Below are 288,358 nucleotides of genomic sequence, written 5' to 3'. Positions count from 1 at the left end.
GTAAGTGGAGATGGAGCTGCTTACCTCTGCCACACTGTACCTCCATGTTTTGCCTAACCTCAAGCCCTGTGAAACTGCTATCTATGAACTAAGACTCTCAAATTAACTTCTCTACAGTTGTTCTGGTCAGAACCTTTAGCCACAGCAGCAAAAAAAACTGACTAAAACAGCAGGAATGAATATGTAATAGTGAATTCTAATACTACGTTTTATGCTGCACCAATAAAAAAAAAATGGGAAGAAAACCCAAATACCTCTTTAATACTGCTTTAAATTCCTTTGAGATATACCCCAAAATTGAATTGCTATGTCATATGGTAATCCTACTTTTAATCTTCTGAGGAAACATTCTGTTTGGCTCTTTCAGTTTATATGACCAGCAACAGTGCTCAAAATTTCCATTTTGTCTATTTCTGCCAAAACTTGTTATTTTATGTTTTTTATAGTAGACTTCATGGATATGAAATGATAGTTTATTAATTTTGATTTGCATTACCCTAATGATTAAAAATGTTAAGTATGTTTAGATTTGCCTTCTGGCCATTGTATGTTTGCTTTGGGAGGGTCTATTCAAGTTATTTTTTAAAATTAAGAATACATATAAATTGTAGATATTAGTGGAATTTATTATATCTCCATACATATGTGAGGCATACACTGATAAAATTCATCCTCACCTTTTTACGTTTCACACTACCTGCTTCGTAACTTCCTCAAACTCAAAAGTCAACGTTTTTGTTTAACACATAGGAGAAAGAAACAAGGTCATTGTCTTTCTGTGTTTGGCTCATTTCAATTAACACAGCCCCAGTTCCATCCGTTTGACTACAAATGTCAGAATTTATTTTTCTTCATAAATAAACAGTATGTATACATAGATGAATGTATATTTACACACATGTTCCCCCCACATTTTATTATCCACTTTTCTGTTGACCTGTGTCAAGACTGATTTCATACCTAAACTATTGTTAATTCTAAACACTTTTAAATTTTAATTAAGTTCAACCTGTTTCCTTTTGTTGCCTGTACCTTTGGTGACATATCCAAAAAATTGTTTCCAAACGTATTATCATTCAACGTTCCCTCTCTGTTTTCTTCTAAGAGTATCAGAGTTTTCATTCTATTTTGAGTTAATTTCTGGGTTTTTTCTTTTTAATGTTTTTTTGGTACAGGGGATTGAACCCAAGGGTACTTTGCCACTGAGCTTTCCGCAGTCCTTTTTATTGTTTCTTTTGAGATAATTGCTGAGGCTGGCTTTGAACTTGGTATCCTCCTATCTCAGCCTCCTGAGTTTGGAACTGTGGGCATGCACCACCATGCCTGGCTTATTTTCAGTCAAATATATATGGTGTTAGTTGATGGTCCAACTGCTTTCTTTTACAGGGGAATTTCCAGGTTTCCAAAAAAAATTGTTGAAAATGCCCTTTTCCCAATGTATTGTTTTGCCACCCTTGTCAAATATTACTGAACAAAAATGGTAGTGTTACCATCTATGGATGCTGGATTCATTGTCTCATTCACAAAGAACTGAATAACAGAACACAGAGACAACAAACAAGCAGCAGGTTTATTGCAGAAGTGACAAGAGACAGATTCTCCAAAAAGAAGTGATCACAGAGCTGGGCCAGAACAAAGGAGCATAGAAAGGGTGTCTTGATGAGGTCAACTTGTTAGGGTAAGTGGCACAAATATCCATGAGAGACAGCTTTAAGTTTATTGACAGAGTCTACCAGGGTGCCTCTTTGCCAGGAGCATCACTATACTATATAGTCATGTACAATGGAGTAGTTAAAAAATAAGTTGTCTATCCCTGTGACTGTTACTTGACATCTTTGCTGTGGTTTCAGTAGTTAGGGACTCTTTCAGGGTGAGCCATCCAGGAAGGTCATGCCTGGATGGGCAAGTGCTGATTTTCAAAATGGAGTTACTTTGGCCTAAAGACCTAACAAACTTATTCCTTGATGAAAGTGCTCATGAACAAGCAGGGGACCCAGACAGACACTCCTGTACTTGTTCTCCTAAGTGGGAGATCCAATACAAAAACTAAAACAAGTGGACAGAGGGTGCACAGATTAATAATAGTGAGGAGTGAAGGTTTATAGAAAATAATATTCCACCAGACAGTTCACAAAGAAAAATGGAAGGACAGTGAAGCTCAGGAAGAAAGAGGGAAAACTAGTCAAGGATTAACCTCCTAACAAATCCTTTTCTACTAACAATGGGCCTAAAGGAAAGGGGCAAATACTGAATGCTGGGTCCTGGACTTTGTCCTTCACCCATGGCAAATTAGCCCTAAATGGAGGCACAGAAACTATTGAAACTGGAAAACAATGGATCCCAGAGAAAGAAGAGCAATGGGCAAGATTTGAGTAACCATCCCTCGTCATTTGGACTTCTATCTTCCCAGATAATAGTTTCAACCTTTTTACAACTACCCTAAGTTATAAAGTATTAACCTGGACAATTAGTCCCTGATTGCCCAAACTGCACCTCCACAACTTCCAATGATGAAACCATCTTCATTGCACTCTATTAAGTCAAAATCCCCTCTGTAACAGAAGACGATTTTCATATCCAAAAATGAACCCAACAGTGTCCCAGCTCGAAAATAATAAGTCTTCTCTGCAACTGTCCTTTTGTCCAAGGAGCCCATGGACAGGAGAGGAGATGAGAGGAGGAAATTCCAGAGACCATAAAAATAAACCAAAACTCCAACCAATTCCCAACTCTGGGACTTCTCTTCAGAAAAGTTTATCTCTATGGACTTTGTAATGAACCTACTTCTTGCTATATTTGTATTGTTCTTCGATTCTTTGTGAATGGAGGCAATGAACCCAATACCCCTAGAGAGTAGCATTACCAACACTGCCTAAGAGATGATGAGAGGACAGATGTTAAAAAGAGTGAAATTTCACTTCTGATCACATGGTCTTTTTAAAAAATAGCGAAGAAACAACTTTATACTCAATTTTTTCACAAATTTTGTGAAAAATATTAATTACACAAACACACCAGAATAGATAATAGGAATGGACTATCTGTGAAAGAATAAAATACTAATAGTCTTTCAAAACAGAAAGGACAGCACAAGATGGTTTCTCAGGTGAATTATACCCAAATATTAAAGTGTAAAAAGGTATAAAGCAAGTTATAAACAAAGTGAGTTTTATTCCACCATATAACATTAACCATTTGAAAATCAATTTATGTAATGCTGAAATTTGGTCTTTGTTCGCATTTCCTGGCATACAATTTCTAAACCCTTAGTATTTCTGATGATAATGTCCTTTGTATGCCAATGAATTGCCTGAGGCAGCACACAGAAAGATTGAAGGTTTCAACCTACACCCATCCTCCAGGGAAGAGAGGCTGACTGGTCAAGGATGTTATCAGTTATGTCTATGTAACAAAATCTCCATAAACTTTCTACAGGACAACATTTACAGAGCTAAACTTGCAGGAAGATGAGAAGGAACCCATCCATATTCAGAGAGAATAGTGTTGTGCCCAGCGGCTCAAGACCCCACAAAGACCACCAGAGACCAAGATCAATGCAAGCAACAAAGAGTCATTTATTAGCAAGCTTGAGCCTAGTCCTCCACGCACTCGGTAACTGGTGACACTAAGAGGCCCTGAGCCTTTGTTTATCAAGCTTTTTATAATGAAAAGCAAACAGTTTTACAGTGTTCTTTTTAATTGGTTAACACTTGAACAGCTAAACATTAGTCCTCTTCTGGTTGGGTCCTGCCAATCTATTTGATTCTCATTGGGTCCCACCAGAACTGAATGGTCCTAGAGGAAGAAGGGAGGAGGGAGATGAGTCAAGTTAGGCCCCCCTGTCCTTCATAGATAAGGCTTCTAGGCAGCTGCACATTCCTCAGACAAATATTTCTTAACAACTTCGATAAGCACAGGGGCCCAGCAGTCCTGTTCGTGCCGTATTGGCTTTTGAGGGTGCAGTCGCAATTGCCTGCATCCTGGTGATTAAGACAGTTCGCTGCACAGATATCACCCTGTTCTCAACAATAGCATATCCAAACTACATCAGTACAGAAGCTTCTGGGTCTGGGCCCCTTCCACATCTTCCCTGTATGTCTCATCTGGCTGTTTATTTATGTTAGGTCAGAAATTAGGCAACTGTAGGGGTCAAAGCTGCCAGGGCCACGTGTGATTTTTCTCCAGGTCCCTATACCCCCGGGGGTCTGGGAATTTCGCCTGAGAGCCAAATTCCAATAAAGCTTGCTCTGGTCACTTTCTGTCTGATTTTATTTGGCTGCTAACCGAGCCCACCAAGATTACATTTGTTCCTGCCCCCAAGACCTGCCAAGCTTACAATTTACATCCTTTTAAACATCCTTTATAATAAACCAGTAAATGTAAATCTATGTTTTCCTGAGTTCTAAGAACTGCTCTAGCAAATTTAATGGAAGCAAACTCCAGAGACTAGGTACGAAACTAAGGCCCCTACCTGTGACCTCTGATGCTATGTCCAGGAAGGTAGTACTGAATGAAATTAGAATACATCTGACTGGTGCCCATTGCTTTCTTGCTAATGAGAAATTCACACACACACTGGTGTGAAGAGTTTTTTGTGTTGATTGTGGTATGAAAGCAGAGCAAAGGCCAACCGTTTGGTTTTTCCTAGAGACACAGATTCACCATATTAATATCATAAAGAAGAAAACTCATGGAAACATCAAGTGATACTTAAAAAGCATAGGGGGGTGGGGTTGTAGCCCAGTGGTAGAGCGCTTGCCTAATGTGTGAGGCACTGGGTTAGATCCTGAGCACCACGTAAAAATAAAGGTATTGTGTCCACCTACAACTAAATATGTATTTTTTTAAATTAATAATTTCAAAAAAATAAGTCTATCAACATCTACAAAATTTTTTTAAAAATTATAAAATTCAGTAGCCAAAATTTTCAGTAAATCTGAAAAATATCTAGTTAATTATAATAAACTGAATGCTTCCCTTTTAAGATAAGAATTATATGATTATGTCCTATCTTATCTATTCAACATGCTTTTAAAAGTCCTAGCTAGTGCAGTAAGGTAAGAAAATCAAATTGGGAAGGAAGAAATGTCTTTGCAGATGGCATAAATCTTATATTTAGAAAATCCCAAAGAATCAACAACAAACTGGAACTAATAAATTATTAAGCAAAAATGCAAGATCCAAAGTTCATGTACACAAGTCAGTACTCAACACTCATAAATTATTGGCACTTAAACTTAAGAACATCTTACAGGAGTCCTCTGTCACAGGAAAGCAGGGAACTGAAACTCCAAAGCTCTGCTCTTGTGTTCTAACAAAAGAAAATTTAAAGACAGACACAAAAAGTAAAATGAGGTGAAAATTGTTAGCACAAAAAGCCCCCAGGCAGGACACAAAACTCATGAATCATCTCAGCTGCTTATTCAGGAAGGGGATGCACAAATGAAATTGAGTCAGTGAACCCTCTTTTCTGGTGGAAAATGAACCACTGAACAAAGAAAGGGACTGGTTTGTATAAGTTGTTTTTGAGGGGTGGTCTAATAAGCCTAACAGTTTGGGCACTCAAGAAACAGGTTTGTGAAAATTTAAAATTTTGTTTTTACTGAACAGTATTCTTACTTGGAGAAGAATGGAGGGACTGGGATTAACTTTCAGTGCTTATCTCTTTCCCTTCAGGGTCTCATTGTACTGTCACTGGGAAAGGATTTATTTGGGGAAGAATCAATGCTTTGATTTTTTAGGGACCTTTCTGTCATTGGGAAGGAATGCATTGAGAAAGCTATCCGTATACAACTTCTTTTTTCACACCGTTTTCTCTGGCCTTACTGTGTTGAGGTTTTTTCATCTTCTATATCTAATAAAAATAAAAGAAAATGTAGCTTTAGCAAAAAGTACTCTCAAAGAAGAGAGTAAGTTGCTCCAAGAAGAAAACAACAAAGGAGACAATGCTGGCCCCAATTTTATTACTGTTTGATGTTTACCAGGAGAACTGGGGACCACATTCTATACTCTGCCAATCAGGTGTTCAACTTCTCCTTCATGTTGAGAGGTGGAGGTTTTGACATTAGTTGATCCTCTTCAGAACTGTCATGGTGACCATCCTATTTAGGGGGGCTCCATCTACCTGTCTACCCCATATTAATGTGGGCACTGGTGTCAATAACTGGTCAAAAGTTACCTTAGGGTGTCTGCATGACTAAAGTAATCTTCCTATCCAGACAACTGGAGACACTTATAGTCACAATTTCTAGCTTTACATCAGCATCAATGGACCCTGTCAAGAGATAGTCCCACTAATCCTTTTCTCTTGATGTATTTCCCAATTAGCTCCTTCTGCTTCTATTTATTTCTGACTACGACTTTTTAACTACGACTTTTTGCTTTCTTCTCTACTTTGGAAGAAGTTTAAAGTAATTTAAAGAACAATTGTGAATTTACCTGCATTTCACTGCTCATTGCTAGCTACTACCTAATATCTCTTTTATTGAGGGATATGTTACAAAGACCCCAATACATGCATAAAACCACTGAGTACACAGAATCCTAAATATACCTTAATTTTTCCTATGCATGTATATCAACACCAAAATTCCAGTAGCCCACCAGCCATACCCTGCTTGTCTAAAATTAACACCCAGTTAAATCATTAGAATGGATTAATGAACTGGTTAGATTCAAGCTCTAGTAACAATCATTTTACATCAGAACTTTCTTTCATTCAATTTTGGGGGACACCTAATATCTAAATCTTAACACACAACAAGAACAATTCAGGAGGAAAAGTTTATTTTGGGTTTAATCATTTCATAGATTCATTTCATTACATTGCTGTGGGCCTGAGGTGAAGCAGAACATCACAGCAGAAAAGAATGATAAAAAAAAGCTGCTCAGCATATGTCAACCAGGAAGCAGAGAGAGAGAAAAGTACACAGGAAGCCAGGAATAACAAATAATCCCCAAAGGTATGCTCACAGTGACCTACTTCCTCCAGCCATGCCCCACTTGTGCACAATTACCATTCAGTTCATTCCAATTATTAATTGTGATAAGATTATAGCTCTCATCACTGTCTAAAAACCACACTTCCAAATATTGCTGTATTGGGTATCACACTTTCTAAACGTAAAAATTTGGGGGAACATTAAAAATTAAATCCAAATTCTCTATCACAAAAGGTACTCTACGGAGTTGTGGCACTTATGATTAGTTTGCAATCATATATCCATGTCATGTGTTCTTTCATTATTTACAACAGCACCATCAATATACAGAGCAAATCCACTGAAGAAATTCTAGCTAAGTCTGTATATATATATATATATATATATATATACATATATATATGGTCTGTATATATTCATTAAAAACCACAGTATTGGATAGACATAAAGAAAATTTGAAGCCAATTTCCAGGGTACATGCCCATAAATCCAGCAATTTGGGAGGCTGAGGCAGAAGGATTACAAATTCGAAGTCAGTCTTAGCAATTAAAAGAATCCGTGCCTCAAAACAACAACAAACTATATATACAAAATGAAAGGGATGGGAATATAGTTCAGTGATAGACTACTTGTTCATCATGTGTGAGGCCCGAATTAGGTCCCCAGTAATGGTAAGTGTGCGCACACACACACACAAGAAAAAAAAATTGAAAAAGGTTTTCAAAGTGTTCAAATGAGAAAGTTGTGTGTGTGGTAAGTTCTATGTGACAATATAGCAATCATGAAATGGAAGATGCAAAGAGGAAGTTATTTCATAAGTAACTCGTAAAATCAAAGGAATGATAATCCTCCTAGTGAAGATGTATCTTTAATTTCTACATTACCAGAAATAAAACTACTAAAAATGTCCCTTTACCTAAGGTAAAGAAGTCTCCTTGCCACTTTTCCCTTCAATTTAGGCCAACTACCCAAGATTATCCTTTTATTTATCCCTGCTACTACACAATCATTTTATTTGTGTGAGCAAAACCAAAAAGTGCAGTGGGGTTTATGGTACAAGGTTTTTAATATGTAATACTGATTTTATTTTGGTTTTGATCTTTTCATCTCTGCAGAAAGGAAAGTGGACTCCATGCCAGATCCCATTATGAGGATATAATTAAGTATAATTAATTTAAACATTACAAGTTTTACAGGAGTCAGATTTCAAGCTCTGGGAAGGGTTTATAGCAGCATTATAGGACTAAAAAACAATCTGTAGAAATTTTATCATAATTTTTGCATCTAATCCAATTCTTTGAAGTTTCTTCTGCCCATCAAAAATAATACCCAAGGATCCACTGCACTTTAAAGTATAAAATAGCTTCAGCAGGGTATTTCTTTTTGTTTTTTACACCAAATTATCCTTTCTTTAGGAGGGTGTTTCTCTCTGAGTATCGTTCCCAAACCTTTCTTAAAGAAAATGTCATTCTGTGATAACAGTGAATTTTTTTAAGACTGAGATTTCTACTTTTTGGAATCTTTTTTTACTTTTTTCCCTGAGTTTTTTCCCAGAGTAACTTTGATTATCTAAACACATTATTTGCACCTATAAATATCTAATGACTTCCATTATTCCAAAGTTTTAAATGTCTCAATATTCTGTCTGTAATAGGAGATTACAGACATAGTGGTACAGACTTGCAATTCCAGCAACTTGGGAGGCTGAAGCAAGAGGATAGCAAGTTCAAGGCCAGCCTCCCTAAGCAACCTAGGAAGACTCTCAGCAACCTAGAGAAACCTTGTTTCAGTAAAAAGAACTGGAATGATGCAACTCTGTGGTAAAATGCCCCATATTCAATACCCAGTATCAAACAAACAATACCCACCTCCCAACCACATGTCAAAAAACTGGAACTACAGAATAGTGAAAAAAGATAATTTATGGTACAACATGAGAACATGCAGAGTGGGAATGGGAATACTTACACCTGAGGTGCTATGAAATTGATTCAACAGGGCTGAGAATATAGCTCAGTTGGTAGAGTGCTTGCCTTGCAAGCACAAGGCCCTGGGTTCAATCCCCAGCACCGCAAAAAAAAAAAAAAAAGAAATTGATTCAACAGTTTCAAAAACAGAGTTCTTGTATTACAGCATGCCCAGCAGCTCACCACTGACTTTTCTGTGTTCTTATCTCATGATTTTGAAAAATTAAATTCACAGACAAGGGCAGTAAGAGTGAAAGGAATAGAATTTAAGTGAGAAGCAGAGCTCTCACTGGGCAAGAGGGAAACTGAAAAAAGGTTGCATCTCAAGTATACTTAAGTCTAGGGGCTTATATAATTACTGAGTAGGGGCACTGATCAATATCTGTGCTAATCAGGTTTTAGAAAAGTATCCTGGTTATTAGTAAATAGCTATGTTAATCAGATATTGGAAATGTACCAAGACTATTGATCAATATCTGCTGAGTATCAGAAAAGTGTCAAGGCTATTGGTCAAAATCTTCGCTAAGGAGATACTGGAAAAGTGTTGAAGATAATGGTTTGTGACATTCTGATTGGTTAGCCCTTAAATCTGCACTTTCACTAAGGTCTGTCCTGCCTCCCTTTTCTTTCAGCTCCAAAACAAAGGACTTGGCTAGAATGTTCAGAATGTTTGTACAGGTTAATTTCATGGAGTAATTTAAGTAACTTCTTTGGGAGTCTGGGGTTGGCCTTAACTTTTTGCTGCTTTTCTCTCTATCCTATCATTTTTTTTGGGGGGGTGGGTACTGGGTATTGAACCCAGGGTCTTGTGCTTGCAACGCAAGCACTCTACCAACTGTCTCTCTATCCTCTAATTCACTATCTCCTCAGTATTTATCTCAGAGTAAACATTAAGACAAAGTTTTGTCTTGTTTCCTTTCCCAATTTAATACTCTGTCATATGGAGAAAAACACCCTAGTTACTTGGAACTATGTCTATAATACCTGAAAATAGGAACTGGTATTTAAAAAAACATTAAGCTGTTCCAATAGCTACAATACCTGTATTCCAGCAGCACTCAAAATAAGACTCAGTCAGATAATTATATTCTACCTACGGTTAAGCAGTTATCAGAATTTACAACTTTTGAATTTCAGAAGTTTACATTTACTATGGTATACATGAAAAGGAAATGAGTCAGACCAAAAAATCACCTTATCAATTACATGTTCAATAACATGAAATCACAAAACGAGTTGGAAGAGAACTTAAAGAATAAAGCATAGTGCCTCTCAAGACAGCAGTTTGGATTATCACAAAAATTGACAGAGTTATTGTTTTACTAGTCAGGAGACAAACATATCAAATGTTCTGTAATGCAGTAAACATTTACATGGGTGAAAATTCTTTTCTCAGGCTCTAAGTCTGAACATATGTTATATAAAACACAAAAGTACGTCCTAGTAGTGTTTTTTAAAAATATTTTTGTATTTTCAATGGACCTTTATTTTATTTATTTATACATGGTGCTGAGAATCAAACCCAGTGCCTTACACATGCTAGACAAGCACTCTACCTACTGAGCCACAACCCCAGCCCCCTAGTAGTTTTTATATACAGGAAGCTTTCCAGGCATGCAAGTACTATATAATGCAAGGTAAACCTAGATAGTTTTAGCTACTTTGGGAAATAATACTACTAACTGAAATACTATTCATATGCCTGTGTTCTGGATATAACCTATTCTGTGGCTGAATGGGTAAGTGCAGGTGTACTGTCTCTGTGGTAATGATTTACATATTAAAACATCTTATTATAAATCATTTTGCTTTTTTTTTTATCTTTGAGGGGAAATTGTGCATCAGTGAGTTTGTTACTAATTTAATATCAGAATGGTAAAGAAAAATGTTATTAAAAATGTTAACTAATCTAGCTAGCACATTTTAAAAAAACTAGTGAAGCAACTTCAAGGAATTGCTGTTTCAATCATGTTTCACTATTTTAATTTCAAAACTGGAAAAGCATAGATGTGATAAAAATTTGAGAATGGAGCTATTTGCATTGCAGTATCAGGAGATCCTTCCCATGGCATTTTAAACTCAATGTCTCTATAGTAAGGAGTGAACCACATACATGCTGATGCTCACTTAAAGCCCGGGACTACAGTCAATTAATTTTCTTCTACTGCAGTGGCTTTTAGTGCAGAAGTTGGACAAAAGTGTTTATAGAGATGAGCCACAAGATGTTATTCCTTCCACCCAGAAGCCCATTTCTCCTATTGCCTACGCACCCCAGCTGCCTGGGGTCATTCCGAAATGAGGCTGACAAACGTGTCTTAGTTTCATCAGCATGCTGAAATAGTCTAGACTCTCCTGCGCGACAGGGCGTTCACAATTCCAGAGTCGGTGGACTTTCGGGACAGTGCAGTGCACCATAGTTAGCAACCAGGCAGAGTAAGCTGGAAAATGCGAGGCACCCTAAAGCAGGTGGCATACCGACTGGCTGAAGTCACGAAGAAAGTACGTCTTCACCAGCATCATTGACCTTAATACAATTTCATTGTTTCTTCACTGCAAGAGGCAGTGCCTCGCCTGCTACCAGCGCGCAAGCGCCGCTAGGAACAATTGTGGTCTCGGGTTCCTAGCTAAGCCGCGACAGCCTAAATCACTCAAGCCGGGAAGCATCTGGCTGCTAGCACGTGCTACGGACTCCCCTCAGTTTTCGCCCACCCAGATCACTATTCACCTTCTGCAGTATTCCTTCCCACCTCTTTTGCCTCCCCAGCAAGAAGATTCAAGCCACTGTTAACTACTTTGCGAAATGGACACTGCGCCTGACACCTGTGGTTACTTGATCCTAAACCCTCTCTGCTTCAGGGTGTTTTCCCACTAGTTCCGATTTCGTGAAGCTACCAAAAGGAAGAAGAGGAACATATAGGACGGAGAAATTTTTACGAAACTTCCGATTGGTGAAAGTGAAAAGAAAGAGCGCTTAGAAAAAAGAAGCAGAGAACTAGGGGTTGGGGGGAGGAGGAAGGAAAGGAGTACGTTGTCACTATGCTTAAAATCACCAATCTGGAGAAAGGTTGAAGTTTTACAAATTCCCCATATTTCAAAACATTGGGAGAAAGCGGTGGGGGGTGGGGGGGATATAGTTCCCGCGATCTCTGTTAGGGACGCGAGTAAGAAGAAGATCCCGCGAGGTTATGACTAAACGAACGCGAGCTAGCGAGGCAGAAGTAACGGTAGCAATAAAGGGGTTGGTGGTGTACAGAACGAGTTGCACGCATGTCCTGCGTGCTGACGTAAAGCCATCGGAGTAGGTATATTACGGGTGTCGCGAAGCTGGGTACTTTAGAGCTATAGTTTCCTGTGAGAAGTTCTATAGGAGGATATAATTACGCCTGCAGTGGGAGATCCCGAATTCTCGATTCTCTTCAGGGATGAGTCATGTGGTGGTGGAAAATACGCTCGGGCTGGACCAGCAGGTGAGCTAAATGAGGCTGTTTTCGTAGACGCACTTCTTTTGGTCTAATTTGGCTAATGTCGCAGTACTGACCACTTTTTTTCCCCCCGAGTTCTGGTTTTTGGGGTGGTGGGAACGGGAGCAGTAACGGAATCAAAAACTGGTCAGGGCTGTAACGGTAACGTTGATTGTGACCGACCTGGGCCTGAGGTACCCGGTCGCGTGTAATGGCGGCTTGTGTCGATGTAAGTGCGAGACTACGAAAACACGCATGTGCGAGTTTTGACTACTTTGTGTTGGGGTTGCCGAGCGGAAAGTATCAGTTTTTTGTCTTAAACGATTGGTTTTCACTGGGTGGCTGATTTGGACGATTCTGTTTTGTTGATGTGTAAGCGGAGGCCTGCCACAGAATGTTGGTGGCGGGAGAAGGTGGGGCCTTCGCTTGTGAAATGGCGATGGCCTTTGTGTAGGGCAGCACAGTTCGGCGAGTCTATCGACCTTTAGTAGGCTAGTCGGTAGGACAACGTAAAAGCCGTAACAAAAGAAGTTTAAGAGGCTATCTGTTTAATATCCTTAGGTTGTCCTGGGTAATTACCTTAGGCCGGGTACCGAGGATGACGCGGCCTCGTTTCCGGCGTGGAAAGTTTTGTGACGCACAAGAACCGGAAGGGAATAGTAGGAGGGGAGGGAAGAATGGCCGCCTCATGCTTCTCTTGATCGGTGCCTGGGATAATGGAGGTTGGACGCCAGCGGGATGTTAGGGAATTAGCACCATGTACACTGTTATTTAAATTTAAGTATTCGGATGGCAAGTTGGTTGAGAGCGGTGTTTCTAAATGTAATGTGTGTCTTTACGGGTTTGCCAGAGGAAGGCTATCTGGTCAGAGTTGATTGGCGTGGCAGATAGTTTTGTTCACGTTGTATATCTGAGGAAGACTTAGAATAGATGGAAACCAGGGTCTGCACTTTTTAAAGTAGAATACCTATTATTTTGAGGTGTTAGCAGTGGTGCCGAAGCCCTTTTTCCGTGTGTAGAAGTCTTTTGCTCCTGTATTTTTGCTTTCGGAACAGCTCTTCAGTTATTCGGACAGTTTTAAGTGTGCTGCTCCAGTTTACGCTGATTGATTTTAAGTTTTAGTGGTTGTGTGTAATATGAGGGAATTGCATCTTTAAAAGTATAAGTCTTGATAAACGGTTTTCAGAGTCACTAGAATAAGCAAATCGACCAGGAACTTTTCAAATGATTTAAGAGATTTCTTAGTTGGTGCTGCGTATATTTGGCGATGTATTGAACTTCTAATATAGTATTTAAACGCATGCTATAGGAAATGTCCTGTGTACGTACGTGACATTGCACTTGATATGTATTATTTGGATTCCTTTTTTTCTCTTGTATATTGTAGCTATTCTTCTTGAAGCAGTTTTAAGTAGGGCATTACAAATTCATTAAATGAAGTGACTTTTATTCCACTGCTTTGAAATTTGTCAGAGTTAAAAAGAAGTTGAAATTAAAGATGGCTGTATGTTTTTTTAAAAGCTTATGTGTCCAGTGTGCTTCTTTTTAACTTTGTGACCAAAGAATGAACTTGTCTAATCGTCTAAAATGAGAGGAGTAAATACTACCCCATAAGAATGTTAAGTTTTAAATAATTAAAATATGCAGGGTTTTGAAAAGCTGTAGAGTACTCACCTTGTTGGTTGACTTATTGGTGCTAGGAATTCACCAAAATTAAAAGTAATTCCTTTAGTGCATGAAGAAATTAAGGAATCCTCAAATGGTCCTAATATGGACTTTTTTTTTTTCCTTAAGGTTTAACATAATACCAAGTAGAAACAGTGACTTCAATGATAACAGTCCTCAAGCTCAGTTATAGGAAAATTTGTAATTACTGAGAAATTGAGTTAATATTTGGGTGATTGAAGTGCTTTTACAATGGAAAATATAGACATCGATTGTATATGAATAAGGTACCACTGCAGATGAAGCCACTTGCCATCATTATACTTTGTAGATTTCAAAGCATTCTTCAGATCTTGGGAGGCAGACTTGGTATATAGTAATTAGGATCAGAACTGAAGTGTAGGACTTCTGATTTATAACTGTGACACTGTCTGATTTTTCTTTTCACCATATTTTTAGTATGTAAGCATGTGAAACATTAATGTTTATTTTTTCAGTTTGCTGGTTTAGACCTGAACTCCTCTGATAATCAGGGTGGAGGAGGAAGTACAGCAAGCAGTAAGTAAATCTTTTTAAATGTAGTAATTGTATCAGAAGTTACTGTTAATATTGTCAGACTTAACCAATTTTAAATTTAATTTTTATATTTTGCAATTTTATTATATAAAATATGAAATATTGTGGCATATCTAAATGATGAATGTGGTTCTTTGGGGCATAGAACAGTTAAATATTATTGTTCACATAACACACAACCTTTTAGGGAACTTGTATACTTCCGTGCTGTAGCTCCTACTACCCATTTCCCATAGTGGAACTTGAGAATGATAAAAGCAAGTTCTGATCCTTGTCAGGGGGTGTTTGTTAATTGACTTCTTCATCAGTTACTTGCTTACCCATAGGCTAGTTGACTTAATTTAGAAATATTTAAAACACCTAATTTTACCAAATCATTTTTCTTTTGTAGCTTTTATGTATTTTTATTTTATGGTGTTCATCTTACTGGGTGAAACAAAAAAAGCACCATACAGGGTAATTGACATTTTGGTAAAAAGTTGTATCTTGTAGATTATAAAAGGCTTTCAATTTTAGTTTTCTCTTTTTTTAGAAGGGCGCTACATACCTCCTCATTTAAGAAACAGAGAAGCGTCTAAAGGTACGTGATTATGCAGTTTTGTAGATCTTTTGCTCTTTAAGAAGTTAGCCAGAGTATAAAGGAAAATAAAGTGACTTACTAAGTTTGTTAACATTTTTTTTTTTTTTCTTTTTTTCTTTGGGGGGTGCTGGGGATTGAACTCCGAGGCTTGTAATTGCAAGGCAAGCACTCTACTGACTGAGCTATCTCCCCAGCCCTCTTTGCTTCAAAATCTAGGAAGTTTCTAGCTTTGGAAATGTCCCTGTAATATGAGTTCTTTGACAGACTTCAAGCCCAAAGACAGATTTATGTACAGTTTCTCTACTTCTTGTTTGTAAACATAATAACACAGTTTGAAAAAAGTGTGTTTGTAGAAATGCCCTAGTGTGTTAAACAAACTTCATGGTGGGTAAAGTTTTATTTAACTGCTATCTTGAAGTTTACTATAATAAAAGTGGAGGTTTTGCAAAATAACTAATAGTTGGGCTATTATAACTTGGCCACACTAAGGCTAGATGGGTGTATCAGTTCTTAGTTCCTTGTCTGAATTTTTTTTTTTTTTTTTGGTGCTGGGGATCGAACCCAGGGCCTTGTGCTTGGAAGACAAGCATTCTACCTACTGAGCCATCTCCCCAGCCCCTGAAAATGTTTTTGAAAGATTTTTTTTCTTTTACTGTCTTAAAACTTGTATTATGAACTTTGTGATATAGAGAGATACATAAGAAAAATATCATGGGGGTGGTGTTGAGTACCAAATAATCAACAGGGATGATCTGAAATTGAAGGGAAAGGAAAGTGTTTTAAGTCAAAGGAAAGAAGATTGTGATAGATGATAGACGGCAATGGGTAGAATACCATAAAGATAAAAAAGACAATCATCTTGTGGCATATTGTTTTCATATATTGCATTAAACATGTCTTTATATTGTCTCTCAGGATATTACTTAGTTAATGATATTTGATTTATTTTCAGAAAAACTGCAGGATTTCTTTCCTAGTGGGTATTTAGGATTTATCTGGCTGGAATTGCATCCCAAGAACATTAAGTGCTTCAAAAGGAGTAGCAGTATTTTAGAACTTATAGTGATAGAAGAAACCTAAATACCTCTTTTCTTAGAAACTCTTAAAATGCTTGAATTAAGCTGTAATTTTAATCAGTAAGAAGGCAAAAAATGGTTGTCATTTTTTTCATAGTCCATAATATGCTTTAGTGTCCTGTCTTTATGGAAATTAGTCAGAAATAAGGTTGATTTCTGTTTTATTTCCAAGCGTGCCTGCTTCTCACCAACCTTACAGAGGTGACACAGTATTGTTGGACTCTTAGAATTTGACAGTTCATGAATACCACCTGGTAACAGTTAGACCACTACTATTTCTGTTGTTAAATTGAAAAAGTATTGTCTACCTCTTAACTTTTGAAAAAGAGTAGGAATGTATAAATTAGAGGGGGGTGTCTTTGTTTTTAGGGTGTTACAATGAATTTAGAAATATGAGTTTATAAGTTTTATAATTTAGTGTTCTGTTAATGGGGAAATTCGATTTGCTCCCAGTGGTAAGCTGCCCTCAGGTTAAATGTTATGATCCACTTGACATTCTTTTAATGTGACTACTTAGGCATTTCTAAGGGCAGCCTAACAGCCTGGTGGAGCAAAGTTGATAATCTTGAAATTCCTTTCTCTGTATTGATTACTTTCTCTGTATTGACTTGATCTATCTTTTTTAGATAATACTAGACGAAACAAGATTTTTTTTTATTAGTTGAAGATGCTCAACTGACTAATCCTATTTAAATTGCTGTTGATAGGTAACGAATTACCCTTTCCAGGTTCTTCCAATGAATGCATCCCTGTTTTTTTTCATGATGTGTGTTGTGTGGTTGCCCACATAAGTAGTTTGATCATAAAGTACTTGTAATTTTAAGTTCATTTTTTACTACTTCACAAAACATGAATGAAATTCTCTATGCTTTTATTACATCAGATAGATCTAAAGCTTTTTTTCCCAGGTAACTGTTCCTGAGCTAACATTTGTTTAGCTGGCACTCTCCCAAAATATGAATTGTAGATACTGTGTATTATGTTTAAACAAGTTTGGGGTACAGCATTTGTCAACTTTTTTATTTAGAAAGAGACAAAACTAAGAAGCCAACTAATATGGCTTTAACCTATCTCCTGTGAACTTAAAAAATTCGGTGGAGATACCTGAGGTAACTTTTTGGGTGTGGAGGTGGTTCTGGAGATAAAGCCCAGAGGCACTGTACCACTAAACTATATCTCCAGCCCTTTTTTAAATTTTGTGACAGGTCTTGCTAATGTTGCTTAGGACCTTGCTAAGTTGCTGAGAATGGCCTTGAAACAGTGATCCTCCTGCCTCAGCCTCCCAAGTCACTGGAATTATAGACAAAAGCTGGCCTCTGAGATCACTTTTTTGGTGGGGGGGCCATGTAGTGGGAGGGAATGGGAATTGAACTCAGGGGCCTTTGATCACCGAGCCACATCCCCAGCCCTGAGATCATTCTTAATAAATCATAGCTTTAAAGTAGAGACTTGCCAAAGTCTTAATTTTTTTTTTTTTTTTTTTTTTTTTTTTTTTTGGTATTGGGGATCAAACCCAGGGCCTTGTGCTTGCAAGGCAAGCACTCTACCAACTGACCTATCTCCCCAGCCCCTTACACAATTTTTGATTAGATACATAAAACTCATATTGATAAATGGAAACTGATTTGTAGTGATGGCTATTAGTCTCTTAGAACTTGCTTTCACTTAGAATATTATTTCACCATGAAATTACTTCGGTAAATATAATTTCTGGAGGAAGGAAGAGTATTAAAGATGATAAAAATTGTAAGACCCTCTGACCTTTGATCCCACAAGGATCAGATAAAGGAGGCCTGTGTTCGTGAAAAGCTATGCATGGAAAATGGAAATAATATAAAATATTGTCATTTTCTAATATTAGCATTTTTTTGAAGGATTCTATGATAAGGACAGCTCAGGGTGGAGTTGTAGTAAAGATAAGGATGCGTACAGCAGTTTTGGGTCTCGTGATTCAAGAGGAAAGCCAAGTTATTTCAGTGATCGTGGAAGTGGATCAAGAGGAAGGTAAATTTTTGATTTATATATATATAGTTATCCAAGAATCTTAGTTTGATTCATTCTCATTCTTTCTATAATTCTTGATCCATAAGCATGATTTTTTTTTTAATTTAGCAGATCAGCTTGGTTTATTTTAAGTAAAATGTTGCTTGCTTTAACAAATCTTAATATTACAGGTTAATTTCAGTTGTATAGCATGATAAATTGATTTTTAAGAACATAACAGCTACTTAGTCTTGTGCGAAGTCTGTTTGAGCAGTGCATTTTCACAAAACTTAATTTTTTTCAAATGAAGACATAGTATACATTAGTTGTAGTTAGCTAGAGGACTTTATTTTACAAAAAGATGACCTGAGTGGTAAGTTTTGACATACTTGAAGAGGAGTTATGTTCAGTGATTCAACTACTAATACAAGTATTTTTTTTTTTTTTTTCTTTTTTGAGGTAATAAATGACATACACTGTGCTTATACTGTTCAGATTTGATGATCGAGGACGGACTGACTATGATGGTATTGGCAGTCGTGGTGACAGAACTGGCTTTGGTAAATTTGAGCGAAGTGGGCATAGTCGTTGGTGTGATAAAACAGATGAAGATGATTGGTCAAAACCACTTCCACCAAGTGAACGCCTAGAGCAGTAAGTTTTTGAAATGTATGCTAAGTGTGAAACTCAGTATATGCTATAACAATTATATCAAACAATTTGGTTTTAGGGAACTCTTCTCTGGAGGTAACACTGGGATTAACTTTGAGAAATACGATGATATACCAGTAGAGGCAACTGGCAATAACTGCCCTCCACATATTGAAAGTGTAAGTGGTTTTGTTTGACTTTTTTTTTTAACCATTAGATAATGTAAATTGATACATTAAATGGTTACCACTCTGAATAATGGTGGAGTAGAAAATGTGTATAAGTCAGTGATTTTAAAATGGTGACTTCCTTATTATATTAGTGTAAAATTATAGCAGATATAGTATTTGCTTTTACTTATAATTGATGACCTGGTTGAGTTTCTTTAACAGTTCAGTGATGTTGAGATGGGAGAAATTATCATGGGTAACATTGAGCTTACCCGTTATACTCGTCCTACTCCAGTGCAGAAACATGCTATTCCTATTATCAAAGAAAAAAGAGACTTAATGGCTTGTGCTCAAACAGGTAAGCTTACTTAATTAAAGAGTACCTAAATTGGACTTGGTCTGAAAGTATTTTATGTGGAGCGACCTTTGTTTAATATGATTTTAAAATTAAGATGAGTAGAATTTATCTTTTTGTCTGATACTTTTTTTTTGTTTTTGTTTTTTGTTTTTTGTTTTTTTGCGGTGCTGGGGATTTGAACCCAGGGGCCTTGGGCTTGCGAGGCAAGCACTCTACCAACTGAACTGCATCCCCAGCCCTGTCTGATACTTCTTAATTCTTGAGTTGAAACATTTTTTTTTTAAATCATGCCATCTTTGGAAAGGCTATAGCAAATTGTTAGCCAGTAGTCTGCAGCAGAGAAATTTTGTTTGCAGTAGATAGCACGTAAATAGGAAGTGTTAAACTGGTAAACAAACTAAAAAAATGAAAATACAGCCATGTCATTTCTCTGTGTGGTACAAAGGTAACCAAAGATAGATATAATTTGACCTGCAAAAACCTTTTTGCAGTTAGGCTTTATGTTTTAGCACTAAATGTTAAATACAGAGAAAAGTGGAAAAGGAAGTTGATGCAACTCTTGAGACAAAATGGTGGCTTAATTACAAATTAAAATTTAGAAACATGAATGCTTCATTGTTCAAAAACAGATCCTGGAAGGTACCTTGTTATTAGCTATGTAAACTTTCTGGTTCCCCATGAAAAATGGACAATAGAGTGAGACAGACTCTTTCATTAAAAGAGCAGATGGAGTGCTTTATTATATCTTTAATATTAAAAACTAATAAGCCAGTCTTTCCTTAACAGGATCTGGAAAAACTGCAGCATTTCTTTTACCCATCTTGAGTCAAATATACACAGATGGTCCAGGAGAGGCCTTAAAGGCTGTGAAGGTAGTCTTTTTCTTTTCTTTTCTTTTAATATATAAGATAAATAAATTTCTGCTTAGAAAAAGTATTGTAAATGGTTGTGGAACTTTCTAAGCAAAACCAGTTTTTAGATGTCATTAAATTAGCAGAGAATTTTATTCTGATGAAGTAAAGCTAAAATTGAAAAAATTAAAGTTGAAAAAATTGGGCTACTTTCTTAGGAAAATGGAAGATATGGGCGTCGCAAACAGTACCCAATTTCATTGGTGTTAGCCCCAACAAGAGAATTGGCTGTACAAATCTATGAGGAAGCCAGAAAAGTAAGTATGCATAGTGATTATTGCCTTTGTCATCAATTTTAATGATTTTTTTATGACTAACAAATTTCTTGCTTACAGTTTTCATACCGGTCTAGAGTTCGTCCTTGTGTAGTTTATGGTGGTGCTGATATTGGTCAGCAGATTCGGGACTTAGAACGTGGATGCCATTTGTTAGTAGCTACTCCAGGACGTCTAGTGGATATGATGGAAAGAGGAAAAATTGGATTAGACTTCTGCAAGTATGTTAACTTACATAAATTAGTGTGGTCTGTTGTAATGGTTAAAAAAAGAAAATGGCTAATGTTTAAAATTAAAGTAAGAGCCTAGAAATGAATGAATATACTAGTGAATCCCCCACCCCACACACTACTTGAATTAAACCCAGAAATTAAACCCAGAAATAAATACTCTACTACTGAACTAAGCCCTTTTTCTTTTTCTTTCTTCTTTTTTTTTTTTTTTTTTTTTTTTTTTTTTGAATAATACTTGTTGTCAATGATGGACCTTTGTTTTACTTATTTATATGTGGTACTGAGAATTGAACCCAATGCTCACACATGGTAGGCAAGCACTCAAGCACTGAACCACAATCCTATCCCTCTAGCCCTTTTATTTCTCATTTCGAGAGCAACTTTTGCTCAGTTGATCAGGTTGGCCTGGAACCTGCCTGAGTGACTGGGATTATATACAAAATGTGCTCTCTTGCCTGACTGTTGGCATTGTTGATTTTAGACACAGTTTGTACTCAGTGTTCTCTCAGCAGAGGCAATTAGTATTTTCAACATCAAGAGAATTTTTTTTTTTTTTGGGGGGGTACTGAACAGAATTATTTTTATTAATAGGTATTTAGTTTTGGATGAAGCTGATAGAATGCTGGATATGGGATTTGAACCTCAAATACGTCGTATAGTTGAACAGGATACTATGCCACCAAAGGGTGTTCGTCATACTATGATGTTTAGTGCTACTTTCCCTAAAGAGATACAGGTATTATTTGAAGCTGCATTTTTTTAATAGAACATTAGCATATATGGATAACATAATTTATGTATTAGAATGGTTGATTTTATAATTTTTCTTTTTCTTTTTTAGATGCTCGCCCGGGACTTCTTGGATGAATATATCTTTCTGGCTGTGGGCAGAGTTGGCTCTACTTCTGAGAACATCACACAGAAAGTAGTTTGGGTGGAAGAGTCAGACAAACGGTCATTTCTACTTGATCTCTTAAATGCAACAGGTGAAATTATGAGTACTAACATTATCTACATAGAAGGAGAATCTTTTTAGCTTTTCTGACAGTCCTTGTTCCCCTTTTTAAAACAAATGCAAAGAGGATTATGAGTAGATTTTATTTGGTGTAGGCATTGATGCCAAGTCACTAATATTTAATATCTTCCTATTTTTCAGGCAAGGATTCACTGACTTTAGTTTTTGTGGAGACCAAAAAGGGTGCAGATTCTCTGGAGAATTTCTTATATCTTGAAGGATATGCATGTACCAGTATTCATGGAGATCGGTCACAGAGGGATAGAGAGGAGGCCCTTCATCAGTTCCGCTCAGGGAAAAGCCCCATTCTAGTAGCTACAGCTGTGCGTATACTACTTTTTTCTAGTTGATCTTATTTTTTCTTTCCTTTTTTTTTTTTTTCCAGGTGGGGGACATACCAGGGATTGATCTCAGGGCCCTTGACCACTGACCTGTATCCCCAGCCTTATTTTATTTAGAAACGGGTCCTCACTGAGTTGCTTACTACTTTGTTTTTTGCTGAGGCTGGCTTTGCACTCAGAATCCTCCTGCCTTAGCCTCCTTAGCTGCTGCCACTTCGCTCAGCTGATTTCTTTTAGTGAATGTTATTTTTCAGGTGGCTGCAAGAGGTCTAGACATTTCAAATGTGAAACATGTTATCAATTTTGATTTGCCAAGTGATATTGAAGAATATGTACACCGCATTGGCCGTACAGGACGTGTTGGAAACCTTGGTAAGGTGTTTGTCTGATTTTTTTTTTTTTTAATGATTTAATTTTAGTTTTGTCTTAATTTATGGAAAAGTGAGAACAGAAAGTTAATTTATGGGAACCTAACCTTTAGGTACTATTTTTAATTTCTTCAGGCCTTGCTACTTCATTCTTTAATAAAAGAAACGTAAATATTACAAAGGATTTGTTGGATCTTCTTGTGGAAGCTAAACAAGAAGTGCCATCTTGGTTGGAAAATATGGCTTATGAACACCATTACAAGGGCAGCAGTCGTGGACGCTCAAAGAGGTACACCTTAGTACGGGTCTGTATTAATCCTTATTTGGAGGCCAGGGGTTGAGTTGATTGACCCATTATGTTTTATGTATAATCAGACTATGGGACGTGGTATGGAACATGTTAACCTCAACCTAAAATAATTGAGTAGCCAGAATATTTTTTGGACAATTATAAAGGTTGATGTGTAGCAAAGTGTCAGCTCTTCAGCGCTGAGGCTTTTGGAAATATCAAAGGAAATTGATCACAGTGGGGCTTAATTAAAAAAATCAAATTGAAACAGTAATTGTCACTTTAACTGAATTTCATTCTCATAGGCCACCACATGATATTTTTTCTTACAACAGTAGATTCAGTGGAGGATTTGGTGCCAGAGACTATCGTCAAAGTAGTGGATCCAGCAATTCTGGTTTTAGTAGTAATCATGGAAGCAGCAGCTGCAGTGGTGGAGGTGGTCATGGCAGTAACAGAGGATTTGGTGGAGGTAATTTAATTTTTCCTTCAGAAAGGTGTTTTTCCCCCTTACCTTTTTCAAAGCATAATTTATTAAGGAAATTGTAATTTCCAAAGAACTCAATTCAGCATTTAGATTTTTCTTCAGAGTACTTGAGGCAAAAGGGAAAGATACTAAAAGTGGATGATTTAATTTCTCTCTTTAAATGTTTCTTGATAGGTGGCTATGGAGGCTTCTACAATAGTGATGGATATGGAGGAAATTATAACTCCCAGGGGGTTGACTGGTGGGGCAACTGAATCTGCTTTGCAGCAAAGTCACCCTTTCATACAAGCTAATATGGAAACCACATGTAACTTAGCCAGACTATATCGTGTAGCTTCAAGAACTTGCAGTACATTACCACTGTGATTCTCCTGAAAATTCCAAGGGAGCTCAAAGTCACAAGAAGAAAGGAACAACCAGCAGCCCTATTCAGAAGTTGGTTTGAAGATCTAGTTGCTATAGTTTGGAATAACTCCCCTCCTGCTTAGTCCTACCCCAAACTGCATTTATAATTTTGTGACTGAGGATCATTTGTTTGTTAATGTACTGTGACTTTTAACTTTAGACAACTTATTTTGATGTCCTGTTGGCTCAGTAATGCTGAAGATATCAATTGTTTTGACAAATAAATTTACTGAACTTGGGCTACAATCAAACCTTGGCACACAGGTGTGATACAACTTAACAGGAATCATCAGTTCATCCATACATACAATAAAAAAAATTACACGGTAGCCTGTTATGATATTTCCATACTTGCAGACTGGGGGGAGAGAGATCAAAACATAATTAGTTTCTAATATGGCAAACTGTATTAAGTTAAAGTTCTGACTTTCTCACTCTATCCTGGATAGGCACTTGGAACCTTAAACTCTTTTAAGAAGCCATTCCAGTCATTATATGAGGTGTGTTGAATAAACACCCATACTGTTTTGAAAGTACTCTTTTAAAGTTAATTCAAGTAAATATAGCAATTCCTCTTTTAATGTTTAGGCAGTTATTAATTTTAAGTTAGGCATCATCTGTGGGCATACTATTACAGGGAAAGTTTAAAAGTTTGGTAACTTAGAAGCTTTTGGAGGGTTCATTTAATTATATTCCTTAATGCCTGCCATAAATAAAATTGAGATGTTAGAATGACTGACCACGTCAATGACCAGTCCTCATTACCAGCCTTGTTGGATTCTGGTCTTTAACACTTGCTAGTGTTTTTTGGTCAAGGACGTGTGAACAGGGAGGATTAGGCAGCAGGCTTTATTTTAATGCAGATTCATATTGCTCTGTTACAGCTGCATTGAAATGTTAAAATGGCTTACATTTGTAGACTTTGTAAATCTTAGAATAACTGAAATCCTTGAGATCTCACAGGTTGGAAATATGTGCTAAACTGCATCAGGTGTTCTTAATAGTGCAGTTGTAATGTATTCTAGTTGCATAGGTTTCCATTATATTTATATAATCTGTTTATGCTAAATTTGGCCAAAGATGATTGTCCACTACTAGAAATGCCTCTCCCACTTAACAATTTTATGGCCAGAATGCAGTGACCTTTAAAAAAGTAAATCTTGAAAGTGGCATAAGAAGTTGGCAAAAATTTCTTAAAGTGCAATAGATTTTCAAGTGTTGTGCCTTGTTCTAAAACTACTGTAAGTAGGTGCACTTGACAGTATTAAGGACGTTTGTTACGGTGCTATTTCAATTAATGTAGGTTTAGACTCTTGTACATTTTGCCCATAACTTTTTACAAAGTACTTATTTTATTGCACATTCAGAGAATTTTATATATATGTCTTGTGTGCGAGTTCTTAAACTTCCGATCTTATTTTGTCTCTTGGAGATTGTTGAACACAGCCTGTCAAGAACTAGATTCTAAAATTTTATTTGGGACCATAGAATGATAGTTAAGAAGAAAACTCTTTGCACACAACAGACTTTAGATACTTTTTGCTGCTAGATTGTGTAATATTTATTGAACATTTTGACAAATATTTATTTTTGTAAGCCTAAAAGTGATTCTTTGAAAGTTTAAAGAAACTTGACCAAAAGACAATACAAAAACACTGGCAGTTGAATGTTGAATGTCACCATATGTGAAATAATATATATCGGGTAGTGTGAGCTTTTCATGTTAAGTCCTATTAAACTTGAGTCAAATTAACCAGACCCGGCATTTGCAATGTAGCTATAATTTTCTGACAAAATTTAAGACAAAATTGGCAATGTGAAATAAAAATATGCCAAGGTTTTGATACGTTCATCTTTAAGATATTAATGAAAACACTTTTAAACACTGATACGAAGTGTCCACATTCTTAAAAGTTCTCTTGAGGTTTGTTTAGTTATGTTTTGTCTGTATTGGTTTTAAGTGACTGGCATTTTTGCAATCTTCAAACGTGGTTATCTTTGTGTATTGCCATAATCAGTGACTTTTTCATTCAGTTTTATCAACCAGCAATATTTTCAGTAAATAAGAATAGATTTAACTTGCTGAATGTAAACATTGAACTTCAAGTCACTAAGTTTAGCAACTGCTTATTGTATTCTAAATGCTAGCACTGCATGTGCTATGTTATTCTGATTTTACTAAAATAAAAAGTTGAACATAATCTTTTGGCTGTCAGTTGTGGCTTTAATGTGAGAGTAAAAGAATACAAGTGAACTCTTGTATTCTTGAAGAATTGGAAAACTAATTTTTAGAACAAAATTATTTGTGAGATACTTCATGAAGCTATTCCTGTGTCTTGTGTTATTTCAATAAGGGATGAAGTTTGTTTTAAGTTTGGAGTAGAAAGAAACAGGATTTTTGTTGCAAATGATGGAAATCTGAAAGACCTAAATAGCAATATCAATGTGATTTTTCTCTGTTCTTTTAAGTACTTTTATGTAAAGAATGAATGAACCAAGAATGACTTGATTAGAAAAACTAGGGATTTTTTTCTTTATAAATAGGATTGAGAATTAAAGAGGTCGGCAAGGATGCTCATAACCTCAGCGAGCAGAGACTAGTGGAATGATGGAAAAAATTGCAGGTCCTTTTTGGTCTCCCTTGCTAAAATTATACGTCGTTCTCTTGCTTTCTTTGAAGGCCAGGTTCGGTAGTACAAAATGGCTGATCAGGCTCTCACATTTGCATTGCCTCCATTTAAGAGAGCAGCCAGAATTTAAACTAGAATCCTTTAGTTTTAACTTACAATCCTGGAAAAGAAACCCTCACCTGGTCCAGTCAGTAATAGCACAGAAGGAATACTGTTAACTTTTGTTCTTTCTCTGAAATTTATTGCCACATTTTTCCTGTGGCAGACATTGCCAATTGATAAACACTAAGACAAATGGATCCAACATTGTTAACATCTTAATTAGGTATTGTGAAAAAATATATATTTTTTTTAGATAAATTAACTTTATTGTCTCTTTTGGTCTATTGTGAGTTATATTTTATTTGTGGGAGATATGCATTTTCTGTTACATTATATAGTGGAATTGTAGAATCTGCATGTTCTTCCTTTTCAATAGGTACTAGAAAGTTTTCCAAAGCATACCATTTTCAAGTACTTCTCATTTTATGTAATTTCTTTTTGCCCCATATTCTTAGAATTACTTGGTTTATAACACATTTTCATAATCATCTACTTGGTTTATTAAATTGTATTTTCCTGATAACCTAATAATGACAACTCAGCCACACACTTGAGAGTTGTGTAGTCTATAAATGGAATTTGACCTTATAAATTGAGGGCATTCTGAAGTACTTAGAGCTAAAATGATCTGCTTCCTCCTGAAGGGTGGGTAGTATATCCCCATCTCCCCTCACCCCATTCTGGGGATTGAATACAAGACCTTGTGCATGTGATACAAGCAGTCTACCAACTAAGCTATATACCCAGCCCTAGTAGTGAAGTTTGATTAATTAGGATTGATAATTCTTCAAATTAGTTAATGGTAGTATTTTTAAGTAAATATTCACTCAATGTTTGAATATTGATAAATAATGCATAGAACTCTTACCGTGTTGTAGATTTAACAACAGACAGGTCAGATAATTAACCAATTTAAGGGGAATTTGCCTTACCAGTGAAAATATTATCTCCATCTTACACCATTCTTGCTACTTCATTGCATTTGTTTGATACAGTTCAGAAAGCAACTTTTTTGCCTTTTTTTTTTTTTTTTTTTTAGTGTAGATGGACACAGTATCTTATCTTTTATTTATTTTTACACAGTGCTCATAATTGAACCCAGTGCCTCACACATGCTAGGCAAGCGCTCTACCACTGGGCCACAGTCCCAACCCTACTTTTATGCTCTTTGAAAGATTGTCTAGCCTTCTGCTTATATAGGTCACCTATTATCATTCATTAGAATAATTCTGTCTAGGAAAATTTAAAAGACAATAATAGTTACAGAAACTGGGATGATGGTTATCTTGAAGACTATGAGAAAGGCAACTTTTGGGACAAGTTGTGACTCAGTGGTAGAGTACTTGACTAGCAGGTGTGAAGCAGGGGGTTCAAGTCTCAGCACCACATATAAGTAAATGAATGAATAAGATGATCATTAACAACTAATAAAAATGTTTTTCAAAAAGGCAGCTTTTGGGGTATAATGTTACATAGATCTCAGATTTATTTACTGGATTTCATAAGATTTGTTTACTGTGTAATTCCTTAATGGATAAAGTTAGGATACATTTTTCTGTTTACTAGCAAGCTTATCCACTTATCACCCCCCCCCCCTTTTTTTTTTTTTTTTGGTCTGCATGTAGTTATTGAGTAGATCCTATGTGAACTCCTCCTTGAGTTTGACATTTATCCTATTATGGACTCATAAATGAAGAGAACCTGCTATCTGGCATTTCTGAAGTTACACTTTAGTCTTAAATAGCAAATAGTGCATTATTTGACCTATGACACCACTGAGACATTGACATAGGAGGTTGAAATGTGTTTTTGATGTCATCACTCAGGTTGATTTTTTTTTTTTTTTTTAAGTTGCTCATTTTGCCAGATGGATAATCATTAAAAAAAAAAAAAAAAAAAAAAAAAAAAACTCACTACCTTTTGTCATCAATTCTTGTGTTGTACTGACAAATAATGTTCCCTGCCATTTTGACTAGGCCAAGAGTAAATGGGGTAGGATAGCCATAGCCTCTTATTATTCTGGGCCATCTCCAAATCAACATACTGGATAATGCCTTAAAGTTGACACTGCCATTTCAGGGGTATAAATAGGCCAGAAACTTCCAGAAAAAAAGTGACTTTTTTTGCCAATAAACCAAGCAACAGAGGGGTGATGCTAAAGCTGCAGGAAATTTTACACTTCTACCAATTTTTAAAGTAATCTTTGTTGTAATAGTGCTAAAAGCCAGGTGAGCTGGCTCATACCTATATCCCAGCAACTGAGGCAAGAGAGCACAAGTTCAAAGCCAGACTCAGCACTTAGCAAGATCCTGACTCAAAACATAACAGCCAAGCACAGTGCACACACCTGTATTACCAGTGACTCCAGAAGCTGAAGCAAGAGGACTTAAGTTCAAAGCCAGCCTCAGCAAAGGTAAGGCACTAAACAACTCCGTGAGACTGTAACTAAAATCCAAAACAGGTCTGGGGATGTGGCTAAGTGGTTGAGTGCTCCTAAATTCAATCTCCCAGGTTAGCCAAAAATCAATACAGGTGATAACAGAGGCAGATAAAAGGTATGCCATTATGAGATCATGAACTTCCTAGGATGTTCCTACATGTTAGTGTTGGATTGAAAAATATGATTGAAAAAATCTGCAGTTCTGTGGTGGGTCTGAGTCTGGTAGTATTGGTGAAGCATTTCCTTAATTTCAAAACTGACCAAGAACACTGGCATCCACTAGGGAAAAAAACTATGAAACTACCAAAGTTTTGTTTGTTTGGGGTTGTGTATGAGGTGTAATTTCTTTTGGTTTTGGTTTGGTACTCGGGAGTCAACCCAGGGGCACTTGACTAACCTACTGATCTATGTCCAAAACACTTGTTTTTTCTAATCTTGAAACAAGGTCTCACTAAATTGCTGAGACTGATTGAATTTGCAATCCTGCCTTAATCTCCCCTATCACTGAGATTATAGTTGTGCATCACTGTGTACAATCAAACTACCAGTGTTTCAGGCAAATTTTAGTTTTCTTCCAATTTAATTTTCAAAGACAAGTTATTCTACCTTTAATATTGAGAGCAAGGTAAGGAAGGGATGAATCATGTCATTTGATCTGGTAATGGTGGTACCTACCTGTAATCCCAGATATTTCAGAGGCTGAGGCAGATTTGAGGCCAACCTGAAAAATTTTGTGAGACCTGTCTCAAAAGTTTAAAAAGGTCTGAAAACACAGGTCAGTTTTAGAGCATCTTTGTGTTCGATGCCCACTACCAAAAAAAAAAAAAAAAGCAATATTCATCAATATTTATGAAATAATTCAGTGCCACATCAAAGCCAAAACAAGAAAGTAGGGCTTATACAGAAGACTTGCCTGAAAGCCAGTGCACTGAAACAAGTTGTACAGTGAATGGGGAAGTAAAGATAGTTCTCAGGCTGCTTTTATTTGCCTTGTTCTTTCATTTATTGTCAGGTATTAACAGATAAGGGATGATAAGGATAGGTAATTTTTTAAATTTTGAAATATGTCAAGACTCGAAAGTATAAAGAAGTTCCTGTGTGTACCCATCATCCTGCTACCTTTACCTGATACCTGTTAAAACTAATTCAAGACACTAACCTTGGTATGGACCCTGTTCCGTAGTACAATGAGGTAACAAGTACAGCCATCAACATAGAACTACTCATGGATTCCACTTGAATAATCATCTCCTCCCTCCAACTCTAAACTTTGGCAATCTTTTATCACTGGATTTTACACAAAGCATTCATGGTATCTACATTTATATTTTAGTCTTTTCAACCCAATATAATTTCCCTAAAGTTCAATGAAGTTACATTAATCAAAAGTTAATTCTTTTTTTGTCACTGAGTAATAAACATTTTATACTACAGCTGTTTAAAGTACATCTAAGTCATTTTCCAGTATTAGTGACTAAAAGTTCTGGCGTATACAAGCAAAGGTTTATATGTGAGCTTACTCTTTTTGGGTAGAGGTTGTAACTGGGGATTGAACTCAAGGCTGTAACTCATACCTGTAGGCAATTATTCTACCACTGAGTTACTCTTGTAACCCCTTTTTCAATTCCACAGGACAATGGTGCAGTTTTAGGACACATGGTAAGTATATTTAATTTGGTTTGCACAGTGATTTGCAAATTTACATTGTCCTTAATAATGTGACATCCTTGCTAGCCTGTTACGTACTTGGTTGACCTGTTATTTTTCTCCCTCAACCCCCAAGTTACATTGGAATAAATACCGAGTCATAGGTCTCAGAAGAGCTGGTTGAAGTTGCAGTTCCAAGAAGTTCCCTACATCATCAAAAGTAGGAGCTGGGAGTTTGAGAGAGGAGATGCTACAGGCTCTGAGGGCCAAAGTGGCCCTAAGTTGGAGGGTGGAGATGGAAGAAGCAGTTCAGTTTTTCCTCATGACCATCTGGATCCAATTCACATCTTCAAAAACATTGGTGTGAACTGCTGTGGTGCCTTTTTACTTTCAAGGCCCCACAGATCCCCACAACACCAGATCATCAAGTTTTCCTCTGCACACCAGAGGATCCCCATAGTCACTCTGACAGTCACCTCTCCTAGCAATGCCACTAGCACATGTTCCTGGGAAACACGGCCTGGCAAGTGTTATTTGAGACTACAGAGAAGTTGAGGGGCTAGAGTTGGTCAGAAAATGGGCTCTGGCTGGTTGGTGGTACCCCAGACCAAGATGTGGCATCCTGTGACCACTCTGATGCTGATGTTAGAGGGGCAGGGGCTGCAGCCCAACACAGGTCAAGTAGTATGGGCGTTCCCAACCTCAGCAGCCAGAGATTGGCAGTTTTCGGGGTTACCTGATAATTACAAGGTTGGTTGGGTCTAATCCTGCTGTACTCTAATAGAAACCTGCTGCCACTGCAATCCGCATGTAGGGCACCTCCATGAGAAAGGCTAGTGCCCTCAACAGTCTCAGCTGTCAAGACTGCAAATTATGGAGGCATTTGATGTCATTAACAATCCTATCGGGCTGAGGTTATGGCTCAGTAGAGCACTTCCCTGGCATGTGTGAGGCTTTGGGTTCGATTCTCAATATGACATAGAAATAAATAAAGGTCCATTAACAACTAAAAAACAAATGAAACAAAAAACAATCTTTCTGGCCTGGCTGAGACCAAGAGCTCACAGGAGCAGGTCCAGGGCTCCTCTTTACCTCAGAATCTTGTATGTGGCTCTCAGGTTCTGCCTATCTCTGCTATCTCTTCATCCACTTACCTCTCGTGTCTGTGACCACTGACTTCCCATTGTTTTCCCATTTATTATCCTGCCTCACCTGTCCCCTTATTTTCCATATTAACACAACAAACATGTAAGAATTATATTTGACAAAATAGAATCTTCTAAAATGATGTTTGATGGTATGACTGCACTCAATTTTGACATACAGTATGATGAATTTTTTTAATATGATCAAAACAATTCCAGATTGAATCTCTTATAACTGCTAACTCCACTGAGTCATGAATAGCTGGATCATATAGCCCACAGGCTCAAATCCTTATAGGACTTGTGCTTAAGCCTTTTTGTCTCCCAATCTTTTGTATCAGTTGATTTTTCTGTCATCATTAGAACTCAGGACTTACCATGTTTTGTTTTGTACCTGACTCTCTCCATTCAATTTTTGTTTTCCAAGGCCCTTGCCCTGATGTGAACTTAGAATGAATCCTAACACTGGATTATTTGGCGACTTTATAAGGGTAAAAGTATAAAGGGATCCTGTGTGTTAATGAGCTTAGCAATGATTGGACTGGAGTTGTAGCTGAGTGGTAGCACATTTGCCTAGCATATGTGAGGCACTGGGTTCAATTCTCAGCACTGCATATACATAAATAAAAGGTCCATCAACAACTAAAGAAAATTGTTTTTTCAATGAGTATAGATTTTTAAAAAAAAAGGAGTGAGTGAGCTGGCCTTTGTGGATCAAGATTAGTTGAAAACAGATTTGGAACACTAGGACACTCTTGGTGTTTGCACATGAACTTCTAACCATTTATTTGTGGGGAATCATGCATGTTAGTTTCAACCTTTTTTATTTGTATTACACCTCTACCTACCATATTCTTCAGAGGTTCCATTACCCCATGTCAGTTTTTACCTGATTCCAATCATCTGCTGTTTAAGTATAATCATAGAATTCTTGATTTCTTGGATTTGAAACTACTGCAGTTATGTAAGTTATCACTGAAGGTAACTGTATGCAACTATTTTCAGTCTTGATATAATTCAAAATAAATTAATTGCAAAAATTCTTAAAAATTACCTGTATCCTTATCTGTACTTCAATACAAAAAGGAAAGAGCAAGGCAAATAAGGGAATCCTGGGAACAGTTTGAGTTCAATCTTCTATGCTACATCTTTGCTTGTGGATGTTGCCATACCAAAAAGTCTTGGAAACTAAACATGGTGTTTTTTTCTGATCATGGTAATAAGGATAATATTGTTCTTAGTGTTTTGCTAGACATTCCTTTAAAAGATTGGGATTCCCTAAGCTCTCCAAGCTGTACTATAGATGTGGCACAGGTACTGTGGGTTGTGCCTTGAGCAATAGACTGCAGTCCAGTTTCTCTTGTGTTTGTGAGTCTTGCTGGAGATTGAACCCAGGACGTTGCAAATACAAATTATGCATTCTACCACCACTGAACTATAACCCCAACCCTTGATTGTTTTCTTAACTAACCAAATCTGTGGAAGGTATGGCAAGATGATATAGCAGGTACCAAATGCTTGATTCATAATTTGTAACTGTGGCTGCCATGCTAGGACCTCCTTAAACACCAGTTACCTCCTGTGACCAGTAGTAACCACTGATATTGCAGTTAAGGAAGGTTTACTGGAAATGGACAGTATAGTGAATGAGTGTGGGAAAGAACAGTATAGTGAATGAGTGTGTAAACTTTAGACTCCAAGAAAAATCTAACAACATCTGCAGATTGGCACATACCATTTGTTCTTTAAAAGCCAGTGTACAGGTGGGATTGTGACTCAGTGGGAGAGCACTTGCCTAGCATGTGGGTTCTATTCTCAGCATCACATAAATAAATGAATAAAGGTCTATCAACATCTAAAAGAAATTAAAAAATAAGTCTACAGGGGCTGGCATTTTTAGCTCAGCAGTAAAGTGTTTGCATGTATGAGGCACATAATTCAATCTTCAGCACCACATAAAAATAAAGGTATTGTGTCCATCTACAACTAAAATATTTGTTTTAAAAGTCTACACAGAGCCATCTAAGACAACAGTCTTAAATTGTGTGGCACTCTAGTATTGTCATTGTTCTCTACCACTCCCTGCTCTGATCAACCTCTAGAGGGTCTACCCCTGTTTTCAACAGCTCAACTCCTAAAGACAGGAGCTGGGTTGTAGCACCCTTGCCTAGCATGGACACCATGGTAAAGGAAGTATGCTGTTGCTATGAATTAGCTAGATATTGTAGTAGGTACTTTGAGTAGATAGAATAGCCCAGAAAAACATTATAGAAACCTGCCCTCCAGCTCAGCAGAAGACACTACCCAAAAGATAGATGGCATATATCCATTCCTTATCTACACAACTCCTTATCCTTCAGTGTTACCCCATTTTCAACCCTGTTTTTGACTTGCTACTTAGCCTCCAACATTAATTGCCCAGACTTGTCCCTAAATGAACATTGATTAGACTCACTTTGACTTCTTATCTGTAAACTTTTGTCTCCTGGATGTCAGTCTTTTCACCTGGGTTTGCCACATCAGACCCCATTTGAACGGACACTGCCACAATGAAGGAAATGTACATCAGAGAAATCTTAGAAACATCGATAATCATTTGTTCAATGTTCTCTCTGACCACTCACAGGCAATGATTGAGATGTGCTGAATGTACAACTTTTGCTTAACAATTTGCCTCTGATTATTCTGAATGATCGTGAAATTTCTTATTAGACCTAGAATCTCAAAAATGTATAACTTCTCAAGACACTGAAATTAATGGGGTGATGACTTGAATATCAACAAGCAGTTTAAAATCAGCTGCCCATAATATCTGAAAAATATATCTGTGCAAATAGATGGTTATAATAGTAGGGCACTGAAAGTTAAACAGGATTTTTAGGTTAAAAGAACATTAAAACGGGCTGAGGTTGTAGCTCAGTGGTGGACCACTTGCCTAGCATGTGAAAGGTACTGGGTTCCATCCTCAGTGTCACATACAAATAAATAAAATGAAGGAACTATGTCTACGTATAGCTTAAAAAAAAAAAAAAAAGATACAACTAGGAAAAAAATCAAAACTTTAAATTTTTTTTTGAAAAATCACTAACAATTTTAAATGACATTTCAAGGAACAAATTGAAAAAATATTTTTTCTAAAAAAAAAAAAAAATACAAAGTTGGATAGTACTTGCCTGGCCTGTGTGAAGTCCTTGATTTGATTCCCAATACTGCAAAAAATAAAATAAATACAGGAAACTGCAAAAATATTTTAAAACCTAAATCTTTATAATATGCTTACATTTTGTAATTGTTAAAAAAGTAGACACTTTTAAAAGACAAATTACACATATTTGTGTTTTTGTTTGGGTTCTGGGGATAGAACCAGGGATGCTAAACATGGATTTTTACCACTGAGCTATTCCACTAAACTTTTTTATCTTTATTTTGATACAGGGCTTAAGTAAATTATTCAGGTTGGGCTTGATCTTGATATTCTCTACTTCAGCCCCAGTTGCTCACTCAGTCACTGCCTCTTGTAAAAACGATCTGCATCTTCCGCATGAAATTTTGGTTACTTTAACTAATTAGTCCACAAATAAAAAGCATAGAGTAATTTCTGCAAGTATGGAAAAATGTAATGTTTTATGTGTTTGGTTTTGGGTTTTGTTTTTGTACCAGAAATTGAACTCAAGGACACTTTACCACATTTCCAGAACTTTTTATTTTTTATTTTAATGCGGTTTTGCCAAGTTGCAGAGGCCTTGAACTTGGAATCCTCCTACTTCAACCCCCTGAGTTGCTGGGATTACAGACTTGGGCCACTGCTCCTGGTGGGAAAATGTACTGTAAATGTATAGAATTTCAAAATAATTGTATGCAAAACAATATAACTACTCCAGATATTTTTATTTCTTTTTTATCCTGCTGAGTTTTAGGACATCTGTTTTCTCTTCAGTTCAATTGAACACATTTTTTATTATGGTGACTGCCAAAAACAAACCTTGAAAACATCTACCATTGAACTCTATCCCCAATTTTTTTACAAAATAAATTTAATCCAAATCAAAATGTACATAGGCTTACAGTTTAACAATAAAGCATTTTTATTCATATTTCACTGGATATACCATTAGTGAAATAGATGTTGATATAAAGATTTGTGTGTGTGTGTGTGTATGTGTGGTTCTGGGACTGGACCCCCGTGTCTTATGTATGCTAGCCAAGTGTTCTACCACTGACCCATATCCCTAGCCATAGATTACAGATTTTTTGTTCAAGGAAGACATGCCAACATTGTAATGGTTGTGATTTGCATTACAAGACCCAACTTCAAATCTGTAAAAGGTTTAAGGTAATACCTTTTAGGGAAGGTATTATGCTATCTGGTTCTTAAGTAAGAGGACTTGAAAAAGAAAAGTAACTTTTAACGATCATGACTTATACTTGTAATTACAGATTCAATGCAATTCCAATTAAAATCCCAATGACATACCTTACAGAAATAGAGCAAGCAATCATGAAATTCATCTGGAAGAATAAGAAACCCAGAATAGCTAAAGCAATCCTTAGCAGGAAGAATGAAACGGGGAGATCGCAATACCAGAACTTCCAACTATACTACAAAGCAATAGTAACAAAAACGGCATGGTATTGGCACCAAAATAGACAGGTAGATCAATGGTACAGAATAGAGGACACGGACACAAACCCAAATAAATACAATTTTCTCATACTAGACAAAGGTGCCAAAAATATGCAATGGAGAAAAGATAGCCTCTTCAACAAATGGTGCTGGGAAAACTGGAAATCCATATGCAACAGAAAGAAACTAAACCCCTATCTCTCACCCTGCACAAAACTCAACTCACAATGGATCAAGGACCTTGAAATCAGACCAGAGACCTTGCATCTTATAGAAGAAAAAGTAGGTCCATATCTTTACCTTGCTGGCTTAGGATCAGACTTCCTTAACAGGACTTCCATAGCACAAAAAATAAAAGCTAGAATCAATAACTGGGATAGATTCAAACTAAATAGCTTTCTCTCAGCAAAGGAAAGTATCAGCAATGTGAAGAGAGAGCCTACAGAGTGGGAGAATATCTTTGCCACTCATACTTCAGATAGAGCACCAATTTCCAGAATGTATAAAGAACTCAAAAAACTCTACACCAAGAATACAAATAACCCAATCAACAAATGGGCTAAGGAAATGAACAGACACTTCACAGAAGAAGATCTACAAGCAATCAACAGATATATGAAAAAATGTTCAACATCTCTAGTAATAAGAGAAATGCAAATCAAAACTACCCTAAGATTCCATCTCACCCCAATTAGAATGGTGATTATCAAGAATACAAGCAAAAATGGGTGTTGGAGAGGATGTGGGGAAAAAGATACACTCATACATTGCTGGTGGGGTTGCAAATTAGTGCAGGCACTCTGGAAAGCAGTGTAGAGATTCCTTAGAAAACTTGAAATGGACCTACCATTTGACCCAGCTATCCCACTCCTTGGCCTATACCCAAAGGACTTAAAATCAGCATACTACAGACATACAACCACATCAATGTTCATAGTGGCTCAATTCATAATAGCCAGAATATGGAACCAACCTAGATGTCCTTCAATTGATGAATGGATAAAAACTGTGGTATATATATACAATGGAATATTACTAGAGGGAATAATTAATAGAGGGAAAAGAGAGGTGGGAGGGGTGGGGGGAAGGAAAAAAATAATGAAATGAATCAAACATCATTACTCTATGTAAATATATATGCAAATGGTATGCTGTTACTCCATGTACAAACTGAAACAACATGTATCCCATTTGTTTACAATAAAAATAAATTTAAAAAAATAGTCCAATCCATAATATTGGACACTAAAAAGAATATTATATTCCAATTCTATCAGGAAAACAATTTTTATTAATAAAATAAATTCAGAAAGCAGTTATTGGAAACTTGACAATAAAAGTCATATTAAAGGATCTAACACTCAGAAGTGTTGAATAATGCACACAATTATAGAGGCATATAATTAAATTTTCAAAATATTTGGTCTCCTTAAGTTGGTGGGTTTTTCATTTCATGTTTTTTAGAATGGCAATAATTGTTATCAAATTTAGGTAATACTTTAACTAGATATCTCCAGAAGCCAACAAGTGCTGAAATAGGTTGCTATAAGGAGGTAAGAGATGCCTTCCAAATAAAGCCAAAATTCTTCATAAATTTTGTGAGAATTTTAATAGATAAGGAAGATTGGAACCAACTCTGGGTATCATGATCTCAACTTCTTACAGGTAAGTGATTATTTCATTTGCTTTAGTGTTGATAATTATTAAATCAAAGTTGTGCATACATGTTCTTTGCAAGATATTAAATCCAACAGGTATTGAAGAGATCATCCTATATGGTGACAGAATGATGAAATGGGCATAGAATAGAGAACGTAAAGTAATTGAACAATAGAAATTTAAAAAATAGAGATTGGTGTTATGGCTCAGTGGTAGAGTGCTTGCCTAGCATGTGTGAGGTCCTGGGTTCAATTCTCAGCATTTCATATAAATAAATGCATAAAATATCCATCAACAGCCAAAATAAAAATTTACAAAAGAAATTTAAAAAATAGAAAAACTGATTGCATTCTTTAGCCAAGCACTCTGCCACTGAGCTACAACCCCAGCACCTCCTATTCAATTTAAATGTTCAATATATATGAGATTCATTATATATAATGACCCTTAGTCAGTAAATGCTAATTTCAAAAAGTTTTTGAAAGTTAAATGAACTATTGGGCTTTGTCTTTTTTTTTTAATATATGTTTTAGTTATAGGTGGACACAATACTGTTGTTTTATTTTTATATGGTGCTAAGGATTAAAACCAGGACCTCACATGTGCTAGGTGAGTACACTACCACTGAGCCACAACCCCAGCCCCTAGTCTTGATCTTAAATATGTATAGAAATATAGATTTACAGATAGAAAAAACTATTAATACTTGCTTATTGAATCGGTATTTGCTCCTCACTAGGGTTAAAAACTTGAGTGCCTTATGCCCTATCAATTGGTACAGTGCCTTGCACATACAGAAAGCATGATAAATGTTGAAAAAGTAGGTGGTTTGTCTTGGTGATATTAGTTATTTAGGATTTTATAAATATTAGATCTATACCAAAGAAACAGAAAATGGGGGTGTTGAGTGACAGAGACGTTTCTGGGAAAAATAACTTTTGTGCCTTCAGAGACTCAGGAGCAATAATTTCTAGCACTTAACCTTCAGACTCTTACTCCTTTGAGGCCACAGAGTAGTTGCATATAAGTAATTCTAGTGAGTCTAATATGACACTGATACCACTAAACCTGGGTTCTAGGAATAAAAGAGGTTATAGGTAAAATAGACTCCTATTATCAGACTTAATTCTGTTTCATCATTCCAATGGAGATGGACAGGGTAGTTTAGAATTCAATTTGTCTTATGATATTCTAAAGAGGTTTTAAGAATGCAGAGATTTCAAGCAATGATATAGAATCCTCTTAATGTTAGGAATTAATTATCAAAGTACAGGAGTGCCCTCTCTTAATAATCATCACCTAAAATCACATAAGCACATTATTACTTACATTTTAAAGCACATTATCTTTACTGTGTTTCACAATAATATTAAAACTCCCTGTTTTAAGAAACATTAATCCAATTAGGAGTGCCTCCCACCAGTGAGAAAAATAATCTGCAGATCTTGTTCTCCTAAAATACCAACCTATGGAAAATTTGTCAGAAAGTTAATCTACAGTTATGAAAGTATGCTTACTTTTTATGAGAATGTGGTTTAGTAATGAAAACAAAATACCTTGATTCTAATAACAAAAGCAAGGATGGGGCAAAACATATTCATTTAATGAATGTATCAAACATATTAAAACACCCAAGCATGTAATTAGTCACTACCTAGCTGAGACTTAGAGGCAATTTTTGACAGTATTTTGGCAGTTTTGGACAATAGTTAAAGGAGAGGTAATGATTAGGGAGGGGAAAAAAAAGGAAGAATTCACTCGATTCATGGTGGCATCCCAGCAGTTTCGGGGGCTGAGGCAGGAGGTTCATGAGTCAAAGCCAGCCTCAGAAAAAGTGAGGCCCTAAGCAACTCAGTGAAATTCTGTCTCTAAATAAAATACAAAATATGGGTGGGGGTGTGAATGGTTGAGTGCCCCTGAGTTCAATCTCCAGTATTCCCACACCTACCACCAAAAAAAAAAAAAAAAAAAAAATTCAAGAAAAACACTAATGACAACATGCACTGTTAAACATGTTCCTTACTGAGCAAAGTGGAATTTTAGCAAGGAAAACAATAACAAAACAGTGACTGAAAAGATAAATTATAAAATAAAGTCCGAATTTCATCTTCTGCAAAAGTAAAATTAACATTTACAAACCTTGATTTTATTGTATTATTAAAGATTGTATAAAGATAAAAATATGTGTTCTTTATGCCAGTTTAACATGTATATCAAATATAACATAGATTATTTGATAATTTATTCCATCCCCAAATATAATTTATCCTCTCATAAGAGTATTGCCTAGGAGCAGCCTCCTTCTGTAATGAGCACAAGAATATTTTTCCCGTCTACTCAGAATGTAAGGCCTATTAAGTACAACTAATACAAAACCATGCAGTCAGATCTTGCAGACTCCACATTTGTTGTTCTTGTTACTTAAGTTGCATGTCCTCTTGAGTTCATTTCCAAACTTGGCAAATCAACAAGGTCTTGATAGGAATATGGTATGTGCACAATTCAGGATCTGCCTAAGGAAACCTGAGTGACAAAGTGATGAATTTCTTATAACTCTCTTTAGTTCCTGATATAAAGTTCTTGTTATTTGTGCTTCTTTCCATACTACTATGCCCTGTTGATTCATTCAACTCCTGAAGGGCAGCTAGTTTGGCTTCATAGCTCACCTATTGTGAATTGTGCTGCTATAAACATTGATGTGGCTTTAACACTACAGTATGCAGATTTTAGCTTTTTTGGATGATATCAAAAAGTGAAATTTTCTTTCCTAGACTCTTGATCTCCATGCTGCTTTCCCAAGTGGTTGCACTAATTTGCAGTCCCACCAAATGTTGGGACTTTTGAACACTTTTAAAATATATTTGTTCAACTTTTGTATTTCTTCTTTTGAAAAATGTGTACTTTGATTTTTTGCCCATTTATTGAGTTATAAAGCGCTTTATTTTTTGTTGCTGTTGTTTCCTATTTTTGGTACTGGGGATTGAACTCAGGGATACTCAACCACTGAGTCAAATCCCCAGCCATTTTTTGTATTTTATTTAGAGACAGGGTCTCAATGAGTTGCATAGAACCTTGATAATTACTGAGACTGACTGTGAACTCACAATCCTGCCTTAGCCTTCCAAGTCATTGAGATTATAAGAATGCACCAGTGTGCCTGGCTTGGTGCTTTTTTGATTTTAGCTTTTTGAAATATATTGTAGATATTATATCCTTTTTAGAAAGAAGCTAGTAAAGAATTTCATCAATTCTATAGGCTCTTTCTCCTTGTATTTTTTCCCCTTTGCTTGTAGAAGCTTGTTATTTCGATGCTGTCCCAATTATTATTAATTCCTGGATTTATTTCCTGGGAGTTATTAGACTATAAGAAGTCATTTCAGAGCCAGTACATTGGAGTGTTGACTTTGTTTTCTTCTATTTCTATAGTTTTAGTGTTTTCAGTCTAATTCCTAGTTCTTTGACCTATTTTGCTTTGATTTTTGTCCTGAGTGAGAACAATAGGGATCTACTTTCAGTCTTCTACATATGTATATAATTTATTCAGCACTGTTTGCTAAAAAGTCTGTCTTTTCTTCTTGTATAAGTTTTTGGCATCTGTCAAGGATCAGGTGATTTTATCTACGTGGATTTATCTCTGTGTTTTCTATTCTTTTTTGTTTTAAACCAGGGATTGAACTCAGAGGAGCTCAATCCCTGAGCCACATCCCCAGCCCTATTTTGTATTTTTACTTAGAGACAGGATCTCACTGAGTTACTTAGCACCTTGCCCATTGCTGAAACTGGCTTTGAACTTGAGGTTCTCCTGAAGAACCACTGGGATTACAGGCACATACCACTGAGGTTGACTGTTTTTTATTCTATTACATTGTTCTTTTCTTTGTGTAGTGCTGGAGATTGAACCCAGGGCCTTGTGCATGTGAGGTAAGCACTCTACCTACTGAGCTATATCCCCAGTCCTTCATTGTTCTTCTTGTATGTTTATGTATCAATAATGTGCTAATTTCCTTACTATAGCTCTGCAGTTTAATTGAGATCGGTTATTTTGGTGTCTGTAGTCTCACTCTTGAAGTGGCAACTTCTTCACAGATGTTTCTTTTTATCTAGGTTAATAGCTACAACCTTCTAATTTCTGTTTCTATAATCATGCTGGCTCAGCAGCTATGGCAGAGGAACCAGAGTTGCCTGGGAAATGGGGAGGAATCAAGGTTACTTGATGAAAAAACCTTGAAATCCTGAAGTCTGTACTATATAAGCAATACTGAGAATAAAGAACTATTCTCAGAGAATACTCTGCTGAGCCCACACAGTGCTGAATAAACCTTGCTCTTCTACATCTCCAAATGCCACTTATCTCTTTCCTTTCCCATAATTTCCCATATTTTTGATAACATATTTTGGTGCATTAGTCAGGAAACTGACAACTGAGCTGGCACTTTGTGCCACCATTGTTGAGGAAGTAGAGAAATCATGGCTGTCAGCTTAGTGACAGACATTAGATGCCCCCAAGTCACTTGATGGATCCTGACTCTTATTCAGGAATTGCTGGCCCTGGCTTTTACTACTTCCCTAATGAACGCAGAAGGAGAATAAAGTATTTTTCAGCATGGAACCTAAGACTGGTGAGTCCCTGGGGGCATCTGACAGAGTCAGGACCTACTACCTGGCAAAAAAGGAAATATTACTTTCCAGTGAACAGAGTGTCATTCAGAACAGGGTCTGTTCCTTTAGGAGGTCTGTCTGTCAATTCTGGTTTTGGGGTGTGAGTTATTAGAGTCAATGAGAGTCCATGGTCTTTGGACCATGTAGCCTGAATAAATCCTGTCCTATGTTTTCATGGTGAACTGATAAAGCTTAAGTCAGCCAATGCCTGGGGAATCAAAAGTTCCTCCCTGTAGGGTTGGTCTGGGTCAGGGGCTTATACTCATCTGCCATTGATGATAAAGGGCACCTGAATCTCTACAAAAAGAGTGGACAAATGTCATTTAGGACATCATCTCAGGGTGGGAACTTTCACAAAATGAGCAGCTCAACTTAAAAATCTGCTGACTTAAAATATATATTTAGAAACTTTAAAAAAAGATTCTCTGGAGATTATGGTATAAAATTGAGCTATAAGAAACTGCACTCTCTGTACCCTAAAGTGACCCTCTTTTACAGTCAGATGGCCCTCAGATGGGACCTAAGATGTGGCCAGTTTGAGCAGTATGTGAAATAATAACAGGAAAAATTAATGTAGGGTATCTGACAAGTCAGTTAGACCAGGTCCTGGACCTCTTAAGTAAGGACTCTTGGGGGTCAACATTTTGCCTTGGAACAATACAGACTAGGCCCCAAGCAGTAGGCATTAATGCTATAATTTTCTATAATTGCCTAATAAGAGAGCCTGAAGGGCCCAGGAATATCAGGGACACACTATTTCCTGTTGTTTTAGTTGGACTCAGGAAGCTATCTTAAAGCCTTCAGGATTCTGACTTAAACTTTAAGTTTCCTCAAAACAAAAACTCCCTGCCTTTCCTTTGAGAATGATACCAACAATGAGGTAGGAGGAGAATCTGAGCCAGCTCCAGTGACTGGTAAATGGACTCCTCTTACTGTTCTATTTACTGTGATGGTTTAACACTGCCATTCTTTACTCCTTTCCTTTGTCACAGTCTTAGCCTTAGTTCTCACTGTAGGATTAACAACAACTACTCCAGCAGATTGGTGTTAGATTGAAAAGCTTCTATTAGCAGTCTTAACTCCTTTTGACAGGATGTTGGTTACTCTTGGTTGTGTTTAATCTAGCTCCTGTTTATGGACTTGCTCTTCTCACCTTGTGACCCTTATTGTCTTATGATTCAATCAGGTCAGGGTATTACCACAACCCTATTTTGTCATGCCCAGTTCTCCTACCACGGGAACTAGCTCAGAAACCTACAGGTTGGATGAAAAGTTCACCTATATCCCAGTCCAGACCTGAAAAGGGTGGAACCCCAGGAGATTATTCGGAAGATTATTTTGAAGTTTTGGGGAAATTCCAGTCTTATAAGTACTGTCACTTTGCAGACGGGGTGTGCCTTCCTGCATTGCCTCTTATCCCTGATTATAAAATCTATTTCTAGTTTTATAAGTGCTCTGGTTAAAAGGAAAATGGCCTCTCATGTTATGAGCTTATAGAAATATATAAACCATGAGCTTATAGAAATATATAAAACCAGAATAATGCTCTTTGATCTTAAAAGGGTCAAAGCATTTTTGTAGTGAATTATTTTTATTAATTTATAAATATTGAATCAATCTCTGAAATAAATCCATTTTGATTGTGGTGTATAATCTTCTTACTGTGTTTTTTTAAAGTTCTTCGCTAATATTTTATTAAGGATCATTTTGTCTATGTTATCATGGTATTGCTCTGTAGTTTTCTTTCCTTGATGTGTCCTTTTCTGGTTTTGATATAAGGGTTATACTTACTTTATACAATATTTTTAAAAGTGTTTCATCCTTATTTCATAGACTAATTTGAGAGGATTTTTTCTTCTTTAAAAAGTCTGGTAGAATTAGTGGAGAATTCATCTGGTATGGGCTTTTCTTTGTTGAAAGGTTTTTTTGTTTTGTTTTGTTTTGTTTTTTTGGGTGGTGGTGCTGGAGATTGAACCCAGGGCCTTGCGCACATAAGGCAACCACTTTACCAAATGAGCTATATCCCCAGTCCCAGGATTTTTTATTACTGCTCCAATCTTGTTCCTTGATATTATTCTGTTTACATTTTCTTTGTCCTTTTGTTTCAAATTGGGTAGGTCAATATGTATCAGGAAATTTATGAATATTTTTTAGATTTTCCAAATTATTGCAATACAAGATTTCAAAATAGTTCGTAATAATCTTCTGGATTTTAGAAAAGCCTGTGATGATTTTTTTAATATCTACTTTTATTTATTTGGATCTTTACTTCTTTTGGTAAGTTTGGCTAAGGATTTGTCAATTTTGTTTATATTTTCAAAGAATCAACTCTTACATTGTTTTTTTTTGTATTTTTAAAAAATCATCTATTCATAATTGCAACTCTGATCTCTTTTGTTGTTGTTCTAATTGGTTATACATGACAACAGAATGCATTTTGACTCATTGTACACAAATGGAGTACAACTTTTCATTTCTCTGGTTGGACACAATTGCAGTCACACTAATCATGCAATCATATATGTACACAGGGTAATAATGTCATCTCATCTACCATCTTTTCCACCCTCATACCTCCTCCCCTCACTCCCTTTTAACCAATCCAAAGTTCTTCCATTATCCCTCCCCCACCCCTCCCCGCTTATGGATCAGTGTTCACTTCTCAGAGAAAACATTTGGCTTTTGGTTTTTGGGGACTGCCTTATTTCACTTATTCTCCAACTCCATCCATTTACCTGCAAATACCATAAAATTTCATTCTTCTTTTTAAGGTTTAGTATTACTCCATGGTGTATACATACTACAGTTTCTATGTTTTTTGTTTTTCCATTCATCTATTGAAGGGTGTCTAGACTGATTCCACAGTTTAGCTTTTGTGAATTGAGCTGCTGTAAACATTGATGTGGATGCCACTGTAGTGTGCTGATTTTAAGTCCTTTGGGTATAGACCAAGGAGTGAGTTAGTTGAGTCAAATGGTGGTTCTGTTCCAAGTTTTCTGAGGAATCTCCATATGCTTTCCAGAGTGGTTGCACCAATTTGCATTTCCACTAGCGATGAATGAGTGATTTTTTCCCCTTACATCCTCACCAACACTTATTATTGCTTGTATTCTTGATAATTGCCATTCTAATTGAAGTGAGATGGAAGCTTAAGAGTGGTTTTGATTTGCACTTCTCTAATTGCTAGAGATGATGTACATTTTTTTCACATATTTGTTGATTGTGAAGTGTCTGTTCAGTTCCTTTCAACTCTGATCTTAATTTCTGACTTTTTCTGGTTTGGAAATTAGTTTGTTCCTTCTTTTCTAGGAACTTGAGATGTAATATCAGAATGTTTATTTGGGATCTTTCTGTTTTTTGCTTTTTTTTTTTTTTTTTTTTTTTTTTTTTTTTAAATATAGGCACTGAATGCTGTGAACTTTCCTCTTAAAACCATCATTATAGTGTCCCAAAGATTTTGGTATGTTTTATCACTATTTTTCTTTACTTCTATGATTTTTTTTTAACTAGGGATTGAACTCAGAGGCACTGGACCACTGACCTACATGCCCAGTCTTATTTTGTATTTTATTTAGAGACAGGGTTTCACTGAGTTGCTTAGCATCTCACTTTTGCTGAGGCTGGCTTTGAATTTAAGATCCTTCTGAGCTGCTGGGATTACAAGCATAATTACATGCCCGGTTGATTCTATAAATTTTAAAATTTCTCATGCAATTTCTTTTATGATTCACTTCTCACTTAGAAGTGGTTTGTATAACTTTTCTTGCTATGATTTATAATATTCCATTATTCTCTGATAAAATACATGGGATTATATCAATTTTCTAAATATTTGCTAAGACTTGCTTTGTGACCTAAATATTTTTAAAACTTTAAATCTGCTTCTTAGACAGTTCTATGAGCTGCTGAGAAGAAAGTGTCATTTATTTATTTATTATTATTATTATTATTTTTTTAATTTTTTATTTTTGGTGATGGGGATTGAACCCAGGGGTGCTTAACCACAGAACCACATCCCAGCCTTTTCATAAAATTATTTTATCTAGACACAGGGTCTCCCTGAATTGCTTAATACTTCCTCTAAGTTGTTGAGGCAAGCTTTGAACTTGTAATCCTCCTGCCTTCACCCTGAAATACTTCAAGTGACTTGAAGGCACTTCAGGAATTTGTTAAAATATACCCTTCTTGGGTTTAAGGGAATAAAAGTAAAAATTCCTTCAGAAGAGACTACAGAAGTACTTTGCTTATAGGGGTACCTAAGAAGTTTTTTCATTATGCTCAGCTGCCCAAACACTCAGATTCCTGCAGCCAGGGTCCCAAGAGGTTTGGCTGATACTAGAGATGGTGGCAGACCTTGGTATTAACCAGTGGTGCTGTTTCTGTAGAAATGCATAGAGTTATGGTATTATGGAGGCTTCCACTGAGATTTCAGAGGAAGCCCTGGAGGCTAGGCAAAGAATAGTAGAATCAGAGTCCCTGCTGAAAGCCCCTAACAAGAACAATAGGTAGGGATGTGAGAACGAAGCTGAAGCCACAATGGAGAGCCCTACAATTGAGATGCCAGTAATTTGTAATGTAGGACATCTACTAAGGAAATCTGCAGGAATTGAACAGACACAATCCAAGACAGAGACCATGTGAGTTGCAACCAGCAATACCTTAGGGGTGAAATTTCTAAACCCTTTTGGAAAGAAAATAAAGTCATGTACCCCAAATTCTGGATGTTGTTTATACAACTTATTTGCTGAGTTGAACTTTGGTATAGGTTTGTTCCTGTACCTCTTTTCTGTGTCTCTGTTTCTATGTTTCTGTTTCCATCCTTGTGGTATGGAAATGTTTACTTGGTTCCATTATATATTGGATGTATGTACACATTATATGTATGTACACCTTATATATTGGATGTGCACATACATCAAATGCTCTGAGACTTGCTTTGAGTCTCAAAGGTGGCTCATGCTCTGAGTTTGCCTTGAGTTGCAAAGGAGACTTTGGACTTGGATTTTTTGTTCAGGTCTTGCTGCCTTTCATGGTTCCTCCCCTGTCCCGCCTCCTCCTCTCCCCCTCCTCCTCCCTTTTCTTTTTTTAAATATTTTTTTAGTTGTCAAAGGACATATATTTTTATTTATTTATATGTGGTACTGAGAATTGAACCCTGTGCCTCACATGTTAGGCAAGAGCTCTACTGAGTCACAAACCCAGTGTCATGGCTCATTCTTGCCTTCCAAGTGACTGCCTGAAAATTTCCAGAATATAATCCTTAATCAGAGGTCAAAACAGTCAAAACCAACAGGGGCAAAGTTAAATAATACAAATTTGGGTTAGCATTTGTTAGGATCTGAGTTCAATTCACAGTAAAATATATGTGCACGCAAGCACACACACACACACACACACACACACACACACACACACATACATGCAAACAAAACAAAAAAACATATAAAACTGAAATTAGTACCCATCTTGAAATAGTAGGGCCTGTTCTTGCTGGGAGTGGAGTTCCAGTTGTAGGCAATTTAAGGCTAATTAATAAGCTGGGAAAGATATGTTTGGTAGTCAATCAATCTCTCAGGAATTCAGATGGATAAAGACCATGATCCAACAAATTAAAGTGAACATTAATGTTGGAAAAAAGAAACATAATGATTCAACATGAAGCTTTTGATTCCCTCTTTACCCAAGTGGGGGGCCTCTGTATAGTTTTGAAAGGAAGTTAATTATGAACTTATCTTTCTCATGATTTTGAAGTTACAGAAAAAAATGTGGCTGGTAGCTGTCATTTTTCTGTAAAATAGCTACCAGAAGCAACAAGGAAACTATCTACGGGCAAAAAAAAAAAAAAAAAAAGATGGTTTTGTGGGAACAGGTAACAACTAGTTTGCAGACATCCTGAATAGGGGATATCAAGTTTATTCCAAAATTTTCTAAAACTTAGTTGTTTTTGTGGTTTTCCAAATCACTATGACTTATGTCACATGACTGCAAATTAAATACTATTTTGCAGGATACTATGTCCTTGATTGCTAAATATACTACCAACAAGGTATATAATAAATAGGACTTAAATATTGGTTAACTATTCTTAATGACTCAACTTTGAAATGTTTAATTTTAATTTGTTTGATTCACGATGACTGCTATTAAAAGTGTATTTCAGTGTCCTGGTACTATGTTATACTTCCTTAAAAGTTCTAGATATTTTATACAATAATCCTTTGTACTTAAAATTGTCTGAATGAAATTTGAATAAAAAATGTAAAACATAAGCCATCTAATCAAACAAATTCATTGTGATGGTGGCAGAAGAAGATGGCATTACCCATGCCTATGGTCCTGGTCAACCTTTCTTAGGTGAGGGTATGACCCAAAAGGTTAGTGTTGTTAAATTCAATTAGTTTTGGCCTAAATCTGTGTTTGGAAGTGTGGCCCAGAGTGGCCTCTTATCTGGGGAACTATAAATTAACTTTATGTGGAAATGAATTGGACCTGTTACAATAACTACAAAAAGATAAAAGATAACAAGTGTTGAGAAGGATGTTCAAAGAAGAGACTCCTTGCAATGTTGCTTGAAATTTAAATTTGTAGTGCAACCGGGCACAGTAGTGTAGAACTATGATTCTGGTGAATGAGGAGGCTAATCTCAGCAATTTAGCAAGGCCCTGTTGGAAAGTAAAATTTAAAAAAATAAAAAGAAGTTGTAGTGCAGGGGTAAAGTACCCCTGAGCTCAATTTGCAATACTTAAACAAACAAAAAGTATAATACATATGCCCAATAGAATCAGTCTGTTTAAAAAAAGTGAAAATTTTCTTTCATTTGCATCAACATAAATATAATTGAAGGGCATTATGTTAATGGAAATAAGAAAAGAAAGTCAATGCTGTATGCTTTAATTTGAATGTAGATATTTAAAAAGTTGAACTCATAAAAGCAGAGATTAGGATGATAATCACTAGAAGCTGGCAGGGTAGGTGATAGTATAAAGGGAGATTCTGGTCAAAAAGTACAAAGTTTTAGTTAGGCAGGAAGGATATGTTTTGCAATATTGTACAGTCTAATGACTATAATTATAATAGTGTATTATGTATTTCAAAGTTGATAAAAAGTAAATTTTTTTGTGCTTACCACATGGAACATGAAATTATCTGTATTCATGAACTAATATACAACCAGATTACATGCCTGGATATCTACCTATGGCTCTCTCCAAAGCAAAATATATTCTAGGTTCATACAATATATTTTCTCATTTTTTTCTCTTTTGACCTACAGTAAGATGTGCTGGTTAAATTTTTTTTTTTTTTTTTTTTTTTTTTTTTGGTGCTGGGAAAATGAACCCATGGCCTTCTGCTTGTAAGGCAAGCACTTTACTGACTGAGCTATCTCCCCAGCCCCTGTGATGGTTAATTTTATATATCACCGTAGTTGGATCTCAGTGATCAGATATGTGGTCAAACATTCTGGGTATTTCTGTGAGATTGTCGGTGTGAATAAAGAAGATTGCCCACCATACATATACAACTAAAATATTCTTTTTAATATTTTGGTGGTTGTCAATGGACCTTTATTTTATTTATTTATATGTGGTGCTGAGAATCGAACCCAGTGCCTCACACATGCTAGGCAAGCACTCTACCACTGAGTCACAACCCTCATCTCCCTAGACTGGTCTCAGACCCGTAAATCTCCTGTCTCAGGCTCCCTAGTAGCTGTGATTACAGGCATGTGCCACTATGCTTGATTTAAGGATGAATTTGTTTGTCTGTTTGGTACAGAGAATTGAACCCAGAGGCACTTAACCTTGAACCACATCTCAACCCTTTTAATGTATTTTATTTTGAGACAGGACTCAGTGAATTGCTTAGGGCCTTGCTAAATTGCTGAAGTGGTCTTTAAACTTGCAATCCTTCTGCCTCAGCCTCCTGAGTCACTGGGATTACAGGTATGTGCCACAGTGCCCAGTTTAAGGATGAATTTTAAATACTGGTTCTGAGTTTATGAAATTGAGTATCTTAATTAAAAGCACTGTGATTCCTTTCATAGTAAAGAAAACATCAATAGTTGGGCTGGGGTTGGGGCTCTGGTAGAGCACTTTTCTGGCATATGTGAGACACTGGATTCGATCCTCAGCATCACAAAAAAATAAATAAATAAAGGTATCATGTTGATCTACAACTAAAAAATATCAAAAAGAAAAAAGAAAAGAAAACACCATTAGGGCTGGAGTTGTGGCTCCATGATAAAGCACTTTCTTAGCATGTGTGAGGCCCTGGGTTCAATCCTCAGCACCACAAAAAAATAAAAATAAAATAAATGTATTGAGTCCACCTACAGCTAAAAAAATAAAAAAGAAAAGAAAAGAAAAAAACAATAATACCTAATGGTGTGACAAGAGAGATATTTAATTATGACTATTGGATGCTTCAACAAATACTTATAAGAAGTAAGACTCTATCTAGCTAGCCATGGCCATCCAAACTCAGAAGGCTGAGGCAGGAAGATTCAAAGTTAGCCTCAGCAACTTTGCAAGCCACTAAGCAACTTAGAGAGACCCTGTCTCAAAATAGAATGTCTCTCAGTAGTTGTGTGTCCCTAGGTTCAATCCCCAGTTACCACCCCCCATGCAAAAAGCAAACAAACAAAACAAAAAACAAAAAACCCAAATAACAAAACAACAACAACAACAAAAACAACGTGGAAGACAGAAAAGAAACAAGGATCTGGGTAATTGGGTATGCTACAAATTCTAACATTTTGGTCAAACTAATGTAATAAGATTGATTGCTTGTTTTCTATGTCAATTGGACAAATCTAATTTCCAGTTCAGTTTCTATGTCTGCCCTCAAGAGCCTTTATGTTCACAGAACTGGGATTACTAAAAATCCCCAAAAGGGATTTAAAAGGCTCAAACAGCAATACAAAACCACATGGATCATGAAGGATCAGGCAAATACAATATCATTAAGGAAAAATAATAAATCTCCAGTATCTAACCCTAAAGAAATACTTATGACATTTTGGACAATAATTCAAAATGATAGTTTTATATAGGCTTAATTGACTCTAAGGATATACAGGCATCCAATTAGCAAAGTAAAAACATAAATGTGTAAAATTCACCAATAATGGTAAGTATATAGTCATATTTTGGTGCATAAGTCATTTTTAACTTCAGCTTAAAAGGCAAAAAATATAAAAAATAATAATTTGTTCATGGATATTATGTGATCAATAGCATAAAATGTGGAGAGAAGAAGAAAAATTAAATTTTTATTTGTAAAGTTAAATTGTTAGGAACTTTAAAAATATAACTATCATGGATTCAAGATTCATGATAAAGAAAAATATGGTACATATGCAAAGAAAAGAGAAACTAATCAAAATAAATCACTACAAGAAAAAAAAATCACAAAGGAAACCAGCAAACAAGAAAGAAAAGACAAAAGAACTACATAAGACAATTATCAAAGCAGAAATAAAGATATTCAACATCTTTTGCAACTAGGAAATACTAATCAAAATCATACTGAGAGCCTGGTGTCCTGTAATTTACTGGAAATACCTGGGAGACTAAGGCAGGAAGATCAAAAGTTCCAGCCTCAGCAACTTAGCAAGACCCTGCCCAAAAATAAAAATAGAAAAAGGGATGGGAATGTGCCTCAATGGTAAAGTGCTCCTGGATTCAATCCCAGGAACAATAAAGCAAAAAACACTGAGAATTTATCTCACTTCTATTGACTCCATTTACCTCATTATTTCCCTTTATATTCCCCCCGCCCCCCCGCCCCTCTCCCTTTTCTTAAAATGGCATCCAACAGGCTTCTCTTCCTGAAAATCTGGTTCCCGCTAGCGCCTTTAGCCACCCAATTAGGTATCAACACCCCCACCCTGGGCCCTATCGACCTATAGGCAAATGCCTCGCTGGCAATAAGCAGATAGTATAGTTAGCTCCCTTCCGAGACTGTATATAAGGCAACAAACTTTTCTAATAAAGAATCCCCCCCACCTCCTGGCAGCAAGTCTCCGCTCGTTCTTTCTTTGGTGCCAAAACCGGGACAGGGTCCCCTTCTACATTGAAGGCCCCTGTTCCCTTTCGCTGTCCGGAGACCTCCTGCCCACGTTTGCCCTTTCAGACGGTGGCTCCCGCACTCACCACCAGCCATCACTTAGGTAAGCCCCCAGCAAGCGTCAACCCCATTCGAGCTATAGCGGGACTCTTGACAGTGATCCTCCGGCAAAGTCCTGACGCTCCTCTGGGGCGGGGGACCGCACCCCACCATGATCTTTATGGTCTCGGTGGACCCTCCGACGGCTTGCTATACTCATCTGCTTTGGGGTGTGAGGAGTCTATGATAGGTGAAGACTTTCATTTTCTCCCGTTCTTTCCTTTCACTCTGTCCTTTCCTTCTCCTCCTAACCAGAAAATCCTAGTACTAGGTTCCCTGTGGCCCCCTGCACTTCGCCTCCGGTTCTCAGCCAGAAGGATCTGGTGTAGGGGTGACGATCCTACCCACTTCCTTTTCCTGACTCCCTACGAGGAGTCACACGGTCGCGGGGATCTTTGGAGGACGCTCCTTAGACTTCCCCCAACATTTCCAGTCCGGGATTTTCCCCCTCTTCCTCTGGCCTCCTCTTACTCTCCCTTCTCACTCCTCCCAATATGGGAGCTTCTTCATCTCTTTCGGACACCTCACCCCTCAAATGCCTCCTCCAGAACCTCGCTTTACTCTCCCTCACACCGGACATTAAGCCCAAACTTTTGATCAAATTTTCCACTCAAGATTGGCTTACCAACTCTTAGATAATGGAAGCCATTGGCCCCCAGAGGGCTCCTTGGAACTCAAATTTAATTCGGGACCTTTTCAACTATTGCCAGCGACTGAAAAAGTGGAGGGAGATTCCCTATGTCAAGGCTTTTAACCTGCTTAGACAACACCCCAGACGCTGCTTCTCCTGCCCCCCTGCTCAGGTTCTCCTTGCCTGCAAAGCACCCTCTGCCACCGCCCCTCTCCCTGCTCCCTGCCCCTCTGACTCTTCGGCCTCTTTTGACTTCCCCCTTCCTTCTGCTCCCACTCCCCTTCCTCCCCTCCTTCTGCTCCCACTCTCCTTCCTCCCCCTTCCACCGGGCAGCCACAGCCCCACTCCTCAGGGACTCCCCCTCCTTCTGACTCTTTCAGTCCACCTGTTACTTGATCTAGGGGCCCTCCTCCTACCCCCCTTACAATGGCCCCCCTCCGCGAAGTTGCTGGAGCTGAAAGTGTGGTTAGGGTTCATGTGCCCTTTTCCTTGGCGATCTAACTCAATTAGAAAAAAGACTAGGCTCCTTCACCACCGATCCTACTGCCTACATCAAGGAATTCCAATGGGTGCTCCAAGCATATAGCCTAACACACCGTGATATCTTCATGCTCCTAGCCAACACTCTTCTCCCCAGCAACGTCGCAGGGTCTGGGACGCTGCCCAAACCCATGCCAATGATACCCACCAGATTCCAACCACCCACCCAGCCCACATGCAGTCCCTGAACAAGACCCAAATTGGGATTACAATACAGCTCAAGGAATCCAGGCCCGAGACTGCTTTGCCTCTTGTCTGGTAGTCAGCCTTAAAAAGGCTGCCTGCAAAGTTGTTAATTTTCAAAGGATTCAGGAAATAATTAAGAGGACCCAAGCCCTCCTGCAGTATACCAATTTAGACCCCACCTCATGATGGCTGGCATGTCCTTATGACGTATTTTTTGGCCCAATCCTACCCTGACATTAAAGCCAAATTAAAGAAGCTGGAGCAAGGCCCTGCCACCCTACAATCTGAGATTTTATCAGTGGCTTTCAAAGTCGTCCATAACCATGAGGAGGAAAAGGAACGCCGGAAACAGAGGGCTGATCAAGCCAACTTTCAAATGTTGGCCCAGATCATGAAACCCTCCCCTGGGCATTCTCCTATTTCATCTAACTCCAAGCCTCCACCAGGGGCCTGCTTCAAATGTGGCAAGGAAGGACATTGGTCAAAGTCTTGCACCTCTCCTAGGCAACCCACCACGCTGTGTCCGAAATGCCAAAAGAGGGGACATTGGGGCTCTGATTGCCCACTCACCCGAAGGAGTGGAAGGTCAAACAACCCTCAGCCACCCAAAACATGGCAACTATCTGTGGTGGGAGTGGCTGAAGAGGATTGATGGGGCCCTGGGTCCTTCCCGACCATGCCTATAACTAATCAGGAACCCAGGGTAACCATAACTGTGGACAGTTGCCCCTTTTCCTTTTTCCTGGACATTGGAGCCACTTTTTCAGTCTTGAGGGAGTTTCGGGGTTCCACCAAACCCAGGACCTCTCCTATAGTCGGGGTAGGAGGAAAACAAATCTTTCCCCAAAGGACTCCCCGCTTAACTTGTTATATCCAAGATGCCCACCTCCCTTTCTCCCACTCCTTTTTAGTCATGCTCCAATGTCCTATTCTGTTATTAGGGAGGGATATCCTCTCCCTACTGAATGTTTCTATCACCATGCCCCCTCCCTCTCACTCACGACCTCCTTCCTTCTGGCTCTTAGTTCAGCAGATTACAATTCTAGGGGGTCACAATTCTATACCGGAGACCCCCTTTCCCCTTTTTACACACCCTGTTAACAACGCGGTATGGGACATCACCAGCCCTTCCACTGCCCATTGCCCACCAATATCCATAAGACTGAAGGATCCCTCTAAATTTGTACATGAGGCCCAATACCCCCTGAGTACCACCACTCTCCTCAGGCTTCAACGTATCATTGAGGACTTTACCAAAAGGGATATCTCCACCATACGCACTCATCATTAAACACCCCCATCCTAGCAGTCAAAAAGGCAAATGGAACGTATCGCTTAGTTCAAGACATCTGCATGATCAATACTGCTGTTATTTCCATTCATCCCTTAGTCCCTAACCCCTATACTTTGTTATCCCAGGTCCCAGCTTCGTCTACGCGCTTTTCAGTCTTAGATCTGAAGGATGCCTTTTTTTCCATCCCTCTTGACCCTTCTTCCCAGGACATTTTTGCTTTCACTTGGACTGACCCCCACACGCGACACTTTGAGCAGCTTACTTGAACTGTCCTCCCCCAGGGGTTTCGTGATAGCCCCCACATTTTTGGACAAACCCTAGCCCAGGACCTTAAGGTCTTCCATACATCACACCCCGAATCTATTCTCCTACAATATGTAGATGACCTCTTACTCTGCAGCCCCTCCTGCGAACAATCCCAAACAGACACCACCTCACTCCTCAATTTCCTTGCTGACAGGGGGTATCACATATCTCCTTCCAAAGCTCAAATCTCCCTCACAACCATGACATATTTAGGCTTTCAATTATCTCCACAGAGGAAGGCAATATCGTTAGACAGGAAACACCTCCTACTTCCCTTCCTGTCCCAAACACCAAAGCAGAAATCTTGTCCTTCCTGGGACTGGCTGGATATTTTAGAGCCTGGATTCCAAACTTTTCTTTGCTTGCTCGACCCCTCTATGAATCGGCTAGGGGAGAACCTGGAGAGCCTTTATCCTCCTCACCCTGTCGCCGCTTCCTCAGGCTCTGACAGACTGTAGTTGAAGCTCTAGCACTTCACCTTCCTGACCTCACCAGACCCTTTTCTCTCTATGTCCATGAAAACGGTGGACAAGTTTTAGGGGTCTTAGGACAAACCTATGGCCCCTCCTTCGCCCTGGCATACTTATCCAAAGCTAGATTCCACTGTACGGGAATGGGCCCCCTGCTTGAGAGCCATATTAGCTGGGCACTTATTGCAGAAGGAAGCCTATAAACTAACATTTGGAGCACCACTCACCATCCTTTTACCCTATCACCTTAAGGACCTACTCACTATAAAGCCCTTCAATCCCTGCCACCATCTAGAATCTTAGATCTTCTATCTTCTTTCCTAGAAAATCCTACTATCTCCTTTCTCCCTTGTCCACCCTTAAACCCCGCCACTCTACTCCCAATACATATTGCCCCAACACACCACTTCACAACTGCCTGGAAGCTCTCCAGAACTTCATACCCTGTCACTCTTCCATTTCTGAAGGCCCCCTTCCACATGCCGACCTTACCTGGTTTACGGAGGATCCTCTTTCCAGGAGAACCTAACGCACTTTGCAGGTTATGCAGTGGTCTCCCTCCAATCAATCATAGAAACCCAACCATTACTGGAGGGAACCACCAACCAGCAGGCTGAACTCACAGCCGCTACCCGGGCCTGTACCCTTGCCGAAGGGAAAATTCTTAACCTATACACAGACTCTACATATGTTTTCTATATCCTCCTGTCCCATGGGGCCATATGGAAAGAATGAGGGTTACTCAATGCAAAAGGAAATAATGTAACAAATTCAGCATTAATTACCAAACTGCTCGAGGCTTCTCAGTTGCCTCAACGGTACGGTTAGGGTCACCCACTGCAAAGCCCATCAGAAAGATAATTCCCAATAACCCAGGGTAACCGCAAGGCGGATCTTGCTGTACAAGCAGCAGCTGTTGGAACAGGCCCCCTGAACCCTGGGCCCACCTGTGACTCTCTTCTTCCTGTCCTGACACCCGAATTGGAGACCTCTCATAACACCCCACAAGCAGGCCCTCACTCCCCTCCTCCCAATGATAAATGCTCCCTTTTTCACCTTCTTAATGACTTGTTCCACTCAAACCCCCAAACAGTCTCCCACTTCTTGCAAACCTTCTTTCCACTAACCCCATCAGGCAAAGCCCTATTACAAAAGCTTTCCCTTACTTGCACCATTTGCCAGTGCACCAATCCCAACACCCCCCCTCAAACCCAAATCCTATCCTTCTCATCAGGCTAGGGGAATTACCCCTGCAGCTGATTGGCAAACTGACTTCACTAACTTGCCTCCTGTTCGGCGTTTTAAGTATCTCCTGGTCTTTGTTGATACTTTCTCTGGTTGGGTGGAGGCGTTCCCAACATCTAACAAAAAGGCCTCCAATAGAACTTTAAAGGACATTTTAACTAAACTATCTCTGGAATTACACCTTGATTGGACCTGTCTCCTGCCCCTTGCTCTGCTTAGGGTCAGGGCCCTTCCAAAGAAACCCACCAACCTTTCCCTGTTCGAAATCAAGTTCGGTAGGCCCCTACTACCTCCTGGTATTCTGGCTACCCAGGGACCTATATCACCTACTACAGCTTTACCTTTACTCTCTCACCTCCGTGCTGAATTATGGAGATACCAGGACTGGCTACTTCCAGACCCATCTGCCTTACAGAACAATCTATCACTGCACCCAGGCCAATTGGTTTTCTATAATCCTCCTGAACCCAGGGATTCTCTGACTCCAAAATGGGAAGGACCATTTCCTGTAATTTTATGTACCCCAACTGCTGCAAAACTCTCAATGTCTGATAACGTCCTTACCCCTTGGATTCATATTTCCAGGTTGAAACCAGTGGAACTTGCTGACACTGCCTCTGCCCCCACCCCAGAGTCCTCTACCTCTTCATATACCTGCATCCCTTCACCCTCTAACCCCCTACGCCTCTGCATCTCACGTCCACCATTACTCTCTCCTACTACTGAACATGATTCCTCCACGCCATAAACATTTTCCACCTTTCAAACCCCTTCCACCTATCATTCTGTCACTACTTCCCTTGTGCCTTGTGGCATATAACCCCAACCCTTCTCCGGCTACCATGTACAAATTCACTGTTCAGGAAAAGTACATCACAGCCTTTGGGGTCTCAACCGTTGCACAGTTACTGAGAGCTCCTGCTTTATCCACAACTGCTCCACCATCTCCCTTGATATCTCCTATCGCAATGCAAACTTCTTAATCCTGCCAATGCTGTGAACCCTTTCATCTGCCTTCCCAAAGACCAAAAGGCTGACTACTGCCGTCACTGGGAAGATATTTATGTGGGATGCCCCTACTGGACTTATAACATTTACTTCTCAAATGGGAAGCAGAGAAAAAATAAGTTCTCCACTTTTAGACTTAAATTTCATAGATGTGTCCAGCCTGACACGTCTACAGCTTCCACAAATATGTGGGGTGGATACCCCGCAGGGTGCTATGTCTATACCATTCACATTAACAATCCCAGAGACTCCTTTTGGAATGATCTCATCAATATTGCGGTCTGTGCACATTTTATGCTTCCAAACCCATGGAATTTATGCCCATCATTCATTCCCTGGTGACCCCCCCAAAGCCAAAACCAAGGTTATTGAGTATGTACAGAAATCGGAGACGCATCTTAACAAACTCATTGATGAAGCTGGTACGGATAAAGCTGCCCCTCTTACCTGGCTCACCCTGCTAAATCAGACCTTACACCTCCTAAATCTTTTGAACCTAACCACCATCTCCATCCCCACCTCTCAATGCTTTCTTTGTGCATCCCTAGCTTGTCCCCTCCTTGCAGCAGTGCTGCTCATGGCCGACAACTCCACTCCCTCCACTTACAACTTTCCCTCTTCTGGTCAACCTGTGTTCATCCCTCATCTCCCTCTCCAAGAGACTTTCCTCTCAAACAACACCTCCTTCCCCTTCATCTGCCTGTCCTCGTCCGGCACCTCTTTCCCCTCCCTCTGCACCACTAGCTACCCTATACCAACAACACCCAAATTTGTTCAACCAGGGCACTTCCTCTGGTGCAATGGCTCTCTGTTCTCCTCCATTGCCACTGTTACTGGTCCTTGCTTCCTAGTCACAGTAATCCCTCAGCTCTCCTTATACTCCTCCTCTGAACTTCAACAGCTCCTTCCTCACCCTCGCGTCGTGCTATTTTCCTGCCGGTTCTTATTGGCCTCACCCTCACAGGTTCTTATTGGCCTCACTCTCACAACGTCAGTAGCGGGAATGGGTCTTTCGGGAGGAGCATTGGGTCACTCCCTTTGGGCATCCAGAGACCTCCAAGAGAAACTGCAATGGCTCTGGATACCATGGCAGAGTCCTTAAGTTCAGTCCAGCAGCAAGTAACCTCCATTGCTCAGGTAATCCTACAAAACAGACGGGCTATCGACCTCCTCACCGCAGAAAATGGAGGAACTTGCCTCTTCCTGAAGGAAGAATGTTGCTACTACATTAATGAATCTGGCCTTATCGAGCAGAATGTTGTTAAACTACAGGATCTCTCTGCTCAACTAACGAAGTCACCCACTGCTAGTCCTTTATCTGACTTCTTCTCATCACCCTTCCTTACCTATGTCCTCCCATTTTTAGGACCCTTCCTCGGACTTCTCCTCTTCTGCTCCTTCCTGCCCTGCTCCTTCCTGCCCTGTATCATAAGGTTCCTTCAAGGCCAGCTCCAAAAAATCACTAATCAAACTTTCAACCAGCTTCTCTTAAAGGAATATCACTCCCTCTCTTCCGAATATGTCTCCAGCTCTGGCTTCAACCCTCTCCATCTATAATCAGTGGAAATACTTCCTGACAGAGCTCCATTTGGACGCCTGGCTCATACCTCCTGTATGCTCCCAACTAGACTGGTCCGAGGTAATACAAATGCTACTCCTGCAAGGGACGTTCCCTAATCTGGGACTCTTTTCTGGGAAATATGCAGTCAACTCTTCCTCCCTACCCCCACGTCGCCCCCACTCAGCAGGAAGCAGCCAGAGAGACCAGCGAACCCCCTCATAAAAAAACAAAAAGGGAGGAATATTGACTCCGTTTACCTCATTATTTCCCTTTCTATTTTTCCCCTGCCACTCCCCCTTTTCTTAAAATGGCATCCAACAGGCTTCTCTTCCTGAAAATCTGCTTCCCGCCAGCGCGTTTAGCCACCCAATTAGGTATCAACACCCCCACCCTGGGCCCTATCCGACCTATAGGCAAATGCCTCGCTGGCAATAAGCAGATAGCATAGTTAGTTCCCTTCCGAGACTGTGTATAAGGCAACAAATTTTTCTAATAAAGAATCCCCCTCCCTCTCCTGGCAGCAAGTCTCCATTCATTGTTTCAATTTCAGTTAGAATGGCAGCCATCAAGAATACAAATAATAGGTCTGGAATTGTGGTTCAGGGGTAGAGCGCTTGGTGTGAGGCACTGGGTTTGATTCTAAGCACTACATATAGATAAAGATCCACTGTCAATTAAAAAACATTAAAAAAATAATACAAATAAATGCTGTCAAGGATGTGGGGGAAAAGGAACACTGTTGGTGGGAATGAAAATTACTATAATTACTGTGCAGTTTCCTCACAAGACTAGGGATGGAACCACTATATGACCCTGCTACATTAGTCCTTGGTTTTTATCCAAAAGAATTAAAGTGAGTATGTCTGGTCACAGTAGCCTGTAATTTGTAGCTTGTGAGGCTGAGGTAGGAGGATCACAAGTTCAAAGTCAGGTTCAGTAACTTTGGCTCTACAAAACTTAGAAAGACTTTGTGTCAATATTTTAAAACACTGGGGATGTGCTCAGTGGTTAAGCACACCTGGATTCAATTCCCAGTATCAGCCCCTTCCAAAAGAAAGAAAAAAAGCATACTATAGCAGATCGTGCACAATGTACAATAACAATGAGTCTAGATGTCTATCAATGGATGAATGAATACATAAAACGTGGTATGTATACACAACAGAGTCTTATTCAGTCATAAAGATGAATGAAATTGGGCTGGGGTTGTGGATCAATAGTAGAGCACTTGCCTGGCATATGTGAGGCCCTGTGTTCCATCCTCAGCACCACATAAAAATAAAGGTATTGTGTCCACCTACAACTAAAACAAAATATAAAAAATATATATATAATTGAATTCATATCCTTGGCAGGAAAATAGATGGAACTTGAGAGCATTGTGTTAAGTGAAATAAGTCAAATTCAGAAAGTCAATGGTTATATGTTTCTTTCCTACATAGAAGTTACAGAGGAAAAAGGATAAGATGGGAGTGGAGGAGGATGAAATGGGACAGCAAGTTTGTGGCCAGTCTCAGCAACTAGCTGAGAACCTGTCACAAACAAACAAATAGTATGGGGATGTAATTCAATGGTTAAGTACCCCTGGGTTCAATATACAGTAAACCCCCCACCCCTCAAAATGTATACCTTTAATCCATACAATCTATGTGTCAATTTTTGATAAAGGTCAGTAAAACTAAGAAAAAATATGAAAACAAAAGGAAGAATGTTTCAATTTGGGGACATGATAATGATTCCTTTGAATTACAAAAGTTAAGTAACTCACCTTTTAAAGAAGAAGGATCTAAATTATTTGGTACCTAAAATGTTTAAGCTGGCTCAGTAGCACATGGCTATAATCCTGGAGACAAGAGATCACAAGTTGGAGACCAACCTGGTTAACTTAATGAGACCCTGTCTCAAATATAAAGGACTGGGCTGGGGAGATAGCTCAAATGGTAGAGTGCTTGCCTCACAAGTACAAGGCCCTGAGTTCGATCCCCAGTAAAGGACTGGAGCTCTTGGTAAATGAGCTAGTGTTCCTAGGTTCAATCTCCAGTACTGAAAAAAAAAAAAAAAAAAAAAAAAAAAAAAAAAAAAACCCACAGTTTTTTTAAAACATGAAAAATAATTAGCATTTTGTAAAGTTAAAAAAAGGTAAGGATTGAATACAATTAAATAAGAATTTAATGTTACTTTTTTAACTTTTATAGATCGATACACTGAGTGGAAGAAAATTCTTCAAGTTTGTATCTTGTTTAGATATGATTTGTTTTATGGTAATTGATTTTAATTAATTTTATCACTTTCATGGCATGTATATTTCATGTCTTACACAATAAATTAATTTGTGGTATTATATAAAAGTATAAGGAGGATAGATTCAAACTAAAAAGTTTTCTCTCAGCAAAGGAAAGTATTAGTAATGTGAAGAGAGAGCCTACAGAGTGGGAGAATATCTTTGCCACTCCTACTTCAGATAGAGCACCAATTTCCAGAATATATAAAGAACTCAAAAAACTCTACACCAAGATACAAATAATCCAATCAACAAATGGGCTAAGGAAATGAACAGACACTTCACAGAAGATCTACAAGCAATCAACAGATACATGAAAAAATGTTCAACATCTCTAGTAATAAGAGAAATGCAAATCAAAACTACCCTAAGATTCCATCTCATCCCAATTAGAATGGTGATTATCAAGAACACAAGCAAAGATAGGTGTTGGCGAGGATGTGGGGAAAAAGGTACACTCATACATTGCTGGTGGGGCTGCAAATTAGTGCAGCCATTCTGGAAAGCAGTGTGGAGATTCCTCAGAAAGCTTGGAATGGAACCACAATTTGACCCAGCTATCCCAGTCCTTGGCCTATACCCAAAGGACTTAAAATCAGCATACTACAGAGATACAGCCACATCAATGTCCATAGCTGCTCAATTCACAATAGCTAGATTGTGGAACCAACCTAGATGTCCTTCAATTGATGAATGGATAACGAATCTGTGGTATATATATACCATGGAATATTACTCCGCTATAAAGAATGATAAAATTATGGCATTTGCAGGCAAATGGATCAAATAAGAGAATATCATGCTAAGTGAGATAAGCCAATCTCAAAAAATGAAAGGATGAATGATCTTGCTGATAAGCGGATGATGACACATAATGGGGGGTGAAAGGGGTTAGTGTTAGGGTTAGGGTTAGGGTTAGGTTTAAGGTTAGGGTTAGGGAGAGGGGCAAGAATGGAGGAAAGAAAAGAGGGGTGGGAGGGGTGGGGGGAAAGGAAAAATAACAGAATGAATCAAACATCATTACCCTATGTAAATTTATGATTACACAAATGGTAAGCCTTTACTCCATGTACAGAGAAACAACATGTATCCCATTTGTTTACAATAAAAAAATTATAAGGAATATTAGCAAAATTTCTCTACAAAATAGACAAAATAGGTATTGTCTTCAAGTATTAGGGATCCAACATTGATTTTCTTTCTTTTTAAATACTTTTTGCTATTGAGGATTGAACCCAGGGGTGCTCTACTACTGAACTACATTCCTAGCCCTTTTTATTTTTTATTTTGAGACAGGAATTTGCTAAATTTCTGAGGCTGGTCTTGAACTTGTGATTCTCCTGCCTCACTCTTGAATTGCTGAGATTACAAGTACACAGCTTCTTTATACTTTTTAAACTTTTGGGGATCTAATATAAATATAAAGGCTACAAATAATTTAAAGGATAAAATATGTGCAAAATGTTGAGGTTTAATGAGTACATATTCAAACACTGATGTTAAATTCCTTGGTTTGAAGTCCTAATTCTATTTCATGATTGCAGGAAACTTTTTTTTTTTTTTTTTTTTTTTTTTTGCGGTGCTGGGAATTGAACCCAAGGCCCTGTGCTTGCAAGGCAAGCACTCTACCAACTGAGCTATATCCCCAGCCCAGGAAACTTTTTCTATAGTGAATTTCTTAGGAATATACTGTTTATTTTATGAAATTTCTTCTTTTATTACTAATTTGTAATTGATATGTTTTGATAGTTATGCTTATAGACTCTTCGTTTTAGTCTATTATTGTCCAATTTCAGAGTGAATGCTACCTCTTAATTTTATCAAATTAAAAATTTCTACCTGTTGAAATTCATTTTCTAGTTCACAATCATACTGAATATTTTTAGCTTTGTGTTATTTCATATATATTTAATGATCAGCCTGTGCAAGTTCCATGACAACTTCTATTTTAACTAAAAGTAAAATGAATTAAGCAGAATGGCTACATGTAGTGGTTCACCTAAAATAGTTCTAATTTATCCTGTTGTTTTAAGATTATTCCTAAAAATGGTCCTTTTCAGTCTTTTGAGGTTTTTTGTTTGTTGTTGTTTGTTTTTGTTTTGGTACTTGGGATTAAATCCTGCGATGCTTAACTACTGACCCACATCCACAGCCCTCTTGCTGAGTTGCTTATGGCTTCTTTAAATTGCTGAGGCTGGCTTCAAATGTGCAGTACTCCTACTTCAATCTTCCAAACCTCTGGGATTACAAGGGTGTACCACCACACCTGCCTCTTTTTGATCTTAAAATATTTTTACATTTTTTTTTGATCTTAAAATATTTTAACATCTTTATCTTCTCTTTCTCTAGAGAAATGTATACCTTTGTTGCTTTCATTTTTACATTATTTCTATAGAGTTTTATATTTTATCCCCAAATATATTTCCTACCTTTTGTTCTATTAATTTTTAGATATCTTGCAATTATTTTGCACTGAAAATTATTGTTTTTAAGTATTTTCTAATTGTCCTTTGTAAATAATAGACAATAGACTTTTTAAATAATCAGTTTTTATATTCAGAAGTCTTTTAATTCATTAGTCTCAAGGTTTCTCTGAGGGATTGGGGAGACAGCCCAGTCGGTAGAGTGCTCGCCTTGCAAGCACAAAGCCCTGGGTTCGATCCCCAGCACCCCCTGAAAAAAAAAGTTTCTCTGAAATGTGTTGGAATTTTTAGGTACATAATAGATGATCATATTGCCTGCCACTAATTTTTTTTTTAACTTTTTGAATTTCTTCCTTGTCTTTCTGACAGACCCAAGACCTCTAGTATAACTGACTGAAAATGATGAATTAACATGTTATTTATTTATTCATTCCTTTTTTTTATTACTATGACTTGAGGTACTGAAGATTGAACCCAATAGTGCTCTACCACCAAACTACATCCCAGCCCTTTTTTAGTTTTTATTTTGACACAAGGGTAACATTTAATCACTTGTGACAAGGTTGACCTTAAACTTGTGATCCTCCTGTCTCAGCTTCCTTAGTACCTAAGTTATAGGCACTGGGATTAAAGCATGTGGCACTGGGGGACCCACTTTTGTCTCATTTTTAAAGGCAAAAATTTTTTTGTATTAAATAAGATTTTTGTGGGTTTAAACTCTTCCCTCATTAAGTATTTTTTGGGGGGCAGGCACTAGGGGACCCTGAACCACTGAGCCACATCCCTAGCCCCCTTTTTTTGGGGGGGTGCTGGGGATAAAACCCAGGCCTTGTGCTTAAAGGCAAGCACTCTACTGACTGAGCTATCTCCCCAAGCCCCCTTTTTTATATTTTATTTAGAGACCAGGTCTTGCTTAGTTGCTAAGTGCTTCAGTAATCTGCTGAAGCTGTCTTTGAACTCACGATCCTTTGCCACCACACTGAGCTCATTACGTATTTTCCTAGCGGGCAAATAATTTTGGTTAGTGTTCAATTTTCTTGGTCTTTGAAATGTCTTTTTTTTTTAAATTCTCTCTTGAGAGGGATAGTTTAGCTATGTTAGCAATCTTTATATTCGCCCCTATTTTCTGTAGACATTTTTTCTCCTTCCCCATTTCTTAGTGGCGCATTAAAATTGTTCATGTTGATGGGATTTTATTGTTAAATATTCCTATACACGATATAACAATATAATTTGTTCAACATCACTTCCCAATTTCTTACCCCTTGGTTCCTTTTCTCTACTGATCTCTCTTTGATTTTCATGAGAACTTGTCCACTTCCTTTTCCTTCTTCCTCTCTAGTTTCACATTTCTTAATATTTTAGAATTGAATGTCACCTGAGGTAGTGTTTGTCCTTGCTATGAAGTTGTTATTTCCCCTATTTTGGTATTTAGGCCTTGAAATGAAATCACACATTGCAGCTCATAAAATATGTTCTACTTCCTTAAGAAGAGTATTTACATAAATTTACATAAATTTTTCTGCATAGAAAATTTATGTATTCTTTAATCTTTCATTTGTTTATTCTTACATGAAACCATGCATATTAGTTTTATGGATTAAATTGTTTGAACTTTGGGTGTTCCTATCCATCCTCCTCCTCCTCCTTCTTTTTGCACTTCCTTATTTTTTCTACTATTAATAAGCTCAAAGCTCATCTCATCATCTCATATATTTTCTGTCACAGTCTTGGACTCATACTTCATCAAAGAGATTTTTTTTTTTTTATTAGAAAATGGTGTCAGAAACCTAAATTTAATAGTTGTTGTGACTGTTGTTAATATAGAGTGGTGGTGTCTCTGATTCTTCTCAGTTGATAGAGGCAAGAGAATATATGTACAGCTTAACTAAAGAATAAATACATATATGTGAAAATAAAGTCATTTATATATATGTCAATAAGTTCTTAGAGCCTCACTAAATTGCTGAGACTGGTCTCGAACTCCTGCCTCAGTCTTCCAAGTGCCTGGGATTATAGGCATGAACTATCATTCCGGCTTATTAGATTCTTTTGTTAAAATATGACTTCTGTGCAGTCTTTTCTGGTCCTCTGTGTGTCTGTTGTACAATACAGACAGTTTCTGTTGGACAAATGCATACAGAATCATATACCTCTTAAAAATTTCCCCATGTTTTCCTATTTAACTTTGGTCTAAATTCTGGGGCCATTGATAACATAGTTTTGGCATACCCAAAAAGTCCTGTCATATAACACACAATCATACATGTTGCCTTTTCATTCTGAATTACTTAACAATGTAAAATTAAATTGAGATTTAACCAAGTTCACATGGCTTGATATCTATGCATTTTATTGCTGAATAATGTAAACCTTGAATGGATGTACCAGTGCTTAGTCATTCATTATGTGTAGGACATGTTGTTTGATTTTTTTTTTTTTTTCTCTCTGTGCTGGGGATTGAACCCAGGGCCTTGTGCTTGCAAGGCAAGCACTCTACCAAGTGAGCTAAATCCCCAGCCCTGATTTTTGTTTTTATAAATAAGTAATTATAAGTAAGACTATGATTAACATTCACATGTGAGTTATTGCATCAACTGGTTTGGTGCTTATAGACAAGCTTGCCAGATTACATGATATGAAGCCATGCTTAGCTTTTGCATTCTATCAGCAATGAATGAAATTTCCCACTGCCCTGCAACCTCACCAACCATTGGCTATCAGTTTTAAAATTTTCAACTATTTCAATAGTTGTGAGTGGTGTTCTTCTTTTAATTTCCTTCATTTACTAAATAAAATTACATTTTATTTACTATCTTCGTATCTTCTTTGTGTCTTTTCAGATTATTTCTGCCCATTTTTGAAAATGAATTATTTTATTACTGTTTTTTTTGAGGGTAGCATGTATTGAATCCAGGGGCCACTGAGTCACATTCACAGCCCTTTTTATTTTTTGGAGACAGGGTCTCATTAATTAGTTTAGGGGCTTACTGAATTGCTGAGCCTGGCTTTAAACTTGCCATCCTCCTTTCTCAACCTTCTGAGTCACTGCACTATTGAGTTTTGAGAATATATAGTTTAGGCACAAATTCTTTATCTGATACATACTTGCAAACATTTTTTCCCCCAGTTGGGGCTTCTTTTTTCATTTTCTTGATAGTATCTGTCTCAGAGCATAATTTTTTGGGGGGTGGGGCATCGGGATCGAACTCAAGGGTACTCAACCACTGAGCCACATCCCCAGCCCTATTCTGTATTTTATTTAGAGACAGGGTCTCACTGAGTTGCTTAGCGCCTGCTGTTGCTGAGGCTGGCTTTGAACTAGCCATCCTCCAGCTTCCCAAACCTCTGGGATTTTAGGCCGCACCACCGTGCCCCGGCTCCAGCCTCTTCTGAGACCGGGTCTTGCTAAATTTGCCTGGGCTGGTCTCAAATTCCGATCATCCTGCCTCCAGATTCCTGGGATTACTTGCGTGTACCACGCCAAACTCAGTATTTGTATTTTGCTTGTGTAACTGATAATGTGTGAAAACCTCTTCAGTCCTGTAGTTCACCATTTATTATAATTAGTATGCTTGTTAATGTAGCTAATGAAAATAATCAGATCTCTGTACACTTTTAAAGTGGAGTAAAATACAGACCTGTTTAAGATAAAAAAATTAACTACAGTACATAAAATTAGCACAAAAAATTGACATTAAAGAAGAATCAAGAGGCTCAGCACAGTGACGGAAGTGCGACACCAGAGACCGAGGTCAGCTTCAGTAATAAAAAGAAAAAAGACTGTGATTGTAGCTAGGTGGCAAAATGCCCTTGAGTTTGTTTAAACCCTAGGACTCCCTCGCTTCCCCTCGCCAAAACAGCAAAACAAAACAAAACAAAACAAAACAAAACCCCGTCGAAATTTTGGATATATGGATTTAAGGACAGCGAACTAGCATCTACGGGCAACGAGCAGGTAAGGGAACAGGTCTTTCAAGCGTTGTTACGAGGCAGATGAGTGAAAAGGTGGGGGCACAAGTCAGCATGCAGAGGTAACAAGTTATAGGAACCTGCAGTCACTTAGCAGGAAGACCCTTATTTCCTGCGGTGTAAAATTTGTCTTGTGGACCTCAGGGTCTGACTTGTTTCCCGCAACGTGATCCTCTTAAGATCTGAGGCGACCCTATATCCAAGAGGCACGGAACGGCTTCGGATCTCTGGGATCTCCCAGGTGGACTCATGCAGGTAAAAAAGTCCTCGCGCCGCATTCCAGTTCAACGCAGATGTTTTATGTCGCACCTTCCACCGCCCCTTTTTTCCTCGCGAGACCTCCGTGGGTACCAAAATACACTACCCGGAACTTCCATTCTCTGTACTAATAAATTTAACTTGCACAACCTAAACGCTTTTACACATTCCGATGACTACACTTTTTTAACTACAGATGTGACCATCAACCACCTATCCAACAGAGTTAGCGTGTGTCGTGTTCCCTAGATCTTAGTATTCCTGAACAACTGAGTTCGGCAACTAGCAAGTTTAGCGGCGCCATCGCTGACGTAAATCAACAAAAGTCACGTGACACAAACCAATTAGCTCTATTGGTGAGCCTGGCTGGTTGCGGGGAGAGGTCACGACAGTTGCGTGGGATTTACCCTGTGACACTATTAAAACAACTTTGTGTTGGTACTGGCTAAGTTTGTAATGCTAAGAATTTCTCCCGGGCTGTGCAACATTGTGAGCTCAGTCTTTTGCCGGGTACCACCTGCTTCGTGACGTGAGCTGGTAGCCGAGCCTTGTAGCCTCTGCATCCACAGCTTTCAGTCTTGCTTTGGAGTTTTCAGTCGCCACCGCCTGCGGTCACGATAAACTTGCTGTCCTAATATCGAGCTGTTTGAGAACATCATTTGAAGCTCTAGACTGGGGGTGGGGTGTTAGTGGGCGTCGACGTGGGAGTTGTAATTTGCAGTGTTTCCATGAAAGCCTGTAGATTGTCGCTCGCTACTGCCGCGGCAGCATTCAGTGATGAGGAAAAGAAAATGGCGGCGGAAAAAGCGAGCGGCGAAAGCGAAGAGGGGTCCCTCGCCTTGACAGTGGAGGAAAGGGAGACGCTTGGTGGATTGGACAGGTACGGACTGTCGTCACCAGCAGGTTGATTACTGATCTGTTGGTGCCACTCCAAAAAAGCCCAAATGCAGCTTGTGTCTGGTGGCGACGGGCGGTCGCCTTGGCTTGGCGTTCACCAAGCCCTTGCTGCTGCCCAGGCCTAGGTTTCGGGAAGGGTTGGGTCAGTGGTTTTCCGCGAGCCTTAACAAGACACGTGTGTTTCTTCCTACAGTCGCCTCTTTGGATTCCTGAATATTCGCGAAGATGGCGCCAGGATGAAGACCCTACTGGGCAAGGTAGGGCAGCTACGCGAACAGAACTGCCTACACGATCTTTTTGGCTTGCGCCTTGCTGGTTCTGGTAATTGCGTCCCGCGCTGTCTTTCATTGTAGACAACAGCAATGGCCAAGGAGCATTTGAAAAACTTCCTCACTTTTGCTATCCTCTTGCCCCGTCATAATATTGCTCTCACGCTGGCCAAAATCTTTCCAGCCTGTGTCTACGCTTTGGGGCCCTGGGTTAATAGACTCGTTAGTATTGCCGGCTCTTTTAGAGCTTTTTGGTTAAGCCAATAATTCCTGAATTTTAGCATCATAGTTCGTCAGTATTTACAGAGTTTTAAGAATTTAAGACTTAGCTACGGCCTCTTTTTGTTTTTTTGTTAAATCCCCTTTGATTGCTAGCTTGTTATGTCTAATTTAACCAGGCGCTTTAGACTTTCTTGTATTACTTGTCTCTTAAGGATTAAATTCACGTAATTTTTTGCGTTTAACAGTTTTCATTAGGTATTGAACCTATCCTGATTGGCATGTTTGTAAGTTAAATGATTTGTTTACTTTTTTTAGAATTTAGCCAGCACAGTAGTAGTGCTGAGATAGTTATCTCTGTGTGTGTGTATGTGTGTGTGTGTGTGTGTGTGTGTGTGTGTGAGAGAGAGAGAGTGTGTTTTGGCCTAGGAGTCTTGAGGCTTGAGTGTTAGAGACAGAGAATGTGTTTCCTTATTTGTGTGAAAAGTTGGCACTGTCATTTAGTTAATGGCTGCTCCTATCAGCCAAGATGGCGGGAAATAGTGGGAGGGGAAATGAAGAGGGGATTGTTTTCGTGGAGAGGAAAGAAGAGAGGAGATAGAAAAAGGAAAATCTTTGGGAGAAGATCTTACAAATCCCCTGACACAGCTCCATTATTTGAAAGGGGAATTATCGTGTTTACTCAAAGTGGTATTCTTAAACCTACTATATGTTTATCATTTGTAGCACATTTAGTTACTTCTGGTAAACTGTTGCCTAAAGGCCCTGGAACCTTACTTTTCAAGCCATTTTATGACCTGATCAGTTTTATTTAAAATTATATTTTTATCCTGTCACTTGATGGGATGAAAGGACTTTGCAATAACTGCTGCATCCATTACATTTTTCTCTTTAGTAGAAATCAGTAGTTATGAACTTGACAGCTTGTTGCCGCAAATGAAATTCTAGTTCCTTGTTTTTTTGGGGGGTGCTGGGTTGCTAGGGGATTTTGAACCCAGAACCTTATGCTATATTTATTCTTAAAGTAAGGATTTTTTTTTTTTTTTTTCTTAAATTGAGGATTGAACCCAAGGGTGCTTAACCACAGAACTACAACCCAGCCCTTTTTTTTTTGTATTTTGTTTAGAGACAGTGTCTCACTAAGTTGCTTAGGGCCTTGCTAAATTGCGGAGACTGGCTTTGAACTCAGGGCCCACCTGTCTCAGCCTCCAGAATAGCTGGGATTATTGAGTATGCCACAGTTTCCATCTTAATACAAGAGTTTTTTTTTTTTTTTTTTTTTAAGATTTGTAAGCACTGGTAAATACTTTAAAGTTGTACATATTAGGTGTACGATGTAATATTTAACACATATATTCATTCATTGGTTAATGTTCAAGTTAACATATCTGTATCCTCAAAAATTTATCATTTCTTAATATTGAAACTTTCAAAGTTCTGACTTTTTGAAATGTAAAGTAATTACCTTTTTCTGTAATCATAATACCCTGTAATTGTGTGTGGAGCTTCTTGCTTCTAGGTGACTGTAACAGTAATCAATCTTTCCCCATACCTGTTGGTGCCTTTCTGTCCCAGGTCTCTATTAACTCAGTTTACTTTCAACTTTGTTGGATTCCACATAAGTGAGTCATGTCCATATATTTCTGGATCTGATTTATTTCACTAAGTGTAATGATCTGTAGTTCCATGCATACTGCTGCAAATAATTTCTTCCTTATTTATGATTGAGTAGTATCCCATTTGTACCACCATTTTTAAAAATGATAATTTAACGTCCATGGTCTTTAATAATATAGTTAGGTTTATCACAGTCTTTAAGGTCTTTTATATATAATGTGTTTTTAAATTTTTGTTTTGATTGCAAATAATGACCAGAAATAAGTGATTTAATACTTTTTCCCTATAAATCCATTCCAGTTGATTGTTGAATATGATTATTAAATATTATGTAAGTGAAAACTGCTCCATGAAAATTGTGAACAGCTTTTTATGTACATATGATACAGATGATAAATTATAAAGTATTTTGGAGGGGAGAGTGAAATTTTTATTTTTTATTTGGTGCTGAGGATTGAACCCAGTGCCTCACATGTGCAAGGCAAGTGCTCTGCCACTGAACTATAGCCCCAGCCCTGTGACCAGCTTTAATATTCTTTAAGCTACAGTGATTTTTTTTTTTTTTTTAGGTCTCTTGCCTTTATTGAAAAGAAAAAAATTATTCTGGAAACTGGGGTTTGAGGCAAGAGGACCACAAGTTTGAGGCTAGCCTGGGCAATTTACTGAGATTATCTCAAAAGACAGTAAAAAGGTCTGGGTCTGTCTGGGGTTGTAGCCCAGTAATAGAGTCATTGCCTAACATGTGTGAGGCCCTGGGTTTGCTGTTTAGTACTGCAAAAAAAGAGTAAGGGTGTTTCTTCATATAGTTACTTTACCTGTTTTGATTCCTAAGGCTTCACAAAGATGACTGCTTCTAATTTAATTTGGAGTGTATTTTGGGGTAAATATTTCTAATTTAACTTGGAGTTTATGAAGCAGCTTACATTGATAGTGTTTGAAAAAGATTGGGGAAAAATATGTCTTAACATACATATTAATGAAACGTACTTCAAAGTAAACACTAGTTATGAATGTTTCCATGTGATTAATATTTACTTTATAACATTAGGAGTTTTAAATTATATGTTAGTAATATGTAATGATTTTTAAATTTTTTTCTTTTTAGTATTGGGGATTGAACCCAGGGCTTGTAAACCACTGAGCCACATCTCCAGCCCCTTTTTGTATTTTATTTAGAGACAGGGTCTCACTGAGTTGCTTTGTTCCTCACTAATTTACCTCACGAAAATCATCTCCCAAGCTGCTAGGATTACAGGCATTTGTCTCTATGCCTGGCCATTTGTAATGATCTTTAAAAAGATTTAAAAAAATAAGATAAGTGGACAGAGATTGCTTAATCAGATATTTAAAATTGCATATGATCTTAAATACTTGGAAATTTATGCTTTATGTAGCTTTTTCTTATTTATGTTTGAGCAGTTAAGTGAAAAATTTTGAGAGGAGTTTTTTTTTTTTTTTTTTAAACATTGAATTGAATTTCTTTTAGGAGCCAAAGTTTTTCATTTTTTCATATTGATATTGTATCTCATGTAAATATCTCTTCTTTGTAATAGTAATAAGTTGCTGAAGCTGTTGAGATAACATACAAATATAATGAAAATCAGTATGAAATTTACTCAGAAGACTCAGAATGGGAAACATCATATAACCTGGTTACACTTCTCCTTGGCATGTATCCAAAAGAACTAAAATCAGCATACTCTAGTGATATGTGTGTACCTATAATATAACAACACAATTTATATGGAACTAGCCTAATTCATCTATTGACTGTCAGTAGATGAATGGATAGAGAAAATGTGATATATGTACACTGTTCAGCCATAAAGAAAAATGAAATTGTGTCACTTACAGGAAAATAGATGGAATTTGAGAACATTTTGTTAAGTGAGGTAAGCCAAACTTAAGAAAGTCAGTGGTTGTATCTTTTCTGTCCTTTGTGGAAGCTAGAGAGGAGAAAGGAAAAGAAAGGTAGGGGTGGGGGAAATCTTATTAAAATCAAAGCAGGGAGATCCATAGAGTAGAGGTTAGAGGTCAGGGACCAAGGTAAGGCAGTGTGAAGGGAAAGTGAAATAACAGGGAACAGTCCTGACCAAATTATATTGTTACATCATGTGCATGTATTAGTATGTAATAATGAATCTTGATATTACATGTAATTATAATCTACCAATAAAACATGGGAAAAATTAATTAAAAAATAAAATTATGATTTTGTGCAGGGGGGAAAACACGTAAGTGGGAAATGAAGGAGAATATATAAATCATGGTAGGTATGCCATTTGATGACTCCTCGGTAGTTTTTATCCATTCATGTTGGTTGTTCTTTTTTTTTGGTGGTGGTGGTGGGGGGGTACCAGGGGATCAAACCCAGGGCCTTGTGCTTGCAAGGCAAGCACTCTATCAACTGATCTATCTCCCCTTCCCATGTTGTTTGTTCTTGATAGTCATAGAGATCCTGGTCCTATGATACACCTGGTCTCTGTAGCTGATAAGATTGTTTAGGGTGGGTAGGTAAGACTCAAGCCTCAGAAAGTATGAATTAAAGTGGGAGAGCAGAGGGGAGAAAAAAAACAAGCCACTCTAATTTACTGGCTGTCAGGCTGTGGGTTGAGACTCAAGAATGCATTTGTTCTTTGGATTGTCTTTGTTTTGGTAATATAATTATTGGTAGAAAGGTAAATAGAGAAATTATAGTTGTTTACTATTCAACAGCATAACAGGGCATTTTTTTTTTTTTTAATTTTAATTTTTATTTTTTTTTGGGTGCTGGGGATCAAACTTAGGGCCTTGTGCTTACAAGGCAAGCACTCTACCAACTGAGCTATCTCCCCAGCCCCTGCATGTATTATTTAGAGTATAAAAACTTTGGGGTAATAGTAGAACTTTAAATTTATTAAAACATGAATTTTTCAGGCATTGCTCATGTAAATGATAGGAGAAAACAAAATGATTTCAAAAGTGTTTTACTTTTGTTCTGAAATATATGGATGGTGATTTTTTTTTAATTAAATTTCTTTTTTATTTTTACAGACTGCATTTTGATTCATTGTACACAAATGAGGTACAACTTTTCATTTCTGTGGCTGTACACAATGTAGATTCACATAGTTATGAAGGATGATATTTAAGGTGATTTACATTGTATCTGTTTTCTAATTGTCAGTCTTTATCAGATACATTCATTTTCAGTTCTAAAGGAGATGGGTATTTGTGTTAAAGAAGCAACCATTGAAATAGTATCATCTGTTGTTACTTAGAAATTAGGGAACTTTTATTTGATACATTAAAAATAATATTTTCTGGGCAAGAAACTGTCTTTAACAATTATGTATGTATTATACCAAAAAAGTTTTTAAAAATTCATTTATATCTGTGTGTATATATATATATATACACACACACACACCTGTATATATGTGTGTGTGTGTATTTATTAGTTGTCAGTTGATCTTTTAATTTATTTTTATGTGATGCTGAGTATTGAACCCAGGGCCTCCCACATGCCAGGCAAGTGCTTGCTTTACCACTGAGCCACAACTCCAGCCCCACAAAAAGTCTTAAATGGGCATTAATTAGAAATATTACTTTAAAATTTTGCCAGATATATATGGTTATATAAATCTGAAGACAGGCAGTATTCAAAATTGCATTTAGACAGGCAGTTTTCTAGTTGTAGGTTTACTTTTCATAAGCTCTCAGTTCTTTTTGCAGTTAAATGGACTGCCATTATTCAAAATTAGTAAAATTGTTTTGTCTGAAATGACTTTTTGTAACTCCGGTGATAAAACTTATTTGTAGGACTCACACGGAATACCAGAATGAAGTTTGCAGGTTTTTTTTTTTTTTTTTTTTTTTTTTTTTGCATTTCAGTTCATTGTAATGCTTTGGTTCTTTGAGACTGATATTAACGAATGACACCGGTTTGTGTGTGTGTGCCTGTGTGTGTGTCATGCACAATAGGGATTAAACTCAGGGATGCTCTTCTATTGAGCTACATCCCTAGTCCTTTTTTAAATTTTTTTTTAATAAAAATTTTTTGCTTGAGTATTCCAAGGCAATATTATGCAATTTGGTGACTTTCTAAACAAAAGTTTCTGTGTTCAGCTAATTAATAAACATCATAAAACAAGATTTATATCAACCTAATTTGGCTCTATGATTGTAACTCTATGTGTTAAACAGAAGGTAAATTAATTGATCATTCAGTGGCATGTGTAATAGTTTTTCCTGTCTTCAATTTCTATTTCACTTTGATTTCTTTGGGGTATATTTTTTATATTTTAGAGAGGGTCTTGCTAAGTTGCTGAGCCTGATACCAAATTTATAGCCCTCGTATGTCAGCCTCCTGAGTAGCTAGGATTATAGACTTATGAAACTATGATGGACTAACAATTCCAATTAAAAAAAAAAATCTCTGATTTTGGTTACTCTTAGTACTTTAAGTGGAATTGTAGGATTTGTCTTCTTTATAACTGGTTTATTTCACTTAGTATCAGGTCCTCGATGTTCAATTATATTGTAGCATAAGTTCAGATTTTCCCTTTTGATAGTGAATCATACTTTATTGTATATAATTACACATTTTGTTTGTTTATTCCTTTGTAAATGATACTTGATTGCTCCTGGGTATTTGAGCTTGTGACTATTGCTGTGATGAATGTGGATGTACAAATACATCTTCCAGTCCATGCTTTCAATTTTGGAGGTGTACAACCAGAAGTGTAGTTGCTAATGAAAGACAATTCTGTTTTTCTAATTTTAAAAAATGTTTCGTTATGTAGGATTGAAACCAGGGTCTCTTTTTTCTATAGAAGTGTTCTAACACTGAGCTCCATTTCTAGTTCTTTTCAGGGTTTTGCTGCATTCCTCAGGCTACCTTGAAATTTTGATACCTCACCTTACCCTGTAGTTTGGATGACAGGCTTGTACCACCATGATCGGCTACTCTTTCTAAATTTTTTTTAAATTTATTTTTTGTTTTTTAGTTGTTGGTGGACACAGCATTGCTATTTTATTTATGTTTTTAATGTCGTGCTGAGGATCGAACCCAGGGTCTCACGTGTGCTAGGCAAGTGTGCTACCTCTGAGCCACAACCCCAAAACCCCTTTATAAATTTTTGAGGAACTGCCATACTATTTTCCTTGGAAAATATGTTATTTTATACCCCCATAAAAAAATGCATAAGAATTCCAGTTTGCCTCCAATAATTCTGTTTTCTTTCTTTGATATAAGCTATTGTAATGGGTGTGAGTGGTATCTTGTAGCTTCATTTTCATTTGGTGTTGTAGAGTTTTGATATGTATTTCCTTAATAACTAGTGATACTGAATTGTTTTTCATGTGTGCATTGTATGTCATCTTTGAGAAATGTTTAATGTTGGTGTTTTTGAGTTGTAGAAGTTTCTTCTATTTTCTAGATACTGGTTCCTTAATTTATATCTGATTTGCAATTATTTTCTCCAGTATTTTAGATTGTGTGTTCACTCAGTTGAATGTTTTTGATGTCTAGTTTTTTTTTTTTTTTTTTTTTTTTTTTAATACTGGGACTTGAACCAAGTGACGTTTTATCAATGAGCTGCATCCCCAGTCCTTTTTATTTTGTATGGGATAGGGTCTTACAATGTTGTTGAGGTTCTCTTTAAGTTGTTCATTCTGACCTTGTATTTGTGATCCTTGCTTCATCTTCCTGAGTTCTGGGAGGAGAGGGTTGAGCTACCATGCTTGGTGAAGTCATAAAATTTAATGTAGTCCTGTTTATTTGTTTACTTATTTCTTAAGTTTTAAAGGATAGGACTTATTCAGGTGAAGGGGAAAAAAAAAAGAGAATTTTCATTTTATTTTGTTGCTGATATTCATCTGCTTTCATATCAGTAAACCATTATCAAATCCAGTATCTCCTGTGCTTTCTTGTTGGATTTTATTAGATCTTAGTCTTATAGTTAGGTTTTTAATTCATTTTGAGTAAATTAAAAAAAAAAAGTTTGTTTATATTCAACGCTCTGCTGCTGAGCTACAATCCCAGTCCTCCAGTAATTTTTTGTTTGTAGTTAAGACTTCAGCTTCTTTCTTTGGTATTTATTTACTTAATTGAAAATATTTTTATTAGTTGTTGAATCTGTGTTTATTTGTATGTGGTGCTGAGAATCAAACTCAGTGCCTCACACACGCTGGGCAAGTACTCTACCATTGAGCCACAATCCTAGCCCCCTTTCTTTGGCATTTAGATAGCGTTTTTTTCCAATATGAGTTGTTGAAGATTCTCTTCATTTTCCATTATGTACTGTTAGTACCGTTGTTGAAAAAAATATGGCCACACATGCAAGATTCATTTCTATTTTTTGTTTTGTTGTAGTTGTCTTTTGCCAACTACCATATTATTATTGTTATGATTATTATTATGAATTTATTTTTGGGGGATGGTACCAGGGGTTGAACTCCGGAGCATTCAAACAGTCCCCAGCCCTGTTTTGTATTTTATTTAGAGACAGGCTCTCACTGAGTTGCCTAGCACTTTGTAGTGGATGAGGCTGGCTTTGAACTCCTGATACTCCCGCTTCAGCCTCCAGAGCCTCTGGGTTACAGGTGTGTGCCCCTGAGCCCAGCTCATATTATTATTAATCATTGTTGTTAGGTAGTATATTTCAAAATGATGGCATGGGTAGTCCTCTAACTTGGTTCTTATTTTTCAAGAGTCTGGTTTTTGAGTTCCTTAAGATTGTATACTATTTCTTCTAAAGTGCTACTGTAATATGTATAGGGATTTCATTGAAATCTTTGGATCACTGTGGATTTTATGAACATTTTAGCAAAACAGAAGCATAGACTGTCTTTCCATTCATTGATGTCTTCTTTGATTTCTTTTAGTAGTATTTTGTGGTTTTCAGTATACAAGTCCTCCACACCTTGGTTAAGTTTGTTCTCAAGTATTTCATCTTTTTGGCTATAATAAATAGAATTTTTCTTTCTTTCTTCGTGTGTGTGTGTGTGTGTGTGTGTGTGTGTGTGTGTGTATGTGTGTGGGGGGGCATTGATCTGTCGCTGTACCACTGAGCTACATCCCTAGCGCCTAGATTTGTTTTCTTACCTTCTGTTTTAGATTGGTCATTGGTAGTGTCTGGTAACACGTGATTATCTGCTGAGAATTTTGCTAAATTAATTCTAACAGGCTTTTTTTGGGTGGATTTTGGACTTTAGTACATATAAGAGTATGTCATCTATGAACAGATAATTTCACTTCTATATTATTTGAGTGCCTTTTATTTCTTTTTCTTAACTAATTACTCTGGGTAGAATTTGAAGTACTACAGTTGACATTGAACATCCTTGATTCTTAGCGAGGAAAAATTTTCAGTTCTTCATTGATTATTGGATTAACTATGGGGTATTGAATTTTGTCAAATGATTCTTCTGTATTAGTTTAAATATTAATATGGGATTTGTCATTTTTTTAAGTAGTATAGTAATTGGTAGATGTTCATGTTTTAAACTGTTCTCACATTAAAGGATAAATCTGTTATGTGATCTCATTGATATGCTATTGACTTTAGTTTGCTAATATTTTGCCAAGAATTTTTTAAATTAATATAAATCAGGGATATTGAATGTATATAGTTTTTATTTTTTTCTTTTTGGACTTGGTTTTGGTAAAAATCTAATGCTTGCTTCATAGAATGAGTTTGGAAATGTGTCTTCTTTTTCAATCCCTTGAAAGAATTTGAGGATTGTGGTTATTATGGTTTATTTTCTGAGCTTTAGGAATCTAACTGAGGAAGTCTGTGCCTGCTCTTTTATGTTAGAGTGTTGATCATCCTATAGTTTCTGCTATCAGTTACAAAGTTTTTGTTCTAGTTCCTAGGTCTAAAAGTGATGGATTATATTTTATTTAATTTATTTATTTTGTGGGTTTAGTCCTTTTTTTTTTTTTTTTTTGTTGAGAGTTAGATGTTTTAGATAGATATTTTAGCAACTTTGCAGGGAGGACATTAGCTGCCTGAACTTAAACTGTAAAATTTTGTCTTAAGATTGTTAGCTCAGTATTGAAAACAAAAATTCTTAGATTTTTCACATGTAACTTTCCTGAATGATCTCATTGTTTTCGTAGTTCAACCTATGATTTGAATAAAAATTTTGTTCAGATTCTGAAAACCCATGAGGTGTTTTTTCTTTGTCATCAGGTCTAATGTGTGGTTTATAGAATACTTATTAAAACTCATAGATTAGGACTGGGAATTAAACTCAGTTGTTAGAGTGCTTACTTTACAAGCACAAGTCCCTGGGTTCAATCCCCAGCACTGCAAAAAAAACAAAACAAACAAACACCCCCCCCCCAAAAAAAAAAAAAACAAAAAAAAAACCCTGTAGATTTCAGTTCATGTTCTTTGCTTAGATTAGATTGTCTAGCCATTTGTTATATGTGCATTTTGCTAATACTGCTTGGTATTGAAGGATATATCCGAATGCCCCAAAGTGTGTTAGAAGTAGCAAAATAATCCCGATGTTAGTTTTTAGGAAGAACTAGCTTTCTCTGTTAATATACGTCTTGGAGTTAGGGGTAGGCCTGAATAGTCACTGAAGTGCTAAAGTGGAGGAAGAAGGTTGAGGGGACGATCTCTTTGCTAGTGCTTCCATATCTGGAAGACCGTTTTAGATGATAAATCCATATGTGCAGTTTTGGTAAAGCACTTGTGTTTATTGTGCACAAAGTTCATCTTTTATCTCATAACTTCTGAGCTTTGTAGATGACCTGAGGTGACAGTGTAACATGAAAAGTAGAGATAGTGAATTATAAATAAATTTCTTATTATTTTATAAATATCTTATATAACTTATAAATATCTTACTTATTTTATATAACTTATAAATATCTTACTATTGTTGTTATGACATCTTGTACATGAAATTGTTATGCCTGTGGGCAACTGTTAGCAGAGGGACAGAAGGAAGCACACAGGGAAGGATGGATCAAGTTCTTAAGAATTTAAGTTTTGATGTGAGCCATTGATGTGTGTGCATCTTCTGGTTGTAGTATAGTAATACTACCGGGCACATGCTTTCTTGCTAAAACTTTAGTAGTAGAAATGTGATAATTCTTTTAGAAATGTTATTGTTGGTATATTCTATTGCTTTGTGTCTCATTTTAAATTGACCATTAAGGAATATGTTATTTATTTATTTAAAACAATTTTTTAGTTGTATATGGACACACTATCTTTATTTATTTATTTTTTATGTGGTGCTAGGATTGAACCCAGTGCCTTACGTGTGTTAGGCACTCTACTACTGAGCTACCTTACTCCAGCTGGGAGTAGGTTATTTTAGTTGTAACTGTGATAACATATCTGTCTAGAAGCTATTGCCATTTCTGGGAAAGGCAGGATTAACTGTTTTTTTTTTTTTTTTTTTTTTTAAACATGTCAAGTTGGTGTTGTATATTCTTGATTATCAGAATACTCCCATAGATTTGTGAGATTAAACTGGTTCTTATTAATGATATGTGGGAAAGATGATATGCACTACATTCTTTTTTTTTGGGGGGGAGTGCTGGGGATCGAACTCAGCACTCTACCGACTGAGCTATCTCCCTAGCCCCTGCACTACATTCTTATTCACACAAAATGGAATGCTGTGTAGGTATATGCAGTACGTAGATAGATATGTCCACCTGAGTAGCTTGTGACTTGGTGACTTTGTTGTTTGCTTGTGTTTTTCTGTTTCCACAATGCATGTATTCACTTTTAAAAAAACAAAAAACATTTCAACAACCTGAAAAAAAATAAAACAAAACAAAACAGAACAGAGCAGAACAAAACAAAACCAAAAAACTGAAAAAACCCTCCATGCTTCTTAACCATATTTCTTGTTTTCCTTCTTTACTAAGGTGCTTTTGTACATGCACAGTTTCTCAGCCAGATAAGGAAGGGAGTGAATAGTTACCTTGACCTTATTTTCTTATATCCATGAACTCTAACATATCTGATCAGTTTACTAGTTTGCTCAGCCCAAATTGGGCCTGCAAATCAGGCTAGTAGAGCTATGGACTTTACGTTCCCAAAAAATTTGTCACATTTTCTGTGTACAAATAGATGTTTTTACTGGCCTCCTGAATCTCATCAATTTCTCTGGCAGCAAAGCTGCTGATTTCTGACATTCTCCAAATTCTGCTATTGGAGCTGTAGAGAGAGAGAAAAAGGAATCTACTTTCTGTCAATTGACTATCCTTACATGTACTGAGATTTTTGTGGGATTTTTCTATTTTTTATTTAAGTGGTACTTATCACTTATCACTTTTACTGGGTAGAGTACTTGGTAAGTGTGAATTTTTTTTTTTTTTTTACTGTTTGTGAATTTTATAAAGTGGATTGTGTCTTTTAAGTCTTTCACAATCTTTTCTTTTTAAAAATCCCTTTCTGTCAATCATTGAGAAAGGGACCATATAATTGTTAGTTCTTTTCATCTCCCCATTCTGTCACCTTTTGTTTCATGTATTTGGATAGTTAAGGTTTTTATTTATTTATTTAAAATTTTGATCTTTTTAGCATTACTAAATTGTTGTCATCGTGGTTGTATGTTTTTGTTCTGAAATTAACTTTAATATTAAAATAGATAATCCTCAATACTTTGCTTTTACTTTTTCCCCCTTTTTTTTAGTGATTGGGATTGAACCCTAAAAGAACAGATATCATTTTTGTAGTGTTACATCTTAGCTTTTGAGATACAACTTAAATGCTATATGAATTTTGCCATTTTGCTAACACTGGTATGCTCCTTGCATCCACCATTCTGCTGGAATTATTTATTCCATTCATCAGTTAATTACTCTTAACTGATAAGAGTATTTAGGTCCACATACTACTTTCAGGCTATATATTCTGTTTTCATAATAATCTTCCTCATCTTCAAGTCCCCAGCTAATACTCATGTCATCACTTACTCCTTTTTGTCCTTCAAGTTCTTCCAACAAGAGAAAATTATGAGGAACTTTTAACTCTGTGGAGATCGCCATCCTCTCTAATTACGTGTTTATTAAAAATTTGGATAGTTTGTGCTTTAATATAGTGCCTTTTTTTTTTTTTTTTTTTGTACTGAGAATTTAACCCAGGGTTGCTTAGGCTAGCCTGGCACTTGTGTTTCTTCTGCCTCACTAGCCTGAGCTGATGGGATCACAGGAGTCACCACTGTAGCCTGCTGATAGTTACATTTGATGTGATTATTGACACAGTGATCTTTTAGTTGCCTTACTGTTTATTTTATACTTGTTCTCTTTCTCCTTTTTTATTTTTCTGCTTTCTTATGGATTTAGTATTTTTATGTTTTAAATTTGTTTCTTTCCTGGTCTGGGTAGCTTTTTGTATTTTGTTAGTATTTGATTAATAGATATAATTTTATATTACATACTCAGATACAGTGCTTGAGCAGTAGTTGATCCCTTTTTTTAGAATTTTTTTTAGTTGTTAATGAACCTTTATTTATTTATATGTGATGCTGAGAATCAAACCCAGTGTCTCACACATGCTAGGCAAGTCAAGTACTCTACCACTGAGTGACAGCCCCAGCCCAGTAGTTGAACTTTAGGAGGATCTTCCTTTCTTTCTTTTTTCTTTTCTTTTCTTTTTTTTTTTTTTTTTTTTTTTTGTGCTGGTGATTGAATCCAGGGCCTTCAAGCACTCTACCTACTGAGCTATCTCCCCAGGAGGATTTTTCATTTAATAGGTAGTCTTTTGTCACTTTGTTAGTATAAGACTCTTTCATTAGTGTACTTCCATATCTTTCTGTCTTTTGGTTATTGATCTTATGCATTTTATTTTATATTTGTCATAAATGTTTTAATTTGTTTTAAAAAACCTTTTACCATTTTTGTTTGTTTTGTTTTGGTGCTAGGGATTGAATCCAGGGCCTAGCCTATGTGTGCTAAGTGTGCGCTTCATCACTGAACCTCAGCTCCAGCCTTTTTTTTTTTTAGGAAATTTAGATAATAAGGACAATATTTACATTTATAGAGTTACTCGTTTTTGGGGGGTAGCTATAGGGATTGAATTCAGGGACACTCAACCCCTGAGCCACATTCCCAGCCCTATTTTGTATTTTATATAGAGATAGGGTCTCACTGAGCTGCTTAGTGCCTCACTTTTGCTGAGACTGGTTTTGAATTCTCAGTCCTCCTGTCTCAGCCTCCTGAGTATCTGTAATTACAAGTGCGCCACGGTGCCAGTGTGTTTCATTCCTTGTTCAGGGTTGGATTTTTGTTTTGGTTTTTCATATTTTTGTAGTACTGGGAATTGAATTGGGTCCAGGTCACCTGGTCTCACCTTCAGTGTGTATGAGTGAAGAGGAGGACTCCTCAATATATGTTTCAGGGCGTGTTTGTTTGTAATGCATCCTTCAACATTTGTTTGCCTGAAAAGTTTTTTTCTGGGTATAGGATATGGATGGAACCCAGGGGTATTTTACCATTGAGCTACATTCCCAGACAGCATGCCGAATAAAAATAAAAAGGAGCTATCTACCAAAACCCTGTCAAAAATTAAAAAAAACCAAAAAACAAAAACAAAAAAACCCCCAAAAAACGGTCATTTTATTTTGGTCAAGATCTTGGTTGATTAGTGAAACTGTCCTTGAACTGGTGATTCCCTGCCTCAGCCTCCTGATTTCCTGAGGATTATAAGCATGCCACATGGTCCCTGGATAATCTTCGTTTCGTTTTGTTTTTTTTGGTACCAGGGATGGAACTGAGGGGTGCTTAACCACCAAACCACATCCCCAGCTGGGTTTTTTTTTTTTTTTTTTTGGTATTTTATTTAGAGACAGGGTCTTGCTGAGTTGCTCAGAGTCTCAGTAAATTGCTGAGGTTGACTTTGAACTTACGATTCTTGTGTATCAGCCTCCTGAGCTGCTGGGATTATAGGTTTGTGTGCCACTGTGCCTGGTTAGACTGTTTAAAAATTTTTTTTTGCTTTTAAAGTGTTTATTTTTCTGTTAGGTTTTATTCATTTTGGTTGTTAAAATTTTACATTGTGAAATTTGGGGAAACAAAAGCAAATGAATACTTTGTGACTCTCGAAAATTACATCACATTTAAAACTTCATTTTTGCTAGGTGTAATGGTGCATGCCTCTCATCTCAACAATTTGGGAGGCTGAGGTAGGAGGGAATTGCAAGTTTGTGGCTAGCCTCAACAACTCTGTGAGACCCTCAGCTACTTAGTGAGATGCTGTCTCCAAGAAAAAAAAATTAGCTAGGCACAGTGGTGCATGCCTATAATCCCAGTTAGCTTTTTTTTTTTTTTTAATTAATTTAAAAAATTTGTTGTAATTTGTTTTACGCCTTTTTAAAATTTATTTTTTATTAATATTTTTTAGTTGTAGATGGACATAACCTTTATTTTATTAATTTTATTTATTTATGTGGTGATGAGGATCAAACCCAATATCCCATGAATCTGAAGAAAGTGCTCTATCACTGAGCCACAACCCCAACGTTGACACCTTTGTTTTTAAAAGAGATTTTTTTTTTGGGGGGGGGGTGCTGGGGATCGAACCCTGGCCTTGTGCTTACAAGGCAAGCGCTCTACTGACTGAGCTATCTCCGCAGCCCCTAAAAGAGATTTTTAAAAGTTTAAAACTAGTATGAAATCATGTTCACTTTCCTATCTTATTAGTGTCTTTGAGAACCTTCTATTACTACATGGAGAGGTGTTCCTTTTTCTTCTTAAAGGTTATATAGTATTCTTCTTATATTAAGTTTAAAATAGTATTCAGTTTAAATAGTCTTTGAGAAACCTTACAGTTTTTATATTTCTCTTTAAAGAATTTTCTTAAACAGAATTTGATACATGAAAATCATTTGAGTGCAGTAAGGAAGCCAAGAGATGTGTGCATTGCCTTGCTTTATTTCACATTTGTATCAATTTGTGTCCTTGTAGTGAGGCCCCCACCTCCAAGGAAGATTTTTAATTAAACTTCTCCAGATACCCTCAGCATAATTGTTCTTAAAAACAGAATATGAGCAAAAAATTCTGCAAAGAACACATTGTGAGGGCTAAGTTACACTGTCTTGCATAAACTAAATTTGTCCCCTAACTTAATGGTGTACTTCTGCTTTCTGTGGTAAAGAGTGGTGAAACCTTTGTCTAGTCTAAAAAATTGGAACAAAAGCACTTTTTATGTAAACCTTCAACCCCTTCCTCCCATTGTGGGTATAAAGTTCAAAGAATTTCCAGGCTCATGGTCCAGAAATTTTTAGGCTATAGCTATTTGGATTGCTGCAGGTAATAAATCTGTTTCCTACCAATTCCTCAGGTGTCCAACCTCATCTGTCCTACAACATCCTCAGTAAGAATAGGTGAGAGTAATCATAATTACCTCTTATTTCTGTTAGTTTTGTTATTAGAAACAGGCCATTTTTTGTCTCTTAGAATTTGCTTTTCTTGTATAAGTACAGTTGAACATTTTTTTTTTTAAGGCATAGAAGAGTCTTGTGTCTTTTTACTCTATTATTACATCTTTCTCCCCTGTTTTTTTTTTTCTTTTGCATAAATTTGTTTTGTTTTGTTTATTGTGTTCCTGTGGGTCAACTCCCAAAACCACTGAGCTATATCCCCAAACACTTTTTTTTTAAACCCAGGGGTAGTTTACCACTGAGCTGTATCCACAACCTTTTTTTTTTTAGCTTTTACTTTGAGATGTGGTCTTGCTAAGTTGTTTAGGGTCTTACCAAGTTGCTGAGGCTGCCTTCCAAGTTGTGAACCTTGGCTCAGCTTCCTGAGTTGCAGGGATTATAGGATTGTGCTACAGTGCCTATCTTGCATAGTTTTTTTAACTAATCCCTTAACTGTTCTTTCTTTATCCTACCAAGAAAAGACTTGCATTCATTTTAGTCTTTGTTATGTTGACTCATGACCCCTGAGCAGTCCAAATTTGAGAGTCTTTATTAGCCAGTCAGCTGACTGTCTCACACAACACCCAAAATGGCGCTTGGAAGGATAGCCCCCAGCGTAGGATTGCAGGAGTTTTTACTTCATAAGTAAAACGTGTTGGTACATTAATCATAAGTGGCTCTTGCTGTAATTTAAAACTACAGTTTAACATCTTTAGATCTAAAATCATAAACAGAAGGGGAAATGGGTCAAAACATCCTTAGTCGGATACAAGTTAAAAAATGGTTAACTGACATCTAGATAGTCATTCACTTGACAGGGTACATTGTCCAGGAAAAGTAGGAATGAAAAAGAGAACAATTTTACATTATATAAGATTGCCATTTTAGTTGCCAAAAGTGTTGTTGATGGGTACAGAAGTGGGTGTTCCCATGGGAGAAGCATTTCATACATGACATGGAGTTTCACCCATAACAGTTATTTGTTATTACTTTGTCTTCTAGAGTTTTGGGCAAAAAAAGGAATTGGACTTAATATTTATTAATAACCCAAGACTGATAAGAAAAATTTGAGATTACTTGAAAGAAATTTCTGTAAAACAGTGGTTTTTATTTTTATTTCTGATATATCTAAGGAATTTGTCATGGAAGGATATTGTTAGTTATTGTTAGTGTATTGTTAGGATATTGTTAGTAAATAATGTATAATTGTGGTAATTTGGGAAAAGAGAAGGTTGCTTGAAATGTGTGAAATTTCAGACTGTCACTCATTTATTTCTGAGGCCTTCCCCTACAACTGCCTAGGAACAGAGAGGATTAATGTAGTCTTGAGGATGTGTCATTTGTTAGAACAACCGTAGTAGATTTTATATGTCTAAATTATTTAAAAGTAAATTCAACCTCTTAACTATTTTCAATGATTGTGATTTGGTACTAAATATGCTTTGGTACTAAATATAAGTAGATAGATAAGAGGTGAAAAGGGATTGAAAACAGTCTTAATGGAATTTATATTTTTGTGATGGGGTACTCTCTAATGTTGTGCAAGCTGACTTTAAACTTGACTCAAGTGATCCTTCTACCGTAGCTTCCTGATTATCTGACCTGCAGACCCCCACATCACCATACTTTTTTAAAACAATTTTTACTTAATTTTATTCTTTTAGTTGCACCTTTATTTATTTGTTTGTTTTTATGTAGTGTTGAGGACAATGCTAGGCAAGCACTCTACCACTGAGCTACAACCCCAGCCTAGCTCAGTTTTTTTTTTTTAATTTAAATTTTACTACAAGGATAGTTGAGTCTTCCAGGACACAGAGGGTCTTTAAACTTACTGAGTAATTATTTATGGTGTATTAGTTACTTATATTTTTTGCTCTTTATTTGAAATGTCTTTTTTATTCAAAGGAGGAAAACGTGAAGGCATTTTATATGGGAGCTGTACCCTACAACCTATTTTCTTATCTCAGTAGACTCTTCTGAGGAAACTGAAGTATTTGGATAGTAATGGGATATTATTATCTTAGTTCCTTGTGGGATAATTTTTCTTAGATGCCTTTTCAGAGGCACCATAGCTTGGTGTGTTTCTTATACTCAGATTTAAGAAACCATGTATTTTCCATATTAATAGTCCCTTTAAAGATAAATTTGTTTGTTTTGTGAAAGTTACTTGGAAATTTGGGGAAAATCTTTAAGAAATTAAGAGGTTTTTTTTTTTTTTGCTATTGGGATATACCTGCATTTTCTGATTAGAAATTGTTTTATATCACTTGAGTGTTAAGGGAGGTTGGGAGAGGTTAAACTTTTTTAAAGGTTTGTGTCTGTATCTGCACACTTTTCCTATATGTTAGTGTGATCTTCATTTCATTGAATGTTTTCAAATATAACCACCAAAATATTTCATCAAAATCATTTCTTGATTTACTGAAAATTAATGATGTTTATCTGAATATTAAATATTTACCCATTTTATCATCTTACTGTTATATTTTGGTTAACTTTTAAAAAAATAACTTACAAGGGACTGGGATTGTGGCTCAGTGGTAGAGCACTCATCTAGCACATGTGAGGCCCTGGGTTGGATCTGCAGCGCCACACAAGAATAAAATAAAGGTATTGTGTTCACCTACAACAACAATAACATCAACAATAAGGAAAAAAAAAAAAGGAAAAAGAAAAAGTAATATAAATATTAAAAAACTGACAAAAATTTTATAAAATACTTTTTTTTTTTTCCTTTTTGCAAACTCTTAAATTTATTTATTTATTTATTTTTTGCGGTGCTGGGGATTGAACCCAGGGCCTTGTGCTTGCGAGGCAAGGCACTCTACCACCTGAGCTATATCCCCAGCCCAAACTCTTGAATTTAAACAGAGAACATGTGGTTCTTTAAGTTTTACTTTTGTCTGTTAAAGTATAACAGAATGTGTACCTTTGTGTGTTGGAGTTGAAATAAATGAAAAGAAAAAGGTATTAAAACAGAAACAAATTTATGTTACTCCAGGAGGTGATAAAGTTTCTACCAAATTATAGTTGATGAATACAAATGGTAGTTGTTATTACTCTACAACAACTCTGAGAATAGGACTTTGAAAATCACAAATGTGAGTTATATTTGCAATTTAAAATTTTATAAATATTGTAATATGATTAGCAAAATTATTGAGTCATTTTTGTTTGAAATCTTTGGAATATTTATATAAAATTTTACTTATAGTTCATTTCAATTTGTATTCACCACATTTCAAATATTTGAAATATTACATATTGCTAGTGGCTACTGAATTTTTAGTAAAGTTATCTCAGCGTCTGAATGTAGTTTTGCTATATGAAGAAGGACTTAAGTAACAATTTAGATTTGCAACTTTTATAAAAAGGTATTTAGGTGTCAAATTATTTTATTGGACAATTTTGTTACATCGGAAGGTACTTATTACATCTTGACTTCTAGCTTCAATACTGGAAAAGCTGTTTCTTGTCAGGAGTACTCTGTACATTGAATCCAATGTTTTTGGAAGAAAATGACATGGAAATTTATTGATTGTGTTGATTTCTTTAGTAATTGTAATATATATGCTTTCTTTTAGGAAGGGAATACTTTCTAGGGTTTTATTGTTTTAAAATGTTTATATTTTTCATTTCTAGGCTGTTCACTGCTACGAATCTTTAATATTAAAAGCTGAAGGAAAAGTGGAATCTGATTTCTTTTGTCAGTTAGGTCACTTCAACCTCTTATTGGAAGATTATTCAAAAGGTAATGTTATTTTTTTCTCTTTCATTTTCTGTTTGATTTATACTTGCATTGTGTAATTGTAATGGTTTTGTTGTTTTAACCAAGGCCACTTCCTGCTGTCTTTTTACTTTGTTCTAAGCAGCTCATAACTTAAGTAATGAGAAAGAAAACGTAGAGTAGGCGGAAATGTGAAAATTTTGTGTAACTCAAGGTAATTTAAATAAATCTGATGATTCAGCAAAACTCAATATCATATGCTTCATGTCTTTTTGTTTGCCCGCATGAAAATTTATTTTTTTATTATCACAGTAGGAAGAAACAAAATCCTCAGCTCTTTTTTTTTTTTTTAATTTTGAGGTAGGGTCTCTATGTTGCCCAAACTGACTTGTGATCCTCCTTTTTCAGCCTCCTGAGTAGCTAGGATTAAAATGTGTATCATGGTGCCTGACCAATTGTTCATTTAGGAAGTGAAAAAAACCACTTCAGACATTTTCTCTTTCATACCAATATCTCTTGTAAACAAACGTAGAAAACTATCTTATAAGCAGAGATGTTTTATAAATTTTTTTGTTTTTTTGGTACCAAGGATTGAATCTAGGGGTGCTCAACCACTGAGATATACTCAGCCCTATTTTGCATTTTATTTAGGGACATGTCCATGGCTTGCTTAGAGCCTCATTAAGTTGCTGAGGCTGCCTTTGAACTTGTGATCCTACTGCCCTCCCCCCACCCCTTGCTGGGATTACAGGCATGCACCACCATGCCTAGCTTAATATTTTATAACTTTTTGATGGAAATAAACATCTTTTTGGTAATATTAGGACGTCAGCAAATGTGGTTTGTGGGAAGAAAAATTGACTATTATAGGATTAGAGTTGTGGCTAGGGATGTAGCTCTATAGTAGCAAGCTCAAGCTCCTGGATTCCATTACGAGTACCACATAAGGAAAAAAACTTAATATTTCCATCACAGTTCTATGGTACAACCAAAAAAGAAACAAGAAATGGAAAACAAAATGAAACAAAACCCAAAGAGGGTGTGCCTTATGGAGAAAATTCCTTGTAATATTAAATTTCTTAAGTTATGGTTCTGTTGTCCATGAGAGTTCAGTGATAATGAATCAACATTATGTATGTATGCATATATAATTTACATTAGTAAGAATTTAAAACCAGAAACACATAAAACAAGATTATATATTAATCTGGTAATAAAATCATTGTAGCAGAGACTAACAGGAATTTAATCCTGTATTTCTTTTGAGTAGTAATGGTTGTAGTATTTGCTATAATATAGTAATAACATGAAAATGAAGAATTATGAAGGTGAAGGATGATAGTTTGAATGAACTTGTGCTATATTGCTCTTTTTTTCAACCTTGCTAAATAGTATTTTCTAATTAAAATTTTCCTTTAGAAAGCTTATACTATGTTAAGATCATTATTATTCTTAATTCTGTCTTGACCCTGTCTACTTTCTCAAGGAATTTCTCTAGAATTCTGTTTTCAGATTTCTCATAATGAATAATTTTTTCAGTCTTCAATCACTTTTTACTAAAGTCTTACTAATAGTGGGTCACAGTGATGTACACCTATAATCTCAGATAACTGGGGAGGCTGAGGCAGAAGGATTGAGAGTTTGACCCCAGGCTGGGCAACAGAGTGAGATCTTATTAAAAAAGACAAAGCTAAACAACAGAAAGCTTACTTTTAATTTTGGTTGGAACTTGTGAGGAAGAATTAGGAACTTTATGACATAGTCAATATAGTGAGACCAGATTTAGACTGAATTAATCTGACTTCAAAATCACTTCATTTCTATTGTTTTTTGTTCCCTCATTCACATTATTGATCTTATATTTTTCAATCCAAAACACATTTATTTTAACATAACACAAATATGTTTATTGCTAAAAAGAAATCAAAATATGGAATAAAAAAAATTAAATAGTCTGAGAGCTCTTGCTGTATGTTTTGGTAACATTTATATTTCCCTGTATTGAGCTTTGTGATTTTTTTTTTTTTTTTTTTTTTTTTTATGTATTTCTTAGTTGTAGGTGAACACAATTCCTTTATTTTATTTTATTTTTATGTGATGCTAAGGACTGAGCCCAGGGTCTCAAACATGATAGGAGAGCAAGCATTTTGGTAAAAATCCTACAAGACTATTCTGCAGTATAAAATTTTTCTGCAATAAAAATTGGAGTTTACTTTGTTTCTACTGCTGTTTTATAAGTTCTTTTTTAAAGATTCCTTGGAGAGGCTGGGTTCTTGGCTTCTTGGTAGAGTGCATGCTTAGCTTATGTGAGGCCCTGGGTTTGATCCTCAGTATCACATATAAATAAATTAAAAAAAGGTTCATCAACAACTAAAAAAAAAAAAAAAGACTCAAAAAAAAAAAAGACTCATTGGAGCTTTTTTTTTTTTTTTTTTTAGTTGTGGGTGAACACAATGTATTTATTTATGTGGTGCTGGGAATCGAACTCAGTGCCTTGAGGCAAGGGCTCTACCACTGAGCTCCAGACCCAGCCTGGAGTATAATTTTTTTTTTTTTTTTTTTTTGGTGCTGGGGATTGAACTAGGGCCTTGTGCTTACAAGGCAAGCACTCTATTGTCTGAGCTATCTCCCCAACCCCACATAATAATCTTTTTATGTTAAAAAATGCTTCATATTTAGAGTCTACATTTATAATTCCTGTATATATTATCCTATTATTTATGCAAAGCATTAATTGAGCATTTTGATTATCTTTTTACCTGTCTGTATGCTGTTAAGATCACCATATTGACATACCTAGCTAAGTTTTTCCTCATATGCATAATTATTTTCATATCTTCAAGTGCTACTGGCATTGTATCTAATATTTGTATCAGCTTTTTAATACATAATGTGGAACTGTTCTCTGGAAAGATTTTGGTTACATATATGTTGTGAAATTGCTAAATCAAACTAATTAACATTTACATCAACTACATATTTTACAGTTTTTTTATGTGGTGAGTTTGAGAATCCTTAAAGTCTACTCTCTTATCAGTTTCCAAGAAAGTAATATGATTGTAATTATCATATTCATCACTATGTCGTATAGATTTCTTGAATTTATTCCCTGTATCTCTGAAATTTTATAGTTTGGCCAAAATATTCCCAATTTTCCTTATTTGAAAAAAGACATGGTAAGATTTTGAGCTTGAAGAACAGATAACTCTATGTATAGTGCCTTCCTCAATTTCTTTTTAATTGTTTTCTTTTTTTCTACTTTTTAAAAGATCAAAATACAATGAGGGAATAGAACCTTTAGACTATTTTAGTAATACTTACATTATCTGATTTTGATGATTTTCTTTTGAATTTATTTTTTCAGAATTGCTCTTTATAAATACATTGCTTATTTTTACAATAATTTTAATAATTAAGAAGTATTATTTTTTTAATCTGTTTCTAGCACACAAGTTTAATGTGTGGTTTTGCAGAAAGTTAATTTTAGGTACACTGGGATATTTCCCCCCCATTGTGATACTTTTAATGAAAGTAGGGATGTAAGCTTATAACAAACCAAAATAGAAGTAAAAGAGAAGTATTTTTAAAAAGCAGAAAAGTTGAAACTGGGGTTGTGGCTCAGTGGTAGATTGCTTGCCTAGCATGTGGAAGCACTGGTTTCCATTCTCAGCACCACGTATAAATAATAAAATAAAGGTCCATCAACATCTAAAAATATATTTTAAAAAAAAAGCAGAAAGTTATATAAAACTCAAAATTGGTTTCAAGGATTAATAAAACTAAAGCTTTGAGTGTTCATCATTATTACCATACTGGCTAGGTTATTTAGGAGACATAAAATATGTTGAGATTTTTCTGAAAAGGTGCCAGGACTGATGGAGTAGCATGTATTCTTGAGACTTTGTATAATTGAATTAAAAGATAATAGATAAGCTTAAGTTTATGACATGATGCCTTAGATGTTAAAAAGCTTGAAATCTTTTGATAAATCATGAGTTACGAATTTTTAACTGTTGATTGAAAATAGAGTCTTACCACAGTAACCTCTTGGTGACTTTATCTAGGAGCATCTTTTAATTAATCAGTATCATAATACTTTTACTTCATGTATGTATGGTTAAATGTACACTGATTTTATTTTATCAGGTTTTTTAGTTTTTATAAAGTAGATACTCATTTTCCCTTATTAGCACCTTTTTTTTTTTTTTTTTTTGGCGGTGCTGGGGATTGAACCCAGGGCCTTGTGCTTGCAAGGCAAGCACTCTACCAACTGAGCTATCTCCCCAGCCCCCTTATTAGCATCTTAACATCAGGAGAATTCACTCACAGTATTATGAAACTGTATTGATATATTATTAACTGAAGCCTCTATATTCATATTTTCCTTTATTTTTACATATTATTCTTTTTCTACTCCAGAATCCCATCCAGGATAACTAATTACATTTCATTGTCATGTTTATTTATGCTCTTCTTGGCTGTTGACATTCTCTTAAAGTTCCCTTACTTTTGATGATGTTCATAATTTTGAGCAGTGCTGATTAGGTATTTTGTGGAGTGTCCCTTATTTGAGATCATCTGATGGTTTTTTCATGATTGATCTGGGATTAGGAGTTTTTAGGGGGGAAATCGTACAGGTAAATTGTAATTTCATCACTTCATGTTAGAGCTGTGTGCTGTCAGTGTGACTTACCAGTGTTTGTGTTAACCTTAATTACTGGCTGAGTTGGAGTTTGTCACGTTTTTCAATTGTAAAATTATTCATTTTTCCTTTTTTCCTTACTGTGTTTTTGAGGAATAATACAGCCACAAGGGAGCTGATGCTCTGCCTCTTTGAAGGCAGAATATCTGCATACACTATTTGGAATTTTTCTACATCAGAAATGGGCCTTTTCTCCTCCAATTATTTATTCTTTAGTCAGTGGAAATTTATGGATAATCATTTGGAGTTATAATCCTTATATATTATAGGATTTTCTTGATGAAATTGTTCTGTCTTTGACCACGAGAAGTTGTTTCAGTTGTCTTCTGTCCTTTTGTAATCACTGAGGGGTTTTGAGCCTTTTTTTGGGGTGTGTACTCCAAAATGCTTTTATGACTCGTTGGGTAATTCCTGCCCAAAATTAGAATCAGCCATTTCTTCAAGGAACTGCAGTTCTTGTTTTTGAGAAAATTTTAGAAAAAACCATAATCTGAATCCTAGGTATTCTTGTTAGTAAGTATTTGTTTTTTCTAGGCTTTCAGGACAGAAAAAGGAAATACTTGTGTATATATCAACCCACATGTTGTATACATTCTTATAAATGTTGACATTTATATACATACCTTGTAATATTTTTATGGGTAACCATCTCTTATTGGGGTAAATATGAGTTTTTTTGTTTTGTTTTGTTTGGTTTGGTTTGGTGTGCGGGTTTGAACCCAAAGATACTTCTCTTTTTATATTTTTATTTAGAGACAAGGTCTCATTGTTATGTAGGGCCTGGCTAAATTACCTAGTCTTGTGTGAACCTAGGATTCTCCTGCCTTAACCTCCGAAGCTGCTGTGATTACAAGTGTGAGCCACCACACTGGGTTACAATTTCTTAATAAAAAAAATATTATTCTTCTCAATTGCTTATTTCTAACCTCTTACTTCAGTACTAAGAAAACTGGCTCCCACCACTGCTATTCATTTATTTAATTTTGTTAAATTTCAGTAAATGTATAGCACTATATGAATTGTTAACATATATTTCTGTGAGAAGCAGCTTTATCACAGTTTCTTTCTTATTACAGACCCTTTGATTTTTAGTCTTATAAACTGCATTAATTTTGTTATTCAGGTAAGTACTTTTTCTCCAACCATTTAAAATAATTTTTTTTTGTAGTATTGGAATTTATCCCAATGGTGCTCTACCACTGAGGTATATTCCCAGCCCTATTTATTTTTTCTTTTGTGATGGGGTCTCACTAAATTGCCCAGGCTGCCCTCTAACTGGCATTTCTCCTACATAGCCTCCTAAGTAGTTGTCATTACAAGTATAGACCACCACATTCAGCTCAGTGAACTTGTATTATACATTTATAATAAAATGAAATTATTTTGCCTTCTGTAAATTTTAACTAACTCAGTTATATCTTTAAAAAATTAGCATAAATTAAGTTCTGCTTTTCTGACAAAGTTCTAAGGGTTTCTGTAAATGTACACTGCTGTGTCTGTCATTATACTATCAGAATAATTTCACCACCCTAATGATCCTTGTATATCACCCATTACCTATCTTCCCTTCCTTTGAACCTTTGGCAAACATCCATCTCCTTGCAGTCTGTATGGCTTTGTCTCATCGAGAATGCCATATACATGGAATTTATTTACTTTCCAGACAGGCTTGTTTAGTAACAACTTTTATGTGATTTGTTAATTCATTTCTATCAACTGATATAGTATTTTATTATATGGATATTTGCACATTGTTTGTTATGTTATTATGTAAGTACTAAACATGTACTATTAAATTTAAGACCCAGTTATATCCTTTTGTACTTTTTTTTAAAATTTATTTTATTTTCATGTGGTGCTGAGGATTGAACCCAGGGCCTTACGAGTGTCAGGTGAGCACTCTACCACTGAGCCACAACCCCTGCCCACTTTTGTACTTCTTTGTGGAAAAAATGATAAGGCATTTAAGCAAAAAATACTACCTAAAAAATAACAATTAAAAGAAGCCTACTGGGCTCTGGCACACACCTATAATCCAGTGGCTCAGGAGGCTGAGGCAGGAGGATAGAGTTGAAAGTCAGCCTCAGCAACAGCCAGGTGCTAAGAAACCCAGTGAGACCCTGTTTCTAAATAAAATACAAAATAGGGCTGGGTATGTGGCTCAGTAGTTGAGTGCCCCTGTATTCATGAGTTCAATTCTTAGTACCCCCAACCCCTGCTCCCTACCTCCCCAAAAAGAAGAAGAAATGTAGCAAATGAATTATGTATGCATTTGGGGGGGAAAATACCACAAAGTTTACGAATCCGTAAAAGCTACAGAGAAATGACTTTTTGCATTACACTTTAGAGGTGAAGTAGGATTTTCACAACCAGAAATACAAAATTAATATAATTTTACACCCAGTGAAAAATTATTGAATATTTTGGGGGAAGTTGAGTTATGATCTCAGCTATATTTTGAAGAACTAAGTTAGGCAATGGTATATTAGTTGAGTAATTAGCTGTGAAAGTAATAGTCCGAAAGAAGGGTAATTATGAATTTCAACAAGTTATGAATTTCAACAAGGGAGGCAAAAAAAATACCAAGGATGGAATATGTATGAGAATATCTATGATATGTTACTATGATGTAATGAGTCTGAATGACTGTGTATAATATGATGATACTAACAGTGAATCAGAAAATACTTTGGTGAATGGAGGGAAGAACAGATTATTAAACATTTTGCTCTCCATAATCAGAATGATTGGTTTTCCTTTTATTGTGAATATATTTCATGTATTATCTTAACTTCTAATTGTCTCAGGACATAAGTTTCTTTGTGCAGTACTACCACAGAATTCTATAAGAGAGAGCTCTTTATGAAATGAATTGCTGCTTATTTACTAAGTAGAAATAGCCAATTGGAACCTTTGACTTTTTAAAAAAAAATTATTTTAGTTGATGATTCATTTACTTATATGTGGTGCTGAGGATGAAACCTAGTGCCTTGCACATATTAGGCAAATGTTCTACCAGTGAGCCACAACCTCAGCCTCTGAAGCCTTAGATTAAAAAAATAATTAAACAAAAATATATTTTTTTACTATTTTTCTTACTTGACATATTTATTAGTCTATTTTTGTTTCCTATAGACTTATTCTTTAGCATGTGGATTATTTAGATGTGTTTTGTTTCATTTTAAAATGGTTAGAAGTTTCCTTAAATTTTACGTATTTCTGGTTTGATTTCATGATGGTCAGAGATCATGTTTGTATGATTTAAGTTCTTTTAAATTTATAGAGATTTTTATTATTGTCCAGAATTTGGCTATTTTGCAAATATACCACAGCCTTTTAGAAAAAAATGTTATGAAATTGATGATGCTTATCCCAGGAAAAAAATGGTCCTAGCATATGAGAACTGGCTACAAGATGCTGTGAGGCTAAAGAAAGGCAGATAGATTTAGATTTGCATAGACTTCAGTTTATTAGGGGATTACGGATAGAAGCATTGTCCTTGGTAGCAGCAATAGCAATGGATCCTGGCAGTTTGGATCAGAAGAAGGGAACTTAAATAATGGTCAGAACAAAAGCTATTTCATCAAAGCTGGAATGTATTTGGTGTATACACATCTTGATCTGAAACGAGGTAGTAAAGCTCCACATACCATTTAAATAGTTTTGTGTATTTCTGGTATACTGTGAAACTTTGCAGAGAAAACCATGTGGGGTACTTATGTCATCATGTCAGTGAAGATCAAGATGGTTGGCTGCTAGTTTAGTTGTTTTCCCCACAGTGTTTTTTGGTCTAAAAACTAATGTCAATTATGTTGCCTTGTAGACATTTAAGTATGATGAGTCTCACGTGGACTTTGTTAGTATATTCTCTTTGGGTTTAGTCAGCTGTTTTTATTTTTTGGTTTTTGACTTCCCTGCAACCCTAAGTGGGCTCTGTTTGTATTGTTCAGGCTGGCCTTGAACTCCTGGGCTTATGCCTCAGCCTTCTGACTGGGTAACTGGTATATACCTGAATCAATGTTCAAAACTAAGTTTGTATTTTTTATTTTGACTAAATATGAGACTTTCCTAATTGAATTCTTGTTTCTTCACTGAATTGTCTTTTCACCTTTTGAATATCAGTTAACCATAAAAATGTGTTCTCTGTTTCTATATTATCCTTTGTTATTTGATCCATACATCTATTCCATTGGATCCTGTCTTGATTAGTGTAATCTCCAAAATCAGTCTTCCAATTTTTATTCTGGTTTTGTAGAAGAAAAAGAAGACTTTAATTTAGTATCTTTCCATTTTCATTAAGGTTTATAGAATTGACTTGTGTATATAAAACTCCAACTAAAAGGTTTATTGGGTGCTGAGTTCATGAAACAACTCTGGAAAAAGTTTTACAATTTTAATTGACACATAATAATTTTACCAAGTTACAGGATGCAATATATTTTCATACTTGTGTGTATTGTGTGTTCTCTACTTCTATGAGATCAGCTTTTTTTACTACATTATTTTGGGGGACCGGGGTTTGAACTCAGGGATAGTCATCCACGAAGTCCCCAGCCCTATTTTGTACTTTATTTAGAGACGGGGTCTCACAGAGTTGCTTAGAACCTGGCTTTTGCTGAGATTGGCTTTGAACTCTTGATCCTTAGCCTTTTGCCTTAGCCTCCCGAGTTGCTGGGATTACAGGCGTGCACCACTATTCTCAACTATATTACATACATGAGTGGGTTCATGCAGTATTTTTTGTGCATGCTCTATCTTTTATGATACTCCTCCATGCTCTTTCTTCTTGTCACATTGACATGATTTCCTTCTTTGTTGTGGCTGAATAGTATTCTCTTGTGTATAATTTCACATTTTCTTTACTATATATGTTTATAGGTCTATCCTAAATATTGACTTTTATGACTTGTGCTGAATGAATATGAGTGTCTTTTCAACGAACTGATTTTTTCCTTTGTGTATATACCTAGCAGTGTGATTGCCATATGATACAATAGTTCTGTTTTTAATATTTTCAAGAACCTCCATATCATTTACCTTAATGGCTGTTTTAATTTACATTCTCACCCACAGTATCTTCACTTGTTGTCTTTTGTCTGTTGATAAACATATATTCTAACAGGAGTGAGGTGATATCTCATTGTGAATTTCATTTGCATTTCCCCGATGATTAGTAATGTTAAGCTTTGTTTTCATATACTTGGTGAATGTTTACGTGTCTTTTTTTGAGAAATGTCTATTGAGGACTTTTACCCATTTAAAAAAATTTTATCTACATTTTTATTTGTTGATGGATGTTTATTTATTTATATGTGGTGCTGAGAATTGAACCCAGTGCCCCACACATACTAGGCAATTGCTCTACCATTGAGTCACAACATCATTTATTTTATTTATTTATATGTGGTGCTAAGAACTGAACTCAGTAACTCACACTTGCTAGGCAAATACCACTAACTCTACCACTGAGTTGCAACCCCAGCCCTTGTACTGATAACTTCTGAGAAACTTAGGGTTGTAAACACCACCTCCCTTACCCCCTTTCTGTGTGGTTTTCCAGATTTTAAGCGGCATTCAATCCCCCACGCAGATGTTGGAGACTGCAGAACTGTTTGCTCTCTGCTTCCCCAGCCCAGTCAAAATAAATCCTTTTTCTTTTGCTTCAGAAGAATCCAGAGTTTTACTGGGAATATTAGAAATAGCTCCTTAATACATGGACTGAAGACTTAATATGACTAAGATTAAAAAAATTCCCCCTACACAGCACGGGAAAAAAAAAAAAAACAACCCTAAAATGCTTGCCTAAGTCCTCTTAGTTCTACTGACCATACTGCACATGCAAAATTAAAAATCACATACTTTGGATTACGGTCTTAAATGTAAGACCTAAAATTATGAAACTACTAAAAGAAAACCAAGGGAATACTTAAGGTCATTAGATAAGGCATGGATTTTTTAGTTAAACTGAGAAGCAAAGCAACAAAAGCAAAATGATCAAATGAGAATATATCACACTAAAAATTCTTTACACAAAGGAAACAACTTGAAGAGACAACCTACACAATGGAAGAAAAAAATTTGCAAACTGTACCTCAGATAAGGGTTTAATATTCCCCTGTTGTCACTTATGAATGACTGGATATTGTTTACATTTGAAAAACTGAATATCAACACAAAATTGACTTTTAGAAGGAAATTTTTAAGCAGGAAAAGTAAACAAGAATCTGGGGCTAGAGCTGGCTGAGTTAAGTTCCATGACTATTTACATGAACTTTTACTGAAGTATTTTGGATAAATTATTAGTGAATTCTAGATAACACACTAAGTAGAATTAAAGTTTCAGGCTAATTCTAATGTTTTTGAGATGCCAGACATTTAGCTGAAAATATGACCTTGAGATCATTCAGTTTGTACTGTGTGGAGAATGGAAACTTTACTAAAAGGCTGTTTGTTAATTTATATGTGTGTATATGGTACTGGGGATTGAATATAGGTGTGCTTTACCAGTGAGCTATATCTTTAGACCTTTATTTTATTTTTTTATTTTGAAACAGGGTCTTGCTTAGTTGCTGACGCCCTGCTAAATTGCTGAGGCTGACCTTGAACTTGAATCCTTGTGCCTTAGCCTTCATAGTTGTCAGAATTATAGGCACATGCCACCATACTTTCTATATATTCTATTTTATTTTGTTTTTTAATTTGTGTGTTTGTTTGTGGTACTGGGGGTGTGTGGTACTGGGGATTGAACCCAGTGGTATTGTACCACTGAGCTACATCCTCAGTTCTTTTTTGTTTTGAATATGTTTATTTTGGTTATTTATTTTTCAGGCGTACTTGAGGACTGAACCCAGTACCTCACACGTACTAGGCAAGTCCTCTATGCTGAGCCCCCTTTTTTTTTTGTTGTTATTTTTTGAGACAGGGTCTCATTAAGTTGTTAAGGATCTCACTAAATTGCTAAGACTGTCCTCAAATTGTGATCCTCTTGCCTCAACCTCCCGATTTAGTGGGATTATAGACCTGTATCACTACACCTGGCTCTTTTTATTTTTTAATTTTATTTATTTATTTTTTGTGATGCTGGGGATTAAGCCCAGGGTCTTGTGCTTACGAGGCAAACTACCAGCTGTGCTATGACGCCAGCCCCTACTTTTGTTTTTTAAAGGGGGTGCACAGGTAAAATTCTAAGCCAGGCTTCCTTAGATGTTGAATAGTCTGTTTTAATTTAAGAAGTTCAAGTGGCAAGCAGATGTTCTTAGACTTCACTATGTCAAAATAATCTTAGGTAGTCATATTTCCTAATTTTTTCTGGGGTGTTTTACCTTTTGGGAATTTGCTTTCATGATGTTGACTTTTTTGCTTCTTATGCCATAAATATATATAATAAGCATGTATAAGTACATATATGTCCCTCTTTTACTTCTCGAACTAAATTGACAGTCTGAATATTTAAATCTAGGTTGGAAATGTTTTCTTGAGATTTTGAAACTAGCTCTCCATTATCTTATTTCTGGAATTACTGTTGGGAAATATGAGGCTACTTGATGAAAAAATAATTCTTTTTTCATTTGTCTTGCTTTTTGCTTTACCTGTGTTATGCTCCTTTATTGTAAGAGAGGGATTTTTTTTTTTTTTTTTTTTGGGTGGGAATCAGTAAGTTTAGATTGCTCTAACATGGTTGTGAAAATTGTTCTAGGAGACTGGTCCAGAATGTTTCTAATAATTTTTTTTTTTCTTGTAGTACTAGGAATTGAATCCAGGGATGCTCTGCAACTGAACTACATTACCAGGCCTTTTTATATTTTATTTTGCAATATGATCTTAAGAGTTGCCAACCAAGATCGGCCTCAAATTGGCCATTCTCCTGAATAACTGGGATTACAGGTGTTCCTGACCATGCCCAGCTTCTAATAATGTCTTTTTCAAAGCCAAGAATTTTACTTTTTTCCCCTCTGTATTGATGCATTATAGTTGTGCATATTGGTAGGATGTTTTGTTACATATTTGTACATGCCCATAATGTAACAATATACTTTGGCCATTCTCATTCCCCATTATTTTCTTTTTCATTCTCCTGGCCTCTGTGCTCTACTGACCTTCCTTTCTTTTTCATAAGATCTGCCCCCCACTCTTTTCTTTTCCTTTTTCTTCTCTAGCTGCCACTTATGAGAGAGACTACATGCAACCCTTGATCATCTGAGTTTGACTTATTTCAGTTAACATAATGACCTCAAGTTGCATTCAGTTTCCTGCAAATGACTTAACTGCATTTTTATTTATAGATGAATAGAACTCCATTGTGTGTACACCACATTTTCTTTGTCCATTGGTGGGTCACCTATGTTGATTCCATAGTTTGGTTATTGTGAATTGTGCTGCTATGACACACATGTATGACATGCTTGTATCTCTATAGTATGATGACTATAATTCTTAAGAGTAAATACTGACAGGTAGTATAGCTGGATCATATATTTCCTGCCTGGTGTTTGAGGAGCCTGATTTCCATAGTAGTTGTACTAGTTTACCATCCCACCAACAGTGTAAAAGTGTTCCCTTTTTCTCTGTATCCTCTCCTGAATTTATTATGATTTGTGTTCTTAATGACTGGCATTCTGCACTAGAGTGAGATGCACTCTGAGCTTAGTTTTGATTTGCATTTCCCCAGTTGTAATGATGTGGCACTTTTTTTTTTCCATTTATTTGTTGGCCATTTGTGTTTCTTTTGACAATTGTCTGTTTAATCATTTGTGCATTTGGTACTTGGTTTTTCTTTAAATTTTTGGTGTTTTTGGAGTGCTTAATATATTCTAAATACTAATCCTCTGTCAGAAGAATAGCTAGCAAATATTTCTTTCATTCTGTAGATTCCTTTCCTTACTGTCTTGTTTCTTTCGCTGTGTGCAGAATCTTGGTGTCATACCATTTTTTAACTCTTGGCATTATTTCCTGAGCTTCATTTATTCCTATTGAGAAAGTTGTTTCCTGTGCCTCTATGCTGGAGTGTTGACCATAAGTTTTCTTCTAGAAGTTGCATAGTTTCTGGTTTAATTCTTAGGTCTTTGATCCATTTTATACTGATTTTTGTGCAGGGTGAGAGGTAAGAGTCTGGTTTCTTTTTCTACACATGAATATCCAGTCTTACCAGTAACCAGTTATTAAAAAAGTTGTCTCATCTTTCTCAGGAATCAGGTGACCGTAGATGTGTGAGTTCATCTCTGGGGTTTCTGTTCTGTACCAGTGATCTATGTGTCTGTTTTTATGTCAGTTTCATGCAGTTTTGTTGTATAACACTGTAGTGTAATTGTGATTTTCCAGTATTGATTTTTGGCTTGGAATGCTTTGAATATTGGGATCTTTTATTCTTCCCAGTGAATTTTAGAACTTCTTTTTAAAATTTTTTTGAAAAATGTCATTGATATTTTGATGGGGATTTCATTGAATCTGTGTATTGCTTTTGATAGTATGGTCATTTTAACAGAATCAGTTCTGTCTAGTGTTGAACCTGGGAGGTCTCTCCATCTTATGAGGTTTTCAATTTCTTTTCTTCAGTATTCTATAATTTTCATTGTAGAGGTCCTTCAGTTCCATGGTCATATTTATTCCTAGGTTTTTAATTTACTCTTTTTTGAAGCTATTGTGAATTCATTATGTTCCTGAATTCTTTATCAACAGATTTATCATTAGTGTACAGGAAAGCTATTGAGTTTGTGTGTTGATTTTTCAACCTGATGCTTTGCTCTAGCAGTCTTTTGGTGGAGCTTTTTGTGTTATTTCAGTATAAAATCATATTATCTACAAACAGTGATAATTTGCTTCCTTTTTTATTGAATACTATTATTTCCTTCTCTTGTTTGTTTGCTCTGGCTAGAATTTCTAGTAATGTATTAAATAGGAGTGGTAATGGTAGACATCCTTGTCTTGTTCCAGATTTTAGAGGCTGTCCTTTTGATTTTTGCCCATTCAGTATGATGTTGGCTTTGAGTTTGAGTTTGTTGACCTTTCTGACGTTAAGGTCAGTTTCTTCTGACTCTAATTTCTTAAATGTTTTTATCAGGAGTGGGAGCTAAAGGCTTTGTCTGCATCCGTTGAGATGACTGATTTTTTTTTTTTAACCAATCTTGGGGATTTTATTTTTATTTATATGAATATGAATGTTACCAGTTTTATTAAATATTACTTTCAGTATACAGATGCAGACTATTTTCTAGTTATTAAGTGGTAGGTAGGTAAGGTAGGGTGTTCCCTATAGTAAGTTGTCATCATTGGGTTATTTGCTGCTGTGTTCTTTTTCTGCCATTTCTTATTGGTGAATTGTATCCTGTGCTGCTTGCTGCATTTTCTCCAGTTTTTCCAGAGTCAGAGATTTTAAGGGCAAAAGTTTGGGTTTACACAGCACCATTGTGGTTACATCTTCCACAGACAACTGCTCTTGTTTTGAAAGAACTTCCCGGAACATTGACTTCACTTCTGCCATATCTGAATTGTTGGATACAGTAAATTCTTTCCTGGCTTACTCCAAAGTTTGGTTCCTTTTCAGTTCTTTCTGTGTTGCATCTGAAGAATGAGACCTCAAGACATTTAATGTGGAGACCCACCAAAGAAAACCAACATTTAAGAAGCTGAGAGTTCTGGTCGTTTTCTTGCTGTTTTAGCATTCGATCTGGTAATATCAAGATGTCAGAGTTCTTGACTGAAGCCTATGGAAGGAAAGATGCATCCCTTCCCAGATAGTTCAGCTGTTGCCCGGGGTAACGGTGAGATCAGGCAAAGGCGACTAAGTGATTTTTGTCCTTAACTCTTAATGGGTTATTACATATGTTAAATTGTGTATGCTTTTCTAGTATCCCATTACTCCTGGGATAAAACTAAATTGGTCATGAAGCACAATCTTGTTAATATATTATTGAATATGATTTGCTAATATTTTCATAAGAATTTTTGCATCTTAAGTTCATCAGGGATGTTCATCAGTGTTTTTTTTCCTTGATGTATCCTTATCTAGTTTTGGTATGAGTGTTGATACTGGCTTCATAGAATGAATTTGAAAGTGTTTCTTCCCTTTCTATTTTATGGAATAATTTGAGGAACACTGACCTTAATTTTTCTTTAAAGAGCTGGTAGAGGGGGGTTTCAGGATGATGGAATAGAACAGGCCACTTTCGTGGGTGCTCTGTGATGTGAAACTAAAAAAGCAAAAAGACGTCTTCTTAGCAAGGCTGGGTGAGTGAAATTTACTGCAATTTAATATTGGGCACTGAAAGCAGATTGGAAACTCAGAAGGTCAGAAATCATAAAATAAGGAAGAAATCTCCAGCACTCTAATTGGTGCTGTGGCTGGAGGAACCAGCCAGAGTGGTCCCTCCAGGAGCAAGTAGAGGGATAGGGGAAGTAAAGAAACTTGAATTTTTAGGAGGACTGAAATGTGTCTGGGTACAAAGAGTTTAGAGGTCAAAGACATTGCCCAACTAAACTGAAAGGTGTGCTGTACAATACCCTTGTATGGGAAAGAAACTGCCATCTCTTAGTGGTACATGGAGGACAGAGGAAGAAACTGCTTTGCAGCTGTAGTGCAGGGACTGGCAGTTGAGGAAGCTGAGTCCTGGGAAACCCAAGTCTAGCCCTGAAATAAAGGCCTGGCAACTGCACTGCATGACGTACCTAAGTGATCAGGAGAAAATTAAATGTGGAGAGAAGTTTTCACAGGGGACAACTGTGGAAACCCACCTGGCTCTCCCACTTCCCCTGTAATTTGGCTGCTTACCAGACTGACTGGGAGAGACTTGCCTGGCTGGGAATTCTAAAGGTGTGAGGCAGGAGAGGATGAGTTTGGAGACTGAACCAAAGACTGACCAGGAAACTTGGGGTCTGCAGGTGAAGCAGTGGATTAAGAATTCTCTACCTCTTGATTAGAACCTAGGGGAGATCCTGTGGTGCAATCTGCCAGCATGGATGGGCAATTACTGGGTCCTGGAGGTGTGCTGATTTAGAATCTCCATACTAATTGCCATCTAGCAAAGAGTCTGAAGGCTACCTAAGCCTAAATATCCTTCCAGGAGTTCTGCCTACAATTTATCTCTCACCCTATCAACCCCACCCTGAGAGTGGAGAAAGCATCATATTCCAGACCACCCCACTTAACTGCTGAGAAGGGGAGCTGAGAATCTTTTGAACACTGATGGAAAGGAATTATTCTTTGACTTTTCAAGATTAAAAAAAAAAAAAAAAAATATATATATATATATATGCACACACATACATATATGGATTTTTGTCAATTATCTTTTTATAAAAATATTTTTAATTGTAGTTGTCCACCTTTATTTAATTAATTTATTTATTTTTAATGTCGTGCTGAGAATCAAACCAGCTGCCTTGCACATGCTAGGCAAGCACTCTACCACTGATTCACAACTCCAGCCCCATCAATTATCTTTTAATGTAAAATTTTATGTTTTACTTAATTGGTAAATCAGATTTGCAAATGCTAAGCAATCATTCCGATGATTTTCTAGATTTGTGGTCAATTTCATTATCTTTTTAAAAAATATTTAATATCAGTGGACCCTTTATTTATTTGTATGTGGTGCTGTGAATCGAACCTAGTGTCTCACACATGCTAGGCAAGTGCTCTACTATTGAGCCACAACCACAGCCCTAACTTTTCAAGATTTAAAAAAAATTTTTTTACTTTATACATTTTTTCTTTCACTTATCTGTTTCCTTGAATGTCTCTCCTTTCTGCTAAAAGTCAATCTCTATTGTTCTTTCACTCTTTTAATATTTACTTCTGTCATCTCTTCTTCCCTCATAATCATCACATCCTGTATCACTTCTGTTCTCTCCCTGTCCATCATTGGAAATTGTAAACCATTTTATAAACTTAATGTTTTTATATTGTTGGCAATAACTGATCATATAATTTGTTTATTGTTATAATTATTGCTAGAATTTTGTAGAAAACATAGCAGGAACTTTTTTTTAAAGTTGTCTATAGACCTTTATTTTACTTACTTATATGTGGTGCTGAGATGTGAACTCAGTGCCTCATACATGTTAGGCAAGTGCTTTACCACTGCACTACAACCCCAGCCCAGGAATTTTTTAAAATTTAATGCTGGATATTGTTTGCATTGGTTTTTGTTATTATTCATCTTCTGCAAACAGTGAGTTATTGGAAACCTTCAGGGACACTATTAAGTCTACAGGGTAGAAATTCAACTGCCTCACATCTATGCTGTTAGAAGGGTAGACTCACAAACAACATGAAAAACAAAGGAACACATTGTTGAAACAAACCAGGATACATCAATAACATAATCCTTTGTCACCACAGTGGAAGACTGTGGAAGAAGGAGTTTAGAATATGCATGGTTAAACTAATCTGCAAGGTGAAAGGATGATGTAAGGAGTGATATGCCGAGAAAAGATACAGGAAAGGTAAGGTAAACCAAATTAAAAATTCAAATGGAAAGTATCATCAACAGACTAGACCATTTGGAAGAAAGATTTTCAGGCAATGAAGACATAATATGTAATCTTGAAAATAAAGTTGACCATGGAGAAAAGAGAGAGACCATACTAGAATTTCCAAGAAATATGGGATGAACTAAAAAGACCAAATTTAAGATTTGATGGGATCAGAAATACAAACCAAATGAATGAACAATTTTTTCAATGATATAATATTCGAAACTTTCCCAAATCTAAAGAATGAAATGGAAAATTAGATAGAGGAACAGACCCACACCAAGGTGCATTATGAAGAAAAAGTCTAACAAATAATAAGGATAGACTTTTACAGACTGCCAGAGAAAAACCAAAAAGTCACATTTAGAGAGAAAGTATTCTAGATTGCTACTGCTTTCTCAATTCAGATCCTAAAAGCTCTGACCAGTATATATCAAACTGTGAAAGAAAATGGATGCTAATTGAGAATATTAAAACTCAGCAAAATTAAGCTTCAGAATTGATGATTAACTTATACCTTTCTTGATAAACATAAGTTGGAAAGAATTCATGACTACAAAACATACTCAATAAAATATTCCATGAGGAAGAAATGAAAAATAAAAATGAAAGCTAACTAAGGGAGGAACTGCACTACAAGAATGCTCAATCCAAGGAGAAAGTAATTAATATTAAAAACCAGAAATAAAATGACAGGGAATAAGATATTATATCTCAATAATATCTAATGTAAATGGCCTGAACTAATCAATCAATATAGACTGGCAGATTGATTAAAAAACAAGATCCAACAATATGCTGTCTCCAAGAGACAGTCTGTGGAAGAAACATCCACAGACCGAAGAGAAAGAATGGAAAAACATATGATTCTCATGGATCTTGTAAAAGAGGCAGGGGTTTCTAGTCTCAAATCAGAAAAATTGTACATCAAGCTGGAGTTCATCAGATGAAATAAAGGACATTCCATACTGCTTAAAGGAATAATAATAATAATAATAATAATATTATTATTATTATTATTATTATTTTGGTCCTAGGGGATTTGAACCCAGGACCTCATGCATGCCAGGCAAGCACTTTACCACTGAGCCACATTCCCAGCCCCAAGGAATTATGTGTCAACAAGACATAACAATCATGAATGTTTATGCCCCAAACAATGGAGCATCTACATCTATCCAACAAACCCTTCTGAACTTCAAGAATCAAATAGACCACAACAGAGTAATACTGGGTGACTTTAACACACTTCTGTAATTACTCGATAGATCCTTCAGTCAAAACTAAAGAGGCTACAGAACTAAGTACAATTAATAATTCAGACTTAACAGACATGTATGGAATATTTCATCCATCTTCAAGTGAATACACTTTCTGCTTAGCAGCACATGGATCCTTCTCTAAAATAGACCATATCTTAGGACACAAAGCAACTCTTAGCAAATACAAAAAAAAAAAAAACCAAAAAAACTAAAAACAGATAATATGTTGCATTCCATCAGATCATAATTGAATGAAATTAGAAATCAATGAAATAAAATAAAAAGTAGAAAGTACTCTAAAACTTGGAGACTAAATAATATAATGAATGACCAATGGATAGCAGGAGAAATCAGTGAGGAAATTAAATAATACTTACAAATAAATGAGACTGGCGAATACAACATATCAAAGTCTCTGGGGCACTGTGAAGGCAGTGCTAAGAGGAACGTTCATTGCATTCAACTCATTCATTGGTAGAATAGAAACCTACCTAATAAATATCTTAGTATTATATCTCAAAGCCCTAGAAAAAGACAAACAAATCAACACCAAGAGTAGAAGATAGGAAATAATTAAAATCAAAGCTGAAATCAATGAAAGTGAAACAAAAGAAACAATTCAAAAATATGGTTCTTTGAAAAAAATAAATAAAATTGATAAACTCTCAGCCAAAATAATGAAGAGAGAGAGAAAACTCAGATTACTAAAATTTGCAGTGAAAAAGGAAATGTTGCAGTGGACCCCACTTAAATACAGATAACTAGAAACTGTTTTGGAAATTTATATCCAAAGAAAATAGAAAATCTTGACTTGTTTCATTTAGCACGATATTCTCTGGTTTCATCTATTTACCTGCAAATCTCATAATTTTATTCTTTCATTGTGTATATGTACCACATTTTCTTTATCCATTCATCTTTTGAAGGTTCAGTGTTTTAACTAGGGTGAATTGAGCTGCTATGAACATGGATATGGTTTTGTCATTGCAGTATGCTGATTTTAAATCCTTTGAGTATAAACTAAGGAGTGGGATAACTGAGTCAAATGGTGTTTTCATTCCAAGTTTTCTGAGGATTCTCCACATTGCTTTCCATAGTGGTTGCACCAGTCTGCAGTTCCACCAGCAATGTATGAGTGTACCTTTCTTTTTTTTTTTTCTTTATCGTAAACAAATGAGATACATGTTGTTTCTCTGTACATGGCATAAAGGCATACCATTTGTGTAATCATAAATTTATATAGGGTATTGTTTGATTCATTCTGTTATTTTTCTCTTCCCCCCACCCTTCCCACCCCTCTTTTCCCTCTATACAGTCCTTCCTTCCTCCATTCTTGCCCCCCTCCCTAACCCTAACTCTAACCCTAACACTAACCCTTCCCTCCCCCCTTTATGTGTCCTCATCCACTTATTAGTGATATCATTCGACCTTTGGTTTTTTGAGATTGGCTTATCTCACTTAGCATGATATTCTCCAATTTCATCCATTTGCCTGCAAATGCCATAATTTTATCATTCTTTATGGCTGAGTAATATTCCATTGTATATATATACCACAGTTTCTTTATCCATTCATCAATTGAAGGACATCTAGGTTGGTTCCACAATCTGGCTATTGTGAATTGAGCAGCTATGGACATTGATGTGGCTGTATCCCTGTAGTATGCTGATTTTAAGTCCTTTGGGTATAGGCCAAGGAGTGGGATAGCTGGGTCAAATGGTGGTTCCATTCCAAGTTTTCTAAGGAATCTCCACACTGCTTTCCAGAATGGCTGCACTAATTTGCAGCCCCACCAGCAATGTATGAGTGTACCTTTTTCCCCACATCCTCACCAACACCTGTTGTTGCTTGTATTCTTGATAATAGCCATTCTAATTGGGGTGAGATGGAATCTTAGGGTGATTTTGATTTGCATTTCTCTTATTACTAGAGATGTTGAACATTTTTCCATATGTTTGTTGATTGCTTGTAGATCTTCCGTGAAGTGTCTATTCATTTCCTTAGCTCATTTGTTGATTGGATTATTTGCATTCTTGGTGTAGAGTTTTTCGAGTTCTTTATAGATTCTGGAGATTAGTGCTCTATCTGAAGTATGATTGGCAAAGATTTTCTCCCACTCTGTAGGCTCTTTCTTCGCATTGCTGATAGTTTCCTTTGCTGAGAAAAAGCTTTTTAGTTTGAATCTATCCCAGTTATTGATTCTTGCTTTTATTTTTTGTGCTATGGGAATCCTGTTGAGGAAGTCTGGTCCTAAGCCAACGTGTTGAAGATCTGGACCTACTTTTTCTTCTATAATTTGCAGGGTCTCTGGTCTGATTCCGAGGTCCTTAATCCATTTTGAGTTTAGTTTCGTGCATGGTGAGAGATACGGGTTTAGTTTCATTCTATTGCATATGGATTTCCAATTCTCTCAGCACCATTTGTTGAAGAGGCTATCTTTTCTCCACCATTTGTTGAAGAGGCTATCTTTTGGCCCCTTTGTCTAGTATGAGAAAATTGTATTTATTTGAGTTTGTGTCCGTGTCCTCTATTCTGTACCATTGATCTACCTTTCTATTTTGGTACCAATACCATGCCGTTTTTGTTACTATTGCTTTGTAATAGAGTTGAAGATCTGGTATTGCGATACCCCCTGTTTCACTCTTCCTGCTAAGGATTGCTTTAGCTATTCTGGGTTTCTTATTCTTCCAGATGAATTTCATAATCGTTTGCTCTATTTCTGTAAGGTACGTCATTGAGATTTTAATTGGAATTGCATTGAATCTGTATAGCACTTTAGGTAGTATGGCCATTTTGACAATATTAATTCTTCCTATCCAAGAACATGGAAGATCTTTCCATCTTCTAAGGTTTTCTTTAATTTCTTTCTTTAGTGCACTGTAGTTCTCATTGTAGAGGTCTTTCACCTCTTTTGTGAGATTGATTCCCAACTATTTTATTTTTTTCGAGGGTATTGTGAATGGGGTAGTTTTCCTGATTATTCTTTCCAAAGATTCATCACATATATAAAAATGCATTAGATTTATGTGCATTGATCTTATATCCTGCTACTTTACTGAATTCACTTATGAGTTCCAAAAGTTTTCTGGTGGAATTTCCTGGTTCCTCTAAGAATATAATCATATCATCAGCAAATAGGGATAGTTTGAGTTCTTCTTTTCCAATTCGTATCCCTTTAATTTCTTTGGTTTGTCTAATTGCTCTGGCTAGAGTGTCAAGAACGATGTTGAATAGAAGTGGTGAAAGAGGGCATCCCTGCCTTGTTCCAGTTTTTAGGCGGAATGCTTTCAGTTTTTCACCATTTAGAATGATATTAGCCATGGGCTTAGCATAGATGGCCTTTACAATGTTAAGGAATGATCCCACTATCCCTATTTTTTCTAGTGTTTTGAGCATGAAGGGGTGCTGTATTTTATCAAATGCTTTTTCTGCATCTATTGAAATAATCATGTGATTCTTGACTTTTAAGTCTATTGATATGGTGAATGACATTTATTGATTTCCTGATGTTGAACCAACCTTGCATCCCTGGGATGAAACCCACTTGATCACGGTGCACTATCTTTTTAATGTTTTTGTATGCGATTTGCTAAATTTTGTTGAGAATTTTTGCGTCGATGTTCATTAAGGATATTGGTCTGAAATTTTCTTTTCCTTGATGTGTCTGTGTCTGGTTTAGGTATCAGGGCGATATTGGCTTCATAGAATGAGTTTGGGAGGGTTCCCTCCTCTTCTATTTTATGGAATACTTTGAGAAGTATTGGAATGAGCTCTTCTTGAAAGGTTTTGTAGAACTCGGCTGAGAACCCATCTGGTCCCGGACTTTTCTTTGTTGGTAGGCTTTTGATGACCTCTTCTATTTCATTACTTGAAATTGGTCCATTTAAAATGTGTATGTCCTCCTCGTTCAGTTTACGCAATTCATATGTCTCTAGAAACCTGTCGATGTCTTCGAAATTTTGTATTTTGTTGGAGTATAGATTTTCAAAATAGCTTCTAATTATGTTTTGTTTTTCACTCGTGTCTGTTGTGATATTTCCTTGTTCACTCCGAATTTTAGTGATTTGGGTTTTCTCTCATCTTCTCTTTGTTAGTGTGGCTAAAGGTTTATCAATTTTGTTTATTTTTTCAAAGAACCAACTATTTATTTTGTCAATTTTTTGTATTGTTTCTTTTGTTTCAATTTCGTTGATTTCAGCTCTGAGTTTTAACTATTTCCTGTCTTCTACTACTTTTGGTGCTGGTCTGTTCTTCTTTTTCTAGGGCTTTGAGCTATTGTATTAGGTTATTTGTTGAGTTTTACTTCTTTTATTAAATGCGCTCCATGAAATAAATTTTCCTCTAAGTACTGCTTTCATAGTGTCCCAGAGATTTTGATATGATGTTTCTTTGTTCTCATTTACCTCTAAGAATTTTTTAATTTCCTTCCTAATATCTTCTGTGGTCCATTCATCATATAATAGCATATTGTTTAATCTCCAGGTGTTGGAATAGTTTTTGTTTTTTACTCTTTCATTTATTTCTAACTTCAATCCATTATGATCTGATAGAATACAAGGTAGTGTCTCTATCTTCTTGTATTTGCTAACATTAGCTTTGTGGCATAATATATGGTCTATTTTAGAGAAGGAACCGTGTGCTGCTGAGAAGAAAGTGTATTCACTCTTGGTTGGATGGTATATTCTATAAATGTCCGTTAAGTCTAAATTATTGATTGTGTTATTGAGATCTATGGTTTCTTTGTTCAATTTTTGTTTGGAGGATCTGTCCAGTGGTGAGAGAAGTGTGTTAAAATCACCTAGTATTATTGTGTTATGGTCTATTTTGTTTCTGAAATTGAGAAGGATTTGTTTGACATACATGGATGAGCCACTGTTTGGGGTATAGATGTTTATGATTGTTATATCTTGCTGATTTATGCTTCCCTTAAGCAGTATGAAATGACCTTCTTTATCCCTTCTGACTAACTTTGTCTTGAAGTCCACACTATCTGAAATGAGGATGGATACTCCAGCTTTTTTGCTGAGTCCATGTGCATGGTATGTTTTTCCCCATCCTTTCACCTTTAGTCTAGGGGTATCTTTTTCTATGAGGTGAGTCTCTTGTAGGCAACATATTGTTGGATCTTTCTTTTTAATCCAATCTGCCAGTCTATGTCTTTTGATTGATGAATTCAGGCCATTAACATTCAGGGTTATTATTGAGATATGATTTGGTTTCCCAGTTGTTTGGTTGATTTTTAAAATTTTATTTATTTATTTATTTATTTGACATGGCTTGGTTCCTCCTTTATTTGACAATTCCTTTAGGATAATTCCTCCCTTTGCTGATTTGCATCGTTGTTTTTCATCTCTTCCTCATAGAATATTTTGCTGAGAATGTTCTGTAATGCTGGCTTTCTTTTTGTAAATTCTTTTAGCTTTTGTTTATCATGGAAGGATTATTTCATCGTCAAATTTGAAGGTAAGTTTTGCTGGGTATAAGATTCTTGGTTGGCATCCATTTTCTTTCAGAGCTTGAAAAATGTTGTTCCAGGCCCTTCTAGCTTTTAGGATCTGGATTGAAAAATCTGCTGATATCTGTATTGGTTTCCCCCTGAATGTAATTTGGTTCTTTTTTCTCACAGCCTTTAAAATTCTGTCTTTATTTTGTATGTTAGGTATTTTCATTATAATGTGCCTTGGTGTGGGTCTGTTGTAATTTTGTGTATTTGGAGTTCTATAAGCCTCTTGAACTTGATTTTCCATTTCATTCTTCAGATTTGGGAAATTTTCTGATATTATTTCATTGAATAGATTGTTCATTCCTTTGGTTTGTTTCTCTAAGCCTTCCTCAATCCCAGTAATTCTTAAATTTGGCCTTTTCATGATATCCCATAGTTCTTGGAGATTCTGTTCATGATTTCTTACCATCTTCTCTGTTTGTTCAACCTGTTTTCAAGGTTAAACATTTTGTCTTCAATGTCTGAGGTTCTGTCTTCCAGATGTTCTATCCTATTGGATATGCTTTCTATGGAGCTCTTAATTTGGTGTATTGTTTCCTTCATTTCAAGGATTTCTGTTTGTTTTGTTTTTCAATATCTCTAACTCTTTATTGAAATGATCTTTTGCTTCCTGTATTTCCTCTTTTAACTGTCGATTGGTGTGATCATTCAATGCCTGCATTTGCTCTTTCATCTCATTGTTTGCTTCTCTGATCATTTTAATTATGTACATTCTGAACTCCTTTTCTGTCATTTCTTCTGCCATGCTGTCATTGGGTTTTATTGATGTAACATCTAGATTTGTTTGCAGCATTTTCTTCCCTTGTTTTCTCATATTGTTTAGATATCAGTGGACCGCTGAGATATTGCAGATTTCCTCTATTGACTTACAATGTCCCTGAAGATTTCTATATATATCCCCCCTTAGCCTTCAGTAGGCTGAAGTCTTGAAGGAAGTTGATAGTGCGGTGCTCCACAAGGAAGCTGCCTCTCTAGGGGTGGTGGCCGTCAGGTGGGGTATATTCCCTACTAGTGGGCAGAGGTGTCTCCATTTGTTGACCAATGGCCATCCAAAGGGGACCTAGGCTGTGGGCTGAGGCAAGGCCTGTTTGGGCCCGTGTCTCTGGTTTTACCTTCCTTGTGGGAAGACCTCACCCGGCAGGGAAGACTCACCCGGTGAGGAGGTCTCGCTGGTCGGTTCCCTCCTAGAGATTCCCCTCAATCTACAACTACTGCCTGGGCTGGGCTGCCTTCCTCTGCAACGTTCCCAGAGGCCCGGCCCTACCTCCAGGGCCTGGGAGCCTCACCCTTCGCAGATGAATCTCCTTAGGCTGCCCCTCCTCAGAGAATCTGCCCGCAGTCCTGCATCCTTTGCTCTGCCCTAAGTGTGTCTCTGTGCGGCTCTTCCACCAAGAAGCCTCCTAGGTCCTGGGACCCTGCTCTGCACCTCATCGCCTGGCTATGCGGCCCCTCCTCTGAGCAGCCACCTGGAGCCCCGTACAATCGCTCCGAGTCCCAGAGACCCGCCACACGCCTCTTCCTCCAAACAGCCACCCGGTGTTCCGGTGCGGTCACTAGGAGTGCAAGCAACTTACTGCGAGCCTCCTCCTCCTGCCAACTGCCCGTAGCCCTGGGCAGTCACTCCAAGTCCAAGTGACCCACCCTGTTCCTCCTCCTCCTTCAGGTAACCCCCCGGGTGTTCAGGAGCGGTCACTGTGAGTCACTCTAGTCACTCTGAGTCCACGTGACCCACTGCACGCCTCCTCCGGGCAGCCCCCAGAGCTCTGGTGAGGCCACTAGAGACCAAGCGACCCACCGCGCTCCTCCTCCAGCCAACCCCCCCGGTGTTCAGGAGCGGTTGCTTTAAGTCCAAACAACTCACCACTCGCCTCCTCCTCTGAGCAGCCGCCTGGAGCTCCAACGCAGTCACTGTGAGTCCAAGGGACCCACCACGCTCCTCCTCGCGACCCACCGCGCTCCTCCTCCTCCTCCTCCTCCTCCTCCTCCTCCTCCGGGCAGGCCCCGGTGTTCAGGAAAGGTCGCTTTGAGTCCAAATAGCTCGCCGAGCAGCTCCTTCTCTGGCAACCGCCTGTAGCTCTGGCGCAGTCGCTCCAAGTCCAAGTGCCTCGCCTCACTGCTCCTCCTTTTCTTCCTCCTCCGCTCAGGCCCTGGTGTTCAGAAGTGGTCACTCTGAGTCCAAACAGCTCTCCTCGCAGCCCCTCCTCTGGGCCGCTGCCCGGAACCCCAGTGGTTGCTCCAAGTCCCAGCGCTGTGCTGAGCGGCCTCCTCTACGATGCTCCCAGTTGTCCGAGTTCACTGCTCCAGTGGGGGGAGGGGTGTCTCGCCAGGCAGCTCTACTTCATAAAGTTCCCTGCTTTCCGGGACGACCATCCCTTCCGGGACGACCGCCCCATCCAGGACACCTCCCCAATGGGAGAGACTCACCCGGCTGCTTTGAGTTGGTCCCAAGTCTCTCAATTTCTCCTCTTTTGAATCCTGAGTCCTGGAGCAACAGGAAATGCAGCCACCCTCTAGTCCGCCATCTTGAAACCCCCCATGAGTGTACCTTTCACTCCATGTTCTCATCAACATTTGATGGTGCTTGTATTCTTGATAATTGCCATTCTGATGGAGTGAGATGAAATCTTAGAGTAGTTTTGGTTTGCATTTCTTTAATTGCTAGAGACATTTTTTGTATGTTTGTTGATTGATTGTATTTTTTCTTCTCTGAAGTGTGTCTGTTCAGTTCCTTAGTTCATTTATTGATTGGGTTATTTTGTTTTTTTGCTTGTGGCTTAGTGGTAGAGTGCTTGCCTGGCATGTGCGAGGCCCTGGGTTTGATACCCAGCACCACATATAAAAAATAAGTAAAATAAAAGATCCATTGACAACTTAAGAATATTAAAAAAAGAAAAAGCTTTTTGAGTCCTTTATATATATCCTGGAAATTTTTAGTGCTCTGAGGTGTGTGTGGTACTTTCTCCCAATCCGTAGGCTTTCTCTTAATGTTATTGATTGTTTCTTGTGCTGAGAAAAAGCTTTTTAGTTTGAATCCATCCCATTTATTCTTTTTTAATTTATTTATTTTTTTATTTTTACAGACTGCATTTTGATTTATTGAACACAAATGGGGTACAATTTTTTGTTTCTGTGGTTTTGCATGATGTAGATTCACACCATTTGTATAATCACATGCGTACACAGGGTAATGATGTCTGTCTCATTCCACTGTCTTTCATACCCCCACCCCCTCCTCCCACTCATTTCCCTCTGTTGCCACCCACAGCAACAATCCTGCAGGAATTTATCGGAGGTGAACGGGGAATGAACTACTTTTATTATCTTTATCTGGATACTTCCTTGCTTGCTTGCTTATTTGCTAGTTTATAGAGGAAGAGAGGCTATGAGAGGAAGAGAGGCTTTGCTTAGGGGAAGAGAGGCAAGGGCTTTGCTTAATTTTAGAGGTGCTATGCTTTCAGAGAGGCTACACTTACCAAAGGTCTACTGCTTCTTAAAGGTTGGTCGCTTCTTGGAGGTGCAGGGTGTGGCATACGGCGTATAGCCTGTGGCCTGCAGCCTGCAGCCTGCAGCCTGCAGCCTGCGTCCTGCAACCTGCAACCCCTGCCCAGGTGAAGAGAATGTCTTATATACCTAAGGCAGCCTATCAGCTTAGGATTAGCACAATTGAAGCATGCCCCACGGTACCAATCAAGAAAGAATGAGAAACATCTGTTGACCATTAGCACAAATTAGACATTAACTAATTAGGCAAAAGGTCATAAAAGATCGCACCATATTAATACTAATTATGCGTCACCTCTTGGCTTGACACCATGCACCATCTTAGAGCTGCTTAAACATGTCTCTGCATCCCTCTCCATAAAGTCTCTCACCCACACCTTACTTGCATAATGTATAATCATCCACTTACCAGGGAAAACATTTAGCCTTTGGTTTTTTGGGCTTGGTTTATTCACTTCGCATGAAATTCTCCATTTCCATCCATTTATCTGCAAATGCCATAATGTTATTATCCTTTATGGCTGATAATATTCCATTGTGTATATATATACACCACAGTTTCTTTATTCATTCATCTGTTAAAGGGCATCTAGGTTGGTTCCACATTCTAGATATTGTGAATGGAGCTGCTATAAATATCGACGTGACTGTGTTGGTAGTATGATAATTTTATGTTCTTTGGGTATAAACTGAGGAATGTGATAACTGGGTCAAATAGTGGGTCCATTCCAGATTTTTTTTCTTCGCTTGGTACTGGGGGATTGAACCCAGGGCCCTGTGCATGTGAAGTAAGCGCTCTACCAACTGAGCTATCTCCCCAGGCCCCATTCCAGATTTTTGGTGGAATCTCCATTCTACTTTCCAGAGTGGCTGCACCAATTTGCAGCTCTACCAGCAATGTTTGAATATGCCTTTTCCCCCACATCCATGCCAACAACTTTTATTATTTATGGTTTTGATAATGGCCATTCTAGTTGCAGTAAGATGAAATTTTTGAGTTGTTTTAATTTGAATTTCTTGAGTTATTAGAGATTTTGAACACTTTTTCATGTATTTAGTAATCACCTGTGTATTTTCTTCTGAAAAGTGTCCAGTTCTTTGGACCATTTATCAGTTGGGTTCTTTGTATTTTTAAAGTTTCATAAGTTCTTTGTGAATTTTGGAGATGAGTGCTCTATCTGAAGTGCATATGGAAAAAATTTTCTCCCACTTGTAGGCTCTCTTTTCACATTATTGATTGTATGTTTTGCTGAGAAAAAGCTTTTTAGTTTGAGTCCATTTCTTTTATTGATTCTTATTTTGATTTCTTGTGCTTTTGAGGTCTTGTTAAGGAAGTCTGGTCCTATGCCAAATTGATGAAGATTCAGGCCTACTTTTTCTTCTATTTGGTGCAGGGTCTGTGGTCTAATTTCTAAGTCCTTGATCCATTTTGAGTTGAATATTGTGCAGGGGAGAGATGGAGGCTTAATTTCATTTTACTGCATATGGATTTCCAATTTCCTGACACTATTTGTTGAAGAGGCTATCTTTTCTCCATTTATGTTTTTGCTGTTTTGTCTAGGATGAGGTTATTCTATTTATGTGGATTTGTCTCTGTGTCTTCTATACGATTGGCCTACCTGTCTGTTTTGATGCCAATACCATGCTGTTTTTGTTACTATTGCTCTATAGTATAGTGTAAGGTCTGGTATTATAATACCTCCTTGCTTCTCTCTCTCTGCTCAGGATTGCTTTGGCTATTTGAGGTCTCTTATTCCAGATGAATTTCATGATTGCTTTCTCTGTTTCTATGAGGAATGTCATTGGGATTTTACTTGGAATTGCATTGAATCTGTATAGCGCCTTTGGTAGAATGACCATTTTGACAATATTAATTCTGCCTGTCCAAGAACATGGGAGATCTTTCCATCTTTGAAGGTTTTCTTCAACTTCTTTCTTTAATGTTCTGTAGTTTTCATTGTAGAGGTCTTTCACCTCTTTTTTTAGATTAATTCCCAAGTATTTTTTTTTTTTTTGAGGCTATTGTGAATATAGTGGTTTTCCTAATTTCTCTTTCTGAGGATTAATCACTGAGGAATAGAAATGCATTAAATTTATGCATATTGATTTTTATATACTGCTACTTTGGGGATTCATTTGAGTTCTTAAAGTTTTATGATGGAATTTTTGAATGTTATAAATATAGAATCATATTGGCAAATAGGGATAGTTTGATTTTCCTTTTCCTGTTCATAGCCCTTTAATTTCTTTCTTCTGTCTGATTGCTCTGGCTAAAGTTTCAATAAAAAGTTGAATAGAAGTGGTAAAAGAAGGCATCCTTGTCTTTTTCCAGTTTTTAGAGGGAATGCTTTCAGTTTTTCTCTATTAAGAATGATGTTGGCCTTGGGCTTAGCATAGATAGCCTTTACAGTGTTGTTATGTTCCTACTATCCCTATTTTTTCTAGTGTTTCAAGCATGAAGGGGTGCTCTATTTTATCAAACACTTTTTCTGCATCTATTGAAATAATCATATAAAGAGATTATAATGGAATGAATGCAATTAGAAATCAATTATAAAATATAAAACCAAAAACTATTCAAACACCTGGAGACTAAATAATATGCTGTTGAATGATACAATGATAACAGAAGGCATCATGGAGGAAATAAAAAATTCTTAAAGGAGAACAATGATTCAACACATCAAAATTTCTGGAACTCTCTGAAAACAGTACTATGAGGAAAGTTCATTGCATTGAGCTCATACATTGAAAGAATGGAGTCAACAACTAAATGACCTCACATTATATCTCAAAGCCTGAGAAAAAGAAGAACAGACAGTAGAAGATAGAAAATAATTAAAATCAGAACTGAAATCAAGAGAAATTGTTGAAACAAGAGAAACAATTCAAAAATTGTAAAAAACAAAAAGTTGGCTCTTTGAAAAAGTAAACAAAATTGATAAGCCCTTAACCACACTGATGAAGAAGAGACAGAAAACTCAATTTAGTAGAATTCATTATGAAAAGGGAAAGATCATGACAGACACCATTGAAACACATAACGTGATTAGAATCTACTTTGAAAATCTGTATTCCAACAAAATTGAAAATATCTAAGACATTGACAAATTTTTAGAGACATATGATCATCCCAAACTGAATCTGGAGGACATACACAATTTAAGCAGATCAATTTCAAGCAGTGAAGTAGAAGAAATCATCACAAGCCTACCAACCAAGAAAAGCCCAGGACTAGTCGGATTCTCAGCAGAATTCTACAGTTCTTTTAAAGAAGATCTAATAATACTCCTCAAAGTATTCCAGGAAATAGAAAAAGAGGGCCCTTCCAGTCTTATTCTACAAAGTTAGTATCACTGTGATACCGAAAACAAACGAAGACACATCAAGGAAAGAAAACTTTAGACCAGTATCCCCAATGAATGTAGATACAAAAATCTTTAACAAAATTCTGGAAAATCCCATACAAAAATATAAAAGTGCATCAACAAAGTTGTGTTTATCTATGGATGCAAGTTTGATTCAACAACCGGAAATCAATAAACATTGTGAATTTTTTTTTGTTGAAAATTACCTATTTTAGATATATTTTGTACCACTTTTGATTGATTACCCTGTAGTTTCTTGGCATTGGTTTGTTCAATGAAAGAACTATTTCAGTCCTACACTACATATCATCTTATGTTACTTATTAGAATCTTCCTGGTTTTATAGGGGATCTCTTATCTGTCTTTTTCACTGATGTCTTTGTTAAGTTTCTAGCCAATCTGTATTGTATGACACTCATTCATTAATATCACCATTTGCTGCTGGCCTATGGTTTTATGTTTATTTTTGATGATAGCTTTGTGTATAAATTGCCTTAGTTTCCTAAAATTAAATTTAGACCTCTTGTGTATGAGACTGGTTAAACCTGTTTGAATCCCAGAGAATTCTCTGAAGGATCTCTATCTCTGTTTCTCTTTCTCTTTTAATCTTCTAGTCAGTGTACAGTTTTGATACTTGCTAGAACAGAGCTCCCTAATTAATTAATTTATTGTTTAAAAAAAAAAAAAAAAAAAAAAAAGAAAAGAAGCTCCATATTTTAAATGACACTCTTTGGCCTGAAAATGTATAGATTCTTTTCACACAAATTCAAGTGACTTCTGGGGAGAGCTACTGAGTTCTGATATTAGCCACTTTCCACTTTCCACCAGTGTAGAACTTCTGCTTTTTGAGGACTGGAGCCCAGAATATTAACTGTTTTTTTTTTTTAAAATAATCCCCTCCTCTGCTTTAGGAGTATAGTCTTGGTCTTCTATGTTTGCTTCTCCCAGGTTGGAATCTCCCTCTCTTAGTTATGTGGATTAAGAGTTGTTGAATATGTTTTTGCTCTGCTACAACTTAATTTAGTTTCAACTATGTAAATGTGAGTGTGTAGATCAAAGCAATACCATTGTCATTTGCTCTTGCTTGGGATATAGTTTCTGCAGTACGAAACCATGTAAGGAAGATAAATATTGATTACCTCTTGGAGTTTAGGCTCAAAGGCACTTGAGCAAGTAGAACTCTATTTTATTTTATTTATTTATTTTTTTAGTTGTTGATGGACACAATGTAAGTATGTTTTCCTTTGGTTATTGTTCTTTTTTTTTTTTTTTTTTCCCTCAGTGCTGGGGATTGAACCCAGGGCCTTGTACTTGCGAGGCAGGCACTACCATTGAGCCATATCCCTAGCCCCTGGTTATTGTTCTTAAGACCGTTTCCAGAGACTTTGGTAGTTTAGAAATAATTTTTACCAGTTGTTTGCTTTTCTTGGGGAAGGGTCTGTGGATTTCTTCTGGCTATCTTTTCAAAGTCATTTCCTTCTATGTTTTTGTTTTTAGTCATAAAATTCTCAGACTTGAAAGGTAATCTAAATTATGCATGACTCTTCCATGTAGTGCTCTCTCTTGAACATGGAAACTAACCAAAAAAGTATTTTTCATTAGACTTTTGAAAAAAATACAACACTTTTGTCATTAAATTTTGAAAGGATTTCAGATAATATTTACAGTTCTGTTATAAAGAAATCTGAAGTTCATCGGAATGTTTGTGGAAGATGTACAAATCCTCAGCAAATTACAGTATGTCTACTCTACTGTTCCCTTAGTGTCTGCATTTATTTATTTGTTTGTTTGTTTATTTATTTATTTGTTTATTTATTTATTTATTTAACTTTAAGGTTATTTTCAGCTTAAAGTTAACCTCCAGTTTTCCCAACACCATTTCTTGAAGAGGTTTATCTTTTCTCCGTTGTATGTTTTGGTACCTTTGTCAAGTATGAGATAACTATTTATGTGGTTATGTCTTTTTGTCTTCTGTCCTGTATCATTGGTGTACCTGTCTATTTTGGTGCCAATACCATCGTTCTGTTGCTATTGCTCTGTAGTATAGTTTAAGGTCTGGTATTATGTTGTCTGCTATTGTGTTACCTGCTGCATTACTCTTCTGTCCACAATCCCCACTTTTTTTTTTTTTTAACGATTCCATAAGTGTGGTAGGTTTTTTTTGCATCCTTTCACTTTTAGTCTATGGCTGTCCTTTTCTATGAGATGAGTCTCTTGAAGGCAGCATATTGTTGGGTCTTTCTTTTCAATTCAGTCTGCCAGTCTATGTCTTTTGATTCATGAGTTTAGGCCATTAACATTCAGGGTTATTCTTGAAATATGAGTTGTATTCCTAGGCAGTTTGGGCTTATTTTTGGTTTTTAACTTGACTTTGATTGGTATTTCCTTTAAGGTAGTTCCTCCCTTTGCCGACCTACATTGTTGTTTTTTATTTCCTCCTCATGGAATATTTTGCTGAAAATATTCTGTAGCAGACTTTCTATTTGTAAATTCTTTTTACAGACTTTTGTTTATCATGGAAAGATTTTATTTTATTGTCAAATCTGAAGGTTAATTTTGCTGAATATGGGATTCTTGGTTGGCAGCCATGTTCTTTCAGAGCTCAAAATATGTTGTTCCAGGCCCTTTTAACTTTTAATGTCTGGGCTGAGAAATCTGCCGATATCCATATTGATTTCCCCTTATATGTAGTCTGATGCTTTTCTCTCGCAGACTTCAAAATCTATCTTTATTTTGTATGTTAGGCATTTTCATTATAATGTGCCTTGGTGTGGATCTGTTGTAATTTTGTGCATTTGGTGTTCTGTAAGACTGTTGTACTTGATTTTCCATTTCATTCTTCAGGTCTGGGAAGTTTTTTGATATTATTTCATTGAATAGGTTGTTCATTCCTTTGGTTTGTATCTCTGTGCCTTCCTCAATCCTGATAATTCTTAAATTTGGTCATTTCATGACCCATCGTTCTTGGAGATTTTGTTCAGATTTCTTACATCATCTCTGTTTGGTCAACTTTATTTTTAAGATTAAATATTTTGTCTTCATTGTCTGATGTTCTGTCTTCCAAGTGGTCTAGTCTATTGGTGATGCTTTCCATTGAGTTTTTATTTGTCTTAATGTTTCCTTCATTTCAAGGATTTTTTTGTGAGTTTTTTTTTTTTTTTAAAGAATCTCTCTTTGTTGAAAGGATCATTTGCTTCCTACTGTTGCTCTTTAGCTACTTATTGGTATGATCATTCATTGCCTGCATTTGCTCTCTTATCTCATCCCTTTGCTTCACTAATCATTTTAATTATGTATATTCTGAACTCTTTTTCTACATTTCTTCTACCATGCTGTCACGATTTGGAACATTTTCTTCCCTTGTTTTTTCATGTTGTTCACATATCTTCCCCTCCCGCATTGCAGATATTGATTATTGCAGTTTCCCTCCTATAGGCTTATAGTGACCCTACAGGTTTTCATAACCTCTTCTTTAAGGGGGAGATCAATATTAGCAGCACCCACTACAGACAATTTGTAGCCCTAATCCAAATAGCTCCTATGAAGATGCTAACGACATTGTCATAATAAACAGAGGACAAGTTTCAATTATTATCTATAGTATAACGAATAGATTTGTAATAAGGTCTGTGGTTTCTAATGGAGGACAAAGAGGATGGGGAGGGGTGCAGGATGTGTAACTGTTATTGAGATAAGAAAAGAGTATATAGAAGTTCTAGATGCTAGAAAGAGTGAAAGTGTAATCAAAAAGTTGGTTGTTAGCATTGGAAAAGGGAGAAATTGAAGAAACAGGTAAACAGAAGAAGGAAAATAGAGCCAGAAAAATAAAGAAATAAAAACAAAAATCTTCAAAAAGGAGAGGAAAAAAATCTACACTATGACAGTCATATAATATTCAATCCTCCTAGTCTTCATTTGCCTGATGCCTGAGAGGTACCTGACAGTGAACTTCTAGTCTCCAACAGGCATCTCAGAATATGATTTGCCCCACCTAAAGATGGGGACTTTCACTTCCAGGATAATCTACCTTGACTGCAGTGGCTTCCAAACCTGTTGGTAAATGGGGAGCTGCAGCTTGGGGCATGGGTGTGATCAGGCCAGGGGTCCTGGAGGCAGGGTGCGTTTGGTCTGGTTTGAGGATTTGTAGGTGGAGCACTCAGTTGGGTGGAGATCTAACATGACCTGGCTGTTGTCTCAAAATGGTGGCAGCCATGTGTAACCAAACCTGTGTGTATTGTTCAGTGGATTTCCAGGTAACAGTAGGTAACAGACGATCCGCTGGTGATCTTCAGACGGTCAGTCTGCAGGCTACCGGTGGATGATCTGCAGGTGGACCTTGGGTGGTTGGTGATGAAAGATGGGTAGGTGAAAAGTAGGCGATGGGTAGGCAAGAGGCAAACAAATGGGAAAATAGAGAATCATAGGCGGCAGTCAGTGAGTAGTCTGCACTCAAATAGTAGTCCATAAGCTGGCAGACTGCAGGTGATCGCAGTGAACAAATGGGGTAAACAGCAGGGGATTGATAAGCAACCAAGATTGCCTCACAGAGAAACAGATTTTCTCTCAAATGCCTAGATTTTGTGTTTTCAAGTGCATTGGTGAGATTTTGTCATGTTTCTACATCCTGAATCAGTTGTTGGGCCATAAGATTTGTATTATTTGGTATTTTGTGTCAGTTTGGTGAGAGATGAGCAATCTTATCTGCTTCTGTTAAAGTATTTCTTAATAGTAGTTGTAGATTTTCAAATGTGACAGAATTTGATTAATTATTTTTTTTTGTTTTCAGCATTATCTGCATATCAGAAATACTACAGTTTACAGGCTGACTACTGGAAGGTTGGTACAAATTTGAATTCCAATTTTGCTTTCCATTTAGGGATAAATTATTAGTATAAAATATCTCATTCCCCTCTTCCCTCCTCCTTTCCCACTTCTTCCTCTACTATACTGATCTTTCTTTTGCTCTTTATTTATTTTTCATTGGTACTTTCTACATATATGTAAAAGTAAAATTTCCTGTGGTACATTTGCATGTGCATATAATGTGATTTTGGTAAATTTATTTCTTACTTCCTTTCCTGTCCTTCTCTTTTCTTCTTGATGTTCTTCTACTCCTCTGGTCTTCCCTATATATTTATGATATTCAACCTCCCTTTTTCTTTTCCCTATTTTGCTCCATCTTTCACATATGAGAGAAAACATTTGACTTTTGATTTTCTGAACCTTACTTATTTCATTTAGCTTGATATTCTCCCATTTCTGTTGGCTCACTGGCAAATGCCATAAATTTTCTTTATAGCTGAATAAATCTCAGTGTGTGTGTATATACATTTTATTGATCCATTCATCTACTGACAAGCTTTTGGGCTGGCTTTTGTGAATTGTGCTGCTGTAGTATGCTGATTTGATTTCCTTTACCAAGAAGTTATAGTTGGATCATGTGGTATTTCCAGTGCTAGTCTTTTAGAAAACTCTATACTACTTTCCAGATTGGTTGCACTAATTTGCTGTGTCACCAACAATGTATGAGCATATCTTTTTCTCAATATCCTTGCCAACATTTATTATATTCTTGATAATTGCCATTCTGACTGGAGTGATATGAAATGTTAGTATAGTTTTGGTTAGCATTTTCCTGCTGTTAAAGATGTTGAACATATTTATAAATTAAAGCTCATCTCAACAAACTAATACATGCATGGAAATTGATTTCAGTTCATGATTTCTGCTTTTTTCTCTTCCATTATTCTATCTATCCTCCCTCCCCTCTCCCATTTTCCTTTCTCTACTCAATTAGACTTCCTTTTGCTCATCTATTAATTTATATTTGAGTGACTTTTTTAGAAAATGTTTTTCTGTTCCCTCCCCCTTTTCTTTATTTTACTCCCAACTTCCGAACACAGAGAAAACATTTAAGTTTTAAGTTTTGGTTTGTTGTATTTCATTTAGCATGGTATTCTCCATTTCCATCAATTAATGGACACAAGCCAAAATTTCATTCTTTTTTGTTACAGCTAGTAGTACTCCATTGTGTGTGTGTATAAATTTTTCTCTTCAAAGTGCTTTCATACTGTCCCATATATTTTAATATATTGTATCTCTGTTCTCATTTGTTTCTAAGAATTTACTGATTTCTTCTGTAATCCATTCTATATTTAGAAGAGTAAATATAATAAATATAAATGTAGTTGAATCTTCTTGTGTTTGTTTTCCAGTATGTTTCTTACTGCTGATTTCTAATTTTGTTCCTTTATGATCTGATAGGATACATGGAATGATATCAATATTTTGTTTTTGTTAAGACTTACATTATGTCCTAGAATGTTGTCTGTTTTTGAAAATGTTCCATGAACTGCTGAAAAAAACGTAAATTCAACTTTTTATGGTAAAATATTCTCTAGAGGACTATTAGGTCCAGTTGATTTGTATGATTATTTAAGTAATAATCTTTATTGATTTTATGTTTGAATGACCTATTGTGATGATAAAGGTGGGTTGAAATCATCCAGTATTATTTTATTGAGGTCTTTCTGGAATTTCATGTCAAGAATGAGTCTTGAAAAATGTTTTTAGAGTAGCTTGGTTTGTAGCTCAGTGGTGGAGTGCTTGCCTAGCGCTGGGTTCAATTCTCAGTACCACATAAAAATCAATAGTAAATAAAATAAATAAGTAAATAAATAGTAAATAAAAATTATATTTATTTGGGGGACTTTCAGGGTTGTTTTTATAATCCACTTTGCAACATATATTTAAGTATTAGTGCTGATTTGATGATCATGAATTCTTTATTTTTGTCATGAAAAGCTCTTATTTTCTTACTGCATTTTGAAAGAGAGCTTTTACTCGATATAGCATTCTTGACTGCCTATTTTTTATTAGAACTTTGAATATCTCATTCCAGCCCTCCTTTATTTTAAAGTCTGAGTAGAGAAGTCAGAGATGAGCCTTATTTGTTTGCCTCTTAATGTGAACCTGACATGTTTTCTTTCAACTTTTAATATTCTTTACTTGTTCTTGTCTATTTGGGGTCCTATATGCTTCCTGTAGGTTGATTTCTACCTCATCTCTGATATGGGGAAGTTTTCTATTACTATCTCATTGAAAGTGTTCTTGACATCTTTAGTCTTGACATATCTGTGTTCTTTTCAGTCTAAGTGACTCTGAGGCTCTCTTGATGCTATCCCAGAGTTTTTGGCTACTCTGATCGTGTTTTTTTTGTTTTGTTTTTATTGTATACTGAGTATTCAGGTTTGTATCTTCTGTCTTCAAGGCCTATCCAATCTAATCTTGTTGGTAATACTTTCAGGTAAACTTTAAATTTTGATCCTTATGTCTTTCATTTCTAGGAATTCCTTTTGGTTTCTTTCCAGTTTCTTTGTTTCTTTAGTGAAATGATCTTTCATCTACTGTATTTGCTTTCTTAATTCATTCTGTAGATCTTATTTTACTTCATTGAACATTTTAATAATTTTAAAATAATCTTTCTTTGGAATTTCATGTACTTCCAAAACCTGTGGAATTTGGTGATTGTGAATTTTAAAATGAGTTTTGTTTACATGATTCCTGATATTTTCAGAAGGTTTAGGCATGCTCATGAATCGATGTGAATTCTCCTTCCTTTTTTATATGTATATCCTTTGTTTGTAACTCTCTTTTTTGTTCTGGGACTTCTCTCTGTTTTTGATATATGAGTAAATGTCCAAGGATGCAACCTGAGGATCCTTCCTCCTGGTTGTTCCTTCTTAGGACCTGGTTGTTGGTGTCTGGGTTTCTATTTTCCCAGTTATGTATGTTGAAGTAATGTTGAGGTTCAGGTGGAATTAGATTGTATATGAGGTGACTTATATTTGACTGAGCTGTGGATATTGCTTTCCAATGGGATCTCTAATCTGTGAACTTCAAGTGTCCCAGTCATTTTCTAGCTCCTCTTTGAGGAAAGGGGGAGCCAGAAATAGCACTAATATTAGCAACAGATGTACGTCTTAAGATAAATGTCTGTTGTCTGTTTTGACATCTATAATACTAGTACCTATCTGGGATTGGTGTGGTAGCATTTAACAGCTGTACCAACAATAAAAAACAGAACTATGGGGCATTAGGTAGGTGTCTACTACATCATTCACTGAACTGGTAAAGCACAATAGCATGAATGGGGTAGAAATTCTATAAACTATCTAATTCTGTTACTTAGTGGGATCTCAGTTTCTTATTTGAAGAAGAAATAGAGTAGGACAAGAGAAAGTTTGAATTAGTTTTAAAAATGAGTATATGGGAAGGCGCAAAATTGGTAGGAAATAGCTGTAAAGAAAGAGGATCAAAAAGTTAACAAAAATAATTAAAAAAAAAAAAAAGGGTGAGGGAACAGGAAAATCTGGCCCTTAGTAAGGAAGAGATTGCATAAGAGTCATTAAGCTTAAGGGACAAAAACCAAGGTACATACAGGGATTCAAACATTCATATGCATATATAATTTATACTCCACCAATGTCAAACCAAGACTGAATAATAATATGCTTGGAGGAAAGCAATTAAAGTGAAAGTAAAATTTTATAAATCTGTATTTTTGAACCTTATCTACACTGTAAGAATAACACCCCCCGCCACCCATATACATACCCACAAAATCTTGCAGAGTAGAAGTTAGTAGCAAAATAGTATAATACAATGAAATACTGTTTGAAAAAATTTAAAAGGTTAAAATTTTAAAATAGAGAAGTAAGGACTGGATTTTTGTCAGTGGTAGAGTGCTTCCAAGCACATATGAAGCACTGGGTTTGCTCCTCAGCACCACATTAAAAAAAAATAAATAAAAGAATAAATAAATTAAATAAAGGTATTATGTCCATCTACAGCTAAAAATACTTTTTTAAAAAGAGTAAACCAGGCATGATGGTGCAGTACTTGTTATCCCAGCAGTTTGGGAGGCTGAGGCAAGGAGGATAGAGAGTTCAAAGCCAGCCTCAACAACAGCAGGTGTTAAGCAACTCAGTGAGACCCTGTCTCTAAATAAAATAATAGGGCTGGGGTTGTGTCTCAGTGGTTACATACCCCTGAGTTCAATCAAAAAAATAAATAAAAAAGTAAAAAATGAAAAACAATAAAAATGATAAACAGAGGGAAAAAAGAGGGAAAAAGATTTTAAAAAAAGGAAGAGAAAACAATCTTAATGAGAAATAAATGGTTTGTTTCCACTGAGATCATAACTGTTGACAGAGTAGATTTGCATTCTTTATATATAATTTTTGATTTTGAAGCTTTTGAGTCAAGGTCTGGAGGTTGTTAATCCAGTGCCTTTGTGTTCTTAACTTAGCTGCCAGCTGTTGTAGTAGATGGCTGTAATAAATCTAAACTTCCAGTCTCCCAGTATAATAAAGTAGGATAGTCCTGGGAGGCAGGTTGCCAACAAACTGTGTATTTCTGTAGTGGCGGTGCTGCAGAATTCTGAATTGGAAGTTCCAATAGTTGGAGTTGGAGAATGTCTGAATCTCTCTGACCTTCAGTAAAATCCACTTGTAGGGCTTAGGGACTAAATCTCCTCAGGTTTCACCTTCACCTCTATGTATACAAAATACCAATATGAATATGAAAACCAAGTATCTACCCCATTGTGCAGATGCTCTGATGTGGTTGCGATAGGTATCTTTCCAATACTTCTTATGAGATACCATCTATAAAGGAAGTTTTCTCCCTTGATAGAGCCTATAAAATTCCTTTGTACCTACTCCTGTCTCTACTCAAAGCTGCACAGTGCTTATAAATGTTTCCTATACCACAAGGTGGAGGTGGGAGGACCAGTTTCCTCCTCCCCTGTGGAGTATTTTCCATGCCCTTGAAACCCGCGTCAGTTATCTCCACTTCTGGTGAAACTACCACCTCTGGGGTAAACATTTGAGGCGAGCAATTTTGGGGTTTGCTTTCTTTCACTGAACTGCTTCCTTTACCAACTCTATGCCCATTAAATCAGTCTTTTTCTTGAATCCAGTCTCTCTAAGCTTTTTTTTTTTTTTTTTTCCATAACAAATTTCTTTATCCCCTGGGGTCAGGCTATCATCTTTGTCTCTCTGCATTCTCCCTATCCTTAGTTGCCCCTACTGTTGCTGGCACTTTTCCAATGTGTTATTTCTTATATTATCTTCAAATTAGTGAGTTTCTCTGACTTTATGGTTTCTTTTACAGGCCAGCAGTTAAGTATCAATGAATGCCCTAAATTATCCATCTTACTGAGGGGCAGTATTCTTGCTTTGTAAATTTGGTGCCAAGATATCCTGAGAAGTGTATCTTCTTCTAATCTGCCATCTTCTCTTCCCCTTTCATTATTTTTTATAGCCAAGTGAATTTCCATGCATTGGGTATTCATGTATTTTCAACATTTTAGTTAAATATACATTCAGATTGCTTTTTTCTATCATCCATTTGTAGACTCTTTGTTGCTTGTGTCTGTCTATTAAGTGTTAGGAATAATGCTGCAGTGAAAAATCTTTTTGTTGTTGTTCAAACATATGTTTTTATGTTCCTGGGAATGGAATTGCTTGGCAAGATGGAAACTTAACTTTTAGAGGACTAGTGTTTCCAAAGTAGACGCACTTTGAAAAGTGCATTCTCCTCCACAATGTTTGAAGATCTCATGTCTTCAGAATTTTTTTTCAGTGTAGTAGCCTCTGCTTTTGACTGTGCTTTTGCCTGAAATTCACTATATTCTTTTGCAAATGCAGTCAGTGTTCTAGGTGCTTCTGGAATTATCTCATTATGGACTATTTCTTACTGCAAAATCTCCAAACCATTGTTTTTGTTTGGGAATGCAAAGGCAGGCTTTGTTTTGTTTTTTTGTTTTCTTGGTGAACAGGGATTGAGGTTCTAGTATTTGAAAAATTTAATTAATAATTATTTGAATTATTCTTGTGCTTATGTCCATGACACAAGAGACTTCTCCACGTCATCCACTTGGAGTTCTACCTCTGCAATTCGTAGTTATTTTACCTATTCTTGTAAGGTCGCATAGCCTTTAATTGGAAAACTGAGCAAAGGAAGCCTGCCCCCTTTTGAAATGAAGTTTCTCTCATAATAAGCTGAGAGAGGCTGGAGGGAGTCTAGGTGTTCAGATACCTAAGCTACTTTTAGTATATTTTCTTCAACATGTGTTCTACATTGTTATGTAACCTGGGGACCACTTCCAGATGTTTTATATGCTACTTTTAAAAATATTCACTATATTTTCTGAGAGTAGGTCCATGGTACAGAGCTTCTCACTTTGTTATGCTATATAGGGTAATAATGTCTATCTTATTCTATTGTCCTTCCCATCCACACTGCCCTACCCCTTCCCCTCTTTTCCCTCTATATAATCCAAAGTTCCTTCATTCTTCCCTTGCCATCCCCTTTGTGGATCAGCATATGCTTATCAGAGCAAGCATTGTTCCTTTTGAATTGACTTCTTTCACTTAGCATGCTATTCTCCAGCTCCATCCATTACAAATGCCATAATTTCATTCTTCTTCAAAGCAGAACAATATTCCATTGAGTAAATATATCATGTTTTCTCTATCCATTCAATTTTTGAAGGTCATCTGAGTTCACCATTGTTTCCTAAGTGGAATAATTAGTTGTATTTTTATATTTTAAAATTAAAAACATTTTTATTTTTATTTTATTTTTTTAAAATGTAGTAAACACGATTGCTGCTTTGCCCACATCCCCTCCCCCGCCCCCCTTTTTTTTTTTTTTTAGTTCTGGACTTTGTGAGCATTGAGCATCTGACAACTGTCTTTGAAAGCAGCAAGTACAGGGTCATTACCATCACCTCTTCTTCCCTTAAGGAGGATCAAAAGATGGTTGTCACTTCTGGGATGAATAGTTTCTAGCTTCCTAGATGTAGGGTTTACTACATTAGGGTTTCTGAGTAGTATTTCATATTGTCACATAAGGTCCCCAGAAAACAGAGCAGTACAGCTCAATAGTGAACTCCTTTGGAGCTCAATTCCTTCAATGTCTGATGACAGTATAAAAAAATATACTATCTTGATCTGCTGTAAAAAATTTAAAAATCTTGTAAGTAGAAATCAAGGCTTAAAAAATTATCATAGTAGGAACTAAATAAAATTTTTTATTTACTATTCTCAGTGAATGATTTGACCATATTTGGAATTGTGGTATTTTTCTCTTATTTGGTCTTTTTTTTTTTTTTCCTCTCAAACCTGCTTGCAGCATTCCCATGGAAGTCAGCTGGGCAGGAGGCCATATTCTCACTATTGAGTCTTTTTAGGAGCTAGAGATTCAAGGACAAAACTCCTGGTTCCTTATTCTCTCAGTCACTCCCTTGAGTCTGAGCTATCAAGAGTCTGACAACTTCCTTACTCTTGTGTTTCTTTTTCTTCTTTTCCTGGAAGAATTCATCATGGGATCAAGTTTCTCAAATTCTGTTGACTTTGTCCCATCTTTCTCCTCTTCCTCATCAGGTATCAGAATATTTGCTCCTGTCTGATTGCATGAAGCAATCTTTTGCAAAGTGACTTTTATAGCCACACTTTTTGCAGGCCTCAAGGGTGTTCATCTGTCCAGTGTAATCCTGGAAGAATTGCCTCCGCCTCTCTTCTTGCTCACTGATAACCTTATTAGGATCAAGGTCTTTCCCTGTCCTTTGGTTCACAACTTGCATGGAGAGGAATACTTCTATCCTATCATTTTTCATCTCTTAGCCAATCAGGTTCACCCACACTTTGTCTTTGACGTCTATTTCAGAAGTCTTGTCCACCCAGCAGCAGGGGGACATTTGAGTTCAAAAGAGCAGACCTTGCTTTTCACAGTCTGGGATTTTGATAAAGCTTCCATAGTCTGTCACTATGGCAGCCTTTCTTTGGAAGATAGTGTAGAGAGCAGGCAGGTTTTTCATGGTCTCAGGTCTTCCTGAATTATCCTTAATGTTCTATGGCTCCTCCATTTCTCTTCTGCTAAAGCTAACTCAAGAGTCTTAGCATCAGCTCCTGGTCTTCCACCTGCTGTACTGCCTGAAATGCCAGACCCTCATATTTGGTCTTAAACCAAATATATGGTGACTGGCTGCATAGTCTGCTCTAATAGTAGTCCAGGAAAGGTGCTTTTAGATACCTACATTGTGCCATTTGTAGGATACTTACTTTATTCTGATGGATAGCCTTTTACATAGGTGTTTTGACTCATAACCAGTTTATCTTGTAACAGAAAAATTATTTGTAATGGTGGTGTACTTCTGGTTTTTGTTGGATCTGTGTCTAGTTTATTTCTACCAAGTTAGTTGTTCTCTAAGAGATCCTTTACCAGGAGAGTTAGGCTTCAACTTATATGTCAGGTGAGAGACAGGAGGCCACATGAAATAACAGAAGTAGCTTATTACTTACTGATTCCAGAGAAAAGAAGGCAGAATATTTGTTAGGGCAAACAGGAAGAAGGGAGCCATCTGAGACACATGTACTCAACCAGCAAGGTGAAGACTAAGTGAGAGTCATCAAGAGTGAAGGGACCAGGGCCAAAGCCTGTTGGGGATCAGACCTTGCCCAAGTAGGTTTCCTGAGGAGAAGTCTAATTAATAGGGTACAGAAAAAAGGCAGGAGTTCTGAAATTCTATAAAAAGATTTTCATATGTCACATGTAAGATTATGTGGAGTTTAAGGAAAGTTTGGGTGAATCAACTAGGTTCTATCTAGCACTCCTTTAGGGAAGTGATCACCAGGAGGTTATTAAGGCAGATCATTCACCTTCAAAACCTGTGAGGAGGTGAAAAACTGTAAACTATTAAGGGTAAACCCTACTTTGGTCATGAGAAAGTTTAACATATTAAAAGTGGATAGTACTGAAATACAGTAATTTAGTGCAGTAAATCTATATGTGGATCATTTAATACTGTGAAAAGAATTAGTGATATTTGAAAAACCTCCTGACTGTGTGACTTTTGGGAGTTAAATATTTTGTTTTTAATTCTAAAGTTTTTTTTTTTTATTGTAAACAAATGGGAATTCTAAAGTTTTGGTAAGGTAACTGTGTATCTTTTATATTCTAACCTCTTTTTTTATAACATTGAACAGAAAATTGATTTCCATTTAAAAAGTATAGATAATCAGAGAAAGGTGGAGAGATAGGAAAGTATAATCTGACGATTTTCTTATTCCTAATTTTTTATTTTATTAACTTCAGAGATAATTTTTGTTATTGTTTTTTAATTTGAAAATGTGCTGTTAGAAAAGAAACCTAAATACTTTTTCCAGTTGCATTACTTCATTGTTATCTCTTTGATTCAATGTTACTTTTTAAGCATATTGTAGTATATGGTAAGTCGACTATTCAGAGTTTAAATCATCCAGTGTTCTTGAGTTTTTAATATGTAGTAGACACAAAAACTTTTAATAAAATGTTCCTTTTTCTTAACAGAATGCTGCCTTTTTGTATGGTCTTGGTTTGGTCTACTTCTACTACAATGCATTTCACTGGTAAGTTGACTTATTCCAGGTTTTCCAAATAAATTGTGGTATGTGTAATGATACAAAATATTCTAATATCCATAAGAATAGTTTCAGAAGAATCACTTTCAACTTTCTGGCCTTCTAATGAAGTTTGATCTCCCTTCCTTGTACCTGCTTATATAGGTAGATATGTTAGACAAGAACTGGTAAGTAAATTATAAATTCTTACTGGCAACCTAATTATAAACTTTCAACATTCTACTGGTAGTAACAATTCAGTATTAAGAATTAACTGTGATCATAATTATGTAAGATGTTATAAAGTATATGCTTTCCCAACCTTCTGCCTTTTAGAGCTGTAAGAGTTCAAAGGAAAATAAACCAGTATATGACCAAGAATTGCAAACAAGTTGTGTAGGTAACCACCCTGTATTATTTGTAACATAGTTCTTAAATATGTACTAACAACTGTTTGATAAAACCTGCAAAAGGTAAATATTTAATTTAGGTAGCTTCTATTTATTTGTCATCTTTCCCTGTTTCTGGGTGATTTTATTATTTAATTATGTCAGCTCTCTAAGTATTGAATTACTTGTTAAAAAATTTGTGGAGTATAGCTGCTTCTGATTTTTTTCCCATGAATTAACATTGCTTTAAGTGATGGTAAACTTAAACTATCTACCTTCTTATGTAGTTAGCCATATTTAAAACCAAGAGTAGTTTGGGACCAATTTCAGGTTTCTGTTGATTCTTTTTTTTTTTTTTTTTTTCTGGGTGCTGGGGCTCAAACCCAGGGCCTTGTGCTTACAAGGCAAGCACTCTACCAACTGAGCCATCTCCCCAGCCCTCTGTTGATTTTTAAAGATCTTATTCATAGAATTCACAATTCTGAACATTTAGAACAACATGAGATCTTAGTTCTATTACTTAGTTTTGGAATGGGGAAAATGGGTGATAATTTTTACTCAGTGTTATTTAGACAATTATTTGGTAGCTCATACAGGTCTTGGGTTTAGATTACAATGTGAACGTGAGTCCTTGATTCATGACAAAGTTGATAACATTATTTTGTTGTAACACTAGGCAGGAAACCTGTCTTGGGTGACTGGGTCAGTCAACCCTTTTCTATATCATACCTACTTCAAATACCCTCTAAGTGGATTATAAATGAAAATGTGAAAAGCCTTCCTCCCCTGCAAAACTTAGAAAAATATAATTACATGGAACAAAGAAAATCAATGTTAACATCCTCACTCTCTCACCTTTTCAAGAATTTTTCAATGCCTCTTTTCTGTTACACTGAAATTTTTACTGGAACATTTAAAGTATTGTCAAATAATTGGGATATTGAACTTCGTATTTTCTAAATTTTGTATAGTATTCATTCATAATTATTTTCATAAAATTGGCATGTCCATTAAAATTAGGCAGCCCTAAGGAACTGAGCAGACTTCACAGAAGATATATAGTTGATCAACAGATATATGAAAAGAATGTTCAACATCTCTAGTAATTAGAGAAATGAAAATCAAGACTAAGCTATAATCTCACTCCAGTTAGAATGGCAGTTATCAAGAATACAAGTAACAGTAAGTGTTGGGGGAAAAGGTACACTCATACATTGCTGGTGGGACTGCAAATTAGAAAACTTGGAATGGGACCTCCTTTGACCCAGCTATCCCACTCTTTGGTTTATACCTAAAAGACTTAAAATCTTCATACTGCAGTGATGCAGCCACATCAATGTTCATAGCAACTCAATTCACAGTAGCTAAACTATGGAATCAACCTGGATGCCCTTCAATAGATGAATGAATCTAGAAACTGTGGCATATATACACAATGGAATACTACTCAGCCTTAAAGGAGAATAAATTTGCAGGTAAATGGATGTAGGTGGAGAATATCATGTTAAGTGAAATAAGCCAGTCCCCCAAAACCAAAGGCCAAATGTTTTCTTTTATAGGTGAATGCTGTTTGATAATGGGGGTAGGGAGATGAATGGAGGAACTTTGGATTGGGAGGGGAGAGAAAGGGGCAGAGGGTGGGAAAGATGGTAGAGTGAGACTGACAACATTTACCCAAGTCCTTTTATGTTTGCCTGAAAGGCATGAACTCTACATTATATACAGCCAGAGAAATGAATAGTTGTGCTCTATTCATGTACAGTGATTCAGTGAATTCTGCTGTCATATATAACTAATTAGAAAAAATAAAAATTAAAAAAACATATAAAAAATTTAATAAAAAATTAGGCAGCCATCATCTTTACTATACATACTAAAAACTCAATCTCTTGTATCTGTATATTTTTCAGGGCAATTAAAGCATTTCAGGATGTGCTTTATGTCGACCCTAGCTTTTGTCGGGCTAAGGAAATTCATTTACGACTTGGACTTATGTTCAAAGTGAACACAGATTATGAATCTAGTTTAAAGGTAGGTGATGTGGGATTTTCTTCAAATAAATTTTTTTTTATGACTGTGTGTGTGTAGAAAATGTTTAAATTTATGATAGCACTATAAAAAACTTGAAAATTTAAGATGTGAACTAAAAGATAAGAAAGTTTGGGTTTTGGGATACAAAATAATTGCTCAGACTTGCAAGATAACTTGTATGTTAATATTCTTAAATCTAACAATTTTTGTTTTCACTTTTTAAATAAGTTTGTGATCAGGAGATGATTGCAGGTGTTGATTTCATTTCAATAGAAAACATTATTTTCTTGTAAGTAATTACCACCATTGAGAAGAGAATGAATTTATTAGTGATTCTGCATTAATCATTGGCTTCTGTTTTGTGTGAGGCTCATTAAGAAGCTACCTTTCTTTAATAGTGGCACAAATGTCATAGCAAATTTATATAACAGATTTTTCTCTGTGAGATCTTTGGACTGTCAGCTAGTGAGTATGAAATCATTGGAAAAATAGTACATTATTGTTCAAATGTGTTAATTCTAACAAAAGTTTGGTTTTTCAAAAAAAATTATTTTCTTGGCTTACGCAATGTTTTTGTCTTAGGCTTTTTGTGAAACTAGAGCTTACTTGAAAATAAATTTATTGCTTTTGGAAAGATTTAGAGCACTTGGAGGAAAGCATGTTTTGTGAATGTGTAACTATTAAGAATGTTTGCCCTTTTACAGATGTAGATCTTTTGTAGATTATCTAGATTTTAAAGGTAGGGTGTGTGTGTGTCTTTTTATAGTAAGATTTGCTTTGTATTCATAACATGAAAATGCTTAATAAATGCTTTTTTTAGGTATTCCAATAAAATTTATTTTAAAATATTTTTATTAAATATATATTAATTTTACATATTAAGGGGGTTCGGTGTACTTCCATACATGCATATAGTGTACACTGATGAAGTTCACCCAATATCTTTCCACTGTACTTGCACTGTTTCCCAATCTCTAGTAATCACTGTTGTACTTCAAGTTTGATTTTTTTTTTTTTTTGAGTTGCTACATTTGTGCAAGAGCATGAGTGCTTGTTTTTTGGTTTAATTTTACTTGACATAATGTCTTGTGGTTCCATAATTTTGCTGCAAATGACAATATTTCATTCTTTATAGTTAATAAATATTTTATTGTTTATAATACCACATTTTCTTTTTATCCATTCATCTGTTGATGGACATGTTAGGCTAATTCCATATTGTACCTTATAAATACCTAAATAAATGCTTTTAAGAAACTGTCAGGGTTGTCTATTCTGAAGGATTTTCAAGTTCGGTGATTTCTTAGAAAGATTCAGATAAGTCATATTATAGTTTTTATCGTTTTCTATTAGAGCTTTATGGTTATACATAGTAGTGGGGTTCATCCCAACAAATCCATATGTGCATGAATTTGATTTCAGTTCATGATCCCCTTTTCTTTCCTCCTTTTCCCTCTTGTCCTCCCTCCCCTCTCCTATTCTCCTTCCTTTGTTCTACTAGGTTTCTTTTTGCTTCTCTACTTATTTATGTATATATATATATATTTTTTTAAATTTATTTTTATTGTAAACAAATGGGATACATGTTGTTTCTGATTGTACATGGAGTAATAGCATACCATTTGCATAATCATACATTTACATAGGGTAATGTTGTTTGATTCATTCTGTTATTTTTTCCTTTCCCCCACCCCTCCCACCTCTCTTTTCCCTCTATACAGTCCTCCTTCCTCCATTCTTGCCCCCTCCCATCATCATCATATGTATCATATATATCATCTGATTATAAGAGAGATCATTCGCCTTTTGGATTTTTGAGATTGGCTTATCTCAATTAGAATGATATTCTCCAATTTCATCCATTTGCCTGCAAATGCCATAATTTTATTATTCTTTATAGCTGAGTAATATTCCATTGTATATATATACACCACAGTTTCTTTATCCATTCATCAATTGAAGGACATCTAGGTTGGTTCCACAGTCGGGCTATTGTGAATTGAGCAGCTATGAACATTGATTTGGCTGTATCTCTGTAGTATGCTGATTTTAAGTCCTTTGGGTATAGGCCAAGGAGTGGGATAGCTGGGTCAAATGGTATGTCCATTCCAAGTTTTCTAAGGAATCTCCACACTGCTTTCCAGAGTGGCTGCACTAATTTGCAGTCCCACCAGCAATGTATGAGCGTACCTTTCTCCCCACATCCTCTCCAACACCTATTATTGCTTGTATTCTTGATAATTGCCATTCTAATTGGGGTGAGATGGAATCTTAGTGTAGTTTTGATTTGCATTTCTCTTATTACTAAAGATGGTGAACATTTTTTCTTGTTTGTTGATTGCTTATAGATCTTCTTCTGTGAAGTATCTGTTCATATCCTTAGCCCATTTGTTGATTGGGTTATTTGTATTCTTTGTGTAGAGTTTTTTGAGATCTTTATATAGTCTGGAAATTAGTGCTCTATCTGAAGTATGAGTAGCAAAGATATTCTCCCACTCTGTAGGCTCTCTATTCACATTGCTGATAGTTTTCTTTGCTGAGAGAAAACTATTTAGTTCGAATCTATCCCAGTTATTGATTCTTGCTTTTATTTCTTGTGCTATGGGAGTCCTGTTAAGGAAGTCTGATCCTAAGCCAATAAGGTGAAGATTTGGACCTACTTTTTCTTCTATAAGATGCAGGGTCTCTGGTCTGATTTCGAGGTCCTTGATCCATTGTGAGTTGAATTTTGAGCAGGGTGAGAGATAGGGGTTTAGTTTCATTCTGCTGCATATGGATTTCCAGTTTTCCCAGCACCATTTGTTGAACAGGCTATCTTTTCTCCATTGCATATTTTTGGCCCCTTTGTCTAGTATGAGAAAATGGTATTTATTTGGATTGTGTCCATGTCCTCTATTAGGTACCATTGATCTACCTGTCTATTTTGGTGCCAATACCATGCTGTTTTTGTTACTATTGCTTTGTAGTATAGTAGAAGTTCTCGTATTGCGATACCCCTTGCTTCATTCTTCCTGATAAGGATTGTGTTAGCTATTCTGGGTTTCTTATTCTTCCAGATGAATTTCATGATTGCTTGCTCTATTTCTGTAAGGTACATCATTGGGATTTTAATTGGAATTACATTGAATCTGTATAGCACTTTTGGTAGTATGACCATTCTGACAATATTAATTCTGCCTATCCAAGAACATGGGAGATCTTTCCATCTTCTAAGGTCTTCCTCAATTTCTTTCTTCAATGTTTTGTAGTTTTCATTGTAGAGATCTTTTACCTCTTTGGTTAGATTGATGCCCAAGTATTTTATTTTATTTTTTTTTTTGAGGCTACTGCAAATGGAGTTGTTTTCCTCATTTTCCTTTCAGCTGTTTTGTCGCTTGTGTATAAAAATGCTTTAGATTTATGCGTGTTGATTTTATAGCCTGCTATTTGCTGAATTCATTGATGAGGTCTAGAAGTTTTCTGGAGAAGTTTTTTGGATCCTCTAAATATAGAATCATGTCATCAGCAAACAGTGACAGCTTAAGTTCCTCTTTTCCTATTCATAACCGTTTAATTTCTTTAGTCTGCCTAATTGCTCTGGCTAGAGTTTCAAGGACAACGTTGAATAGAACTGGAGAAAGAGGACATCCCTGTCTTGTTCCCGTTTTTAACGGGAATGGTTTCAGTTTTTCTCCATTAAGAATGATGTTGGTCATGGGCTTAGCATAAATAGCCTTTACAATGTTCAGGTATGTTCCTACTATCCCTATTTTTTCTAGTGTTTTCAGCATGAAGGGGTGTTGTATTTTGTCAAATGCTGTTTCTGCGTCAATTGATATAACCATATGATTCTTATCCTTAAGTCTATTGACATGATGAAATACTTTTATTGATTTATGGATATGTTAAACCATCCTTGCATTCCAGGGATGAACCCTCCTTGATCGTGGTGCACAATTTTCTTAATATGCCTTTGGATATGGTTTGCCAATATTTTGTTAAGGATCTTTGTATCTATATTCATCAAGAATATTGGTCTAAAATTTTCTTTCCTTGATGTGTCTTTTCCCGGTTTGGGTATGAGGGTGCTATTAGCTTCCTAAAATGAGATCGGTAGGGTACCCTCCTTTTCTATTTCCTGGAACAATTTGAGAAGTATTGGAATGAATTCTTCTTTTAAGGTCTTGTAGAATTTGGCTGAGAATCCGTCTGGTCCTGGGCTTTTCTTGGATAGTAGATTTTTAATGACTTCTTGTATTTCATTGCTTGATATTGATCTATTTAAATTGTGTATGTCCTCCTGGTTCAGTTTGGAAGGAGCATATGTCTCTAGAAATTTGTCAATGTCTAGACAAATTTTTAGTTTCTATTTTGTTGGAATACAGATTTTCAAAGTAGCTTCTCATTATGTTCTGAATCTCAGTGGTGTCTGTCATGATATTTCCTTTTGCATCATGTATTTTAGTTATTTGAGTCTTCTCTCTTCCTCTCTTTGTTAGTGTGGCTAAGGGTTTGTGTATTTTGTTTACTTTCTCAAAGAACCAAATTTTGTTTTGTCAATTTTTTGAATTCTTTTTTTCAATTTCATTGATTTCAGCTCTGATTTTAATTATTTCCTGTCTTCTACTACTTTTGCTGTTATTCTGTTCTTCTTTTTTCTAGGGCTTTCAGCTGTAATGTTAGGTCATTTAGTTGTTGACTTTTCATTCTTTTCTGGAATGCACTCCATGCAATGAATTTTCCTCTTAGTACTGCTTTCATAGTGTCCCAGAGATTTTGATATGCTGTATTGTCATTCTCATTGACCTCTAAGAATTTTTTAATCTCCTCCCTGATGTTTTTGTTATCCTTGTTTCATTCAATAGCATATTATTTAGTCTCCAGGTGTTGGAGTAACTTCTCTTTTTTATTTTGTCATTGATTTCTACTCTCAGTCCATTATGATCTGATAGAACACAGGCAGTATCTCTATTTTTTGCATTTCCTAAGGGCTGCTTTGTAGCATAACATATGGTCTGTTTTGGAGAAGGTTCCATGTGCGGCTGAGAAGAAAGTGAATCCGCTCATCGATGGATGGAATATTCTACATATGTCTATTAGACTTAATAGACATATGTAGACATATTCTACATATGTCTATTAAGTCTAGGTTATTGATTGTGTTATTGAGTTCTATGGTTTCTTTGGTTGGATTTTGTTTGGAAGATCTATCTAATGGTGACAGCGATGCATTAAAGTCACCCAGTTATTGTGTTGTGGTCTATGTGATTCCTGAAATTGAGAGGATTTGTTTGATGTACAGGGAGGCACCATTGTTTGGGGCATAAAATATTTACTATCGTTATGTCTTCCTGATTTATGGTTCCCTTAAGCAGTATGAAATGTCCTTCTTTATCCCTTCTGACTAACTTTGGCTTGAAGTCCACTTTATCTGATATAAGGATGGAAACCCCCGCTTTTTTACTGAGTCCATGTGTGTGGTAGGTTTTTCTCCATACTTTCACCTTTAGTCTGTGGATGTCTTTTTCTATGAGGTGAGTCTCTTGCAGGCAACATATTGTTGGGTCTTTCTTTTTAATCCATTCAGCCAGTCTATATCTTTTGACTGATGAGTTTAGGCCATTAACATTCAGGGTTATTATTGAGATATGATTTGTATTCCCAGTCATTTGGCTTATTTTTGGTTTTTAAGTTGGCTTGGTTTCTCCTTCGAGTGTTTTTTCTCTAAGGTAGTTCCTCCCTTTGCTGACCTCCATTGTTGTTTTTCATTTCCTCCTCATGGAATATTTTGTTGAGAACATTCTGTAGTGCAGGCTTTCTATTTGTAAATTCTTTTAACTTTTGTTTATCATGGAAGGATTTTATTTCATCTTCAAATCTGAAGTTTAGTTTTGCTGGGTATAGGGTTCTTGGTTGGCAACCATGTTCTTTCAGAGCTTGAAATACGTTGTTCCAGGCCCTTCTTGCTTTTAGAGTCTGGGTTGAGAAGTCGGCTGCTATCTGTTTTGGTCTCCTCCTATGTGTAATCTGATGCTTTTGTCTCACAGCCTTCAAAATCCTATTTTTATTTTGAATGTTATGCATTTTCATTATAATGTACCTTGGTGTGGATCTGTTGTGATTTTGTGCATTTGGCGTTCTGTAAGCCTCTTGTATTTGATTTTCCATTTCATTCTTCAGGCTTGGGAAATTTTCTGATATTATTTCATTGAATAGGTTGTTCATTCCTTTGGTTTGTATCTCTGTGCCTTCCTCAATCCCAATAATTCTTAAATTTGGTCATTTCATGATTTCCTATAGTTCTTGTAGATTCTGTTCATGATTTCTTACCATCTTCTCTGTTTGGGCAACTTTATTTTCAAAATTAAATATTTTGTCTTTTTTTTTATTTCTATAAGTTTATTCAGTTCCTTTTTTTAAAATTTGTTTTTATTGTAAACAAATGGGATACATGTTTCTGTTTGTACATGGAGTAACAGCATATCATTTGCATATTCATACATTATCATAGAGTAATGATGTTTGATTCATTCCGTTATTCCCTCCCCCCCCCCCCAAACCCCCAAATATTTTGTCTTCATTGTCTGAGGTTCTGTCTTCCAAGTGGTCTAGTCTTTTGGTGATGCTTTCCATTGAGTTTTTTATTTGGTTTATTGTTTCCTTCATTTCAAGGATTTCCCTTTTTTTTTTTTTTTTTTTTTTTTTTTTTTTTTTTTTTTTGAGAATCACTATCTCTTTGTTGAAATGTTCGTTTGCTTCCTGCAGGTGCTCTTTCAGCTTATTGGTGTCATCATTCATTGCCTGCATTTGCTCTCTTATCTCATCCTTTGCTTTGCAAATCATCTTAATCATATATAATCTGAAGTCCTTTTCTGACATTTCTTCTAACATACTGTCATTGGATCCTATTAATACAGAATCTAGATTTGTTTGGATCATTTTCTTCCCTTGTTTTTTCATGTTGTTCATGTATCTTCCCCTCTAGCAGTGCAGATCTGGGGTATTACAGATTTCCCCCTATAGGCTTATAGTGGCTCTATAGTTTCCAAAACCCTTTCTTTAAGGGGAGATCAATATTAGCAGTGCCCAATTCAGACACTATGCAATCTAGACCAAATAGCCCTATGAGAACAATAACAAAATTGTCATAATAAACAGAATGAGTTCAAAGATTATCTTCTTTTGTAAAAGAAACAGATTTGCAATAACGTCTGCAGTTTCTAATGGAGAACAAAGAGGATGCAGAGGGATGTAGAATGTGGCTGTTAATGGGATAAGAAAAGAAAATACAGAAGTCCTAGATAATAGAAAGGTGAAAGTGTAATCAAAAGAAATTGGATGTTAGCATGCAAAAAAGGGAGAAAGAGACTCGAAGGAACAGGTAAACAAAAGGAAAAGAGATCAAGAAAAGTAAAGAAATAAAAACTTAAATGTTTTCTATAAGGAGAAAAAAGAAAATCTACAATATAACAGTCATATAGGAATGAAACTTTCCAGTGTTCAATAGCCTGATGCATGAGAGGTACCTGACAATGAGCTTCAAGCCTCCAGCAGGCGTCTCAGGATAAGATTTGTCTCACCTAAAGATGGGAGCTATGGCTTCCAGGATTATCCAAGATGGCAGCTCTGGCTTCGAAACGTGTTGGCAAATGGGGAGCTGCAGCTCAGGGGTAGACGTGGACAGGTGGAGGTCCTGGAGGCGGGATGTGGTTGGTCCAGCAGGGATCCTGGAGGTCTGGTGTATTTGGTGTAGTTTTGGGATCCTGGAGGCCGGGCGCAGTCAGTTGGTCTGGGGGTCCTGGTGGCAGGGAGCAGTCAGTCGATGTGAGGGCCCCAGAGGCAGGGAGTGATCTGTCTGGCTGAGGGATTCTGGAGACAGGGCTCAGTCAGTCCAGCCTGGGGTCCTACAGGACCTGGCTGTTGTCTCACAATGGCGGTAGTCACGTGTAATTAAACCTGCAGGTATTGTATCAGTGAACTTCCAGGCATCAGCAGGCAGCTGGTGCTCCACTGGTGGTCGGCCATCAGTTTGCTGACTGTTGTCGGACGATTGGGAGGTGAACCTCATGCGTTGGGTGATGAATAAGTGTAAGGCAGGCGATGGACAGGCGAGAGGCAGGCAAATGGCGGATGATAGGCACCTGACAGTGAGCAATCATCCTTTAGCTTCTCATCCTGGGGGAAGGGCATCTGGAAGCACGTTGGTAGCAGTGAGCACTGTCCGGGAGTCCTCCAGCACCAGGCAGAGCAGGAGGTGCGGGATGGGGTGGACCTGCAGCACCTTGGCGTGAAGATCCGCTTAAGGGTCTACTGGGCTACAAAGCACAGTCACACACCTCTCTACTTATTTATATTTGAGTGGTTCTTTCTACCTATGCATAAGGGTGAAATACCCTGCATTATATTTATATATGCACATAACATGAATTTTTAAAGAATGCATTCTGTATTGGTACCCCTTACCCTTCTGTCTACTCTGTCTCTCCATCTCCTTAGATAAGCCTTTCTACATTACTGATCTTTCTTTACGTTGTCCTATCCTTCCCTCCCCTTTCCTTTATTTTACTACAGCTTCCACATTTGAGGGAAAATATATGACCTTTGAATTTCTGGGTTTGGCTTATTTCACTTAGTATGATATTCTCCATTTCCATCCATTTCCTGGCAAATGCTGTAGAACAACATTGTGTGATTTATAGCACATCCATCTGTATATCATATAATAGACGAAGGAATAAGTGATCGTGATATACATGTAAATATGTATTGCACATACGCGTATATCACAATTTCTTAATTCATCCATCTGTTGATACCTGGGTTGATTCCATAATTTAGTGATTGTGAATTGTGTTGCTATAAATATCAAGGTGACTATATTACTGTAGTGTTCCAATTTTACATCTTATGGGAAAATAAGATGAGAGTGGGATAGCTAGGTCATATGGTGGTTCCAACCTATTTTTTTAGGTATTGTCATTGCTTTCCAGAGTGATTTTACTACAGTCCCATCAACAGTGTTTAGTTTTACCATTTCCCTCACAACCTCACCAGTACGTATTGTTGTTTGTATTCTTGATCATTGCCATTCTGACTGAAGTAAGATATAGTTTTGATTTGTATTTTCTTGATTGCTAGATATGTTGCCTACATATTTGTTAAAGATTGTGTATGTCTACAAAACAGAAAAGGTTTATTGCCCAGATCTCCACAAGTGTTATCCTTAAAGACACTATGAATCAACTCTCTTCTTTGGACTTAAAGTATCTTTCTTTCCGGTCATTGACATAATCATTTTGTCTCATATGAGAGTAGTTTCACCTTGGTCTCATATGAGAACAATTTCACTCTTTTGTCAGGTAAGAAACTCCTTGCCCTCTACTGCATTTCTTTTCTTTGCTCTTTTCTTCCTCCACTGTATTTCATATTTTCATCTAGTATTTTCGGGTAGGAAATTATCATCTTAAAATACTTTCACTTAGTCAGTGGAAGAAGGTCCTGAGGAGGTCATGGAAATGTGTTGGGACTGACTTGGCAAGATTTTTAACATGCATCAGTAGGCAGAGGCAGAGACATTTATTTAGGCAAGCCAAGAATTCAAAGAAAATTCAGGGCATCTCAAGAATGAGAGCAGAAACCCCTTAGTTTGGGATGTTAATATTTATAGAGGGACAATAGCTAAGGACTGGACTAGAGGTGGAGTCAGGGAAGAATTACATGATTTCTTGCCAATTTTACTGATGCTTGATCATTGCCCTTATCATATTACCATTTGTGCCTGTGACTTAGGTAGGTTCAGTTTCTAATACAAAGGTTCAGGCTGGGTTACTCAGTATTTGATTTTTTTGCATTTTGAAAGTTCAAATGTTCATAGGCATATCCTGCATTCCAAGGTTAATGTGTGCTTGCCTTTTGAGTCTTTTGAGCTTTTCTTTCTTTTTTTGTGTTCCCAAATGCTATCTCATTTTACACTAATTAGATGTTCTGTAGTACCAATTAAAATTTTTTTGAAGTTTATGTTGTGTGTGTGAGATTTATATAGATCTTTTATCTCAAGTTTATATGCACATAGGTGCATGTGTACCTGTGCTTCCTTTTAATTACAATAGCAGTTTATAAAAAAATAGAATGTTCAGAAAAGCAAAATTAAAAAGTAGGAATAGCATCACCTAATTTTTATTATAATATATGTCTGATATAAAATTCAATTTTAATTGCTAGATACATCTGATACGAACACAAATCTGATATATTTGATACTTAGCACATTATAAATAAAGAGAATTGAAAAGTTTATAAATTATACCTTGAAGATCTATACTTAGCCAATCATTGTTTCTTTAAAAATTTTTTTTTCAGTTTTAGATGAACATAATTATTTTATTTTGTTTTGTTTTATTTTATTTTTATTATTTTATTATTTTATTTTATTTTATTTTTTCTTATGTGGTACTGTGGATTGAACCCAGTGCCTTACTTGTGATAGACAAGCACTCTACCACTGAGCCACAACCCGAGTCCCTAGAATGACTGTTTCTATACAGATACTTTTTTTGTAATTACAATTCCTAGTGCTGATCACACAAGGCAGTTTTGTCTAAAGTCTTATAGTTCATTACAGAATTATAGAGAAAGCAATTGTGTGCATGCACACATGTACACAAATAGTCTTATGGGAATGAAGAAGAGATTGTGAAACATTTAATTTTATTCTAAGATACAGCAAGTGGTACCATCATTACAAATGAAGTTTTTATTTACCATTTCCAAACATTTTTTCTGTATAGTATTAATTAAACTACCTTAGAATGAAGAAATGAATTCAGGATCTCTTTTGATCCACTATTATGGATATTCTCTTTTTGGTTAATAGAATTTAAAACTATATCAATTTTGTCTGGTGTTAAGTGAAAACTTTTACATTTGTGAAATATCTCTGTCATCTAGTTTGCTTTTACATTGTAGAATCAAAACAGACTGACATCAGAGGAAAAAATAGCTCTGATAATCTGTTTTGAAGAACTATGAGGAAGTATTTCCTATTCATAAAACAATTCATTTTTGTGGATAAAATGGTATTACTAGAACTTTCCTTTGACTCATATAATAGCAAATTTATGATGCTATTTATAGTATAGTCATTCTTAAACATAGGGACCCCTGAAAATACCATTTAAAAAAATTTAAAAAATTTTTTTTTTTGTGGTACTGGGGATCGAACTCAGGACCTTATTTATGCCTGCGAGGCAAGCACTCTACCAGCTGAGCTATCTCCCCAGCCCAATGCCGTGGTATTTTATATAACCTTGTTAAAGTTTGAATATGAGGTGTCCCCCTAAAGCTCTTATGTTAATGCAAGAATGTTTGAAAGTAAAGTGATTGAATTGTAAGAGCCATAAAATGATCAGTCCATCCTTGTTTGGATAGACTAACTTGAATGAATACTGTGGATAGAGGCATTGCTGTGACTAACTTGACAATGTGGTTTAGAAGCATTTGGAGCTCGTTTGTGGGAGGAATTTGGAAAAATTTAAAGATGCAGACTCAAAAATCTTTACATGTAACAAGCAGACCTTAGTGAATGATACTGGGGAGAGCTCAGATGACAAGAATACTGATGGGAATGCTTACTGCACTCATGAGATTTTAGAGGGAAATGAGTACACTCTTGGGAATTGAACTAGGGACCTCACATATTATATTCTAGCAAAGAACTTGTCTGTATTTTGCCCATGTCCTAAGATTTGGTTGTGAGACTGAACTTAAATATGAGGGACTTGAGCAAATTTCAAGATAGGACAGCATTCAGTAAGTGGCATATGCCAGCTTTTTAACCAGGGGTGTACTATGAGAATCAGAAGAAAACAGAGTTGAAGGATTTTAAAAACTTGCAGTTTGGCCAGGAAAGTGCATGTAGAACTGAGAAGTGGAAGATGTTGTTTTTAAAGAGATGTTAGCCCCTGTAAGAGATTCTAAGTACTTTTCAGAGGAACAGTAAGAAAGATGACTTAAAGACAATCAGGAATTTGCAAAATGAACATCCATTGCAGATTTAGGAATATAAAAGGGAAAATTCCTTTCAGAAAAGACTGTTAATGTGCTCTGTATGCATACCAGGGAACAGGAAGTGTTTTCACTGGGCTCAACTACCCAGGCCCAAAAGTCTGCTGCAGTAGTCATTCCAGCAGGCTCAGCTACTGCTTGAGCTGGCAGAAGACCTTGGCATCATCTATTTGGTGCTGTTGCTGCAGAAATGCAGGATGGTAGTTAAGATGTATTAGAGGCTTCCTCTGAAATTTTAGAGGAAGACTTGAGAGGCTAGGCAAAGTATAACTGAGTTGGAGTCCCTGTGGGTTGTCCCTGAAGGGGAGATGCCTGAAATGGTGAAGGTTAAGCTGAAGCTGGAATGGAGATCAGTAACATGGATTGTCTGCAAGGAAAGCTTCTGACTGTGGAGAGAGCCAGGTGAAAAGAGAGGGTGTATACAAATGCAACAACAAGGCCAAAATGGGTGGGGAAATTCATTTGGAAATAAAATCTTGTAGCCATGTGTACTGGATGCTCTATGAGGAATTTTTTTTTTTTTCTATGAGGAATTATGGATGGAATACCAGTACCTGTTTACTTGACTGGGGTGGCGGTGTTTTGGTGTTTCTTTGTTTCATATTTTCTTTTGCTCTATTTTTCCCTTGGAATGGGAGTGTTTATGCTACTATATATATGTAACTTGCTTTTGATTTTTACAGGGGCTTCCACCTAAGAGTTTGCCTTGAGTGTCAGATGAGATTTTGGAATTGGACTTTTGGGCAGTGCTTAAATTTAAGACTATGGGACTCTTGCTGATGGACTGAATGCATTTTACATTGTGAGATGCATTTGAGATCAGGGGCTTACAGATGTTCCCCACGAGCTCATGTGTTAATGTTGGAATGTTTTGAGGTAAAGTGATTTGATTTAGATCTATAACCTCTGCATTCCATCCTAGTTTGAGTGAATTGATTAGATGATAATGTAGGCAAGTCTGAACCAGGCGAGTAATGGTGTTGTGCTCTAGAAGGGTGCATCTGCCCTATGATCCTTCTCTGCCTCTTTTTGTGCTCCCTGACACTTGCCGTGAGTTCAGCAGCTTTCCACCATTAGGCTCTTCCCCCACAATGTGTCTGGTATTTTGTCTGGTATTTTACAGTGTTGTAAAAGTTGACTAAAACCTACAAACATTTTTTCTTATATTTTAAATTATTTTTAGTTCACTTGTAGTACTTTATGCAGGAAACAGCAGATCCCAAATATTTGGGGTGAAAATAATATCTGTACTGAATACATACAGATTTATTTGTGTTCCATTATAAGATTTTGATAGATGAGTTCTGGAAGCAATTCTGCCTGCATACAATATACAGTGTAAGTGTAGTGTAAATAGTTGTGTTGAATTGTTCATGGAACAATTACAGAAAAAAGGTGTGTATATGTTCAATTCAGATGGTTTGTTGTTTCAGAATATTTTTTGGTTTGCAGTTGTTTAAATCTGAATTTTTTTTAGAGGAATGTGACTGCATTTCATAATAAGATAATAATCTAAAATTTAGCTCATTAACAGTTTTGTAGTTCATCAGTAATAACATTTGTTTATGTCTAGTTGATGGGTTTTTAAACTTTTTTTTGTAGTAAGGTTTCTTTGATAGAGAAAGTTTGTATTGATTTATATTCTGAAGCAAGGTCATTCAGAAGGCAGTAGGATCACAAGTTTGAGACAGTTTAATGAAACTGTATCTCAAAATAAATGATAAAAGGAGATATCTCAATACTAGAGCATCCCTGGGTTCAATCCTCAGTTCCCCATCCCCTTAAAAAAATTGCTTGATCTTCTCTACTTTGGAATTCCTCATATGGTCTTACGTCATTGTAAGCGCAAAAGGACCAATGCAGATCTCAATGAATTCAGAGAAGCCTTTTATTCATTGGCAGACTGGGGCACCATCAGGGCTCATTTTCCAGATGCGAAAATTGTCATCAGTTACAGAGGGGATTTTGGTTTTAAAGGGTAAAATGAAGATGGTTAAATCATTGGAAACCCTGCACTTGCAGTTTGGGTAATTAGGGGCTGGTTGTACAGGTTAAAACTTTAACTTAGGAGGGCAGCTGTAAAAAGGTTGAAACTCGTTGTGTGGGGAGATAGAAGTCCAGATCCTGAGATATGAGTACTCAGATCTTGCCCATTGTTTTACTTTCTCTGGGATTCATTGTTTCCCAGTTTCAGTATTTTCTGTGCCTCCATTTAGGACTAATTTGCCATGGAGGAAGGTCAAAGTCCAGTGCCCAGCATTCAGTATTTGTCCATTGATATTAGGAAAAGTTTGGCTGGGAGGTTAATCCTTGGCTAGTTTCCCCTCCTGCCTCCCAAGCTGCTCCTCTCTCCTTTTATCTTTGGGGGCTGTCTTGCAGGAATATTATTTTCTATAACCCTTCAATCATTATTTAGTTTGTTCTTTGACTTTTCTTAATTTATGAAAATAACTGTAAATTGTGTTACGCAGTCATTGGTTTTGGATAAAAAATAAATTTCACTTTCCTAATTTAACTGATATGGCAAACTAAAAAAACGGATTTAATAAAATTAAATGATTATAAAATAAATATATCAATAATTTAGCTTTTGTTTTTAATATTTGTATTTTTGTAGTACATCTTATAAAATTAACATTAAGAATATCATAAGTTATAATTTGGATCTATTGTGTTCTTAGAAAGTCTTTATATGCTTATATATTTATATGTATACATATTTTTTATTATAATAGACTTGTGTCAGTTATTTTGCACAATAGTAAGCTACTGAGCATGTTTAAGGTAGACTAGGTTAAGGTGTGATGATTGTAATTTTATGGTATGGTATATCTAGAGTTTCTGTACCTAGTGATCTAGATGCTCATGACACATTTGGATCATAATGTGGTTTAATAACAGTACCTGTCTGCTATGTAATTTGTTCATTCAGACATGGTCATGTGCAATATAGTTGGACCTTACTGCAGTGTCAAATGAAATAAAAAATTCTTAACTCTTTCTTCTCTTCATCATGGATTCATGCCTCCAACAAGCATGTGTTAGAAACTTAATCTTCAGAGCAATAGTGTTGGGTGGTAAGACCCATGGAAGCTGGTTAGGAGTACTGCTGATTTATAAAGCTTGAGACTGCAAACTCCTTACTATGTGATATAATACCTTCTACCATGTTAAGGTGCCAAAGAAGGACCTTACTAGTACAGTCCTTCAGTGTATGTCCCATTCTTCAGAATTATGAACCAAGTAAATTTCTCTTCATTACAAATTACAGAGTATGTAATAGTTTGACGATAATAGTAAGTATATAGTTAACTCACCATGATCCTCACTCTGTGCTTTTATAACCGAAAACTTGGTCCTTGTCCCCGATGCCAATTCATTAACAAGGACACAATTGTGAGAAAAAGGAAAAAGAAGCTTATTGCTTTGCTAGCAAAGGAGAAGCACAGGGAACTCCTGTTCCAGAGACTCTGATTTTCCCCATCAGGAGGAACAGGGAGGTTTTAAAGAAGCTAAGGCCAGGTTCCAGGTGTGCCCTGACAGGAGGTCCCAGTGTACCCTTTTGGTGTATTAAGATTCACTTGTTAATTTGGGAAATAGTCACTTCCTAGATCCTTTGGCAGATATCTTCTTCCAGTTGAGCACAGATAAATCAGGTTAATCTTGTTCCCTGCTCCCAGGTTAGTCTTTATTTTTTTGTATGTGGCATTTTGAGAAAAGCTCATAAGTGGGTTTTTAATACTGTTACACTTATTGTATAACAAGAATTTAAATGAAATAATTTCACATATAAGTTGTAAAGCACAGTGCAAGTTATTACATTAATTCTTAAGTATTTGAAAACCATTGCATAATAATGAGATACAAAATTCCCAACTTTTAAGTGTTGATAGATTAGAAGCACTTTGATATATGAATCCATATGTTTTTGTAGTCTACTTCACTTTTTTAATATAGCCTTGAGGCTTGTTTTTTTAAAGGGACTTGTTTTTCTTTTCCTCTTCTCCCTTCTTCCCCTCCCTAATCTGAAGGTGAGGAACAAGTTATTTGTGAGGCCACAGCGATCCAGGAAATGAGTATCTTCCAAAAAACAAGTGAATGCTAACACACCTTCATATGCCTTGGGACAGCCTGTCAGGGCACACTTGAAATGTAGCCTTTGAATAACTCCTTTAAAATCCAGGTTCCTCCCGAAGGGCAGAATCACAACCATAGCGACCTGAGTCCCCTGTGTTTTTTCTTTGCTAACAAAACAGTAGAACTTTTTTCCTTTTTCTCAAAACCGTGTCCTCATTAGTAAATTGGCATTAATTGACATTGGGGACAAAGACTGAGCTTTTGGTTACATTTGGAGTATTTAGTCTTGGGTCTTTATTATTCATTATCCCTTTGTGTTAGGCGTATATCACTTTCTTTTGTGTTCTAATTAAAATATGATGAAATCTGTTATCCAGTCACATATCAGTGAACACGATGTAAGAGAGGTATATATGGATCTTCCCAAGAGACTGGCATTTTAATCTGTTTTTCTCACTTTGAGGAGTCAGTATCTCTTAAAATCTATTTGAGTCATAAGATAATTAGCATTAATAAAAAAGTAATTGCCTTTTCATTATAATCTTAGTTACTTGGTACAAATATGTTAAGTCCTAAAAGTGTTGCAGAGGAGTTTTAATTACCATATTTTTATGGAATATTTGAATTAATTCATTTTTATAATTGTATCAGCAGGATGATTGCTATTGAAGTTTTAGTCATCCCAATTTTCTCAACATCAATTTTGGATTGTCATTAACTTATTTTGTAACTCAAAGCTGATCATTTTTGTTTACTTCCCATTTTGATTATCTGAATTTTTAGTAAAATTGGTGTTGGTTGACTTCTGCTAAATAGGTATGAAGTCACGTTATAGAATACTGGAGATGTTGAAGATACACTTTGTGTTTGGTAGAGAGATTAAGTCATCTAGCTGGACGTAATAGGTAAATAAATAGACATAAATTTATAAGGACAATAGTGGCCCAGGCTTGGCTGGTGGTGAGGCAAATAGAATAGTAATTTTAATGAATTGGTAATTTTTTTTTTTTTTTTTATCTTTCCACTCCTTTTTTAGGGGAACTATAATCATTTCTTCTGTGTGTGCACATGCTTATGCACTTTGCTAGGTACTGAATCCTGGGCCTTACATATATTAGGCAAATTCTCTTTAACTGTGTCACATTCCTGGTGCTTTTGTTAGAAATTTTGAATGATCAATTTTCTTGGTGTGACTTCAATACCAAATTTCTATTTTAAATTAATATTGACATCTTTTTTGCTGTCCTGAGAAGAAAGTTAATTTGATTAACTAACTGAGTGAACTTTATGAATCTCAAGATCTTTATTGATCTTGGCTTTAGTGTATATGGCTTTTATGATGTTGAGTTATATTCCTGCTACCCTAGTTTTTCTAGTTTTTTGAACATGAAGTGGTGCTGTACTTTGTTACATGCTTTTTCTGCATCCATTGAGATGATTGTATGATTCTTGTTTTTAAGTCTGATGATATGATGAATTATGTTTATTGATTTCCAGATGTTGAACCAAATCCAGTATTATTGTGTTGTGGTCTGTTTGATTCTTGAAATTGAGAAGGATTTGTTTGACATACATAGATGCTCCATTGTTTGTAGTACAAATTCTTAAAATCATTATGTCTTACTGCTGTATAAGTCCCTTCAGTAGAATAAATTGACCTTCTTTGTCCCTCCTGATTACCTTTGGCTTAAAGTCCACTCCAACCCCTTCCCCGCCGCCCACTGGTGATAGAACCCAGGGCCAACAAGCTATCTCCCCAGCCCTTAAAGTCTACTTTGTCTGACGTGAGGATGGAAACCTCTGCTTGTTTTTGTGCAATCCATATGAGTAATTTGTTTTTTCCCGTCCTTTGAATTTAATCTTTGAATGTCTTTGCCCTTAAGGTGAATCTTCTGGAAACAGCATATTGTTGGGTCTTGTTTTTAATCCAATTTGCAAATCTATGGGTTTTGATTGATGAGTTATTCCATTAATATTAAAGGTTATTACTGAGCTATGACTTGTATTCCTGGTCATTTTGGTTTATTTTCTGGCTTTTAATTTGATTTAGTTTCTCTTTTGACTAGTTCTTTAGTGTAGTTCTTCCCTTTGCTGGTTTTCACTTTTTTTCCCCCACTTCATTCTCATGGAATATTTTGCTGAGGATGCTCTGTAGTTCAGGCTTTCTAGTAATGAATTCTTTTAATTTGTTTACACTGGAAATTTTTTGTTTCATCTTCAAATCTGAAACTTAATTCTGTTGGATATAGGATTCTTGGTTGGCATCCATTTTCTTTCAAAGCTTGAAATATGTTGTTCCATGATCTTCTAGCTTTGAGTGTCTGGGTTGAGAAATCAGTTGAGATATGAATAAGTTTTCCCCTATACGTAATTTGCCTTTTTTCTCTCATGACCTTTAAGATTTTCTCCTTATTTTGTGTTTTAGCCATTTTCATTATAAAGATGTCCTGGTGTGGGTCTGCTGTAGTTTTGTATATTTAAGGTCCTGTAAGCCTCCTGTATTTGATTTTCCATTTCATTCTTTAGGTTTGGGAAATTTTCTGATATTTTGCCATTTTAAAGATTGTGCATTCCTTTGGTTTGTATCTATGCTTCTTGTTCTATCCTGATAAGTCTTAAATTTGATCTTTTCATGTTATCCCATACTTCTTGTAAGTTCTGTTCATGGATTCTTACTATCTTCTCTGTATGGTTAATTTTCAGTATTAAATATTTTGTCTTCATTGTGTGAGGTTCTGTCTTTCACATGGTCTAATCTGTTAGTGATACTTTCCATTGAATTTATAATTTGATTTATTGATTCCTTTGTTTTTAGGATTTCTACTTGTTTTTTTCTCACAATCTAACTCTTTTTTGATGTGATCTTTCATTTCCTGTATTTGCGCTTTGATTTCTCTTTATACTTCCTTTACTTTGCAGGTCAGATTAACTATGTGCATTCTAAACTCCTTGAACATTTTTACTCCTGTCTTGCCAGTGGCTTATCTTCTTGGGGCATCTTGGTTTTTTTGGGGGTGCTTTGTTCCCTTGTTTTTTCTTGTTATTTGTCTGTTCTCCCATCTAGTTATATGGATATGAGGCAATACAGATTCTACCCTGTAGATTTATGTTGCCACTGAAGATTTTCACTATCTCGTCTTGTTATGGGGCGCAACTTAAGAATAGACCGATCACCACTGAGAAATCCAAATTTGAGAGTCTTTATTAAGATGGCTGCTGACTATCTCACACAATGCCCCAAAAAATGGCTATTGGGAGAACAGCCCTGGCCTCAGGGTTGCAGGGGTTCTTATACCAAAAATTACATTAATCATAAGTGTCTGTTGCTATGATTTGAAATTATACATTAACATCATGAGATCACTGACAGAGGGGGAAGTGGGTCAAAATGACCCTTACCTAGGTACAAACTAAAGAATGGTTACTAACATCCACACAATCACTGTTCACAAGGTACATTGTTTAGGAGCAATAGGAGTCAAAAGAGAGCAATTCTTCACTACATAGGAGTTGCCATTGAATATTATTAAACATGTCACACCAAGTAACTGATGATGGGCACAGAGGCCGGGTGTTCCCATGGGAGAAGCTTATTTCCTACATAACATGGAGTCTGTTTAGTCATTTCCCTTAGAGTCTGGCCTATAACATTCTCATGGAGTCTAATCTGTCAGCCCATCACAATCTTCAAAAGGGAGACCACTATCAACATCACCCAGTGCAAACAACATACAGCCTCAAATCTAATAGCTCCCAGGAAGGTCTTCACTGCCCTCTTGCTATAAACAGCAATGATGGGTTCAATCACTGTTCACAGTAAAAACAGAAAATTTGCTAAAAGGGTGTGCAGTTTCAAATAGTGGGCAAAGAAAGAACAGAAACAGTTCAGGACATGGTGTTCATGAAGGAGAAAGTGAGAAATCAGAAACAGAAATTCACAGGAAGAGTTGAAGAGGAACCACCACAGATTGGCTGTTAGGTGGAGAAAAGTTATAAAGGGAATCTAGGAAGACAGACAAGTGAGAGGAAGAACACATACAAAGAGAAAAAGAATTAAAAATAATATACAGCAGAACTGCAAAACACCATGAATATATCACCATTTTCAGCTAGCTTATGCACCAAAAAACAAACAAAAAAAGCCCACCCTGTTTCAAATATGATGACAATACCAGAGAAGAAAAAAGTAAAATAAATCTCTGTGGAAAGTTGTACTACTGTCTTTGCCAGCAGGAAAAGCTTCTCAGCCTTGTCTCTTACTTCCCACCAAATATTGTTGCCCAGACAAGCCCTGGCAGACCCAGTCACTGTCTTACCAATCTGGGCCTCAGATGTCCTGGGTTTGGCCACATTGCAATCCCAAGATCTTGATACCACTGGAATTTGGGGAGAGACCAACAGGCATGAGCAATCCTGAGAGACAGTAACTAGATGGCAGCAACCTGCACTCCCAGGAGGAAGACCCTGGGTGCAACCAGACATTTAGGTACCCCTACACTGAACCTCAAGGTACTGGCTGGTGTTCCCAGTTTGGGGCAGCTGCACCCCAAGATGGCAGCAACAGCAAACCCACTGGTTTGCTCTGACTGGCATCTCGAAATGGATGTGGTTACATGCAGCCAAACCTGGAGTCTCCCTAGCAGTGGACCACTATGCAGTGGTGGAAGTGGTGGTAGCAGGAATTGCTGGCAGAGGCATGGTGTCACCAGCAGTTGCAGACTTCGGTGGCATTGTCAGCTGGTGGAGGGACTGCAGCAGCAGAAGCGGAGGCAACTGTGGCAGTGGCTTGAGGGGCAGCAACTCCCAGAGAGAAGACACCTGGGTGACCTCCAGGGAACGGCATTGGCTTTGGCAGCAGCAGTGGTGTTGACAGTATAAGCAATGGCAGCAGCAGTGTAGGTGGTGGCAGCCTAGCATCAAAGGCAGCTTTGAGGGCAGCAGAGCGACCCTAGAGAGCAAGAGCGACTCTGACAGCATCAGCAGCATCAACAGCAGCAACAACCCTTGGAGAAAAGACCTCCAGGCACCTGCAACAGCAGCTTCAGGGGCAGCTGTGTCCCAAGAGAAATCTTCTGGGATGATAGCAGCAGTGACTGCAGCAGCAGTGCTTATGGAAAAGACCTCCATTGCTCTATAGTGGTATGAGCAGCAGTGGACCCAGATAATACACCTCCTGGCATCTGGGGCATTGGTCTCAGGGGCAGCTGTGCCCCACTCTCTAGCAAAGACCTCTGGGCACAAGTGGCCTCTCTGGTGGTGTGGCAACTGAGGCACCTGGAGAAAACACTTGGGGCACGTGGGTTAGGAGCCTCTGGTAATTCCGTTCTTTGTGTTTTGAGGACACTCCATACTGATTTTGAAAGTGGCTTTATTAATTTATATTCCCACCCATAGTGTATAAGGATTCCTTTCCCCCTGCATCCTCATCATTGTTTTTTGTTTCCTTGATGATACTGAGATATCACAAGCGCAGTGGTCCGTTTTCAGAATACAGTATTTAGTCTTCAGTGTAAAATTGGATGCAAGAAAGGCTTCCCAGAGGGTCAGTAGAACAGAAGGGAAAGTTATACAACAAGCATCATAGGATGGGTCAGATTCAAAGTCCATGTACCTGAACAGCTCCTTGTCAAAGGAGGTGGGGCAAGGTGTCAGCCCATTTAACAAAGACAGAAATTTCTCTGTTAAGAAATAGTAATTTAAGGGGCCAGGGTTGTAGCTCACTGGTAGCGTGCTTATCTAGCATGTATGAGGCACTGGGTTCGATTCTCAGCACCACGTAATTAAATAAAGGCATTGTGTCCATCTATAAATTATTAAAAAAAAAAAAAGAAATAGTAAGTTAAAGGACTGGGGTTGTAAATCAGGTGGTAGAGTGCTTGCCTAGCATGTGAAAAGCACTGGGTTTGATTCTCAGCACCATATATAAATAAAATAAAGGCCCATGAACAATCTAAAAAATATTTAAAAAAAAGAGAAATAGTAACTTAAGGAAAGACGTGAGAGCTGCATATGCATCATAATGCATGTACCCCTCAGATAACTTTCCTGTCACAAGAGAAAAGGGACGTGGGGATCACTAAAGGTATATTTTTTAAAACATCCTAGTATGAGACACTAAAACCTAGGTAACATTTAGGAAGACTTTATAGTACTTATCCATTGAAGATCTGGGAAAGAATCTGTGCACCAGAGGAGAAATGCTGATTGTACTTACTCTGGGAGTTCTTGACCATAAACATTTGATCTTGCAAGGCTGTCATTAAAGTATTTTACTTTAAAAAAAAATATATATATATATTTTTTTTTTTGCTGTATCTTCTATTTCCTAGCCCATTCTTTGGGTTTGGATAGGTGAATGTGTTACACATCACTTTGTTTCTCAAAATTCTCACAGTACCCATTTTGATGGGTGTGAGATGGAATCTCAGTGTAGTTTCAATTTGCATTTATCTGATGGCCAGAGATGTTAGACATTTTAAAAATATATATATTGGCCATTTGTACCTCCTCTTGGAGAAGTCTGTTGAGATCATTTGTCTTTTAATTGATTTGATTCTTTGTTCTTTTGGCCTTGAGATTTTTTGAGTACTTACTATAGCCTGGTTCTTAATCCTCTGTCCAATGAACATCTGGTAATTATTTTCTCCCACCCTGTAGACTGTTTCTTCACTCTGCTGATTGTTTCCTTCATTGTACTGAAGCTTTTTAATTTGAGATAATCTCAGTTTATCAATTCTTTATTTCCTGAGCTATTGGAGTTCTCTTGAGGAAATTGTTACCTATACCAATATCTTGAAACATTTCTATAATTTTGTCCTATAGGACTTAGGTCTTACTAAGGTTTTTGATCCATTTTGTGTTGATTTTTGTACAGGGTGAGAGGGATCCTTGGTCCATTTTGCAATAAAGCTTTTGTTTTGCAGAAACTGGTGCCATGATATTGATCAGGATCTCTCAGCTCAAATCTGCTCCTATTTGTAGCAGAGAATTTGTAGGAAGGAAGGAGAGGGGAGAATTTGCTTGTTGACTGGATGGTAAGAGATGGAAGTTTTAGCTTTTTTTTTTTTAACTGGTAGGAGTGGTTATCTTACCTCTTGAAAGGTCACCTTTTTTTTCTTTGGGGAATTACCATGTTTTGCACAGAGGAGGTTGGCCTGTGATGTCAAAAATTTATCAACCAGACGAGGTAGCTTCATTTGTGCTTGTCCATTCTGGAAAGGTTGTTTTCAAACTGTTCTTGAATTGTTCTTGAGTGAATTATAGAGACTTTTCCTGAAACACAACCTAAAATACTTTGTAATTTATAGAATATGTTTGTGCCTGTCTAGTCCTTAACCAGTTTGAGATCTGTGATCTGCAAATATTTTCCACAGTCTTGTAGGTTTGCTGGTAAGTCTCTTAATAGTATCCTTTCATGCACAGAAGCTTGACTTTTTTTTTTTTTTTTTGAGGTACTGGAGATTGAACCCAGGGCCTCGTGCTTGCAAGGCAAGCACTCTACTGACTGAGCTATCTCCCCAGCTCAGAAACTTCTTTTTACGAAGCCTATTCAGTTTTTTTCTGTGGTTGCCTGTCTAAATCATTGCCAAATCCAGAGTCTCAAAGATTTTCCCCATGTTTTAAGGGTTTTATAGTTTTAGCCCTTAAGGATGATGTTTCTGAAACATTTTGAGTTCACTTTTGCGTAAAATATAATTCTTTTTTCATATGGATATTTGTTTTTCTAATCACTACTTACTGAAAATAATTAAATATTATGAATGCATGTAACAGTTCTCTTTATAGCACCTACAATCTTAATACCAATTGTGTTGTTATTGGAATTGGTTGAAGCCTGGCTCTGGGGTTTCAACTGACCAGGACCAGCCACCTAAATCAAAGGGCACTGAGATGAATGGTGGGAAAGGAAGGATTTTCTTTTTTTTTTTTTTTTAAATATATTTTTAGTTGTTGATGGACTTTTATTTTATTGATTAAATGTTACGTTGTGTTTTTAGTCATAACTTAAGTTTTTAATGTTTCAGTGTCTTAATGTTTCCCTTTGTTCTTAGAAGTTATTTGTAGACAGAGTTTTCAGTGGTATACATTTGGACTTTATTAATAATTTTACATATTTTTACTCACATAATTTACAAATATTTTGAAAAACAAGTATTTCATATATGAATTTGAACATGGATTATTTGATACTACATAGGGTTATAGGTCTGAAGTGTCTTAGAGTTTAGTGACATTGAAGAATCAGTACAAGCAGACATGTTTTATTTATGTAAAATTCTCATAGCATTATTATCTAATTTATAATGGTTACATCTTATTTTAACATAAGTTTTGATGTTCTAGAAAATATTGTACCTCTAAACTTTCAAAAATGAATTGGTGCCTGTGCCCATTTAAACATTTTGTAATTTAATATTGTATTTACTTGAAATTCATTTTTTTATGTAATAAAACCTTTATGTTTTCCTTTTTGTCTTCACTTGTTACTATCTCATGATAGTAACAGTTCAGTTCAGTTTTAAGCAATAAATTTTGAATGATAGTGGTTTTGAGTACTACATTTTAACTGTATAGCCATTATTTTGTTATAGACCTTAGAAGACTAAAAGAGAAAAAAATATATTTTTTCTAAACCTTAACTTTAAGCATTAATCTTTTCACTTTCCTCTTGCAGCATTTTCAGTTAGCTTTGATTGACTGTAATCCCTGTACTTTATCCAGTGCAGAAAGTAAGTATTTTTTAAGTATGATACCTGTTTTTGTCTTTTGAGCAAGAGCATTTGAAATTTATGACCCTAAGTACATATTTATATTTACTTTATCTCTGTTTTTGTTGGTAATTGAGAGGATGAGTGGGAGGACATGTGCCTGATTCAGAGACTCTTTAAGACATTTTCAGTTCATTTGGGTAGTACTTTTTTTTTTTTTTTTTAACTTAAGAAAATTAGTGTGATCATTTGGTAACTATAGGAAGGTCTGAGTTCTCACAGATCACTAACAGAATGATTGCCAGCTTGTTAACCAGATATGATCAGATATATTAGATATTTCCTTTTGTATCCCTTTTAAAATAAAAACAAATTCTTCCCTTTTATTGTCTTAGGACTGGCACATTCCTTGTGTTTTGGCTGCCTTTATAACTGCACAAATCACAAATTTTCAAAAAATAAATTGATGTGAAACAATATTATAATATTATTGGGATAAAAATCATCATTCTAGAATTCTAAACTATTTTGTATTAAAGTTTAATTTTAAGACCTATTTTAATATATTTGTGCATTTTGGTATGCAATTAAAAATTGGAGTCGTCAACATTTTCCTAGTTGTACAACTTGTGCTCCTCTTTTAAAATGTATTTAAGAGCTGGGCCCCATGGTACATGCCTCTAATCTCAGTGGTTTGGGAGGCCAAGGAGCCTTGAGAATTCAAAGCCAGCCTTAGAAATTTAACAACGCAAACTTAGCAACTTGACAAGACTTTGCCTCAAAATAAAAATTAAAAATAAGAGTCTGGGGATATAGCTCAGTGGTTAAGTGTCCCTAGGTTCAATTTCTTGGTTTTAAAAAAATTATATGTGTGTATGTGTGTGTGTCTGTAAATTAAAGCATTAAAACTGGAGATTTTTACCTTATAAAAAATGACACTATCTTATGGGATGGTGAGGCCAGAGTAGTGAGCCCTGAGACTAATTCTAGATTGGTTTCTGATGGTATAAAGATGCCAATTATTACTGTTCTTTCCTTCCTTGTAACCCTCAACAGATGATAAAAGTACAGGGAAAATGGGACCCTAACTTTTTATTTTTCCTTTTTCTTAACATATATTCTATTGTCCTCCAATAATGAAATAAGGTGAAATTTTTATTAACTGGACTTACTCGTGGGAAAAATAACTGATGAGGAGGAAAATCTCAAAATTTGTGGGTAAAAGGATATTAAATATACATATAGAATTCTTGTGTGTGTGTATGGTATATTATTTTGTAATATTTTTTCTCTAATAAATAGTATTTATTTTATGTGGTAGCTATTTAACTGTGGTATTTACCTGTAAAGCCATAATGTTGTCCTACAAGGTTGGTTGAATTTGGAGAGATAATTATAAAAGTATTTTCTCTTATATAGAAAGAAATCTGTAATTATCTAATACAGTGTTCTCCAGTATGCCAATAGGAAACTTTTAATAGCAAGTTGAAGAGGAAGTTCTTCAGGCCTTTACAAAGTTTCACTTATTCAGAATCTCTTAAACTCAGTGTTTAGTGATTGGTTTTATTGAGCTTCCTTTGAATTTTATCTTTACAACACTGAAGGGGAATGTGAGTAAGAAGGAGTAAAGAAGGAGAATACAGAAGAGGGGAGAAAAAGGGCAGTTTTGAGAATTTAATAAATTTTTGTGACTTCTCTTTAAAAAGAGTTGTCCACATGCTGAGGTTGTAGCTCGTGATAGAGCACTCGCCTAACATGTGAGGTACTGGGTTGAATCCTTAGCACCACATAAAAAAGTAAGTAAATAAATAAATATATCATGTCCATAAGTATTCTGCATATAATTTTGTAAGAGTCTCCTAAGTAGATTCCTAAAATAAACTAAGAGTTTTATCATTGATAGGTAAACCAATAAGTCAGACATCTAGACTTTAGTTGTAACTATCCATTAGAATTTAGTTATGTTGATCATTAATGTTGTTGAACCATTCATACTCAGGCAATAGGGAATTGGCATCCAAAGTGCTATAAAAGGAAGCCACAATATTCTGCCTTTTTATGAGTTTTCAGATATACTTGTTATAATTCTGCTCTTTAGGTTGTTAACACCTCCTTTTTTTTTAAATCTTTAAATAACTTCTGTCTTTTGAAGAGTCAAAAGAAAATTCATTTCCTGTGTTACTAGAATTCTGGTCTGTGACTTTTTTTTTTTTTTAAATGGGGGGCAAGGAGGCAGGTGATGTAACAGGTTTTGAATCAGGGACACTTGATCACTGAGCCACATCCCCAGCCCAATTTTGTATTTTATGTAGAGACAGGGTCTCACTGAGTTGTGTAGTGCCTTGCTTTTGCTGAGGCTTACTTTGAACTCCTGATCCTCATACCTCAGCCTCCTAGGCTGCTGGGATTACAAGCATGCACCACCACACCTGGAAGATCTGATTTTTTAAGGAAGATTTTTTAATATAAAAGGAAGACACATGCCTTGAATAGCATGTCTTTATTCTATAGTAACATTACTAAACTGTAGAAGTTTTTCAACACCACACACACAAACTTGAAGAAGTTGTATTGCCCAGTGTTTTTGATGTGAACCTTTTATTAAGTATACTTGCTATTGCTATAGATTTTTCAGGGCTGTACCTTATTACCTTAAATATGACTGTATTGAAATTGATCTTTTTCCATGATCCATTACAGTTCAGTTTCATATTGCCCACTTGTATGAAACCCAGGTAAGTGTTTTAATTTACCTTTCTTAAAAACATATATACTAACATATATCAGAATCCTCACCTGTGCTTTCAGAGTGAAATATACAAGAAAATCTCATGCTTTAAACAAAATGAATGTATCAGATGATTTTATTGAGTTCTTATACTCTCACATATATTTAGTGCTTTATCCTTTTATTTTGAAATTTTGTTTAGTGATGAAATTATTTAAGACAAAAGAATTTGAGACTTACTCAATATATGTGTAATATTTGTGGTAACTGTCTTAAACTCAAACTCTTAATTCATTTCCAAAATATAATAGTTGGTATATAGTTAATATTGTTATCTAATATGATTTGCACCTATGGCTATGCCATAAAAAGCTGTCTCCAATTTTTATGTGTGATGTTTAGTTTTCTTTTTAAGATACCTATGAATGGTTACAATCAGGGATTACTGTAGATGTTTCTTTTCTCTTAAGACTTTTTTTTTCTCTTAAGACTGTGAAGTCTCTTTCATCTTACCATTTGACATGTCCAATAGTGTTACACTGCTTTGAGATTGTTTTATTTTTAGAAAATTTCAGTTACGTAGTTTTTTTTTTTTTTTTTTTTTTTTTTTTTTACTATGGAAAATACAAAATTGTAGTCTGTAGTGGGAACTAGGAAAGAAATTGGTAGATTCTAAAGCAATAGTGTTTGTTGTTAATATGAGTATCTAAACATTTTAAGTTCAAATTATGATATATATCTAATACTTGATAGCAGCATATCAGGGAAGAAACATTTTATGTATGTGAATAATTTATTAGAGTTATTCCTTTCCTCCTCCTAAGTATAAAATGAAGTGATAAAAGTAGATGTGATGTAAGATTATTCCACATCAGGAAAGATGCTCGTATCGTGTCTCCCAATATTCATATCACTAGAAGACCCAGTAAGATACAGATCATTTAAGTGGTGGTGGAAGAGCTGTTATAGGTTTGTTTTTTATTTTTTAAAGTCATAATCTGGTTTTTCTACTTTACCTCTTCACACTTTTCCTAATATGTACACACATGCGTGCACACACACACACACACACATACACAAAACCATTGACCCAAATTCACTAAGATTTGATATGCCCTCAGGGATAATTTGCTAATCTAGAGACTACATAAAATAAAGTGCACTTTGGGATTTAATACCCTTCTTACTTGAATGTCATAGACAATAATTTTTAACCTGCTAATCATAATTTTGAGGTATCTGAAGTATATAAAGTATACTTTGTGTTTAGAAAATATTTTAAGCCTTGGGTGTGTAAGGAAAGCAATTTAAAATGCATTTTAAAAATCCATTTTGATGATTTGTGCCTGTTAGGATACTATAATTATCTAAATTTATGTGAAAAATTTAAAGCAAGAAAAATGAATATTATACTCGAGTGGCCACTGCAGAACATTCCTTTTTGAATCTTTAGAAATGAGAGCATATCTGTGTACTAAATGCCAGAATAACAGAATGGTAGACTGAAGTCAAAATTTCTAGTGTTTTTTTTAAAAGTAGAAATGTGAGTATTTTTGGAACTTTAGAACATCAGCCATGGCCCCCTTCTCCCTGCTGGGAGAAGTCTGTATCATTACCTTTAAATAAAACTTGCTTAATATGCTTAAAAAAAAAAAAAAAAAAAAAAAAAAGGGAGTATTTTATTTTCATATGATAAATTCAGCCCAGGGAATATTTTCATTGCATTTCTTTATCTCGGTGTATATATCTTTTGCATGTTGATGCAGGAATTTCCTTTTAATTAAAGAAAAAAATGTAGTAGGTATACAAGTCCTCTTATAATAAGTAGACTAAAACATTAAAAGTAATTTTCTAGGAATAGATATGCAGGTATTTTTAAATTATTTTCCATTAATTTTACTTTGAAACTAAAGTTCTTAATAAATACAAAAATGTTTTTTTCCATTTCATGACAGAGTCATCGTCTTACCTCTGGATAATTACATTTTTAGCTTTGATAGGATTTTGAAAATCATGAATAGTAAACAAAATAGCACCTGTAACTTTTTTAGTAAATATAGTGTTACACATTCTGTTATTGAAATGGATTACATTGGTTCTTAAAATAAATATATATACCCAACCAAAATATCAGTAAAAGTAACACAGGCAATAGAAATAAACATGAGAAGGTGAGGGAGAGGAAGAGGGAAGGAGGAGGAAGCAATCTAAATTCTGTAATACAAAAAAGAATCACCATGATCAAGTGGATATATGCCTGGAAAGTTATGGAAAAAAGGTTCATCAACAACTGAAAAAAATACTTAAAACACAGATATACACTAATCAATAAATGTGGTACATTATGTTAGCAGATTGGGCAAAATTATATGATAATCTGAATAAATGGAGAAAAAGCATTTGATTAAAAATGCAGTATATTTTCATGTAAAAATTCTCAAAAAATCAGGTAAAGAATGAATGTATCTCAGTACAATTAAAACTGTAAATCAAAAGCCCACAACTAACAGTATACTCAACTGAGAAAAGTTGAAAGCTCTTCCTCTAAGATCAGGAAAAAAACTGTATTGCCCACTCTGATCAGATGCATTGAGTTGAGTACATGAAGTCTTAGAACATTAAGCAAAGCAAAGGAATAAGACATCCTACATACAATGGTAGCGTCTGCCTGTAATCTTAGCTCATGTGTATGTAAGATAGGAGAATAGCAAGCTCGAGGTTGGCCTGGGCAACTTAATGAATTCCTTTCTTAAAAAATAAAATGAAAAAGGAGTGGGGATGTAGCTCAGTGGTAGGTGGCTCCTGGATTCAGTTCCTAGTCACACAAAAGAAAAAAAAAAAAATCCCACAGTCAACTGCCATTTCACCTCTGTTAATATGTGTTATCAAAAAGTTAAAGGAACTGTTACTGAGGATGTAGGGAAAATAGAAACTTTATGTACTACTAGTGGGTATGTAAACTTGGTTCAATCATGGATTGAGATACATTAAAAATAAAACTGCCACATGATTCAACTATTCTACTTCTTGATATATATTCAGAGAAAGTACGGTTAACATCTTAAAGAGGTATCTGTACTATCATGTTCATTGCAGAATTATTGATAATAGTCAAGATGTGGAAACTAATGATTTGTCCTTTGACATGATTTATAAAAAGAATGTATACACAATGGGATATTATTTAGCCTTTAGTGCGTGTAGCAAAGTGTTTAAGGACAATGCATAAAAGATATTCTTAAACATGCTTCTGGCATGTAACACAAGCAGTAGTATGTTTAAATAAACAATTGTTTTCTGTTGGACATTATAATGATTGACAACCATTCCTTTTACATCATTTTATTTAATGAGACAACTGGGGTATTTAACCATTTCGTATTACCTCCTTTTTTGTTACTTAGATTTGGTGTCAATTACATAGTCCTTAATATAAAAAAGTACATCTTATTTGAGTCCTATTATATTTTTCTTGTGTTAATCTTAATGAAATGAGTAATTTTTTGTTTTGTTTTTTGTTTTAGTAATAATCTTAATAAACTAAGAAGTTGAATGTTTGAAAACAACCAAATGAATATCTGTTTAAAATGATAAAGTGTTTAGTTATGCTAGAGAAAATTGATAGCCAAAAAGCTTAATGAAAGATATTTAAGAACTATTCAATGAAATTATAAAGAATTTTGAAAATGTAAAATAAATATTTCCTAGCAGAATTTAAAGGGTGAAATTTTATCTCACCCGTTAGTGAGAACTGATGGCAGCACTTCCAGGACTGTTTCACTCTACGTTGACAGGTAGGGAATTGGGATTTTATAATGGAAGTAATCCCAAGGCTCATGAGTTTTTATAGAGAGACAGGTAACAGGTTCAGTGATGGCAGTACTTGTAGTGTTGCTGACTGTAAATGGGGAATGAGAGAATCAGGGTTCTTTTGATGGCTGAGCTGTCTGGGCTGCTGAATTTTATGTGGGCTATATTTGGAGAGCCAGAGATTTGGGATTGTATTGGTAACAGTACTCAACAGTTGCTGAGGTCATTGTGGAAAGTCAAGCAACTGAAGTTATGTTGATGGGAGGATTTGCAAGCCTTCTGGGCTCTCCGTGGAGAATGGAGGAACAGTGTTTCTATGACAACAAGGTATGCATTACTGCTGGACTCTATGTGAATAAATGAGGAATTGTTCCTCTTATTAATGCATATCAAAACATAAAATTTTAAAAAGAAAAAGACATTGTTGTCTTAACTATTCTTTCAAGTTTAGAAAGAAATGATGTTTTTCCAGCTTACTGGTACTTAAATGGATTAAACAAACTGAAAGGGCATCAGGAGTTATATAGTTTCTTCCTTCACTTTGTCTGCAGCTATACTTTTCCTCCAAAGTAGCTTCAGTGTCAGTAGTTCTTTGAGTATTCTTCATAAAAACTCCTTCACTGTGCAGAAAAATTCACACTAGTTGAGTATTCTTCATAAAAACTCACTGTGCAGAAAAATTCATATATTATTTGCATGCTGTAAAAAATATTTTAAAAATTCAAATTGTAGCCCATTGTGCACATTCTCTTTTGATCCTTTTTTATTTTGTTTAGATTTGTGTCTTTTAAATCACTCTATATCAGTATAAATAGAACTGTTGTTCTACTCTTTTGTTAATGCCAACTACCTACTTTGACAGTTTCATAATTAGGAATAATTAGTAATAGTGTTGCTATAAATAATCCATTAAAGCTATTTAAAAATTGACTTCATTTCTTAAATTTTTCAGTCAACATAGGATTAAAATTTCTAATATAAAAAATTGACAGATTTCACTCCTATAGACAAGTATAGAAATTCCAAGTTAAAGTAAGTTAAAGTAAGCCAACTCCAGTTTTTAGGGCAAAGATGATAATATCATGAGTAAGTATTTTTATTCTATGAATTTAAGGACAAATAAACATAAAGGTGTTATAGGAAAAGTTTTCAAGATGGCTCTTAAATAGTAACAATGTAGACATTTTGAAAAAAAGTACTCTTAACAATATTTTTTCCTGAGTGAAAAGTAGACATAGTGATATAATTTCATTAAGAAAGAAAGAGAAGCAGCGTACATATAAAAATAAGAACTGACATAGGGTAAAGTAATCATTAGATTTAAAATCATGAAAATTTTTTACATGAAAATGGTGTATTCTGGGAAAAAGGTAGATATCTTAAAAAATGGTGCTGTGACATCTGACTGGTCATTTGGAAAAAATAAAATTAATCCCATATTTCACAACATACTCAAGAATATATTCCTAATGTATTAAAAATTACTTTGTAAAAAATGAAATCCTCTAAATCTCATTTGAAAATGATGGTAAATTCTTCTGTAGTAAAAAACTAATAAGTAATTATGACTAAAATTCTACAGGTAATAAAAAAAACAGGCTAAGTTTAGTATACATAGATTTTAAAAATGTGTAGTGCAAGACAGATCATGTGATAATACAAATGACAACCTGAAAATAACAAGTGACAAATAAAAAGAGCTACTTTTCTTTTATGTTAGTTAAGTATTGGAGGTTCAAGACTAGGACCTTAGGCCAATGAGAAAAAGAGCAGAAAGCATCATCACTTAATTTATTTATATAATTCTCCATCAAGGGTGATCCTCTTTTTAAGTGTGAGCTGTGAATAGTTGATGTCCTTCCAGTGATTATATTGGAAAGAGGTAGTTGATGATGTTAGTGGAAACATCTGATAAACAGCATGTCAGCTAAGTCAACAAGGTTACTATCACCACTACTAGGTCATATTGTTTTTATATGAGAAGAATATCTAGCCTCTGGTTTTCCTTCTCAGAACTCATGTTTTTAGTCCATAGGTGAGAAAACCATTATACACCTCCAGCTGATTGACTTCCTCAGTAAACTGATAAAAATCAATAATGTCTTAAAAACTGTCATTCTTAAGATGAACCCAAGGAGATAAGAAAACGAAATGTATGTAACATCCTGCATGGGATCCTGGAACAGTAAAATGAACTTTAGGTAAAACTTAGGAACATTGAATCAGTCAAATACTGACTTCAGTAATGATGATGACAATAATAATAATAATAATAATAATAATAATAATAATAATGTACATGAGACAGAAAAGGAAAAAAATTAGGTAAAATTTCTAACCCATAAATAATAAAAATATGCACATCTTAACTGTCTTCAAAATAGTAGTAATAATATTTTGAGGATGCAGAAAAATAAAATGATATAACAAAGTTAGAAATAATTTTTTAGAAGGTATTGGTATATTAGAAGTATTGCAGTATTCTTTGAAGATGGACTTAGATTTGTTAAGAATGTATGTTGTAAATTTCATGGTTTTCATTTAAAAAATGTAAGGAGAACTATAATTGACATTTCAGTGCATGAAATAAGATGGGATCATATAAGGCTCAATTAAAATGAAGGTAGGCAAGGATACCCCTACACCCCTATAAAATTAAAAAGTAAAAAGGAGAAGGAAAAAGAGGAGGAGCAGAAGGAGGTTTCAGAGACTAGTTTACTAGTCATGCAGATTTGAGTTCAACCTTATTACTGATTATACACAAACTAAATTGTATACATGGTTGTTGAAAATGTACTGTTCACAAACTATCCACTTATAATACAGAGACAACTTTACATTTATTTACCTAATAGCTGAACCTCAAAATTCATCAGACAAAACTGACATTCCTGCTAAAAGAAATAGATGGATCTATTATCATCAGTGAAGTCTTCCCTCACCTAATAATTAAGTAATTAAAGCAAAAGAAAATGAGTAAAGATAGCTTGAATAGTATGATTAGTAAGGATAAAGATAATTTAAATAGTATATCAGTCAACTAGTCAACCTAAATAACAGTACTATCAATCAAATTGTGAATTCAGTTGACCCATATAGAGCACACTACCAAAGCAGATCAAATAGTTCTTACTTGCACATTGTTATTGTAAACACTTTCAGACCCATTGAAAACAAACACTTTGAAGTTTTAAAAGTACACAAAATATACAAAGTTTGTTGTCAGACCATAGTGTAATTATAAGACAATAATGGTAAGATAACTAAAAATATAAATAAGTAAAATTTTGGAAATTGAACAGTGCAGATCTACAGCATGAGACTAAAAGGAGTCATGACAAATATTAAAATTTTTTTGGAAATGAAAGCTAAGATATAATTCAATTTCTGGTAGAGAATTGCTTACTGAGAAATGTTTGGTGTAAGTAAATGGTTTCATGCAAAGAAGAGTGCATAAAAATGTATGTGTGTGTGTGTGTATGAATGTAGAGTGTGTGTGGATCCTAGAGATGGTCTTTATAGAAATGAAAAAATATATAATTCCAATAATCTTACCTTTAACCTTGGGGGAAATGGAAACCTTAGAAACCTAACATAGATAAATGGAAGGAAATTAGTAAAGTCATGAATAGTAATCAGTGACTTTGAAAAGAAAAACAATGAAATTTAATACTGGTTCTGTGAAAAAACCACCAGTGTTGGCAAACCTTGGTCCTAACTAATCAAGACAAAATTACTGTTACCAAGAGTGGAAAACAGTTTGTTGTTTCTTGCTCTACATTTTACTAGTACACTGAGGAAATACTACACTGAGGTGTGATATATCACACCTACCATAGTACCCTGAGGAAATTATATCACACCTACCTTAAGTTTTTTGCTAACTTAGATGAAAGAGACTGATTCCGTTAAAGACATAAAAGTCACTAAAGGAGCATAAGTCAACCCAAAGAACTCTTGTCATCTGTTCATGCAATGAATTAAAACATGAAAATACTTGAGAAAAGTAAGTATCAAACTTAGGTTATTTCACAGGTGAAATTTTCCTCAGAATATTTCGGGAGAAACGATACCACTTCTGAACAAGGTCTTTTGGAAAAAGAGCAGAGGAAGGAATATATTTTACCTCAGTAGGCTAGTGATAGATACTGTAATGTCTAGAGAAGTCAAAAACAGAAGAAATGAACAAAAGTATGTAACAAAATATTACATAAAAAGTGCAATTAATCATGACCAAGTGAAATTTATTTCAGGAATGTGAAATTGGTGTAACATTTGCATAATAATTAATAAAATTCATATATTAATAATTCTAGAAACTGTATGTGATCTTATGAATAAATGCAAAGCAAGGTTTTTTTTACAGTTTACATAGATTTTTTAAAAAATTAATCTCAAAAACAATGCTTTTATAAAAGGAAACTTCCTTAGCCTAGAAAAGGGTATCTGTTAAAATCTTTAGTGAATGTCCTACTTTATCATGGAAGTCCTCTTTAAGATCGAGATCAATGAAAGGAAGTCTCATCTTTCCTAGAAATATTAAGTTCATATATTACAAAAATCTAAAAACCCTAGGTAGTAATGTAAGATAAGTGAATTAAAAAGTATATGAGTTGTAATGGAAAAAGTATTTTCAGTCAACATAATTGTCTGTGTAACAATGTCCTAGAATCTACAAGTAAAAAGGAACAAATCCTAAATTTAGCAGTAAATCCTGAAATTAGCAGTAAAGTTAGTAGTAGAAAGTCAAAGGATATATTAGTAGGCTAACAAGTCAAATCCTTTTCTCTATATGATCTGTACATACTTAGAAGTGCTTGAGTAAAGGAAGACATTGACTTTGTACATAACGTTTTGTAAATAACACTTGGAATTTGAAATTTGAAATAAAATTTATCCCAACAACCCTGAAAAGCAAGTATCTATTTATGAACATAAAAAAATGCACAGTATTTTTATATGGAAAACTGCAAACACTGATGAAAACTGTTCTCAAAGATCTCTGTAAATGGAGATGGAAAACATTTGTTGGACTGGAAGACAATAGTATTAAGTTATCACTTTTTATCAGTTTTATCCATAGAATCTACAAGATCCCAGTCACAATACCACCTTTTTTTGTGTTTGTTTTTAGGTGTTGACAAGGCAAACACAGCAGTTCTAGGAAGAGGCACATGGATATTCAGTTATGATTCATTGAAAAGACCACTTTTTCCCCCCAATGAACAGCTTTGGTACTTTTCTGAAACAATGTCAGAGGACACATGAGTTGGCAAAAGATACATACTTTTATTTATGAAGACTCTTCACTTTTGTTCTTTTTTTTTTTTTTTTTTTTTTTTAAATGTGTCTATTTTTTGTCCAGGTATAACTATTTGAATTAGTAAAACTTCATCGGTAGTCTGAAATTGGGAATTTCATCTTCATTCTTCATTTTTGAAGACTGTTTTTGGTATTCCAGACCCCAAGAAGATCCATATGAATTTAAAATTTTTATTTCTGCAGGAAATGACAGTTAGGTTGCTTGTGTTTGTGGATCACTTTGGGTAGTATGGTCCTCTCAAAAATACTAACTCCTCCAGTCTATAAGACAGTATGTTTCTCCAATTCTTTAGGTATTTTACTTCCTTTTGTTGGTGTATAATTTTAAATCTGTTATTTTATCAGATATTTCATTCTCCTGGGTATTATCATAAATGATTTATTTTTCGCAGCCTTGTTGAGAATCAGCCGCCCTGAATATGCACAAATTTCTTTCTGGTTCCTCTATTCTGTCACATAGATCTGCAAGTCTGCTTATATGCCAACATCATTCTGCCTTTGTAGTTTAACTATGGATCTGTATATATTTTGAAATCAGATATTGCACTTTTGCTTAGAATCGTTTTGGCTATTTGGGGTCTTTTTGTATTTCTATATGAATTGTTTTTTAATTTTAAAACTTGCTCTAATTACACATGACAGTAGAATGCATTTATTATGCATTTTCATAAATCATAAATTATACATAGAAGTATGATTTCTCTTTTCTGATTGTACATATCATAGAATGACATCAACCATGCAGTCCTATGTGTACGTGAGGTAATGATTTCTGTTTCATTATACTGTCCTTCCTATCCCCATACCTAATCCTCTCCCTGCACTCCTTCATACCTAATCTAGAGTAACTGTTCTTCTCTAGAGGCTTCCCTTCTTATTGTGAATTAGGATCCACATATCAGAGAAAACATTCAGTATTTGTTTTTTGGGGTTTGGCTTATTTCGCTTAGCATGGTTTTCTAGGATTTTTTTTCTAGTTCTGTGAAAGATGTCATTCATATTTTGATAAGGATTCCATTGAAACTGTTGGTTACTTCCAGTAGTATAGTGAAAAATATTTTCTGCCCAGTCCATAAACATTGGCAGTCTATCCCCTTTCTAGGATTTTCTTCCATTTTTTTCTTCAATTTTTGTGTAATTTTCTTTGTAGAGGTCTTTCACATTTTTGGATTTATTCTTAGATATCTTATTTACATACTCACTTATTTGTTTATTCTGGCACCCCTTTCTATGTATGTGCTTGTTAGTTCTCTTTTCTGATTGCATTGGCTAGTTTTCTTGAAAAAATTCTTAAATTTATTCTACTTAGTTATGACAGTAGAATGCACTTTGACATATCTTACATAATTGAGGTGTTACTTCTCATTCTTCTAACTGTACATGATGTACCATGTTGCACAGGTTGTATAGGATAATAATGTCTGAATAATTCTACTATCATTCCTATCCCTAGATCCCCCACTACACTTCTTTCACTCCCCTGTGACTAATCCAAAGTACTATATTTTTCCCTAACGCCATCTTTATTATGCATTAACATCTGCATATCAGAGAAAACATTCAGCCTTTGATTTTTTTGGGATTGGCTTATTTTACTTAGCATGATAGTGTACACATCTATCCATTTACCAGCAAATGCCATAATTTCACTCTTCTTTAAGGCTGTATGAAAGGAAAGTGAAACACACAAGCAGCACAGAAACCAGGAAGGAAGAGAGATCCATAGTTAAGAAGCTTTATTTGTCAGGCCATCACTCAGAAGAAAGTGAGAGAGACAGGCAGGACTTAACTTTGGGGTATTTTATAGGGCAGGTTTGGGTGGCTTGTGGAAAGTGGTATGACCTGCTTGCATAGAAACTTGTGGTTGGATTGTGGTGGGCCATTTCTACAAACTGCCTGTGTAAAGCTTTGTGGTGGGCTCTTAGAATAACAAAAATTTTAGTTAAGTTGGTTAACAGGTGGTGAGGGGGCGGGCAGCTATCTGCTAACTTTTGTTTTCTTTGTAAGTACATCTCTAGGACAGGAAATGACTTATTTTAAGCTTTGGACTTAATACTGAGTAATATTCCACTGTGTATATACACCACCTTTTCTTATCTGTTCGTCTGTTGAAGTGCACCTAGGTTGGTTCCATAGTTTTGCTATTGTGAATTGAGCTACTGTACACATTGATGTGGCTGTGTCACTGTAATATGCTCATTTTAAGTTCTTTGGGTATAAATTGAGGAGTGGGATAGCTGGGTCAAATGGTGGTTCCATTCGAAGTTTTCTGAGCAACGTCCATATTGCTTTCAATAATTGTTGCACCAGTTTGCATTCCCACCATCAGTATATGAGTGTACCTATAATCCAGCATCCTTGCCAACATTTATTGTTGTTTGTATTTTTTTTTTCAATATTTTTTAGTTGTAGATGGACACAATACATTTATTTTATTTTTATGTGGTGCTGAGGACTGAATCTGGTGCCTCAAATGTGGTAGGCAGGTGCTCTACCATTGAGCTGTACCCCAGCCCATTGTTGTTTATGTTCTTGGTAATTGCCATTCTGATTGGAGTGAGATGAAATCTTAGTTTTGATTTGCATTTCTGTAATTGCTAGAAACGTTGAACATTTTTTCATATATTTCTTAATCAATTGTATTTCTTCTGTGACGTGTCTGTTCAGATCATTAGCTCATTTTTTAATTGGGTTATTTGTTTTTTGGTGTTTTTTGAGTTCTTCATATATTCTGGAGATTAATGCTGTATCTGAGTTCTTCATATATTCTGGAGATTAATGCATGTGGTAAAGATTTTCTCCCATTCTGTAGGCTCTTTCTTCATGTTATTGTATTTTTTGCTGTGAAACAGCTTTTTAGTTTGATTCCATCCCATTTATTGATTTTTGATTTTACTTCTTGCACTGTTAGTTCCTAAGCCAACATGAGGAAGATCTGGAACTGCTTTTTCTTATATTTGGTACAGGGTCTTAGTTCTAGTGTCTAAGTCCTTGATCCACGTTGAGTTAATTTTTGTATAGAGTGAGAAATAGGGGGTTAACTTCATTTTACTACATATGAATTTTCTAGTTTTCTCAACACCCATTTGTTGAAGAGTCTGTCTTTTCTCCAGATATTTGTTTTGGGTGACTGTGTCAATCATGAGATAACTGTATTTATGTGGTTTGTCTCTGTGTCTTTTATTTTGTACCAATGATCTCTGGTACAGAATTTTGCTGGTGTGATTAAATGACCCAACCAGCACAACTGTAAAGGATGGAAGGTTTATTTGAGGGCTCATGGTTTCAGAGATCCTAGTCCATACAAGGCCAGCTTCATTCCTCTGGGGTCAAGGTGAGGCTGAACATCATAGTGGATGAGTGGGTTAGAAGGAAGCAACTCACATCATCAGGAAGCAGAGAGAGAGACAGTGGCTGAGACTTCACTCTCCAGAAACAAAATATATATCCCATAACCACACCCCCAATGAACCACTCCCTCCAACCACACCCAACCTGCCTCCAGTCACCACTGGTTAATCCCATCAGGGATCAGTTCACTGATTAGGTTAATACTCTCAAAATCCAGTCATTTCTCCTCTGAATCTTCTTGCATAGTCTCTCATATGAACTTTGGTGGGTACGTATTGTATCCAAACCATAGCATTCTCCATATCTGTTTTGGTGCCAGTACCATGCTGTTTTGTTACTATGGCTCTGTAATATAATTTGAGTTCTGGTATTGTAATGTCTCATGCTTCACACTTCTTGCTAAGGATTTTTTTGGCTATATTGGGTCTTGTACTTTTCAAAATGAATTTCATGATTGCTTATTCTAATTCTATGAGGAATGTGTTTGAAATTTTAAATTGAATTGATTAAATCTGTATAGTGCTTTTGGTAGTCTGGCCATATGGCAGTGTTCATTCTGTCTATCCAAGAGCATGAGAGATCTTTCCATTTTCTAAGGTCTTCTTTAAATTTCTTTCTGTAGTTTTCATTGTAGAGGTCTTTCACTACTTTTGTTAGATTTATTCCCCCACCCACTCCCTTCTTTTAGGCTATTGGGAATGGAATAGTTTTCCTAATTTCTCTTACAGTGGATACATCACTGATTTATAGGAACACATTTAATTTATTGGAGTTAATTCTATATCCTGTTTGCTGTATTCATTTTCAAATTCTAGAAGTTTTATGGTATAATTTTTGAAGCTTCTAAATATAGAATCATGTCATTGACAAATAGTGACTGAGTTCTTTTCTTTTCCTATCTCTTTAATTCTTTTAATTTCTTTCTTTTGTCTAATTGCTCTGGCTAGTTTCCAGGACTGTTGAATAAAAGTGGTGATAGAGGGCTGGGGTTGTGGCTCAGTGGTAGGTAGAGTGCTTGCCTAGCATGTGTGAGGCACTGGGTTCAATTCTCAGCACCATATATCAATAAATGAATAAAATAAAGTTCTGTCAACATCTTAAAAAATACTGTAAAAAACAAAAGTGGTGATAGAGGGCATCCTTGTCTTGCTGCAGTTCTGAGAGGCAATGCTTTTCAATTTTTCTCCATTTAGTATGATGTTGGCCTTGGGCTTAGCATAGATAGCTTTTACAATATTGAGGTATGTTCCTACTATCCCTAGTTTTCTAGTGTTTTGAACTGTACTTTGTCAAATGCTTATTCTGCATCTGTTGAGATGACTTAAATGATTCACAGCATTATGGCTATTGATGTGATGACTTACATGCCTGGAATGAACCCCAGTTGATTGTGGTGCACTATCTTTTTAATATGTTTTTGAGAGCAATTTGCCAGTGTTTTGTTAAATATTTTGCATCTGTGTTCATCAGGGATATTCACCTGAAGTTTTCTTTCCTTGATTTGTCTTTGTTACATTTCGATATGAGGGTTAAACTAGCTTTATAGGATGTTTGGAAGAGTTCCCACCTTTTCTATTTCATGGAATAATTTGAGAAGAATTGGTGTTAATTCTTCCTTGAAGGTCTTGTAGAATTCTGCAGTGAATCCATCTGGTCCTGGACTTTTCTTAGTTGGCAGACTTTTGATGGCATCTTCTAGTTCATTGATTGTAATTGATCTGTTTCAGTTTGTATATCCTTCTGATTCAGTTTGGGTAGGTCAGATGTCTCCAGCAATTTGTTGATGACTTCAAGATTTTAAAGAACCATCTTTTTGTTTTGTTGACTTTTTGAATTGTTTCTTTTGTTTGTTTCTTTGACTTCAGCTCTGATTTTAATTATTTCCTATCTTCAGCTCTTGATGTTGATTTGTTCTTCTTTTTCCAGGGCTTTGCAATACACTATTAGGTCATTTGCTAGTTTACTTTGTCTTCCTTTAATGATTGGCCCAATGCAGTGAACTTTTCCTCTTAGCACTGCCTTCATGGGGTCCCAGAGATTTTGATATGTTGTATTGGTATTCTTACTTACCTCTAAGTCTTTTTAAAATTTCCTTCCTGATTTCTTCTGCTATCCATTGTTCATTCAGTAGCATATTATTTAGTCTCCAGCTGTTAGAGTAGCTTCTATTTTTTATTTTGTTGTTGATTTCTAATTTTATTCCATTGTGATCTGATAAAATGCAAGGTATTATCTGTCTTTTGTATTTACTAAGAGTTGCTTTGTGGTATAAGATATGGTTTATTTTAGAGAATGATCTGTGTGCTGCTGAGATTAAAGTTTATTCATTCATTGATGGATGAAATATTCTGTATATGTCCATTAAGTCTAAACCATTGATCATATTATTTAGTTCTTTAGTTTCTTTGTTAAGTTTTTGTTCGGAAGTTCTATCCGTAGTGAAAAGAAGTGTTAATGTCACCCAGTATTGTTGGATTATACTCTATATGATTCCTGAAATTCAGAAGGGATTTTAATGTACATAGATGCTCTATTATTGGGAGCATAAATATTACGATTTTTATGACCTGCTGTTGTATAACTACCTTTTTTGTCCCTTCTGATGAACTTTGGCTTAAAGTCCACTTTATCTGATATGAGGATGGGAAACCCTTGCTTGTTTATGCAGTCCATGGGAGTGATATGCTTTTTAAATCAACTTCAGTCTGTGAGCATCTTTCCCTTGAGGTGAGTCTCTTGGAGACAGGATATTATTCAGTCTGGTTTTTTAACCTAATGTACTAGTCTACAGTGTATGTCTTTTTATTGATGAATTTAGGCTATTAACATTCAAGGTTATTATTGACGTATGATTTGTATTCCCACTTATTCTTATTTCTAGTTTTTAATTTGAATTAGTTTCTCATTTGATTGACTATTCCTTTAGTGTAGTTCCTTTCTTTGCTGCACCCCCTCCCCCTTTTTTCTTCCCATTTCATCTTCATGAAATATTTTGAGAATATTCTGAAAGGCAGGCTTTCTGGTTGTGAATTCTTTTAACTTTCATTTTTCATGGAAGGTTTTCATTTCATCTTCATATCTGAAGCTTAATTTCCCTGGATATAGGATTCGTGGTTGATATCCATTTTTTTTCAGAGCTTTGTGTATGTTATGCCAGGACCTCCTAGCATTGGATTGAGAAATTAGCTTAGATCTGTATTGGTTTCTTCCTATACATAATCTGATATTTTCTCTCACACTTTCAAAATTCTAGCCTTATTTTGTATGCTAGGCATTTTCATTATAATATGCCTTGATATGGGTCTCTTGTAATTTTGCACATTTGGTGTCCTGTAAGTCTCTTGTATTTGATTTTCCATCTATCCTGATAAATCTTAAATTTGGTCTTTTTGTGTTATCTCATAATTCTTAGGAGTTCTGTTCATGGTTTCTTACCAACTTCTCTCTCTGTTCAACTCTATTTTCTTTCTTGTTTTCTTTTTTCTTTTTTGCGGTACTGGGGATTTGAACCCAGGGCCTTATGCTTGCAAGGCAAACACTCTACCAACTGAGCTATATCCCCAGTCCTCAACTCTGTTTTCCAGATTATATATTTTGTCTTTATTACCCTAAGTTCAGTCTTCAGTTTTGGTCTAGTCTATTGATGATACTTTCCATTGAATTTATAATTTGGTTTTTGTTTCCTTCATTTTGATGACTTCTGCTCCTCCCCTTCCCCCAGTATCTCTGCCTCTTTGTTGAACCGATCTTTTGCTTCCTATGTTTTGCTTTGGTTTCATTCCTTATACCATTCTTTACCTCAGAGATCAGTTTAACTATGTACATTCTAAACCTTTCTCTGCCATTTATTCTACTGTAGTGTATATAGTTTAAGTTATTAGAGGGTCTTGGTTTGCTTGGGTGATTTGTTCTCTTGCTTTTTCATATTGTTTGTGTGCCTACCTACCAAGTGGTATGGATATGAAGCAGTAGAGTTTCTACTCTGTGAACTTACTGTGTCCCTGAAGGTTTTCAGTACCTTACTATTTAGTGGGAGACAAATAGCAATGATAACCAATGCAAGCAATATACAGCATTAAAGAAATATTCCTACTATGATGTCTAAATTGTTAATTATCACAATAAACAGAAGTGATATGATTTTTTATTGCCTATTACAAAAACAGCAAGTTTGCAAAAGAGTTTACAATTTCAAATGGTGAACAGGAGAGAACAGAAGTGATACAGGATCTGATGAATATGAGGGAGTAAAGAGAGAAGTAAAAGGTTAAAGGAAAATGAAAGAGAACAATAGAGATCGGCTATTATAAGAAGAAAAGAAAATCAAGGTAACAGGTAGAAGAAGAAATGTTAAGTATACATATGCACATATATATTTAAAGTAAAATATTTAAAAATTATAAAATAAAAATAAAAGAATACAAAACAAAACTAAAATATATTAATGAAACATCCCAGTTCACAAAAAACTAATCCATGAAAATTACTGGCTTCAGAAATGCTAGAATTGAGGGCTTGGTTTATGGCTCAGTGATAAAGTGCTTGGCATTTGTGAGGCACTGGGTTCAATTCTCAGCTCCACGTGAAAATAAATAAGTAGAAAGAAAATATTGTGTCCATCTATAACTAAAAAAAAATTTTTTTTTAGGTCTGGGGATACAACTCAGCTGGTAGAGTGTTTGCCTTGCAAGCACAAGGCCCTGGGTTCAATCCCCAGAACCACCAAAAAAAAAAAAAAAAATTAAATCCTAGAAATGATTAAAAAACATGAAAATGTACTAAATGTTCAGGTATCATCAAGGTCACAATTAAACAGTGAAAAAGAATTTTAAAAAGGAATAAAAATCTTGGTGAAATATTAAAGATTTCTTTTGTTTTTGAAGTTCAAATTATTGTCAGCTTCTCATCTAAGCAGTTTTAGATAGGGTCATCTGGAACATGATGCTTTACCCTCTACCCTCTGAATGACTGGAGCGAGAGAGGTAATCTTATAGATGGAATTCCTAGAAGCAGGGTTTAGGCTTAGGTAGGCTCCAGGCTTTTTCCTGAATGCCAGTTGGTCTGGAGATTTTAAATCAGAGCTCCTCCAGCACCTAATACTTACTGGTTCATGCTGGATTTCACCAGGGATAATGGTGTGGTTGGGGGCCAAATTCTAAGCCCCTTCCCTTCCCATTTCCCAGCCAAATGAGTCTCCCAGCAAGTTTTTGTAAGCAGTTGAATTGGTGGGGGAGGGGTACAGCTGGGTGGGTTTATGCAAAAAGTTGTCCCCTGTGTTAACCTCTATCCACATTTGGTTTTTCTCCTGGTCACTTAAGTACCCTGTGTCATGCAGTGTATGTTTACGGGGCCTGTATTTTGATCCAAACTCAGGTTTGCAGGAATCAGCTTACTTAGCTGGCAGCCCCTGCACTGTGACTGCAAAATATTTTCTTCCTTTGTCCTTCCTTCATATGCCACCTGGAGAGTTAGTGTCTTCTTTCCCTGCACACGGATATTAATGCACCGATTCTTCAGGTTTGTTGAGCCATGCCCTTGGTTTCTAAACGCTCTGTACCCAGACTCGCCTTGGGCCTCCCAAAAATGTGGACTTCTTTAATTCCATTATCCCTACACTGTGCTCATGGAGGGACCACTCTGGCTGGTGCTTTCCCTTTTCTCCCCATAAGTAGGATACTGATGATGGGTTTGTCCCTGTATAGTCTTTATTATGCTGAGGTATGATCTATCTGTACATAATCTGTACAGGACTTTTATAATGAAGGGGTGTTAAATTTTTTAAAAATATTTTTAGTTGTCATTGGACCTTTGTTTACTTATTTATATGTTGTGCTGAGAATCGCACATGCTAGGCCCGTACTCTACCACTGAGCCACAACCCCAGCTGAGATGTTAAATTTTATCAGATATGTTTTCTGCATTTGTTGACATGGTCATGTAATTTTTATCCCTGGCTGTATTTATTTACTATGTTACATTTATCGTTTTATATGTCTTTGACCATCCCTTGCATCCTTGGAATAAAACCAATTTGATCATGATGGACATACAAAAAGATAAATGTAATATAGCAAATAAATACAGCCAGGGATAAAAATTACATGACCATCTCAACAAATGCAGAAAAAGTATCTGATAAAATTTAACATCTCAGCTGGGGTTGTGGCTCAGTGGTAGAGTGCAGACCTTTTGGAAATGGACCTTTTGGTTCTATTTTTGGTAGCTCATATGCATCTAAAATTTGTCCATTTTGGGTTTAGATCTTCCAACGGATTGAAATACTACTTTTCAAAGTATTCTCTAGGATTATGTAGATTTCTGTGGCATCTGTTCTAATTGTCCCTTAGAATTTTTTTTTTTTTTTCATTTTAGATGGACACAATATCTTTATTCTATTGATTTAACTAATTTATTTATTATGTTGTGGTGCTGAGGATCAAACCCAGTGCCTCACACATTCGAGGCAAGCACTTTACCACCAAGCTACAGTCTGAGCCCCTAATTATCCCTTTTTACTTCTAAATTTATTATTGGGTCTATTCTCTCTTTGGGTTAATTTGGCTGAAGATTTGTCAATCTTGTGTTACTGATTTTTTGAAAATAATATCTTTAATGATAAAAATTCTTAACAAACTAGGTATTAAAGGAATACATCTCAACACAATAAAGACTATGTGTACTAAATCTGCAGCTACCAACCTACTGAATAATGAAAAACTGAGTTCTTTTTGTATAATCAGAAACATGACAAGAATGCAGACTATATTCTAGTTACCATGAAGAATAAGGGAAGAAAAAAAAAATACAACTAATTTAGAAAGGAAGAAAGAAAAAATTCTGTTTGCAGGTGACATGATTTTTTTTTTCTTTACAGACTGATTTCGAGTCTTTGTACACAAATGGGGTACAACTTTTCCTTTCTATAGTTGTACATGATGTAGAGTCTCACACTACTTGTATAATTATACATGTGCATAGGGTAATGCTGTCTCATTCCACCATCTTTCATAACTCCACCCCATACCCCCTCTCATTTCCCTCTAATATAATCCAAAGTTCCTCCATTCTTTTCTTACCCTCCCCCATTATTTATCATCATCCACTTATCAGGGAAAACATTTGACTTTGGTTTTTTGTGATTGACTTATTTCACTTAGCATGATTCTCCAATTCCATCCATTCACCTGCAAATGCCATAGTTTTATTCTTCTTTATGACTGAATAATATTCCATTGTGCATATATACCACAGTTTCTTTATCCAGTCATCTATTAAAGAGCATTTAGGTTGGTTCCACAATGTAGCTATTGTGAATTGAGCTGCTGTAAACATTGATGTGGCTGCTTTACTGTTGTATGCTGATTTTTAAGTCCTCAAAGAACTTATTATTTCATTAATTCTTTGAATCTTCACTTCGTTCCTATCCTTCAGTGGAACTTAGTAATACTGTCTGCTTTGTGGTCATCCTTCCAGACAACCTCTTTTTTATTGTGGGTTTGCTGATACTTTGCTGTTTCATGGTGGGTTCATTTTGATATTTGTGTTTTTCTTACAAATATTTTGATGTCACATTGTATCATAGTATTGTATCATAGTATCCTCATAATGCTTTTCAGTTTTGTGAGGTCAGTTGTTAATATCTCTCACTTTAATTTGTGATCATTTCCTTTTCCTTTTCTTTTTTCTTTTGGTCATTCTCCATAGATTTGTAAACTTTACTGATCAAATTTAGTTTCAAAGACTCAAGTTTAGTTTCCTTGATACTGTTATTTTCTGACTGTTTCAATTTTCTCTGTTGTGATATTTGCTGTTTCTGGCTTTGTATTTAGTGTTTTCCAAATTTTTTATTTTTATTTTTATCTTTGGCAATGTAAAGTTAAGGCATTTGAGTCTTCTGTTCATTCTTATTTATGTTGTATTTTTTTATTTCATTTATCTGTTTTCTCATTTGGCTTTTGCTTTGAGTTATTGCTCGTTAAGTGTGAATTGTTTAATTTGCACTTATTTGTAATTTTCTTAGTTCTCTATTATTTTCTTCACTGTGGGTGGCAAAGATAATCTGTATTATTTTAATGTTTTAAAATTCATTAGATGTACTGTATTCTAGGGACTATTTCATGTGTAGTTGGAGGGAAATATATCCTACTTTTGTAGCTATTGGTGTAGTCGTGTTCATATTTTTCAAGTTCTGAAATATTCATTATTGAAAATGGGATTTGATGTCTTCACCTACGATTATAAAATATTTTCTCCTTTTGTTTTGTCATGTTGTCATCTGTCTTGGAATTTTTGTTTGGTATGTGTATGTTTACGATATGTAATTTTTTAAACATTCATGAATCGACTCATTTAAAATTAGTCATATGATGTCCTTTTTTACCTTTTTTTTTTTTTTTTTTACTTACAGTTAATTTTCTCTTATACTGATGTGGTTTCTCTTTTTGTTCCTTTTAATGTGGAGTGTGTTTTCCCCTTTCCCTTTGTATTTTCTCTTCATGTCTTTACACTTGAGCTATCTTAGAATTTGTTTTTATCCTTCCTTCTAACTGTCTTTGAGTGGATCATTTAGTCCTCTTACCTTTAAAATAATAAGAAAGGGGCATCCTTCTATCCTTTTGCTGTTCGTTTTTTTATCTCTTCGAACTTTTTTTGGTCTCTTATTTCTCTTCAGTTTTTGTTTTTGTATTTGATATTTTGTAGTGTTTTATTTTGATTCCATCCTGTCCTTTTCTTTTTTGTTGTATTGGGATGGCTTTATCATGATCCTGAGGTTTTTTTTTTTTTTTTTTTTTTTTTTTTTTTTTTAATTAAAAATCATTAATTTACATAGGGCATTGTTGTTTGATTCATTCTCATTCTGTTATTTTTTCCCTTCCCCCCCCCACCCCTCCCACCCGTCTTTACCCTCTGTACAGTCCTTCTTTCCTCCATCTTACCACCCTCCTTATCCCTAACCCTAAACCTAACCCTAACCCTAATGCTAACCCTTCCCTCCCCCACATTATGTGTCATCATCCGCTTATCAGCAAGATCATTTGTCCTTTAGTTTTTTGAGATTGGCTTATCTCACTTAGCATGATATCCTCCAATTTCATCCATTTGCCTGCAAATGCCATAATTTCATCATTCTTCATGGCAGAGTAATATTCCACTGTATATATAGGCCACGGTTTCTTTATCCATTCATGAACTGAAGGGCATCTAGGTTGGTTCCACAATCTGGCTATGGTGAATTGAGCAGCTGTGAACATTGATGTGGCTGTATCTCTGTAGTATGCTGATTTTACATCCTTTGGGTATAGGCCAAGGAGTGGGATAGCTGGAAATTTCTTATTTCCAAGTTTTCTAAGGAATCTCCACACTGCTTTCCAGAGTGGCTGCACTAATTTGCATCCCCACCAGCAGTGTATGAGTGTACCTTTTTCCCCACACCCTCGCCAACACCTATTGTTGCTTATGTTCTTGATAATCGCCATTCTAATTTTTTTTTTTTTTTAACAACAGTTTGAATTGGTACAAACTTAAGAGGCATAGACACATTTTTCTTTGTAGATTTATTCTTCTTTATGTCATTATTGTCTTTAAACATTTGTTAGCATGTTTATAATTATTGTTTTGCGTATTTCTCTTCAATTATATAGGGAGGATAAAAGAGTCACAAACCAAAAATAGCTTAATACTGGCATTTTAATGTTTGTGTTTAGCTGCTTTCTTTAGATTACATTCTTTGTTCACTTTGAGTTCCTCTGTAGTGTCCTTTCATTCAGTCAGGCCAGATCTACTTTATCTTGATAGTTCTAAATGTCTCCCTTACTTTTTTTTTTTTTTGGCACCAGAAATCATCCTAATTCTTGAAGGACAGTTTTGCCACTTGTAGAATTCTTGTCTTACAGTGTGTAGTTTTTATTTGCATCATTTAAAATATGACATTACATTGTTTTCTATACTTCATAGTTTCTAATGAGCAGCATAGTTATGCTGCCTTTAATATTCTCTTTTTGTTCTTCATTATTAAGATACCTGTGTCTTAAAATATTATCTTGTTGCTTGTCCTTCTTTGGATGGAACTTTTAAAATATAGAGATTGCATCTCATCAGATTTTTAAATTTGCCTTTTTAAAAACATGTCCTTATTAAATGCAGTATCATCTTATATAGGGAAGTTCATTTTGATATAATCATACAAGTGTGGAATATAATTTGATCCATTTCAATCCCAAGTGCTTCCTTTTTTCCTTTTCTCTTTCCTTCCTCTGTTTTGCTTCCTTTACTCTATTGGTCTTCCTTCTATTCATTTAGTTTTGTTCTTATTTGATACTTTATAGATACACATCAATGTGGAATTCACTGTAGTATATTCATGTTTTTAGCCTGATTAGTTACCATTTTTTCATTCTCATGTTTTCTGTCTGTTGTTAAATTTGAAATGAGTTGTTATAAATGGTATATGATGGGGGTCATGTGTTATTGTATTTTCATTCTCTTTTTCTTTCTTTCTTTTTTTTTTTTTGCGGGAAGCGGGGGTAATCACTGGGTCATATCCCAGCCCTCTTTTATATTTTATATAGAGACAGGGTCTTGCTAAGTTGCTTAGAGCCTTGCTGAGTAGCTGAGGCTAGCTTTGAACTTATAGTCCTCCTGCCTCAGCCTCCATAGCTGCTCGGATTATAGGTGTGGGCCACCATGTTCGACTTCATTCTGTTTTCATTTTACATTTGACATATTTATTGATAGGTGTATTGAGTTTGTGTTTGACTTTTTTTTTTTTAAACCTTGTAATCATTTTGTGTTTTTGCCTGCCTTAGCTACTTTAGCATTTTAAAAATTGTATATTAATGCATTAATTGTAAATTTAGATTTTTTTACAGCTTTGCAATTTCCTTTGTTCTTCAGTGGCCTTAGGTACCTTATTTGAAATTTTCTTTCATAAGTTTTATGATTAATTAAATTTTTATTTACACATTAATTTTACAAAATTTAAGACTTTTTCCTTTCACTTTTACTATTGATTTTAGGGTGTGTGAGTATGCGTGTAGTTGAGATGTGTTCATCACCATGTAAATTGGAAGTTGTGAATGTTGAAGATTGTGTCTTTGTTTAGATTGTGGCATGCTTGGGTGACTTTGTGAGGGACATAAATACAGTTTTATGTACTGCTCTACTTCTTTACTTGTCAGGTGTTATTTAGTCTTTTTACTCAATGGTCTAGTACAATTTATACAGCACTGATTTAATCAAATTGTTCAGCTCATTTAAAACAATCATGAGTAGACCTTGAAATGATACTTTCTTCCCATTATTGTACTTTAAAAAAAATGTCTAAGCTGCTTAGGTAAATGAAGCTATCATAAGACATTGTTAAGTTTATTTTAAAGATAATATAGATAATCTTTATTTTAAAGATAATACTTCATTTTTCTTAGCTTTTGATTAGAACAAAAATGATTTTTGTTTTATTAGTAGTTTTTGAGGAAGATGAATGACAAAGGGATTCACTTTGAAATTTTCTAAAACCTTAAACATTATAAACATTGTTATATTCCATCAGTGGCTTTAAAGTAGCTCATTCATAAACATTTTGGAAGAATATTCCCTAGAACTGTATAGTTTAAAATTGAATTCAAATTCTGCTACTTTTGTTCTCGTCCAAGACTTTGTAAAGGATAGTGAAATTTGCTTTATTGCTTAATAAATTAATTATCCTTTGTCTTTGAAAGTGTTTCTAGGGTAATTAAGGCATTTTATATTAGAAATAATATAAAGTATATGAGAGGATATGCATCAGCTATATGCATTCTACACCATTTTATGTAAAGAGATTTGAGCATCTCCCAGTTTTTGTATCCATGGATATCCTAGATCCAGTTCTTTATGGGATACCAAGGGATAATTTTATATTGCTTTAGTTTTCATTCTGCTTAATTGCTTAAAAAGTTAGCAAAGTTATTGTTGTTTGTGCACTGTTTAAAATCAAGAATATTTCACTTGAAGACTTTGTCATTCTGATTTTTTCTAAATATTCCTTTTCTCTCTTACTCTTCAGAGGAAGTATCACTCTGCAAAAGAAGCCTATGAACAACTCTTAAAGACAGAAAACCTTCCTGCACAAGTTAAGGCAACTGTATTGCAACAGTTAGGTACATAAAAACTTACTTTTTATTACCCTTTACATTAATTTAATGATGTTCTTTTGCCTTAGGGAGGAGTTTTTATCCTTCTGCTTAGAAGTTCATTTTCACTAAAATCTTGTATTTTAGGATTAAATGTGTCATGTATTATGTTGTGATGAATTTAAGATGAGTACCTTAATTATTTCTTTTATAAATGTGTTGTTATTTTTTTCATCTTTTGTCCAGTATTATTATATTTTTTTACCTGCATTACATCCAAGTGTAAAGCAGCTGGTTCTTTTATTTCTCAATATTATCTTTTAATATTGGACCAGGGAAGGATGAGGTTTAAGTACCTCTGTTGCTTGGCTTTTATGAAGCTATTTGAATTAAGACAATTTATACAGCTTAGTAAGTATTGAACTTCCTTTAATAATTTCATTGATAATAGAATTGATAGAAACATTTCATCTATGTATTAGAGAATATCTCATTCTGTATTTCCTTGAAGAGAGTTCTTACATTCTTATAATTAAAATGAAGACATCAAGTGTTTGAAAGTAATATGAAATAAAATATTGTAATAAAATAATGAGGATTCTCTCCAGTAGTTATTTAAATAAGGCTCATCTGTATTGTCTGTGACATTTGATATTTGGTTTTTGGTTCGTTTGGTTTTACTTTCACTGCTTATATTTGGTCTGAGCAAATTTCTGTTTTAATAAAGCTTGGAGTAATAGGAATGCTTTTGTATGTTACTATTTTTTATATCATTTCAGTATCAACAAAGGATAATTTTGCTTAGATAATATATTTTCTAAGGAAATTTTGTACACTTCATTTGAGACACAGCTGAAACACTTCTGTTTATTATATATTGCCCCATGATGTAATCTTTCAATTGTCTGTGTAGCTATGGTTTTAAATCCAGTTACTAAGTTAGCACTTGCGGTACATACTCTGTACCATTCTCACTGCTCTTTCAACTTACTTTTCACTGTGTTTTTCCATACAGTCTTGAAGTTTGTTGTTGTTTTGTTTAGTTGTTCCATCAAATACTGTCATGGTTAGGATGTTTCTGTAAGTAATCAGTGTTAGGAAGGTGCTGGGCCTTTTGTAAGGTTTCAGAAGTTGAACTTAAAGAATTTATCTTTCATTATATAACCTTGCATTTATTCTTTGGTAATAAAGGTAGGATGAATAAATCATTCTTAAAAATTCTTTTGGTGTATTGTGACTTTCAAAGGAAAAGTAAATGTGTCATCTTTAGCTGCATCATCTCTGAATTTTTTTCAAAACTAAATTTAGAGAAGGAGAATTTCTGACAGATAAACTCTTGCAAACCTAGTGTCCCACATCACTTAATTGTTTTCTGTGTATGATGCAGATTATCTTACACCTATATTCAGTGGTTTCCAGTTTGAGTAAAGGTTATTTTAATTTGTTTTCTATGTGGTATTCTTAATGCTAAAATAGTAGTTGAATGATGGGTAAGTACTTGTAACTTTTTTGTTCTTGTTATAGGTTGGATGCATCATACTATGGATCTAGCAGGAGACAAAACCACAAAGGAAAGCTATGCTATTCAATATCTCCAAAAATCACTGGAGGCAGATCCTAATTCTGGCCAATCTTGGTATTTCCTTGGAAGGTGAGACTGGACACTTAGACTGCCTGGAGTTAATACACTGTGTAAAATTTTAGTTTATGTGATGTAGTCTGGTAAGAGACTTTTTTTTTATCTTTAATATAATAAAGATTCCTGGGAGGTGAAGCTGGAAAACTATGAATTTGGTTACTCTATTTGAGTTATTCTTATTTTGCTTATTAGATTTTGTTTTTATATTATCTTAATTGGAATTAAATTTTTAGTTCTTAATCTTAGTTTTTATCAAATAGCAGTCACCAGTAGTTTTTAATTCAGTGTGAAAGTTTTGCCTCTAATTTCTCACATTTTTTTCATATGTTTATTTAACATAACAGAAAATTCTTTTATATTTTACTTTTAAGCAGACTTTTTTTTTACCATATGAGTTTTACATTTAAGAACTATTTTTTCTACCTAGATTTCTGTTCAGTCAAGAATGAGATTTGTAGCATATTATATCAAAGCACTGCAGGTGTTTGTAGTGCCAGAGGTTCATGTTGTTGTAGTTACTGTTGTAAAGACATAGACTGAAACATACTCTTGAAAGTACAAGTTTTGCACAAGTGTGGTACTTTTCCAGGTCTGTGTGAGGATAGCCATATTAACAGAGGTTTTCCTTAGTGAATCAGGATTTAAAGCATTGAAGTGCTTTTTATTTTTAACCTTTTAGGGGTAAAATTTTCCAAATGAACAGAACACTTTCTTGACTTCTCACATAGAAGATGTTAACCTGTTTTAGGTTCAGGATTATTGTTTTAGGTATTAATTAGCTTTATTTAAAAAATTTTTTTAAAATTTTCTTTTCCTACCTTCTTCTGTATATTCTTTCTAATCTGCTTTGTTGCTTGGGGGGAAACAAATAAGTTTGTGAAAATTGTATTTTAAAACTTAAAAGTTCTGCATGAAGACCTTTGGTGTTACTAAAAGATTGTAATTTGATGACAGTAATTCTTCTGAGACATTTGTACATTATCTCTGTGTTTAGTACTGTGTTGAATATTGAGCTCACTGGAATATATACATAAAAATGAAAAGGGGTTGGATAATACATTTATACTACCACTAGCTCCTGACTGTAATAATGGCTTCCCAGAATTGTATAATGTTAGATTTGGGTTGGAGCAGGGAGCAACTTAGTTTATTGTCTCATTTTGAGGCAGGAATGTAGATTTCCCATAGGCAGATAGGATCAGGGCATTTGGAGAACAAGAGTGGAGTGGCCATCATGCTAACCTGAAAAGAGACAGTGGGTCTGAAAGATATCCTGTGAGTTGATGCTCCCTGCCAGGGTTAACAACAGTGACCTCAGACAGAATTCTTGTTTCTGTTGCTTGTAGCTTCAACCATAGCAGCCCTTCTTTAGTTGCCCTTGCTTTTTCCTCTAGTGATAGACTACCACAAGCAGTCTCCTACCTGAAATGCTTCCTCTTTTCTGCAGATACATCAAACCACAGTGTTGGACATATCTTCTTAATTCTGTAAGAAGGGATTAAATTATACACTCCTGATTATCTTCATAAGTCCAAATCAGTGGGCTTGATTGATTCATACCAGCATTCCCATTAGCATCAACCCTCTTTAATGCCCTCTGCAGAAGTGGTAGATAAATTCTCAAAAACCCCATGCAAAGAACATGTAACAGTACTTCCCCTAGTAGTCCCTGCCATTCTCTAAGAGTCTCCTCTTTTCTGCTTGAAATAAAACTTATTACTCTCTGCTTGTCTGTGGATTTCGTTCCTTAAATTCATGAGGCCAAGTACCCAACTACCTAGATCCACTGTTACAATTTCATAGTTGTGGGAAAACAGTCTAGAGAAATAATTGTTTTCCCTAAAGTTACATAGTAATTGGTTTCAGAGAAGGAGCATAGGTTCAACCTTGTTTTTGTTGTTGTTTTAATTACTCAAAAGACTACCTGAATGGAATCTAGACAAGATGAATTACAGGAAAAATGGTTTGTCAGTAGACTCAGACATCTGTGCTTGGGCTTGTCAGACTCAAATAAAGCCCAGATACAGAAGCTTTTGTTCAGGCATGAAAAATAGAATTGGTGCCAGACACAGTGGCACATCCTTGTGAACCCAGACAGTTGGGAGACTGAGGCAGAACGATGACAAGTTCAAAGCCATCCTCAGCAAATTTGTGAGACCCCAAATACTCAAATAAAAGAGGCTGGTGATGTGACTCAGTGGATAAGTGCCTTTGGTATAACCCCAGATACCACCCTGCCTCAAAAATAAAAAAAAAAAAAAAGAATAGAATTGCAGTGTAGGTTACACATGCACAGACTGGGGTAGCAGTATGTACGGAGAACAAAGGAAAGGTTGGAGTTTTATTGAGAGAAAGAAATGTATACAAGGAATTGTGAAAGAAAATTTATTGGCACTTGCAGCATTTGAGGGAGCTGACAAGTTCTGATTACCAAGTGTCAGAAGTAACTGTGTAAAACTAGTCTTAAGGTCAGAGTTCTACCATGGCTTGCAGAGTGTTACTGCTTTAAACATAGGATAGTTTGTTTTGTTCTATGAGATGATTCCTGGAGGAACCTTCTGTGACTTGTTTTCCTTTCTCTTGGTCCATCAACTCCATGTTAGTGGAGTGTAATAGGTATGATTCCATTTGCATAAATAAATTTTCACAGGTATACTGCTTTAATTTTCTCTTTTTAGGAATGGACTATGAAATGTTGCTTATTTCTTATGGCATTTATGAAGAGTTGTCTGATAATCTGAAATTCAGTTCATTTTAAGAAAAAAATGTCTTATTCTTTCTTAATATTCACATTCTTTCTGGTTTCTGATTGTTTACATTGTTGCTTTCTTCTGAAATTTTCCCATTCTCCATGTCCTTCTACATAGGTTGTGAATACTCTCTGAAATGCCTTCTTTTGCTCATTTTCTGGCACCACTTACGTTTTCCAACTCCTACAGATTTGCCATTTTTAAGGTTTTTTTATATCCCTCTTTTGTATACATCCTGTGTTCTTTAGTCTTATGTGAGTGAATTCCAAATTAAGGTCTCTAAATTTAAAGAATCTCTTAAACTTCAATACTACATCTCACTCTTTTTAGTACACACAACCAAAGTCTGTACTTTGACATGTTTTAAAACTTTTTCATAATGTTCTTTCTCAAACTAATTATTTGTTTTTTAAAAATTGTGTTTTTAGTTGTAGATGGACACGATACCTTATTTAGATATTAATTTTATTTATTCGTGGTGCTGAGGATCAGTGCCTCACATGTGCTAGGCAAGTCCTTTACTATTGAGCTACAGCCCCAGCCACTAGTTTCTGGATTTTATCACAGAAATTCTGCTGATTTTTAGGGACTGGGGAGATAGCTCAGTCAGTAGAGTGCTTGCCTTGTAAGCACAAGGCCCTGGGTTCGATCCCCAGCACCCCCCCAAAAAAAAGAAATTCTGCTGATTTTTAGCTGAACTATGTTTAAAAAGAGATTTATTATTCTCCTACTTGAATCATTCAGTTTTTAAAACCAATGATTAAATGCGTTATTCTTTTCCCACTTTTTCTTATTTGCCCCTTCATTAATTTGCCTATACTCTGGGACAGTGTATATTCACCTTCTGTCATTTCAAATTTATGTCCGTAGAGACTGCTGAGTCTACACATTGTGAATATATTAATTTTTCTTTACTTTTCTCATGCTACTTGCCTGTAAAGAAAAATCACAGAATAAGTTAAAATTTTCCATTTTAATCTAATTTTTGCACATGTGAGATGCCTTCTACATGAAATGTCTTTAAACTAATATGAAATTGTCTGCTTATATTTTCCTCTTTAATTTGTGCTTCCCAGGCATTTGGCATATGCAAATTAGAAAGATTTCAATGAGTAAGTACAGCAGTCAACATAGGGTGCTTGTTTCATTAAAGATATTAAAACACGTGTTGTTTTATATCTTCATTGTCATCATAAGTGAAATCATAACAGATAGTTTCTTGAAGAACACCCATGTGTGCAGACACCTGTATACATACTTGCACACAGGCATACATATGTGCACACATGATGAGGTTGTGGGAAATATTCCTGCATTGTAAGAATATAGAGTTATAGAGTCATGTGTTGAAAATGATACATTAATTTTCCTTTCCTAATGAATAATCCAAAATGACAAGGAATAATTGCTCTATTATCAGTTGGAGAAGGAAAATTAAATCCAGCATAGAAATCATTACCAATAGATTGTGGTTTTTTCTTTGTTTTTCACTCTCTACTCTGATGCAGAAAACCTGAATTTAAACTATGTAATTCGATTCTGTGTGTTTAACACTCAGTTTCAAAGCATTGAAGAAATTTAGACTCTAATAGTTTTAGTAGAGCTAGTTCATTAATATAACATGCACTAGTATTTATTAAGCAGTTCCTAGTATTACAAAACGTTATAATGGAGATTAAATTTATGTATGTCTATATACCTGTAATCTCTTTCTTTCTCATACACACACACACGCACACAAACATTCCTTATTTATTCCTTCTTCCCTCTTAAATATACAGTTTCCCATTTTATGTTATCTGTTAATGGACTTTTGTTTATTCATGGGTATATTTTCTCCTTTTAGGTGTTATTCAAGTATTGGGAAAGTCCAAGATGCCTTTATATCCTATAGGCAATCTATTGATAAATCAGAAGCAAGTGCAGATACCTGGTGTTCAATAGGGTAAGACTGTATAAAATAATTTTTGTGTATTTATTTTATTATTCATATTCATATTAAACATTCATGTTTGTTATTTATCATTATATGTAAAAATAATAGTATCTTAATGCCCAACATTCTTGAAAGATGTATAGTAATATTATAAAACTAATCAGTTTTTGAAAACTCATTATTTCTGTTTCCAGTGTGCTCTATCAACAGCAAAACCAGCCTATGGATGCTTTGCAGGCCTATATTTGTGCTGTACAATTGGACCATGGGCATGCAGCTGCTTGGATGGACCTAGGCACTCTCTATGAATCCTGCAACCAGCCTCAGGATGCCATTAAATGCTACTTAAATGCAACTAGAAGCAAAACTTGTAGTAGTGCTTCTACACTTGCAGCACGAATTAAGTTTTTACAGGTAAAAATTTAAAATAACGTATTTTAAAAGACACACATCCCCCCTTATGATAAGTAGCAGGAAATTTTGTCTGTGTTGATGCCAACTTGTTTCCATACTTACAGTATTTTGTTAGGTTACTTCCCTTGTCATTTGAAGCACAATATGTGGTATTCAAAATATATGCTTTTGCACATGTCCTTTGTTGATGCATATTAATTTATGTGCTCTGCATTAATATGCATGAACATTTTCAGTGTGCTATCTTCATTTTTAAGTTGTCATAGCATTTTAGAGAAAAGAACAGACATTATTTTTCACATTTGAAATTTCCCAAGAAGTACCTGTGAGAACTCTGAAAATTAGAGCATAGCTTTGCTCTGATCCTCCCAAGTATATCCTAGTTGCCCTCTTTATACTTAACATCTGTCAACAATCCCAAATTGAGACTATATTTCTATAAAAAGTAACTACTTATAGCACTGAGGAAGATTTAGTGGACTTGCTCTTACTCAAATAGGCTTGTGTTAAATTTGCTTTTTACATAATTTTTCCTAGGCTCAGTTGTGTAACCTTCCACAAGGTAGTCTACAGAATAAAACTAAATTACTTCCTAGTATTGAGGAGGCATGGAGCCTACCAATCCCCGCAGAGCTTACCTCCAGGCAGGGTGCCATGAACTCAGCACAGCAGGTGAGAAGTTGGGTTATCTTCTGTAGGTGCCCAGCTTTAAGGGTTCTTTCCAATCTATAGTAATCAAACCTTTTTTAATGAATGTAGGATTGACTTTTTTAAATGTAAAAAAATCCCTTTAACTATAAAAAGTCCTTTTTAATTTAATTTCAAAGGGATTTTAGGTCAAAAATAAAACTCCCTCTGATGGGAAGGAACTTGGGGTATCAGTTAAAAATCTTTTTATGTTCTCATGACTTGAAAGGAATTTCTTAAGTAACTATGCTACATTGGATTATTGAATTAAAAACTTTTTTTCCAAAAAGCTGAGTCCATTGAACACTTGATTTTGATTTTCAGTATTTAAATTAGTGATGTCCACATAACTTTTAAAAGTATGCAGCTTATAATATTTTATAATTTGAAGGAATGAATTAAGAATGTGCAGATCATATTTTTGTCTTACTTCTGTGAACCTTATAAAGCTTGTGGTCCAAATACTGAACCTCTTTAGACTTCAGTCAAACACTATTTCACAGCAGTCCTTGTCAGTACACATGATTATTTCTAGTCAAGTAGAAGGCCTGCCCACTTCTGCCAAGAGAAAAAGAACACTTAGTCCAACGAAGCTATAGCAAGCACATAGTTATGTATTGAGTCTCTTCATATATATGTCTCCAGAAAAAAGTGGTCAAACTGTTTCACTTCATCCAGTACAGCAACAAGTTCATTCATGGTGTTTGACACTACAGAAACTACAGGTATGAAATATTCTTTTAACATTTTTTTCTATATATGTATATACATACACAGATACAACACATACTTATGAGATATGGAAAAATCTCAATAAAAAATGAAGCCCCAGCTCTTCTGAAATTGTACCTGTCATGTATTTTTAAACTTGTGGACATCAGGGAATAAAGTATTTCTATCCCATAATCTGTACATCATATTGTATGCAGAAAGAAGGGATAAGTTTATGTTCATCAGTCATTTCATTCATTTCGCTGCTTTTATCATTTTAACAGTTTTTTACCATGCCTCTGTACTGACATTGAAATAAATTGAAATGTGGTTATAGTGGACAGTCTTTCTAGCTCTTTGAGAAATGATTTAGGTATTAGCCTTTCACCTAAATCTGTACTTTTACAAAGTGGTGCCTTTTAGACAATATTTAAAACCTAATTTCTATATGTATATGAGTGAATATTTCAATTCTTAGTCATTTGTGTCTCACTAGTCATAGCTATTACTATAGGACTTTAACCAAATATTCCTAAAATAAATTTTTCTCAGAATGGTTCTGATAACTGGAATAGTGGCCAAACTATTTCACTTCATCCAGTACAGCAACAAGCTCATTCATGGGGTTTGACACCACAGAAATTACAGGTATGAAATATTCTTTGGATATGTTTTTTCTGTTTTAAAGTGGAAGTAATTTAGGATTCAGTCAATTTTAAGTTATTATTTACATTTTTCAAAGTAATAGAAATTATTATCAGTTTTGGTGGTTGGGGCAAGAGAGTAGAAATATTAGATAGTGTGAAAGCTCTTTTGTTCTCTCTATCCTTCAGCCACCAAGTTTTCTTTTCTCACAGATAGGTAATTTTTTTTTTTTTTAGAGAGATAAAATTTGCAAGTACATATATGTCTATCTCATACATTTCCCTTTTTGCATTTTTAAAATAGAAATGCAGAGCTTTACATACACAGATGTCCATACACATGCATGCTTGCATGTGTGTGTGTTTTATTACAGCACTTGCTTTCTTTCTCTCTCTCTGTTTTTTTTTTTTTTTTTTTTGGGTGCTGGGATTTGAACCCAGGGCCTTGTGCCCATGAGACACTCTACCAGCTGAGCTATATCCCAGCCCCTCTTTATTTTTTAAAAAATATACATGGGGGATTTTCCCATGTCTTTATATTGTTTGTTTTTTTATGGTGATATAATGTTCCACTTGAGGCTTCCTGAGGTTTACATTTCATTTAACCAAATCCCTATTATTGGTTTTTTAAGTCATTTCCTGCTATTTAAGGACACAAAAGTGTTAAAATAGTTTTCTCTCTGAAATTTCATTTACCTTAATATATTTCATTCAAAACTCACAAAATAACTTTCTTCAGATGAATCTTTAGATCTATGCCTTTCTTGCACATATTAAAATTTTCATTTTGGGATTGGTTACTATTGGTTAGGGATTACTGTGTTCTCTTACACACTGGTGGTGAATTTACAGACTTTCCATTGATAAATTGCTATGTAGTAGTTTTAGATTAAACTTTGTATTCTTCTAGTTTTTAGATTAAATTTAGATTATATTCTCTTTCCTTTTAGCACTTGGAACAGCTGCGTGCAAATAAAGATAATTTAAATCCAGCTCAGAGACTGATGCTGGAACAGCTGGAAAATCAGTTTGTCTTAATGGAGCAACGAGTATGTACATTTTTATCATTTCTAAAATATATTAGCACGTGGAATTTTTTTAAATTGAGTGTCATTTTAGAGGATATTAGTGGTCACTGCTAGTTTCTATGTGTATTCAGCAGAATTTAATACCACCTTTAAATACTCAGAAGGAACAGATTTTTGAAGGAAAAAATAGCTACAAATTAATTTACAACGAACACTTGATAGTTTATTATTTATATATATATAATGTTTTGCTTGTGTCCTAAGTGCTTATTTTTAATATTAATAATTAACAAATTGAGGTGGTGATGTTTTAATGGTTGTTTGACTTGAAGGATTTGGTATATATGAATTAGAAACTTGAAATCCTCTGTTTTGTGATGGAAAAAAAGGTCTATTAATTTCTGATTCATAATCCATAAATTTCAGCTGCTTTTTTTGTCTGTACAAGGAAACTTAAATTTTTTTAATAGTAATTACCTATAAAATCAAGCATAGTTTCTCCCTTTTTAAAGTGTATGTTTTCTAACATAGAAAGATGAAATGCTGTGATAAAGTTACAGATGTATCAATTACACATTTTCAGAATCACACAAGCAGGTTTTCTTTTTTGTTTTTGAAGATGAGACAAACAGGAGTTGCTCAGGTACAAACTACTGGAATTCCTAATGGGCCAATATCTGACTCATCACTGCGTACAAACTCTATCTCTAGCCAGCAACCACATGCAGCTCTGACCAGAGCACCTAGCATCTCTCAGCCTGGAGTTCGCCCTGCTTGTCTTGAAAAGCCTTTGTCCAACGGACCTTTTTCTGCAGGCTATGTTCCGTTCGGCACATCAGAAACTCTAGGGAATACAGACACTATTTTGGTAGGCAATAATTCTATAACAGGAAGTGGAAGTAATGGAAATGTGCCTTACCTGCAGCAAAACACATTCACTCTACCTCATAACTGCACAAACCTGACCAGCATCACAGGAGAGCCATGGAGAAAACAACTGTCTAACTCTGCTCAGGTAAAAGAAAGACTAGCTGTTTTGTCAGCTCTTGTACAATAGTTTATCTTTATTTGACTTGTGTATACATTTTGAGAAGAAGAAATTTAAATTTAAGGAATGGTTTTATCTTTAAGAACTAACTTTAAATAATTCATAATCATATAAGAATTTTTAGTACAGGATTATTATTAAATTTTGACTCTGTACACATAAATGTGTTTACTTATCAGTGTATGATTTGTGTACATATATTTATGTTAGCTAGTATGGGAAGCAAAGGAAAAGAAGTGGGGAAGAAGCCTTGCAGATCCCCCAATCTAGTTGCTAATTAAATCATCAAAACCACGTTTTTAAATACAGATAGTGTCTGACATCTGATAGTTCATCCCTCAGCTTTCAACTTTGTGGAGGGGGATGAATCATATGCATTCGAAAGAAACTGTACTTTGAATTTTGAATTGTGATCCTTTATGGGTTAGGGATATGTTGTACTTGTCTCTTAAGATCCTGGATAGAGGCAAAATTTACAGCCAGCTCTTAGACAGCCATGTGATCCTGAGGGTAAACATCTGTTATTGTACAGTATCCTTCATTTATCACAATTTTAAAAATATGTTTTGTTTTTGCATCCCATGGTACCTACAAAATCCATGTGTGCGTCCTATATTTATGCAGCATTCTTTTTCACTCTTGGTACAACATTCATTAAATTGCGTAAGTTATTCAACATTTTATTTTAATACTGACTTTATATTAGATAACTTTTCCCTTATGGTAGGCTCAAATAGATATAGGTGTTATGAGCAGGTTTATAAAGATTAAGCTAGGCAAAACTATAATGTTTAAAATATAAAGAAAGTGCATCTTATTGGTTCTCACAACACACACAAGCTGTGTCGCAATGCATTTGATTCACATTTCTTAGGCAGTGTCTTCTGCAGAGCAAAAGTGTTTAATTTGAATGAAGTGCAGCCTGTCAGATCTTTTGTGTACCATGTTTTTGTTATTCTATTGAAAACAAATCCATGCTATACAGATTTTCTCCTGTTTTATATTTCAGGATTTTTTTTTTTTTAATAGTTTCCTGTTAGAACCATGATCCATTTTCATTTGCTTTTTGAGAAGAATGGAAGTTCTATCTAAAGATTCTTTTTTTGTCTGCCTCCTTTGGTTGCTTTATTGAATTTTGTTTGTTTTTCTGGTTTTTGTACCTCAGCATCTAGTATTTCCAGCATTATTTGCAAAAAAAAAGATTATTTTCTTTCATTGAATTCTCTTTTGCTTTTTTGCCCAAGATCTATTTATTCTATATATGGGTCTTTTTCTGAACTAACATATTTGTCTGTTCTTTTCACCAACATCACTTTGTCTTGTTTACAGTTACCTTATAAAGAGCACCAGGCAATCAGCTGGTGTCAGTCTTCTGTCCCTATTCTCTTTTAAAATAGTGTTGACTGTTCTGATTCTTTTGTCTTTGCATGTTTTATATGGGAGGTTTGCATCTAATATTCATGAGAGATATTTGCTTGTGACTTTCCTTTCTTGCCCTGTCTTTGGTTTTAGTATTGGGGTCATACATTGAGAAAATGGTCATTATTTTCTATTTGAATAGGATATTATTGATTCTATAATTAATATTCTTACTAGAATATAATTTGATTAGATTGTTTAGTTTTCATTATGTGAATTTTGTCAGATTATATGTGTTAAGTTATTGTATCTGATTTCAGCTAATTTGTCAGTCTTGAGTATAGAGTTGCTCATAATATTTCTCTATGATCCTTTAAATGTTCATAGATTAATAGTGATGGACCTGCTTCCAGTTCTGATATTAGTGGTTTGTCTTCTTCCTGTTTTGTTTTTTGCATGACGATAGACCAGCAGATTTTACTAATCTTTTCAAAGAACTAATTTTTGGTTTCACTGATTTTTTCCTTACCATTTTCCTATATTTTTAAAATTGATTTCCATTGCAGTTATTATTAGTTATTTACTTACTTTGCATGTAATTAGTTCTTCTTCAGCTAGTAGGCTAAGGTCAATATTTTGACTACTGATTTTTATTTCAATGTTTAGTTATTTCAAAAGTATTTTTTAAAATATTGATATAAAATAAATATGCTTTTATTTTTAAATGTTTGATCAAATGCATTGTCACAATCAGTTTGTGTGTTGTAAAAACCAATTAAGATGCACTTTATTATTTTAAAAGGTACTGTATACCTTTTTTAGTAATGACATGTTTATCTTGCTATAGGTAAGATCTTCTGAAATTTCTTCCTCCCATGTAACTGTAACTCTATATCCCTCACAGATATTTCCCCAATCCTACATTCCTCTTAAAGATCATTCTGCTCTGCGTTTCTAGCCTCTGGTAGCTGTCATTCCACTTAGACTTCAAGAAGAGCAACTCTCTAAGATTTCACGTATGATTAAAATCATGTGGTATTTACCTTTCGACTTATTTATCATTAATATTCTCAGGTTCATCCATATTATGGAAAATGCAGGGTTTAATCCTGATTTATGGTTGGATAAATAAGTGTACCAGTTGTTATATACATAGCAGATTTTTCTTTATCCATTTTTCTGTTGAGGGGCATGTAGATTAATTCCATATTTGGCTTCTTTGAATAGTGCTACAGTGTATTGAAGAATACAGGTAACTTCATTTCCTTTGTCTGTACCTAGTCTTGGTATATGGTAGGTCTAGTTTTAACTTATTGGGAAATCTCCTGTTTTTGATAATACCTGTTCTAATTTTCTTTCCCTCCAATTATGTTAAAGGGTTCCCTTTTTTTCGACATCCTCACCAACACATCTTATATTGTCTTTTTGATAGTTGCCATTCTAACTGGAATGAAGTGATAGCTCACTGAGGCTGATTGGCATTTTACTGATTACTAGAAATATTGAACATTTTTACTTGCCTTTATTGCCCACTTGTGTGTCGTCCTTCAAGAAATAGCTGTTCATTTGTTTTGCCTTTGTTTTTGAGCAAATGGTTTTTTTTCTTACTATTGAATTATTTGTTATTTGTGTATTTTCACTGTTAATACTTCAGTAAATGTATAGTTTGCAAATAATACTGTTCTCTCATTGTTTTGGAAAAGTTGACTCAGAGAATGAGAAGTGTCCACTAAAGGGAGAAAGTGACATGAGACCAAATGCAGAGGCAGGTAGATCTAGGATTGCAAAAGTGCAATGTATTTGGACAGTTGTGGACAGAAGTGTGACTTGGAAAGGAAGAAGATGGATAAATCCTCATACCCGAAAGAATATGCTAAATTAGACAAAGATGACCATTGCCAACCAGAACATACCTGGCTTTTCTCAAAAAGGATCAATATGTTTTAAATGTCAGTTAAGAAACACGTGGGCACAAGTGACCAGCACAACGTGCTCAACTATCTTGCAATTCTGTTCATCCTGTAGGGCTTGGGATATGTGCTATGGTCACCTGGTGTGCTTGAAGGCAGCTATGGTGATAGTCATGTCTAGTCAGATCACCACACTTCACTGCTTGTAACTGGTTCTTACAAACTCTTGTGCCCCCACTTCTGAAATCTTCCCTGAATCTATTGGTGCTTTTAACATTGTGTCATCAGTGCCCTGAGAGACAATAAGCAGAATCCACAGCAGCCATAGAGGTACATGCATGAAAAGAGATGAATAATTTTGTAAATGACAATAACTACTGCTTTCCTTCAAGAACTCTTAAGATTCAAACCACAAATTTAGCATCTCACCCGTATATGGAATGGAGTTGGAGAGATAATTATTTTGGGTCTTCATGTATAACATGAGGTATATTCACATCATTTTTCTTGAGGATGCACCCACAACATTCTGTCTTGATAATAATACCTCTCCTCCCCAAGACGCTGTCCTAAGAGAAAAATGTTAGTTTCAACAGCTGACCCTGTAAGGGAAAACACCAAAATATAGCAAAATACAGCTGTGAAGAGAAAAATAAATGTTTAGCATGACTTACAATGGGAAACCTGCACCATCCACAAGACAATTAAGGTGCCATAATGTCTGTGGCAAGAGCAGCAACTCAGGGCAGATATCAGCATGACTTGGGTCCATAAGTGTTTCCTACTTGCAGAAGCTGAATTTGGAGCCCAATTATCTCCCCACTCAAGGGAATCAGACAGAAGAGGGTAGAATGTCTGTGGCTACATTTTCTGGACTTTGGTCTTACTGCATGAGCAGTTAGAACTTCTGTAGAAGGCTTTAGATCTTTTCATAGAACAAATAGTATGGCATTTGGTTCTTTATCTTTTTCAGGAAATAACAGTGCTAAGAAAATTGCGCCACATTTATTTTCTAGTTCTCTATCCACCTCATTCAGTCTCTCCCAGATCACTTGTAGCTTCCCCAACATATACATCGTATCAGCTGGGCTAAGGAGAGAGAGAGAAGGAGACCATACTATTATTGGGGGAGCAAGGAAATATTTTGCAGCAAAGCATTTTTTATGTCAGTGGTATGAAAGATAGGGAGGGACACCTTATCAGGCCCTTCAAAAATGTAGACACTAGTAGCTTGTCTCCATAACACTGTGCACATTTACTGTCCTGGCAGATCCCCTGTATTTTGACCATACCTCCCTCATTGACATTATGATCTAGTACATAAAGGAACAAGTTCCCCATGCTTGGTGTAATTATAAATGATGCCTAAATGCCAGGTGAGTTGTAAAATTACTCAATTTTTTTCCCATTTCATTTCAAGTCAAAGCAATGCCATCTTCTCCCACATCTCCAGAGTTTGAACATTTTTGCAGTCTAGCAGTTCTTTTGATGTTTATTCAGGGATTAATAAGGGATTAATTAATAAGGTTTCTTGCATTAGGGGTATGGCTAGAAGAGGGAGTCATATGTGCTGCAGCCTTAGCCAGCTGATACATTTTCTGGACTTTGGCCTTACTGCATGAGCAGTTAGGTAGAAAAGCATGGTTCACAAACTATAGAATCCTCTCCCTCTTCTCTGATTATTTTCATATCTTTCTTTTCTTCACTTTTCTCCTCCCTTGGATTCCAGAGTTTTTGCATATCACTCTGATTATAAAAAAGTAACCCTCATTTGTTTTTTCTTGATTTTTTTTTCCTTCCAATCTGACAAACTGATACTAAGTATCTTCATGTTAGTCACCTTTCTATCACTGTGATAAGATTCCTGACATATATCAACTTAAAGGGGGAATTTTATTTTAGTTCACAGTTTCAAAGGTTCCTGTTATAGTCACCTGGCTCTTGTTTTTGTGCTGTGGTGAAGCAGAACATCATAGTGGAAGTGTGTGATAGAGCAAAGTTTCTCACCTCCTAGTATCTGGGAAGCAAGAAAAAGGGAAGAGCACAGAATCCCAGTATGCCTACCCTTCCAGGTAATGCCCCAACAATCTCCTTTCTCCAGCTAGACCCACAGGCAGATGACCAAGCCTTTGTTTAGCACATGACCTTTGGGAAATATTTCATATCCACACCAGAATGGTATTATACTTAAAATCTCGTTCCTCCACTTTCCCTGTTGAACTGGAAGTTGGAGGGAGGTGAAGTCTTAAATCTACTTGTGCTTCTGTGACAGTTTTACCTTGGTACTAACATAAAGAACCCACACACTAGCCTGCCCATTATGGTAGTATCATGCCACTCTTTTTGATCACAGTTGTCAAGTTCACAAACAAGGAATATCTTCCTGCTTGTTCATGTCTTTGTTTCTTTCTTCAGTGCATTAAATTTTTGATGTGCTGTGTTTACTCTTAGATAAATTCATTCTGTGCATTTTGTTATTTTATATAGAAACTTAGTGGGGTTTTACAGTTTACCTTCAAGTAGTCACATTAGTGTACAGAAATGGTACTGATCATTTTTGTTGTATCCCACAAATTCACCAAATATTTTTTGGTATCAACTTTTGGATTTTCAGTGTATAAGAACATGCCATGTGCAGACAGATATGATGTGTCTTCGTCCTTTTTAATTTAGATGCATATTATTTCTTTTTCTTGTAAGGAGTTTGTTATATATTTGTGTTTCTGTGGTATCAGTTATAATGTATTGTTTTTCTCTCTGCTTTTATGTATTTGAGTGTTCTCTGTGTTTCTTGGACTCATTAAGGATTATTGATTTTGTTCATCTTTTCTCAAAATGAACTCTTCACTTTTGGATCTATGTAATTTTTTGTAATCTCTCATTTTTAAGCTGTATCTTTGTTTCCTTCCACTAGTTATGAGTTATGTTTATGCTTTTTTTCAAGGACAATTTTAGATTATTTATTTCTTTGTTGGTACGTGTGTTTATTGCTAGCACAATCCTATTTTTGCAGTGCTTTTGCTGCTTTCCAAAGGTTTCAGTATGTCATATTCCCACTTCCATTGGAAATGGCATTAAGAATCAAGAAAGATTCTTAATTTTCCTTTATAATTTCTTCATTGCTCTTTGGTTTTCCAGGACCTTGTTTAAGTTCCATATTTTTTTAAAGTTTCAGAAGGTCCTTCTGTTACTAATTTGTTTTTATAAGACCTTGTTCTAAAAAGGTTCTTTTTATTATTACTCTAATTCTTTTTTTAAAAAAACTTTATTTTGAAATAATTTTATATTCATAAAGAGGTTACAGAGGAAACCTACAAGGGAGTTCCATGCATCCTTCCCCCATCTCTTGCTTTCAGTGTTTTCTGCTTGTTTTGGGAGACAAGTTCTCACAAGTAGCCCAGGTTCGCCTCAAACTCCTAGGTTCAAGTGATTCTCCTGCCTTGGCTCCCCAAGTATTGAGTACCTGGGACTACAGGCATGTGCCACACCAAATAACCTCTTGCATCTTAAATAATTTAGTATCTTTTAATACTATATTAGAAGTAAAAAGGAAACTATATGCTAGTTACATAAAAATTTCTCAGGAAAACAGATTTTCAAAGTTTATATTTTTGTGGAAAGGGACTTAAGGATCTTTTTAAGCTTAGGTCATATAAAAAAGGAGGATTTAAAAATATGAAAATTAAACTAGAAAAATTCTGATGGTTGGTCCCATAAGAAAATTTGGTACTTTGCCTTCTGTATTATGCCTCAGGGACATTCTCCTTTATAAGGAACAGAAAAACGTTTCTTGAATGAAAAATATAAAGATTTGACTCCATAACAAAACTCACAGTTATCCTATAAGTATCTTATAAATATTCTATGAATGCATTTAACAAAGAAAACAGGCAAAATCTACACCCTCCACTACTCTCTTTTAGCAAGTTATTCCTTTCCAACTGTATAATTAACACATGAGTTCTTAATTGCCTTATAGACACATACCAGATCCACAAACGCATAGATATGTCTCATATTGTATACTAGACTATTTACATATTAATATATTTATATAAATAAAATAGGACTGTCGAGGTTAATACTTCTAGGGAGCAAAGAATTTTTTACCATTACCCAAATGCTTATAACTCGTTAAATTTGGATATGTATCTATCAGATACTTCGTGTTAAAAGAGAAGAAAAGTCTACGGACTGGGCAGTATTAATTCAGTGGTAAAATGCTGCTTGCCTAGAATGCACAAGGCCCTGTATCAGTCCTAGCACTGCAAAACAAAACACAGCAAAAAAGAAACAAAGACTAGTACTTTAGACTTTCAGCCCTGAGCCTCTCAATTCTTGCTTCTGGATTTCCTTCCTTCACAGTATCCATATATGAGCAGAATGAGTGACAGGCAGTTGTCCTAAGAGTGCCTTGTTTGGGAATGTATTCATTTACCAAAACAAAAACAAAAAGCAACTTATATGTAGTCCAGACAGAAAATCTATTTAATTTATTTTTCTGGAATTAAACTGTGAGATTTATAATGGTTTTTAAAACCATATAATAATCACTCAGTTAAATGCATTGTGTAGCAGATTATAAGAATACTATTGAGCATCTGAGGGTTTTTCACAGTGGCAGAACCAGGAGTGGTAAAAACAAAATGCTTCTAGACCATTAGAAATGCCAGCAAAAGGAGGAACAATAAGTCTGTTTTCTTGCACTCTGTTGACAATTTCTGGAGTCTTTGACCCTACAGCCATTTCCATGTATGATTTTTCTGCTGTATCAATCCCCAGGTGGGATCGCTATGCTCATGACTTTCACCTCTGGTAAATTCGTACTATGGAGTCCTGTGCATTGGTACGCAGAACACTGGGGCATGCCAGCCTCAGTGCTCATTGCAAACATCTGAATGCATCCACAAACCCATGCGATGTCTGGGAAATTTGAGGTCCAAGGAAGAATAAATGTCTTCACAAAACCCCTGCTGTTCAGAATAGACCTGTGATGTTCACACACCAGACATCTAAATCCCATTATTTGCTCGACGCCCAAGGAGTCTCTCTACACCTCCATGATCGGAAAAATCCCCAACAGCAGCCACTGTGGACACAGGACCTGACTCCATATACCCGCTCCCCAAACAGCTGCACTTAACCTCTTTGCCAGGAGCCAAGGAGTAGGAGAGGGGGCCACACAGGCAGTCAGCAGGAATACAGAAGCGAGATAAAGGATGCTCCGTGTATCTATACCCACTCTGTTGCCACTCCAAACTCAAGCACTGTCTCCAACTGGCCCTCTGTGCCCACTCAGTGTTACTGCTTCTTGCCCTGGGAAAACGGTAGCAGTGTTAGCAGTCCAAAAAGGTTCTTGATACAATTTCATTCTATCAAATTCCTTAAGACTTGTTTTGTGGTTTACCAGGTAATCTACCTTGAGAGTGTTCTATATGCAGTTGAGAAAATTGTGTATTTTACTTCTGTTGAATAGAATTTTCAGTAAATACCTCTTTTATTCATTTAGTGTAGAGTCTGGTTTAAATCTGATTTTTTTTTTGTTGATTTTCTCTCTGGTAGAGCTTCCCATTGATGAAAATGCTCTATTGAAGTCCCCTAAAATTACTTATTGCCGTTTACCTGCCCCTCAATCTGTCAACATTTGTTCTATATATTTAGGTACTCTGATGCAGGGGCATATTTACAGTTGCTTTGTGTTGCAGAACTTTTTCCATTTATCACCATATAATAATCTTTGTCTCTTTTAACAGTTTTTCTGAGTTAAATGCTGTTATTCCTGATTCTGGATCTTCCATTTTTATGGACTATCATTTTCCATTCCTTCACTTTTATTGAACATGCGCCCTATAGTTGAAGAGAGTCTCTCTTAGGCAGCATGGAGAGATGGTGTTGTTTTTTGATCCATTCAGCCACAGTGTGTTTTAATTAGAGAATTTAAGTTTTTTATATTGAAGGTAAATATTGATAGGTAAGAATTGCCATTTTGTTAATGTGCAGTGCTTGTTTTGTAGGTCTTATTTCTATGGTTTTTCTTTGTAAGTAATTTTAAATTTACCAATTACAGATTTTGTTTTATGGTAACTTGTGGCTTACAGAAACCCAAGTTACTGATAAAAAGAAGTTACAGTAAGCTGATAGCAACTTGCCTTTGATTGCAAAAATTGAAATTCTACATTTTAGTAAAATCTCCCCATTTAAAATTTTTCATGTCACACTTTACATCATTTCATATTATATATCCTTTACAAATTGTTGTTGTTATCTAGTTTTGTCCTTTTAGTCTTCATTCTAAGGACATAAGTAGTTAATGCATCATCATTATGTTATTCATGAAGGCTCAATTTGACCATACTCTTGCTTTTTTTAACCAGTGAGGTATAAACTTCATATGTCTTTGTGTTTCTCATTATTATCCTCTTCTTTTAGAACTCCCTGAAGCAATTTTTATAGGACCTATCTTTCCTATAAAACTTAAATGAACTTCCGTAGCTTTTGATTATCTGGAAAAGTTTTTTTATCCTTTATTTCTGAAGGACTTTTGGATGAGATTAGTATTCTTAGATACCATGAGTTTTGTTTATTACAGGCTCAAAATTTTTTTCCAGTAATAATACTAACTTGTATATTAATGAGATTATGAGGTTTCAGTACATAAATATAATATGTAATGATTGAAATCAGAATCATTACTGTTTTTATCTACTCAGTATTAATCATTCTGTTGGGAACATTCACAATCTTTTCTTCTTGCTAGACTGAAGTATATTGTAAAAAAAATTTTTTAAAGCAATAATCATTCTCCTGTGTTAGATTACTAGAACTAATTCCTTCTGTCTTACCTGAACATTGGTAATTGTAATCCATTTGCTCTTCTACCCTTCCGTCCTGTCGTGACCTCTGTTTTATTCCCTACTTCTGTGAGATCAACTTTCTTAGATTTCATATGAGTGAGACCATGTGGTGTTTATATTTCAGTGCCAGACTTAGTTCACTGAACATAGTGTCTTCCATGTTTATCCATATTGCCAGAAATAAAAGGATTGATTTATTTTTATGTCTGTATAACATTCCATTGTTTTCGTATATCACATTTTAAAAATCCATTATCTGCTTATAGTTTCTTAGGTTGATTCCATGTCTTGGCTGTTGTGAATAGTACTGCTGTAAACATTGGAATTGGGGAGATAGAACTGTCTCTTTAGTATATTTATATTCTTTCTTTTGGTATTTGTGGTATTTAGTGGTATTTGTGGATCATTCCTTAGCTGTGTTTTTATTTTTTATTGGTTACTCTTTTCTATCATGGCTATACTAACTTACATCTGATCCATAGCATATGAGAGTTCTTTTTCTTTCCATTCTCACCAGCATTTGTTTTTAAAATTTTTTTTGTTAATAGCCATTCTATGTTAGTTGACATTATATTTCCTTTGTGGTTTTAATTTATATTTTCATCATGATTAGTTATGTTGAACACTTTTTCATATGCTTCTTAGCCATTCTCTTTTGTCAATAAATGTCTTTTCATGTCATATACAACCAAAAATGGATTATTTGATTTTTATGTCTCAGTAATTTGAATTCTGCATACATGCTGGATGTGTTTTTAATAACTTACATTTTTTCCTTCCATTTTGCTGATTGACTTATCAGTTGCCAAAGTTTTATTGTTGTTTGCCTTTTTGGTTGTTTCGTTTGTTGTTGTTGCTTTAAACTTTCATGTGGTATTACCCCTTTTGTTTAGTTTTGCTCTTTTTTGGGGGATGTTTAGAGGTTTGTCAAATGATTTCTTTGCTCATACTAATGTCACAGACATGGTTTCTTAAAATTTAATTTTTTTTTAAGTTATACATTGACAGTAGGACACATTTGATATAACATACATACATATAGTATAACTTCATAGAGTGTGATATGGAGTTATACTGGTCATATATTCATATGTTTGCATAGAAAGTTATGTCCAATTCATTCTACTCTTTCCCATTCTTCCACTCTTCCCTGTCCAGCCCAGTGAATCTCCATTCTATACTCTGCGCCCCATCAAGAGTCAGCATCCAGATATCACAGAGAACAGTCTCTGATTTTTTAGGATTGGCTTATTTCATTAGCATGATATTCTCTAGTTTTATCCGTTTACCATAAACTGCCATAATTTCATTCTTCATTAAGGCTGAGCAGTATTCCTTTGTGTGTATATATATATATATATATATATATATATATATATACACCACATTTTCTTTATCCATTCATCTGTTGAAGAACACCTAGGATGGTTCCATAGTTTGGCTTTGTGAGTTGAGCTGCTGTAAAAATTGACATGGCTGTGTTACAGTAATACGCAGATTTTAAGTCCTTTGGGTATAAACCAAGGAGTGGGCTAGCTGGGCCAAATGGTGGTTCCATTCCAGGTTTTCTGAGGAATCTCCATATTGCTTTCCAGAGTGGTTGCTCCAATCTGCAGTCTCAACCAGCAATATGTGAGTGTACCTTTTCCCTGACCTCTTCGCCAACTTATTGTTATTTATAGTCTTCATAATTGCGGTTCTGACTAGAGTGAGATGAAATCTCAGTGTAATTCTAATTTGCATTTCTCTAATTGCTAGTGATGTTGAACATTTTTTATGTATTTGTTGACCAGTCTGTTTCTTCTGTGAAGTTCAGTTCCTTTACTCATTTATTGATTGAACTTTTGAGATTTTTTTTTTTTGTTGTTAGTTTTTTGAGTTCTTTGTATATCCTGGAGATAAATTCTCTGAGGTGCAGGAAAGATTTTCTCCCATTTTGTAGACTTTCTCTTCATGTTCTTGATTGTTTCCTTTGCTGTGAAGAATTTTTTAGTTTGAATCCATCTCCTTTGTTGATTGTTGATTTTACTTATTGCGCTTTAGGAGTCTTGCCCTCAACATTTTTCCACTTCTTGAATAGTTTCATGTCCTTAATCTAATTCAGTTGATATTTGTATATGATGAGTAATGAAGGTTTCATTATTCTGTGTATGAATATTCAGAATACACATTTATTTAATTAGCATGTTCGGCTAATCACAGGTTAGACCTCAAAGCAATCTGAATAAATTTAGAAAAAATTTTTGATTTAATTTTACTGATTTTGTAGACTACAGTTGTATAAAATTAGAAACTAAACAAGTGAAACTTTGGAAATAGTACAAATACATGGAAATTAAAGAACATGCTCCAGAAAGATCTATGATTCAAGGAAAAAAGTAAGAGACATTTTAATAATTCCTGAAAGGAAAGAAAGTAGAAGTAGAATCTATCTTTGTATCATCAAAAGCAGTATACTAAGAAGGAATTTTATGCCCATAAAATACTTACTTAAAAAATGGGGAAAGATTGCATATAATTCAAAGGTGCATCTCAAGAAACTTGAATATCAATAACAAAACAAACTGAATCAATAGCAACAAAAGAAGTAATAAAAATTGGGTTAGGGAATAATGAAGTTTTGATAAAGAAAAATAGAAAAAACAATCAAAACCAGAAATTGATTCAAAAGATAGGAAAATTCAACAACATTTAAATCAGCTTAATAAGAAAACCAGATAGACAAACTTAAGTAAATAAAATCCTTAGTGAATTAGGGGAAATTAGCAAATGATATGCAGAATTAGGATCATGAAAGACTATGGTAAATAATTATACACCCCCAAAAATGGTAAATCTAGAAGAAATGTATAAATACTAGACACATCAGTCTAACCAGTTACTTCAGTTGAACCTTAAAGTAATCAGAATCTGGTAGGAACAATAGTGATAATAAAATTCAATTAGTGATGAGTCTTCCAGTGGTGAAAATACCAGGACTAGATGAGGTCCTTGTTGAGTTCTCTAAACTTTTTAAAGAAGATCACCAGTTCTTCCTGTGATATCTGCAACAAAAAAAAGGATGCCCAATTATAATTACAGTACTCATGGGAAGCTTTAGCCTAAGCAATTAGACAAGAGAAAAAAATTGAAGGGCATCCAAATTAGAAAGGAAGAAGTCGAACCTCAGTCTTATATATACAGAAACCTCAGGATTCCAGTGAACAGTTACAACTGAGCAAAACTGCAGGACAGAATATTAATTTAAAAAGCTAATGGCATTACTCTGCCCTAGTGATAAGTTAATTGTAAACAAAATCAAGAAAGCTATTCCTTTAACAGTGGCTCCTGTAGATAAATAAATGAAAAAAAAAATTATCTAGAGGTCAGACTAACCAGGGATATTGAAGATCTAGCAGTTAAAAATTGTAAAATTCCAAAGAAAGAAACTGAAAAAGAAGTAAATAAAAAGCTACCATGTGCTCATTGGCTGAAAATACTGATGTTGTAAAATGTCCATGATTCTCAAAATCTACAGACCAGTGCACTCCTATCAGAATACCAAGAACATTCTTCATAGTTATTCCAAAGAGAATCACAAAATTCACATGGAACTATAAAGGACCCTGGATGCCAACTCATCACTGAAGAGAACAAATAATGGTGGGAATACATGAGATTTCAAAGTATAGTATTGAGCACACCTCTGAATACAAAGTGATATTTGACCTAAAAGCAGAGAACTTATTATGGAAAAGAGTGGAAAATGCCTACACAAACCAACTTATTTTCAATAAAAACATTGTTGAAATGACAGTCTCTTTATTGAAGAGTGTTGAGTATTGAACAGTGTTGAGTGTTGTTTTTGCCTCATAATTTTGAAAATTCCATCCTACTTTAAATTCCATCCTGCCCTATAAAGCTTCTGGTGAGAAATCTGCTTCTGGGCATATTGGAATTCTCGTATGTTATGTTTCTTTTCTTTTGCTGCTTCTGTGACATCCTCTTTGTCTTTGAACTTTGACAGTCTGACCATACATTTGTGACTGTCTTTTCTACTTTGAATTTAATTGACGACATTTGTTCTTCCTCTACCTTGGTATTTATAACATTCTCTAGGTTTGAAATGTTTTCTGCTTTTTTTAAATAGCATGAACTTACTGCCTCTTGTCTTTCCCTTCTCCTTTTTGGGTGGCCTGAATGTGAACTTTTATTTCTTGTTTCTTCTTTTATGGTATACTATGAAGTAGCCTGTCTTCTAGTTCACTGGCTCTTTTTAAAGCTCAGTCACATCTTTTACGGATGTTCTTTGTTGCATTTTTTGTTTTCTTGGTTTCTTTTCAACTGCAGGGAATTTATATATGTAAATTATTATTTTATCTCTTAAATGTTTTTCTGATCAATTTCTGAGTTTTTCTGTATTTTTGGTAGTTCTCTGGGCTTCCTTAAAACAGATATTTTGAGTTTTTAGGCAGAACATACATTTCCATCATTTTAGTCAATCAGTAGCATGTTAATTTTCTTCATTTGATGATATCACATTTCCCCAAATCTTCTTGATCCCATGGTTCATGTATCAACTGCACATTGAAGAAGTGAATATTTATTCTAGCACTTATTAGAGGCCCTTGATATGTACAGCCATCTGGGTGTTCTTTGAATCGAGCCCACAGTAATATCTCTAGGTCACTTGCAAGTGGCCTTGTAATGAAGGAATAAATATGGGCAGTTCCCATTTACCTCAGAGAGGTTTAGCAGCCTTGTCCAGAAATTCTGAGCAGACTGTATGTTATGTTGTGGCTGTTGGCAGCAGTGTAGTTCTTGAAAGCCCCGTGAGTCCAGGACCACCATGTCCAGTTTGAACCAAGTTGGGAATCCTATTGCCTCTAAGGCTGACTGTATTCAAGGCCTGACCATATTCAGCCTGGGAAATATAGCCCCCCATATTCAGTGGGGATGCTGGGTAGTGATTTGTACCTTGAAGACCCAGGGTCTGTTTCTACAACTGGCCAGACCCTTCAAAGTAGCACCTTGGTTGATTCCAGTGATCCTTGGTAGTCTAGCACAGTCATTATTTGCAGTGCTTCCTCTGGGATGAGACAGGATTGAGCTTCGAGTAAGCGTCCCAGAATGGTAGGGAAGATGAATGTTTGCTTCTAGTCCAGCGGAATCTTGCAGTGAAAGAGAATTCTTCCCTTTACTGCTTGGTAGTTGTTTTTCTCAGCCCTGTAGGCTAACAGGATCACAAATGCCACTCCAAAGTTCTTGAATGTTGGGTTTGATAATCTTGCCTTTGAGTAATTGGTACTTTGATTTGGTGATGGTAGTGAAGGAGTGGGTGGGTAGGGCAGTGAAGCCAGAGAACTCTTACGTTGTCATTTTGTCAGATTTTAAATCTTTTTTTAATTTATGAATTCAGTGGCACAAATATCACTGTTTCTTTGATGTGTTCCTTAATATTTAGTAAATCGTCATTTTCATTTGATTTTCTCATATCTTAGAAAACTGAGAAGACTTCTCTGACCCATGTATTTTTTCAAAGTTCACTGTTAACTCTTCAACTATTTTGTGGTTTCTGTTATTGATTTTCAGTTTTATTTTGTACTTTGCATGAGTTATGTTCCTTATCATTTGTTAAAGCTGTTAAGACAATCTAAATTCTGTTCGACTGTAACATTTTAGTTTTTGAGAATCTCTTTATTGATGCTTATTTTATAATTATTATTGATATAGCTGGATTTTTTTTTTTTTTTTTTTACTGCTTTGAATTAGCTGTGCCTGTCTTTTTTCCAGTTTTTATTTTCTTCCACTGTTTTTGTGGTTTGCCTTTTTTTGATCATTTCTTCTTCTTCTTTTTTTTTACTGCTTTGAATTAGTTGTGCTTGTTCTTTTTTCCAGTTCTTATTTTTGTCCATTGTTTTTTTGTTTTGCCTTTTTTTGTTTGATCATTTTGCATGATCCCATTTTTTTTTTCTCCTTTCTTAGCATAACATTTCTACCTTAGATTTTCTTACCCCAGGGTAGTTTCTCTGTAATTTGCAATAGACATTTACCATTAATTCAAATCTACTTTCAGATAACACCATATAACTTCTTGAGTAGTGGGAGTACCTTACAACAAGGTATTAATAAATTACACACTTTTCCTTTTTTGTATCATTACTGCTATTCATTTCACTGAAGCAAGATATACTATTGAATTCGTGATAACTATCACTTTGATCCTTTTAAGTTTGAAGTTTCTCTTAAGAACTTTTTTGAACTTGTTTTTCAAAGTATACCTTCCAGTGCAGAGTCATTCAGTTTTTGTCTGAGAAAGACCTCCCCTTCTCCTTTATTTTCGAAGGGTACTTTTTCTGGAATTATAGAATGTTGGTTTTTTCTTCTTATACTGCAAAGAATTTCACTCTACTTTCTTATTGTCTGAATGGCATCTTATCTTACTTTATTGAGGCTGTTAAAACACATCTTAGAGTAGGTAGTTTGCAAAAAAGAGAACCTTATTTTTTCATATTTGTGGAATCTGAAATGTCAGATTTGGTGTCTGATGGGGACTTGATTTCCTGTTTCTGAATTGGTACCTATTTTCTCTGTTCTCATAGTGAAATGAATGATGGACTTCTCTTGAGCTTCTTTTGTAAAATACATTAATTTCTTTAAGAAGAACTCTGCCCTCATAATCTAATCACCACCCTATGGTCCCACCTAAAACTGTCACCTTAGTGATTATATTTTAGTAAAGAAATTTATGGGGGTGAAGCATAGCATAGATATATTCAGGGTACAGTATTTAAGTTCTCAAGACAAGACTGTTGTAATTCTTATTTGTGTGTTTCTCTATGTGCAACCTGGGCTTATGGGTTTTGTTTTTTTCCTTTACTTTTCTCAGGATATGTGTGGGTTTTTTGTTTGCTTGTTTTGTAGCTTTTTGGTTTTTGTTTGTTTATTTTTGTCTTCAGATTTTATGCATTTTGCTTTTTTTCTTTTGGGATTGAACTCAGGGACACTTAACCACTGAGCCACAGCCACAGCCCTTTTGTATATTTTATTAGAGGCAGGGTCTCACTGAGTTGCTTAGGACCTCACTGAGTTGCTGAGGCTGGGTTTGAACTCTTGATCCTTCTGCCTCAGCCTGCTAAGCCACTGGGATTACAGGAGTGTACCATCATGCTTAGCAGATTTTCTGCATTTTGAATATAATATTGTAACATGTATTATAGTTGGTAGGGTTCTTTGTCTTCCAAAGAATTAAATCCATGGACACAAGGTGAGAGCAAAGTAACAGGATTTATTAGAGTAATGGGAGGAATGCAAAGCTCTGGAAGAGGGAGGGTGCCAATGAGTGTCTGTTTTCTAGTATTCTTATGGTCTTGATCTGTCCCTAAAGGTGATTGATGGATGAAACTTAGAAAAGAGCCAATTACCACTCTTTTTTGTCTTCAAAAAATATGGGGAGAATACTTTTCAAGCCTTTATTAACATCAGCATGGGATGAGGGTTCGTTAATATAAGAAGAAGTACTTGTTAGAAGATTTTGCTGATTGGCTGTTGCTAGGGTTGGGGTCAGGTAACTAAGGAAGAACTCAATTAGTCAAAACTGTCAGGGGCTGTGAGAGGATGTTCTCCAAGCCCAGTGTTTTATAATGGCATGGTCTAATTCCCTTCTTCTCTTCTCTGAAACCCTTTTCCTGACTGACTGTGAGTGGTCTTTCTGTTTCAATTTGTTTTATGTAAAATTTTGGGTATATAAATCATTGATATTTTTTGATTTTCTGGGATATGTGGTTTGGTGCTATATATATATATGTGTGTGTGTGTGTGTGTGTGTGTGTGTGTGTGTGTGTGTGTGTTTTTTAATTCTCACTAATTACTTCTTCCAAAACTTTTGTCTTTTTTCTAATTGTCCTTTTTGGCATTTCGTTACATGTGTGCTATTTTCCTCTAATTCTTCTATATTCTGTTTTTCCCCCATCCCATTGTCTTTGTGTTTTAGTTTTGATATTACAAACTTAATGATTGTTTTCTTGGCTCTCATCTGCTGATGATAATTCCATCAAAGGCAGACTTCAGTTTTGTTTCAGTAGTATTTGATTTTTTCTTATAGTTGACATGTTTCTTCGAAACATTATCCATTGTTGTAAATTTTGCCTACTTTCTCCATTAACTAATAATAACCATATCCAGTTAGCTAACTAATGGATAATAACCATTTTAAATTCCTTTAAAATTGACAAGAATTCTCACATTTCTTATGATGATTACTCTCCTTTCAGGTTTAAAATAACATGTCATAGTTTTCCTCTCAAAACAATCATGGAGATTAAGTAGACTTTTAGTTGAAGGTGTTCTCTTCATGTAAACATAGTTGGTCTGGTTACTGTATACCACAGTTGTTAATGTCATAGGCTAAATTTTGTTTTTATTTCCCTTTTCACGTTTGTTTCCCTAGAGATGGCTTCTTAAATAAGTTCTGAATCAAGTAGTTCTTTTCCTTGTATTTCTGTGATATAATATAGGGTTTGGTGTAGATGAGATTGTAGAGGGGGAATGTTTTCTAGTTCTCTTATCATGTCTTGGTGTTTTAGTGATCTTGGGTTTTTCCTTCAGAAGTGTTGCTCTCACTGCTCATTGTGCTCTCCCACTCCCAGTTATATGAGGCCAGAAGACAGTAGATGCCTGGAGTTGAGTTATTTCTTTTCTGTCGTGTAAATTCTATTAGTTGGCTAAGCACTAATAAAAAAATTAATAGTAAAATCCTGTTTTTACCTCTCTTGAAGCATAACTTCTTTTAAAAAAATTTTTGTAGTTGTAGACAGCATGATTTTATTTTGTTTGGACAGCATGTCTTTATTTTATTTGCTTATTTTTTTATGTGGTGCTGAGGATTGAATTCAGTACCTCACATATGCTAGGCAAGCACTCTGCCACTGAGCTCCAGCTCCAGCCTGAAGCATAGCTTTTTAAGACCAGAATGTGTTGGGGGTATTTCCACATCGTCACTTTACCTATCTCCTACTGAAAACAATAGAAGATTATTTTATATTATTTAAGATCCTGTTAGGGCTTTCTGGAGGGGAAATTCACAAAATTCAAGGAGTTTGTAAGTTTGGTCCCCTGAAGTTCATCAGGCCAAGTATGGCTGTTCACTCCAGAAATTAAATGTGAAGAGTAGTGAAATAGAAAAGGAATTTATTCAGTAGAGGTGTTTTGGAAAACATCATTGGTGACCTGGCATCCTCTGCTGTTTCCAAGAGTTAACAAGAGGATTTAGGTTAAATACTGGAAGGAACAAATTAAACTCAGAGCTTGAGTTGTGTATTGTCAAGTAGTTTTGGTCAAATATGGTATGGGTGATCATTATCAGTGATAATGAAGTTACTGCTACCTTATCCATGGTTGTTTTATTGATTGCACATCAGTTTTTTCTGTAATCTTTCTTGACTAAAAAAGAGAAATACTCAGAGAAAAGAATAAGTTAGAAAAAGGCAAGATAAGAGTTGGTTTCTTCCACTTTAGAGTAGTGATTGAGTACTTCATCATACACTCCAGTGGTCTTTAATAGGAAATTGTCTTTCCACAATTCCTTCATATAGAATTAACATTCCCATTCCAAAAGGGAGGAATAGAGACATAGAAAGAAAGAACAAAAACAAGAACAAAACTTGGAAGGGCACATATTAAATTACTGTGTTCTGTGTCCAGAATCTAGGACATACAGGTGTGATATGAGCACCAAAGATATTGAACAGCCCCATTCCTTGTAACCCACATACTCTTTGGCTGGTCTGCTGGCTTGCCTGTAGCTTCCCTTGGCAGATGTTCCACATTCATGGCTTCTACCTTTCTGAAATCTGCAGTGTGGCTTTGACCAACTCTTGAAACCTCAGAGGTATGCATCTCCTGCCAAGGAGGAACTCATAACACTGCCACACAGTGCTTTTCTTTTGAAATTTTAGTGGACATTTACATGACTTAATAACTCTTGCTTTCTCTGTGCCATTATCATATGGATAGCACCAGTTTCTACCACTCACATGACCTATATTTGAGCCTGCTTGGAACCACTTTCATTTTTTTTTCTTTAAAAGTTTTATTCAGGTACAGATTTAGTTATAGTTAAATTAAGGTATATAATTTAATGTTTTTATAAATGTATATTGCTATGTTTTTAACATCTGAGTCCTGTTTTATTGTACTTACACACCCCCACTCCCCAGTTTCTTTATGGTCATTTGTTACCCACCTTCTACCCTGAGGTTTAGACACCCTAATCACTTTCTGTCTTTACAACTTTACTTTTATAAAGATTTAATATCAGAAGATATTATTATTATAAGTATTTTTATATTTGACTATTCACTTCATATATTTTTTTGAGATTTAAATTTGTGGTTCTATTGTATACATTTTAAATTTTTTATTGCTGAGAAGTGTTTCAGTGTATAAGTGTTATCTCAGTTGATTTATAATCTTCTTGTCAGTTAAATATTCATATTTTTTCCTAGTTGGGTTATTATAAACATTATAGTTAGTGTTGCTATGACTATTAGTTTAAAACTGTTTCTGGGAATATTTGGTTTCATTTCTCTATCAAGAAATGTAAATTACTCTGTTTTGTAGTAAAGATTTGTTTTAATTAACTTTTTAGTCTTACTCTAAGGTGCTGAACCATTTTTATGTTCCTCTTAGCAGCTTATGAAGTTCTATTACCTCTCTCTCTCTCTCTCTCTCCCTCTCTCTCTTTTCCTCTCTCTCTCCCCACCCCTCTCTTTCTCCCCATCTCCCTCTCTCACCCGCTCCTCCCCCACACGCACACTTTGTTTTGGTACTAGGGATTGAACCCATGGCACTTACCTTCTGAACTACATCCCCAGCTCTTTTTCTTATATTTTATTTAGAGGCAGGGTGGTGCTGAGTTGCTTAAGGCCTTGCTAAATTGCTGGGTTAGCTCTGAACTTGAAATCCTCTTGCCTCAGCCTCCCAAGCTGCTGGGATTACAGATGTATACCTGCACCACCACACGCAACTCTCTCTTTTTTTTTTTTAAACTGGCTTTCCCTGTTTGATTTTTCTGTTTCTTCTGACCAGTGTTATTGCTTTCCTTGTAATTATTTTGATTTGATATCTCCTTCCTGTCTTCTTAAGATGATAGCTTACTGTGGTGGTATTAGACCTTTCTTTCACAACATGAATGTTAAAAGCTATAAATAACCTTTAAATATTATTTTAAGTGTAAATTATTACTTTAAGTGTAAATATTACTTTAAGTGTAAATTTTGATCTGACTTTTTTTATCTTTCAAGGTATTTTCTAATTTTTAAAAAAATCGTTAATTTGACTCATGTAATTGTTAGAGATCTATAATTTATTTTGTAAATACTTGGTTATTTATTAGATTTTTATGTCAGTTATTTAATGTAAACCCATTTTGTTTAGGACTATCCTTTGAATAATCTGATTTCTCTGATGCTTCTGAGACTTGTTTTGGTTTTTTCCCTCCTATTCTAACCAGTATGAATGATGCCATTTCATGGGAATTTCTAAAGAATTTATATTTTGTCAGTGTCACATGGAGTGTTTTATATATAACAGGTTAAAATAGTTGATACTATTGCCAAAGTCTTTTATTTGTATTTCTTGACTGTCTGCTTTACCAACAATTGACAATGAACTATTGAAGTCTCCAGCTATTAATATTGAATTATGTAATTGTTTTTCACATTTGTTAGGGTTCTCTTCATATACTTTGAGGTCTGTTATTTAGTACTTTTTTTTTAATTACATGATGCTGACTTTTACCATTGTGAAGTTTTACTCTTTTTCATTAGTTGACTTTTTATTTAATGTGTTCTTTATACTAATATCTCCTTTCCAACTTCTTCCATTACTATTTGCATTATGATCATTCATCATTCCTTTGCTTTGAACTTTTCTACATATTTGAAGGAAAAGGATATAGTATATACAGCATGTTGAGTCATACACTGCATAATGTTTCAGTCATATGAGATGCATAGAAGATGTTAATCATATGAAATTATATTGTCTAGTGATATAGCCATTGCAGCTTGTGCAAACACACTTTTTTGATATTCACCCACAGAATTGTCTGTGAACTAATTTCTCAGACATATCCCCATTGTTATGCAACACATGATTGTGGTTGATTTTGGTCTTTTTATCCAGCCTAACAATCTCTGCCCTTTGAGAAAAATACAGTCTGTTTGTATTTAATATAAGATGGTTTAATTTCCACCACTTCTTCACCCTTTTCTTTTTTTCTTTTTCTTTTTTTTTTTTGTTCTTTCTTCCCTACTGTGTGTGCATGTGTATTAAGCATTTTTTACATAAAATATGAATTTGTCTGATAAGAGTATCGTAATTGCTTTAAATATTGTCTTAAAAACAAGATGTGCATATATTAAAATTTTTTTTTATTTATAGCATTTAAAATATTTGCATTGCTATTCATTCCTTCTTGTAGACTAACTTATTATCTAATCTACATGATTTTTGTTAGTATTTTCTTAGTGTACATCTATACTCCTAAGTACTTTTTTAGGAATGTCTTTGTTTCAGGTTTGTTTTTGAGGTACTATTTACTTGACATAGAATTCTTACCAGTTTGTTTATTTGGCATTTTTGTCATTCTTCCTAAATTGAAGTTTGTTTAATGAATCATTTCACTTTTCTCCCTAAAGTAATAAGTCATTTTCCTGTTTGGATTGTCTGTACTGTAGTGTTAGCAATTTGATTGTGATGACTGTGTCGTAGTTTTTTTTTATATTTATTCCATTGGAGGTTTAATGAACTTCCTTATGTGATAAAGTTTTTTGTCAAATGAAAATTGTTGTTCCTGAATTTCTTTAAATATATATTTTTGAGACTCTCTTTGCATGTTTGGCAAATTTGAATGGAAGTTAGGCATTTAAATATAGTATATTTTTATACTTTTGGAACTGTTTTCATTCTGTTTAAATGACTTACTTGCATTATTTCCTGAAGTGATATAGATTCTGTCTTTTGCTTTTATTCTTCATACTAATTTTTAGCTTGGTAACTTAGGATTCTTAATTTTTTTCATAAAATTCAGAGGTCAGCTAATTATTAGGGCCAAATTCATGTCCATAGATCATAGGTTTCTGTCATGTGACTATTGATCTTTGGGTGAGTTAAGGAACACTTTCAAACTTGTAATCAGGTTCTCCAGTTTCCCTTTGCTTTCATCACACAGTGAACTACAACTATAAGACTTTATAATTCAGAATGCTTTGAACTGCAGCAGAAGTAATAAAATTGTTTTTCACCTATTTTCTGATAGTTTATGAGTAAATTTTGATAATTAGTAAATTTTTGAATTATTAACATTACTTAAGAATTTTATCTAAATTATTGCTTAGATTATTCTTTTGCTTCCTTAAACATTTGACATTCTGTGTCATTTTTCATGAGTCCAAAATTTAAAATAATGTATTTGTATATTTCCATTGTGTGTGTGTGTGTGTATATATATATATGTATATATATATATTACATTTCTGATAAGAAACATTCTGTTATTTCAGGGTCTTTACAGTTTTACAAATTGATTTCAGAGTCATACCAGCAAATTTTAGAGGCTTGAAAGTCACTTCAGTGTATAAGTAAACTTGTGACTTTAATTTTTCTAAATCAGAGCTTGTTTCTGACAAATTTCATTTCACATTGAGCAAAAATACTTTTACCTTGCTACTGAATAAATCCCAATGCAGAAAGCAATCATTTAAATATGTTCTCTGGCCTTCCTAAGGTTCCACAAAAATATTGGTGTTGAAAGTTAAATAATATGTAATTATAATTTTACCCCAGAAAAGGTAATAGTTTTATATATCAATAGTAGGTTATTTTCGGAAATTATCAAACTATTGTTTTAGTATTTCCTTAATTATAAGTGTACCTGAGAAATTAATTTATTAATTATTTTGGAGTTAAGTCATTTAAATGAGAGTCATTATAAAGCAGTTTGCAACATCAGGCAAACTTCAGTCCATGAAATGACTTTTCATCTGAAACTTAATATTATTATCTATGATAGGTTGCACTTTTAAAATTACTGAACAATTTTAATATATTCTCCTCCCTTGTGAATTTGGGAAAAGGATTATTATCAGATCATTATCTGGGGACATTGCCATTTAAAATGTCTTTGCCTTTGTGGGTGATTTGAAGGTAGAAATTCAAGTAAGTTATTACTAAAATATTCTTAGAGTTAGTATTTTTGTTGAGAATTATTGCTGTACATGCATTACAACTTTACTGATAATTTTTAAAGTTCAATAAATACATTCAAATAAACCTACTATAAATCAGTGACTTGATTTATTTTTTATGTTCTTGGCTTGGTGCATGGCCGTATGTAACTGTCTTTTAAATATAAATTGAAAGGCATATTTTTCTTGAGATGAAAATACGTATGTCAAGATGGAACCATTTAAAGTTATCAAGTTTTCTGTGAGAAAAATTTCTAATAAATTAAGCAGCCTGATTAGATAATTTACTATAAAATACTAATCACTGAAAGTTGTTGATTATGGATCAAATTATTGATTGAGGATTTGGTTTTAAATTTGTTCCACATTTAGTTATTTTTGGTGACTGTTTTTACTTAAATTTTAATCTTCAGTGTTGTTCTTTATATGTATTTTGAGCTTGTATAATATGATATTTAAACCAATTTTACTTCTTTCCTTTTTTTTTTTTTTTTTTTTTTTTAGGGGCTTCATAAAGGTCAGAGTTCACATTTGGCAGGACCTAATGATGAACAACCTCTCTTTCCCACTGGGTCTACTCAGTATCACCAGGCAGCTTGTACTAGTAGTCAGAATCAAAATGGACATCATACTCTGCCTAGAAATTCAGTACCACAGGGGGATGCTCTCAATCACCTCTCCTCTTATATTGCTACCTCAGGTGGACAAAAAGGTATTACCTTTACCAAAGAGAGCAAGCCTTCAAGAAATAGATCCTTGGGGTCTGAATCAAGCAGGCATGCTGGAGATACATCTAATAGCTGTGCTGGTATCAAGGAACTTCCTAATCATGTCCATCAGGTGACGACAGTTGCTATTTCCAGTCTTAACCATGGAGAGTCTGTGTCACCAAATTTAATAATTGCGGACAATCCTCAGCTTTCTGCCTTGTTAATTGGAAAAGCCAATGACAATGTGGACACTGGAACCTGTGGAAAAGTCAATAATACTCATCCAGTTATTCATACAAAGACTGATAATTCTGTTGCTTCTTCACCTTCTTCAGTCATTTCCACAGCTACACCGTCTCCAAAGTCTACTGAGCCGACAAGCACACACAGTGTTACCAGCCTTAATAGTCCTCACAGTGGGTTACACACAATTAATGGAGAAGGGCTAGAGAACTCACAGAGCTCTACAAAAGTAGATCTGCCTGTAGTTAATCACAAATCTAGTCCTCAGATCATACCATCAATGTCTGTATCCATATACTCCAGTTCAACAGAAGTTCTAAAGGCATGCAGGTTAGTGTGGGAAAGTTTATCAAAAAGTGGAAATGGGTGACTGTTGGCCAGCTTAAAAGTCTTGAAACTTGAAATGGTGATTTTTAACTTAAAAAAAAAAAAAAAGAAGATAGAATTTTGTTCTTTAGAGTACAGCAAAAGACCATAGTTACATATCTAAAATAATTTCATAAGGAGTGTTGTTATGTTTGAAAGTCGTGGTTATACTTTACCAGGTGTAAGAAGCATTTTTTTTATAAAATATTACCTGAGATTATGTTTTTGTTTAGTATTGCTGACTTTTATTATTATTAAAGTTGTCAGTTTCAGTGTGATTGACCTTTTTCTGAGGATTAAAGTAATAACTTTTAAAAGGGGATAGGGAAGAGAGAAAGTTCAATTCTGAAAACTGGGGATAAAATTATACTGAGACCTAAAAACAATGATATTGTATATGATACTTATTTGATGAGTTTATCTAGATAGTATCTTTCATTCTATACTAAACAACAAGCAAATGTGAAAGAAAATTGAAGTAAACTACTTTAAAACAAACATTTAAAAAGCATTTTTACATATTTATAGATTTCTGCAATAAGCAAATTACTGAGTCCAGAAGCTATTCAAATAAAGTAAACTTAGTCTTTCCCATACCTACTTTTTCTACTGCTTCATTGTTCCTCTGTAATGGACTTTTGTAGTAAGGTTTAATTCTCTCTCTTGAACAATATGGGGACATACATATTCCGAAGATAATCGTTTTTGTTGTCTGCAGGTCTATTAACTTGCATTAGACTTGGATAATAGATGTTTTAAGAGGAAAAAACCTTGCATTTCTACTGTTTTCTACCTTGTATTTTTAATTACATAAATTCCTTCTTTGTGATTTGCCCTATTAGGAATTATTAGATGTGATTTTTTTTTGCACCATTTATGCAGAGAATCCTTTTATTTCTATATTTCTAGTCAGTTTTCTTTTGTAATGGGGTCTGCTTTATGGTGTCAAAGCTGGTTTCAAACTCCTGAGTTTCAAGTAATCTCTCAAACTCAGTATTAGTTGGGTGAGACTGTTGGTGTATGCTGCAATTCTTATTTTTAATCATTTATTTTAAATCTGTTGTTTAATATATCTTGGTAACTGTATAGAAATATATTTCTTTTAAGATTTAAAATTGTAATTTTAACATTCAACTGATAGAATGAGTTTATAGGTTCCTTGTTCATGTTATCTTTTTCTTTTCTTTTGAAACAGTCTCTACATTTTCCCATTCCTTTGCTTTCCCATAAAAGTAAATTCATTTTTAAAATTCTGTTATTGAACTGTAGAAACAGAGTTCTAAAGTTTTATTTCTTAAGCTCGATGTTCATATTGAGGATGTTAAATAAGTTTAACTTTTAGTTCAACGATAAATTAGCTTGAGCTGGGGTTGTGGCTCATTGGTAGAGCACTTGCCTATATGTGTGATACCCTGGATCCTCAGTACCACATATAAATAATAAAGGTCCATCGAAAACAACAACAAAATTTAAAAATAAATAAATTAGCTCAGGAAACTTTTCTAGTACAATTAAATACTTAACTCATATCTTGAGATAGCTTAAAATAATATTTATTAGTCATGTGTCAAACGGTTATTGGGTGATGGCTGTGGAAACATTAGAGGTGGATGTACACAGACTAAGATGGCCATGACTTCACTGGGAAGTATAATTCAGTATGTAGTTTATTGACTGAAATGCATGATTTTATAAATGACTTTTCCTTCTTGCCAGTGAGATTATATAATGATATTTTGTTTAAAATGTAAAGAGTAACTGATATATAATTCATCATTGAAGGCATTTAAACTGTCCTAGTGAGGATACTTGAATTGTCTGGTAAGCCATATATTTCCTGTTTATTAAAAGTTATTGGAATGTGTAAATTAAGATCAATTTTTATTTTTTTTAAAGCTTAAAATATGTCAGATCTAACTCTTAACATAAGATTTTAATGCTCTGTGGAGAATTACTGAAAACTCCAGTATAAAATTTATCTCTAAAAATGTTGACTTAGTGCATCTCTGCACTTTTTTAGAGAAGTCAATTTTAAACGTAATTCTTAACTTTAAAATCCATCATAAATTCTTTGTTATGTTAAGAAATGTTATACATATTATGGACTATTTAATATATTTCAAACGTCTGAATATATTGCATTTCAAGTTCTACTTTTCATAAGCCCAGTTTCATTAGTCTTATAAGAATTTTCCTGTGCAGAAGAATATAGCAGGGATCATTTTTTTCAGATTTTTATTGTTCTATAAATTGTAATTACTTTGGAAGCAAATTAGTTAGTGATTCGTTTTTTACTTTCCAAAATAAAGGTTTATTCATAATATTTTAAAATTCTTTTTCCTTTGGTATTTGACCATGTTGATTCTTCTAAAATTTTAATTAGGTAAGACAGCTTGAATCATTTGAAAGACTTGTTTTCTGAATTTACTAAAATGTTAAGGACTTAGGGACTGTGGTTTGTAGCTTAGTAGTAGAGCACTTGCCTAGCATTTGTAAGACACTGGGTTCAATCCTTAGCACCACATTAAAAAATAAAATAAAATAAATAAAAAAAGGTATTGTGCCCATCTACAACTAAAAATCAAATCTAAAAAAATGTTAAGGATTTTGAAATATTATCCTAACTCCTTTTTACCTTAAAAAGAATTTGAGTTTGATAGTAATTCTTACCACATTTTATGAATTTGTTGTATAGTAAGTGTGATACTTTTCAATAGTGGAAAAAATTACTCAGATGCTATTAAGTAATAACCAGATATAATATGAAGATAAGTAGCATATTTTAAAATCTTATTAAAATTTGTAAATTTTGGAACCTTGCTGAACATATTAGCCAACTAATACATAGAAAATAAGTTTTGAAAAGAAAGAACTAATGAATTGCTGAGTTTGGAAGTTGTCACAAAGATATTTTGGAAATAATTAGTAAGATGTGATTTAAAAAATTGTGTTATTTTTATGGATATCTAAACCTTCTTTTGGTCAAGTATTTTAATATTTAATGGAGAAAATTTTTAAGGGTACAGTGTGTTAGAAAATTAAGAGTTTGTATCTATTCTTAAGGTAATAAAATAAATTAGAAATTATGTACAATAAAAGAAATTTTGTCATATATAGTACATTTTAATTAAAATGACACATGGACTAAAAGTGGATATTTTGTTTAATGATATAAGGAATCAAAGTGAATATCTACTGAAATTGACACCATTCTATTTTTAGTTGAATCAACCTGCCTCAGAATGATTGTTTTTATAAATGGCTTATACCTAACAATGCAGATTTTTTTCTATTTTCAAAATAAGTATATTGCTGATTTGTTTCTTCTGCCTTTTTTTTTTTTTTTTTTTTTTTAAGGAACCTAGGTAAAAATGGCTTGTCTAATAGTCACATTTTGTTGGATAAATGTCCACCTCCACGACCACCAGCTTCACCATACCCTCCCTTACCGAAAGAGAAGTTGAATCCACCCACACCTAGTATTTATGTGAGTCTCAGTTGATTAATTAGAAATAAATCAAGTGTGTGAACTAACTTGTCTGCCTTTAGTAGATGATATATTTTAAAATCAAGTCAGATGCCCATTAGGAAACATTAAATTTACTCTCACAGACTGAATATATCAAAAATATATTTATTTTCCAAGGAATGATAAATAAGTGTTCTTCATCTACATGTGGCCTACCTCTTTTTTTTCCTTAGTAAATAAAGTTTTATTGGAACACACCCTCCTTGATTTATTTACATTCTGTTCTTCAGTGTTAAATAGTCTGTAAAGTAAAAAAATATTAATTTATTTATTCTCTGGAAAAGAAGTTTGTGATCATTTATTATTAACAGTATTTTGCGAAGAAGAGTTTTTTAATCTATTTCCAGATATTATCTGGGATTTTGAGAACAGCCAAAGATAGTTGTTCCAGTTTTAGCATTTAGTAAACAAGTTTTTAATTCTTCATTTCACATCTTGCTTAAAAATTCATTGTTTATTCCTTTTTAATCAAAGAATTTTTTCTACTTTCAAAAAAGATAGTTGAGAATAAAAATAAGTATATGTTATTAAAAAGTTCACAATGAAAATAAATAGGTATTTTAAATTTTGAATTTGAAACTCTACCATTTCTATATTTCATCAATTTAGATATTTGATACAGAAGGTTGAAATAAGTGAAATTCAGATATTTGTGTTTTCTCCTGAAGAATTTGTGCCTTCCATTGTTTTCACTGCCCTTCCTAGTCAGAAAAGAAAAAATTCTAAGCTAAGAAGAAAAGATCTACATTATAAGACAATTTTGGAGATTTGACTTTTTCTCTACTACACGTTATCTTAATTCCTTACTCAGTTAAAATCTGATGACTTTTTAAGGATTGAAAGAGAGACAAAACAATGTTTCAATTAAATTTGAAGAAATGAATACAAAATTAAGATTCACTTTTTGTGGGTAATTTTATTCCTGTTTAAATTTTCGGAGTAATGTAAGACACTGATTTTCTACTTTAATTCAAGAAGAATGAAATCTTCTTAAATCTTTATGTATCTTTGATGAAAGAGATGAGGGACACTTAAATATTTAAATGTATTTCTTTAAAAGAGAAATATACATAAATGTTTCCATCAAAGATCATAAAATGACATTTTTAAATATTTTAACTATTCAAGTATTTCCCAAGTATACTTTCCAAATGTGCTTCCATTTCTTCTTGAATGTCTGAATTTCACTGATTTTTAAGCTGCTGAATTGGTTGAAAAATGATATGAATTTGCAGAAAAATGTTTGTTTTCCTGAGATCTAACAATATATTTTAATTTTATAGTTGGAAAATAAGCGTGACGCTTTCTTTCCTCCATTACATCAATTTTGTACAAACCCAAAAAACCCTGTAACAGTAATACGAGGCCTAGCTGGAGCTCTTAAGTTAGGTAAGCATTGAAAAAAAAAATTTTTTTTGAACATTTCTTTTTCATCACATTTGAACTAAGAACATCAGTAGAAAGAACACTGATAGAAACTTGCTGATTTATTTATTTTTTATTTTTTTAATTCCTTTTTTTATTTTTTATTTATTTATTTTTTTAAATTTATTTTATTGTAAACAAATGGGATACATGTTGTTTCAGTTTGTACATGGAGTAACAGCATACTATTTGCATATTCATATATTTACATAGAGTAATGACATTTGATTCATTCCGTTATTTTTTTCCTTCCCCCCCACCCCTCCCACCTCTCTTTTCCCTCTGTACAGTCCCTCCTTCCTCCATTCTTGTTCTCCTCCCACCCCTCATTAAGTGTCATCATCTGCTTATCAGTGAGATTATTCCTCGTTTGGATTTTTGAGATTGGCTTATCTCACTTAACATGATATTCTCCAATTTCGTCCATTTGCCTGCAAATGCCATAATTTTATCATTCTTTATGGCTGAGTAATATTCCGTTGTGTATATATATACCACAGTTTCTTTATCCATTCATCCACTGAAGAGCATCTAGGTTGGTTCCACAGTCTGGCTATTGTGAATTGAGCAGCTATGAACATTGATGTGGCTGTATCTCTGTAGTGTGCTGATTTTAAGTCCTTTGGGTATAGGCCGAGGAGTGGGATAGCTGGGTCAAATGGTAGGTCCATTCCAAGTTTTCTAAGAAATCTCCAAACTGCTTTCCAGAGTGCCTGCACTAATTTGCAGTCCCACCACCAATGTATGAGTGTACCTTTTTCCCCACATCCTCTCCAACACCTATTGTTGCTTGTATTCTTGATAACTACCATTCTAATTGGGGTGAGATGGAATCTTAGTGTAGTTTTGATTTGCGTTTCTCTTATTACTAAAGATGTTGAACATTTTTTCATATATCTGTTAATTGCTTGTAGATCTTCTTCTGTGAAGTGTCTATTCATTTCCTTAGCCCATTTGTTGATTGGGTTATTTGTATTCCGATTTATTTTTATCATTTTGAATTTTTATCCTAATTCTGTCTTCATTTATCTGTTTCTCTCACTTCCCATCTCTTTGTCTTTCCTGTCCTATTAAAATTTGATAGTTTTTTAAACAATTAGATTTGTTTTAAGACAATCTACATGGAATTTTAATGTTTTTAACATATACTGATATTGGTTACTGGCAACTTCTGTGGTGAAGTTTCAATTACCAGTTATGAAACACAAAAGATTTAGGTTATATAAGTTTTTATGTGAAATAAACAGAATATTTAATTCTGCTTACAAACAATTCATTTGTTACAATTTGTTGGTTAAATCCAGGGTCTGGTGTGCAAATCTTGTACCCAGTGACTTCTCTTAAGGAAAACTGATGGAATTCCATAAAGATAAAACTTTTTAAAGACTAAATTTTTATTGTACTGAATGTAATTTTATTTACTAACAAAACTTATTTATTTATGAAGATCTTGGACTTTTCTCTACGAAAACTTTGGTAGAAGCTAATAATGAACATGTGGTAGAAGTGAGGACACAGTTGTTGCAACCAGCCGATGAAAACTGGGATCCCACTGGTACAAAGAAAATCTGGCGTTATGAAAGTAATAGATCACATACCACAATTGCTAAATATGCACAGTATCAAGCCTCTTCCTTCCAGGAGTCATTGAGAGTAAGTTGTTTACTTTTATCCCTCTCAGTTTATTTGATTTTACTCCCCCAGTTTTAATAGAGCACATTATTTTCAGTACTTGGTGTTTATTCTTATGTGTTTTGTAAGTACTTAAACCTTATTAAACCTAAAAATTAAGCAAGGTTATAGTTAATAAAATGTGTATTTATTATCTTACATCTGTTTTGATTTTGGAATATATTTATTTAAAACAATAAAACTAAGCCTATGTTATAGGTGGAGAATGGTAATAATGCGAAGAAAATTTGGGGGAGCAGCCCAAATGTTCACTCAGCCAATGAAGAAATGTTTTATTTGTTTTATCCGAAAGATACTCCTTTAAGGGTGCAATAAAGATCTTTTTGTATTAATTTTTAATTCCCATTAGCGTTGTGTAGAGGTTGTAATTTTCTTACATCCTCTCAACAATTTCCTTGAGTGTTTTGTTTTGTTAAATATTAGACATTATCTCATTCTTTGAAGTACATTTTCTTCATGATTTGTGGTGTTGAGGTCTTTCATGTGTATCAGCTATTGGATATCATCTTTGGAGAAATTTACATACTCATTTTCAGCCTGATTATCTGTTATTTCAGTTTTTTTTATTTTTTATTTCTTTATTTTTTTATAGACTGCATTTTGATTCATCATTTCATTTCTGTGGTTGTGCACATAGAAATTTGTGTTATCATACATGTACACAGAGTAATGATGTCTGTCTCATCCATAATTTTTCATCCCCCCCCCATTCCTACTACATAATCCAAAGTTCCTCCATTCTTCTCTCACTCCCCACCCAGACACCCCCATTATATATCATCATCCACTTATCAGGGAAAACATTCGGGCATTGATTTTTTGGGATTGGCTTATTTCACTTAGCATAATATTCTCCAGTTCCTTCCATTTATTTACAAATGCCATAATATTATTATTCCTTATGGCTGAATAATATTCCATCATGTATATATACACAGTTTCTTTATCCATTCCTCTGTTGAAGGGCATCTAGGTTGGTTCCACAATCCAGCTATTATGAATTGAGCTGGTATAAACATTGATGTGGCTGTGTTACTGTAGTATGCTAATTTTAAGTCCTTTTGGTATAAACTGAGGAGTGGAATAACTGGGTCAAAAGGTGGGTCCAGGGTTGGGGAGATAGCTCAGTCGGTAGAGTGCTTACCTTGCAAGCACAAAGCCCCTGGTTCCATTCCCAACACCGCAAAAAAAAAAAAAACAAAGGTGGGTCCATTCCAAGTTTTCTGAGAATTCTTCACACTGCTTTCCAGAGTGGCTGTACCAATTTGCAACTCCACCAGCAATGTATGAGTGTATCTTTTCCCCACATCCACACCAACATCTGTTATTATTTGTGTTCTTGATAATAGCCCTTCTAATTGGAGTAAGATGAAATCTTGAGTTGTTTTAATTTGCATTTCTCTAATTACTAGAGATGTTGAACACTTTCATATATTTATTAATCGCCTGTATGTCTTCTATAAAGTGTCTGTCCAGTTCCTTGACCCAATTATTGGTTGAGTTCTTTGTATTTTTTTGACGTAAAGTTTTGTAAGTTCTTTATAAATTTTGGAGATAAGTGCTCTATCTGAAGTGCATGTGGAAGAGATTTTCTCTCACTCTGTAGGCTCTCTCTTCCCATTCTTTGTTGTATCCTTTGCTGAGAAAAAGCTTTTTAGTTTGAGTCCATTCCATTTGTTGATTCTTGCTTTGATTTCTTGTGCTTTGGGAGTCTTGTTGAGGAAGTCTGATCCTAAGCCAACATGATGAAGATTCAGGCCTACTTTGTCTTCTATTAGGTGTAGAGTCTCTGGTCTAATTCCAAGTCTTTGATCCATTTTGAGTTGAGTTTTGTGCAGGGTGAGAGATGGAGGCCTAGTTTCATTTTATTGCATATGGATTTCCAGTTTTCCCAGCACCATTTGTTGAACAGGCATTGTATGTTTCTGGCTCCTTTGTCTAGTATGAGGTGACTGTATTTATGTGGGTTTGTCTCTGTGTCTTCTATTCTGTACCTTTGGTCTACCTGTATTTTGGTGCCAATGCCATGCCATTTTTGTCACTATCACTGTGTAGTATACTTTGAGGTCTGGTATTGTGATACCTCCTGCTTCACTTTTCCTGCTTAGCCTCATTCTGGCTATTCAAGGTCTCTTATTCTTCCAGATGAAGTTTCTGATTGCTTTCTCTCTTTCTATGAGGAATGTCACTGGGATTTTAATTGGAATCGCATTGAATCTGTATAGCACCTTTGGTAGAATGACCATTTTGACAATGTTAATTCTGCCTGTCCAAGAACATGGAAGATCTTTCCATCTTTGAAGTTTTCTTCAACTTCTTTCTTTAATGTTCTGTAGTTTTCATTGTAGAGGTCTTTCACCTCTTTTGTTAGATTAATTCCCAAGGTTTTTTTTTTTTTTTTTTTTTTTTTTTTTTTTTTGAGGCTATTGTGAATACAGTGGTTTTCCTAATTTCTCTTTCAGAGGATTCATCACTTATGAATAGAAATGCATTGTATTTATGCATATTGATTTTATATTCTGCTACTTTGCTGAATTCATTTATTAGGCCTAGAAGTTTTCTACTGAAGTTTTTTGGATCCTCTAAATAAAGAAGCATGTCATCGGCAAATAGTGACAGCTTGGGTTCTTTTCCTATTTGTATACCTTTAATTTCTTTGGTCTAATTGCTCTGACAAGTGTTTTAAGGATGATGTTGAATAGAAGTGGTGAAAGCGGGCATTCCTTTCTTGTTCCAGTTTTTAGAGGAAATACTTTGTTTTTCTCCATTAAAATGATGTTGGCCATGGGCTTTGCATAGATAAACTTTACAATGTTGAGGTATGTTCCTACTATTCCTATTTTTTCTGGAGTTCTAAGCAAGAAGGGGTACTATATTTTATCACATGCTTTCTCAGCATCTATTGAAATAATCATATGAATCTTAACTTTAAGTCTATTGATGTGATGAATTACATTGATTGATTTCTGGTTGTTGAATTAACCTTGCATCCTTGGGATAGACCCCACTTGATTGTGGTGCACTATCTTTTTAATATATTTTTATATGCTGTTTGCCAGTATTTTGTTAAGGATTGTTGCATCTATGTGCATCAGGGATATTGGTCTAAAGTTTTCTTTCCCTGATGAGTCTTTGTCTGGTTTTGAGTATCAGAGTGATACTAACCTCATAGAATGAGTATGGACGGTTTGCTTCCTTTTCTATTTCCTAGAATACCTTGAGGAGTAATGGTATTAGTTCTTCTCTAAAAGTCTTGTAGAATTCAGCTGAGAATCCACCTGGTCTTGGGCTTTTCTTGGTTAGTAGGCTTTTGATGGCTTCTTCTATTTCGATGCTTGAAATTTATCTGTTTAAATTATGTACCTCTTCCCAATTCAGTTTGGGAGGTTCATATGTCTCTAAAAATTTGTCAATGTCTTTGATATTTTCTATTTTGCTGGAATATGGATTTTCTATTTTATTGTTGAGTTTAGGAGTTTTTATGGATAATGAATATTATTCTATATTAGATATGATTTGCAATTATTTTCTTCCATTTTGTTGGTGGCCGTTTCACTCTTTTGGTAGTGTTCTTTGATACACACATTTTAAATTTCAATGGTGATTATTGACTTTTTTTTTTGTCTGTGCTTTGAAGTCTAAGCATCATTGCCAAATTACATATCACAAAGCTTTTCCACTATTTTCTTCTTACAATTTTGTAGGTTCAACTTACATTTGGGTCTGATCTATTTTGAGTTAATTATCCTATGTGGTCTGAGGTAAGGGCTGTGCTTCATTCTTCTGCATGTGGATATCCAACGTTGTCTTCTATCAGTTAACAGGCCTCAGTTACATTTTATTTGTAACTATTTTCAAATACTGTTCTTAATACTTATATACAGGTATTAATGTGGAAATCTACTTTTATTGCTTGTGGGTAGTATATAGTAGAATTGTTAGGTTACGTGGTAACCCCGTATTTATCACTTTAAGGAACTGCTAGTTTACTTTTAAAAATGACTGCATAATTTCCAGCCTTAATTTGTAAGTGTTCATTTCTCCATTCTTTCTGTTACATATATATTAACTTTTTATTTTAGACACTGAAGTGTTTATGAAGTAATAACTTGGTACAATTTTGATTTGTATTTGCAAATTGGAAAGAAATGCTATTAAGAATTTTTTTCGTGGACATATTGTTCATGTATCATTTTTGTTGAAATATATGTCCAGTTTCTTTGTTCATTTTTTAATTGGACTGTCTTTTTTGCTACTGAGTTATTAATGGTCTTTTGGTGTTTTATTACAAATTCATTGGCAAGTATTTTAAAGGGCAATATTTTCTATTACAAATTACAGTTTTATTTTTTTATGATGGTCTTTGAAGTACAAGTTTTAATTTTGTTACAGTCCAATTCATTTGGCTTTCTGGGGTTGCTGTTCTTTCATTGCCATTACTAAAAGTATATTGTATGATACATACTCAAGCAGATTTAGCCGTGTTTTCTTAGAGAGTTTTCTTGTTATACCTTTTATATTTAGGTTATTGATCTATTTTGAGTTCATTTTACCACATGAAATTAGGTTGAAGTTCAACTCATTCATTTTCATGTGAATTTCATCTGTCACTCCCTGTTTCATAGTCTTGTCATCGTTCTAAAAATTATCACACATTTTTCCATTCAACATTTTACTTACTGGTGCTATGGAAGTATTTCATTATTCATAATTCATTGTATCAAAACATTCAGAGGGCTGGGAATGTAGCTCAACTGGTAGAGTACTTGCGTGGCAAGCATAGGCCCTAGTTCAATCCCCAGTACTGCAAAAAAAAAAAACCCAGAAGCTCTAGAAAGAACATCTTCCCTAGCCCTTATTTTTGTTAGTGTTATTTACACAAGAAAGGGCAGAGTGACTAAATAAAACAATAATCAGAAATAGAGCATCTTCACTTTTTTTATTCTGTATACTTCAATAGATATGTGGGTGCAGACACACTCCTGCTACTTTGAAATGTGAATCATTACTTCACCATTTGGTTTTTTAAACTCATGTTGACAGTTCTAACCCTTCTTGGTCTTATTTTAATTTCTTCTCATATTTGGGACAGGTATAAGGATCTTATAAAATAAGATTTCCATCTTACAGAATAAGGCCATAGGGAAAGAAAAAAAAAGCCTTTTTAAAATAGACATACACATATTCATAGATGCACATATATGTATCGTTAGTTCATACACATATTAGTAACAGTGTAATCCCGGTAGCATTAGCTAGTACTCATTCTTGATTTTTTTTAATAGTTCTTTTTAGTTATACGTAACATCAGGATTCATTTTGACATAATTATAAAAGAACATAACTTGCTCTAATTCAGTCCCAATATTTTTCCTTTACCTCCCCATTTTTCCTCCTGTTCCCTTTCCTTTAGTGATGTTTCACTGTGCTGTATTCATACATGTATATAGGAAAGTTTGGTCATATTCATTGCAGTCTTCTTCCTTTATCCTGTCACTTCTGTTCTTCCTCAGTCTCCTTCAACTACTCTACTGATCTTTCTTTGTTTTAATGGAATTTCCTTCTCTTATTTTAATCCTCCTTTTATTTTCTGTTCTTTCTGTTTTTTCTTTATTTTGATTTAGCTTCTGCACATCAGAGAAAAATTCACCCTTTGACTTTCTGTGTGTGGCATATTTCACTTAAGCACGATGGTCTCAGGTTTCATGCATTTGTTGGCAAATGCCATAATTTCACTTTTTATGACTGATTAATACTTCATTGTGTATATATGTGTGTGTGTGTGTATATATATATATACACACACACACACATATACACTACATAAAACAGATTCTTTATCCATTCATCCGTTGAAGGACACCTACATTGGCTGTTGGTAATTGTGCTGCTATAAACATTGATTTGGTTACATCACTGTAGTATGGTGATTTTAAGTCCTTTTTATATAAACTGAGATGTGGGATAATTGGATCACTATTCCCTTCCTAATTTTTTGAAGAGTCTTCATGCTGATTTCCAGAGAATTAAACTCATTTTCAGTCCTCACCAACTTTTATTATTATTTATATTCTTGATGATTGTCATTCTAATTGGAGCAAGATGAAATTTTACTGTTGTTTGAATTTCCTTTTCTCTGATTGCTAGAGATGTTGAACATTTTTCATATATTTATTGGTTATTTGTATTTCCTCTTTTGGTAAGTGTCTGTTTCTTTTGCCTGTATATTGATTGGGATGTTTTTGGTGTGAAGTTTTTTTGAGTTTATTTTGGATATTTAACCCCCTACTGAGGAGCAAGTGGCAAAGATCTCCTGCAGGCTCTCTTTATATATCCTTGTTTCTTTTGCTGTGCAGAAGCTTTTTACTTTTATTTCATTCCATATATTGATTTTTGGTTTTATTTCTTCCACTTAAGAATTCTCATTAAGGAGGTTGATGCCTGTGCATATGTTGGAGTGTGGTGCCTACCTTTTTTTTTTTTTTTAGCAGTTGCAGAATTTCTAGTCTAATTTGTAGGTCATCAATTCACTATGAGTTGGTTTTTGTGCAGAGTGAAAGAGGTCAAGTGTTATTCTTTTTACATTTGAGTTTCCAGTTTTATAAGCACCATGACTCCAGCATCACTTATCTTGCTCAGGATAGCTTTGGCTATCCTATATCTCTTACTTTTTCCAAATGAATTTTAGAACTATTTTTTCTATTTCTGTGAAGAATGTCATTGGTATTTTGATGGGGATTACATCAAATCTGTATAATGCTTTTAGTAGAATGACCATTTGACACTAATAATAATGCCTGTCCATGAACATCTCAGCGAGTCTTTCTTGCTTCTATGTTTTTCTTCAAATTTTTTTTCAGTATTCTGTAATTTTCATTGTAAGATTAATTCCCAGTTTTTTGTTTTTGTTTTTGTTTTTTTTTTCCTTTTGAGGTTACTATATGTTGTTATTTTCAGCAGATTCATTAGTGGAGTATAGTGATTGCTTTATGTATACTGATCTTGTGTCCTGACACTTTACTAAATTTGTTTATGTGTTCTAGAAGTCTTTTGGTGGAGTTTTTTGGATCTTCTAAACATAGGATCATGTCATAAGCAAACAGAGATCATTTGACTTCACGTTCTCCCAGAGACGTTGACATGTTTTATCACTATTCTTATTTGTTTCTAAGAATTTTTTTTTCTCCTTTGATTTTTTTTCTGCTGTCCATCATTCAGAGGTTATTATTTTATCTCCAGGTGTTAGAATGCTTGCTGTATTTATCTTGTTAATTTCTAGTTTCATTCCTTTATGATCTGATAGGATGCAAGGAATTGTTTTTTTGTTTTTGCAAAGATTTGCTTTTTGACCTAAAATATTATCTTTTTCATAAGGGTTTGTTTTATGTACATAGATGTACTGTTGTTTGGGACATTAGTAGTTAAAATCATTATATCTTCTTGTTGGATGATTTTATTAACCAGTCTCTTGGATTCTTTGTCTCTTCTGATTAAGTTTTTTAGAATATTTTTATTAGTTGTTGATGAACCTTTTTGTATTTATTGTATGTGGTGCTGAGAATCAAACCCAGGCATGCACTATATCATTGAACTACAGTTCTAGCCCTCTTCTGATTAATTTTGACTTGTAATCTGCTTTGCCTGATTTGAGAATAGCAACTTTGCTGACCATTGACATGGTATATTTTTTTCCTGTCTTTTTACTTTCAGTCTGTGGGTGTCTTTTTCCTGTGAGGTGAGTCTCTTACAGAGAACATATTGTTGGATGTTGTTTTGCAATCCAGTTTTCCAATCTGTCTTTTGTTTGAAGAGTTTAAACCATTTACGTTCAGTGTCATTACAGAGAGATGATTTTTGTTTCCTGCCATTTTGATTTTTTTCTAATGCTTAATTTAGATTTGAGTATCCTTTAATTTTTTTCCAGTTTGTATCATTAAAATGGTTTTTCTTTTCTTCTGCATGAACTATTTCATTATGTTTGGTAGTACAGACTTAGTAGTTATAAATTGTTTCAGTTTCTGTGAATTAAGAAAGGTTTTATTTCAGCTTCAATAGTAAAGAATAATTTTACTGAATATAGTAATCTTGTTGGCACCCATGTTCTGTCAGAGTTGGGTATATATCATTCCAAGCCTTCTTGGATTTTAGGACCTGGACTCAGAAGTCAGTTGAAATTTGAATTAGTTTACCTCTCAGTATGATCTGCCATTTTTCTTTTATAGCTTTAAAAATTTGATCCTAAGTCTATAAATCAGGCATTTTCATTTTAATGTGTCTTAGAGAGTACGTGTTTTGGTCGTACCTATCTGGAGTTATTTATTGTCTTGTATTTGAATTTTCATCTCATTCCTAAGATTTTTAAGATTTTCTAGTATTATTTCATTGAATGGGTCATATGTTACTTGTGTTTGTATTTTGAGGCCTTCATCTATCCCAGTGATTCTTAAATTTGATATCTTGACTATTCTGGAAATGATCTCTTTTAACATCTTTTGTTTATGGTTAAAGATTTTTAAGGTTTCCTTTTTAAGATTTACTTTCCTCTTGTCAAGAATCACACACATAACCTCCACTTCTGCCCAGGCTCCAGTGAAGCCTATGTGAAGTGCTGGGTTGCCAACACTGCCTGGGAGAGTTCCGCTCTACATATTTCTCTGTTCACAGTCAGGGGGAAGTGAGTTTCAGAAACTTTCAACTTTGGGCTAGAGGTGCTCCTGCTTGCAAGTTCTTTCTAGGTGAATTCTTGAAAGATCCCATTGCACACATTCTCTATCTGGTTTATTGTGTTGCTATTTGAGGAAGAAAATGCCATTTTGATTTAAAAGATGTCTGATCTTTTGTGAACTCTACAAAATGGCTGCCATGCCATACCTGGCTTGCAGACCACAATTTGTTTTTCACCTGCTTGATCTCCTTCAGTGGTCCCACTGCTCTTGTCACATGTTAATTCTGCTTTTATTTTTAGCAATAGTTAAGGAAATGAACTTGTGTACTTATGTGCTTTTCCTCTTTCTCTTTTTCCCATCATGGTTGATTTTGGAGTTGGGGAATTATGCCCTTATTTTGTATTCCAATAACTGAACTTCAAGTTTCTTCAGGTCTCAGACTATTCATTTTGATTCTTAAAGCATTTTTTCTGTCACCTATCTCTCCCAAGTCAGATTTCCACCATTCCCTCTTTTCCAGGCTATGGAGACATCAGGGATCTCTGCTAAATTCCTCTCTTCTCTCATCCCTGATCCCCAAAACAAACCTTTTTGATGTTATAATAGAATATTGGGTCATCTTATCTGGTGTTTTCTTTTCAACTTTTTCCTAACAGTTTGCCAGTTTTTGCCTATAAAATATTGTTTTAGTTCTCTCTTTAATTCTCATACATTCCCTTTGTCACTTAGAAACTTTGTTAGAACCGAGGAAAATTAGAAGAGTTTTGTACTTTTCTTATAAATTAGTACAGTACCAGGTCAGTGCACTTTAACATTTCTTGGGTCTCTATTTAATTTGAAAATATTTGAAGATAATTGAAAACATTTTCTACAAAATGTGCATGTATGTACTCCTATTTTAAAAATATGGACATTAGTAGTTATGTGAGTACTTTATTCAGTTGCATTGTTAATGATCTTATAGGATATTAAGGGTAAATCTGCTTAATTACAGGAAGAAAATGAAAGAAAAACACAAATTAAAGACTATTCAGATAATGAATCCACATCTTCAGATAAGTAAGTAATTTTTAGCATCCACTCTTTTTCTGTCTAAAAGACATGGATTTAATACTTTCTTTTTTTTTAAGTTCTGGAAGGAGAAGGAAAGGACCTTTTAAAACCATAAAATTTGGGACCAACATTGACCTCTCTGATAACAAAAAGTAAGTTCATTAACTGAAGCAAAGGGATTACAGAATTGAGAATTACCTACCTTCCTGTTCTTTTCCATCCCTCGCCATTGTTGTGTTGACATCTATGTTTTGGATAAAACCTTTAATACTCTGATAACCTTATGGAATAAGATTTTAAATTAGAATTTTTTTCTTCTGAAAAAACATGCTAATTTATAAATTTGAAAATAGTATATATTTTATTTCACTTATTAGGTTATTACAAATTTGTGTGAGATTTTATTTACTGATCTCTATTTTAGGACTTTTCTCTATGGAAAAAATTAAAAAGCACTTTACTATTGCTGTTAAGGTGAAATATTTGTATATGTAACATTTTATGATTGAATCATAAGAATTTTGAGTACATGATTAATTCTCACCAGTGTTTGCAAAGGGTTTCACTTTCAATCTGTTACTTTATTGCAGGTGGAAGTTGCAATTACATGAGCTGACTAAACTTCCTGCTTTTGTACGTGTTGTATCAGCAGGAAATCTTCTAAGCCATGTTGGTCATACCATCGTGGGCATGAATACAGTTCAACTATATATGAAAGTTCCAGGGAGTAGAACACCAGGTGACTTTTATGAACTAATAAATCTTATGTAGTTGAAAAACTAAAGCTTAAAAAAAAACACACAGAATCAGTTTCCTTCTGTTTATTTTTCTTTCTTTTTTAAAAAATATTTTGTAGTTGTAGATGGACACAATACCTTTGTTTTATTTATTTTTCTTTTACATGGTGCTGAGGATCGAACCCAGTGCCTCACACATGCTAGGCAATAGCTCTTCTCAAACACACCCAGCCCCATTCTTTTTTTTTTTTTTTAATTTGTTCAGATTAGTTATATGACAGTAGAATGCACATCATAAATAAATGGAGTATAACTTTTTATTCTTCGGTTGTTCATTATGTAGAATTATACAGATCTTGTAATCACATATGCACATTAGGTAATAATGTCCAATTCATTCGACTATCATTCCTATCCCCAGAACCCCTCCCCTTGTTTCACTTACCTCTGTCTAATTGAAAGTATTTCTATTCTTCCCCAACCCCCCTGCCCTTATCATGAATTAGCATCTGCATACCAGAAAAAACATTCGGCCTTTGGTTCTCTGGGATTGGCTTATTCTGCTTAGCATAATACTTTCTGACTCCATCCATTTACTAACAAATGCCATAATTTTTATTCTTCTTTATGGCTGAGTAATATTCTATTGTGTATATATTTCACGTTTTCTTATCCATTCATCAATTGAAGGACATCTAGGTTGGTTCCACAATCTGGCTATTGTGAATTGAGCAGATATGAACATTGATGTGGCTGCATCACTGTAGTATGCTGATTTTAAGTCCTTTGGTATAAAGCAAAGAGTGGAATAGCTGGGTCAAATGGTGGTTCCATTCCAGGTTTTATAAGGAATCACCATACTGCTTACCACAGTGATTTCACCAATTTGCAGTATCACCAGCAATGTATGAATGTACCTTTTCACCTACATCCTCACCAACACTTATCATTGCTTGTATTCTTGATAATTACCATTCTGACTAGAATGAAATGAAATCTTGGTGTAGGTTTAATTTGCATTTCTCTAATTGGTAGAGATGTTGAACATTTTTTCATATATTTGTTGATCGATTTTATTTCTTCTGTGAAGTATCCAGATCTGTAGCCCATTTATTGACTGGTTTATATCCATTTATAATTAATAAAACTAAGTTGTTTTTCTGTGGAATAAATGCTTGTAATAATAACTAATCTCAGTATTCTTTTAACTTCTTTTATGTTAGAGAGTAAAGTAATCAGAAAAATTTAAACTGGGAAAGAGGCATTAAGTCACTTAAATGAATAAAGTCCATACATTTGTTATCCCATTGACTGAAAACTGTCAAGTTTTTCTAAGTTTTTTCACCACAGTTATTGTGAGAAAGAACCATATTTTATCATGAGCTACTTTATTTGATTCATATATAATAAAAATTCTGACGATACTTAAAATACAGTGTGTTGCCGTTTACTCTTCTGTTCCATGTTTTTCATATTTTTTAAAAAGTCTTTCAACATATGACTCCTGCTGTAAGTTAGGAGTCAACAAACTCTAAAGGGCTAGAGTAATCAAAGTTTTTACTTGATAGTTTTCATTTGGGCTTTATAGCATTGCAGTTTGATCCTTTGTAATTCAAAGATAGTTGTATCTTCATTTGGAAAGCTGTATAAGTAGCTTTTTTGCATTTTCTTTGCAATTGGAAAAATGCTGTAGTTTGAACACAAAAATTATAAGTTGCAAATATATACGAGAATGGATATCTAGCATGTTATTTTACAGAAATTGAAATTTATGAAGAAATGAAACATTTATAATTTGCATTAATTCTGATTTGAGAAATTGCTTTTGTCTTTAAAATAAGGTTATTTTAGTATAAATTTCTCATGTAGTCCTGTCTGAACTGTTTTATTTGGGATTTTAATAAATTAGGAAAAATTTTGAAGGGTGCAACAAATTTCCATGGCCAGCAGTATTCAAATGACAGTAACTGATGATGGTTTTTCTTGAGTCAGTTCAGAAAAATTTCCATCTCATAGCTGAACTCTAAAGAATAAAACTTCATAATTACGATGTTATTTGAAAACAACATAACTGTTGCTGTTTTGTAGAATGAGTGAGAATATTCAGCTTTTATTAATTCATGGTACTGATATTCAGTAGGTCTTTGAAAATGGCACAAGATAAAAATATTTTTGCATATCTACCAATGAATAATACAATCAGTAACCATAAGTTTTGAAAACCTTGTGTTTTCACAAGAGGTGAAAATGAAATTAATTATATGAAATGAAAAAACGTATTCTTTTCATTAAAATTTAGTGAGGGGAATTAAAGGATATATCTTTTTGTCATGTATCTAAAATGTTTGGGGTTTTAATTTATTAAGATAATATTAGGGCTGGGCTGAGGCTCAGCAGTGGCATGTTCACCTCGCACAAGTGAGGGACTGGGTTCAATCCTGACCACCACAAAAAAATAATAATAATAATAAATTTAAAAAATAGAGGTATTGTGTCCATCTACAACTAAGAAATATATTTTTAAAAAAAGATAGTATATATTTCAACTTGGGTTCCTGTGGAACATTAAGGAATTTCTTAGAAGCAATCTGGTATGTTTTGTTTGCTAAATATAACTTAAAGAAGCATTATTTTGTGTTGCTGTTTTATGTGAATTTTGTTTATATTGTTACAGAAATACAAATGGTACTTATTGTAAGAGTTAACAATCTGAATGCTCTTGTATGTTCAAAAAAATTCAGATTGCTTACAAACCTTTAACTAAGATCATATATAGATATAGATATAGATAGAGATATAGATGGATATATAGATATAGTACTTATAGCTCTTCCGTTATGGGTAAGTGAATGTAATTTCCCATGGTGTTCCAACTACTCTCATTTTAATTTATGCTTATTTTTTGGTACGAGGGATTGAACCCAGATGTGCTTGTCCACTGAATTTTATTTCCAGCACTTTTTATTTTTTTGGTATCATTAAGTTGCCTAAGCTGGCTTTAGATTTGTGATCCTCTTGTCTCAGCCTCTAGAGTTCCTGGGATTACAGGTGTGCACAATCACTAATTTTATTTTATTTTATTTTTTTGTGGAGTGGGAGAGGAGGGTACTGGGAATTTAACTCAAGGGCACTCAATCACAGTCCTAGTTTGTATTTTATTTAGAGACAGGGTCTCAGTGAGTTACTTAGCACCTTACTTTTGCTGAAGCTTGCTTTGAACTCCTCCTGCCTCAACCTCCTGAGTCACTAGGATTACAGGTGGGCACAGCTGCACCCAGCTTAATTTTAGTTTTTAAAGCCTCAAACCATGAGCATAATTATCCTCTTACCCATAGTAAAAAAGTCAATGAATTACCATATATCAAGTTGTAACATCACATTGGGATGTGATAGTAGCTATTAGACGACTGAAAAGTTCATTTACATTTTGAAAATTAAGTCTTTTTTTTTATTATTTAATTTTTGATACTATTTGTTAGAATCAGAAGTATTTATAGGGAAGAGGAAGTTCTAATTAAAAGATATATGTTGCATTTAATGTGGTTTTCTCTATTCTAAATGTCTCTTTTTCACTCAGTCTTCAAAATTTTCCAGTGAGTTAAAGGCAATTTTCCCCACTAAATTTTTAATATGATAATGACTTCAATTTTCTTTTGCTTTTTAGGTCACCAGGAAAATAACAATTTCTGTTCCGTTAACATAAACATTGGCCCAGGTGATTGTGAATGGTTTGTTGTACCTGAAGATTATTGGGGTGTTCTGAATGAATTCTGTGAAAAGTAAGTTTCAGAAATTAAAGTTTCTTTTAATATATAATTGTGAAAAAAATGTTCGTTGAACAGGACAAAACACAAAACTGAGTTTCTTCATACAAATACTGGATTTTACTTATTACCAGAAATTTTATTTTAAGTGACTTGATTTCAAATCTTTTATGTTACATGGAACACTTAATGAGAAGGTATTTAAAAACCAGCCTTAATGCTAGTATCATAAAACCAGTCTCTATACAAGTAATAGAAACGGAAAGTAGTAAGTAAACTTTTTCGTTAGTGTTAAGAAATAAATGTAGGGACTGGGGAGATAGCTCAGTCAGTAGAGTGCTTGCCTTGCAAGCACAAGGCCCTGGATTCGATCCCTAGCACCAAAAAAAAAAAAGAAAGAAAGAAATAGATGTAAAGATGTTTTTGACAGATGTGCTTTAAAGGAAAAAAAGGCTTTATTATAATTGTTTTTAAAATGACAAAAAGTATAGAATACATTGTTCATAGCTTGTTAATAACTAAGTTTTGTGTATTTTTATCAGTCATCCTAAATTATCAGTGTCTTATAACAAGGGATCCACATTAGTTTTTCAAAGTTGGCAATGGTATTGGGAGAAATACTTGTATTATATATTTACAACATTTTGATAAAATGAGTTGAAAACCTCATAATCATTCACATGTGAGATTTATTTTAAAGTCAATTCAGATGTCTATCATGCAGTGTTTTGTTTTGTTTTGTTTTTCAGTGGTAGGAATCAACCCAAAGCCTCACATATGCTAGGCAATGACTCTACCACTGAGATAGTCCCCAAACTCAGTAATTTTTTTAAATTAAAATTTTTAAAATTTCATTTTTAATTGACAAAAAAATGTACTATGGGTACCATATGTTTTAATATGTGTATATATTGTATAATGTTCAGATGAGGTTAAATATAGCTGTCTCAACATTATTTCTTTTGGCTAAAAATATTCAAATTTCTTTCTTTTAGAGTTTCTTGGAAAATGTAGTATATTATCATTGTAGGTTCACAAAAGTAACTTGTATTTTAAACTGCAAGTATGACCTAAATACTAAATGTGTCAAAAGCTCATCAAATTTTTTTTTTTTTGGGTGCTGGGAATCGAACCCAGGGCCTTGTGCTTACAAGGCAAGCACTCTACCAACTGAGCTATCTCCCCAGCCCCTCATCAAATTTTTTTTTAAAAAGATAATTTACCCAAATTTTTACCTTTTATTTATTTATTTCTGTATGTTTTTCTCAGTGTAACAAAAGATAAAGTTTTTCAGAGTTTAAAAATTAACAGCATACATTTTAATCTGAACTATTTGAAGGAGGAAACTGATAACCTAAGAGAGAAAAAAATGTCATATGGGCAGTGGTCAATGTGCTAAAGAAAGAATTAGTGTATGTATTATTGTATTTATTACCCTTAAGTCTTGATTTGATTCATTATTTCTGGGTTGAAACTGTTATCAAAGTTTTGTTTTCCTCCTATTTGTTGAGAGAGGAGTCCCTCCTTCATAGATAATTGAAAACCACAAGTGATATCCAAAAAGTTTTGGAATAAAAATATCAAGTAAAAATGACTCCTCTTATCTTAACTGTCACAAGTTAAAATGACTAATTTACCTTAACTTGCAGAAATGTTAGATGCCTTCTTTACAGTGTGGCTCTGACTTTATTTTTCATGTAGATCAATGCTTCTGAAATTCATGATTTATGTAGTTTGTGGATCTGCACATAAAATCAGTGTTTTGATGTTTGATATTCAATCTGTCTTTTATTGATTTGTCAGGGTCTTCTAGGCTTAGACTTTTTATTTTTTTAATTATCTAAAAAATTATTTTTATTTGTAGTTGGACACAATACTTTTATTTTATTTGTTCAGTTTATGTGGTGCTAATGATCTAGTGCCTCACATGTGTGAGCAAAGCTCTCAACCACTGAGTCACCATCCCAGCCTGTAGATTTATAGTATTTTTTAAAATGAAAACAGTAAGATTCCATGTCAGCAAAGCACCTTTATCATTTTAACAAATGCTGTTTCTTATATCTTAAGAAACATTTCTACTCTATTTCTTCTTGAGAAAACCTAGTTTAAAATTTTTTAACTACAAAAAAACAGACTTCAGAATTAAGCCTTTGCTGCACCTAGTGGCAATGATTATAATCCCAGTGACACTCTGGAGAACTGCAAGTTCAAGGCCAACCTCAGCAACTTAATGAGACCCTGTCTCAAAATTTTAAAAGACCATAAATAAATAGAAAAAACAACTGTAGAAGAGAGGGAGAGAAATGGGGATGAAGGAAGAAACAGGAGGGAAGGGAAAGGGAAAAATACTAGGGACAATTAGAACAAATGATATTCTGTACTTTCTAATGATGTCAGAATGAATCCTATATTATGTGTAACTAAATAGAATCAGAATAACAAACAAATAGGTCAGGGATATAGTTCACTAATAAAGTGCCCTTGGGTTTAGTCACTGGTACCAAAACACTAAAAGAAGAAAACATCCCTGGGTTCAATCTCCAGGATATGTTAATCTAATAAGTGCATATATGTGTGTTTCTTTTGATAGTTTTTCTCAGCAACTTTAGTTTAGTCAACTAATTGCTAAGAAACACCCTTTTCAGCTTATACTTCAGAACAATTAGAGGAAAACTCTGACTTCCATTTTGGCTCAGGAATTAAGGGAGAACCTAGTTCTTTTAGCTGTCACTATGATTCTGGTTAAGAGTTTAAGTGACTTGATGTAATCTTCACCTTCTGTATTAGAGATATCTAGATATTAAAAGTTTCTTCAGTTGAAATGAAATAGGAAGTTCTATTTTAAATGTAACTTTAATTTTAAATTTTTGAATAGTTTAGGTTATAGTAATTTAAGTAAGTTTAAATATAGTAAGTTTAAGGTTATAGTAATTGATGTTGTCCAAGCCAACCAATATCACATGCAATTAATCTTGCCAAAAATTGATCCTTTCACATTGAAGTATTCACTTTTGTAAAATGGAGTTCTTTTTACAGTGCTTTTACAGTTCAACACTTTAATGAAATAAATGCAAGTATTTTTTTTTTACACTTTCAAAATTCTCTTCCCATCTTTAATGAAATATTATAAAATGATTCTTTGTGTTATTTATCCCACCTCCCCCAGAAATAATTTGAACTTTCTAATGAGTTCTTGGTGGCCCAACCTTGAAGATCTTTATGAAGCAAATGTTCCTGTGTATAGGTTTATTCAGCGACCTGGAGATTTGGTCTGGATAAATGCAGGCACTGTGCATTGGGTGCAGGCTATTGGATGGTGTAACAACATTGCCTGGAATGTTGGACCACTTACAGGTATTGTGTGTTATACACTAACAAAATTTAACATTTTAAGGGATTGTTTCCATTATATATTTTTCTATTAAAAAGCATCTCATGGGCTGGGGTTGTAACTCGGTGGTAGTGCTTATCTAACGTGTGAGGCACTGGGTTTGATTCTCAGCATGAAATATAAATAAAGAGAATAAAGGTTCATTGACAACTAAAAAAATATTTAAAAAAGTAATCCGTTAAAAATAGAAAGTTCAAAGCCAGCCGCAGCAACAGTGAGGTGCTAAGCAACTCAATGAGACCCTGTCTCTAAATAAAACACATAAAAAGGGCTGGGGATGTGGCTCAGTAGTTGAGTGTTTCTGAGTTCAATCCCCAGTTCCCACCAAAAAAAGGTAGAAAGTCAGCAGGTATGGTGGTGGCTCACACTTATAATATGAGCAACTTGGAGACTGAGGCAAGAGGTTCAGAAGTTAAAGGTCAGCTTTAGCAATTTGGTACCCTAGGCAATTTAGCAAAACTCTGTTGCAAAATAAAGTCGCGATGTAACGAGTGGTAAAGTGCCTCTGGGTTTAATCCCTAATATCAACCCAAAAAAGTAGAAAAAGTCTTAATTGTTAGTAGTGAGATTAAATTCAAATTTAAAATGTCAATTCAATGACAGATTTCAACAAGTAATAAGTATATTTCTCTTTAGACATGGGAGATACACTTTAATATCTTATAATATCATGTTTTATATTTATAAGGGGAGTTTTTTATGGAATAGTAAAGCATAGTAGTTGTTCTTAAGAATTTTTATTTACATGATTCATAGGCAGTGTTAATTGTGTCAAAGTTTAGAAAATGCAGTTCTTGCTGCAATCTTTTGTAGTCAACACTTTGAAATAAATATATTATTTGTCAAGTTTTGGAATTAACCACAGCTTTGATGAAACATTAAAAAACTTAATATAAGCTTTTATGTAAGATAGTCTGGCCTTTGAAGCCAGAAGGATCCGAATTTTACCTGACTGTACATCTTTAACTTCCTTACTTAGGTAAGTTTTTCCAAAAAAAAATCCTCAGGGGCCTCAGTTTTATCATCTACAAAATATGGATTGGAAAATGTAGATGACTAGGCAAAGATGAAATAATATAAGGTGTAAAAACAATAATGCTGCATGTATTACTTTGTTTCTTACATGATAGAATACTTTCAATCATCATAAAACACGTTCCTGCATGTTTTAAGATTTTTAGAATTGGTAAGGAAGTTATACCTGAGGTGTAATAATAGTTATCTTCATATTATTTGTTACTTTGGATTACTTTTTGACAATTGCCTTTTTCCCCCTTAGCCTGCCAGTATAAATTGGCAGTGGAACGCTACGAATGGAACAAGTTGAAAAATGTGAAGTCAATTGTGCCCATGGTTCATCTTTCCTGGAATATGGCACGAAACATTAAAGTCTCAGATCCAAAGCTTTTTGAAATGATGAAGTGAGTACTTTCTAACTGCTGTAATTTATTTTGGGGGTCTAGGGGTCTTAATTATTTTCTCCCCATCAAAGAATTCTGACTTTAAATGATAAAATGACCCAGAAAACTTATCAAAATAATTCTATTGTCATATAATCTGGATTCTTATAAGGATCAATAAAAACAGCTTATTTTCAGTAAATTCACAAATTCAGTTTGAACTCTGAAAAAATGTATTTCCCAGGACAATTCAAGTTGTTTTATTATTTTAAAATTATTATCGTGCCATTTTTTTCTGTTTTCCAGCTATTGAGATCTACGTTGGCAAATAAAAATTGTACATATTTAAGATACAACTTGAGGATGTTGTGCAATAAAATGATACACTATAATTGTAATACTGTCAAATTCTCCTTTCATCTATCAGTATTTGTTTTTTACATTTAGGTGTTCTGATGTTGTATACATATATATTACATGTATTACAATTGCTGTGCCTCCTACTAGAATAGACTCTTTTGTTACTACTTAATGACCTTCACTTTGTCTAGAGAAATTTTAGATCTGAAAGTGTTTTTCTAAGTATAATTGTTCTACTTTATTTTGGTTATATTTTCATGGAATATTTTTTTCCATTCCTTTCCTTTATATCTTTCTGTCACCTTTAAACCACCTGAAATGGGTATCTTGTAGACAGCATATTGCTGGATCTTGTTTTGTAACCAAGACAACCAAGAAAAAATACAGATGAAAGAAATCACATGAAACTAAAGTTTTTCACCGTAAAAAAAACAATCAGCAAAGTGAAGAGAATGAGAGGTTATGTTTGCAAGCTATACACCTCAAAAGGGGTTGTGCTTTCATTTGATGAATTTAATCCATTTTTATTTAGGGTAATCAATGATAAGTGATAACTAATCGGTTTGGGTCTATTTTCATTTTTATGTCATTATTATCAATGCTTACTCTTCACTGTGGGAGAGTACAACAGAACTTGCACCTGTGTGTTACTTAGTATCCTTTAATCAGCATTTCCCCACTCCTGCCCCCATTTGCCTTGGCTTTGGACAATCATCATTCTACTCTCAACTTACAGAAGAGCGATTCCACATGAGTGAGATCATGCAGTACTTAGTTGCCTTTCTGTGCCTCACTTCACTTAACATAATGATCTCTAATTCTGTCTGTGCTGTTGCCGATGGCAGAATTTCATCCTTTTATGATTGAATAGTATTCCATTGTGTGTGTGTGTGTATTTTTTATCTGTTCCTCACATGATGGACACAGGTTGTTTCCATTTCCTGAGTATTGTGAATAATGCTTCAGTGTACCCTGAACAGTACAGATGCCTCCTTAACATACTGCTTTCATTTCCTTTGGCTATCTACCTGTTAGTGGGATAGCTGGATCACATTGCAGATCTATTTTTAATATCCATTTTTAACCTACATAATGTTTTCCATACTGCCTGTTCTAATTTTCACACCTACAGTGTGGAAGAGTAAAAGTGTTTTCTTTCCTTGATATCCTTACCAGGATTTGTCTTTAGTCTTTTTGGTAGTAGCCATTCTTACTGTGAGGAGATTCTGTCTCATTGTAGTTTTCATGCCCATTTCCTGGGATGATAATGATACTGAACTTTTTTTTTTTTTTTTTCTCATACATACATTGTTTGTGTCTTTTGAGAAGTTTCTGTGCAGTTCTTTTGTTCATTTTAAAAATCTGAGTAGTTTTTCTTTTGTTTTTTTTTTTTTTTTTTCTTTTAATTGCTTATTAATTCTGGATATCAACCCCTTTTGAGGTGTATAGCTTGCAGACATAACCTCTCATTCTCTTCACTTTGCTGATTGTTTCTTTTACTGTGTAAAAACTTTAGTTTCATGTGATTTCTTTCATCTGTATTTTTTCCATTTGTAATGTTGCCAAAAAAATAAATAAATAAAAATTTAAAAATCCTTGCTCATTTTGGTGTCGTTGAACCATTACCCCTGTGTTTTCTTCTAGTAATTTCATATGTTCAGATCTTACATTTAAGTCTTCCAGTTCAGTTTGAGTTGATTTTTGTAATGGATGATTTTGTTTCTTATTCATGTGGATATCCAGTTTTGCACATTTAAAAAGAACAATTTGGAAAAGAACCATTAATTAACTCTTTTTCAAAAAAATGTTCCATTGTCAAGTTACTTATTCATATTCCACATTGTTTACCAGTTTTATTTAACTGTATTTCTATATTCTCTTTAGTCTCATTGACTATTGAAAAAAGTCACAGTTTTGAATTGTCAGGTTATTTATCCACTCCGATAACTTTAGAATATTTTACTAGAGACTTTACTAGGAACTTTCAGGCTTACCTTCTTACTTGTTTTATTGTAATTTTTTTATGTCCTACATGAAGATTCGTGCATGTGATGAAATAGGTATCTACCCCATTTATGGGAAGGCTGTCTGAATAAGCACATTTGAGGAGTCATTTTATTGTTATTAAATGTCAAATTTATTCTACCTGGATGTCAAAGCATAATCTCCCTATAGCTGCTTTGCTGTAGTTAGTAAGTTTGGGTACAGTGTGTGCTGTATCAGAGGTGAGGAAATTCTCTGTGGGTCATGCAGGAGAGGGAATACTTAAGCAGGTTTGTGTGGGTTGTTGTATTCTGTGTGGTTACTCCTGTGATGGGAGAGGTGACTTCTTTTGGATTATGGGGGTTCTCTTGGGGACTGCTGATGTTGGCTGTGTGATCTGAAAGAGTCTCTTACTGGCTGTTCCACTAGTGTTTAGGGGCCTAAAACACTTGTTCTTTGATTAGATGTTGGATCAGTAATGACAGTATTTCTTTCTGTGGCATTCAGATTCAGTTTTGTTAACTGTTTTATCAGATAAGGTGCAGGGCAACTGATGTATGGGACCTGCCTAGGGACAAAAGCAAAAAAAAAAATGGGTGTTTTTCCTGTTGCTACTATGATTGTATCTACTCAGGAGGAGGTCTTCTGTCTCCCATCCCCCTGTACCCAACTAAACATTCTAGGTACAGGAGAATGGCCTGGGTGACTTTTCTCCCTCACATTCTTTCAGTTGAAGTCCCCCCACCACTACCACCACCACCAAGGATCAAGTGACTAGAACTGAAAATATTTTTCTCAGGTGAGAGCACAAACAGAATATGGTAAACATTAGGTGAAGTTTCCTTGTAGTCTTTATAGGATATACATACCTGAGGGTGGGGTGATTTTGCTCCAGAGACTTTGCTTCTCATACTCTTATCTTGTTTGCAGTGCCTACCAGGGGTTGAGTTGGAATGGATTATGGCCAGAGCCAGGTAAAATTCCTCTCAGTTAAGGTGATTTGTACAAGACAAGTGTGGGAGAGCAGAACACTATCATTGCTAGGCTTACTCTGATCTTATTATATCCTTTCTTTTACTAATTTTAGGTTTGACTTATAAGATTAGTGTTTATCTTGTTTAATTGAGACCTTTTTACTTTTTTTAAAGTGATAATTGATTACTATAAACTTTCCTCATAGTACTACTATCACTGTATCTATCTCTCTCATTACACTTGCTGCATCTCATATCTGTGAATGTTTTGTCTATAGTTTTGCTTATTTCAAGAAGTTTTAAAATCTCCTTTTTGATTTCTTCCTTGTCACTTGGTTGTTCAGAAGTAAGTTGCTTAATTTAATGTGTTTGTATAGTTTTCAAAGTTTTTCTTTTTAGTGACTTACTTTATTTCAGTGTAGTCTAAGAAGATACTCGATATGATTCCAGTTTTTAAAAATTTCTTGAGGCTTGTGACCTTTCATACAATCCATCTGGTTAATGACTCATGTGCTGATGGGGAAAAAAAGTATATTCAGCAACTGTTGAATAGAATGTTCTGTATTTGCCTCTTAGGTCCTTCTTGGTCCAGGGTGCTTGTTAACTTTGCTGTTTTTTTTGATGATTTTTCCCTTTGGATGAGCAGTCCATTGCTGAAAGTGAGATCTTAAGCTCTGGAACAAATCTATAATCCCAGTGAGTTTGGAAGGCTGAGAAAGTTAGTTCACTGGTTCAAGACCAGTCTCAGCAATCTAAATCTAAAGCAGTTTAGCCTGTCTCAAAATAAAAACAGAGTGGAGCTATAACTCAGTAATAAAGCAGCCATGGTTTAATCCCCAGTATCCAAAAAAAAAAAAGTTAAAATCCTTAATTATAATTGTAACCCTCTCTTCATTTGTCTGTATTAATATTTGCTTTGTATATTTGAGTACATCAATATTGGGTGTACATACATTTAGAATTGTTATTTTTCCTTGTTGGATCTACTTGTTTATCATTATATATTGACCTTCCTTATCTCTTTTTACTGCTTTGGATTTAAAGTTTATTTTATCTGATAGCTGTATGGTTTAATTACTGCTTTCTTTTGAATTCCATTTGCATGCAGTTTTTTTACCCCATTCCTCAGTTCCAGTTTATGCAAATCCTGAGAAGTAAAATGAGTTTCTGATAAGCAACATATAATTAAATCTTATTTTCTTGTACATTGTCACATTTATGGCAATAACTGATTATTAAGGCGTAAGCCATCATTTAACTTTTCTAATTTTCTTGAAGTTCCTTTCTCCCTCTCCTCTAATCTTTCTTTGTAACTAAATGAATTGCTCTAGTACTGTGTTTTGACACTTTATATTGTTTTTTATTTAGTTACTTTTTGCTTTGTGGTAACCATGAGGCTAATAAAAACATCTTTTGATTATAACAGCTATTTTGAAATTATAGCAATTCAATGATTGTGAAGGTAAGAACAGAAACAACAAAAGAGAAAAAAATGTAATAAGAAAACTATCCACTTTCATTCCATTTCTTCCCACATTTTCAATTTTTTATATTTTGATTTTTTTAATATTTAAAAAAAATACTAACTTTGAACACACTATAGTTTTTATTACAGTTTTTAATCATTGTGGTTTTTTTTTAGTTCTCATACATTGAAAATAGTGTACCATACTTATTCTGAATTTGTTTATATTGTTACTCTTCTTTTCTCATTAACATTTCTTTTTCACTTTGAAGTATTTCTTATATCACAGGTCTTGCTTTATCTGAGAAAGTATTTATCAGTTCTTCATTTCTAAAGGATAACTTTGTTGGATACCATATTCTTGACTAGTAGATTTTTTTTCCCTCAGTACTGTGAAATTTTGATGCCACTTTTTCCTGGCCTACTATTTCAGCTGAGATGTTTACATTCAGTCAGTAGGGATAACCCAGAATGTTGTTTGCTTCTTCTCTTGCCACATTGAGAATCTTTTCTTATGCTTTGGAATTTGGGTATGTCTTGGAGTAGACTTGACTGAGTTAAATCTAATAATCTTTGATCTTCCTATTTATTTGTATCCTTTTCTAAGTTTGGTATAAACTTGCTATCTGTTTGGCATTCTCAGGTCCTTCTTGAGCCCCTCAAACCCAAACATTTGATCTTTTAATATTCCTAATTTCCCAGTTTTTTTTGTTTCTCCTCTTTTCCTCCAACAGCATATTTTCATTCATTATTGATATGTGGGGAAAGATATTGATTTTTGTATGTTGATTTTGTAACCTGCTACTTTGCTGAAGTTATTAGCTCTGGCATACCTTTGCTTCCCACTTCATACAACTCACAGGATTTTTTTTTGCCCCCAGACACTGCCCTCTCATAGCTAAACTAGCTATCAAGGCTGCTGAATCAGTACACTGCTTTTTCCCAAAGAAAATGTAGGAACTAAACACTAAGTGCAGTCAAGAATTTCTCAAGATGGCTTTCTTGTGTGGCCCTCAATTATATATTGGGAGAGTATTTCCCTAGTGTCAGTGTGCTGTGTAGGTGCCAGGTGCTTTGATGGAATCAGTAATGATTTTTTTACCTCCTTTCCTTCTCCCCATCTTCTCTTCCCTATTATTTTCATGTAATCTTTTTTCTTCCCAAATTCAACATGTGAGAGGGAAACATATCTTTATGAGTTTAACTTATTTGACTTAGCATGTTAATCTCCAATGCCACTTCATTTTCCTGCAAATGACATGATTTCATTCTTTACAGCTGAAAAATGCTCCATTGTGTATCTATTACCTCATTTTCTTTATTCATTGAGGCTCTTTCTATAACTTGGCTATTATGAATATTGCCCCAGTAAACATGGGTTTGAAGGTGTTTCTGTAGTATGCTTTGATTCCTTTGGGTATATTCTAAGAAGTAGTTTAGATAGATCATAGATAGTCCTATAGTTTTTGAGAAACTTCTGTAGTATTTTCCATGTTGCCATACTAATTACTAATTATTTTATTATTGTATTGTATTTTATTTATTTTATTATTTTATTTTAGTGCTGGGGGATTTGAACCAGGGCAAACACTTTATCCCTGAACCACATTCTCAGCCCATTCTTCTTAGGGTGAGAAGGAATTTCAATGTAGTTTTGATTTGCATTTCTCCAGTGTCTAAACTGTTAAGCTCTTTTTTTTTCTCCCCATATGTTCTTTTAGTTGTTGGTGCGTCTTCCTTTGAGAGTGTCTGTTCAGATCATTTGTCCATTCATTTATTGGATTACATGTTCTTTTGGTGTTAAGATTAAGTTATTTTTATGTTTAGACAAGCATCTTATACATACATATAGCAGGCAAAATTTTTCTCCCAATTTAGAAGCTCTCATTAAATTCTGTTTGTTGTTTCCTTCACCATGAAGACAATTTTTAATTTGACATAATCCCATTCGTCAATTCTTGCTATTATTCCTGGGTTGCTGGACTCCTAGGAAATTTCCTAGACCTATATCTTGAAGTGTTTGTCCTGGTTTCTTCTAGTAGTTTCAAAGTTTCAGGTCTTATGTAGGCCTTGGATCAATTTTGAGTTATTGAGTTGGGAAATAAGGATCTAATTTGTCTTCTCTTGGTACATCTCTTAACACCATTTATTAAAGAGATCATCCAGCATGTTTTTGGCACCTACGTCTAGAATCAGATGGGAGTCAGTGTGTGGTTTTATTCCTGGATTTTCATTCTGTTCCATCGGTCTACAGGTCTACTTTTATGCCAATGCAGTCCAATTTTGTTATAATGGTTCTATAGTATATCTTTTAATTCAGGTACTATGATGCCTGCCTATGGGTGTCTTATTTTACTTTTGTCTTCAACCAGCTCTTTGTTTTATTGATGCTTTGGATTGTTCTTTCATTTGTATTTCATTTATTTCTGCTCTAATTTTTATCATTTGTTTCCTTTCACTGATTTGGGTTTTGTTTGTTTCTTTTCTAAGGCTTTGAGTTGCAACATTATATTTATTTGAAATTTTTGTAATATAGGTAATCATAGTTGTAAAGGCCCTCCTTAGTTGTTGTATCCCACGTAATCTGGTAGGTTGTTTCCATTTTCATTAGATTCTAGGAATTTTTTAATCCTTTCCTTACTCCGATTTCTTCAGGGACTCAGTTTGTTCAAAAGTGTACTGTTCAGTTCATCTGCAAGTGGAAAGAATGTGACAATAATGATCCTGCACATGTTTTTGTTTGTTTTATTTTTTTTGTTTTTATTTTTTTTAGTTGTAAATGGACCCAATGACAATTTATTTTATGTGCTGCTAGGATTTAACCCAGTGCCTCACATATGCTAAGTGAACGTTCCACCACTGAGCCACAACCCCAGCCCCCTGGACATGTTTTAATACAAGTTTTATAATTACTGAGTAAAAAATTATTCTTTCAGTTAAAACAATCAGTGTGCTGAGAATACCCGCATTGTTAGTGCATACATTATACTTGTTCTTTTTTTTTTTTTTTTCATTTTTGATATGTAGAATGCAAATTGAATTTTCCATTTTGGTATGTGTTCTGCTGGTTTTTTTTTTTTTTTTAACTCAAATTTATAGGTTCTTTTGTATTTTTTTAAGTGAGATTAGTCATCTGTGAAGTGATAATTTTTCATCCCTTTCTAATTTGGATGCTTTTAATTTCTTTCTCTTGGTTCCTTGCTCTGATTAGTCCTAACTCCATGAATGGTAAAAGTGCCATCCTCAATTTACTTCTTACCTTACAGCTAAAAGTTTCAATGTGATGTTAACTGGATTTTCATAAATGCCTGTTTTTTTTTTTTAAGGATCTTCCTTTTGCATCACTTGAGAAAACATTTGTCAGATTTTTACTCAACATTAATTGAGATGATATGTCGTTTATTTTTCCTTCATTCCATTACCATAATTATATTGATTTGCTTTCACATTTTGAACTATCTTTGAATTCTTAGGACAAGAATTCAGGATGTATATCCTTCTAATATTTGTAGGAGTCACATTCCAAGTATTTTTTGAGATCTTTGCATATTTATAAAGAATATTGGTTTGCAGTTTCCTTTACTTGCTTTCATGTGATAATTTCACCTTCATAGATTGAGTTTGAAAATGGCCTTTCTTTTTTTTTTTTTAAAGAGTATTAGAAGAAATTTTGAAAATTTGATAGGATGCATTAGTGAAGTCATTTATTTCTGGAGTTTTGGAAGTTAATTAACCTGTCTCTTGCATACATTCATGTACTGTCTTTCATAACATTGTTAAAAGTCTTCAGCTTTTTTATTGATGTTGATTGTAGGTAGGTGCATGATTACTTATGCAATTTAAGTTTTGATTTTCTAATCTAATTTTTTCTAAGTTTATATATTTCTAGGAATTTGCTTTATCTAGATTATCTGATTAGTAGGTATATTATTGTTCTTAACATCCTGTTATAATCCTTTTTATTTCTACAGTTGTATAACAATGTTTCTACTTTGATTTCCAATTTTAATAATTTAAGACTCCCACTTTGTTAATTATTCTAACAAAAACTATCATTTTTTTGTTTTTTATTTCCCTCAGTCTTCTATTCAATCTTTGTTTCTTTCTTTCCTTATGCCAGATTTATTTTTAATTTGCTATTTCTTTACTTTCTTGGGTGTAGAATTAGGTTATTGTTTTGTAAACTTTTTTAAAAAATTTTTAAATAGTTGTAGATGAACACAATACCTTTATTTATTTTTATATGGTGCTAAGGATCAAACCCAGTGTTTCACATGTGCTAGGCAAGCGCTCTACCACTCAGCCACAACCCCAGCCCTCTAAGCTGTTTCTTAATAGAAGTATTTATAGCCCATATTTGTTTGTTGTTATGTTCTCATAGTTTCCTCTACTATTGAAGGAATAGTCAAGTTTCTTGACTCTTAAGAAATTTCTGTTTCTTCCATTAGTTTACTTCTGTATATACTTAGTATTACTGTTGTGAAGTACCATATGATCATATTTGTTATGTATTATTAATTATATATGACACTTCCTTTTGAGTCAAGTTGTCAAGGCAACGATACCCAGGTAATTTGGTTAAGCACTACTCTAGTTCCTTCTCTAAGATTATTTTTTAAAGGAATTAACATGTAAATCAGAAGAATTTGAACAAAAAAAAGATTATTCTCTATAATACATTTCAATTTTTCTATTGCTTGAGTGTGTTGCGAAGTTTATGTGTTGGAAACTTAATTCCCCATGCAACAGGATTGCAAAGTAGGACCTCTAAGAGGTGAATGTGGGAGTGTTATCTCAGGAATTGTTGTATTAGTCAGTCATCTGTTACTTTGACAAAACACCTGACATTTATCAACTTAAAGTGTGGGGATAGTTTATTTTGGCTCATGGTTTCAGTGATTTCAGTCTATGGTGGGTTAACTCCATAATACTGAACATCATGGCAGAGAATGTGTGGTAGAGCAACAGATCCATTTTCTAAGTGAGTTTGGCCCTCTCTTAACCTCCCATGGATTCAATTCCTACTTTTGGCATGGACTTTTCAAGGATCCTCTTATGAGATGTTGGCTTCTCAATCATGGACTTCTTAGTCTGTAGATTGTTTAGTTTGTTGACTGAAATGTAGTAAAGTGTGCCCCACAGAAAGTAATCTGAAATTCCAAACTTACCATGGTATACTTTAGAGGAAACAATTTGAATATTTTAGGAGAATAGAATTTTAGCATGGATAATAATATTGAGAGACGATTCCCAACATCATGGAAAAGTTCAGTATTTATTTCTCTCTTCAGATCCTGAATTGTGAAACTAAACAGAATGGGGTAAATAGGATGCTGTGGTAATGGGTCAAATGGAGGCACTTAATCAACAAATTAAAGAGAGCATAGGATTATTATAAATACAGAAACCTATGGAATTTACTAGCTGATCATGGTGTTTCTGGAAATGAAATAAATAGGACTCCTGCCAAATCTTTTTTCTGTATAAGTGGAAGAGTTCTATTTCTAGTGAACAAAATTCTTATCTTGACTCAAAAATAGAATTGTTGGTACAATTTTTTTACTTGTACCAGTGCTGGATTAACTTAAGGAAATACTCTCACTGTATTGCCAATTATTTATACTCTTAATTTTTCTCCCATTCTGTACCATCAAGGCCTACAAACTCTTAGCAATACATTAGGGAAAAAGAAATATTCATACCTTGGGGATTATTAGGCACCATCTCTGAGTCACAGTAATTCCAGGAAACCAAAAAGAATAGTACCGTTTGCTAGTCAATGTAGTCTTAGCTCAGGTCCACATCAGGGTGGACCTGGTGAGTCACTAAACTTACCCTGGATATACAAGTGGAATAGACCTACTCATCAACCGAACATTTGTTCTTTACTTATACTGGGAGGATGATTTAGGTTGGGAATGAAAAATGTAATTGCCTAGAACTCCCTCTACCCATGAAAAAAGAAAGAATAAAGCAGCACTACATTCCTGGAGGGTTTGCAGTGATGCCAGCATCTAGGGCTTGAAGGATTCAAGGTGGGAGGTAATTGTACACTCTGCAAAAAAAGTGTGTGTCTTGGAAGATGGCTGTGATTTGTTGTAAATTTGACCAAATGGTGACTTCAGTTGTAGTTGCAGTACAAGATGCTTGAGAAAAATTATCCTTTTGTACTTAATATGCAGACAGTGACCTAGAAATTGTTTTTTCACCATACTTTCACTTTAGCAGAAAAGCAAACAATGTATCTTTACTGATCTGTTCTGAGGTACATAATCAAGCTCCATCCCCTTGAATTCTCAGGACTCTTGTAGCCTTTCCCACAAGATAACACACTTGTTTGTTAAATGTTAATCATGATTGAGTCTGGTGATTAAGAAGTAGCAACTATTCCAGATTTTTTTTTTTTTTTAGCATTTTTTAAAAGTTAAATTTACTCTCAGTGATACATAAAAACCAATTTTGAACATATCAGAAGAGAACTGTTGCTGAATCAATACACACATACACTCCATGATTAAATCAGATTAAACAGACCTTTATTTGTGGTGAAAACTTTCAAAATCCTTTCTTCTAGTGTTTTTGTAAATAAAGAACAGTATTTTTATCTGTGGTCACCAACTGTGACACATCAGAACTTTTTGTTCCTAAGTGTAACTTGGTCTGCATTCAACTGTTTTTTCCTTTCCTGCCTCCTTTTTACTCTGCCTAACCTCTGATAACCACTGTTTTACACTAAATGTCTATGAGATCGGCTTTTTTAAGATTCACCACAAGTGAGATCATGTGGTCCTTTTCTTTGTGTATCTGGCAAATCTCACTTAACAGAAGACTGTATAGTTCAATCCTTGTAGCCATGATGACAGGATTTTATTCTTTCTTTGTTACTGAATAGTAATATTCCATTATGTGTAAGTTGACCACATTTTTCTTATAGAGTCAAGTAGACCCGTTATTTCCATTTCTTGGCTTTTGTGAGCAGTGTCACAATATACCTTAGAGTACAGATATCTCCTCAGTAGATACTTTCATTTCCTTTTGATTTACACCCAGTGGCGGATTGCTGGGTCCCATGCTAGTTTTGTTTTTAATTTTCAATTAATTTTTAGAGAAACTTCCATATTGTTTTTCTTAATGGCTGTAGTCACTTTCCCACCAACAGTGTGTAAGGATTCTCTTTTTTCCACATTCTCACCCAAATTTTTCTTTTTTTAAATAGCCACAAGACAAGATTTGTTCTTTCAGTATGTGTGAATTGAGTGCCCCAAAATAACTCCAACTTATAGCCAAATAATTTTCAGCAAAGGTGCTAAGAATATCCATCAGTAAAAAGACAGTCTTTTCCATAAATATTCCTGAGAAAATTAGATATCCACATGGAAAAGAACGACACTGGACCCCTATCTCTGACCAGTTAACAAAAATCAACTCAGAATGGATTAAAGGCTCAAATGTCAAATCTGAAACTGGGTGCTATCATACTACTAGTAGAAAACATAGGGGAATATTTTAAGGCATTAGAATGGGTGAGAATTTGGGGGACAGGACTCTAAAAACATTCTAAGGCAAAATCAAATAACCTCGTTGAAAAATGGGCCCATAGATTTAAATTCACATTTCTCAAAAGAAGACATACAGATGACCAATATCTGAAATGAATATATGAGAGAAATGGTCTGAATGTCACTAACCATCAAGAAATGTAAATCAAAACTGCAATGAAATAATTACCTCATTTTATTTTGAGATACTACTCCCATAATAAAGAATAAAAATAAAAATGTTTGGAAGTATAACTTAGTGAATAAAGTGTATGCTTAAGCATAAATGCAGCCCTGTTTTCAGTCACCAGCTTCAGAAAAACAAATACCAGAAAAAAAATTTTTTTCTTTTTTTCAACCTTCCTCAGTCCTGTGGTTGATATAAATAAAACTGTTAATAAAAAATTATTGTTACTCCAAGTGAACACAATTCTGGGTTAACAGGTTATCAGAAAGCTTATTGTTCTCACAGTTATTCTAAAAATCAGGGTTACTTTTTCCACATGGGGAAGGCAGGGCATTTCTTGCTTCTTTACTTTGCTTATCATCTGTTAAGATTATGGTGACAGGGGCTGGGGAGATATGGCTCAGTCAGTAGAGTGCTTGTCCTTGTAAGCACAAGGCCGTGGGTTCGATCCCCAGCACCAAAAAAGATTTCAGGAGGACGCAGTAAAAATTCAGCCCAAGTTACATCCAACCCAGTGTCTATTTTTGTCTTCACATTTGAATACTAATTTGGGGAATATAGGTTGTTCATATTGAATCCTTCTCAAACTAAAGTACACAAAACTAAAATTTTGGGGAGAAATCACAATACATTTCTTTAGCATTTTTTTAGTCATTTGATACATTCAAAAATTCTTTTCAACCAGGTGCAGTGGTGCTCGCCTTTAATCCCAAAGGTTTGGGAGGCTGAGGCAGGATCTGAAGTTCAAAACCAGCCTCTGCAACTTAGGGAGGTCCTAAGCCACTCATTGAGACCCTGTTTCTAAATAAAATACAAAAATAGGGCTGGGGGTGTGACTCAGTGCCGTAGACCCATCTACCTAAAGATTAGCCAAAGTGTTAAGTCTAATACATAATTTTTAATCTTTACTATACCCCAAATCTCTCCTTTTAGTCATTCTTCATTGCTCTTTAATTGAATTATTCTTATTTGTTTAATAAGACTTATTTTAATTGGTATATTAATTTATATAATTTAATTGGCATGCTACTTTTTGTTATAGTATTTAGTTGCCACAATTTTTCTCCATGTTAGGTATTGTCTTCTGAAAATTCTAAAGCAATGTCAGACATTGAGAGAAGCTCTTGTTGCAGCAGGAAAAGAGGTTTTATGGCATGGGCGGACAAAAAACGAACCAGCTCATTACTGTAGTGTCTGTGAGGTAAGTAAATATTCTTACCTCTTGGTTTTTGTTTTTTGGTTTTTGTTCTTGTTTTTGTTTTGTTTTATTTTTGCTTCTCCAAGTTCTGTTGTTTGTTCTTTCTTTCCTCTTCCATCTACTCCCTTCTCACTCTTCCTTTCTCTTAGTTGCAAATTTGCCTATACCTTCATATAATGATTTTTGACTAGAACTAGCTATTATGGCTATTATGTTAAATTCTCATCTGAAAGTAAAATATTTTACTAATACGTTTATTAACCTAGAAGTATCTCCTACAGAGACATTCGTGTAATAAATGCTTAGCAGATGATAATCATCTCAGATTTTAAAGTAGGAAGAATCCATAATAAGAATATAGATGCCAACAAGCCACATTTAGTCCTGGAAGATCAGTATTAAGTCCTTTCTAATTCATTTCATAAAATATTTGCTGAGTATCCCTAATCCAGAATCTAAAATATTCCAAATTTGAGATCTTTTGAATAGTAATATGCTGTCACATGGAAAATTCCACACCTGACCTTAAGGGCTTTAGTAAAAACAAGGACACAGTAAAAATAGTGTATAAAATTACTTTTTTTCTATATGTATAGTAAGTATCTGAGACATAAATGAATTTTGTGTTTGGACTTGGGTCTCATACTCAAGATCTCTTTATATATATGCAAATTATTTTAAAATCTAAAACACTTCTATTATCTGTGAGGGATACTTACTTTGTTAAATTTATTGATTTTTTTTATTGTGACTTAAGATTTGCAAGAGGTACAGAAATAAATGTGTGATACATGCTTTGAAGGAACTTACATTCTACTTGATGATGGATTATAACAATTGTATAATAATTACGATGTACAAATTTAATGAATATGAAATCTTGAACATACATACAAATTATTAAACACTGAGGAAAATCATCTTCTAATTTTGGCATCTTATGACCATTCACATTTATTAAAAATTGAATCTCTTTGAGGATTGTGCTAACTTTCAACTGTCCAAAATGGCCAAAGTTTGATGTTTATAGAACATCTATTAGACTTTGGAAACAAACACTCTGGAGATGGAAAAAATACTAGGGTTTTCAGTGAAGTTGAGCAGTCAGTCCACTGTACCTGAAAAGTAGACTATAAATTCTTAAAAGTCCTTCAAGGGCAGGCTGAGTGTATCTTACAGATCATCATGATTCATTGAAAGCACTTGCAATTTATTCTAAATAATTAAAACTCACTGTAGGCTTTTGAACAAAAGATGAAGATACATGTTTTAGAGAGAAGTTATTAATAATTGGAGAGTATTTAGAAAGAAAGCAAAATGATCCATTGGAAGTTGTTGGAATATTCTTTAGAGGTGTTGAAGAATCTAGACTAGAAGGTGGCCCTAAAAATGCAAAAAAAACAAAGGAGTAGTTGCAAAGAATGTAACAAGTACAAACAACAATACAGTTAATAAAATGGAGAACAGTGACAAACTGGAGATCCCAAATTTTTCACTCAGGCCACTAGACTATTGTTACAGCCTATAGATTGTAATGGAAAACCTTATAAATTCCAAAATTTAACAGAACTGCTTAAGTAAGACTTGAAATAATAAGTTATTGAAGAAATTAACCAGAAGTCAGAGGACCACTTGACTGAGAAATTAAAGATCCATTCTTAAAACTTGAATATCTGTAATTCTGAGATAAATTAATTCAATCCAATGGTTACTTTTATATAGAGTCTTATTATGAGACCAGGTAGATTCTGGTTAATGCTATACTTCAGAAAAGTGAATATTTCCAATATTTGAAAACAAACAATTTTATATACTATAATACCATCTATTATCCTGACTGATTCTTTGTAATTCATCAGTCTTTCTGTAAAAGATGAATTATTATCTTCATATGTTTATGCTCATGAATGCACATATTTTGTACTTACTTGCATATTAAGGCAAACAGTTGAATATAATTTGTTACTCACCTATCAGTTTCCTGTTCTTGAAAAAAATCAGATTGTATGTATTGAAACCTTTGTTCTTTTATCTCTTATTAAAGATTAACACTGTGAAATGTTCTAAAGATCAAAATATGAATAAATACATATTTATTCAATACAATACAATAACTTCCTTATAGAGTTCAGGCTTTGAGGGAATACAAACATTCAAGCATAGTACATTATCATAGAAATACTAAAAGACAAATAATAACCATTTTTATTTAATTGCACCCTAATAATTTGGAATAAAATAAAAATAAATTGATCTTTATCAAATGTAGATTTAATTCTCTTAGTTTCTAGATATGTAGCATTATTCTTATCCTTGGGTGTTGAACAAAATAGTGTCTCACACATCAAGTATAATTTTTAAGCACTTGAATATAACCTAAACCACTGCCCACAATTTCATGTAAGATACAATCCTGTAGTGATAGTAAAATGTAAATAATTTATGCTAAAATTCAACTGTCTCTATACATTGCTTTTTTTCTCCTGTATAAAAATAGGTGGAGGTTTTTAATCTGCTTTTTGTCACTAATGAAAGCAATTCTCAAAAGACCTACATAGTACATTGCCAAGATTGTGCACGAAAAACAAGTGGAAATTTGGAAAATTTTGTGGTGCTAGAACAGTACAAAATGGAGGACCTGATGCAAGTCTATGACCAATTTACGTTAGTAAGTGAATTCAACATAGTTAGCTGGGTTGTGAATTAGTAGTGTTTGTGCTGCTTAATAAATAGAAGTTAATATATTTAAATTTTCCTTTGATTTAACACATGGTATGTAAGGAAAAATATTCTCCTTCATACTTCAAAATAATTTATGAATTTGAAATTGACATGTTTTACTATTTTTTCCTCCTTAATAAGAATGTCCTAGTCACAATAATTATTTTAAAATCTTTTTGTGCTGTTTGGATATTATCAGTCTTTATATTATTTGGCCTAAATGATAAAACTTTTGATGATAGGTTTCTTAGTTCTTCTATAGTAATCATTATATTTCTATTACTGTATTCTATATTGTATATTATATATAGTAATAGAAATAGTATAGTAATAGAAATAGTGATTGTATATGTGTTTTCAAATACACTTGTTTCCAAGCTAATTAAATTTATTTAAAATGTAATCCTTCCTGTAAGAATCGACCTCATGTTAATATTTGATTAACCTTGATAATGATACAATATATAATACCCATGTAATAATATTCATAGTCAGTTGTGCAGTTTTTAATTTTGGAGACAAAGTTTGGGATAATCCATTTACTTCTGACTTCTGATGACTTTTTATAAACAGAAACAAACAAAGTAATTCATGAATTCTTGGTACTGTCATATGTGGCCTGTGTTCTAAATTTGAAATTTAGTTCCTAATAGTTCTTATTTAATGATCTTTTTATTTGAGGAAGAAAAAACTTATATGGAATATGAAATATATGTAAAGTAGCTGAGCATAATCATAAGTTGATTGTTAGAAGAATTTTAAGAAAATTTTTAGTTATTTTGTAATCAACTTTTCTTGTAGTAGTTTAAAGACTGGACTTTTAAGTGTTTTAAAAAATATGTCAATTTAATATTCTTAAAGTTTTGATTTAAGTGATGAAGTACAAAAATTGGTGGAGGTAATGGTGTAGGAGTTATGGAAAAGATTCTGGTATATAATATCTTACTTAGCAGCAGACTATTGAGATTTGCTGTTTTTTTCCAAACTCATTTTATGAACAAGTTGTATGTTGTTTGTAGGCACGAGCTACAGACTTTCTTAATGATTTATATCACAAAACAATTTTATAACCTTGTTTTTCTTTTCAGGCTCCTTCATTAACATCTTCCTCATCTTAATACTGTTCCATAAACATGAGACCTTTCTGCTCTTCAGGAAATACCTGTAGCTGAAGGTTTTATAGCTGTTGCATAAAACTGCTGACTCAAAGTTTTGTCTATGCAATGTTCCAAGAATAGAGGGTCAGTCAAATGGACAGGAAGAGTGCTGCCTTTACTCCAAGACTCAGAAAGCTGACCCAGATGTTTTTCAAAAAAATTATCATCATCATCATCGTCATGATATGTTTTGTGTGTATCTGACAAAACTGTCAGTGTTACACAGAACTAACTTGAAAAATAACCTTTTTTCTGTGTCTGCATTTCTAGGCCTATGGATAAATTTTCATCTGCATTTTACTTTTTCAGGATTTTCCTGGGGTTAAAAATTATGTCTTGACTGGTCATTTCTTTGTAATATGGCTAACAAATTTTTAAAAATATTTTTTGGATCAACTTTTTATTTTAATGTAAAAATTTGGATGAGAAAGATTTTTTGTTTCAATGAAAGTTTAGAGACCATGATGACTATCCTTTGGTTTCAGAACAAAACAAAAAATTATTTGCCAAGATACAAAAGTAATGGATTACATGTAGACTAAAGAATAAACTTCAGATTGTGATTTTATTTCTAATCTTGATACAGATTTAAATTATTTATATAAATACATATTTATTGCTTGACAATATTTGTGGATGAAATGTTGTTATTTTTTTCAGATTTACTTGCCATTAAATACTAAGGAGTTTTGTAATTTTAAACATTACTCCTATTACATTTTCTACATGTAAATAAAACTGCTTAGCATTGTACAGAAACTTTTATTAAAATTGTTTAATGTTTAAAGGGTTTCCACCATTACGAGTTTTAAAAAGTCTGTAAAAACCCAATTTGTGCTCATATCGAATCAAATTAATACATGTATTTTATATATGTGTGCATATGCACACATATGTATAATGTATACAGAAATACCAATATATAATTGTATAAGCAATTTTTAAATTTTTTACATCTCTGATAGTTTTTGAGGTGCCTACTATAAAGTATTGCTTACCAAAAAAAAGTATGTTTATTTTTAAAGTTATGTCTTTCAGTCTCATTTATTAAGTAGCTGTTATTGCAATGATAGTCAAGAAATAATTGCTAGCAAAATGTATTTTAATAATGGTAGGAAAAAATAGTACAGATATTAAAGGGAACATTATAAATTAGATAAACCTTATTTTTCATTTAAAGATTTTTTTAAATGGAAAAAATATCCAGAATGATGATTTATTTTAGAGAATAAATATATTAACTGTTTATTTTTTAAAGTTAGATAACAAAATGGTAGAGGGAAAACACAAGGGATGGGGGCATTAAAATTTTTTTTTATCTACAAAGTTTTAACAAGTTCTACAAAACTTACTTCATATGAACATCTTACCTTTTGTTTAATAATATAATCTCATTTTATAATACCTGGCTTTTCTGCCTATACTTTCTGAAGCATTTCAACCTGTTTTTTTGTTGTTGTTGTTGTTTTTGTTTTTGTAACATAGATTATTGAATTCAGGGGCACTGGACCACTGAGCCAAATCCCCAGCCTATTTTGTATTTTATTTAGAGACAGGGTCTCACTGGGTTGCTTAGCACTTCACTTTTGCTGAGACTGACTTTTAACTCTTGATCCTTCTGCCTTAGCCTCCTCCTGAGCCTTTGGGATTATGGGCATGTGCCACCACTCCTGGTGAAAAGCTTTAATCTTGTGTGACACGATACCTGGATGATGACATTAATGAAACATGTTTTTTAGACAATTTTTAAATATTTTGACATTTTAAAAAAATTTAAAGACTAAAGACATGGAGACATTTTATTGTTGGTTAGTTTATAAGTATTGAAACCCATGACTGCAATCACCTATATATTACTTCAGAAGAAAACAATTGCAATTTTCAGTAAATGAAGAGAAGTACTAAATGCCTCCAGATATTTTAAATACTGATATTCTTGTGCTTTTCTTGTAAATTCTCTTGTTCAGAAATTATTGTCAACACAAACTTTTTTCAAACAAAAATTAAAAATCAGCCCAGAGAGATCAAAGATTATAGAATACTAAAGTCACACCTGAAATTTTCTTAAGCATTTCTGCTTTTCATTACTCTACACTATTGTTATGTCTCAACTCTTTGAGATGAGTTTGTTACTACAATCAATATAAATTGAATGTACTGATTCTGGAGTTAAAATCACTTAATTTTCCTTTACTGCATTTGGATTTATTAAAAATAATACTTCTACTTTTCAGAAGTTAGTATAAGTCTAATGGATAGAATCAGGAAATAAGAAACCTTTAATCAGTATCACTTAGATTTATGTAGATAATTGAGGTCCTCTATTAACTAGTTTGTTTCTCTCTCTCTCTCTCTCTCTCTTTTTTTTTTTTTTTTTTTTTTTTGACTCTGCTGGGTATTGAACCCAGGGACTTGTGCTTGTAAGGCAGGCACTCGACCAACTGAGCTGTATCACCAACTCCTAGTTTCTTTTTATAACTTTATCATCCTTTCTAAGGGTGTTTAGGTTTTAAAAGACATACATACCTACTTTGTTTTCTTTGATTTGTTCTTTACTAAGTGATAAAGTAGATGCTACCCAAATGCTTTTCACTTAAGCAAATGTTTATCACAGTAAGTATTAGGAAAGAGCCATAATCCAAAAAGTTTCTAAAGCAGCAGTTCTTTTTGTTAAAATAGGAACAAAGTGGGAAACTGAGCAATATTCTTTTTTCTTTCTCAACTATTAAATACAAACTTTTATTGAAGATTAGCTTCATTTCTGACATGATTGTGTCTTCGAACTTGCTTGTGCTAGTGTTAAAATTTTTTTTTGCTTCTTTGTTTTAATATTAAACATCATTTTTTTCAAAGGAGGAAAATTATAAAATAAGGCCCTGAAAATACTGGTGTTTGATCAACTGAGGTTTATAATCAGATAAAATGATTTCTGCATAAATGAAGATTTTTGTTCTTTGGGAATATGTGAGCCCTTTGTCTAGTCTTGTATATTTTCATTCATTCAGACATTTTCTTAGTTTTTAATAGGATAAAAACATAGATGTGATGTGAGATTGCCTCCCCACCCTCAGTACCCACAAACATTTTGCCATCCAATATGGGAGATTCATAGAAATACATCAGATAACAAGAATATTACTGTTGAGCTTTGCATTCAAGGATGGGTTAAGTAATCTGCTGTTCATACCTTGAGGCATCTGAATAGTTGGCATAAATAAGGAATGAGAGAATTAACAGAAAATTAGTAAAGGGAGCTGATGGCTTCAACCCCCTTTAAGTTAGACTTTCAAATTATCCTTACAGGTAGTAATAGAACTGTTAATTTTTTTAAAAAAAGAAGTATATCTTGAAAATTTCAAAGTCTTCCTGTGTAGCACACTCCATTTGTTCTATGTATAGAAGTTTAAAAAATGGCTTGGTCTTTCAGATATTTATATCATAGACTAAAGAAGTATAAACAGATTTGGGAAACATTTTAAGGAATAATATTCACAGATTTCATTAGTTCTCTTTCTAGTGGACAGGAGTGCTTTTAATAAAACAATAACAGCCAAAAGACTCAAAGCAGATGATTAGAATTTACCTGGAGAATATACAGGAAATTTTAATTAATTTAGAAGAAAACGGTGAATATGTGGCTATGGAATTTAAGTGTAGATATTAGTGTGTTGGAGTTCATCTAAGAAGTGAAGAGGGATGAATCAAGTATACCTGGTAACAGCACATAGGTCAAAGGAAATAATAGAAAAAAGTCAAAAGAGTAGGAAGAAACATTTTTTAAAACCATTCCTACATCATATTGAATAGAAACTTGAAGAGATTCTTTTGAATCAGCACAAGGTTTCTGTGATGTTAGACTGAGCAGTTTCTGTGAGATCATGGTATAAAACCTGATTACCATAATTGAGAAAAGGTTTTCAATTGGGGGGGTCTTTGTGGAAATACTGGAACTTGAGAATATCTTTAGGTTTATCAGATTACCAACTTAAAGCAAAATTTTGTAGTATTTATCTAGTGTATTGGGGGGTGGGAGGAGCAGGGAAGGGAGGGAGTACCAGCATTGAACTTGGACACTAGACCACTGAACCACATCCCCAGTCCTATTTTGTATTTTATTTAGAGACAAGGTGGTTTTGAACTCACAGTCCTGACTCGGCCTCCCAAGCGTACAGTCCCTACTTGATATTTGCATTTCTATATTTGAAACGATCCAAATGATATTTTTGCTTTGAAAGAATATATTCTATTATGACTTAACAGTACCTACTATTTACTGTGTATTTGGAAAATATCATACTAAGTACTTTCCACATATTTTCCTGTTTAACCGTGATCCTCAGAGGAAGATATAGCAGTTATATTTTTATTTTATCAGTAAAGAACTAAAAAGTGGAGAGGTCAATAAAGATTCAGACTTGATCTGACCAACATAAGTTGTGACCTGTGTCTCACAATAGGAAATTGGAATTGTTAAATACTTGCAAGACAGTTTTTGAAGAAATTTTTTTCATTTGGTGATTTTGAGTTGGATGACATATAAATAAGCATATATGTTTTGATGTAATTTTTATTTTCACATAATTGAATATATAGTTATAAATAAATCTGAAGATCATATGTACTTTTTACTCATTTTCATCCAGTGGTAGCATCTTGCAAAAGTAAAATGTCACAGTGCTGACATCAAAAACATTCAGAATAGCATTAGGACTGTAGTGTTGTTCAGGTTGACCTAATATAATAGTTGAAACCATCTCCATCTCCTGTCCCTCACTGTTACCTGTCACCCCTAGTTACATATTGATATATTCTCTTTTATTTGCCATATCAAGAATGTTTTATAAAGAGTCAGAAAATTTTTGTGATCAGTAGGGATGGTCCTGTTTTCACAAACTAGAGTTCCCTGGAGATATAGCTTCAGTTTCTTTTATGTAGTTTTTTTTCTTCTTTATATCCATTGTATAGATATACTACCTTTCATGTAGACATTACTATAAACTGCCTCTCACCCCGAATTCTAGTGTTGGAATTCTGTCCTGTGATTGATGGCACAGAAGAAGGTCCCATTGGGAAGTAAAGCAGTCCTGGGATTAATCCTTCATGAATAGGATTACACTCATAAAAATGAGAATCCAGAGGGTCAACTTGCCCTTCCAGTCATGTGAGAACAGCAAGAAGATATCCTCTGTTAAAGAAATGAGTCCAGATCTAGTGTAACTAGTTCCCCAAATTGTGAGAAATATTTGTTTTAAAGTGGCACAATTGTTAATGCTGCTGTTTGCTTTTGAAACTAGAAGACCAAAAGACCTAAGATATTTACCCATTGAAGGATATATGTATTGTTTCTTGTTTGGGGACTATTCTGAATAAAGATTGTATGTTTGTGTACAGATTTTTGTGCATTCACATTTTAATTTCACTGGGATAAATGCCCAAGAGAAAATTCACTGAGTCATTTATAAAATGCATATTTTAGTTAAAAAATAAACTTCCAGGAAGAGAATATGGTAGAAGGGAGGTAGGTAGCAACTCCACAGCTCTAGAAAGGAGACAGTGGAGGAACAGTTGACCAGAGAGTTGGGCAGTAAATAGTTCCTTAACACTGAACCCAGAACAGAGTGGACAAAGCGGGGAGGGACAACAGAAAAGAGGAAAGGCATGTAAGCTCACTTTCTTCTCAACTGAAAAGAAGTGCATACCAAATTAAAACATGATAGGAGCAATGCAGTCAGTAAAGGAAATCAAGCAATTTAACCCTAATTGTGCTCAGAAAGCCATGCCAGTCGTGGCGCCATTTTGTGGAGTTTACAGCTAACCAGTCTTCTGAACGTAGATAAATCAGCATGGCATCTTGTTGTGTTCAGATCACAACAAACAGAACCAGAGAGATTTCAGATCACAACAAACAGAACCAGAGAGATGTCTCGGTATTTCATCAAGAAGGAACTTGATCACTACTAACTGAAAGTTACTAAAATCGCCCACCTAACAAGGGAAGTGGGATGGAACAGAACCAAGAGTAGCAATTCCCTGGAAGACTGGCCTAACCCAGTACTCCATGCACCCAGTACAGTCATTTTTTGAGTGGGATTGTTTTCCTAATATATTTCTTAGCAGATTAATTTTAATCTTAAATTAATATTATAAAATATCTTGGTTTTGTGGTGGTGATTTTTCTTGTTGTTTTGGGTTTTTTGTCTGTTTTTGTATTCTGATAGTTTTCTGAATTTGTTCATTAGCTGAAGCAGTCTTCCAGTGAAGTTTTTTGTATCTTCTGAGTATGGGATACTATCATTATGAAACAATGATAATTTTACTTCTTCCTTTCCTATTTTTATCCTTTTTCCTTCTTCTATCTAATTGTTCTGACCAGAAATTCTAGTACTATTCTGAATAAAAGTGATGAGAGTGGGTATCTTTGACTTGTTCTAAATCCTAAAGGAAATGCTTTCAGTTTTTGCCAATTTACTATGATTTTGGCATTGGTTTTACGTAATAATAGGTGCTAAATTTTGTTGAAGATTTTTCTCTGCATTTATTGAAATGACTAAAAATCAATTTTTTAAAATTTATTTTTATTGTAAACAAATGGGATATGTGTTTCTGTTTGTACATGGAGTAACAGCATTCCATTTGCATATTCGTACATTTACATAGAGTAATGATGTTTGATCCATTCCTTTATTTCCCCCCCCCATCCCTTTTGTCCTTGATTCTTTTTTTTTCCCCCCTTGGGTGGGAGGTATTTGTTCTTTTTAGTTGTGTATACAATAATATTAGGATACATTTTGATATAATTATAAAAACATGGAATATAACTGACTCTAACTCAGTCCCCAGTACTTCCCTTTTCCCTCCTTTCCTTCCTCCCCTTGTCCTCTTCCCTCTACTGATCTTTCTGCTCTTTACAGTTTTTGTGTGTGTGTGTGTGTGTGTGTTTTTAATTAGTGTCTGGTAGATGTACGTGATGTTGAGATTCACTATGATATGTTCATGTATTTTTCACTAAGATCTTATCTTGTCCATTAAATTCAGTCTTCCTCCATAAATCCAAGGCTTTCAGCTTTTCAGTTTTTCTTTACTTTTTAATTAATTTCTTTATCCATAGGTCATCAATTTATTTGTTCATGCTCTGCTCTGATGGTGGTGGGAGCTGGTGCATCTCTTAAGGCATTATTTCTTATGTTCAAATTACTGATTTTCTTTAGCGCTGTGGTTTTTTAAATTGTATTTTAGTTTACTTTTCAGTGAAGTTCCTTTGTTGCTCACCTTGCCAAGAAGAAGCCATCCTGTTTTATGTCTTGTCTAAGGAACTGCTGTTATGTTCTTCTTTTCTGTACTTTGACACCTTTCCTCCCCAGAGTTTTGAATTAGATTTCTCTGGCAGTAGAAGTAATGTGGGCTAAAGGTTTGTAAAATACCTGAATCCTTTAATGTCGTTATAGGATCAATCATTTTTACTTTTTCTGTAGCCAAACTATCATTTCTAATGTAAGACAACTAAATTTGCAGAGCTCTCAGGCAAAACGTGATTTCCAGGTTAGGGTTTTTCCTTTTAGCAACTATTGACTTAATGTTTTTCTCCCGCAGAAAAACAGTCTTGATGTTATTGCCAAATTCTTTCCCAGGAGAATCACAATTTTTTTTTTCCCCCCAGTGCTGGGGATTGAACCCAGGGCCTTGTGCTTGCAAGGCAAGCACTCTACCAACTGAGCTGTATCCCCAGCCTGAATCACAGATTCTTACATGTGGAATACCATAGTCCAGATAATAGGATGAATAGAAATAACCTTTTGTATCTTAATTTGGGTGTCCATTTTCTGAGTAGCCATCACCCAGGAAATGGAACTGAATACAATGGTGGTCAAATATTGGTACATAGTTCAAGTAGTGGACACACAGATCCACAGCATACAACAAGTAAACAGCTGACGTATGTTTAACTCGTAAACCATACACAGCTCTAGCTGTTGTGGCTGCTAATCTCCAAATACAATCCATTTTTAATGAATGAATAGAAATGCAGCCACTCCAACTTCAATGCCACCTCAGCCATATTCCTTGAAAATGGGAATGAATCCATTGGCTATACAAGCATCTTCACTACCACCACCTCCTATATACATCCATGTACCAGGTTATGGTACAAATCCAATTACTGTTATAGTATTGAAAGAAGCCTTTCTTCTGGTTAGACAGTTCAAAGAGGTTTGCAAATTCTTTTCCAAATTCCAAGTGCTTTCTATGTATCTCCTCCTACTTATGTTAGTCACCTCAGGGTTCATCAGGAAGATCAACTGCACAAAGTACATAATGATAATCCTCACCAAAGAGCCCAGTGCCTCATTATGACCAACACCCAAAGAACATTCAACCTCAAAAATAAATTTCTCAGCTTACAATTCATCACTTTCTCAATATCCTTCACTTCACTCTTTAGCTCATCACAGCATCAAATGCAGTTTTCTCAGCAGGGCATCTTGAGCTCTTACGTGTTTATGCCACCTTCAAATAATCTTCAAATAACCACCTCATATCCACAAGGACCTTCTAGCTATCAGAACCAGAGATACCATATGTTTCCCATATACAGCAAGTAACACACTGAGAGGATCCATGAAGAAAATAGAAATTACAGTTAAACCTTCACAAAGAAGGTAGTGCAACAGCTATTGGTAGTGGTTCTTCACCCATTAGTTACCTGCCTTTCCATGGTATCAAACTCACTGTATACAATCACTGTGTTCAAGTTCTTCAAGAGGAGGATACTATCAATCAAAACCACTTAATGTTAATCCTGTGCATATTACATATATGTACCAACTTGTCCTTCATGTGCTCTAGCATAATCTTTGATAATACCAAATCTACATAGTTTTTTTAAATTGCTGTAGGCACTGTGTCCATCTGTAACTAAAATTTTTTATTTTTTATTTTTTTAAGAAAGTGGAATTGCAAGGATGTATTCATATCATACTGGTCCATTGCAAATTGGAAATATGTTCTTGTTCCCCATGTTGAACATTAAACAACCAAAATATGCCGAGGCAAATGCAGCAAGCAAATTTTATGTAAGAAAGTGAAAGAAGACAGACTCCTCCAAACAGGAGGGGGCATTGGCACCAAAAGGCTACGGGAGTGCGCTGTACAACTTGCTTTCTTATACTGCCCCAAAGCCTCTCTAGTCTGTTTTCTTTCTTTACCAGATTGATAACTGGAGCAGGGATACAAAGTTTAACCACTAGCAACCCAATGTTCTCTCTGACTACCAGTCATCATTGACTCAACCCCCATCATTCATCATTACCTGTGCTGTCAGATCTTTCCCCTGCCTCATTTTGCTGAGGAATGTGACATTCTGTCCACTTAGACCAGGTAGGACTGTAGGCAAATTGCTTTTTGGCAAAGAAAGCATGGGAACATCAGCACGGTGGACCCATTTTATAGAATTATTCTCAACTTCATATTCCCACCATTCTCATCTCTCTCCTAACACCTCCCCCTCAAGGACTTTGGGATCCTAATTCTTTTAGGGTATTCAGACATTAACTCATTTTGGATACTTCCTGCTAAAAGGTAAAGTTGGAGGAGGTAACTGGAGGCTGTGACTTAAGAGTGGGAGTCCCTGATTGCTTCATGGCTATGATGCACCTGCTGCTTGGGAATGTTTCCTGCAAAGGTACAGGATGCCCTGTTGCTATGGTGATGCCTCACCCAAAGAGTCTCTGTGAAAAAGTCTTACCAGTTTGACCTTGAGTACATAGCTCCCTGGGAGAGGAATTCTGAGCATAAGACAACTACAGTGTTTCATCAGCATTGGTACTTCCAAGCCTTTCCAGCTAATAGTAACTTTAGATAAAGAACTTTCTGAGTGCTGCAGGAAGTTCCACCAAAGTTTGCAACAGTGAAATACTACAAGAATATTTCTAGCCCTGTAACTAACTCCCTTTCTTCCTCCCTCCCTTCCTTCCTTACAAAAATGGGGTACAACTTTTCATTTCTATGGCTGTGCACGATATAGATTCATGCCATTTGTGTAATCATACATCTACATGGGGTAATGAGGTCTGTCTCAGTCTACCTACATCTTTCATAACCCACCTCCTATCCCCTCTCATTTCCCTCTACATAATCTAAGATTCCTTCATTCATCTCTCACCCGCCACCCCCGTTATGTATCATCATCCACTTATCAGGGAAAACATTTAGCCTTTGGGTTTTTAGGCTTGGCTTATTTCATTTAGCATAATAGTGTCCAATTCCATCCACTTGTCTGCAAATGCCATAATAATATTATTTAAGCCTCTGCAGTCCTTTACTTTTTTGTTGTTGTTTGTTTGTTTTGTTTTGTAGATCTGTATGGATAGCATGACTTTACTTGTTTACTTTTATGCAGTGCTAAGGATCCAACCCAGGTCCTCAAACATGATAGGTAAGTGCTCTGCCACTGAGCTGCACAGCCCCAGCAAAGTCCTTTCTTGATTATGAGATCCTATATAAATAAACTTGTTCAGTCAACTCTTCAGTCACTGCTTCTCCATCTGAAATCAGTGCTCCACCTGATCCCAGCCTTTTATCTTAATGTGTGTGTGTGTGTGTCTTAATCCCCTTCGCCCCTTGCAGATTTCTCAGGTTCAGCAAGTGACCAAATCCTTTTTCTCCATCAGGTGGGGCATAGAGAGTTAAGGGTATTAGGCATCAGGGCAGTCCAGATGTCCATGGTGGCAGTTGGTGGGTTACTAGATATGATGTACACATAGCAGATATCATGCTAAGACAACAATAAATAAGACAGTAAAGCATTGTTTTTTGCAGTTAGTACACACACACACACACACACACACACACACACACACACACAAATCACTTCTTGACTGATGTCTGAAAACCATAAAGATAGGAACTCAAAGTTGTAGATGGGATCCACATGCCACTGATTTGTCAGTGGAGGCCAATAAGGCTTAACAGTTTTTAGAAATATGCAAAACATTTAGTTTTTATGTCACAGATGTCCTCATGAGCTGTAGTTAATATATGTAAAGCCCTCTAAGTTTGGTAAAATACCTTTCTACTGACATTATCTCTGTGTTCAGTAGAAATTCCTTTCTCTTTGTTACTTTGGATCTTTTTGGTAAAGTTAGTTAAGACTTTTCTGTGCTGTATACACCTTTTGGACCAAAATGAGAAATACTGGGGTTAGATAATTATAGTAGCAAACATATATCAAGCCTGCCTACAAGGAGTTTAAGAAGATTCACAGGTATCAAATTGACTGAAAAAATGACTTGACAGTTTCTTCTGATAGTTATCAGGGACTCCTCTCTCTTCCTTTATACCTTCCAGCTTTACTTAACTTTTGGCAGAGCTTACATAATCATACATCTTAAATTACATTTAAAGAACTATTCTTTCCTTTTAAATGCTCAGGTATGGCTGTGCTTTGGTTATTAAACTACTTCCAGGTGTTTAAAACCAAGTTGGTCAAAATTGTCCTTGTTTTTATTACTGTTAAGAATCACCTGAGATACCTCAGGGTGTCACTCTTGGGAACTTGGAAGAAGCCTCTTAGTTTCTCTAATGCCATCAACCAGGGTAGGTTGAGGTCTTGCTGACCATATATGGCTTCCCTTGGAAGCATCAGGGACATTTCCTTCTCTGATGACACTCCTCTTTGCAGCATGTACATTGTTTGACTTCCTGTTGTCTAGGGTCTCTTTGATCCCCCTAATATGCAGATTGTGTGGCCCAGAATTGCAAAGCTGACCTCAGAGCCCAAGAGTCAAACATTTTCTTTCTAAGCCTTTTCTTTTCTTGACTAGTTTCCAAATTTTGGTTTTAAAGCATCCAGCAGTTTCACCAGTCTTGAAGTAGGATTACTGGGTTTTAACTTTGATATCTATAATTTTACAGTTATTTACCCCTTCCATTTAATTGGGGTCAGTATTGGTACTGGAAGTCAGCTTTATATCCTGTTTGTCCTATAGATAATGGCCTATTATCTCAAACTAACTCAGGCTATTATATTAGAACTGGTGCTTCTGGGGCTGGGGTTGTGCTCAGGGGTATTAGAGTGCTTACCTGATGTCTGGGGCACTGGGTTTGATCCTCAGCACCACATAAAAATAAAATCAAGGTATTGTATCCAGCTACTACTGAAAAAAAATTCTTTAAAAAAAGAAAAAGTTATACTTCTGTATTCAGACAACCATTATAAAGTTTGACAAGGAAAATTCAAAATGGAATGAATAAGAGCAAAAACATTATATAATAACTATGAATCAAGAAACAATTGCTATAATCCCAAACCTCTACATGATTATATCCCCTGTTTATTTTGAGATCACAATAATCTTTATAAGAAAAATCTATCATTTGAACTTTTGAAATGAATTTAAGTCTAGCCTACTTTGAAATCATGCTAGTATGGAATAAGGCAAAAGGCAGAGTCTTAATTCAGGGGAGGTGTCTTTGTGATTAAATCTTAGGGTAAAGTGTTTTATTTCTGAAGCTGAGTTTTTTGTCTTCAATATTATAATGTTCTCTCTCTCTTTTTTTTTTTTTTTTTTTTTTTTTTTTTTTTTTTTTTTTTGCGGTACTGGGGATTGAACCCAGGGCCTAGTGCTTACAAGGCAAGCACTCTACCAACTGAGCTATATCCCCAACCCTCTCATATTGTTTTTTGAGTCTATATAAGTATTAGTTAACACAATTCAACATTACATCTGAATCATGAATCAAACAAGCTAAGAGAACTCCTAAACCTTTTTTGAGGGAAAGTCTTCATATTCCACGTTTTCAACCTTTAAATAAACTGGGCTCTCCTTATTACCTTCCAAAAATATATTTAAGTTCCCATCCCAGTGTAAAAAGTAACAAAAATGTTATATAACATATTGATGCCAGGTTATTTTTATCCAATTACAAAATATTAAATGACATAAGTAATTAAAGCTCAAAAGTTGGGAGTCACAAAAAGTCTTGAGGCCTTTCACTTGATATTTAAGGTTGGCAGCCATGCTTTATCACATTTAAGTGACTGATGGGTACCCACAGTTGTCTTCCAGAAGGAAATAGACACAAGGTGCAAAGGAGCTAAGCTTGGTGGTGGTCCTGGGCAGAAGTCCTCAATTGATTCTGGTCTGTTGGAGGTTACGAATGGGATCATGTTTCCTGGTGTTGAAGATTAAACACCTGAGAGACACTGAGACAAAGTGCAGGAGTAAAAGCAAACATACATATGAATTCATATATATATATATGAATACATATCATGTACAATCACAAGAATGGGAAGTTACACCCTTTGTAATATAATAGCATTTTAACTTGAAAGTTGGCACTTTAAGTTAACCAGATGTCTTCTTAACACATTTGTGAACATTAATCTAGTTTACGTTTTGTTTTGTTTTTTTCTGTGTGTGTGTGTTTTGCTAGAGACTGAACCCAGGGCCTTTTGCGTGCTAGACAGGCATTCTACCAACTGAGCTATATCCCCAGCCCTAATTTACTTATTTCTAACTGTACAAACCCAAGATATCAGACAAATGTATTAAATAGAATTAGTCATCTCTTCCTTGTTGGAGAAAAATCCTAGAAACAGTGGATTTGAACATCAATGTTTCATTAGTTGTTTGACCACCTAGAAAGACTTGTAAGTTAGTAATTTTAAAGACATCTCTACTCTTATTTGCTAACCTAATTTAAATCAAACTTTTTTAATCACAAGAATGGAAGGTATTTTAATCCATTTTTTATTTAAATTTCAAGTTTTGAGCACTCACCTGTATGCTGATTTTGATATACCATGTAAACAAATAGCAGCAATATGGTTGATTTTATGGCTCAAAAGAACAAATAGCAGCATATGGTTGATTTTGTGGCTCAAATGAGTTCAGATACTGAAAGAATGAGAGAGAGAAATAGAGAAAAAAAACGAGACAGCAATAGTGTCAGCCCTGAGATCATTTTTCCTCCCTGTGCAGTAGTTAGCTGATTAAGGTCTCCCAAGTTGCTGAGATTTAAAAGACACTTTTTCTTTTTTCTTTTTCTTTTCCCCCCCCTCGCTCTCAAACTGGTCCCCTGCTGAGCCTGCTGGCTTCTTCCATTTACATTTCAATATTAACCATGGCCAAGATCTGGCAGGAGCTGAGGAAAATTACTGTTTTGAGCAAAAAAACTCATGCTTAGGGCATTTTAACCATTTTTTAAATTTCCTCAGTTGGTAATCAGACCAGGTCTGGATGCAAAAAATTATAAACATTGTTTTCCATTACTTTTGAGAATGATGCTGTCACAGGAAGACCATGAGCTGAAACTTCCATTCTTGTATTCTAACGAAAGAAAATTAAGTCAGACACCAAAAGTAATGCAAAAGAACTTTATCAAAAGTGAAAGTGAGGTGAAAATAAAGTAAAAATGAGGCTTATGCAAAAAGCAGTCTTGAGAGAATCTCCAAGCAAAGAATGTCAAAAGAGACAATACTATCCCCAATTTTTTTTACTATTTGATGTTTACCAGAAAAACTAGGGACCACCACTTGTACTCTGTCAATCAGGTGTTAAATTCCTTCACATTGGGCCGTGGAGTTTTTTACCTTGTTTGGTCATGGTGGCCATCCCATTTAGAGGGTCTTCATCTTCAAGTCAATCCCATGTTAATGTGGGCAGCAGAGTCCAAAGCAGGTCAGAAGTTACCTTGAAGCATCTGCGCTACTAAAGAAATCTACCCAGACAACTGGAGACACTTATTGCAATACACTTACATTTAGATACAGACTAGCTTTATGTCAGTGTCCATGAACCCTGTCAAGAGTAAATCTGTAATGGCTAATTTGAATTGTCAACTTGATTAAGAAATAATGCAGGGGCTGGGGAGATAGCTCAGCTGGTAGAGTGCTTGCCTTGCAAGCACAAGGCCCTGGGTTTGATCCCTAGCACCGCAAAAAAAAAAAAAAAAAGAAATAATGCAGATGATGATTAGGAGGCTTCTGGGTGTGTCAATGAGGGCATGTGTAGGACTGATAGGCATATGGGATAGTGAACTGAAATGGAGACCCTCCCTCAGCATGGGTGGCACCACTCAATAGGATGGAATAAAAAACTGGAAGAATGAGGAAGCAAATATAGATGCAGATGCAAGTTTAGCTCTTCTTGAACAGGTTTTTTTTTTTTTTTTTTTTTTGGGGGTGTGTGTGTGTGTGTGTGTGTGTGTGTGTGTGTGTGTGTGGTGCTAGGGATCAAACCCAGGGCCCTGTGCTTGCGAGGCAAGCACTCTACCAACTGAGCTATCTCCCCAGCCCCTTGAACAGGTTCTTAATCACTGCTTTCATCCTCTGAGTATATCAGACTCTTGCTTCTTCACTCTTCCATAGCAAACTCTTGACAGTGATTCTTCAAGTAGTTTCCAGAAGCCTTCGTCTTGGACTAGGGCAGCACTGTTGATCCTTCTTGTTATGGGGCTTTTGCATCTTGGACTGCATAGCTACTGGTTCTTCCAGTTCTCTAGCTGCAGATGGCCATTGTGGACTATCCAGCTTCTAGTTGTGTAAGCCAATCTAATAAATCCCCTTTTTATAATCATACTTTCTATTGATTCTTTTCCTCTAGAAAACACTAATACATAATCCCATTATCCTTTTAACGTATTTCTTTCCCAGTTATCTCCTTTTGCTAAATAAGTTTATTTTCTACAAATTAACTACTTTCTCCTCTACTGTGGAAATAGTTTAAAGAAGGACCCTAAAGTAATTTAAAGAACACTTGTGGAGCTGGGCATGTAGCTCAGTTGGTAGAGTGCTTGCTCGCAAGCACAAGGCCCTGAGTTCAATCCCCAGCACCAAAAAAAAAAAAAAAAAAAAAGAAAGAAAAGAAAACTTGCGACCTTGCCTGCATTTCACTGTTTATTACTAGCTACTACCTAACATGACTACTATGTCAAACACCTTATTAAGATAAGTCATTTGCTAATGAGCTGGGCTGTTCTTTTGGGTGGCTATTTCTGGGGCTATTTCTCCTCCTTCATGACAGTTTAAATTTTATTCCATAGGTAAACTGAGTGAAGGGGCATAAATAAGCACCCCCCCCCCCCTTTAATATCTTAAAGTCTTCACTACGGGTTAGTGCCAAAGGACCTGGCCAGATGCAAGCTTCACAGTCCAGCTTTTATTTTGGAATGGAGTAATGCTTCTTAAGGACTCACTTTCCTGATGGTAAATGAGCCCCCTGCTAAAGGAAGGATTTAGGCTTATTCACTGAAAGGTGACCCAATTCATGAACATGTCGGTTTGGGCTGTTTTTACTGGTCCAGATGCAGAATGTGGGGTTAGTGGGTGTGGGGTCAGTTTAGGGTGGGATAACTGTTTTGGCTTCTTTTCAGAAACTGTCATTTCAGACTTGATGGAAATTTCATCCTGGGGTCTATCTTGTCACTGGGAAAGTCAGTGATTACCTCATTCCTTCTCCCTGGGTCACATTATTTTGGAATTTGTCTTTTTCCATATCCAACAGTGGGAAAAGAAAAAAATAACATAGTAATAGTTTAAATAACCTACTATTACATTTGAGGATGAGGCTCTCTTTTTTTTTTTTTTTTTTTTTTTTTTGGGAGGGGTGCTGGGGATTGAACCCAGGGCCTTTTGTTTACAAGACTAGCACTCTACCAACTGAGCTATCTCCCCAGCCCGCCTCTTTTTAATAAATAGAAACATGGGTGCCCTGTGTGCAGAAAACTATTTCTTTGACTAGGGTGCAGCTCCCCAATCCCAGAGCCTTTAGGGGTCAGCAGTTTCTTCCTTTCCTTCCATGACCTTTGGTTGGGGTCTCACTCAGAATGGAGAATACTAATTATTAGATATGGAAAATTTAAATTAAAAAAAAAAAAAAAAAAACACAAATGAGTGAGGCCTGAGAAAAGGTAGTGAAAAAGGAAGCTATACATGGATAGCTCTCTCAGTGCATTCCTTTCCAATTATAGAGCAGTCCCTAGAAAGGAAACCAAAGCATTGATCCTTCCCCAAATAAATTGTTTCCCATGACAGTACAATTGGACCCTGAAGGGAAAGAGATAAACACTGATACTAATCCCAGACCCTCCATTTTTCTCCAAGAGTATTGCCCAGTAAAAACAAATTTTGAAATTCTCACAAACCTATTTCCTGAATGCCCAAAGTTGATATGCTCACTAGCCCATCCCTGAGAAATAACCTATATAAACTCAGTCCCTTTCTTTGTTCAGTGGCTCATTTTCCACCAGGAAAGTGGGTTCACTGACTCCATTTCATTCCTGCATCTCTGGTTCTTATGTGAAACTTCATTTCTGAATAAACAGCTGAGTTGACTTGTGAAGTATGTTTACACCCTGGTCTTTTTGTGCTAATACTAACTAAACTTTGATAATTATTTTAATTAAAAGGAGGACATTTGCCAGATAACCGTGCCCTTAAAATTTCTTACATGTTACCCACAGAAGCAAGATTTCATATTATGCTACTCAACTTGAAGAAGGAAGCAAGCCTGTTAGTGCTCTGGGTGATGTCTCCGCTAGAGAAAATAAGTAATTTGGATTCCTGAACTAGGACATGAGGGACAATTAGTTGTATTCTAACCGAGACAAAATTGTTGGTCTTTTCCTGCCAGATGAGGATCTGATCACAAAAGATTCCTCTTTC

General features: G+C 35.0%; 3 protein-coding genes and 1 pseudogene across 15 annotated transcripts; 2 read left to right on the top strand and 2 right to left on the bottom strand.

Annotated features, from left to right (window-relative positions):
* The first annotated feature begins 12,085 nt into the window (after positions 1-12,085).
* Positions 12,086-25,953, top strand: LOC306652059 (ATP-dependent RNA helicase DDX3Y). Of its 5 annotated transcripts, none has more exons than XM_079125147.1 (17): positions 12,088-12,375; positions 14,532-14,592; positions 15,143-15,190; positions 18,141-18,270; positions 18,745-18,903; positions 18,980-19,079; positions 19,293-19,428; positions 20,215-20,300; positions 20,498-20,596; positions 20,675-20,835; positions 21,439-21,583; positions 21,689-21,833; positions 22,004-22,185; positions 22,458-22,575; positions 22,707-22,860; positions 23,199-23,332; positions 23,522-25,953. In XM_079125147.1, exons 1-17 carry the CDS (start codon positions 12,331-12,333, stop codon positions 23,599-23,601), a joined length of 1,983 nt encoding a protein of 660 aa, XP_078981273.1. In that variant the 5' UTR covers positions 12,088-12,330; the 3' UTR covers positions 23,602-25,953. The 5 variants fall into 5 exon arrangements, with proteins under 5 accessions (XP_078981274.1, XP_078981273.1, XP_078981271.1 ...); XM_079125145.1 differs by having other exon boundaries at positions 23,166-23,332; XM_079125146.1 differs by having other exon boundaries at positions 12,091-12,375; positions 23,196-23,332.
* A 43,402-nt stretch (positions 25,954-69,355) lies between these two features.
* LOC306652047 (lysine-specific demethylase 6A) lies at positions 69,356-272,013 on the top strand. 8 transcript variants are annotated; one of them, XM_079125112.1, is made up of 29 exons: positions 69,356-69,880; positions 70,091-70,154; positions 90,021-90,129; positions 126,698-126,747; positions 136,309-136,367; positions 138,658-138,778; positions 163,572-163,626; positions 166,306-166,340; positions 190,860-190,953; positions 192,451-192,577; positions 197,162-197,260; positions 197,446-197,665; positions 198,203-198,337; positions 199,616-199,711; positions 200,658-200,756; positions 201,355-201,750; positions 226,639-227,417; positions 230,811-230,940; positions 232,266-232,371; positions 233,855-234,060; positions 243,760-243,824; positions 243,896-243,970; positions 244,409-244,557; positions 248,220-248,334; positions 251,564-251,673; positions 252,990-253,131; positions 266,692-266,818; positions 269,313-269,483; positions 270,625-272,013. In XM_079125112.1, exons 1-29 carry the CDS (start codon positions 69,729-69,731, stop codon positions 270,652-270,654), a joined length of 4,116 nt encoding a protein of 1,371 aa, XP_078981238.1. In that variant the 5' UTR covers positions 69,356-69,728; the 3' UTR covers positions 270,655-272,013. The 8 variants fall into 8 exon arrangements, with proteins under 8 accessions (XP_078981238.1, XP_078981241.1, XP_078981239.1 ...); XM_079125111.1 differs by having other exon boundaries at positions 69,357-69,880; positions 251,486-251,673; XM_079125115.1 differs by lacking the exon at positions 201,355-201,750 and having other exon boundaries at positions 251,486-251,673.
* Positions 104,909-105,575, bottom strand: LOC306652054 (BBSome-interacting protein 1-like). Its single transcript, XM_079125136.1, has one exon. It carries the CDS (start codon positions 105,282-105,284, stop codon positions 105,111-105,113), a length of 174 nt encoding a protein of 57 aa, XP_078981262.1. The 5' UTR covers positions 105,285-105,575; the 3' UTR covers positions 104,909-105,110.
* On the bottom strand, positions 134,129-136,151 carry LOC306652057 (zinc finger CCHC domain-containing protein 17-like; annotated as a pseudogene). The gene is made up of 2 exons: positions 136,137-136,151; positions 134,129-134,830 (listed from the first exon to the last, which is right to left on the bottom strand). The product of its transcript is annotated as a zinc finger CCHC domain-containing protein 17-like (transcript).
* Positions 272,014-288,358: the final 16,345 nt, after the last annotated feature.

Source organism: Sciurus vulgaris (assembly GCF_902686455.1).
Source record: "Sciurus vulgaris genome assembly, chromosome: Y".
Lineage (NCBI taxonomy): Eukaryota > Metazoa > Chordata > Mammalia > Rodentia > Sciuridae > Sciurus > Sciurus vulgaris.
This window is presented reverse-complemented; position numbering and strand designations above follow the sequence as displayed.

Bases quoted from the DNA above. Each gene is read 5' to 3' on its own strand.
- LOC306652047 (XM_079125111.1), top strand. From the start codon at position 69,729: ATGAAAGCCTGTAGATTGTCGCTCGCTACTGCCGCGGCAGCATTCAGT. The intron at 190,954-192,450 runs GTACATAAAAAC...TTCTTGTTATAG, and splicing joins AACTGTATTGCAACAGTTAG to GTTGGATGCATCATACTATG. The intron at 197,666-198,202 runs GTAAAAATTTAA...AATTTTTCCTAG, and splicing joins CACGAATTAAGTTTTTACAG to GCTCAGTTGTGTAACCTTCC.
- LOC306652054 (XM_079125136.1), bottom strand. From the start codon at position 105,284: ATGGCAGAAGTGAAGTCAATGTTCCGGGAAGTTCTTTCAAAACAAGAG.
- LOC306652059 (XM_079125145.1), top strand. From the start codon at position 12,331: ATGAGTCATGTGGTGGTGGAAAATACGCTCGGGCTGGACCAGCAG. The intron at 18,904-18,979 runs GTAAGTTTTTGA...ATTTGGTTTTAG, and splicing joins CCAAGTGAACGCCTAGAGCA to GGAACTCTTCTCTGGAGGTA. The intron at 19,080-19,292 runs GTAAGTGGTTTT...TTTCTTTAACAG, and splicing joins GCCCTCCACATATTGAAAGT to TTCAGTGATGTTGAGATGGG.